Genomic DNA, 245,943 nt, shown 5'->3' with positions numbered 1-245,943 from the left:
GGCCTGGTGATCCTTGTGGAACAAAAGTTCCCCAAACTGAAATGAGAACAAATGAGATCTTGTGACATCTCAAATTAGTTACAATGCTCATGCTGTAATGGTAATGGTCAATGCCTCTACTACTTCATGAGTGGTATTGATTTTCTCACCTAACTCTGCGCCAATGAGCCCAAAATGTATGAATTACATGATGTGAGGAAGATGAGGAGAGAGTCTATCATTCACCGTAAAACTTGTAAATAAGGAACGGGATTCCATGGATGATATTTCCTGGCTTGGAATGATGACAATTATTTAATACTATCAATAGTTATACGTCCATATACAACAATGTTAGTATGTTACAGACTTCAGCTGATGGATTGTTTAGCATGAGAGGGCAATTGTTCGAGCGTGAAGGCTTGTGCAACCTTTTCAGTTGTGAGATTTTAGCTATAGCCTACAGTTTATCTGACAAATATTTGGCAGGCAAAATATAGATTACAATATATCTTGTGAAACATGGTGGTTGTTCTGGCTGGTTTCCAGCCTGAAGAGTTCTGTTGACACATAGCGTGAGAGATGCTTTCGCAATGGTTTGAATATACTGTTGATTAAATGCAAGTCCAGAGATAGTACAGAGATATCCACCCTCACCCCACTGCCTGCTGTCAACAGATAAAATCCAAAGCAGACAATTCATGGATGTGAGAGCAAGGAAGCATGTGGCTCTGTCATTGTCACATGAGAGGACTTTCCCGACAAAACAAAAAGACAAAAAGATCTGTCAAGGGCATCTGATGAATATATGTACTTTTATTGTTCTGTTATCTTTCTGTGTTGTCTGCCTGCTATGTAAGCAGAACTAACTGTTTTTGACGAGTCAGTCTTTAAATCACCCTGAAGACGCATGTTTACTCCTGAAGAGTTTTGTAGTTCAGAGATTTCTTCTGGCTCAATATAGCCCACGGCTCTTTCCTTGGCCGAAGTCTGTCCATTGTTCAGCATGCTAGTAAGATCAAACATCAATAGGCCCAGTCTGGCCCAGTGTTTGACGCAAAAAAGGCTGTGGTCCAGTTCTGGCCCAATCCAATAGATTCAAAGTCCCACCCCCAGTGTTGTGTATGAACAAAGGCCCAGACACACCGAACCAACATCAGAGAACTAGCAGCAATGAAAGCCCCCTGCTGCGTCGCCTTACGTTGCTGTGTCTTGTCCAAAAAGTTGCACGTGAACACAGACGGCCAACAAGCACGTATGTTTTGCACCTGCATGAGAGGACTCACCCCTTTATACCAGCAGACAGCTGTAGGCTTTAATCATCATTCAAAAAAGGAAACCCAAAGACCTTCTTGAAGGTAGTTAGCCAGTTGGCACATTAACAACACAAGCCAATGTTGAAAGAATAAAGCATATAGGGCGCCAGTGAACAATAAGACAGACCATCAGGAAACGTTTCTGCTAAGGAGCTCACTTCGCTATTGGTTGATTCCTCTGGGCTAAGCGCATATTCATAGAACTAGAACCAGGTAACTACTCTTTCTCATGCGCTGAGCTGAACTGTCAGTCAGAGTGACTTCATTCTCAGGCTCCAACGATGCATGCTGAATTAAATGACTAGCACCAACGAGGGCCCAACAGTGCAGGACACACTGCACCAATGAGGGCGGCCTAACTTTGACCAACGGCCGCCCCTTTGCTTGGTGTCTCTGGGCATCTAGAGCACTCGACATAAGTGTTTTTCACCTTTCAACAGTTAATGATGCTCGTTTTATAGCACCCCAGGATTTATGGCAGAATAAACAGCAGGGCTTTCTGAACTGTCAGGTTGAAGATATACTTGCTTTTAACTACGTGTTTGTGTGCACACGATGTCTGCCTTGTGCCACCTGCATCTGTTTTAAAGCAGTGGTTGTGCACGTCCTCAGCAATAAACACACATACACACGTGAACGATCGAGGCAGTGTTGGCAGAACGACCAACATCTGCTTTATACATATATTTATTTGTACATTTACAAATACATATACATGATGTCACTGCTGTCACTTATTCTGCTGTGACCCACGCTGACCTCAGAATTTAAAATACAGTTACCTCCTGTTGCCGTGTTTATTGTTTACATCATGCAATCCTGGACGTTCTATATGGTCTACGTCTGTGGTTTCCAACTGGTGGGTCATGTTCTAGAAATGGGCTGTGGGTCTATTGTGAATGGACCATGAGTGACTGGCAAACATGTTTGTAAATAAAAGAAAAAACGCACTATTTTTAAATGCAGTGAATCGTGCACTGGTCTACGTTCTCTGGTGTGCCCTCTAGTGGAATTCTCCGGTAACACAAGTAAATAGACCAGTATGTGAATAATACCATTCACAACACAGCCGGTTGTCTACGCAAATGCATGGTTAAAAAGCAAGTGTATCTCAGACCTTATAAGACTTAGGCACAGCAATTCTCCCCCCATCTCCTTGCACAAGGAGAAAATTAAAAACATCACTCACAGAGGACACAGCATAGCTTACCAGTAGCCTGGAGCTGCACTCTTGGATTGAAAGCCGTACAATGTTACACCCTGAAGTCCCTATCAAGGTCATGTTTCCTTGCTTTCACTTTTGATAGTATTTCCTGTTTTATTTTGATACTCAGCCTTGTCTCTTATTTCAGGCACTTCCCTTCCTGCCCCTGTGTGTTTCCTTCCTGTGTGCTTACCTGCCCCACCCTGATTGGTCTCACCTGTCCCTCATTACCCCTCCTCCCTTGTGTATTTAGTCCACCTGCTGCCCTTTGTCTGTGCCAGTTGGTCTCTGTAGTTTGGAGCACATGATCTAGCCATTTGTCCCTAGTGTTCTCTAGTTTTTTTTCAGGTATCTTGCATTTTTGCATTCTGCATTTTTGGGCTGTTTTTCCATTCACCAACCTTCGTTAAAGTCCGTGATGCACAGTCCTGATGGTTGTTTGCAGTTTTACTTCAACAGCTTTCTCCACTCTGTAAATCCACTTGCCTCGCGTGACCAGCCTCCCTTACTTCCGAATGGGAGTCTGGGGACATTCGTCTTTCGTTTTGTAATAGAAATGGGCGGGGATATCCAGACCACGTGATAGCGTTGCCATAGGTACGGCACGTGTGTTACATGTAACAGAGACGCAATATAGCTGAATCAAATGAAATCACATCCATTTTAATCTCTTCTTGCGATGCACTGAACACTTCCTTTTCTGTTGTACTACGGACAACAATTCGGGGAACAGCAATTCCGGTGTAGGCGGGTGTAAGGCAAAGCTAATCAGCCGTTGGTCGAGGAAGTACGGAAGTACACGGATTTGGATCCAATCACATCACTGCCGCTGGGAGCCAGCACTAGTTCTATTACAACTTTTCTATGGGAATGTCCACAGACGACGGAGTCAGCCAGCACGCTGGCATCATCGGCATAAGAGACTATAAATCCACCAGCAAAGTGCTCTGTCCATCCCCAGACCTGACTGTGACACACCTAAATATTTTTTTCATATACCAATTCTAATGTGTGAATTTTCTTAAGAATAGCTTTCTCTAAATTGCGTGCCCTGCAGAGCTGAAATCATAGGCTAACACATCTTTCACCTATAGAGCCTGCAACAGCCTTTATGTTTTTCAACTGCTGCATAATTTGGTTCATGAAGACTAAATCAAATTTCTGTTGCACCTACTTGTACCCTACATCACTTTTCACTTCCTGCATAATATGATCAATTGTTTCATAAAACATATACTCACATTGGTTTGTAAATAAAATATCTCTCTGTGATTCTGTCGTATTATACAGTAATTCTTGGACCAGCTCATGGAAAAAAAAAAAAAATACATAGTTCATAGTTCATTTTTTGGGGCTGTGAATTTAGTTAAAATTAAAATTGCAAACTATGAACATTAACTACTTCATTTAAATCGATGTGAACTAACCTTTGAGCTATATATTTGTGAAGTGTGATCTTGCACACACTGCTTGCCCCACTTCAGGACTGGCCTCTGTTCCACACTGTATTTCTGCTTTTCTATCATCAGTGTTTCTGAATAGCTGAAGCATGATACAGGAGTTTTCCCTTAATATTCTACAAAAATCCTTCTGCATTACCAGAATGCCAGGGCTGCCCCCTGCAAGTCGGAGATTGGAATCATCACTCTGACACCCCTCAGTCGACTGAGGTTGCTCCAAGTCAAGCAGTGTACAGTACAGTGTACAGAAAGAAAGACAGTTCAAACCAACTCTATGCAAAAATATATATGGAACGTTTGTTGTTGAAAGAAAGACACTATATACAAACTGTACATTTTGTTGTGCAAACAGAAGTGTTTTGCATGTAACGGGCTGAAATTGACACGGCATCCCAGAACTTCAACATCCAGGGTACCTCTTAAGTTGTGAGAATAGTGAAAGATGTGCATCACAATTTTCCACAGCTAAAATTGTTTTGTTCATCAGCAGACCAACATATTGATTTGCCAATCAAATAAAGACTAACTGTGCGTTCACACCAAAAGCTGCCAGAGCTGCAAAGGCGTCAGGTCTAATTCATTTTCAATGGATAGTGGCGACCAGAGGCGTTTTGAGCTTCTTTGCCTACAGGGACAGAGACAAGAAAGAGCAGGCTTGGGAGGAAGTGTCCAGAGTTGTCGGTTTACCCGGTACGTTGATATTTTGAGAACAAGTCTTTTAACTAGAAGCGAATATTTGCATGCTGGCGCCAACCTAGCTAGCATGCTAGTTTTCGTTTTATCATTCACATTATGTGCTCTCCGTTGTCTATTCAACAGTGAAGGCCTGCAAGAAAACATGGAAGGGTATGAAAGATACCTACAGGAAACTAAAAAAGAGGGAGAAGGAGAAGAAGAGTGGGTCAGGCGCCAGCCGTAAGAGACCTTGGAAGTTTTGCAGGGTCATGGCTTCCATAGGGGGGTCATCCCTATGTTTGCCAGGTTCTATGTTTCCTGCGTTCTAGGTTCCCCGCTCAACCAAAAAGGGTTCTATGTTTCCCGCTTGGTTGAGCGGGGAACATAGAACCCGGGGAACATAGATATGCTCCCCAGGAGTGACAGTGAGAGCAAGAGCGAGAGTGAGGGAGAGAATGAGAGAGTGAATGGATGCACCGCCAGGACCCCAGACCAGGCAGCAGACACCAGACCGCAGGCTGCAGACCAGGTACCAGGGAACAGAGCACAGGGCCCAGAGCAGGCACCACATCCAGGGGAAGGCACGTCAGCGATCAGCATGTCCCCGGCCCTGCAGACCAGAGGACGGGGTCCCATCCATGGCCATAGCTCCGAAATAGTAGAGAAGATTATTGCAGCTTTGGAGGCTGTAAGCAAGAGACCTGCAGCAGCTGGGTCTCCTCAGCCTCCACCTCCAGCAGAGGATAGTTATTTCTTGTTTTTTAAAAGCCTTCTAGAGGATTTTTGGGTCTTGTCTGTCCGCACCAGACAGCAGTTAAGATTTGAGATGTACAGGATGGTGAGCACGTATGGCTGCGGTCCCAAATGCTCAGCTCCCGGCAGCAGAGCATCCTGTGGCAGGCCAAGGGTCCCATCCCACAGTGCCCAGCTGAAAGCGGAGTTGGCCAGGACACCGCCATCGCTGGTCCTCCCGTAGTTGCCCACATCCACCACTGGGAAGCAGTACTCCGCATCCACAACCGCCAGGAGCACGATGGAGTAGGTCTCTTTATAGTTAAAGAACAGGGACCCAGAGTTGTCGGGTGCCCTGATCACTACATGTTTACCATCGATGGCCCCAAGACAGTGAGGGAAGGCCCACGGGTGATGGAGGCCCTCAGCGATGCTCCTCCAGTCATCTCTGGTCGGCACTGGCATGAACTCGCCAACCAAGGCATCCCAAATAACCCTGGTGACCTGGTTCACGATCCTGTGCACAGTGCTCACGTCCACACGGTAGCTGTAAGCTACTGTGCGGTGTGAGTCTCCGGTGGCCAGGAACCTGAGACAGATGGCGAACTCTTGAACTGACAGTTGTGTTTGCAGCAGGCTAGCCAAAACCAGGCCATCACTGGACAATACATATTTTTTATTCAGTGTTTGTAAGATCAGTGCTTTCTGGACTGGGCAACAGCAATGCTGGTTTCAAGTGTGCATGAACGCAGCCCCTTTAAATTGAGAAACATAATCAAGCTCTCAGAATTTGACGTCGTGAGCGACTTGAGCTGCTTTTGCTGCCAGAAATATTTTACCAGCTGTGCTGCTAGAGTGAATTCAGCTATTCTGCAGCTCTGGCAGCTTTTGGTGTGAACGCACAGTAACAGTACTCAGGCATGCTGTGATGCTGTACTGTCACTGTGTGTGTGTGTGTGTGTGTGTGTGTGTGTGTGTGTGTGTCGCCAGTGGACTCTCAGAACTCTCCCCAGTCCGAAGCTCATACTCAGCAGAAACAACAGAAAACATCAATGTCTAACAATGTTGGTGGCCAGCTGGGTTGTTTTAAGAAGATAAAGACAGATGTTGTGTCAGTGTTGTAATCCTCAGGGAACATTAAACGAGTAATCATAATAATAATCTTTATTTATATAGCACCTTTCATACAAGAAATGCAGCACAAAGTGCTTTACAATAAGAGCATTATATGTGCTTCACAAGAAAATAGACATAATGGACATAAAACAGACAAGGCAATATGAAAGGACATTTAAAATTACAGTTTAAAACATGGATTAACTGATTCATAAACTCATAGAGCTGTAAAACTATAAATCATAAATCAAGTAAGACCTTAAAAGAGTTCCAGCAGTGTGAAGCGTAAAAAGAAAGTAAAAGTGTAAAAAGAGAGTGTCAGACCTGTATCAGGAAGTCAAAGCTAGTTAAAGGCTAAAGTGAATGATCACTAAACACAAAACTGGTAGTTCAGGAAGTTTGCCAGGTATAAAGAAAAAATGTGACCTGATAATAGTGTTAGCACAGCAGAGTGCATTGTCTCCTCTTTTTCCTGACCCATTGTATATCATCACTGGGCTACCTGCATTGACTCCTGGAGCCTTTATTACAGGGTGGCGCTGTTGAGTGCATTATGTCGGCAGGCGCCCACTACTGGGAGGTGCATTTCTACCTGGCTTCAGTGTCAGTGGCCTGTTCTGCAGTTTGGTGTGTCTGGTTCAGACTCTGTGTCTCTTTGAATTTGGATTTGTGACGAAGTGGGTGAGAATGCACCTTCACTCACCACTTGTCCCTTACATGCTCATTGTACACAGTATACCATGTTACTTTTACATACGTTTATTTTGCTATAATTTACCAATGCTTTCGTAACATTACACCACTTACTATCCCGGGTTTGTTTGTGTACTTGTTTTGTTACAGTTAACATCAATGCACATGAGTAAATTAAAACAAACACACAGTCATAAGTTGGTTTCAGTTACTTTTATTGTGTTTCAGGTTTGAACTTAGTCAAATTGTTTGTTCCTTTGTCTGTACTTACTAGTGATGTTACGCTCGAGCCAGGTTGCTTGACACAGTGTCGATCTTTTGAAGCGCAAGTGTTCCGAGGCAGTGTTTCGATCCCTGCTTCGGCACGCCCACAATCACGTGACTACCGGGAGCGAGGCCTCGTTACAGCCTCGTTGAGGCTTTTCCAGGTCTTCCACTTAGATGCAGTTCTGACACACAGCCAGCAGATGTCACTCTTCTGACTGTATGAAATGCTTCGAAGCAGTGTGTCATTCTTGAAGCAGGTGTGTCAAAGTGGTTCAATGCTTCATGAAGCTTCGATTTCACCATCACTAGTACTTACCTCTGTTTGTTCCTTTGTTCAGACCCACCATGCAGGATTGTTTGAAAAGCTGTCGTCCAGCACTTCCTGTCTTTTATAGTTGTAGTGATGTCATCAATGACATCATTGGGCTGAACTAAGTGGAGGGGTTTTCTTTTTGTAGGAATATTTCTTTTGTTTGTTTAGTGCAGTTTAAAGTAACTGGTTAGGATTATTTACTTTAAGTAGTTCATTTAGTAATGTAAATGTGCTTGTAAGTTAATCCTAGGTGTTTATTTGATTTCCTTGTGTTAAGGTTACTGTGTATTGCAACCTACTTTTGTTTTGGTAGGGGCTGAGGCAGTCTAAGTGTTAGTCAGTCCCTCTATATAATATAAAGGCAGTTGAGGCTGAGAGGAGAGGCTGTGCTGCTGTGAACATGTGTCCTTTTGTTTGATTTATTATGAGTTAATTTTACTCAGTTATTTGCTTGGCATTTTGTTTGGGTTTTTGTTTGTTTTTGCCTAATTTGCACGTGTAATGGCAAGCACCTTCCTTGACACTCGAGCTAAACTATCTTACAGGGTTCCTAGTGATCATAAGGTATGCATCCTTACGGTTTTTCACATGCTACATTTTCACAGTGTGTATCCTTGGCATGAGATCACTAGATATAGATCTCAACTCCTCTGATTTGCAGTGTAGCAAGCTTGTCTGCTGGCAGCAGATCTGTGGTGATGCTGTCCACTTCAGTCTCTTGCTGAACATAACTTGGCTTCTGCTGAGACAGGCTGGCTCGTTATCTTTTGTTAACTTCATGCAGCTTCTATTAGGCCTTAATAAGTGTGACTCTTTTCTCGGTTTCCGTTCTGCTGTTAATACTGAGCTAGGCTGACCAAACGTCCTCTTTTGCCCAGACATGTCCACTTTTCACGTCCTCTCCGGGGCATCCGGGGGGTGTTTATAAATTGATGATAATGTCCGGTTTTCTTGTGTGTGTGTGTGTGTGTGTGTGTGTGTGTGTTAGAGTGCAGCACGGGCCACATATTTCTGTCCGAACCCGACAGTCATTCTGTTTTGTTATGTCTGAAACCGAACCGAGCCCGACATTATTTAATTACTAAAGCACTGAGTTTGTGTCACACAGTTGTTACAGGCTATTTAACAGGCTGGGCGTGCACCGTGGTTGCTCCGCGGAGAGGGAGACCTCCGTGTTTGAGACGGGAGCGGGTGGCGGGAGGTCCGAGGCTTCTAGCGAGAGGAGAGGGAGAAATATAACAAAATAAGATAAAATAGGAAAAACCTGTCTCCCTCTTTTATTTTATTTTCAGCGTTTAATCAAGGCGGAGGCTAGCGGCTGGAGGTCCGAGGCTTCCAGAGAGGGGAGAGGTAGAAACAAACAGCCAGTGTGTGTCTGTGTGTGTTATGTTCAGGTGTTGTCACGTAAATAACAGTGCCCAAGCAATAAACAGGACAGACAATAGGATTTTATTTATTTTTACACTACATTTTCACTGAAAGCTGACAGAATCCGACCCGAGCCCGAAAACAATTTATACATTTTTGACCGAACCTGGCCCGACCCGTTGGGTAGGCCTACCGTCGGGACCCGGGCTCGGATCAGGTAGCCACACTGTAGTGTGTGTATGTGCCCATATCTATAGGGGCCTATCTGAATTTCTGTCTTTGAGAGATATTATTTTGTAATATAACTGAATTTTCTATCCATACATATCAACTTTAAATATATTAAAATTATAAGGCATCTTTGAGTAAACTGTGAGTATCATTTAAGTAGGCTATGTCGTGGCCGGCCGAGTGTCCTCTTTTTTAGAAATCAAAATATGGTCACCGTATACTGAGTGAGCAACAGAATCTGTGCCTCTGTTTTCTGGTGGCCTATGTCTACACAAGTTTGCATTAGCCTGTTTTTAATTCAAGTGTAACTCCCAGTCAGTCGTTTTCAGTGCTTTAGTGCACTTTGCAGGCACTGATAGGGCAGGCTCTCCATCATGGTGGTGGCCTGTTCCATAGTCCAAGCCTCCACTCCCCTGTGCCACACCTGTTTTCTCTCTGGGTACTTTTGTCACTGCATGTCTCTCTGCTGAAACTTCAATGTGGCCAGAGGACTAAACATTGGAAATGGTTGTTTATGATGTGTGATGTTCATATGGAGTGTGTTTGTGCATATATATGTGTGTGTGTGTGTGCTTTATTGTATTCACTGGTTTTGATCTGAAGTTGGATTCAGACACTCTGGTGGCTTTGCTGTTCCTTTGATGACAGAAGACACATTGATCTTATACTAAGACGTATGTTGTCTTGCTTTCAGAATGTGCAACTAGAAAATTGCTGCTTTTACGAAAGCACCTCATAAACTTGATTTAATTTTTCACGCTTCTTTTAATTTTATGAGCTTTGTAATACGCTCTTGATACCAGTAATAAAGCAGAATGAAAGCCACCTGATAATAACACGACTGTTTGTCGATGCTGCCTGAGTAAGAGCTATAGTTTGCTTTCACACCTGATCTGTTTGGCTTCATTCAAATGGACTCTAGTGCATTTGACAGTGTTTAAACCAGTCTTAATTAACTGAACAGCAAGTAAAACTCTGGTGGGGACCAAATAAATGGGCCGGGGTGGCCCGAGGGTTTGGCCTGTTTCAGGGGAGAGGTGTGAAAACAAAACCAACCAACCATGGGAATCTGCGGTTGTGGGTTTTAGAATTCAAATACTGAACTTGTTTTAACCAATCGTCTATTGTGAACTGTCAATGAAGTAATCTGTACAAGAAATATTGTTGATGTATATTTTATATATCTAAGCAAGCTCATCTTGTAACCATGGTAACACATTATATAACACACATCAGAAAGTGAAAGGGAGTTGAAACAAGTGTGTAGAGCAGGCATGGAATGTGGTCATTTCTGGGGGCAAGGCTGCTCGACCTACAATGAGGAAATCTTTTTGAGGGCACAGAGGTCATATGCATCAACGGCATCAAGGCCATAGGTTAAAAAAACGCAATTTTGATTTCACTTTAACAGATGACTGAAATTACTAAACGCATTAATGCAATTTTAATAAACAGTTGAACACTTCTAGACAAATGAGAACACATTTTATCAAAAGAATAAATTTCATTAAAGACTGTCACTTGATAGGAGGGGGCAGAGAGGCAGAGTGGGGAAGGAAAGAAAGCTACAGGGGCTGATGGGCATACGATTTTCAGAAGAACATCAAGGCCAGACATTTACACAATTAATCCTCCCAATACAGTGTTTCCATGTGACACCAGATAAGCGAAGTTAGCTCCAATATTCACTATCTTAGCTCTCATTTTGGTACCTGGTTGCCTGGTTCCTGACCTTTGAATCTCCCCACTCCACCGAGTTTGAGTTGACTAATTTGTCTGGCATGGTGACACATAACAGTGGTTTCTCGGTCAAATAAAACCCAACAAACAATCCAATAAGTGCCGCTGGCAGAACTAAAGTCATTGTCAAAGTGTTGTCAAGAGGTGCACCTGTGTTGTCCCAAAGACTGTTTTCCATTGATGTGTGTTTCCGTCTTTCTAAACCTGAGCCAGACCTCATCCTGAGGGGATTAAGGATGAGGTGGTTGCTACGCATTAACAGGACGGAACACTATTCAATGGGGGAACTTTAATACAACACTGGAACCAATGAAGAGTCATAGCAACAATGGCAGTAATGGCTGTAAATAAGCTAGACACCACTATCAAGGCTGCTCATGCTCGAAATGTCTCCTCAGTATCGCCAATATTGTAGTTTGTTAACTTCGTTCCACTCAGATCTTAAAACCCTGGCAAAACAGGTGTGTTGGCATGGCAACACATTACTGTGGAGCACCAGTTTTGAAAACCATGGGTATGTTTTTTTTTTTTATTAATATTACAGCGACCTTGGGGTTTTAAAGTTGCTATTGCTTATGACTTCTTATGAGGAACTTCTAAATACAATCATTTGTAATGACTCAGTAAATTCCAAACTGGTTGAACCACCGCACAGGCATCCAAGGACATTCTTTAACATATGGCTGTTGCAATATGAAAAGAATTTTACCACTTTCTTGAACCGACCTCCAGATGTTATGTATTTCATGTAAATCATTTCCTGGCACACTGTCAAAGAACAGCTTGTGAAGATATTCATTGCAGTTTGTACCGACTTTGGTTTCATGTGTAGATTAGCTTATTTAATACAGCCACAAAACTTTATTTCTTTTTTACCACAGAATCCTGGGATTGATTGTTTCGTAGCGAACAGTACATTATTAACTCCCTAAATTGTCTGTTTTGCCCATCTCTCAGCTTAATTTTTTATTGCTTTCAAGTTTAGAAAGTTCAATTTTTATTTAGTTATTGTCTAGTGTTCATCAAAAAAAAAAATAAATAAATAAATTCTTGGGGCCCCCAGTGACGAGGAGGCCCTAAACGACTCATTAGGTAGGACCGGCTCTGATTTGCTTTCCAGAGGCGACTTTAGTCGGGAGGAAAGTGAGGTTTCACATCACACTGTGCAGCACATATGACTGCCACATGAGACAAATGTGTGTCCAATTGTTTTACCTTTTACCCTCCACTTTTTTCTGTCAGTTTTCACATTTTCCATGTCTTTGGATCTGGATAAAGTCATTTGAACCAACCCCTAGGGCGCAGCGGTGACTAGCAAGAAATAGAAATGAGTCACTCCTGTTGTGCAGCAGCATTTCCTGTCCCCATGGATCACTTCCACATATTGATTTTTAAATGTGTCAAATATTCATAACAAATGGCTTGAATTAGATTAAATGAAGTTATAATTTAATTTAATTAAATCAAAACCTGCCTTGTCATATAAACCCGGAAATATGGACATTAAAACTTTTTTTAATATCTTTCTTTCTTTTCTTTTTTTTTAACTCGCGCACATGTGCTCGATTTTATCAGTTTGTCCCCAGTGCGAAGTAATCAACTTCTACTTCTTCTGGAAAACATTATGAACTGAAATCAAATTTGTTCCAGATTTAAAATCCTTTGCAACAAAAGTTACATGCCGGATAAAAGTAAATAAGAGCTGTTCCCATTTTTAGCTAATTGTAATTTAAAACACTGAGGAGTATTGCTTTATGGTGTATATGTATTAGTGTACTGAGGAATGTGTGTCATGTGGTGTATATTTTATTGTCTTTCCATATTTATAGTATATTGTGCTATTATGATACTGAGAGCTGTATATTTTAATTACACTGTACATGTTAGAGCCCACCCAGGGACAAAGGTTGAAAATGAGCACTAGCAATAAGCTGTTATACATATATAGCGATATGTGAAACTGCATCAAATAAACAAATTGCAAAAACAAGAACTAAAAGCCATAAAATGATAAAATAGGCCGTTCTCAAAATATTATTTTGTTTGTTATTTTGTCATTAAGGCCATGTCAAAACTCTGATTTTACATATATATACTCACCATCCACCTTTTTAGGTACACCTGTTCAACTACTTGTTAAAGCAAATCGCTAATCAACCAATCATGTAGCACCAATTTAATGCATTTAGGCATATAGACATGCTCAAGACGACCTGCTGAGTTTCAAATTGAGCATTAGAAGTCACATTTGACTCACATTAATCCCTCATCAGGGAGTCGTAAGAGCTGACATGCAGCACCTATTAGTCTTAAATTACATCCCTTACCCCCCTAATGTCAGCTAACAACAGGAAACTGAGGCTACAGTTCACACAGGCTCACCAAAAATGGACAATAGAGGATTGGAAAAACGTCGCCTGGTCTGATGAGTCTGGATTTCTGCTGCCACATTCAGATGGTAGGGTCAGAATTTGGTGTAAACAACATGAAAGCATGGATCCATCCTGCCTTGTATCAACGGTTCAGGCTGGTGGTGGTGTAATGGTGTGGGGGATATTTTCTTGGCACACTTTGGGCTCCTTAGTGCCAACTGAGCATGGTTTAAACACCACAGCCTACCTGAGTATTGTTGCTGACCGTGTCCATCCCTTTATGACCACAGTGTATCCATATTTGATATAGTTCTGTTCTGGATCACTCACAGAGCTGAGGCAGGTGTACAGTCGATCCACCTATAAGGATCATTAATTAAGTGCCTGAGATTGGCCAGTCTGTTTTCCTCGCAGTTAAACATTTCATTATTGTTATAAAATACAAAAAAAAAGAACGTAATATGGTCAAAATGTCACTGCGGTACAGGGATGACCTGAATGTTTATACACCATCATTTAACAGAAATAGAAAGAGTCTGTCTCTTTCTCAGTGTGTATGTAGGTCCTTCGGTTTTCGTGACAAACCTTCATTGGGGTGGATGTGTTGCTGAGGTCCCACGGAAGTGCAGTGTCGAGTGCGAGCTCATAAACTAGATCTATAGGTTGTGTTTATTAGTAGTGTGCTGCTACCGCCAGAAGTCCACAGTGTGTGGTGTTTTGTGAGGGGACCCCTATTAACTGTTACTTTGAAGGACGTGCTGAGTGCAGCTCACTCTCCGTCGCTCGTTACAGTTCATTTAACAACCGATGAGGAAAGACCAGAGAGCCCCGAGGAAGCGAGATGTTACAGTGTAAGCAAACTCAAACATTTCAAGCATCAACAATGCAGAAGAAATGCTTTTGTCTCCAGAAATAGCCTGGTCCCATTTAGCGAGCTGTTAACAACTGATGTTCTGCTTTAGCTCTGCTAGGGGTGCAAATATGTCATGGCAGATAAGTTGCTCAGGACCAAAGGAAGTGCGGTGTAAAGTGTTTTGGGTGAGACGTCAAGCAATCGGCCCACTCCCAACCCGCATGTTTTGAAGAGGTGCACCAGTTCATAAACAACGACAAATATTTATGTGGCCGCTGTGGTGTGGGTGATTAAATCTGCTACAGCAATCTGTTTTCAACTTAACTTTCACATGGTCAAAAAATGCATCAGACAGAGTTGGAGGAACACAGTGCAGTCGTTGATGAACCTCAAATTTTAATCCAAGTAAACAAGTTTATTCTTGTTACGTCGGTACAATACAGGCATGGATTTTCACTGTTGCTGTACGATAGTTATCAGCAGAGACACACACGCAGAGATACTTTGCATTTGCTGGAAAATGCTATAAATAAAACAAAAGGTGTTCAGTGCAACTGGTACAAAATATATATATATAAAAATTGGCAAGAAATGGGAGGATGATATTTCATAATGTGCACTTCTTTACTATTTTTATTAAACAGATGTAGTTTGATCACAAGTTATAAAAGGCAGCTGAAGGGAGGAGATAGCAGCAAAGATAGAGAAAAAGAAAACAAGAGCAACATGGCTGATGTTTAAGTCCCTGTTAGACTGCTGTAGCAAACCCTATCCGATTATTGCGACGGTCAAACTCGGTGTAGTAGCGGGCGATGAAGTTGGCTCCCAAAATCCAGACGGGACCTGTAGGTGGCGGCACATCCAAGCCCCTGAAGGTGACGATGCAGACGTCCCCTTCGATCTGTGATTGCTGGAGCCACAAAGACATACATACATTTGAATGCTAAAGTGGCAACACCACAATGTTAAGATACTGATGAAAATAAAAATCCTGCAGTAAAAGTACAGAAGTTGTGTAAGCAAAATGTGCTTTACGTTTCAGTTGGTAACTTCTATGAAAATAACTGTCACTATATTCTGAATGAAGTACATCAGACAGATAATCTGTGAAACATCACGTCCCTCCTCCTCTTTTTACTGCGTCTGACGGCATTCACTAGAATCTCCCATGGCTCACCAAAAACAACCAATCAGGGCTGAGGAGTCTCTAGAAGCCCTGACACACCAAGCCAATGGTGATTCAATGTTGGGCTGTTGAGGAGTGTCTGTCGCCCTGGTCAGTGCACTGCGTCCCACACCGTTGCCCCTCATTGGCCCCTGTCACCTTTTTTTTTTTTTTTGGCCGATTCATCACATTGAATCAGCACTGGCGATGGTGGATCCCGTCAGCGACTTATATCGCTCTGATTGGCAGTTCAGCTCAGCGCCCCAGAAGAGAAACGGAGGTTAGGAAAGTAAACAAAGCGCTAAAGTCAAGAGGGAGTGAGGTCATAACAAACTTGTTACATATGGTAAGATTATTTTTCTCTAGCAGAAATGTTTGATGACGGTTTGTGTTATTGTTCACTGGCACTCGGTAAATATGCTTTACTCTTTCAACACTGGATTGTGTTGTTAATGTGCTAACTGGCTCACATGTGTGGAGATGGATTCCTTTTGAATGACGATTACAGACACGCAGGCGCAGAAGGAGCGTGCTGTAGTCTTTGTGGTGTGTTCATGTGCAGCTTTTTTGCCAAGACAAAGTGATGTCAGGTGACGCGGCAGGGAGCTGTCATCATCATCGCTAGTTCTCTGAAGATGGTTTGGTGTGTCTGGGTCTTAATGCAACTGTTTATCATGTCAGTCGCTGCTTGTGAACTTGCAAACTGTCAAACTTGGAAGCACTGATTAAATATGGATCAAAACTCTGTTACTGCGTTGGCTGTTATTCGCCTCAAATGATTTAGCTGTAAAATGAAAGAGTTTGCTGTGGCTGGTGGGCGATGCTTATTTTTCACTCGACTTTTTTCGGCATGATAGCTGGGTCACAAACTTCCACATTAGAGAGCTAGCAAGCCTCTGCCTGAGCGCCTGATGTTTACTAGGGGTGCCAATTCAGCAAGGTTTTTTTTTAAAAAAAATCATTATTATCAGTATTATTATTTTATTTTATTCATTATTACTATATTTAATATTATGTATACTTAGTATCAGTTATTGCTTTTACTTTTATTTATATCATGTATTTTCCTCTTATTATTTGCTCATTTCTCTCTTCTGTTAGCAGCAAATATACACACAGTTATTCACATGTACACAAGTGCCCTTTATAACCACTCAAGTACAGTAACAACCACTGGTTTGCAAATCTATGACATGTAAACTTTGTATGTCACTACTTTGTGTGTCACTACGCCATGTCAAGCTCTCCCTGTACCTGTCACATGCACACATGCATTGTCATCTTTAAAAATATGCTATCGTTTTCACGGGAAATTTACCGTTTACATACAGTCTCTTTCAAAATAAACTACAGTACAGGCCAAAAGTTTGGACACACCTTCTCATTCAATGGGTTTTCTTTATTTTCATGACTATTTACATTGTAGATTCTCACTGAAGGCATCAAAACTATGAATGAACACATGTGGAGTTATGTACTTAACAAAAAAAGGTGAAATAACTGAAAACATGTTTTATATTCTAGTTTCTTCAAAATAGCCACCCTTTGCTCTGATTACTGCTTTGCACACTCTTGGCATTCTCTCCATGAGCTTCAAGAGGTAGTCACCTGAAATGGTTTTCCAACAGTCTTGAAGGAGTTCCCAGAGGTGTTTAGCACTTGTTGGCCCCTTTGCCTTCACTCTGCGGTCCAGCTCACCCCAAACCATCTCGATTGGGTTCAGGTCCGGTGACTGTGGAGGCCAGGTCATCTGCCGCAGCACTCCATCACTCTCCTTCTTGGTCAAATAGCCCTTACACAGCCTGGAGGTGTGTTTGGGGTCATTGTCCTGTTGAAAAATAAATGATCGTCCAACTAAACACAAACCGGATAGGATGGCATGTCGCTGCAGGATGCTGTGGTAGCCATGCTGGTTCAGTGTGCCTTCAATTTTGAATAAATCCCCAACAGTGTCACCAGCAAAACACCCCCACACCATCACACCTCCTCCTCCATGCTTCACAGTGGGAACCAGGCATGTGGAATCCATCCGTTCACCTTTTCTGCGTCTCACAAAGACACGGCGGTTGGAACCAAAGATCTCAAATTTGGACTCATCAGACCAAAGCACAGATTTCCACTGGTCTAATGTCCATTCCTTGTGTTTTTTGGCCCAAACAAATCTCTTCTGCTTGTTGCCTCTCCTTAGCAGTGGTTTCCTAGCAGCTATTTGACCATGAAGGCCTGATTGGCGCAGTCTCCTCTTAACAGTTGTTCTAGAGATGGGTCTGCTGCTAGAACTCTGTGTGGCATTCATCTGGTCTCTGATCTGAGCTGCTGTTAACTTGCCATTTCTGAGGCTGGTGACTCAGATGAACTTATCCTCAGAAGCAGAGGTGACTCTTGGTCTTCCTTTCCTGGGTCGGTCCTCATGTGTGCCAGTTTCCTTGTAGCGCTTGATGGTTTTTGCGACTCCACTTGGGGACACATTTAAAGTTTTTGCAATTTTCCGGACTGACTGACCTTCATTTCTTAAAGTAATGATGGCCACTCGTTTTTCTTTAGTTAGCTGATTGGTTCTTGCCATAATATGAATTTTAACAGTTGTCCAATAGGGCTGTCGGCTGTGTATTAACCTGACTTCTGCACAACACAACTGATGGTCCCAACCCCATTGATAAAGCAAGAAATTCCACTAATTAACCCTGATAAGGCACACCTGTGAAGTGGAAACCATTTCAGGTGACTACCTCTTGAAGCTCATGGAGAGAATGCCAAGAGTGTGCAAAGCAGTAATCAGAGCAAAGGGTGGCTATTTTGAAGAAACTAGAATATAAAACATGTTTTCAGTTATTTCACCTTTTTTTGTTAAGTACATAACTCCACATGTGTTCATTCATAGTTTTGATGCCTTCAGTGAGAATCTACAATGTAAATAGTCATGAAAATGAAGAAAACGCATTGAATGAGAAGGTGTGTCCAAACTTTTGGCCTGTACTGTACATCGGCCCAACACTAGGAATTGACTTTTTTTTTTTCCTTCGACAACTAACACACGTGGTGGAGTTTAGGCAACAAAAGCATGTGGTTTGGTTTTGGATAAAATAAGGATTTGGCTTTATAGTCTTGCAGGAAGCAAACACCACTCTCCCAGCCAAACTATTTGGACTTCTGTCGCCTTAACTTTCATTTTTGTCCCACCGTGTTTCCCCCTGACGCCGATGGCTGCTGTTAAACTATGGCGACGACCAGATTTTGACGACTTTAGAGTGAGACTGCTAAACAGAACACTGAAACATGTTTCCGAAAACATTTGAGGCCAAAAAAAAGGCAATGCAGTTACAGAATCTTGATTCATATTTGTTTGGTGTTGCTCTTAGTTGCAGTTTGACTGAAGTTCATGAGCAGTGATTGATTGCTACTTTGGAGACTCCTCCGCTGTGATTGGTTGTTTCACATGTGGTAATGCCTTTGGAAATGTTGTAAGGCAATAGAGAAGGCAGCGGAATATGATTCTTACCACAGATTATCTGTCTCATTTAGTGCTGTGTGAATAAAATAACTGTTTCAGCAAAGGTAAAAAAAAAAAAGAACGTATTTCTAAATTAGTTTTCAACTATATATAAAAGCTGCCAACTACAGCTTTAAAGTTACAAAATTAAAAGTATTCATTATGCACCTTGTCCTCTTTCAGAGTGCGGTGTTATCGGGCTCCCAAGATCCTGAAAGATGTCTTTTGAACTTATGCAACGACAACTTGTCATTCTTATCAGTGAGCCCACATAAATTCCAGCGTATGCACACAGCAACTCGAGCAGGTCCAATCAGTCACATAACTGAAAACACCTGTGTGAGTGTACACAGCCTCTAATCTATGATAACAAATCACACTTATAGATTAATTGTATGGTTTGCTGTGTAAAACCAAAAACTGCAGCTGTGAGATAAATTTAGTACACTATTTCCTTAAATTGTGTCGGAGTACAGCACTTGAGTAATTGTGCTTGGTTACATTCCACCACTGCGTGCTCACATTAAAATGACTCAGCATTCATCATCCTGCTCACCCATAAGATGTAATCCTCCTGAGTCAGTGAGTACTCCTGGCCACCCAGGTGGAAAGTAACACTAGGCAGCGTCTTGACGGCGTCACAGTTGACTTTGTACTGATGAACACAAATTAAAGGGGTGATGACAGGTCATGAATGTTTTTTTCAGACAAATGTTTTTGTGGGAAACCATGTTGCGTGTGTAAAAACGTACTCCACTTTCATCCAGCTGGGCTCCGATGGTTTTCATCAGCAGTGAGACAGAGGAGGCCGGGCCTGTGATGTAGGAGGAGCCGGTGTCGATCACAGCTGTGCAGCCCTCCGCGCAAAACATCATCTCCAACCCGACAGAAACCCTGAAAGAATGAAGGAAGGGGTGGGAAATAAATCACAATTACAAAATGGGTGCAAACACACGTGCACACACTGTATAAGGTATGAAGCAAAGCTCTTACCCTTTCATGGTAACTTCCCATTTACCCATCTCTCTGGTGTCCAGATAGTTAAAGTTTCCAGTGTAGTAGTTTGGGTCTGTGCCGCCGAGGACCAGCTCTCCTCCTGGAGAGTGCTTTGGGTCCCTGAAAACCATAAATCAATCACCCTTCAAGCCCCAGGTTTGCTGTGCATATTCTCATCGTCACTGTTGACAATGATGCAGGTTCATCAATGATTGCATGCTCCCTCAGCTCAAGTTTTACTCTTAAGGCCTTTAAATCTTGTAAGTTTTCCAAGAAACTTCCAGGCAGCCGTCATCATCTTTCCTCAGCTGTTTTCCTCTGGCCATTACTGAGTATAATAAATGGAAACTAAGTTTTTTCTCAAAACACTCTCTTGTCTTACCCAGTTCCAAAATCAGCTCATAGGATGTGATTAATTTTGTAATGGTCTTTGTTTAGCTCTACCAGTGTGATGAAAACATTTTGACAGATGTTAAGACCAGACAAAGTTAGATTTATTTTTTTCGTGTGTCAAATTAAAGTTCTAAAGGGTTTTTTTTTTTCTTCTAGTTGTCAGAGTCAAAGCAAGATTGCGAAAGCTTAATCTGCAGTGTACTTGTTCCATTATGTTGTAACTCTAAGGAACATTTTCTCCTCTGTGATTTCATACAAACTGACAGAGAAGCTAGTGGACGTCAGTGGACTCACCTGCTGTAGTAGACAGAAAACACCTCCTCCCTGAGGACATGCTGAGACATGATGCGGTCAAACACCGGAGTGATGCCATCGATGGCCACGTTGGGGTAACCCATCCCCAGGACTCCATCGAACTTGGCAAAAATGAAGGGCATGGCGGACAGAGAGGCTGCTTCAGCAAATACCTGCACCACAGGAATACCACCAACCTGCAGGTAACAAACAAGTTGAGAGTCAAAGGTTGGAAGAGGCTAAGACTGAAACATCGGGGGGTTCTGCTTAATGCCAGATGGACCAGGCCACCTTGTCCACCAGCAGTAGAGTGGTGCAGAACTACTCAATGAGTTTTCGTAATGGGTTTTTGGTTAGATGCCTAAAATAAGCTCTGTGGTTAACACAAGTTTAAGGGACTTTGTCATTTGGTTCTATGACATAAAATATGTCAGTAAGTACGCCGCTCATGAGCTTTGAAGCTTCTATACGTGTCTCAAAACAGGCGGTTGTTAACAAGTGGCTAAATGAGAACGTCATCATGCTGAACACGACTTAACAGCTTTGTTGTGGTGGTACAGTTTAAGTCCGTGTGGCCGTGGTGTAGTTGGTTTACAGCGCCATGCAAAATCTAGCTCGCTGCAGCAGTGATAATAAACAGCAGGAGGAAAGAGCAACTACAAATGAGCAGCAGCAGGCTGATTCCAGTGGAGAACAGAAGAAGCAAGAGGAGGAAGCCACCGCTGAGGGTGAGTGACATGACACCTTCCCAGTATGTGATGCTATTACTGCTACTACTGTGCTTTTTTAAAGAGAGAGACAGGAAAGAGGGAGACAGATTGGGGATGATGCAGCAAAGGGCCGCAGGTTGGAATCAAACCCGGACCGCTCTACCTGTTGAGCTCGAGGTCGCCCCACTACTGCTGTGCCTTTAACCTCGGGTAAACTTTGCAAGCGCATAAAATGTTTCACACTGTCCGTTTCATCGTTACGCTACATTTATGTAAAAGACACATAAACACATTAAATTATATAATGATAAACAAGTCCCCAGACTCCCTAAAAATCACACACTGTGTCATGAGTTGTTGAGAAAAGGTGAACTTTTATAAACTTTGCGAAATTATGACAAATTCTTTAATGAAGCGTGCTTTGTTATCAATTCAGCAGACATAACACATTAAGCTCTTTCTTTTATTATGTAAAACAAACATTGCGTCACTTTGTCCCGGCATGTTAGGATAAAGTCAGCATAACACATGCAGTTATTTCCCGCCCATATTGCTTTTATTTTCATGCACTTCTGTTGAATGTTGCATCTCTCAGCGCAGGGGGTAGGCAGTCTGAGGCTCCGGGGCCACATATGGCTCTGTGTGGCTTTGACAAAAGATTATATGGAATTTAATAACGGTTGTGTTTTTTTCTAACATTTTAATTTTCAAATTCTCTGGCCTGCACTTTTTCCTATAGACTTTGTTAAACCTAAACAGCAGTGGCTTGTCTGAAGTGTCCTAGCTACACTAACTATGGATTCCAAATGCAAAAAAACTAAAAGTCTCTGAGAAAAATAGAGAATTTAATAGTGTATTGATGCAAAATTAAAGTACCAAATTATTATGGATAGGCCACTGCAGAGCCACCTTATGGTAAAACACATCAATGATGCTCATCTGGACCTATTAGTAATATTAATAGTCTAATTAAGACTTAGTAGGCTGTGTTACTTACATTATAAGGCTCAAATATGTTTTGCAGACTTTTTATTAAAGTTTTTTGGCCAAAATGGCTCCTTTGATCGTAAATGTTGTCGACTCCTGTCTCAGGGGTTTCATGGACAGAACAGAAGGTATGATCAGTGACTCCTTCAGCTGTCTCACTACTTATACTTTAGGCATAAAACAATCTCTATCAGGATTTCACAAAACGTGCCAGCATAATATTTTCATGACCTGTGTGTGGGAAGCACACTCACTCAAACACGTCAAATATGGTAAGAACAGCTGATCTCAGGTGCAGTAACGGCTTCAGTTTCCATGGTCACTGCTCCTACTGTAAATCCTGTGCTGTTTAGATACAGGTGAATTTATTCCCACTGTGCTGTTAACTTTTAGTGCTCCTGTAACATAAATCCTGTTGAGATGTTCATAGGTGTGCTGTAATGAGGTCAGGCCAACCCTGAAATTAAGGCAAAACTTTATGTGAACAGAAACTCCTTTTATCTTTTTACAGGGTGTCCACTTTGAACTCACCACGACAACATCCTCGCTCAGAAATCCCCTGACAGTTCCAGAGGCGTACTGGATGGAAAATCCGGTTCCGTTCTCAACGTAGGTCCGAGATTTGGAGGCGTCGTACCTGTTGTGAGTAACTAGAAGTTCAAAAGTCATTTGAGTCATAAAACAAATGTTAATCAGGGAAGCTTCATTGAACAATGTCTCATCCAACGTGAAATTACATCATTGATTAAAGCTGCAATAACGGATTTTTGTTTTTTGCTCACTTGGTGGCAACATCAACTTTGACGCTGATTTGGCGAACTGGTTACCAAACGTTTACACACACAGACGTAAAGCAACACTAATTTTTGTGACGTCGTTGTGACGTGTGTTTCTAAACACCTGGCAAATGTAAGCAAAATTTACATCCTCCTTTTGGGTCTCTGTTGATTTCTGAGGGAAATATCCGACTCTTTAGCTGTGTAACGGTCCACTTTCTTCCATTAACTGTAAAAATAATGGACATAGCCACTCTAACGTCATCCAGTGGTTTGTGGACCATTTTGAAGCCATGAGTTCAGCATTCTGGCCGTTGCCATCTTGGTTTTTTGGAGCCACAAGTGACCATATCTGGGCGAGAGGCTGGAGCTGTGGAGGAGCAAGGGGTGGATCTGACTGAGAAGCTGAGGACACTTTCGGCAGATAGCCTGTCACTCAAAGCGTGACTTGGGTGAAGGTTGGTGTTTGTTGGACCCATCCACCAACACTCCTGCCTGCCCCAGTCGGACTTTCACCACCTTCACTTTCGTCCTTGTTCCACCGTGTGTCCCCCTGATGCCGCCGGGTGCTGTTAAACCATAACGGCAACCAGCCACATATCATGCCAACCTTGAAGGACACCTTTTTTTGCTGGTTTCTGATGCAACAAGTCAGTGCCCAAGAGCCAGCTTTCGACGAGTTCGGAGAGAGACCTGGCTTTTATTACATACACTACTGCTTGTTGTCTCTGGATCTCTTTTAACATGCTTATGTAAGTACACAGGATCTGTTACCGGCTATGTGATCTTCCAAGATCTTATCACTGTACTATTACGCTATTTTCCTTTGTTTGAGGTTTGACTGCCGCTCTTTGAATTACATCATCTCATAGCGCCCTCTCCTCCTGCAGTTGCACCTGACTGGAGAATTAGCGCCACCCACTGCTTATCTCAATGAACCCACTGTAGTGGATGGAAAAGCACTTAAATCCTCGTTTTCTTTTTGCCAGTTTTCTGAAAATCTGGTTAAAGTTTGAACCACATTTGAAAGGACACCTAACTATTGTTTCCACATGTCATTTGATGCTTTGTTATTATTAAAAATCCCATACTGCAGCTTTAATTAAATGTTAAGCAGATGTGAAGTAAATGTTATTTTCTGGCCTGTATGTGTGAACACTTACAACAGGCAGTGGAGAAAGGTGAGCAGCTTTGTGACGGCACCCACAGGTTGGCTGAGCCTGTGTCAAACACCACGTTGAACATCTGGGCCGGAGAGCCGATACTGATTTCCCCAAAGTATTGAGTCTGTCAGGGAACAATAAAAACATAAATCTCAGTTTCTGACTTTCCTTAACCAGCCAGTGCCGTTTTTATGCTTTTCCCGTGTGTGTGTGTGTGTGGTAAGGCACAGATAGAATGTGAGGGTATGAAATCCGAAATCGAGAGTGTGACTCATGCTCAAAGAATATGTTAAAGCATCAATCAAAAGGCAACTGGGTTCTGCTGTTTTACTCATGAAGACGTTTTGAATCCCAGAGAGAAGTGCTGAAGTCTTTTGGATTAATGACTGCTTTAACCCTAAAGACTAAAGTCTGCTTTTGGCTTCAAGACAAAAAAAGCAAAGTCAGTTGCCTTTGACTCAGTACATCTGGGTCGGCATGACCTCCATAAACACGCAAGAGGTTTCAGAAATGCTCCTCCAAATATGTAAAACACAAAACTGTCTTACGTCCAAGTAGTTGGTTAGAGGTGTGGGAACAGTCCCGTTGTTGTTGTTGTCGTCTGTGCTCTTCTGAGCCAACCCGGTCAAAACTTGCTCTGCAGAAACACCCAGCTCCCTCAGTGTCTCTCTGATAGATGGCATCTTTTTCAGCGAGATTCTGGAAACAGAACAGATGAGCGGGAAAATTCATCTTAAGGGTGACAGGAATTAGACGAGCCGCACACTTGGTGACTGAAGAAATGCTGTAGAGTTATGTGAAGTACATTTTTCATGCTATATATCTGGTACACATGACTGGTCATCAACCCAGTATGACAATGCGCCTTTAACAGAGAACAGACTGCTTTGCTCACAGTGCCAAGCCAGAAAAATGAACAAAAACACATGCTAAGCCAATGCTGAAAACATTAGCTTTCATAATGAGCCAATGAAACACATTTGTTTTCCCGTCCTTACTTGTTTTGTTTGCTGTCACTATTTTAAGTGTAGCATGTTTTCTCTGATGTGAATGCAATTATACCGTAAATCCTCACCGCTGTATGGTTTGCTTGTTTATTCACGCAAAGCAGACTAAAGGAATAAAGCTCTCACCTTCTCAGGGCATGGCTGGAGGTCACTGCCGACAATACAGCAACCAAACACATCCAGTAGTTCACCAGTGGTGCCATGGTGACTTCTCTGTTGCCGGGCGGAGAACACAGACCAGCGATGAAGGCTGTAAATGTAAAGCTGATTGTCCTGGTGTTGTGAATATTCCACGATTATCAAATCTGACTTAATGAAAGCTGCCACTTTCTCTCTCTCTGCTGTCTAGACCCTCCACTCTCTTTATACCATGTCCTCTTCACCGTACTCTCACCCATGGGCCACTGACTCCGGCTGGGAGCTCTGCTGGAGGTGACCACTTGAAAACAAGCTCCGCTTTCCCTCCTCCCAACCCCCTCTACCCTCCTGCCTTGGTCACACAACCCCTACTGTGATAAACAGGTCCCAGTGAGAGGTCTGAACTTTGACCTCTTAAAAAACACTGGAGACAGAAAGCAGGGGCGCGGAGCTCCTGAGATTGCTGACGTTGGTAGGATGGACACCTTGTCTGTCAGGGCTGTGAGAAGCTTTAGAGGGATTGAAACATGCTCTGAGCTGTCAGGGCAGATTAGTTTGATGTTGCTTACGAAACTCAAGTCATTTTAAATCTCAGCTGCTGCAGACTGTGCTCTACGATTGGGTCCTTTTTTATTAATTTGTTGTCCATTTCACCAGATGCTGCTCTGTTTTTATAAAAACGGCTGATTTAATTAAAACGGTTGAATCGGAGTTAAAATTTGGATTGCAGTTTGTCCCGCAGTTGATTGCATTTAAGTCTTGTCTCCTTTTCCCACAGCCGGTGATTCCTTATCTGCACAGCAGACAGGTTTTACACCTCTCTGTTGACCCTCTGCTCCTTATTTCTCTCCACTCACAGAGAGTTCACTGTAGCGTGATCACCACTTCAATACTGATTCTCACAAACTAGGTCAACAACTGTTAATTCAGTTCAAGGTCTTTGATAGGTATCTTTGGCAGGAGACGCGGCCCATGCTGACTGAATTATGTTTTTTTTTTTATTGAAAACATTTAAGTTTACAGAGACATTACGGGAACCTTAGTTTGCATATGAAACAAGTCAGGGATATACTGTATACAGATACGTGTACATTAATAAGTGACTGCTTTTCCATGTACATTTATGCATATACAGTACAGGCCAAAAGTTTGGACACACCTTCTCATTCAATGCGTTTTCTTTATTTTCATGACTATTTACATTGTAGATTCTCACTGAAGGCATCAAAACTATGAATGAACACATGTGGAGTTATGTACTTAACAAAAAAAGGTGAAATAACTGAAAACATGTTTTATATTCTAGTTTCTTCAAAATAGCCACCCTTTGCTCTGATTACTGCTTTGCACACTCTTGGCATTCTCTCCATGAGCTTCAAGAGGTAGTCACCTGAAATGGTTTCCACTTCACAGGTGTGCCTTATCAGGGTTAATTAGTGGAATTTCTTGCTTTATCAATGGGGTTGGGACCATCAGTTGTGTTGTGCAGAAGTCAGGTTAATACACAGCCGACAGCCCTATTGGACAACTATTAAAATTCATATTATGGCAAGAACCAATCAGCTAACTAAAGAAAAACGAGTGGCCATCATTACTTTAAGAAATGAAGGTCAGTCAGTCCGGAAAATTGCAAAAACTTTAAATGTGTCCCCAAGTGGAGTCGCAAAAACCATCAAGCGCTACAAGGAAACTGGCACACATGAGGACCGACCCAGGAAAGGAAGACCAAGAGTCACCTCTGCTTCTGAGGATAAGTTCATCTGAGTCACCAGCCTCAGAAATGGCAAGTTAACAGCAGCTCAGATCAGAGACCAGATGAATGCCACACAGAGTTCTAGCAGCAGACCCATCTCTAGAACAACTGTTAAGAGGAGACTGCGCGAATCAGGCCTTCATGGTCAAATAGCTGCTAGGAAACCACTGCTAAGGAGAGGCAACAAGCAGAAGAGATTTGTTTGGGCCAAAAAACACAAGGAATGGACATTAGACCAGTGAAAATCTGTGCTTTGGTCTGATGAGTCCAAATTTGAGATCTTTGGTTCCAACCGCCGTGTCTTTGTGAGACGCAGAAAAGGTGAACGGATGGATTCCACATGCCTGGTTCCCACTGTGAAGCATGGAGGAGGAGGTGTGATGGTGTGGGGGTGTTTTGCTGGTGACACTGTTGGGGATTTATTCAAAATTGAAGGCACACTGAACCAGCATGGCTGCCACAGCATCCTGCAGCGACATGCCATCCCATCCGGTTTGCGTTTAGTTGGACGATCATTTATTTTTCAACAGGACAATGACCCCAAACACACCTCCAGGCTGTGTAAGGGCTATTTGACCAAGAAGGAGAGTGATGGAGTGCTGCGGCAGATGACCTGGCCTCCACAGTCACCGGACCTGAACCCAATCGCGATGGTTTGGGGTGAGCTGGACCGCAGAGTGAAGGCAAAGGGGCCAACAAGTGCTAAACACCTCTGGGAACTCCTTCAAGACTGTTGGAAAACCATTTCAGGTGACTACCTCTTGAAGCTCATGGAGAGAATGCCAAGAGTGTGCAAAGCAGTAATCAGAGCAAAGGGTGGCTATTTTGAAGAAACTAGAATATCAAACATGTTTTCAGTTATTTCACCTTTTTTTGTTAAGTACATAACTCCACATGTGTTCATTCATAGTTTTGATGCCTTCAGTGAGAATCTACAATGTAAATAGTCATGAAAATAAAGAAAACGCATTGAATGAGAAGGTGTGTCCAAACTTTTGGCCTGTACTGTATTTACCCTTAATGATGATTGTGTTAATCATACCTGACATTTTCTTTCATCAGTTTACACTTCACCTATCTTAAATTCAGGCAGCTTGATATGAGGCACATTTAAATCTGCAGTAAGTGTATTATGTGGTGCAGGAGATTGGCAGTGTGCTTTGTTTTCGTATTGTACCGCTGACTCAGACTCGAGAGGTGCTCAGCTACACCTAATCATCCTGCGCTGGTTCTCACTGGGTTTGGCCACAGGGAGGATTCCCACAGTATCTGGCCTGTCAGGATGGGGTCGTGTTTTGGTGCTGCACCGACCACCCAGTCGAGTCTAGAGATATGTGAGGATCCACGTCACGCACAGGCCCAGACAGCCACAGCAGAGGTCAGGGGTCAGCAGCTAAGATACTCCCTGTAGGCAGAGCTTCACAGAAATTATAGAGTGGTTACGCACAAGCTCTTACAGGCAGTGACAGTGATGACTTAACAATAACAACACTACAGCAATATTGATTAAGCTCTCTATCATTTATGAGCAATGTTTACTTGTGGGATTGCTCATATTGATGACCCTACAGAGAATTATCACCTGAATCTGCAGCTCCCCTCTGCTTTACACAGCTATATAGTGAGTTTCAGCTCATTGTCTTGCCGTCCGGCTGCAACTTTACTGTTCTGGTTCACCCTGCCCACTCTTATTGTGTCATGTTCTGCTCAGGCAGGCAGCTATTATAACCAAAAAGCTCTAAAAACCCACTACTCCACACCAAACAGCAGACAGGTCACAGTGAAGCATTTAGCAGCTAAAGATTCAGATATTTCACTTGATAATAACTAAGTCATTGTATTTTCAGAACCTGTTTCTGCTGCTTCCCCAGTGGCAGAAAAAAATGCGGCGAGTTTAAAGCAGTAATAATTGATTTGTTGGCCTCTTAAGGAACAGTGGAACAAGCTGTAAAAACAGTATTTTTTATTATCTTCTAAAGTAGTTTGGGCAAACGTGTGAGCAGACTATTTCCTATTTAAGCATCCAATCAGAGTTGCACGGGTCTGACTTTTAAGACCTGCTCCCACCCCAGCACCATGAAGTGGTATTTCACACCCGCCCCACCACCTGCACATATGAGTTCCACAAATTGATTCGACCTGTCCACACAAGATCCACGGCCCAACCTGAAACCACAAATCCTATAATAACCATAATGACCTGTTTAAATAATTGAGTTAGGCAGCATGTTTGAAGTCATCATTTTGGGCCATTTTATACATGTGAAACTAATTGTAAAATGAAGGTAATTCAGGAAAAACAATTTGATGGATAGTTTTTGCTTATTCTCATAATATGGAGCAGCACATTTCAACAGTTAACGTGCCTGTCAGTAGCGTACCTGATTGAAGCGGCTCTCCGGCTGGTGCAGAAGACAGTCAACTCCCAAAGTCAGCAGTCAGATTACTTAAATGTTAAGATATTAAATTATTATTACTTTCATTTTATTTTAATGCATTTATTATCATACACCCACGATGCAACCTGCATGTTCTTTGTTTCACAGGACAAAATCCATCCATCCATTCATTTTCATCCACTTATCCGAAGCCGGGTCGCAGGGGCAGCAGGCCAAGCAAAGCACCCCAGATGTCCCTCTCCCAAGCAATGTGTTCCAGCTCCTCCTGGAGGACCCAAAGGTGTTCCCAGGCCAGGTGAGATATGTAATCCCTCCAGCATGTTCTGGGTCTGCCCCGGGGCCTCCTACAGGTGGGATGTGCCCAGAACGCCCCTAACAGGAGGCGCCCAGGAGGCATCCTGATCTGAACTACCTCAACTGACCCCTTTCGATGCGAAGGAGCAGCGGCTCTACTTCGAGCTCCTCACCCTATCTCCATGGCTCAGCTTGCAACATTAGCAGTCATTTAGAATTGTGTTTCTGGTTTTCATTGACTCTTTTTTAACTGCTTAATGCTCCACTGTGTTCACCAGCTAGTTAATAGCTCTGTGCTGTTTGGTGCTGGTGGTTCTGGGAGTGGTCAGTCGACTTGTCAGAGCTTTTTCATTAAAACTGCAAACAAGGCTGAGATCGATCAAACCTTAAAATTGGGTGCTGGTGCAATATAAGGCAAAGAGATGAGGTGTTAAAAGCTTTACTGGATGATGATTTCCTGTTTGTTTTTCACAGTGTGTGATCCCTTTCAAATAAAACACAGCTTTTCAATCTTTAGTTACTATTAAAATATTGAATAGCACAGCTTTAAAGGAGCAGGGTGTGATTGATAGGACTTAATGATGCCTGAGAATTGCAATCAGCTCATGCTTCTCCTGTATGCTAAGTGTGATCTTCCAGTTACATTTCCTTCAGTGTTCATTGTTTAGGAGGTTTTTTACTGAATTTTCACTTCATCTCAAAAACAAACAAACTGATTTTAACAAATAAAAACACTCAATAAAGCAGTTTGGTGTTAAAAAAAAATCAGTGGTTCTCCGACCCTCATCAGAGACAGGATGCTAGTCCAGCATCTGCGGGCCAATGTTAGCTCACCTTATTTCTGACCCAAACATTTAGGAGGTTTTTACTGGGAGCCTAATTATCTGCAAAGGTCTCTTACTCTCAAAAACAAAAAGATTTAAACCAGGTAAAACCACTGATTAAGGCAGCTTGACATTAAAAATCTGTGTTTTTCCAATGCTATTTGGTTGCGGACTATGGTGGCTGATGGAACAACACAAATGGCTCTGTCTGGCCGTGTTTGGTTTGTCTGTTCCGAGCCACTGTAGAAACATGGCGGTGCAACATGGAAGACTCTGTGGATGAAGACCCCATCTCTGTGGATAATGACAGCTCATTCTAAGGTCAGAAATCCACAATGATTCTTATTTTCAGGAGATTATATACTAATGAAAATATGCTTATCATATTGTATTAAATGTCCCCCTAAATCCTGCACACTGGACCCTTAAGACGAATATAAGAGGGCAGTATACCTGCCTCATCTGCCCTACAATTAGGCCTTACAGCCTGGTTTTAACAGCACATTTTTGGGACAGTCTCTCAGACGCCTGACTCTTGACCCACATGGCTAAAGTCTCTTTCCCACACTGCCTACAGGGACCCATGCGTCACTCCTGCCTGGCCTTCCACCTTTCCAGTTAGTCCACTCCACTGGTGGGCATGGGAAATGTAGAAATCCTGATAGATGATTTATTTGAGCTTCATATGGTTTTCAGTGTCATTGAGACTCCCTTTGAGGCTCACACATCAAGTCAAAACTGTGTTATCTGCTGTACAGAAGTCTTCAGAAGTGATAGTTTTCTGGTTGTAAAAACAAACGACACTAAAAAGAAAAAGTGGTTATAAAAGAATGGGCTGTTGATAAAGCTGCATTAGCCCAAACCTCAGAGGAGTTTCTGCTGACAGACACACATCAGGGGCAGCATTCACGTAAGAGGATCTTGCAGGGCTGTGAGCTATCTGTCATGATAAGAAGGACCCGAAGCAGAGCTGTGGTTGTTTGCAGGAAACAAGACTTGAGGGAAGTTATCACTCAACCAAACAAGCCTGACTCCCAAAATAATGAAGGCTTAACTCTAAATCCCGAGCAGCTGGTAAGAGCCACAAAGGCTACAGTATTTTTGTTACTGCTATGTTTCTGGCTCATATCTGAGCAGGTTGCTTTAGACAATTAAGTGTATGAAAAGCAGAGACCAGCAATTTGGTTTTACTGATTTCATGCTTGATTATGTTTTTGAATATGAGGCCAGTGAACTCCAAATTAGAGATGACAAGACTGTGACTCCATCTGGAGACAATATGTATGAAAATATGCGGGACAGCCTTCGCAACAGGAGGTGAAAAATGTAGAAATTGAGACCAAAGGATGTAGTAAAAAACACATTTATGTGCCAAAGTGTGATGTCCATCCCCAAGAGCACTGTGAGTAATAGAGCTGAGTATTTTTCTGTGGGATTATTTATCAGAATAAATCAATGTTTCAAATCTTCACACGTGTTGTTTTTTTTTTTTTTTATCTTTAGACTTCTGGTGGTTTTTTGTTTTGTTTTTTGGAGGCGTAAACATGTTGTATCGCTCCTGGCCAGCAGAGGGAAGCATCAGACTTAAAACGCTTCAGGACAGAACTGAGAGCGAACCAGATTCCATCTGAGAGAGGCAGTCTGTGCCCAGTCATATGCAGCTGTGTGTGTGTGTGTGTGTGTGTGTGTCCATATCCCTCACTTACTGTTGTATTTCTATGACTGAACAGGACATCTACTACTACTTAAAGAGACAAGAATTGTGTGGCAGAAAATGAAGTTTTTATTATCATTATTTTAAAGTTGCAATATATTTAAAGGTCCAGTGTGTAAGATTTCGGGGGTGTATTGGCAGAAATGTGATATAATACAATGTTTTCTGTAGTGTATAATCACCTGAAAATATGTATAAATTTTGTTACCTTAGAATGAGCCATTAATGTCTACAGCGGGAGCAGGTCCTTGTCCACAGAGTCCGCCTTGTTGCACTGCCATGTTTCTACAGTAGCCCAGAACGGACAATCCAAACACTAGTGTTTTTTCGTCAGCCACTCGTCGGCTCCAGGTCAAAACCTCCTGAACATCTGGATCTTGAATTATAAGAGAAAAAAGGTGAGCACACATGTGCAGGTGCTGGGCTAGCGGCCTGTATCAGACATGCAAAACAGCATCAGAAAAACACTGATTTGTGACATGAAACTTCTTTATTCTGTGATCTTACTGGTTTGAATCATCGGGTCCATTTGTTTTGGAGAGGAAGAGACCTCTTCGGATAATCTGGCTCAAAAAAAAAAACCTCCAGAATGTCTGGATAAGAAAATAGGTGAGCACACACGAGCAGGCGTTGGGCGAACAGTGAAGGAGACGCTGATTTGTAACATGAAACTGCTTTATTCAGTGTTTTTGCCGGTTTTAATTACCTGATCGGTTTGTTATGGAGAGGAAGAGACCTCTGTGGATAATTTGGCTCCTGGTAAAAATCTCCTGAACAGTGAACACTGAGCGACTTCTAACCAGGAGAAGTTTAAGCTGGTTGCAATCTGCTAGATGCCAGTTAATTCCCCTAAACTTTACACATTGGACATTTAAAACAACTAATGGTAGGTACTTGTGTTTTGCTTAGCACATTCACATTTAAAGTATTTATATTCTTCTAAAAAAGATGAGTCTAGAAATATTCTATTTTTTTTTCATCCAAAATCCAACAATTAATTAATGCAACTAACAAGTGTTTCTTTCTTTCTTTCTTTCTTTCTGTGTGACAAAATTTTCATTGGTTTACCTTTATTTCCTCTTTTGCATTCATCATGGAGGCGATATAACATGAAAATCAAGTAAGTGAAATATTGTTTTGATATTGCATAACACGTCTACATCTATTGTGAGTCGATCCCACCTCACACACCTTCCTGCTGCTGTATATTTTTAATCCACAGCTAAAAAACAGTGCAACAAATGTACACTTTACTCCATAGAAATTAATGGGCTTTGAACATTGTTTATCGTTTATTTGCATCCCCATTTGTTGTTACCAAGGCAACAGCTGCTCCTCCTGCAGCCCATATTGTTGGTCTCTTCGTGGGATGTGTTGACAGTAAAGAAAATAAAGAAGATAATCAACCTTATCTTTCAAGGCAAGAGTAACAAGCAGAGATGTCTGTGTGCAGGCTTGGTGATACAGTGTCAAGTAAGTTGTGTCCGCAACAATGTGGATGTATACTGATGTGTAGGGGAAAAAAACACAGAATCACATGTCAAAAGAAAACCATAATATTAAAAGATAAAACAAAAATTAAATCACTTGATAAATAGGCCTTTATCACAGCAGATATATAGATATCTTAGACTTGTAAAAGCACAGGTGTGACGAATAAAACTCATGATGACTCTATCAAAGTGTTCCAGTAAGTCAACTGAGCCATAATTCATTTTATTATTTACACATGTCCTTTGTGAGAAAGGTCTAACGTTGCTGTCCAATCTCTCTTAAAATCCGTTAAGTAGTGTATGCTGTAAATAATTTGAGCTAATCAAGAATAGCGTGTGGAGGTAAAGACTTTGACAAACAAATAATAAAAAGAAGAATAGAAATTAAAAGAAAATGTTCCAATCAGAAAAAAACCCTAAATAAAATCAAGTGATTCTGCTGCACAGAAACAAAAGCTACCACATTCAGCCTCTGGTCGACATAAAAGCATTTAAATCTAATTGTCTGTGCGTCTGCTGGTGAACAGATATGAGTCTGTATATCCAGTATATAAAACACAGTCAGTGATTAAGATTAGATGGACAATAAAATAAGGTTAACCAGTGATTTATATTTGCCTCTCAAGTTAAATTACATGATGAGTGCACGTGTGTAATCCGTGGCTTACCTATGAGAGAGGTTACATGTGAAAATATCTGGTTTGTGTCATGTGAAAATGCACCTCGATTCCCAGGGAGCTCTATTAGGAAACAGGTGCTCTACAAAGACAGAAACATCTGGTAAACACATGAGGATCCATGGCAACCGCGCTTGTTTTGCCTCTCAGTGTTTGAGATGCAACAAAGTGTGCCAGTTCATCACCTGGACCCATGAATATTTAATAACAGCAGGCCCGCAGTCACACAGTGTATGGCCTTATTACTCTTAAGTAGCTCTGATTGGTGCTTGTTTGTCTCGTACATTTTGTTGACAGGCTGTCATTTCCTATTCATTTATACAATTTGCTCGTGCATGGCAGACGTCTCTAACTACACGCTTGGCTTTAGTTCCCACTCTAATTTTAGGATTCAAAGATTTCTCACTTGATTAAATGTATGTGAAGTGACATGTAGTTTGGCATCGTCTGAGGCTGCGCTTAAAGAAAAAAAAGCATTAGCAAAGCAAGATAAAAACCAACATGACTGCAAACAGATAAGTTCTTAAACTGGGAAATTAAAACCTTCAACTTATCATAATTTGCGTGTGTACATGAGCACGTGTGTGTGTCTTTATGGCTCTGTGCACGGCATCACAAGATAAAGATTCAGATCGCAGCCAGCTGACATAAAAAGACACCCAGCAGTGGCAGCAGCGGAGCCAAAATGATTCAATAAATGAGACAGAGCACAGCCACAGTACAAAGCTTTGTGAAGCCAACTGTTTTGTACATCAAAGTCTGGCTAATATCAAAAGCGAGGCCACTCAGGCCGTTGGCGGTCAGATCATTTTCCAGGGCTTACAGAAAGATCCAGCAGTTAAAAGCTTATTGCTTTGGTTAAACGGAGGATCAAATATATGCGTTGAGTGCCAAACACAAAAATTAAAATGTCAACAGTGAAACGAGCTGCTTATTTTCAAATCACAAGCGGGAAATATGACCCACCTTAAAGTCTGTAATCCTGATGTGGCCTCCTACTGTACATCTGATCTCATACACTGTGGTGTTATGATATCACATCATGCAGTGTTAAGACACTCTGAGAGCCTGTGTTAGGATGTTACAAGTGGTTTAATTGATAAATAAATGCTCATCAGAGACCAAAATTAGGTCCAGTTGTTCTGTTTCCCTTGTCAGCTACATTTACAAGACTTTACATACAAAACCTATGATCAGTTTATCAAATATTCTGTATTGTTACAGACTAAACTGCCCAAAAGTATGTGATGTGGTTGCACTGTAATTAGATCCAGCCCGACAAACTACAACTTTAAAATGGTACTTACATGTTTAGGCATCATTTTGCACTTCAGGTTGAGTATGGATAAGCGAGTAAACTATCAGAATCTGTTTAATCAACTAAATTATCTGTATCTCTATTCATACTTGGAGTGGGTGGGGTTTAAACCAGACATGGGAGTGGCTTTATCCAGTGTGGGTGGAGCCTAACTGGAAGTTGTTATCTCAGTTGTTATCTGTGTAAGATTTGGGGGGATTTACGGTGCCGTAGCATTGTTCCGACCTCTCATTAGTCCAACTTCCCGTTGTTCCGATATGTGATTATACTAGGCTATACTGTATTTGTGTACCATAGAGGATCAGCAAACGCAACAAAAGTAGGCTACTGGTCGAGATACAAGTGTCATAGAGAGGAGAGAATGAAACACCATAACCTCCTGTTATTAACTCTGGGGTCTGGGTTGTGTGGGGAGCTCTTTGCGGTGCTGAACGGCTCCTGGCGGGCATATTTCTGCTTTGATGGTGCGCCGCGACCGGCTCTGGGTCAGCTGGGAAAGGCTTGAGGCAAAGCAGGCTCACGGCTTATTTGTTTGTCACTTTCTTTTTCATTTTAACCCACACCATGATCTTTTCCTGACCCTAACAAGTGGTTTTTGTGCCTAAACCTAACCAGACCTTAACCACAGGGCATCATGATGATTTCGGAACAACGGGACTTCGGAACAATGAGTTTAATATGGTCGGAACAATGGGATGTCGGACAAATGGGCTGTCGGACCAATGGGCAGACCCCGGATTTAAACTGGTAAAAACACTTAATAAATCAGATTTACGTTAAAAATCAGTGTTTCTCCAACGCCGTTGGAGACACAGACAGGCCACCAGTGCAGCACCTGCTAATGTGTCCACAGAGGTCTCCATCTCTCCAAAACAAATGGACCTGGTGATTTAAACTCATAAAAACACTGAATAAAACAATTACACATTCTAGTCTACAACGTTCTAGTCATTAATGGGCTGCTACCTACAGTGGCTGATGCAAAAACACAAATGGCCCTATCTAGACCAGAGCCATTGTTTGGTTTGTCTGCTCTGGTCTACTGTAGGAACATGGCAGTACAACATTGCAAACTCCCAACACAATCCCATCCCAAGTCACTTATCCCCTTTCATGTCTACATATTAGGTGTCTACTACATCTAGGTGTCTTTCTGTGTCTGCTGCTGTCTTTCCAGGATGCCACTACCAAGGCTGGGACATCAATGAAAAGCACAAGGTTGGGTTTAGAAAAAAACATCATGGTTTGGCTCTAGATTCACAAGGGAGGCAAACACTGGGCTCCTGGGTGAAAATACAGGGTTTGTTGGACCCATCTACCTCCCCTAACCCGCTGCCCACCCTATAGGGACTTTCTCGCTCTTTATATCATGTCGTTATCAGCAGTTTTTCAACCTGACATGGTTCACCTGCATATCATGCTGCTGTGACAGGTGCCATCTGGCCGGCAGCATATCGTAACACTGTGAGAGGTTCAGTCCAGCCATGTTACAAACTGACACCACCTGGCTGCGTTTCATATTGACGCCAAAGGTGGCTTGCTCCTTAAGTAGATATAAACAGCTCATTCTAAGGTAACAAAAAATACAATGATTCTTATTATCAGGTGATTGTACACTAAAGAAAACATGCTTATTCCATCCATCCATCCATTTTCATCCGCTTATCCAGCGCCAGATCGCAGGGGCAGCAGGCCAAGCAAAGCAGCCCAGACATCCCTCTCCCCAGCAACGCTTTCCAGCTCCTCCTGGGGGACCCCGAGGCGTGAGAGATATGTAATCTCTCCAGCGTGTTCTGGGTTTCACCCCGGGGCCTCCTACCAGTGGGACGTGCCCGTAACACCTTCAACAGGAGGCGCCCATGCTTATTGTATTAAACAATTTCTGCCTTTAGGCCTGATATTGATACGCGTTGGTCAGAAGTTGCTGTATTTATTATTTATTAGAAATCTACAGAACTACCTCAGAAATAAGCATCAGATCATTTTTGATCACAAGAGTAAGAAAACGACTGTGACGGCCCTCCTGCTTCAGCAGGGCCTGCTGTGTGTGTGTTTCCCCTGTCCCTCTGTTGTCTCACAGGTCCTGGTAGGTGGAGTCGATGAGTACAACTGGGAGCACCTGGCCTGTCTCGCAGGGCAGCTTATTTCAGAGCTGGCTGTTTCACTCAGCTCCTTGTCTGCCTTCATCCAGCACCATGTTCTTGGTATGTTGGCTTTGGCCTTGTTTTGTAGTTTGAGTTTCTCACTGAACAGCACCTTATATTTAATGGAATATTATTATATTGTGGTATTCACATAAATACAGAATCTAAATACTTTCAGCTTGTTCTGCTCTACTTGACAGGCAAAAAATCAAATGAAAAATAATAAATACTGATTGAAAGTTATAAAGACTTTATAGGTCAGCATGTTTTTGCAACATCAGCTGTTAAAAAGCTTCAATACAAACACATCATATCACATCCAGACACACACATTTACATAAAAGCACAGAACAGAATGGCAGCTACATTCAAAGCTCTCTCACAGTGGTCATGGTTACTTCGATCACATGACAGGATTGTGTGCACAGGATATCCTTATTAAAAAAAAGGCATCCTTCTCTAATTGCTTAGCTTTGTGACTTCCTGGACAACAAGCGTCCATATCCTCACACCCACCAAACATCCTCTGTACAATGTTCACAATAAGGGGCTGACTCATCTCATGGAAATGTCTCATTGTGTCCCTGCTATTGTTGTCATCTCTGTTGTCTTCAAGACCACAATGGGTTTTTTTCTTCATTTTGGTAATCAATGCTTTGTTGCTTTGCTGCATTTCCCAGCAATGCAGTTTGAACTTTGTTGCCAGAATTTTCCAATTTCCTCAACTAACCAAGTGTTGCTCTAAAGGTTGTCATGATCATTAGTCACCAGAAGAAAAACTGTTAGATGTAAAAAAAAATGGAGAAACAATGCTGTTAATCTTAGATCTTTACCACTAATGGGGTAATAATGGGAGACGGGTGACAGAATAAAAGTTTATTAACTTTTAAATGAACAGGAAACAGAACAGAAAGCTCACAGAAATAGCTAATACAAGTACATTTTTGAAAAGGGAACAGTGCAGAATAAAAGGGGTAACATTTTCATTATAAAAACGTAGGAATACTTTCTATTGTGATTCTTTCTTTTTATTCATTCATTCATCTTCTAACCGCTTCATCCTCTTGAGGGTCGCGGGGGGGCTGGAGCCTATCCCAGCTGACATTGGGCGAGAGGCAGGGTACACCCTGGACAGGTTGCCAGACTATCACAGGGCTGACACATAGAGACAAACAACCATTCACACCTACGGACAATTTAGAGTCACCAGTTAACCTAGTCCCCAGTCTGCATGTCTTTGGACTGTGGGGGGAAGCTGGAGTGCCTGGAGAGAACCCACGCTGACACGGGGAGAGCATGCAAACTCCGCACAGAGGGGCTCCCACACCTGGGATTGAACCGGCAACCCTCTTGCTGTAAGGCGACAGTGCTAACCACCACACCACTGTGCCGCCCACTTTCTTTTTATACAGAATATAAAGAATCTTTTAAGATAATGACACCAAATATAATAAGAGTTCACTTCGGGTGCTTTCACACATGTAGTTCAGTTCATTTGGTCACACCAGAGGGAAAAAATGACATTGTTGTATTTTAGTTCTGGTTCGATTCCTGTCACACTGACTTTTTGCAAACAAACTGACTGACAGGTAACTTGATGATTGGACAGTTTTGGTGTTTGTCCTCCTCCATCATCAGGATCCACATGGGAAAATCAATTCAATCAATCAATTTTATTTATAAAGCCCAATATCACAAATCACAATTTGCAGGGCTTTACAGCATACGACATCCCTCTGTCCTTTGGACCCTCACAGTGGAAAAAAAAAAAAACTCCCCCAAAAAAACCTTTAACGGGGGAAAGAATCAAAGTCTGATGACTGACAGACATTCATGCAGCAGCACTTAATCCCTCTAAAGTGTTTATATTAATATTCTTATGTTTCACAAAGAGCTTACAGAGAAACAACTGATTGGAAGCATTATTAATAGGCTCTTATTAGACTGCAAATTAAACGCATGTTATGAATAATGACTAACAAAGAGACAGGATGAGAAGAAGGAGTCTTGCACAGTAATGATTCGGGCCTTAGTACTGTCACACACTTTTTAATGGACTTACTGGACAAAGTACAGAGTCGGATACAATGATGGTAGTTTTAACAGCTTTTGCAGGGAAAATACCCTCACTAACGTACATATGTTTTACCGTGGTTACATGTATGCATTAGCATAAATAGGTTATGTAGTATCCATATTCAGATAGACAGATTTCCTGATCAGCAGATGGATTTTTAATTGGTTTAGCTGTTGAAATCATGCTGACATCCCATATCTGCTATCATAAAATCCTGTGGTTGGTTTGTTTCTTTCACACCACAAACAAACAGCACCAGTGTTTGTTTGGAAGCGGACCAAGACCACCATTTTAAGCGGTCTTGGCTTAGTTGTTTGGGCCACACCAGGATTCGATTTACAGCTTTCACACCAGCCCAAATGGACCTGAGTTTGTTTTAACAAGTGTACATTGACATGCTGGCCCTGAGCGTCCAAAACTGATGCAAGAGGGGTACGTAGAGCGTCATAGTTTGACGTCTAGGGTCACTGCCCTGAGTTGGGAGTGAGACAGTGTAACTTACACACATCGACTGTTATCAGACATACTGCAGAAGAGGAATATTTGGGTTGTGGAAGTGTTCATAAGAAGCTCTAATAAGCACTCAGTCAAAGCGTGGCACTATTATTAAGACTCTCACTTGAGCTGAGAGCAAAACATCAAAATCAGTCGAGAGGAAAACGATTCACATCAGTCCGGTCCTCACATCTCTGAGTGCTCTTCATCTGAAAAACACACGCTGACGTTCGCTCTATTTTTAGCTCAAAGATTCTTACTTTGCTTTTACGCAGGTTTGCTGAATATCATCATTTGTTTTTCTCTCCTTGGCCTTATGTTTATGCAGTTTGACTTTAGTGGGTGCTTTTGATTTCCTTTATCTGGTCAGTCACAGTCCTTATTAAACAGCATCACCTCCTGAGAGCTAATTTACCTGTTCGCTCCAGTCTGTTAGCAGGTGTCGAGACTCTAAAATAAAAAGCTAGATGAAGTGGTTTTGCGGATCATAACTGGGAGGTTTAAATCAGCATATGGAAACAGTTTGTTGCATCAGAACTGAAGAAATTAGGCCATCAAACACATTGAATGCATGTCATAGACACACGAGAGGCATTACTGTGAAGGTAAAACACACAGATGCTCTCACTGGAAGCACATAAAAGCACAAAAGAAAAGAAGAAGAGCTCCATATAATCACTTCCTGATGAAAAGAACAAGCCACTTAACAGGATGGAGTTTAGATAATAAACAATTCAGAATGGATTTATGTCTTTTTCATGTTACATCTTTGGATCTTTTGATTATCGAGTGTTTGATTGAAGTGTCTAATTATGCTACAGAATCTAAAAATTAGGTTTAATTACATTGTTGTCCGTCTCAAGAGGATGTGCAGTGTTTGTGTGGATATGTGATGTTTGATGGAAGAGAGCAGCTGCGGTCTTGTCTTGGTGAAAACAAGTAGCCTACATAAAAACGTACAAGTCGGTGCAGATCATCTACTGCGGTTAATTGAATTCTTTTAACTTGTCTGCGTTTTCTAAATATAAAATCTGTCATACGGTATAGCTGTACCTTCAGGTATTAAACTGTCAGTGCTCATCAGGTAGATTGAAGAAGCCTCAAAGGCAGAAATGTCCCTTATTTGCCATTCACACCCCGTGAGATTTTATAGACAGAGATTAAAATAGGAAATGTGAGCGTATGGTTTAATTCAGTGGCAATATTGCCCATTAACATACATTTATATCTTGCAGAATGGAAACTGAAATTTGATTTAAATGTGTCCTAAACAGGAAATCAATTGAACATCATGATTTTAGAGTTACACACTGCCAGCAGTGAGTGCTCGTGTTCAGTTGTTGCCTTGTAAGCTGCTGAACACAAACTTCAAACACGTGACGCGTGAGGAAATCCATCCCCTCCTGCTTCACACAACAGCTCATAGTTTGTGATAAAACTTTGTGTCCACTTCACCGGCTGAGAACTGTGAGCCACTGTAATAACGAGTAGAGGTGGAAGAAAAGCATTATCTCCTTCACTGAAATATTTTTAAACCGAGCATGAGGTCTGCGGGTGATGTGGATCTCGTGGCTGCTAATAAAATACATCAGGGTGAAATCTTGTGTGTTGGCGTGGCAGCAGGGGGGCGTGTTTGTATGTGTACCAGTGGTGGAGGAAGTGCTCAGAATCTTAAAGTACCTCAAAGTATAAATACTCAAAAAAAGTTCTGTTGCAGCATGAACTTGTTTTTCAAAAATGTTACAGTAAAGCATCATTAAAATGTACCTTACAAACTGTTGATCATTGTTTTGTATGTAAAATTGTCTGCAAAGTAACTAGAGTGCCGACTACAGCTGTCAAATACATTTACTGGACTAAAAAGTACAATGTTACGGAGTGGTTACAGCCCTCCTAACCCTTGGGACCTTTGTTGTATGTAGTTTTCTCTCCCCCCTAATTCTACACTTTCTTCTGTCAAATAAAGGCAAAAAATGTCTATTATAAAAATCCTCAAAACAAAAATACAGTATTAAACTATAACAATATTTCCTCCTCAGTAGCACAAAATTGGAATACTTAAACCTGTATTAACAGATTTTTTTTGACAACACAAAACCAGTTGTAATGAACCCTCTCAGGGCCGCTGTCACAATGATGTCACTTTATAAGCTGGAGGCAAAACACGATTCACTACCACAGGGCTGTAGGCTACATAGGAGTCTTAAAATATCATCTTGCTGTGTTATTGGGAGCCAGAATAGAAGGAGTCATGGCCCAAACTTAAATTTTATCTCATAAAAGCCACCACTGCCTGTCAACAAAACTGAAGACAACTGGTTAAATGCGATAAGACCAAAGGACTGGACAGAGGCGATCATGAAATACGCTCACATGTGCAGCTCACACTTCGTATCAGGTTAGGGGAAAAGTATTTACTGTTGTACGGATGATTAACGTTATGTGTATTAAGGGTTATTATGTCCACCTAATCAGAAACTGGGGAGGTATTAACAGGAATATCGGGCTTCATGGACCTTCCAAGTCCGGATACGATGTTGGTTGTTGACGTTCTGGGACACCATGTCAAGTTCTGCCTGTAACATGCATTGTCTTCTTTCAAAATACACTTCAGTTTTCACAAGAAAATTTACCATTTACATACAGTCTCTTTCAAAATAAAAGCACTACGTCAGTACAACACCGCGAATTGACATTTTTTTCCTCCAACAACTAACGTACGTAGTTGGGTTTAGGCAAAAAACAAACAAACACGTGGTTAGGTTTAGAAGAAAAGGAACAGGGTTTGGCTTTAGAATCTTGCGGGACACCAACCACTCTTCCATGTGAAAGTTGGTGTTGGCTGGCCGCCTTAACTTTCGTTCTCGTCCTGCCGTGTTTCTCCCTGATGCCGCTGAGCACTGTTAAACTATAACAGCAACTGGCCGTGTTTCATGCCAATGTTAAAGGATGGTGTGGACGTGAGGCGGGGTTGGAAAAGCAGTGATGTCTTGCTAAAAAAGAACCCTTTTTGTGGCACTATCCCAGCTGATGGGTTGCTACAAAACACCGACATTTGGGGCAGTAGTGTAAGTTACACTGGGCCCAAGTGCACACTATTGCACATTGTCCCATCACGATTAGATACTTGACATTGGATAACATCAACATACATATTACCCAGTAATCGTCATTGCATATCTGTATATAACAAAAAAATACCAAAGAAATTAAGAAATTATTAATTTAGTTTAACATTTTTAATATTTTTTTTATAGTTATAGAAAAGTGTTTTTTTTTTTAGAATAGTTATAGAATAAGCATATAATTTTGTTATAGACACAACTGACTATTTTACAAAAAGAAAACCTAAACATGGCGGAGATGGGTTTGGGTTTTTTTTTAAGGGCATATATATAGCAAATGACACTGGTTTTAATTTCTTCTTTGAACACGCATATTTTCAAGGTGGCCTATTCTCCACCCAACACATTGTTGGAGTCCCCACACTCTATGGGCCTACTCACCTTTCAGGCCCCCATAGCAACCCCACTGCCTGCACTGTCTATATTTACACCCCTGGTCTGGGGCCTCAAAAGGTGAGGGAAACACAGCAATGACTCACCAAAACACAACTGGTTTGGTTGTTTGTTGGTTTTGCACAGTGGTCTGCAGCTCGTCTGGTGTCCCACCTAAGTAACACCCACCATCCTATCATTCTCCTGATGTCAAAATTTAGCAGATAACATTGATACTATATGTATGAAACATGCAAATGTAACATATTTGTGGTTTGCAGAAAAAGACAATGCCAACATTTTCCTCTGGTGAGTGGGCTGGCCTGCTGCATCTGGAAATTATGTTTACTGAAGTGAACTATAACAGTGGGCTGAAAGATGCTGTAAAGCTCGGTCGAGATGAGACGAACTGCAGCTTTAAGTAAAGTACAATAGTCTCATGGTGGTACTTAATGTACAGGGCCTGAGTAAATACAGTAACCTCGTACCACTGAGCATGCATAATGAACAACATAATAAACATTTTCATAACAAACAGCACACAGAGAAACACTCTGGGAATTTGCATGAATAACCAACTTCGCCTTTTTGAATTCTCATTGCTTTGCTTTTCCAGTCTAAAGTCAACACAGCCCTGTTCCCTGCATTGCTGCAATGTTCTCTGTGCCTGAATAATTCAATATTGCTCACTGTCTGCTCCTGTTGTGCTCTGCATGGTTAAGAACCAGTGAAGGGGAAGGCTCAATGCATGGGGACAGGCCTTGTTTTCTACGCCTGCAGCCAAGCGTGTGTCTTATGTAAGGGAGGGGGGTTGGATGGTCCAGAGTACAACATCCGCTGCATGACAACTCCTGTCGCTGTGTCATCCTGTGTCTTCCCCGTGCCTCCTCTCACTCTCTGTTAGTTATGAGCTCAGCAATGCCCTAATGTTAAATGAGTGGTCAAAATTATCGTCACAAACAGTTCCCTGCTGCGATATTTCATGTTCTGTCATTCTGTTGTCTTTGAGTCGTTCTGTGTTTCCATATCTTCCTTCAGCTCTTCATCTTTCTCCTCCCCAACCCCCCCGCCGCTCCCTGGTCTTCAGTTTGACAGGACAGTTATGATTACCATATGAGACTTCTTAAGGCGCACTTGTAGTTTGTCATTTATGTGCTTCCATCATGTGATTTTTGCCACATTTCACACGTGTGAATGCAAGAGAAGATCACGCTCATTAAAATGTAACTGCTGCCGCTCGCTGCATTTATTACAGGTTTCTCTAAAAGAGAAGATTTGAACCTTGTGTCCTGTGAGACATCTGGAATATGAGGATTCAGCTGGTAACTGCTGCATTATTTAACAAACCCTCCAGCCATCTTGCTTCGCAGGTGTACACGAGTCTGTTTCTCATGATTTCACAACACAAACACTTTGCCCCTCAGATGTTTTTGTGAATTACAAATAGCCGCTGATCGCATCTTTGTGTCAATATCCCTTATATTGCACAGCCCGACTTTGTTTCTCAGGCCTCCCTGTGATTAAAACACTTCTTTACAATACACGTGATCGGACGCGCTCATCAAACGTGCAGCAGTGTGAGGAACGCAGCGTGTGAGATACAAAGTCGAGGCATGATGGGTATTTTTTTCATGTGGAACAGAAATAAATCTTTCTAAACTCCAATGACCAGCTGTTCAACTGTGTTGCACTAATCTCTCTCACATGCACAAGAAGGTAACTTAAGGCATCAGCGTGACCAGTGCACACACAATGCTCACTAACTGGGACTTCACAGTGGCATTTCCTCAAAGGAGCTCTAACATTCATAACATTAATATAACAGCAGACAGCTATTTGCTGTGTAAAGATACAGCGGAATAATGGCATCCTGACCACAGCATTAAGTCACGCTCCCTCTGTGTGTGGTGTAATCCGAGTTTCCCTGTTTGTTGTTGTGGTAGCCGCACGTGCACACTCTGCACTGCGCTTATATGGCATAGTGCCCACCCTCCAGTTCGCCACCAGGTCAACACTGTTTGCGCTGTTCGCACTGTTAGCTGCTAGCTTCTAGCTGCTAGCCCATAGATTTTAATAATGACTAGACACTGGACACCAAGATGGCACCTGTTCTCTCCAGTTGAGTTGCTCGCCTGGTGCATATGCCAGAAAAGTTTACTTCTGTGGCGTGCAGCCCACTGCATAAGTGTTAGCGTTGCCAGGTGGGAAATGTAGGATTATCGTACCAGAGATTAAAAATTATCGTATTTTGGGGGCGTCGGTGGCTTAGTGGTAGAGCAGGCGCCCCATGTACAAGGCTGTTGCTGCAGCGGCCCGGGTTCAGGTCCAGCCTGTGGCCCTTTGCTGCATGTCGTCCCCCCTCTCTCTCCCCCACTCACGCTTACCTGTCCTGTCCATTAAAGGCAAAATGGCCAAAAAATATCTTAAAAAAAAAAAAATTCGTATTTTGAAGGAAATTTTCATACACCCATCATAACCAAAATAACAAGCCTACTTTCAGCGGCACTCATTATCCTTGCTTCTGTTTTTCCTCTTCTTCTTCTTCCTCTGTTTTGAATCTCATTCTCGCTCGACTTCCTGACAGGTCCTAGCGTCTCGTGGGGCAGCCGCAGCTGACCAGCCAATTGTGCTCGTTTTTCTGAGACAAACGCCGCCCGTATCTCACGCTAAGCAAAACGAGATTGTCTGGAAACATGTTACATGGGAACAGATGCCTTCAGGGTTCACAAAAAAACTCCAGCATACTGATTACAACCACACATTCACAAAATGGTCAAATTATTGTACATTTGGCCTTTTTTGGGATTATTGATCGTACATCATACAGAGGGCCAAATTATCGTATATTTGGCCTTTTTTGGGATTACTGATCGTGCAGAGGGCCAAATTATCATACAAATACGATAATTATCGTACACCTGGCAATACTGATAAGCGTAGTGTTTCACCCACTGGCCCCTCCCATGAGTTCCTGCTCAGCTCATAGACTTTACACCGTGATGATGTCACAGATTTTTAAAACACTCGAGTAATGTTTTACAAATATAAAACCACCATGGCTCAAAAATTATAAAATAGAAAGAGTCACAATTTACTTTTAAGTATGGGGTGCCGTTTGTAAAGTGTCTCACGCTGAAAATAACATCAACATTTTGCCACATTTAGCTTCAAACAATGTTTAAAAAAGTATTGTGAATTTTTTAATGTCACCTTTTACCACATTTACAGCAATATTTGTTAACTTAGAAATATATTAAATAGTTAAATCTAAATATTAAATGTGGCACCTAAATGTTAAATATTAAATCTAAATCTAAATGTTAAATCTAAATGCTAAATCTAAATATTAAATCTAAATCTAAATGCTAAATGCTAAATCTAAATGTTAAATCTAAATATTAAATATAAATATAAATATAAATGTTAAATCTAAATGCTAAATATAAATCTAAATGTTAAATGTTAAATCTAAATGTTCTGGGTGAAACTAAATATTTAGCTAATATGTAAATTCTATCAGGACGTCATCTGTTAAAAGTCTCCCGTTGTCGGATGAAACTACTCCAGTTAGCTCAATCATGTTGTAACTAAGGCATCCGCTGGAAAAAAATATTTTTTTTCACGGACCGTTTAGAGTTAATGAGTCATTACAGACACCGCTAACGGGGCTAACCGTTAGTTGTTAGCCCCTAATCTACGATAACCGTGTTATTAATTTCAGAACGTGATAGTAATGTTTGTTCAATCATTGTGTTTATAGACTTCACAAACACCAGATTAGTCTAAACGGTGATATAGTGACATGAAAAATGTGAGATATGCATATATATATGTAGCTAAACTCCGCTGGTTTTCTACCTGGAAGTATTTGTAAACAACAAGGTGATTCCCTCCGAAGGGACACTAACAACTTAAAGTACACATCAAATAAAATTTCTCCGAACACGTTTCTTGTTATTTTAGGTAGTTATTATCACGCTAATGTATGTTCAAGTGTTCATTTCCCCCGATAAGTTGGTTTTAATTCGTTATTTGATTCTATAAACACAGTCTGACCATCTCGAGCTTTTATTTTGGTACTTCCGGTGACCGGCAGTGTGAATTTGCATATTAGCTAAATATTTAGTTTCACCCAGAATATTTAGATTTAACATTTAGATTTATATTTAGCATTTAGATTTAACATTTAACATTTATATTTATATTTAATATTTAGATTTAACATTTATATTTAGCATTTAGATTTAACATTTAGATTTATATTTATATTTAGCATTTAGATTTAACATTTAGATTTAATATTTAGATTTAACATTTAGATTTAGCATTTAGATTTAACATTTAGGTGCCACATTTAATATTTAGATTTAACTATTTAATATATTTCTAAGTTAACAAATATTGCTGTAAATATGGTAAAAGGTGACGTTAAAAAATTCACAATACTTTTTTAAACATTGTTTGAAGCTAAATGTGGCAAAATGTTGATGTTATTTTCAGCGTGAGCCACTTTACAAATGGCACCCCATATTTAAGAGACTTTTAAGCTTTTCCAAGCCATATGGCAATGTGCCCCAATACAGTCACTGGAGTAGAGCGAGCTCTTTAATTCACCAATTGATGATCACTATTTCTGAAGGAAAGCAAACTATCATTTCACACTCCAGCCTGTCAAAAATGTGAATTGTTTCCAAGAACAAATTGCACATCTTTTTTTCCTGTTACAGTGAGATTATGTAAATATTTTATGTATTAGCTGAGCGGGTATTTCAGTCTCCCACAGGACACCATATGCACGGACAGAGAAAGAAGAACATGTTACATCGAAACTATTTTTAGACTCTATAAAAACATGTTTGAACTCCTTTACTCTAATGTCTGATTCATAAAGCATGAATAAGACATTAGAGAGGCAAAGAATAAACTACTATAAGTAAGAACATGTTCTGCAAAGTGAATGATATGACTCAGTGAAACACCTTGAGTCTTTTTGTTTTCACCGGCGAGAGCTTTGATGCAGTGTCTTTTGACCGCCATGACAGATCAATACAATGTTTGACTTGCTGGTTAATGTTTGATTGCTATGTATTGATTGTGGACTCATGGCATTCCTGAGGTTTGGACAGCCAATTACTGTCACTCATAAAACTAAACACTCTGTGTTACACAATTCTGGAGGAATTACATTCACTATATCACTGGTTGTTGCTGCAGGCTCGCCTTCATGTAGCACTCAAAGTCCTGCTTTTTTTTATCTGTCGTAACGTTTTGACCAGGGAAACAATGTGTTAGTGTGTACTTTCTGTTCTTGGAGAAACAGTTTGTACAAATTATTAAACTCGTCTGGAGTCAACAGAATAAACACAGAGTGGAGCATTGAAGTTTTCTTTTGATTACTGGTGGAAATGGGCCTTCATTATGTGATCTGTTCAGAGAGAATAAAAATACTACCAAGGATACTTTATCTGACAACTGTAATCATAATAAAAAATCTTGTTTCTAACAGTCTAAAACTGATTTACAGAGTACCTCACTGTGACATCCATAAACATGAAGCTGTTAATGGTTCACTCACACAGATATTTTCACTTTCCTGATTACACGTCTCCTCAGGACTTGACTGGCCTGACCTGCCTCACTTTCCTGTAGAAGCTGTTAAAGGAGTAGTTCACCATTTTGGGAAATACACATATCCACTTTCCAGCTGAGAGCTAGATAAGAAGATTGACACCACCATCTTGTCTTGTTTGTTGAATACGAAGCTACAGCTAGCAGCTGATTAGCTTCAGGAATGAGTGGTACATCATTATCTGTATTTGTGTCTTTATCTGTTTAACTAAGGGCCTGTCCCAATACCCACACTTCCCCTAGAAATACCCACTTGCACTTGGTTGTGCACATTCACGTTTAGGCTAGTGATGTCCCAAAACAGAATTGAGGTAGAGGAAGTGGTTTCCAAGGGAGCCCCGACCCACACTTACAGCTAAGAGGAAGACGAAATTTCCCAGAACACCTTGCAAAGTCAGCAACTTCGGCAAGTTTTCGAAAACAATTTGTTACTGTACGATTGGTATGTAGGCTACACAAACAACAGATAGTTGGACTAGCGTAAACTCATCAGCAACTCTTTTGAACACAGCGTCAAAATGTTTAAACAAATCGACTTACCCGAACAAAATCGATCAGAACAAGAAGACGTCGTAGGCGCCTCCTGTTTTCAGCATTTCTTCTCCACTGATTCATCAGACGGAGAAGAATAAACATAGAACACACCACAACACAAACGCTGAAGCCGGCATTTTCATTGCATCGCTACTACGCATGACGTATGCCTGCATGTTGGCCATGCCGATTTGCATGAAGTGGTGTCTCATTTCTTAGGGAAAGATCTCTACCCTGATATTCCTCACTTCCCTCATCAAGGGTTATCTCGCAAATGAGGGCACTCAATACCAAGTGGAAGATTTAAGAGGCAGCAATGGTACAGGCCCAAACTAAATTTTCTATATCTGTTCTCGAAGTGGGTGGGGTTGAACCTGCAGTGTGTGGGATCTAACTTGAAAGTGGGTAGGACATAATCTAAAGTTGTAATTTTAAGCTTGAAATTGATGATGGTTGATCAGAAGTTGCTATCTTACTATATCTTTCTTACTATATAATGATGAAAACACGTTTTTCTCCTCACTAACTTGGTCAATCCATGTGAAATTTGGCACAGTGGTAGAGGGTCATGGGAGGATGCTAATGAAGCAATATTACATCAATTGGCCAAAGGGGGGCGCTATAGCAACCGATTGAAATTGCAAACTTTGAATGGGCATATCTCATGCCCCGTATGTCGTAGCGACATGAAACTTTGCACAGAGATGCCTCTCCTCACGAGGAACAAATTTGCCTCAAGAACCCATAACTTCCGGTTATATAAATTTTCCGCCATTTTGAATTTTTTGAAAAACACTTAAAATCGATCTCTTCCTAGGAAGTTTGACCGATCTTTATGAAACTCGGTGAATATAATCTAGGGACCAATATCTAAAGTTCCCTCTTGGCAAAAGTTGGAAAACTTACTAAAACTGAGCTTCTATAAGGCAATGAATATTGCAGAGGGCGTGGCTCATCACATAAAGCTGTATAACATCTCTAGGGTTTCACCGATCACCACGCAACTAGAGAGCTAATTTCTTATCTAGGCCTAACCGCCGCATTGATTTTTACTAAACTTGGTAGATATGTAGAACAGGACGCCTCAAGGTGACTGGAGAAATTTAACTCTAATTGGCAACTGGGTGGCGCTATAACAACAGAAAAATGCTTAAAAATGGCTAAAATGCGACTGATCGCTGTGGCTCCCCCTGTGGCCCAACGTTGTTGTTTTTTTCTCATTTTTGGTATGACTAAGTCATGGTATGGTATGCTGTACTCAGTGGGCATGGACAAGTATTTATTATTTATTTGAGAACCATTTATATACAACAGTCTCAGAATTGACCCTTCGTTAATCTCATTCATGTATGTGCTGAGTTTCTCATCAGAAGGAGGAGGGGATGGTGGATGGTATGACACGAGACATCCGACGAGCAGGGGACCACTGTGCGAGACCAACGTTTCGGGATGTGTCCAACCATGTTGGTAGTGACCAACCTGGGCATTTTAAGCCAAAACATTATGTTTAAGTCGAACCCCACATTAACCACAGCGTTGTCACAACATAGAACTTGAATTGCAATGTAAAGTTTAAACAAATCTGCTACATATAAATGTAACATATCTGGTGATTGAGTTGAGAGTTTTCAGATGATGGTTTAATCACAGGGCTGTATGTGAGGAACAGTGCTCACCTCACCAGTCGGAGCACATCAGAGCTGGATGTGTGTCACATTCATCGGCCTGCAGCTGTTGGTTGTCCCCGCTGAGAATGTCATGTGACATGTGACTGGCAGAATGGAGCCCACTTTGCAGCACATAGAATAATGACGGACAGCGCGTCATGTATGTTGTCTTTACCAGACACTCACAGGTACATCAATGTAACACAGACCGTGTAAAGGAAACAGATAATGACGGCTATATTCTAGCCAAGACTAATATGGTCTATATGACTATCGGGAGAGGTAAAAGTGACACAGTTGAGTCAACATGAACACTCCCAGCACTCAACACTGAGATGTAATGGGATGGAAAGCTGCCTTTCATGCACAGCTATCCAGGCCACTGCCCTCGCAGCCTGTGGTAGAGTGCCAGTTACTGTACTTTATCTGAACAGGCAGGAAACACAGAGAGCCTGTTTTTCCCCTGCAGTGGCATGTGTTTCTCACCTGATCCCCCCGTCGCTCTTTTCCTAAGTGCAGATATTCATATCATTATGTCTCTGTCAAACATCAACAATGGGTCCTTTGACTTTCACTAAAAATCACATTGGTTTGGCTTCTGCTTTGGGCTGTCGCAGGAAAACTTATTTGAACTATGAAGTGTGAACTTTGCAGGAAAGAAAAAGTCTGAGCTTGTCAAGAAGACTAAAATACAAACCTACTATGAAATGTATATGTTTACAATAAGCTACTATAAGTGTGTGGGGGTTGTGTGTGTCTTTAACCCTTTGCAAAGGTGAGGTTAATGTGACAAAGGGTACAGCTCCACTCTGTATGAGACACTACGACTTATAATCAGGCAGGTTTACAGGATGATGGTTTGAATTGGTGTTTAAAGGTTATTTATAAAGACACAACTTTAAATATTTGCTTTAGAAATAATGATTTAATTCATTCATAGAAAGGTGACAAAAAACACCCCCCACAGGTACAAACACTCCTCTGCCCATCAAGTGAACTCACTGTTGAACTGGATTATTATTGGTGGAGAGGAAACTGCTTGGGCCTCGTACTCCGGTAGTTCTATCTATAATAATGCAAAACATTTTACTGGTTGATTATTTGTTTTGTACTGCAGTCAAGTACAGTTTTAAGGCACTAGAATATTTTTATTTTATGTAACTTTATACTCCACAGAGGGAAACATTGTCCCTGCTTCTCTGCTACAGCTTTGCAGATTAAAGTTTACACACAAAGTATAATTCTACGTTGTATATAAGTAGTTAAAATGACCTTGGACACACATGAAGTCAGTTTGCATTGTGCTGAAAATACTTAACACATTTCTTATTGCCGTAAAACTTCAGTTAAGAGCCTAGTCTCTGTTAAATGCCCAGTCCCTTTTACTAGCCCAGTGTGGCTACTCATTTTGCCTGTCTCAATTGACCTTTTGCTAAGCCCTGTCCCTTTGTGATGGTCTGACAAGCTGTCAGAGTAAGCATGGAGCCCACACTGTCATTAACTGCACTCCCTGAAGAAATATTACCATATTTTGGAAAAAATGAAAGAGTGATTCCAGAGAGAAGCAGACAGAGGGGTCTACAGTCTGTGTTTGAAGGATATATCCAGGATGTCAAACTGACTCAGCAGCAACAACAGGTTAAAAAGACAAAGATAGTTAGAAGCTAAAGCCCAACTATAGGCTACAGATCACAGTGTAAAAGTGAACCACCACATCACTGCTGATCGCCACACAAGACAATGAATATAAAGGGAAACTTTGCTGATATTAAACCAGCTGTGTGGCATCACAGTGTGTGCAGATGAACAGTGTTTGGCTTCCCCCTCTGTGCTGCTGCCAGCACCCGGATCTCTGCCACTGGACTGGCAGGGATCTCCAGGGGAAGTCAAACAACGTTCAGCTGTGCACAATGCGATGACACACAGCTGGTTCAATATCAGCAAAGTTTCCCTGCTTCCCTTCACTGGTTCCTGTACAGCAGGGTCGGTCTTTGTTTCATTGTTACAATCATTAAAAAGCAAAAGCAAAGCTAGCTAACCCTACACTTTTCAGGTTTCGATTTTGGTTCTGGAACAGGGAAGAAACGTATATCCTTTCCCAACCTCTCCAGGTAACGAGTATCATTAATACACGACGTGCCCCAGGCACAACATTTAGCTCCAAATCCACAAAACCAGCCTGAAAATGAAGGAAATCTGAAACGATTGCATTAGAGTCAATGGAGCACAGCTGTGTTGTTGTCGGCCCCTGGTCTGAGCCGGCCCGATGCTACGTTACGATTGGCCAGTCTATGTCTGTGGGTGGAACTTAACAAAAGGTCAATTCCCCAGACCTACATTGCATGAGTCACCCCCTCCATTGCTAAAACGAAAGCTACGCCCCTGCTTCTTTTACAAACATTATTGCCAGAGAAAGGCTGAAGGGAGGCTTTACGCCTGAATTTGTCTTTAGGGCCTACTACAAGAATAAATCCTACTACTATAAATAACAATAATAATAAACTATATTAGTATATCTAAATTAAAGTTATTTCACTGAGTTGTTTTCTATTGTCTGTGTGAGGAGTGTTAAAACTATGTTGGGCAAGTTGATGCAAATACTCATTTAAACTTGTCCTGGAGCTTTTGTTCTGAGCTTGTCACCTTCATAATGAAAGTGTGCCTGAATAAAGTCTCCTCCTGGCTCCTCTGGCACCTTCTGGTTTGGAGTTTGAACCATCAGCCTCCGCAAAGCTGCAGTTCTGCTGTCTGCAGAGGGAAACTGGGCTCTGTGGTGAGGCTCCATTATTTATGAATAAGGACTAAATGCTGGAGCTCCTGGGAGGATTAGACGCGGAGATCGCTGTAATCCGTTTGGAAACTCGTGCGGGGGAGGAGCTTCAGGACCCGGTAGGTGTGGGGTCGGGGAGGATTTTCCCTCGTGGAGTAGCAGCTGGACGCATGCGCCCCCCTCCCACTATTCCTCCATCCACAGCGCAGGAGCAGAGGATGAACTTGTCGCGTTACCTGCTTAAAGGCGCCGCCGGGTGCGTGAATAGCCCAACCTGCGCACGGGATAGGTAAATGTTTGCTTGTGGAAAGTTTAAAAAAGGGAAAATACTCGACAGAAACTTGAAGATTAATAAGGATAAGAGTGTTTGGATGCAAAGCGGACAGTAGAGGAGCAGCCAGCGAGGAATCAGAGCGCGTGTTGTTGTCAAAGATGCGGAAACAACAACAGAAGCGACAGCAATCTGGATTTTGATCCACTGGGATCTTTCCTCAGCGCCGGGGAGCAGCATGGCTTGGCTCAGGAGGAGGGTGAAAATGTTCCAACTTGGAGTGACACCCGAACAACCTGAAGTTTTCTGCCTGCTGGGACTGTCTCTGTGCTATGGTTTTTACACCATCCCGCGGAATTAACGGGTTATTGGAGCAGAGTCATCATGTCAAAAGTCATTCAGAAGAAAAACCACTGGATCAACAAAGTCAACGACAGCCTGGTGATCCGGGACGCGTGCGGAGAGCTGAATGTGGAGCTGCGCGGCGGAGCGGAGAATGGAGAGTTTCCGTACATCGGGCAAGTTAGGGAGGATGCTGTGGTTTACCAGGACGGTAAACTGTGCGACGGGGAGCTGCTGCTGGAGGTGGAAGGGCTGCCTGTGTCTGGATTACCTCTCTATGACATTTTAACTGTGATTAACTGCTGCAAAGGTCCTGTCAGGTTGAAAACTGTGCGTCAAGGTAAGAGAAAACTGATCCAAGTCCCCAGTATCCTCCTCTGTGTGTGTGTGTCTCCGTGTGTGTGAGTGAGATTAACACTCACGCACAAAAGAGTCCCAGTGGAAGTTGTTTTATAATTGCCATGTGGCACAGCATTATGGGCACATAACAAAATGGTGATGCGTGTGTGAAGTAGGGCAGAGGGAGGAACGCACGGTGCTGCTGTGCTGCTCATCTTCTCCTCCAACAGCAGCCTGGAGTTTCCACACACTTTGACATGAAGCTGCCCTGACAGTCCTCCTGCCCTCATTTGTCTAACATTGCTGCTAAAGCCACTGTGGGTCAGACCTGCGGGGTCACAGATTAGGCCACTTACAAAGACCGCCAGCTCCAGAGCTTCATCTGCACTCAGCACTTAAAGCACACACACATACACACACACACACACACACACACACACACACACACACACACACTGTCTGCTGCCACTACTCTGACACGATACCTTTACTTTCTCTGCCGAAGGCTCAAAGGCCACTGTCGCCCTATGTGGCTTGTTGTTTTCTCTGCTGATAGTAGCAGTGTCCCATCTGTGGTTTAGATTTTCACACTGCTTCTCTCTTTCTAGGGCTTCAATTACCAATTATTTTCATTATCAATTAATTTATGTATAATTTTCTTAATTTTATTGATAATTTGGTTCAGGAAGTGTCAAAAAATTACAGTTCAAAACTCAAAGATGTTAAAGGTCCAGTGTGTAGGATTTAGAGGGATATAATGGCAGAAATTGAATGAAATATAATAGCATAAAACTTAAATTAAAAGCCCAGTTCCTTTTACTGGCCTGGTGTGGCTACACATTTTGACAAATAAACATCTGTGTCAGTTAGACGCCTGGTCTGGTTGCCAAGCAGTTCATTTTTTTTAATAGATTGTCTTCAGATTTCTAAAAGCAGATTGTTGGCTACCTCAAATTATGTGTCCATTCCTCGATTACCCTGTAAGTTATCCATATTTTCTTTGGTTGGTAAGGGTCCACCAATCCAAGTTGTTAGTATTGATTTAACAGGATAAACTTCGGTTGTGTCGGTATGCCGGGTGCTGTCACTCTCTGTCTCTGATCTGTCGGAGCTAGATCAAATTACTGATTCATAATTGATATATTATCTGAAGCTTATAAAAGTAACGTTCATACTGGTTTAAACAAACAGATCATATTTCCCATCTTTGCTGAGCAGCAGTTTTGTGTGAAAGGAATTAAAGGCCTGTCCCAAATATAGGCCCAATGGTTTCAGTGATTTAAGCAAATAATAGGCCGGGTTAGAGTGTTTTCTTTTGTGTATAATCACATGAAAATACGAATTGTGTTTTTGTTGCCTTGGAATGAGCTGTTTATATCTAGGGAGCGGGTCCTTGCCCACGGAGATTGCCGTGTTGCACCGCCATGTTTCTACAGTAGCCCAGATCAGAGAAACCAAACACTGTCTCTAGACAGGGCCATTTGCAAGTCCAGTTGCGTTTGATTCAATTGCCTTGGGACAACTATGACCTGGATGAATGAGAATATCAACAGGCATTTGCGTTTTCCTTTTCATGTCGGCCATTGTAGTTAGCAGCCCTCCGCGATGAACGTCATCGGAAAAACTTTGCTTTTTTTACGTGAAACTGCTTTAATCAGTGTTTTTACCAGTTTAACTCACGCAGTTTATTTGCTTTAGAGAGGAAGAGAGCTCTGCTGATAATTTAGCTCATGTAAAAAACCTGCTGAACGTCTGGATCTGAAGTTATTGGAGAAAAAAAGGTGAGGATGGAGGAGCAGGTGCTAGGTCAGCGGCCCGTATCAGGCATGCCAGAAAGCGTCAACAATATATTGTAACGTGAAACTGCTTTATTCAGTGTTTTTACCAGTTTAAATCACTGAGGAGTTTGTTTTGGAGAGAAAGAGACCTCTGCGGTTAATTCAGTTAACTCCCAGTAAAAACCTCCAGAATGTGTGAATCAGAAATAAGGTGAGCACATTCAGCTCCCGGGAAAAACCTCCTAGATTCCACTAAATCCCCTTAAATCTTACACACCGGACCTTTAGGTTTACGGTGATATATGAGAAATAGAAGCAGTAAATGTTACCACTGGAGTCACTGGAACCTGAGAATGTGTTGCAGTATTTCCCTACGTTTGTGAGAGCTGCACACTTAATAGAACTATTACTTAAATGGCAGTCTCTATATACGGACTCTACATTCAGTGAATGTAGAGTCTGTAGGCTAACCCCGGAGATCCTGCCTCCGGAAGAAGAGCGGAAGAGCCCTGATTTCTGGTGCTAAGCGGTTTGTAGTCCGCGTGATATTGACCAATCACGTTTGAGCTGGCTGCAGTTGTTGCCAGGTGAAACGCTCCGTGCGGTGAACTAACAAGGTGGAACATAATTGGCGTCACTGCAAACTCTGAATCCATCGCAATGGTTCAGCATATTTACTTGTGTATATATATATAAACGGAAGTCGGAAATGGAAATTTGCCTCCTCAAACCGGAATGTGAAAAAATCAGAGGTCTGCCCCCAGAGGCTGTTTTGCCGTCTGCCGGAAGTCTGACGCCGAATACAGACGATGGGTTCCGAGAATGCTTAAATGGCTATATCCAAATTGCAGGAGCTGTAATTTTTTGCTAAAGGTAACATGTGTCACAACATGCCATTATAAATGCAGCATTGTGGTGCTACAGATATGCCCCCGCCTATTATTCATAATCTGAACGTAAAAGAACATGCTTGTTTGGTACAGACCCCAGCAAAAATCATATCATCATATTATATTTTTTTCAGTGAATCACTACTAAAATGGTGATGCATATTACAATTGCAATCTCCATCAAAAATAATCGCAATATGAATTTTTTTTTTTTTTTTTTGCATGTCGACATGTTGACATATTTTATCTGTCGATCAGCTAATCGTTTAATTAACTAATCGCTCCAGCTCTGCTTCTTCCTGTAAAGCAATGTTGTTCACGTTTACTGAGGGATGCTGTGTTTGTGACACCACTCACGGGCAGCTGGGGTTATTTCTGGAAGTGCTCCCTGCGTGTTAGATGAGCTTGACCCATTGCCCATGGTCTGCTGCATCTGCATCTGTCTGAGAGACAGCTAGAGGGAGAGGGATGCAGCCACTGATTCAAACTTATTTTTTTCTCCAGTGTCTCCAGTGTACTGTGCATGGTTTTTGTTGTTCTTCCTGTTGGCCAAATCTGGATGTTCTGTGACGCCTGAGTAAATACTGAAATCATATTTCTCATTTCAAGTCAGAGGAGTTTCACCTCAGATGTCTCTTTCCACACACACACACAAACACACACACGCTCACGTTCGCTCCCCTCGCTCACGCACAATATTTGACAAAGCTTGCAGTGCTTATTCTCTGGGGAAATCATTAACTGCGTTATATAACATCGGTTTAGTTTCAGTGTAGCATCGTTGCATTTCTGGTGTACTGTATGTCCATTAGTGGCTCCGCAGTGAGCGCTTGACCTCCGGAGCTGAAGTCACGACCCCTGGGACACGAGCTCAGCGCTAACGCTGCTTTGTGTCTGCAGAACAGGAGTTTGTTTGACATATGATCAGACCAGTGTTGCACCATGGGAGATTTTTAATGTATGGTTTTGTAATTATTCTAAACTCCTGTGGAAACACTTTGTAAAGACTGCTGCAGCACCCTGATTGTAGAAATGAAAGATATCCTAAGTCGCCTTCACAGCTTTGTCATTAGTTTCCCGCACAAATTGTCAGATTCTCCTCAACTGTAATTAAAGTAGGGGGACACTCTATGACTATCTGAGTAGCTCACAAGACCTCCATTGTGCCTCACAGTCTGCTGGGCTCCCATGCAGAACCGGTCAGAGATGGATCAGATCTCTCTCCTCTCCCCTCCAAAGAGCTGTGGGTCACATTACAGGAGGCCACATCACCTCAGCACTGGAGGTGGAAACTGTATCGGTGTGTGCAGGTAGGCAGGTTGTCACTGTGGCACACTAGAGCTCCACAGGTGTGTTGTTCCCACTGAGGAATGCAGGAGGAAAACTACCTGAATGAAGTCTGGGCATTCCTGTGGTGAAGAGGTGAAATATTACACTCCAGTGGTTTTGAGTCTGGGTTTTAATTAAGTTCTTACTTCAGATTGGGAAGGAATGACAGGGATGTGAGAGACCTCGCTATTTACACAACAAACGTAGACTTTTACACTGGAATAAGTGTTAATTTTGACTGATCATTGATCATGATCACTGATCATCCAGAAGCAGGATTCACTCACTTGATTCACCTGTTCACTAATATACTTTTCATTGTCGTGGTTTAGTTTTCATGTCTTTACCTTTGCGCTCACTTTGAAACTCTCAGGCCTATTCAAACTGAAATAAATGCTCACAAAAGTACACATTAAACGCAAATACACTCAGTGAATGAACAGAACGTTCTCCTTTCTCTCCTCCAGCGGGCTGTGGTCACTTCAAATGTAACATTAACTGTACTTTGCTTACAGAGGCCTGTGTGAATGATGAATAGATTTATGGCATAATTTTTAGGTTAAAGTACAAAGAGGGAGTTCTCTTTGACCCACCGATGTGTGTCTCTTGTCTGTTATCATCAGTTGAATCCAGCTCACAGGTTAAAGGTTTTGTCTTCATAGTGTTGTCTCTGTATTTTAATGAGCATCTGATAACAGCTTTCTGTTCGTAAAGGTGCAAAGGTTGTACATCAGTTCATATAACGTTATTAGAATGATGAGCAAGAGAAAGTACAGTGAATGCATCAGAGACTGAAATACGTCTAAGAACAGGTGTGAACGACACTGTGTTTTACACTGAGCATTATACTTTGGCATTTCACCTTTCTAAGTGCACCAGAAACCCCTCCAGCACCTAAAAGGAGTTTATGGTGCTCTGATCATGGGTGGGTTTGTCTGGGTGTCTGTCTGATCTCCGGGACAAATGGCCCTCGGTCGCCTTAGATCTCGCCTTCACTTGAACCCAGCCAGAGGGAATCAGGGCTGCCTGCTGGATGCCAGGCATTCCTGAGAGGTGGGGTCGGGAGTTCACTGGTACACCCCGATCAAACAACCAGACTGCTATACATCAAACTCTCCATTTTGCTCCTCTTTCTCCTCTCAGGTCACTTCTTGCTTTCTCCCACCACCCTGCTCACTTCCTTGGTGACAGGGTGGTCTTGTGATTAGGGAGACCTTCTGTTGAACCATTCAAACCTTCAGGAGAGTTAGCGTCTGTCCTGCTGAAGTGAGCAAAACTCGGAGTGCAACTTCAGGGCCACCATGGCTACATTTAGGTTGCAGGCAAATCAGATTTGTTTCTCAAATCAGATATTCAAGACAGACAGTCCACTCTGTTATATGCAAGTGATCAGATCAGTGTGTCCAGCAGCAACAACCTATCCGCATGGACTGATGTGGTAAAGATGTAAGCATCGATCTACGTTGCTACGCTAGTGATGCGGCTTTTTAATACAGAAGCATCAGAAAGGGAGATCTTTGCCTCCTCCATCTCTGCCTGTACAGAAGCCCCCCCCTAAAGTGCCAGCAGACCATTTCTTTCGGCGACTATGCACAGACTGTTGTTCTTCATGTTGTCCTCTACAGCACTGTGCAAGTGCAGCCGCATGGATTCTGCTCAGCACCTTCTTTACTGTAGATTACATGTTGTTGTTGTTGGTTTCTTCGTGACTGACGCAAAAGACACTTTAGAATTTGTAGAAATCCAATTGTTTTTTTTGCTGTCCAGGCTTTTTAAAATCAACTTGGGTATGCCAAAAAATGGATATGGGCCGACAGTCTGAACAAGACCATTGCCTATCAGACACTGTTGCCTCAGTAGAGGCAGCAAAAGAAAATCAAAGCAGTTTTTGCTTAATTTTTATGCCTCCTTGCCTGCAGTCGCCATGGCCGGAGTCATTATGTTTTCGGGTTTTCTGTCTGTTCATCCCATTCTCCTGAGTTAGGTATCTCAGGAATGCCTTGAGAGAATTTCTTCAAATTTGGCACATCTTTGCAAAGTCTGTGTAATGAAATATGAACCATTCACTACCGTTATGCAGACATTTTGAGTTGAGCACATTGAGATAAGCAGTTGTAGAAAACTTGATGGAAATATGGTTAGTTAATTATTAATTCATGCGGAATCACTGTCTTGTGAAGTGTCAAAAATCGGTGCCTGGAAGTGGGCCTGTAGGCTCCCGACCTTGAACCTCTTGTCTCTTATCAGTTGTTCTCAGATGTCGATTTGGTACCTTAGGCTCAGCTGGCAAATACTTAAAGAAACACTGGAAACAGGCAAAGTCCGATGCAATCAAGTTTAATGTGTCAACAGGCTTTAACACATACAACTTAGTGAGTCAGACTCCGGAGTGTGACTGAAAACCTGCTCTCAGAACCCTGGCTTATATGCTGGTGGAGATTCAAATGAGTCTCCACCTCTTTTTGCTAATCTTTCCCTCTTAAGTCCAATTCTATTGGTGGAAAACCTTTCTTTGTGTCCAATTCTGATTGGGCCCATTTTTAATGGTGTAATGCAGCCTGGAATTTCCCAAGTTTTCCACCCTTAGGTTTGGTTTCGCTTTCACTCTATTTTTAAAAAACATGTGAATTTTGGGGACTTTTTATACAGTCCTCTGTGCTCTCATTCATACAAGTGAACCTTTAGAATACAATATGTGAGTGTGTGTGTGTATTACAGCATTTGAGTATGTGTTTCATCGTTAAACAAGACATAGTGTGTTCTTTCAGTAGGTGCATACAACATGATTACATAGTCTAGTGCTATGGTGCTATGAGTACTTTGACACATACAGCAATGTTTTATCATATTTAAATGTAGATTAAAGAGCTTTATAATGCCTTGTACATAAAAAACATGATTATATAAGTTTCTTAATCAATTTATACATCTTAACTTTACTGCTTGATTTGTTGGTACAAACTTTTACACTACACTTGTCATCGCTCCATGCCGCTCTGATGTTTTCGTCTGTCGCTGTTTTTTCATGCCTTCAGTGGAGTTTGTGTAAAGTTTAACATGATTCATGTACATCATAGTTTATTCATTAAGTCTGCACTTTGTTTTTATGGATTCACCAACTTTTCCATGACAGCCAAGTCTAAAAACTTTTTTGATATTTAGCCTATTTTTCTTTCTAGAAATTTTAAATAAGCATAAAAACAGGTGGATGGAAACGCACATGAAGTGGCACTAACTAACATTAGCTGTTTCTCTTTCATGGCTCCAGATGTGGTAACGGCAGATAATCAGACAGTGAAAACTAAATGCAGTGAGTGGTCCTGTAACCTCAGCACTCTGTATGTTACACCCTGTGATCTGAATCACAAGTTCCTTCTTAAAACTGACTCTGCTTTGTGGAGCTTGCACTAAGTTGTGTCACTGAAATTGTGTCTCTGATCTCTTTGCACAGTTAAGAAGGTTTACACACACATCCAGAGAGGATGTGACGGCTTTGTAGACACAGATCTCCTCTGTGATGTGCTCGTCCCAGAATGCAAGTCCCTTATATTTTCTTAAGTATGAAGATTTTGTCAGTCTTGATTTAGTGGCTGTGTAAGTATATCCCTGAAAGGCTTGTCAACAGCTTGTGACATGAATGCTGCAGCTTTCTCTCCTCTTTCTCTCTCTAGCTTCTGCTTTTTACTTTTCCATCTACATCCACCATCCCTTCATGAGCTCTGTGTTTTAATCAGCAATGGTTTGTATGTTCTTATCTTTTCATATGTTCAACCTCTTTCAGACCAAACAGTGGCTGGATATCTTCAAGAAATTGTGTAAATAGAGTTGTTGGCTGTGCTGCATACAATTTTTAAGGTTTTATACATTGGCATTTATCTTTGGTCTTGATGCTAACAATGGCGGCATACCAGTGGAGGAGCAGGGACACAGCACACAAGCAGCTCGAGTCATTTAAGCTTGAACAAATGGCTGTAATTCAGAGACTTTGCCTCAGGTGTTGTAAAAATGAGGCTGGAATGGAGCGCAGACCAGACGAGTAACAAGAAACAACCATCAGTACTGTGGATATGATGCTCCCGCAGTCAGAGGCATTCATTGTTGGGATTCCCATTCAGTTAACTGGAGCCATGTATTGGGGTTTTTTTTTGGTCACTATTTATTTGGACTTTTATTAGACTGGACATCAAACCTCATGTGCCTGTAACACAGTATCAAAAACAAATGTCAGGTCAGATCTGCAATCCTGCTTACTTACTGCTGGATCAGATTGTTCCTGATTTAAATCAAAATTTTAGGCTGTATTTTATCAAAGCAAAGGCCTTGTAACTGCTTGTGTTTAGATGTTAAACATTAGAGAGGGTTGGCTTCCGTTTTACATGAAAAATTGAATTTGTATCACAATGTGCTTATACTTCCCAAAGTACGGTGTCAAATCAATCTGATAGTGGTGTTGAAATTCAGGTACTGTGTCAGAAGGGCTGCAACTAACAAATATTTTCATTGTCAATTAATCTGTCGATTCATTTCTCAAGTAATTCAGTAGCTGTTTGGTTCATAAAGGGTCAGAAAATGGTGAAAAATGTCAATCAATGTTTCCCAAAACCCAAAATTCTGATCCTCAATTGCTTTATTTTGTCCACAACCCAAAGATATTCAGTTTGCTCTCATGGAGGAGTAAAGAAACAAGAAAATATTCACATTTTAGAAGCTCGAATCAAAGAATTTTGATTTTTTTTTCCATAAAAAGTTATTAAAACCCATTAATTGATTATTAAATTAGTTAGCAAATTAATTTGATAGTTGACAACAAATGAATCAATGAATTGCTGCAGCTCAATAATCTACCGGTGATCTTCTCAATCAGTCAGTTACTTTTGTGGTCTGAAAAACGTCCATCACAGTTTAGAAGGTTCAAAATTACACCTTAAGATGTCTTGTTTTGTCTGATCAGCACTCCAGAACCCCAAGAAATTATTATTTTTTAATTATAGAAGGTTAATAAAACTAGTGATTATTTGCATTTTGAATCAGAACAGAAGCTAGTGAATGTTTGTCATTTTGCATAAAAGTAAGGGGCGGCTGTGGCTCAGGAGGTAGAGTGGGTCATCCACTAGTCGGAGGATTGGCAGCTCAATCCCCGGCTCCTCCAGTCCACATGCCAAAGTAAATGTGTGAGTGTGTACAAAACTGAGTAGCAAGTCACCAGTGTATGTGTGTAAGTGGGTGAATGTGATTCGTAGTGTAAAAGCGCTTTGACTGGTCGGAGGACTAGAAAGGTGCCATACAAGTGCAGTCCATTTACCATTTATACAAGATTTTCCTAAGTGGTTCCTAGGCACAGTGTGCAGGTGAGGTCGAGACTTTATCAAGTAGTGATCATGTGCCAGTGCGTAAGCCTCATGCATCCAAGAGGAAGCTACAAAAAAATCGTGGACATAGTGCTGGAAAAAAACAAAAAATAAATAAAGCAAGGCAAAACTTAATGTGGACAAAGCTTCACTATCACTGGTGATACAGTTTATAAACAGAAGCCGACAATTCCTGCATACTACTATACCTTTTTTTTTTTAAGATATGAAACTGAAATTTATGAACTCAAAATTTAGTGTGTGTGTGTGAGTTATGATGTTTGTCTGTTTCTCTGGAGGCTGGAGACATGCATTATTTCAGTGGCGCAGAAAACAGGTCTTACCCCACAGGGAGCCAGGAAGTCTTGTCTGAACCCAGACACACACACGCACAATTTATTTGTGTTTCAGGTAGTGTCAGAGTGTGGTCAGATTGTGTATATCGGTTATACAGTTTGTGAAGAAGAGCCTAACTTTTAGAAACTACCTCAGCCTGAAAGGAATTCTCAGCTGATAAGGGAGAGTAAACCATGTCTGCTCAGTTAGCTCATGAAGAGATGCAGTATACTCCTCCACCGCATGCCAGTTACATTATCAGTAATAAGCATGGAGAGCCCGCAGGGTATTTAAGTACAGCACGTTGTCTCTTGTAGAGTTCACAGACATCATATTCTCCATGAAGCAGTCCAAGCAGCAAACAGGCAGCACGTTACTGTACATAGAGTCACTTCATATTTTAAATGTCACAAACACGTCTTGTTGCAGCACTTCCCTCCTCTCTCAGCTTGAGTCTGGATAAATCAGTCATGTCCTTTCTTTTTCTTCTGTGAGACAGGAATGAAATTCAGCTGTATTCATATCATACATGGCTGCACACGTGGTTATAGCTGATATTGTATTAACTGGGCCATTGAAAATTTACTGCAAAGTGTAAATAATGGAGAATACGCCTGCAGTGTTCCTCTTAGTAGCCTTAACATGATGCTAATCATCACACAGACATCATTATTGTCTATACACATTATAATTGTTAAATATTACAATTTATTATTTTAAACTGGTAGATTTTTTAGTCTTTTTTTATTATGTGTTGATTTGATGTACAAAACAGACAACACAGCTCGTACTTTCAACTCAGGTACCATCTAATTTTACAACCAGCATTTAACCACTTCCTGGTTGTTAACTTAAAAATGTCCGACTGTAAGTATTTTTACAAGGACCACCTGAATGCACCTCAGTTTTTTTTTTTTTTTGGGCATGAGGCTGGACTATTTTTCTGGGGAGGACATGCAGCCTCAGTTTCTGGTCAGTCCTCTGAAGGCCACACCTTGACCCGTTGAATTGAGACAGGTTATTTATTACTCCTAGTATTTATTTCACCCCTCTGTCATCTAAGAATTTGTACATAACTTATAGCTCACGGCCGTGTCCCAAGGAGAGTCTTGTGGGGGGCACTGCGGGAATACAGGGTACTACGGTCGCTGCTATGAGCCATGCTGTCCTTTTATAACCAAAGTGAGAGCTGTGTCCACATACTCAGCGTGAAGTCAAACACGTTCTCAGTGGGTGTTGGCCTCCGCCAGGGCTCTCACTTGTCTCTGATCCTGTTTATGATATTCTCGGACGGGATCTCAAGGTGCAGCTGGGGGGAGGAAGAGGTCCAGTTTGGTTACCTCAGATTGCATCTCTGCTTTTTTGCAGATGATGTGGTTCTGTTGACCTCCATCATGCACTGGGGCGGTTTGCAGCCAAGTGTGAAGCTGTTGGGGTGAGAGTCAGCACCTCCAAATCTGAGACCAACGTTCTCTGCCGGAAACTGGTGGATTGCCCCCTCTGGGTTGGAGAGAGTTACTGTCTCAAGCAGGGGAGTTCAAGTATCTTGGGGTCTTGTTCACCAGTGAGGGTAGAATGGAGCGTGAGCTGGATCAGCGGTTTGGTGCAGCTTCTGCAGTGATGTGGGCGCTGTAGCTGACCGTAGTGGTGCAGAGAGAGCTGAGCCAGAAGGCAAAGTTTTCGATTTACTGGTCCATCTACGTCCCCACCCTCACTTATGGTCATGAGCTCTGGGTAATGACTGAAAGAATGAGGTCACAGATACCAGTGGTCGAAATGAGAGTGGCGGGGTCAGCCTAAGAGATAGGGTAAGGAGCTTGGACATCCGGAGGGAGGTCGGAGTAGAGCCGCTGCTCCTTCACATCGAAAGGGGTCAGTTGAGGTGGTTCGGGCTTCTGATCAGGATGCCTCCTGGGCATTCTGGGCATGTCCCACTGGTAGGAGGCCCGGGGGCAGACCCAGAACATGCTGGAGGGATTACATATCTCATGTGGCCTGGGAACGCCTTGAGATCCCCCAGAAGGAGCTGGAAAGTGTTGCCGGGGAGAGGGACGTCTGGTGAGCTTTGCTTGGCCTGCTGCCCCCACGGTCTGGCTTCGGATAAGCTTTTGAAAATGGATGGAGGGATAACTTAAATGTCTTCCATAAGAACATGAAATTAAGATGATTTTACAGTTAATAAATCAGCTCTTAACATGTTTTAAATGTTCCATAGTTGTTTTTTTAAGGGTGGCAGGTTCTTTGGAGCAGATGCATGGCCTCTTGATTACCTATGCTATAAGATAATCCCACAGTTGTTTGATACCAGCTCCTGGTTCCTTCTCTTCTTTTTGTCCATTTTACTGTCACCTTTTCTGGAGCACCCTTCCTCACTGAGTGAGGTTTCGTGGGTATTCAGAGAAAACATGATGCCAGTGAACTCATCGCAAATCATATTGTCAGATAACTTCTTTACAGGCTGCGTGTGCCTGGCGGGTTGTTTTTCTTAAATAATCAAATCTTTGTTATCAGGATGACTTCCTGCAGGAAACAAACAAAAATGGAGAGAAGTGGAAAATAAGTGGAACAGTTTAACTTCTCCTGTATATAAGCATCTGTTTATGTGAGCTGTGAGAGGGAATTTAATCAAAATGTGATATTCAGCTGTAACATTTAAATCGCTGGCAGCGAGTGCATAATGTTCAGGTTTATCTTAGTTTATTTATTTATAGTTTCGTGGACAATCCCCATTAATTGACTGTAGCCAAAAAAAAAAAAAAAACAGTAAATAAGGCAGCTTTAGCCGAGGTGGCGAATTTCCAGCTGTAGTCCCCGGCCAGATGATGATAGGCAACCTAAAATACAAATACAATACAGTTATAACATCAATACTAAAATACAATTCAGAAGCAGTGCAGAACATGCAGGTCAAAAACTTGTATTCTCAAAATGTCAGTATTTCAGGAACTAAGACAAACAACCATTAGAAATCTGTCTCCCAGGGTTTGTTTAAGGCTTTCACGTGAATGTGTGCATGTGCAATATAGCGTTATATACTTTAGTTTACCTGCACAGTAGTTTGCATCATCCCCTATGGTAATTCCTATTTTTCTAAATTGATTGACAGGTTTCTCTACAACTAATCATGTTGCATCTGTTTAATGTGTGAAAATGGGACGACCTCTGGAGGATAAGACACTGTACAAATGTTTGCTTTGCATAAAGAACGACTGAGTCATGAACAATACGAGCGGGTGTTACGTGACCTGCTGAGACAGTCTCACCTGTATATGGCTCTTTATTACTTTGTTGTGCATGAATAGCTGTGATTGATTGATGTTGATACAAATAGAAACTCCATTAAAGAAAGAATTTTTATTGATGTTCCCAAGAAGATCTTCCTGGCCTGCATCTCACTGAATATTTTATTACATTAAACACTTGTACATTAAACAAACAGCTCTCGGGTGACACAATCAGCAACATTAAAATAAAACCACATTACCACATCTTGAGCAAGAACAAGCAATCAACCTGTATATGTTTATCAAATACTGCAGTATAATGTTACTTACTTGTTGTCTCTTTTTAGCCTCCCCTACATTGTTTTGTCAAGATGTGAACTGAGTAAAACTTAATGCATAACTTACAAACTCCTAAATGACAGCTGTGGGTTTGAAGAGTAAGAAGGAGACAGAAAACATGATCAGTGTGTGGAAATGAGAACATTTTCTGAGCAGCATGTTTTGTTAAACAACACTGAGAGTTTGTGCCATTAGAGCAACTCATTCTTTTTCATAGGCTGATTAAAAACATGTAGTCACACCCACTTCGCACCATGGTCGGCCATATTTAAACCGCACCCTGTAGCTTTCTTTTTTACACCAGTGTGTCTGTCACTTTTGACATGAACAGCCAAGTGCAACATTATAATATCTTCCAGGAAAATGTGTGGCAGTATCTCTCTATATTTAAACAGTATCTTGTCTGACCCTTCATGGCTAAGTTCAGGCTGTGGGCAAAAGTGACTTTTTTGCTCATATGTGATTCAGATCTGTTTGAGCTGGAGCCTATCCCAGCTGACATTGGGCGAGAGGTGGGGTACACCCTGGACAGGCTGCCAGACTACAGCCCCTTTTACACTGCCAGATTTTCCGTGAATGTTGGCGCGTTTTGCCGGCGAGCTGCAAGCGTTTAGACACACAGAGCTGGATTGGCGAGTTGATCCGAGGTGCCCAATTTTCTGCTTCGTAGGGTAGTCATATTGGTGGAACCCGTTGAGTTTAAAAAGACGGCGGCACCCTTCCACCACGGGAGGGGCTGTTGATGACTTGTGGGAAGAGCTGTTGATGACACTGCACGTGTGACCCACTGCCGGTGGATAAACAGGAAATAGCTGATAGCAGGAATTAGCAGCTAGTAGCAAGAGGGAAACGCAAACCTGAAAGACACTGTAAAGATGAGCAACTGGGGAGACAAGGAATTGCGCGCCCTCCTTGCCCTCGCAAATGAAGAGGCCATTAATTGTCAAATGACAGGGACGGTGAAGGGCGGGCGAACTTATGAGAGAATCGCAGAAGAACTGACCAGCTGCTGCTTCCCTCGGAGTATGTCACTGTTTACATCACATGCTGAGCTACACATTTTGTTACTTGCTCACGCCCCCCATTGCCCCGAAAAAGGCACATTCTGTATGAACAGAAGTAGGTAAGCGCTGCACTCCCTGATTTTGTTTTTATACTGCCAATGCTGAAAAAAGACTGATTGGGCTTTCCTGCAAATTTGCACAATTCCTGTTTGAAAAGGGCTTATCACAGGGCTCACACAGAGAGACAGACAACCATTCACACTCACATTCACACCTATTGGCAATTTAGAGCCACTAATTAACCTGCATGTCTTTGGACTGTGGGAAGAAGCTAGAGTACCCGGAAAAACCCCACTCTGACACGGGGAGTACATGCAAACCCCGCACGGAGGGGCTCTCCCACCCCGGGTTCGAACCAGAAACCCTCTTACTGTGAGTTGAAAATGCTAACCACTGCATCACCGTGCTACCACATGAAATCTGACTGGAATTCATGTGACTTTTGAGTCACTCGCCTGAACTGCTAGTCCTGTCGGGAGAGTCTCGTGGACAGATGCTGACAGACGTAGGTAAAAGTAGGCCCTGGTTTACTTTCGTACAGCAGTGCGCTGCATGTGATGTCTTTGTTATTGTGCTTTTGCACATGCGGGCTTGTCAGTTCACACTAGAATCTGATCTTGGCCACATTTAAAAGATAATGGTGAACAGCCCAAAAAAAAAAAAAAAAAAAAAATCATATCAGAGCAATAAATGTGAATTGAGCACTAAGACTTGCAGTGTGAATGTAGCCATGACTGTGAATGTTTGCACATCGCCGTCAATATTTTGCACATTCTTGCACTATTATTTGACACATATCTTATTTTTTTGCACATTTTCTATTGTAATATTTTTCCATTTTATTTTTTACCCTTTTGAATTTGCACTGTGTTTATTTTTAATTCACCAAATCACCAAGATGAACTCTGTATGTTCAAACCTACCTGTAAACCTGTTTCTGATTCCGATGACCACAATTGTGGCCATTCAGAACAACTTGAAACACTTGGTATAACATGTCGTCGTATGAACTAGTTGTGAAGTAGCGGACTGTGCTGCCGCTGACTGTTGGTCTCTCGTCTTCACTCCGCCTGTAACAACATGACAGTTTGAATCAGGCGATCCAGAAAGAAAAGTGATACAGCTTTAAGAGCTCGCCACTGGATTCCCTCCCTCAGTCTGTCTTACTCTGTCTCTCTCTGCTGCACATGCAGTGACCTACACACTTGCACATGATCATATTAAGTCAAACACACACACACACACACACACACACACACACACACACACACTCAGTGCAAGTGAGTCTTGTATAGAGGAGATAAATTGACATTTAAGCTGTGCTCCTCCTAGATTCACACATCTGGAAGGGATTACGCACCATTACAGGCTCCGTTTTATACACATGAATCATAGTTCTACTTTTAGTCTGTTTCTTTGGGTTTGTTGTGGTTGTTAGGACCCGTAATTACACCTTCCTTAAGATGCAAATAGCATAGTGTGAGAAACGCTCTAATTTTCCCAAAGGTCCTCTGTCATCATGCTGGATTTTACAAACTGAAGCGGGACCCTAGAATTGAAAGTACGTCTCTGAAGGAAAAGTCTGTGCTCGTTTAGATTCTTTGCAAAGTAAAACGCTGCTACACTTGTAACATCGTTCCTCTGATATAAACCATGGTGTGTTGTTTAGCCGAGGTGAAAGGTTTGCAGATGATCCTTAGGGGGATTTCTCCTCCTGCTGATCTCTCTGTCCTTCCCCTCCTCCATGTCCATCAATCTCCAGAGATTCAGGTTGCTCATAAGCTCTTGAGAGGGCTGACCCGACCCTGCGCGGTTTACCAGTGTATAAAACGCTTTAAGCACAATCGTCTGATATCCTGACACTAATATTCACACTGCTGTTTAATCTGAAAGCTTCTGACTGTATATACTCGTTAAACATATAGAGATGTATCACTTTAGAGCCAAATAAGTGGTATGGAAAAGCTAGAATTAGTTTGAGTAACTCCAGCTTTAGCTTTACCCCACTTACACTGCAGGGATGTCCACAACAGTAGATTGCAAAGGCTCTCTACTGGCAGGACACTGCTCGTTAATATTTAATGAGTTCCAGGGTTGTTGGTCTAATGTTGTAAGAGATTAACTCACTCAGATGTGCACAGTCCCTCTTCTGTTTTTGGAATTGTATTTCCTAATGGGTCACACTTTATTGAAACAACAGAATGGTTAAGGAGGAGGAGGAGGAGGAGGATGAAGAAGAGGGGAGGTTTATCAGCAATGTTTTCATGTGAAATACTTTCCTGGAATATCCTCAAAGAGCTCAGCTATCATACTTCAGTAAACAAAGTCCAGACTAGAAAACATGCAGCCTGCAGTCCTGGATGAAGTATAAATAGTTGGAGGGTAAAGCAGTTCTGACTAAAATAGGTCTGCTTATCCCAGCGTTCAATATAAAAAAAAATCAAAGCATGAAATATTATTTTATTAGACTTTTAGACTAGCATTCTCACTCCGACCTTGTTTCATATTGATGTTTGGTCATGGACTTTCCACGTCCTCATACGACGTGCAAGGTACCCTGGGTGTGTTGGTTGTTGACGTTCTTGGACACTGTGTCAAGTTCTGCCTGTTACATACATTTTGTTCTTTCAAAATACACTTCTGTTTTCACTGGAAATTGAACATTTACATACAGTCTCTTTCAAAATAAAAGCACTACGTCCTTTTTCCTTCAACAACAAAAACATGTAGTTAGGTTTTGGAAAAAAGAACATTGTTTGGCTTTAGAATCTTACGGGACGCGAACACCACTCTCTCGGGTGAAAGTCAGTGTTTGTTGGACCCATCCAACCCCCCATATGCCCAAATGGGACTTTTGCCACCTTCACTTTCATCCTTGTCCCGCCGCGTATCCCCCTTATGCTGCCGAGCACTGTTAAACTATAACGTCAACCGGCCGCGTATCATGCTGACGTTACAGGACACCTTTTTTCATTGGTTTCTAACGCAGCAAGTCACTGACCAAGCGCAGAATTTTGATGGAGTGAGACCTGGCTTGAGAAAAAAATGTCCATCACAGTGTAAAATTTGACATCTTTAAGTGCCTTGTGTTTGTCCAAGCTTTGGTCCACGACACAAAGATATTTGATAGATTTACTGTGATATTACACAGAGAAAAGCAGCGAATCCAAACATTTTAGAGATAGGAAGCTGTGAATGTATTGAATTTTTCATTATTTTCTCCTGAAAATGACTGAAATGATTAATCATTCATCAAAATAGCTGCCAGTTGTTTTTTCATTAAACGATTGATTGTTTCAGCTCTACTGTGGTGACGTTACATTCTATAAAGTAAAGAGTTGAAATGGTTAGATAATTAATCTACAAGTCAATAGGCAGAAAAATATTTGGCAACTGTTTTCATAAATAATTAAAAAATAATAAATGTTTTAAGTAAATAATGTCAACACATACTCTCTGGTTCCAGCTTCTCAGTTGTAAGGATGGTCTGGTTTTCTCAATCAATCAAACCATTGTTTATTCAGGGGAAATTGACTGAGCATGAAGCTCTTTTACAGCAATGCCCAGAGTTCATGTTCAGTGGGTTAGAAGGATAAAAATATATAAAAGCAATCGCTTTCAAGTAATGAACAAAAAGTCCATAAAAAAACATAAGTAGCAGCAATGTCTATCAAGAATTATAAACAGCAAATAAAATCATAAAATCACATCTGTCAATTAACCAAAGCAGGGACGCTGTAAAACAACCATATCATCTAGCATACACTTGAAATGATCTAGCGACACATACCTGTCTAATTTGAATACCTCCTCCTGTAACTTGTATCATTTATTTAATGCAAAAAAAAACTGAAAGCTAATTTGTGAAGCTCTGTACCAATCTGAGGACTCTCAAGTGATAAACATTCCTGTGAGGATGGATTTGATTTTTAAAAGAGAAGCCAGGCAGGAGGGTAGCTTTCCAAGCAATGCCTTATTAACACAAAGGACACAATTGTCTTATGTGATAGTTATTTATTTAAACAATAATAATAATATAATTTAAAAAAATGAATGTATTTTAGTTTACTGGACTTTTACTGAGACTGAAGGAGTAGTGTGAAGACAGCATCTTGGGCTTTTGGGAAGCTGTGATAGGAGTTTGACATTTTAAAGACTAAACAATGATCATATTAATCGATACTAAAAATAATAACTACTACTATTATACCTGTCATCATGCTCTTGAAGCTCAATTGCAAAACACTGTGCAGTATTTAAAATTGAACCCAACATTGTAGTATTTTTGTGGAAGACCGTTTTTATATTTAGTCAGACAAGTTAAATATATGTTTTATATTTAGTGAGATTCGGTCATGTTTAGGCATGTTGAGGCATTGGTATTACAATGTGGTAGTAGCTTTTGATAGATGCATGCAGAGCAGACCTTTGTATATTCATCCTGGTGGACTCTCTTAGCTCCATCCTCAGCAAACCGCTGTCGTTTCCTCTGAAATTTGAAAAATGCGCCACTTCCTGTGCAGTAGAGGAAGTGTCCTGGCAGAGTGAGAAGTCCCTCACACTGTAGGTGTGAACCACAGCATGTTAGATGATGTTGGATCACTGTTATCAGGCACCAGTTGGCAAGAGAAACTTTTATTTATACAAAACATCTGGAAATGATTGTTATATTGCAGAAATGTGTCAGGTGAAGCTGTTGTCAGGACAGATGTAATGTCATGCACGGAGCCCTCTAGTGGCAGAGTCATGTGTTATGATTAATGTGGATGTAGAGGACTGAGGAGGGCCTGATGTTGTGACTTGTTTTGGTTTACAGTAGTTAAATAGTGCATGTTGTGTAGTCATTTAAAATAAGTGGAAAAAGAAAAGTTAAAACAAAATGCTTATGGGAAAACCTGATGTTGATGATAATACAAAATAAATAAAATACATTTTTCATGAGTTACAGTTAGAGATGCTTTTATTCTGAAGCTGCTTGTAACTAACCCATCCAGCCATTGTAGCTAGATTTATTGATGATATGTTTATGATGAAGACACTCATTTTGGTCATTATGTAAAGTTCCCACCTCACAACAGGACATTCATTTACTGACAGACTGGAGCACCTGTGAGTATGAACATATAATGTTCGTCATGGTTTTTAGTCGTGTCATTGTTTCGATATCCATCTTCAGTTCTGTTGTGGTTTACAGAGATGTTACACCTGAGCCCGACCACATGCTCAGGAGCCAGAGTCAGTAAGCAGAGCCGGCTTTGATCTCTGAGGTTTAGAGGAACCCGACTAGTTCTCCCATGATGCCGTTCCCAGAGTTTTCACCCTGGAAAAGGTGAAAAAGTTAAATCACACCAGAGAACTGACAACTTCAAACAGGTGGAGAAGGTTCAAACACCTTCATGAGCTCTGTGTGACTGTGTGTGTGTGAGAGTGTCCACAGCATCTCCTCTGTTCCCAGTCATATATCTGCGTCTTGTGGCAGGTGGAAGGACGTCTTATCTGAATCAAAGCGGCTTTGTAGGAAGCGGCTTCCTTCATCTGATATTCTCATTACTGCCAAGAAGCTGGTGGACAGTTCCGGTTGTGGTGGTTTGAGTTAGTCACAGCAGCAGATAGGCCACGACAGTGAAGGTGATGGGAAGCCTCTGTGCCATAGTGTGTGCAGCCCTGCGGCGTCACAGATGTGTAGTATAACTGACAAAGCTTTAAAAATCAACAAAAACCAAACAGCAACGCCACCTCAGTTCATGTGTGTAGCAGCTTTACGTAGTCTGATTGATGTGTTACATGTAAACAGCTGTGCGTGCAGCTGGAGCTCATCTGCATAATACCCATAAGGCATTTCTCTGTTGACTGGCACAAGCTGATCAATCCTCAACCTGCAACTGTGACAGGCTTCTCAAACTGTTTTTTTATTTACTGTGGCATTTCCTGCTTTACACATGATATTCTATTGTCACCATATAAATGCACATACAATTTTCACTTTGCACTAAACATGTTCACTTTTTATCCACTTCTCATTGTTATTATTATTATTATTATTATTATTATTCATTGCTGTCTCTTGTATTTTTTGTACTTTTTTTGCATGCCTAGTTTTTTAAGTTTTTAAATTTTGAAATCTTTAATCTGACTCTTTCCCCTTGACTGCTGTAACACTGGAATTTCTCAACTGAAGGATCAGTAAAGGTGTATCTTATCTTAAACTGTCAAAGTGCTTGCATAACCAAAAGATGTTGACATATAGCAGTAAGGAAAGAGCCTGGTCTGTCCCTGAAATGCTTTTGTTTTACTTTAAATTGTGACTAATGACTGCCGAACTATGATGTCTCACAGAGCAGAGTTTCAAAGTTGGTCATGTAACATAAGCCCCTTTTACACTGCCAGATCTTCCGCAAATGTTGGCCCGTTTTGCCTGCAAGCTGCGAGCGTTTAAACACACAGAGCCGGATTGGCGAGTTGATCCGAGGTGCCCAATTTTTTCCAAGTAGGGTAGACATATTGGTGGAACCCTTTTAGTTTAAACAGACCGAGGCGGCCTTCCGCAACGGGAGGAGCTGTTGAAGACTTGTGGGAGGAGCTGTTGATGATGCCGCACATGCGAGCCACTGGCGGTGGATAAACAGGAAACAGCTGATAGCAGGAATTTGCGAGCAGCTAGTAGCAAGAGGGAAACACAAACCTGACAGACACTGTAAAGATGAGCAACTGTGGAGACAAGGAATTGCGTGCCCTCCTTGCCCTCGCAAACGAAGATGACGGGAACGGTGAAGGATGGGCCAAGAGAATCGCTCAAGGACTGACCAGCCGTGGCTTCCCTCCCACGTCACTGTTTACGTCACGCGCTGAGCTACACGTTTTGTTACCTGCTCACGCCCCCCAACATCCCGAAAAAGGCACATTCTGAATGAACAAAAGTAGGCAGACGGCATTTTGCTGCACTCCCCGATTTTGTTTTTATACTGCCAATGCTGAAAGAAGACTGATTGGGATTTCCTGCAAATTTGCACAGTTCCTATCTAAAAAGAGCTATAGGTGGAGGGGGTGGAGTGGTGGTCGCAGGGGACATGTCCCCCTCAATATTTACAACATGTGCATTTATCCCCCCACAATAAAGACATGGAAGTACCAGAAAGACTTTATTTTGATGAAAATTAAGGACATTTACACAATAAACTGATGCAGAAAATGCACAAATTGGTGCGTAACAATTCACCAGAGTGCATGAAATCAAGTTTTTGACACTCGAAAACACTGTCAGAATTTTATCCCAGGCTGTCTTTGATCGCAAGACCGTGACTGAGCCACGACCAAAGATATCGCCAAGTTTCTTTCATGATGGTCATCTTTTGTGTGGGACAGCCCAAAATCACAGTGTTTACCGGGCTTAAAAGCCACTAATGTGAACCTTGTGGTCACGCTAGAGGAAAAGACAGAGGATCAACCAAAGTTATAACAGGATCCATCCTCAGGGGACCGTGAATGTCTGTGACAAATTTCATGGCAGTCCATCCAGTAGTTGTCAAGACATTTCAGTGTGGACTAATCAGCAGCAGACTGATCAACCAACATTTCCATCCATAGAGCCATGCTACTAGTGCAGCCAAATAGTTTAGCTGTGACAGTGTGACTCTCAGAACAATGCCTGGAACTAAAAGTTGTTTTCATTATTGATCAGTGTGTCTCTAAATTGTAAGGAAACAGAGAAAAAGCACTTCATAATTTCCCAGAGCCCAACATGATCTTTTAGTTGCTCCTTATGTCTGAGCAACAGTCCAAAACCAAATATATTAAATTTACAACATAAAACAGAGAAAAGGGCGGCACGGTGTGTGGTGGTTAGCACTCTCGCCTCACAGCAAGAGGGTTGCCGGTTCGATCCTGGGCGTGGGAGCCCTTCTGTGCGGAGTTTGCATGTTCTCCCCGTGTCACTGTGGGTTCTCTCCGGGCACTCCGGCTTCCTCCCACAGTCCAAAGACATGCAGGTTGGGGACTAGGTTAATTGGTAACTCTAAATTGTCCATAGGTGTGAATGTGAGTGTGAATGGTTGTTTGTCTCTATGTGTCAGCCCTGCGATAGTCTGGCGACCTGTCCAGGGTGTACCCTGCCTCTCGCCCGATGTCAGCTGGGATAGGCTCCAGTCCCCCCGCGACCCTCAAGAGGATGAAGCGGTTAGAAGATGAATGAATGAATGAAAACAGAGAAAAGCGGCAAATCCTCACATTTGAAAAGCTAGTAACTGTAATTTTTTTAGACTTATTGATTTTAAAAGCAGCTGAGTAACTGGCTAGTCGATCTCAAGCCTTATAAAGACATAAATAATGTTGTCCTCTCTATCTGCAGAGAGTCTGTGCCGTCCTGCTCTACAAAAGTCAGGTCTGACTCTCTGGTCTTGACCAAACAAAGATATCTTCCTAAAAACCAATATTTTCCTTCAGTCCTCTGGCCTGCTTTCACATACAAATCTACCACAGTCTGACACATGCCTCCGCCTATCAAATCACTTGCTGTTTTTCTTCCAGCTGTGGCTCTGAATCATTGTATCTCCAAAGTAAATTTAGACTCTTTCTGACAAAGCAGCATAATGATGGAAACATTTTTCTTGAGCTCTTGGTGTCGGCTAAATTTACTTTGAACACTTAACTTGTGCAACTCGCTCTCTGTCTCATCTTGTGTTATGCTGCCTTTTGTAAACGTGACCTGAAACTGACTCAAATCTCATCAAGCTCTCAGCAGGAAAACAGTATTTTAATCTTTTATGTTTGTCTCTGTTCTCGATATAGAGCTCCAGTCTGAGGTTATATATGGTAGCTGAGGCTGTTTAATCAGTAAACCGTCACTGCAGATGCCATAATCTGACTGAAATGTCTTCAGATATCTGTTTTTTAAAATGAAGAGCAGAGACAGAGGCGTATTTTTAAAACAGGCAAGATGATAAAAGGTAAATATCTGTTTCCAGAGATGTACGTGGTAACTCAGACACTGTGCAGATTTGTTCTGGTACGGCCTGGGACTGTTTGCGAGCTTCTGTCTGTCCGAGGGAGGGGGGTAACCTTGGGCTGCAGCTGTTCGTCAGAAGTTGGCAGCATCTGGCTGTGCTGAGGGGTGAGGTGCAGCGGTGGGGGAGTCGGGTGCACTGAGAAGAGAAATACTTTGTGCTGAGCAGGTCAGGCAGGGTTAGACAGAGGACAGAGGTAATTTGGCTAAAACCTGAACAGCCATTTGTTTAGAGTGAGACAAAGGGAGACAATTTAAAGGAACAGCTAGCCCACAGAATGATCATTTGTATATTAGTTACTCAGCCTGTGTTACATTGAATTTGTGAAGACAACTGTATTTTTCTTGCAAGTTGAATGACGAATCCAAAAAATTCTTCCTGAAAAACATCCATTTATAAACTCTCTCACAACTTGTGCAGTGTAATCAAAGTATCATCTATCCAGTTGTATGCTCGGCACTTTAGCATTTTTGCCAAAACCTTTTAAACACTAAGGTTTAAAGCACATATGAGTAGTGTGCCTGCAAGTGCATTTAAACTCTGCTCGTGTATTCCACTGAGGTGTCCCGAGGCCTGCACTACGAGGCAGGATTTGGAGTTTGCGAGGTAACTTCAGGGTTCACTCTGGCTTTTCAGTACTATGAAGCTGGTTCTCTTTTAACTGGGATAAATCATTGTGGTAACTTATACTGAACAGGTTAACTTCAGAGTATCGGATCACAGCCTGTCAACACCCCCAACATCTGACCAATCAGATCACTGAAGAAAAATATATCCATGGGCAAAAGTCTGGAGTCTCAGGTAAAAAAAGAGTTATCTATATATTGTTAGAGCTCTGTAGTAATAGCAGGTCATTTTGTTGTTTCAGGGCTCTATTTCCACTGGTTTTAAAGCAGAGCTTCTAAAAAACACAGAGAAAGTTTACATCACTAAACACATGATTTTAGCATTTTGACTTATGTGAAGTCTATTTTCGTTGACAGTAGCCATGTTTCCATCAGCCTGTTTAGATGCGCATCTAGAAGTATCGCATCGGAAAATTATGAGGGAAACGGCAAAATTCGAATTAAAATGCCCTGATTCACACAAATTAAATACGCTCGCTTTAGCCGGGTTTTGGTTGATTCGAAAAAATGTTGATTCGCAAAACGGGGGATGGAAACAGTTATGTTCGAATTAAGTCTGACGTAGCGCACCTCTCTCCATGGTGATATCCACACTCCGGGTCGGGAAGGCGGTAATGCATTTACAAGCTGGTTGCCAACCGCCAGAAAACGTAGTCCGTACATTTAATGGAAACACACAAGATTCGTTTTTCTTTTAATGTGCATTTCCCAATAATTCGAATCACTTTTGGATGGAAACATAGCTAGTGTTGCTATTTTACACCTGATTCCATCACTGCACGTATGATTACTGTGTAATGAGAACTGGGAAAAAAACCTATGAGTTTATTAGGAAAATAATCCCCACACTGTGAAGTCATTATAAATACAGCATTTCAGTCAGATAGACTTCATCAGTCATTAACTAGGCTACTTTTCCACCCCTTATTTCAGTAGCAGAAACAGCAACACTTTAAAGTGTTTTCAGTGACATATTCATCGTCACCATCCAACTAATTAGCAAATGTACTCTATACTTCTAGTCTAGTGATACCTACACCTGATCTAAGACTTGGCTGACGGTGACTTTTTGGATAGTATTTTCAGTATTTCTACATTTCCGAGAGTACGGTTTACATTCCACGCCACTGACATTTTACTGTCTCAACAACTGTCACAGACACTTTCAGTACCGTTTCATCTCATGTGATATGAAGTAGCCTACTTCATTCATGGTTCTGATGATGTCGCTTGAGGCTAGATAGGAAAATCCAGAGTTGACTGAACTAGTTGATAACCAGCTTTGTAGTACCAGTTGTCCAGACAGCCAATGTTGGGGTTAGTCAAACGAGATAACAAAGAGATTAATGGTTAAGTTGAACTGGCTTCGTAGTAGGTGTGCTACTTGTCCATGTGTAAGACTGTTTATGTAGAAGTGTGTTAAACAATAAGGTTTTAGTGTAAATGCTAAGGTTTATACATTTAAACAGATACTGGCAACAGTTCTGGTACCTGGAATTTGGTACTGGTACCCAAGAGTACCTATTTTGATGCTTTTATTTCTCGGTAATAACAAAGATTTAATTTTTGAGACATGATTCAGGGGTGATGTAGAAGACTAAAATGCAACTCTGCTCCAATTTGCTCTTTTCTAATCCCACATGGAGCTAACCCTCTGTCTCTGTCTGTCTCTCCACTCATCAGGCAGTGATGCGAGGCTATGACTAGAAAAGAAAATAGATCAGAAGCCAAAAGTATTGTTGCAGATTGGCGCTGCAGCGATAGTTGACTTGCTGGGAAGTCGATTGGGCAGCTGTGGAGCTATCAGTTCGGCTAATTGGTTCTTGGAAGGTCTGATGTTATTTGGTCGGTATCTTAAAAGTACAGAGTTCGTTACCCAACCCTAGAAAATGCATGTGTTCAGTTCATCAAAATTTTTCTTTGTTTTTGGATTCCCCATGTGTGGTGGAGGCATGTGAGAAAAAGTTTTCTTGATAAATTCAATGTAGCATGTGGTGAGGAACTGATATACAAATGATGTTGTTGTGGGTGAGGTGCTTCTTTAACATGGTGGGAGAAGCTAAAGCTAATGCTCCATGCTGTTTGGCATGTTTTAGTCTATTAACGACACGTCATATCAGCCACTTTGAAAAGATCGAGTTCCAGCAGAGCTGCGACACTTGCTTCCACTCTGAACATTTAGTCCTCACATCCTGACGTTTTCATCCCCTGCTGATGCATTTGCAGCCAGGGACCGCTCTGAAAACACTCCACAGTGATGCGTTCAAGGGAACTGTGTTTGGTAACTGTTTGTCTTTGATTTGTGATGCCATACCTCACGGGTGTAATGCTCGTTGGCAGCCAACTCTCACGTATTTAATGTCGGAGGCTCAGAGCATCCTTGAGCTTTCAAACACGTTGTGGGCTTTCAAGAAAGTTTCCACAAACTGTCCCTGTTTGCGACTGCAGGATGGCAGTACCCAGAGTTATGGACTGAAAAGTTGTTTCATTTCTTGCATTATTTCTTGTGCTGTTTAGCCGTGCAGATAGTTTGGGTTTTGTTTGTTTGAAATATTGCTCTTCTAGATTTGAAAATGAATCTGCAGAAAGGTTTTTGTGATTGGTAGTAAACAAAACATTACAAGCCAGAGCACAGCAAGATACTGCACTAAAGCCAAGTTCATCATCTTAACTTGGCGTAGTTATAACCTACAGTACAGGCCAAAAGTTTGGACACACCTTCTCATTCAATGCGTTTTCTTTATTTTCATGACTATTTACATTGTAGATTCTCACTGAAGGCATCAAAACTATGAATGAACACATGTGGAGTTATGTACTTAACAAAAAAAGGTGAAATAACTGAAAACATGTTTTATATTCTAGTTTCTTCAAAATAGCCACCCTTTGCTCTGATTACTGCTTTGCACACTCTTGGCATTCTCTCCATGAGCTTCAAGAGGTAGTCACCTGAAATGGTTTCCACTTCACAGGTGTGCCTTATCAGGGTTAATTAGTGGAATTTCTTGCTTTATCAATGGGGTTGGGACCATCAGTTGTGTTGTGCAGAAGTCAGGTTAATACACAGCCGACAGCCCTATTGGACAACTGTTAAAATTCATATTATGGCAAGAACCAATCAGCTAACTAAAGAAAAACGAGTGGCCATCATTACTTTAAGAAATGAAGGTCAGTCAGTCCGGAAAATTGCAAAAACTTTAAATGTGTCCCCAAGTGGAGTCGCAAAAACCATCAAGCGCTACAACGAAACTGGCACACATGAGGACCGACCCAGGAGAGGAAGACCAAGAGTCACCTCTGCTTCTGCCTCAGAAATGGCAAGTTAACAGCAGCTCAGATCAGAGACCAGATGAATGCCACACAGAGTTCTAGCAGCAGACCCATCTCTAGAACAACTGTTAAGAGGAGACTGCGCCAATCAGGCCTTCATGGTCAAATAGCTGCTAGGAAACCACTGCTAAGGAGAGGCAACAAGCAGAAGAGATTTGTTTGGGCCAAGAAACACAAGGAATGGACATTAGACCAGTGGAAATCTGTGCTTTGGTCTGATGAGTCCAAATTTGAGATCTTTGGTTCCAACCGCCGTGTCTTTGTGAGAGGCAGAAAAGGTGAACGGATGGATTCCACATGCCTGGTTCCCACTGTGAAGCATGGAGGAGGAGGTGTGATGGTGTGGGGGTGTTTTGCTGGTGACACTGTTGGGGATTTATTCAAAATTGAAGGCACACTGAACCAGCATGGCTACCACAGCATCCTGCAGCGACATGCCATCCCATCCGGTTTGCGTTTAGTTGGACGATCATTTATTTTTCAACAGGACAATGGCCCCAAACACACCTCCAGGCTGTGTAAGGGCTATTTGACCAAGAAGGAGAGTGATGGAGTGCTGCGGCAGATGACCTGGCCTCCACAGTCACCGGACCTGAACCCAATCGCGATGGTTTGGGGTGAGCTGGACCGCAGAGTGAAGGCAAAGGGGCCAACAAGTGCTAAACACCTCTGGGAACTCCTTCAAGACTGTTGGAAAACCATTTCAGGTGACTACCTCTTGAAGCTCATGGAGAGAATGCCAAGAGTGTGCAAAGCAGTAATCAGAGCAAAGGGTGGCTATTTTGAAGAAACTAGAATATAAAACATGTTTTCAGTTATTTCACCTTTTTTTGTTAAGTACATAACTCCACATGTGTTCATTCATAGTTTTGATGCCTTCAGTGAGAATCTACAATGTAAATAGTCATGAAAATAAAGAAAACGCATTGAATGAGAAGGTGTGTCCAAACTTTTGGCCTGTACTGTATGTTTTGGCATTTGAACTCCCGCCATAATGTGTACTGGACTTTTAAATATGACTGATAGACACAGTGCCATTGCTCTTTGAAGCAGAAGTTACTAATCAGACTTTTCTCTCTGATCTACGATCATGAGTACAAGTATTTAGCAAACCACTTAAACTTGTTTTCATTTATTAAATTGGCCTTGCTGTGTGTCATGTTTGAGTTCTTTTGGTTTCACACACCCTTACTAAACATTTCTCAAGCTGTGATTTGATCACATTGTTAAACTGCAAGCTTTCAGCGTCTGATCAGCTGTTTTAGTTTAATCACAGTTTCCCATTTAAAAGTTTTTTACTCACCGTTACCTGTCGTATCAGTATCTGTGATGTAGCAGAATTAAAGAGTCACTATAACTGTCATGCACTTGGCCGCGCTGCAGCTGTTATCTCAGTGATGAAAGCTCCTTCTCGGATATCACAAAAATGAACCCTGAGCTTCTTAAGATGAAGTTCCCCATCAGACTGGAATATAAACAGGATTATCTGGGGGATTCTGAACCAGGAGTTACTAGATTGCATCGACACAGACTTTAGCAGGTGAATGGGAGCTGTTTGATGGACTGAATTTTATTTTGTGAGTCAGTTCTTCTTGGACCTGTTTGCCGCTGTACTCCCAACACTTTACTGAACCCTTATTTAGCATTAAAAAGCAGTATACTCCAATAAAAGCACACTATAATGTAGTTGTAAGCAGATGAGTATAAAGAATTTTAATAGTGATTTATTACGTGAGTATGAACAGTTAATGAATGTTGACAGTATAATAAAGCTTTGGTTACGGTTTAAACGGTAACTTCAGTGTTTTTCAGTCTGTTTTTATGTCTAACTGAAAAGTGGGAACAACAATTTTTGAAATTGCTTCAGTATTGAGAGAGACAGCTGCGAAACAGGCTGCAGTGTAACCATTTATGGCATGTTCGCATTGTCAACTTACGTCCACCAACAGTTGTTTTTGCGACTGACAGGCTAAGATTGTTTTATTAAGTGACTGACAACATTATTGAAAGCATCCCTACAGCGAGAGACCTTTTGTTAAAGACTTATAATCCTTTTCTTTAACAAGAAACAGCCCCGAAATCGCCTTCGCCAAACCCACCAGACTCCATTTAAATAAACAGTAATTTTATGATTGTAAAACAAACGTCATTCAAAGTGGACAGAAACAAAATAAAACTCAAAAACCATCTTGGTTTGTCTTTCCACTGTTCCAACAACAACCAAGTTTGGTTTGATTGAAATAAACTCAGTTTGATGTGAAAATATGCTGGTTCTATACACGCCAAAATTACTGTTTTTTTTAATGGAGTCTGGTGGGTTTGGCAATATGATTTCAGGGCTGTTTCTGGTTAAACAAAAAGGATCTTGCTCTTTAACAAAATGGTCTGTCTCTGTAGGGATCCTGTCCTTAACATTGTCATACACTTATAATAAAAATCTGAGCCTGTTAATGGCAATAACAAGCACTTTTAGCTTGGGGTGGGAATCACCAGAGGATCCACAATATGATATTATCATGATACTTAAGTCACGATACAATATTATTGCAATTTTGAATATGTTTTGGGATAAAATATAATGTGATATATTACCTTTTTTTTTTAACTGTAAATTATGTTGCCAAAGGAAAACTTCGTTAACAACTGTTTTATCTACTGAGATAAAGTTTTAAGTCTGTTCATCTCACTTCAGCTATTTTTTGTAGGAAAATGTATCTAGTGGACTGAAAACGCAATTGATTATATTATTTTAGTAGGCTACCTAAAGTTTAATTTGTATTTGTCATATTGATCATTTATATAATAAAAAAATTATACTAGCACTGCCTATGTAAGACAAAGGCGGGCTGCCTGGGTGATTTTGGCCGCTGCCTTTGTTAAAGCATGTGTGTGTGCATGGGGGGGCGTTCAGATGTAGCGTCTTTTGTGTGCACAAACCCATTACTTTCAATGTAGATGCGCATCATGCACGCTCACAACCCAAAGCAATGCCGTAGCGGCACTCATTCAGTGCAACGCGCTTGTTTATTCGTCTGGCACACAGCTCCACGGACCTGCTTCTCCCTCTGGTGTTGTGTCAGATCCCGGTTCCCCATCGAGCTGTGTCTCTCCTGCTGTTTCCCACGGAGCTCTGCCCCGTTTGAAAGGCGGAGGAAGCCCGTATGTGGAAAGACGTCGCCTCCGAGATGTAGAATCTGTATTATAGAAGAGAAACACACATTTCAGGACAGCTGACTCGTATCATCAGAACAAATATGTCCTGTGATTTTCAGCCTTCTTTCATATTTAATAGAGGGGGGACAATACCTGACAGTAATATTCTCAGCTGTCAGGATGTGCCTGCTGTAAAGGGTAAATATAATCATAGAAGGCTGAAAATCACAGGACGTGTCTGTTCTGATTATACAAGTCAGCAGTGTAAAGCTCAAGCATGTGGGGGCCTCCTTTCATATTTAATAGAGGGGGGGACCGTATCTAAAAGTACAGCTGTCAAGATGCCCTCCGCCACAGGCCTTTGCCACCTTGGTCTCGAAAAAACCCAGGGAAAACCCTGACTGTGTGACGATACAATATTGCCACACAAAAATATCGGGATACTATGTTGTATTAATTTCTTTCCCCTATCTGTACTTTTAGCAGACTACATTGCAGCTTTTTTTTGCACCTGCTAGCTGCAGTGGTTTTGTTCAATACTGGACCAATTTCAAAAAGTTTTTGATCTTACTATTAACTTAGACACAAAAACACGGGGAAATAGTGGCCTGTTGAGGCTGAAAAATACCAAATTTACTGTTTAACGACATACGATTAAACAGACAGGCAAATCCTCACAGTGTGAAAGTGTTCATAAATAGTTTGCACTGATGTACAGATCATCCCCAGGCGGGAAAATAAGACCACATATAAGAAAGAAAACCCAAGGTCTTTGCTATGTTTGGATGTAATTAATACATTTCCTTCCTTCTGTTAAACCTTGAACTCAAAGCTGGTTTGAACATGTCTGTAAGCGCTGGAATTGTTCCAGTCCTATTGTCACCACCTCTCGAGCTCTGGTGGATTTCTTGTCATTAGTGTGAAGGACGTGGGAAGGAAGAAATTACTAATCTGGTTTAACAGTTTCTACGACAATAGCTGTGAATGCAGAAGGAGCTACAAAAGGAGATCCGCTAAATGAGAAATTGCCTTAATAGGACCAGTCGACTGTTTATGCTGTGCTATCAGATCCCTTTATACATCTTAATTTTTGGATGACAACAGCCTCTTCTTAAGAGAGAGCTAAGAGGACAGGACTTGACATATTATGTCACATCCAACACAGTAAATCAGCGCCTCATTAAAGTCACAATTAAACCCTGCAGAGGCAGAATTGCATCGAGTGGGAGGCAGTGCTCGATCTCAATTCAGTCATCTCAACATGTTAATGTTCGGAGTCATTATGTAATAGTTTCTGATACAGTGAAATGTTTATTTTATTGTATTTATTTTTAAACTGTCAACATGTTTTTGTCCATCTTCTCAGTCATGAAACAGCCCGCATCATTTTTTTAATGTTTCAAAGGAACAGTTTGTGCTGCAGGAGGCCATTATGTAAGATTATGCCCGAGTGCAGGAACTGTGTAAAGATGGAGGTAGAGAGATAACAGTGGGAAGCTTAAAGCTCTGATCAGAATACTCAAGATGTTCCTGTGTCAGCCTCCTAACTCTCTTTCTCTTTTTTCTGTTGCAACAGACATTTACTTTCATTACAGATTAATTTGACGTGCATTGTCTCGACTAATCACTACTAAAAAAGATATTAAGTTAATTATCATGTATGACAAAGAAAAGCAGCAAATTCTCACAAGATGAAATCAGAAAATAACTGAAACAATGAAACAGTTGACAAAGTAGTTACCAATTCATTCACCAATTCAAATAATTGATTCATTGCATGTTTCAGCTTGTAAACAGAAAAAAAATTGTTGAAATTGAACCAAACGTATTAATATTACGTGTGAAGCCATTCTAAGAACACTAGCAAGTGCCTTAAAAATGCCTCAAAATATCTGAAACCATAGCTGCTGAAAATGCAGCCTGTGGGCCAATGGTGGACTACAGAGGCATTTTGTGCGACCCTCTATCGTGACCAGCATGCATTATGTCATGACATGAAATGCATGCATTGTATTTGAATCATTTGCAACCCATTTCAATACTTTCACTTTCAGTAGCTTACATATAATACACAACCCGGCTACAGTCTCAAACAAGCGTCTGTTGGGCTAGAAATTACATCTGGTAGAAAGCTACTGGCTACACAGCAACGAGTGGCACCTTGTGAGTGTTGCGGGAATTGTGCTCCGTCATTAATGCTAATGCTGTTAGCTAAAGTTAGCGACTTTGGTGGACGACTTGGCTCCCTAAACTGACACTAAAGCCCTATTCACTTGGGACTAGTGTTACCTGAGGACCTGTGGTAATTTGTAATAATTGCGAACATTGTTTGTGATCTTAATACCGTATTAATCTGCCATGTCTGTAATTTTGTGAAGTAAAAATTCCACTGCAAATTACCTGCCATATTTTGCCAAATATGTCACATGAGGTCGAGTGATATTAGTCTCCTGTGACTTGTCTTCTCTGTGATTTGGGGTCATATTTAGATTTTTTTTTTTTTCTTGCCTTTTTCTCCCAGTCAAGAACAATGGAAACTGTGTTGGCAATTATAAATGATCGTGTCTTTGCTGTAGCTGCTCCAAAGCTTTGGAAAAGCCCTCCACTCTCAATGAAATGCTCCCCCACCATTGACACCTTAAAGGGATAGTGCACCCAAAAATGAAAATTCAGCCATTGTCTACGCACCCATATGCGGAGGGAGGCTCAGGTGAAGTTTTGGAGTCCTCACAACACTTGCGGAGATCCCAGGGGAGAGGGGGTAGCAACACAACTCCACCTAATGGAAGCTTATGGTGCCCCAGATTCAAACGTCCAAAAACACATAATTGAAACCACAAAATATCTCCATACTGCTCATCCGTAGTGATCCAAGTGTCCTGAAGCCTCGACATAAAAAGAAAAATGTCATTTGAACTCTGTTTTTAGCCTCATTGTAGCCTGTAGCTCTAACTGCTTCTGTGTACACCGCGCTCACGTGTGTGTTCACGTGCTTTCGCTGGTCTTGACACTTGGATCACTACAGACGAGCAGTATGGAGATATTTTGTGGTTTCAATTATGTGTTTTTGGACGTTTGAATCTGGGGCGCCGTAAGCCTCCATTAGCTGGAGTTGTGTTGCTACCCCTTCTCTCCTTGGATCTCCGCAAGGGATGTGAGGATTCTAAAACTTCACCTGAGCCTCCTTCGGCATATGGGTGAGTAGATAATGGCTGAATTTTCATTTTTGGGTGCACTATCCCTTTAATGGCAAATCAAAGACGTATATGTTTTCAATGGCCTTTGGCTGCTCGTATTGGTTCAAATATTTTCGTATTTTATAATCTTTTTACGCATGCAATTGTTCTTACAGGTGTTATTCTGTTTTATATTTGTGTGCATGTTATATTGCTATGTATTTGTGTTTTATTCTTTTAATTTATACAGCACTTTGGTCGACTCCGGTTGTTTTTCATTTTGCTATTTAAGTAAACGAAAGTGAAACTTCTGACAGCATTTTGGGTGCAGGGGGCTCATCTCGCCACACAGCGGAGAGCCATTTGCAGGAAAAGCAAGCTTGAATCCATCAGAACAAATCTTGAAAAATTATGAGATGGATGACATGTAACAATGAGTGGGCAAAACGTCTCTGTGTGTTAAACCCACATTTAAAAGAAAAAAAAACAAAACAACTTTAATGCTGTGCATCACTGCTAGTGGTGCTGTGTGGTGTTCCTGTGCTGTGTAGAGTGGAGGTAAAAATTACTTTGCAAATCATATCCCAGGGATAATGTCAGTAAATTTGAGTACAGACTTTGCTTGTTATGTGCGAATGCGCCGCACGAAACACAGGCGTGGGAGTGTTCTTTCTAAATCACAAGAGGTCCCCTGATAATACTGGTCCTGTGCGAATAGGGCTTCAGTCACCAAAAACTTTGAGTTCTCCTGACTTAAACGATTAAACAATTATCAAAATTGTTGCTGAATAATTTTCTGCTTATTCACTTATTTGTTAATCAGCCTGACTTGAAATGATTCTTGTTATAGTGACACTCAACTGTTCTGTGTTTAGTGGAAGCATTCAGGAACATTTTCAAAGGTCTCTCCATCCTTTAGTGTCACTGCTCCAAATTTCCACTCACTTGGCTCAACACCATAATGAAACTGCCCCCTGCAGCTCCATCTCTCCATTTATTCAAAAGGTCACACATCCAGTATTTTTTCTTTTTACCCTTTTTTCTCGCCCTGTTTCCATCACCTGTTGGTTATCTCCTCTCATACTTCCATCTCAAATGTCTCGCAATCATCTCTCTGTTTGGCGCTATCCGGCTGTGAAGCAGAGTCTGCGATTTCCTACAGTCTGAAGGTCAGATATTTGACGGTTTGACGGAGAGCGATTTATGAAGGATGCACCGTGTGTGACGCCAGTCGAGCATCACACACACAGACACATATTCACCTTTAATTTCAACAGTTCGACTGAATGCTCCAGTTTAGTCTCTTCACTGAGCACAATGAGGTGATCTTAGACACTCGACATGCTTTGTGTCACTCGAAATGTCTTTTTAAAGGCACACTGAACATTTAGGAGAAAATCTCACAATATTGTCACGCTTTATCTTTGTACCTCTGGTTGGTTACAGATCCATGGTTGTTGTTTTTCAGGTTGGAGGCTGTCCATTTTTGCACGTTTCTGTATGCACACACACAGCACTTACAAAAAAAGGGATAGACTCTTTTTTTCTCTGGACCATCTGTTATATTGTCACCCGTGGGAATGCTGGGTAGATTTACCCGACGAATCAATGTTGTTGCATCACCAAAAGCAAAAGCCAGAAGCGGTGCCTGGCACCCGGAGTGTGGGAGGCATTATCTCACAACATAACATCAGTTTTTGCTGTTCTCATACTGTTGTATTGGTTTGTTTTTGTCTTCTTTTTGGCTTCGATCAACACTGATTCCTTTTTCTTGAACTTGAAGATTTTCATTTAAATACAGGTATGCAGAGTTACTACTGACTGACTGTTATCACTGACTGAAGTAACACAATAGTGATTGAGCCAGTGGCCCACTCATGTAGTATTATAGCCTTGGGGTGGGAATCACCAGAGGCCCAATGATATCATCCCGATACTGAAGTCATGATACAATATTATTGCAATTTTAAAGGTGTTGCAATAAAATATAGTGCGATATATTGTGATTTATTACATTTTGTCAACTGCAAATTATTATTCTAGTACTATTATTATTCTAGTACTACCAAAAGTTAAATTTTTATTTGCAATATTGATAATGTACATTTAAAAAAAATCAATACTTGCCATCTGTGTGACAATATGATATTGCCACTCAAAAATATTGACTTCCTCATTTTTGAATGCTTTCCACCACGGACACAGAGAGTAAAGAAGTGGATTGAGAGAGACCCGCCCCTCTCCCTCTCTCTGTCTGTACAGCTCAGACCAAACTCAGATCAAACTGTAAAACTAGGTAGTGCTGATTAAACCAAGATTTCCTTACTGTGATGCATATTTCTCATCCAAAATTAAGCATAGCGTGTAGTTCAAGCAGGACATGATGTCAAGCTCAGCTCATATCCCAGCTACATCAGCTGATCTCAAACAGCCCAAACACCTGATGGAGCAGCTGGTAGATGGAAGGGAGTCAGTTGATAGATCACATGATTCCTTTCTATGCAACCAATTGGTGAATCTCATTCAGGGCACACTATTTAAACTGCTCTGGCCTGCCTACTGCTGCTGCTTCCCCTGCAAGCTGCTTTGTAATCCACCTCCACCCCAGCTCCTCCTCTTTATGTTGTGTCTGACTTATCAGTGTCATTTCTGTTTGTCATTGATGCTGCTCTGTTCTGTTCCTTCTGCTCTCCCTGCCTTAGGCTTTCCATGTTTGCGTGTGGAAGGGCAGGGAGGTTTGCTCTCTCCACCTTAGGCTTTCTGTGTAGCCTAGGAAAGGCAAAGAAACATATTCTGGTACAGTTTGGCTGTAAAATGGGAATTTGTGAACAGGAAGTGGGTGCCAAACTGTTTCCTGTATTGTAACAACGGAGGCTGAAAAAACTGAGATCAAACATTTAAACTAAGCAATGCTGATCGAATATGAACAAAGATTCTGTCACTGTGTTTCCTATTTCTCACTTCAGATGTTTTCAGAAACATATTTTAGTTAGCTGTTTAGCTGTAATTTGAGATAATTTGTGACCAGCCAACTGCCATATTGTTTCCTTTAGAAAAACCGCCAACCCTGTATGATGTCGCTCACCAGTGGGAGCATTTATTGGTCTGATAAGGCACAGTGCATTTTGGTAGTTGTAGGTTTTCTACCTCCTGAGCGAAAGCAAATGCTACAGCTCTTTTTTATCTATTTTCTCTTATCATGTAGCACCAAATTCAAAAATATTTACATCGTTCTACTGCATCGACAGCCAAGTTTCATAAAAAGCAGTGAAATACTTATTTAATGATTTACATCACTTTCATGGTTTGCTTTTTCTGAACTCGTGTATGTGATGTGCTGGCACATGTTGCTGAGGACGAAGAGGCAGGACTGCACTTATGAAGGTTTGCAGCATCATAACATCACTGCTGAGATCCAAGGCCTCTCTTTAATCTAATCTCAGCTGCTGATTCCCAGCTGTCAGTCTGCTGTGTGTTATCTCTGCTCTCAGACATGTCTGATAGAGACTTTTGCCTTGCTGTAAGTGAATTATTCTTTTTTTCCTGTATGTTTGAAAGCAGCTTTCTTTAACTCTAAAAACACTCTAATTCTGAGCACCGTTACCTCACTTTCTGGTTAAAAACACTTTTTAGCATATTGGCTAAATCCTCTAGCAAACATGCCCAGCTGGCACTTCTGAATACTGCTTCCTCTCAGCACAAAATCCTGGTAGCGGCATCCATTGGGTAACTAACTGAGGAAATTCACATGACAGATTAATTTAATGAACCTCCCTGTGGGGCCTCTTGTCTGTCAGCTATCTCCCTACACACAGCTCTGCATATCTGATGGATGGCCCCTCGGTTAGTACAGCTATTTTTGTAAAAGTGGGTGTTCCATATATGTTAATTAATATTAGGTTTAACAGCAGAGAAGTCACATATATAGGTCACTGGATGTCCCGTCTCCTGGTCTCCCCTTCAAGTCAGACCCACTGGTTTGTTTGTGCACCACATCAACTGCACGAGAAGCCCCTTCAATTACAAGCCTCAAGGTACAAATTAGTGGTTATTACGCTCGCTGGAAAGACATCTCCTTTTCCACTCCTTCATTCAGATGCATATGTGCTATAATTCAAGCCTAATGTGGTAATTTCTTGTCTCGTGTTTTATTGTAGTTTCATCATATTAGCCAGCTAGTGATGACACACTCGTCCCTGCGGTGTGATGTGCTCCAGTCCGCTGCCACAGCCGAGGGAGGGCGGGAGGATGGGGACGTGTATCTCATCTCCGTCTCATTGCCCGTGGTCATCAGCTCCTGTGAAAGAGGGGACTTTAATCACAGTGGGGCCCTTTGTGTGTGACGGCCAGGCAGGCAATGACATTTAACAGAGGCAGCCAGTTAGAACTGATGGTATGCTCACATACCGGCCAAAGCTTGATGCTTTCCATCAGCGACAGGGAGGATTCACTGTTTTTACATGTGTTGCCCAGGGGAGGAAAAAAGATACAATGGACGCATTAAAATAGCTGCTTTGTGTGCATTTTTTAAATTTTTTTTTTTAGAAACATGGCACAAAGAAGCGTTTTTCCTTTAACTTTAAAAATGATCCCAGGGGATAAGAATAGAGATCCTGCCATCTGGAGCATGTTGAGTTTGGTATTCCAGTATTTGACAAGAACAGTTTCCATGTTTAGTCTGTGTTAAAATATTTTTGGGTGCAGAATTTATAAGCAGTATCTGTGTTTATCTGGGATGGAGCCCACATTATTCAACACTGACCCTCCTCTCAACCCACTCCCTCTCGCTTGTACCCGTTCTTTTAGCCTTTACAATCGCACCAACCTTTCTTTCTCCTCCCTGCCTCCCTTTTTTTTCCTTCCTCCATCCTTTGGCCTACTCAGCTATTAACACAGAGCGGAGGGAGCGGTAGGCCTGGGTTCCTCTGGTTATATTTAGCAATGAACAGATGCAGCGCACTGGAGCGGAACATACCGCCTCTGCTCGCCTCGGTGTGTGTTCCCGAGTGTGTGTGTGTCTTTGTCTGTGACTCTTCCTTCATACCAGTTCTCCCATCATGCACTGCTGACTCTGACTCAGCAGCACAGCACTGGAGAACTGGGTCAGAACTGGCCCGCCTGCCTCCTCACATTAACCATCTGTACGTTTCTGCGCATCCAACAGTCAAAAGCAGAGGGTCCAATATAAACCAGCGTTTTAAGGGAACAACCTGACACACCCTTTTTAACAAACTGACTCTTAATAACAGGATTGTTGAGGAAATATCTCAAGAGGCACACTTTTTTAAAAGCCTTTAATATCTAATGGCTGTTTGGCATTTAAAAACATGCCTATGTGTTTCAGCCATTAAGGCCTTCATCAGGGCGAGTACAAAATGGTCGCCTTTGGCTGTTTCTCAGACATGTTGGGAAGTAGTCACATGATCAACATGGACAGGTATGATTAATGAGCCACAAAAGGAAGTCAAGTTCCTCATGCAGACCAGGGTCTTGTAGCTTTCACTGTATATATCCAAAACTTTCTCCACCCCTTACCATGTTATTTACATGATCAATACTTGATCTCTTTAATGACTTGCAACTGCCGTGGTCATCCTCTTTGTGATGTAGAGCCATGGTTTATTGGGGGTTGCCAGTTCTTTTAGCATGTTTATGTTCGGCCAGTCTTGCCTCCAGTTTAGGCTTTGTTCTCCCAGTATAACAGCAGCCATATGAGCCCGCGAGTCTGTAAACAGCATCAGAAATACTTTATTGAGATATTATGATTTGTTACAGTCGCTCAGATGTAAAGAACAGAGAATTATAAGACATAAGAAGAAGAGTCTCAAATAGAAGTGTGTAAATAAAAAAGCTCTAAAATAGAATTGAAAATGTGCATTATGCTACAGTGTTGAACACTAGTACTTCAGATGTTCAAAATATTAAAAATAAAATATATATTGTCACTGTGCTGAGGCTGAAAGTATGAAAATTTAACTACAATATATACATCAATAGAATAAAACAATGATAGAATAAGAGTAAACATAAACATGTACAGTTATGTGCATTGTATGTTGAACACATGAGGTATTTTACTTTATAAATGACTGTGTTATGATTATGACCTGATTTTATGTGAGTAAAATAGTTGGTATTAGTCATATTATCACAATGATTGCCAGACTTGTGGTCACATGCTCTGGTGGTTCACCAAGTTTTATGTTGTCCAGGGGGACGATAACTCCTCACAAGTTTGTCGTTAAGGGTTTGGGCTTCTCTCAAACTGATGGTAGGAGCATGTGGAAGAGCCCTAATAGTAAAAATGTCCATCACAATCTCCTGGAGCTCAAGTTTACATATTTTAACTGTTTTTTTTGTCTGTCACAGTCCAAAACCCAAACATAGTGATTTTAAAATCAGAGCAAAACCAACTGGAACAGGAGAATTTCTGGCATTTTGTCAAGTCAAAGTCAGAAAATGTCTTCAACGTTTAACTGACTATCAAAACAGTTGTCAGTATATTTTCTAATCTTTATAGCTCTCTGGTCATGGCTGCATATTTATGTGTTATATTTCTTTTATTGTGTCGCACACAATGACAGCATGTCATTGTGTTTACCCGAAACTATCTCCACGAGACAAAACAACAACTAAATATAAAAAGCTGTGAAAAGCATATTATGTAATAAGAAACTTGTTGAATTAAATGATGACAGGTGGCTCTCGAGTTTTGAAATTTGAAGCTTTTAATAAGCACTTGAATCAACCTGGCATCTGTTTTCAGATATATCGCCAGGACGTTATAACTTCACTCTAAATGATAGTTAAAGTAGGACAATAAAATATTTGCACCTCGTAGACAGAGCGTTTCTAAGGGGTATAATTGCTGACGCCGCTGTTGCAAGGACAATCAGATGGGTTTCCGTTTTCCTAAAAGTCTACCAACTACCCACAACACAGGACACAGGACTCACTCTATTTTGTTTTCCAGTTAAATCAGTTTTTCCACCATCCGCCATTTCTGTTACTGGGGATAGAAATTACATAGATACTATTTGGTAACTTGGGATAGCATTATCCTCTGTCTCTCCCTGTTTTGCATAATGGTTGATGCACTTTCTTGATGCCGTAAATCAAGCCTTAATTTTCCCTTGAGATCATACCTGGTTGCAGAAATAATTGCATACTTAAAGGGAGGTGTATAGGGAACCAACCTAAACACTGATGATGTCATCATGCGACAGCCATTACACTATGCAATCAACATTTACCTCTGAATAATAAGTCATAGCAAAAAACCTGTCGATTTTCCCCTTTAAAATACTCCTCAGCTGTCTCAATTTAGTTTCAGTCTCCCTGATTTTCCCATCATTTGTTGCCTGGAAACCAGATTTTAACCAGACTAAATAGCTGTGATACACTTTAGGATATGGTCAGCAGTAACGTGAAGTAGATGCAACGTTCACATCTGTTGATAAAATGATGCACTGCCATTAACTTCTCTGATTGATATCGATTGTTGTTAGATGATTAAAAAAACAGCTGAGAAACACTTTTGCCGACTTTGATGGTCTGATTCGAGGCTCCTGTCTGGTTTTCTCACTGCGCACGGCTCTGGACTGGGAATAACATGAAAGCGGCTCTGGGTGCGGCTGCTTATGGAGGTAATTATAGAAGGAGAAGGCAGACGACTGGTCCAGAGCTTTACGGCGGACCTCTCTGTGATTGTTGTTTTTTCCTCTCCACCCCTGCCACGCTGATTGCAGGGCTCATAGAGGGCCGCAATAAGACGGCGGCGGCGGCGGCTATAAGTGGTCAAAAGAAGCTAAACACACTGCTTCTATATCTGTGTGAGAAGAAGAGGGAGAGTGTGTATGTGTTTAATTGACATGAGAGCAAAACAAGTGTGTCCTGTTTTTAATATCATTATTATCTTGTCTTCTGTATCAGCTGTCGTGACCTCTTGGCCCGGATAATGGCTGTGTAATAGCTGGAGATTGCGGCTACTTTATCACACAGAGAGTGGAGTGAGACCCATCACTGAGAGCAGAGAGTATTTGATTAGTTTTGCCAGTTGCATCCCTCCTGATGTTCACCTCTCTCAGTCGGCCCCTCCTCATAATGCTGGATAATGTAGAGTTAAATGCTCTCATGTGTAACTGGAGAGTCCTGTGTTGACTGACGGGATGTCCTGAGACCCACAGGAAGCCGCTGAAACAATGGAATTTACTGTTTAAGAAGCAGCATTTCCAGTTCCTACTCTGTGGCCATTATTTGGAATCGGCCAGAGGAAATACAATATTATTTGTCCCCTGGAGGAAATGCCGTCTCTTTGTGCTCGGTTTGAGCTGTGGGTTATCGGCCTGAGATGGCCTGGGATGATGACAGAGAGGGCAATTCAAAGATTTAGAAGATGGCTTCATACAAAAAAAAACTGGCATGGACAATCAGCGTGTGATTTTGTGTAAATGTGTAATTGTGTTTCAGTTTGTTGCTCTTCATGTGCCGCAGCAGATAGAAGGACACAGACAGAGCGGAGCCGTCTTAATCAAAATGTGATAACAGACGGGCTGGTGAAATCCCCAACTGACCACTGTTCGTGAGATCTCTCCACCTCTGTACAACAATGGTCTTTGTGAGGTTGAGCACATCTGGATGTATTGTCTGCTGAGTTACGGTGTTAACGGAATAGTTTGACATGTTTGGAGGTACATTGCTGCCAAGAGTTAGGAAAGAAGATTGACACCACTCTCGTGTCCGTGCTCTATGTAGCAGGGTATAGCCAGTTGCCAGTTAGCTGAGCTCAGCATAATGAGTGGAAACAGAGGAAACGGCGAGCCTGGCTCTAAAGCTCACTGATTAATAAGCTGTATCTTTGTTTAACGATACAGCCTACTGTGGAGGATATTACAAAAAAAAACCAATGTATAGACTTGTACAGAAGTAATCCCTCTCAGTCATCACTTATGACCCACTAGAAGTGTGCAGTTGTGTATTTTTCTGCCGAGATTCTACCTGTATTTCCTTCTTACTCTCTGCTTGGTATGTTAAGGCTGTGTAGCTGCACTAGGGCTGCCCCCAACTAAGAATTTTCCTAGTCGACCAATAGTTGTCATTTAGGGGCATTAGTCGACTAGTCGCCCGCATGTTTACAGTAATATTAATTGGGGGCTGTACACATGCCGCTTCCTTAATCACCTGGAAAATGCGAGGTTTGGTGCTGGGTGATATTCTTGTGCCTTTTTTGTGCCAGCAACCTGCCAGCATGGCGGCAGGTTGCGTCTGAGGTTGCTAACTACATTAACAAACACAATATCATAACGTATTTACCTGAAATCCTGAGTGCAGAGCTGATCTTCTTCCAGGAGCTGTTTATAAGTGTGTAGGCCAGATGTAAAGCTGGGACAGATGTAAAGCTCTGGGTAGCCCTGCACTAACATGGTCAACTTCTCCGTATTTATCAGACTGAATATTTACGGAAGGAAATCTGTCATGTGTGATTGGTGACGTGACTCCTGTCTGACGTCTGAGCGTGGCCACTTTCTGTGTCTGTCCTTTCAAATTGAACTCCCACATGGTCCAGTCATATAGGGTTTGATTTATTTTGACAAGGCGCTGCTCCTGATAGAGTTTCATGTTTGTTTGTTTGTTTGTTTGTTTTTTTCTGCAACTAAGCGACCAATGAAATCTTGCTGACAAAGGTGCAGCCCTAACCCCCACAACACTCAGGTGAAGTCGTGGCTTTATAAAAAGGTAGTGACCAAGTGCCATACTGTAAATAGCAAGTATCTAAGAAACAGTGCAGTAAAAATGCAAATATAGCAAGGCGAAACACCAAACAAAAGTGAATCTGGGGTCGGCTTTTACTTTCACTTTTGCTGGCGAGCGTGATAACAAACAATAACTGACAATCCTGCATAGTATACCTTTATTTTTTACAGAAATTGAAGAAATAGTCCAGCACGTAATCTGTAGGTTTTATTCAGATTAAACAAAGGAGATCAGTGAGCAGTGTAAGTGTTGGTAGGTGGATTCTTTTTTTTTTTTTTACTTTTGGACAGAACCAAGCTAGCTGTTTCTCCCTGTTTCCAGTCTTTATGCTAAGCTAAGCTAAGCCACTGCTGGCTTCACATTCAATAGACAGATGTGAATGTGGTATCAATCTCCTCATCTGACTCTCAACAAGCAATGTGATCTCATCTCTTCTCGTGTCTTGGGCGTTACTACAATAAAAACCAGGGCAGTCTTTTGTGTTGTATTTTGGCACAGGAGGTGTTGGCAGTGAGGTTTAGGCAAAAAGCTATATGTTCATGGTTAGAAAAGGATTGCAAAAGCACCCAACTTTGAGTGGCACAAACATGGCACCAGATGTTGTTGTTTGTTGGTGTCTAACCAAAGCCTCCTGGGTTGATGCCTGGTGTTTGTCGAACCCACCCACCCTGAGCAAACTTTCACACCCTTTAAACTACGTTCGTTGCTCTAAGCATCTAATAATGACACAGGTGCGTTGACATTGGAGTTGGTGGAAAGCCCGGTGCGCCTCACACAGATGCTAAACACTGCCCAAGTGACATACTTCGACACCAACTATTCCTTTAAAGCATGTCATACCAGTTGCATGAGGACTGAGGAGCGAGGAGCAGAGCACCTGTCTGTTTCTTGGCTAAACACTTAGACAGGGTCACCTTAGCCCGACACCTTCTGGTGGGGATCGAGCTTGGGAGGGCGTCTTGTCTTGCACCGTAATCCTCTCTGTCATCACTACAGGTGGTGTTTCATTAGATAGGATAATGTGTGTGTCCTCCAATTACTGCAGGGCTGGCTGCTCTCCTCTACCCATAGTAAGGGCAACCTGCCTGTCATTTAACACCTAATTTGTGCCAGCGGCGACTTCCAGGGGGGAGAGAAACACACAAAGACAAGGCTGACACACAGGACCAGAGCTCCTGACTAGACGCATACATACAGAGTAGATTTCTCTTTGCTGATGTTTGTTCTGAATCTGGTTTCATAGTAAAACAAGAGCTTGTTTGAGAATGTTTCCATTCCCAGTGTAACCATCTTATCTTGTAATATGTATTTTGCTTTCAGTAATTAGTCACATACCAATTGTAGAGCATTAACTGTGCAGCATTCTCCCAGAGAGCGGCTGTAATTTAGGGATTGTTTCTGCTGTGGCCATTTTCAACCCACATATCCATGTGTGGTCTGTTTCTGAGAAGCAAACCATTGTGTTGCTGTTGCAGGATTGTACTAAACCTGTAAGATTTATTTGTTACAGTTTAGTTGGAGATTGTTTGTGTGTGCTGTGCAACTGATGTTGACTGTCAGCAAGTGTGTTTGGTACTTTTAGGAGGCTAACACACACCTGGGTGGCAGTGGTGAAAGAAATACCTTTACTTACTGTAGTATTAGCAATACCACAAAAAAAAACACTTTAGTCCTACATGTAATATTAAGTTAAAGGTATACTATGCAGGATTGACAGTTTGTAAACAGCGAAAGTGGAAGAGAATACCAGATTCACTCTTGTTTAGCATTTCGCCTCACTATATTTGCATTTCTTTCAGCGTTGTGTCCCTTGGACGTCTGCTGCTTACGGTCTAGCACCTGGTCGCTACCTAATTATAAAGCCCCAACCTCACCTTAGTGTCATGGGAGTACACGCCCATAAACAGAGGAGGAAAATAAGAAAATACAGGCAGAGGGCAGAGTTTCTGCAGGAAAATACACCCCCACACACTTCTCGTAGGTCATAAGTAATGATTGAGAGCGAAATCTAACACAGTATCTTTAAGTAAAAGTGAAAAAGTATAATCAGCAAAATGTATATGAAGTATTAAAAATAAAAGTACTGACCCCTTAATATTATATATCTTATTATTTATGTATTATTACCGAAAATGCTACAGCTGGACTACTTTTAACTAAATATAATATTGAATAGTTTAACCTGTAATATTGCATCATGATTCACAAATTCATCAGATGTTTTGGCTGTAAAATCTAAACCTGATTAGTAACACCAGAAAAATGTAGTGGAGCAAAAAGTACATTATTTTCCTGTTATTGCGGCTTAAGTAATAAGATCAAAAACAGCTGCCCACAGACGCTATAAGGGGAGATATGATGAGCTCACTGTCTTTGGTTTAGTTTTACACACTGTTTGATGATCCAGGCACTTCGGTTGGTTTAAGAGTTGACTGATTTGCAGGATGTATTAAGAGTTGCAAGACGACGCTATGAGCTAATTATCTTAATGTCACATTAAAAAAAAAGGAAACAAAACACCCCAAATAAACAGGCTTTTACAAAACAAAGCTCAAATCAATGGGGTATTAAATGACTTCATCAAACAATAAAAACTAAGATTAACCAAAAACACAGCGGTTAAAGTCTGAGTTCCACGCTCACCTCAGCACACCTGCCTTTAAATAAAGGTTCCTGAGATGCCAGGTCAGATGGTGCATTAGAGTGACTCAAAAAATAATAGGACACTAGGACTTACCAGAGATGGCTCTAACACCCTCTAAGGCAGGGGTGTTAAACTCATTGCAGTTCAGGGGCCACATTTAGCTCACGTGATCTCAGATTAAAAACAAATTAGTTTACAAATAACAACAGCTCCAATTTTCCCCTTTCTTTTCCTGTAAACAACTAAAGGTACATTCTGTAAATGTTCATCCTTTTATGGAACACTTGAACAGCCTGAGATGTCTTAAGAAAAGTAAGTGCAATTTCAATAAAACATCTCAGTTTTCACACATTCATTTACTCTACCTCTCAGTGATTACACATGAATGTTTTAGCAGCAAGGTTCCACCAATACTGTTTTAAGATAGACGTCTGATACAGATTTTTTTGTATTGAAGCTGCTGGTTGACAATATTTTACACAATGTTTAATATCTATAAGTGTTTTTTAAGAGAGCTATATTCTGGTCAGGGTGGAGAAGCCTCTGAAGCAGCACCTCTCAGCCTCAGTCATCTCGTTGGCCAGACTGGACCCTCTGGTGGGCCGCTTCTGGCCCACAGGCTGTATGTTTGACACCCCAGCTCTAAAGTATAATGTCATATAAAATGGAAATACTCAAGTTAATATGTCAGAGATGCTCTCAATGACATTATGTGGTTATTTTTCAGTTAGTAGCTGATGTGACAGGTTATTTTAAATCTTTAAATGAACTCCAACGTGGACTAAGAATCACATCTTTGTAGTCACACACTGTGTAGGTCTTGGTTTTTTTTTTTTTTTTAGATTTGAGATCCGCCACTGGGGGGCAGCAGCCCATAATGACCACACATGGCTCATCTCATGTGCAGGTTGGCTCTGGGTTGCTGTGGCAACAGTGTCTGTGTGAAGCAGACTCTCAGTGGTGAGGCTCAGAGACACAGAGGGCAGTGTTGAGCTGGAAGACGAGAGATGAATCCCAATCAGCAGCTGAACAGAGCTTCTTACACACACACACACACACACACACATGGATTTTCTCTCCAGTTAATGTTCACTTTTTATAAGCTCTTGATTTGATACCTACAAATGACCAAAAACACCCAAGCCACAACTGCTGTTTGGACGTCTAGCACTCTGTTTTTGGGATTGTAACCACCTGGCATGTTTGTTTCCTGTGGCGTGATTGACAGGTAGTAGCAGTGACTTGTAGTGATGACAGCTGTTACGTGGTATCATAGGCTGCAGCTGCTTGACAGTCCTCTGCTGATGTTTTAAGCAGCCATGACCATATGTTTGTGTTCTTTTCGTATGTTTCAATGTCACTTCTTTTCATGAGCTATAGCCGAGTTAAAAAGCGTCCAAATCTTTTAATTCGAGCTGGCACAGACAATTAATGGCGTATCTTTAAAAGGCACATTTTTTTTTTGCATGTCTGTGTCTTCATGTTCACAGAAATATACATGAGAGAGCGTGTGCATCATTATCTCCTTAGATGTTTGAGAACACACACATCCACCCTCCCCCCCAGTCCCCAAAATGAGACAGGGATGCATAACTAGATTTAAGGTTATGTAATGCTGACTGGAGGCATGGAGGATGTGTATAATCCACTCTTATTTGGGTTAAACCCATCTCTCTGTCTCATTCTCCGTCTATCTGTAAAATGACAGGGGCCTCACATCCTCACACATCTCAGCTCAGCCTCATCCCGGGCTGAAAAAGCAGCGATCTCTGTCAGTCTTTTACCAGCCGGCTCCACAAACATCTCAGCTCCCAGGAAACATCTCTCAACGCACCAACGTCTCTGGTGTCTCAGATTTTCCCTGATGGAGTGATTTCATTGTTATGAGAATCAAGAATATCCTCTCCAAGCTCTCAAATGATCCATCTTATCATCTAGAGACAGGCTGTCTGTTGTTTTCAGTGTTTTCACTGGCAGACAGAGTAACATGGCATTCTTTAGGGCTGCAAATAACATTTATTTTCTCGATGGAATCATCTTTCGGTCTATAAAATGTCCGAAAATCATGAGAAATGCCTGTTACAGTTTCCCAGAGCTCAAAATGACTCATTTGAATAGCTTGTTTTGTTTGACCCACAGTCAAAAACTAAATGACAAATCTTCACATTTTAGCAGCTGGAACTTGTAAATGTATATCATATTTGATCCAAAAAAATGACTGTTTGCTGTCAGTCAACTAATCGGTTAATTGTTTCACTCAAGTTTTCGGCATCCAAATGTTGTTGCTCTGTGGAGGAATACAGGGAGTGGCTGGAGTAGGCGAGACCATGTTTTGATGGCACACAGATATTTTCTGGTCTTTTGAGGGACACAGAAACATAAATGTTACACCAAAATATTTGCTCTCTCCACCTGCACTCATGTACAGTGTTAAAACATCTCAGAGTCAGTTATAAAGCATCCAAAGTAAAAAGTGGTCTGTGGACTAAATGTTGCAAAACGCTGTGTTAGATAGAGACATTGAAAATGTGTTAATTCCAGTAAGGAATCAGCTTCATCTTGATGTGAGATTTAAAGGTCTGATGAGTGATGGTAGCTGGCTGACATAATTTCATAAGAGTTGGTTGGCGCGCTGACTTTGTGACTCGTTCTCATCCATTGTCAGAGGATCTACATGTCAAAATATGACAGGCTCGACGACATGGCCAAATGCAAGTATGACGCTGAATTTGGACCTGGACCAGTTTGGAACTGCTGTTTTAAAATAACTACAGTTGTGACATACTTCATGTGACATATGTCACTAGTGTTGCATGCAACACATACTAGCACACTACGTTGGTATTAAAATAACTAAGCATTGACTTTTGTTTTCATAAGGGAAACAAACGACTGGCCCCCGGGTGAAAGTCTTAAGTTTGTTTGACCCACCCACCCTTGATGCCGAGATCCACTGACAAAGTGGTGGTATTTGACAAGTTTGGAGTGACAATAGGCTGGATTTTAGGGTTCAGTAACAGTTGTAACTATAACTATATTTTGAGAGATTGAAACTATTTCAAACAATGTTTATATTGTTAGTTAATTATTATTATATCGACTGATCAATGGTGAAAGTAACTAGACATTCCCACAGAACTGCCTAAGAATGTTCAGAATGTTTCTGTTGGTTACTTCACTTTTTGTAACTATAGCATTTTAACCCTGTGATGGGGCTGCTGGGCACAAATGCACAACATGACTTTAATGACAAATCACCTAATTTTAGAAAAATAAAAAGTACGTAACATGTTTATTCATAGCTGAAACCTTAATCTTGCTGTTGGTAAAAATATCCTAACATAAATTATACTGGAGAAATACTGTTTCCAAGAGAGTGAAGAGTGTGCCAACCACCTCTGGTCTCCTCTGTTCTTTAAATATGAATATCCTCCTTGACTGTTTCCTACAAAGATATATCAACATTAATATTGATTATATTGATTTGTACTATAAAGTGCTCAGGCAGTCTGTATTGTATTTTAATCAAACATAAACCCATTTTGTAAAATTATCAGCACAGTTCAGACATTTAGGAGAAACATGCAGCTGTGGATTAGTGGACACAATGTGCACATTCCCAGTAACAATGCGCTGTATCTTATTGTATACGAGACAAGGATCCCCATTCAGTGCACATGGTGAATTGAACAATTCAGCATGTGTATTGTGTGGTTGTGGAGCTGAGATAATATGTCCTGTTTTCTCACCACATCTGGTTGTTTTTGTTGGACTTTAAAGTTTTGTTTTTGTTTTTATTACACGCTGCTGGGAAACTACTCTAAATGGGTCAAGAAGAAAAAAACTATTGTTTTATCCTAAAATCTCAAAAACCATGTAATACTGTGGTAAAGCTGAGCTTTGAAATAAATTAAAAATAAAGAAGTGTAGCACAGGCTATATTTCTGATCTGAAGACATATCAAACTGTGACCCTGCTGAGATGTCTCATATCAAACTATGAACACGCTGTCTGCATCTGTGAGGAACTTATTTTGTTGAGCAGCTAGACACCAGTATGGTTTTATTTTTCCATTTGACATCCACAGCACCGTAACATCTGGTTATTCGTTAGCGAAACAGCACTTGTGATTAACAATCCGGGGAGAAGCTAAGTAAACAGTGTATGAAGTGCACACACACACACAGTGGTGTGACTGTAATCTCTGATCCACACGGCTTTAATCCTCATAAATATTAAATATTTGATGACTTTCTCATTGATGGAGCATGACACCTGGGCGGCCCGCCCTCTGCTAGCTGTACGTATCCACAGGAGGGGGGTTGTTCCTGACAGCGGTCCTTATCTTGGGGAAGCATCTGAGCCAGCAAAACTGACACGACGCTGAACACTGAACACTAATGTGTGTGTAACAGATTTTATTTCTGTTGAGGAGCTGTGTGTATGAATCAAATCAGCACAAACATGGGATGTGAGCAGCAGAGGATGAATTCAGAGAATGCACGTATATGTAAAATGTGTGTGAGTGTGTGTGTGTGTGTGTGTGTGTGTGTGTGTGTGTGTGTGTGTGTGTGTGCCTGTGTGTGTGTGTGTGCTGTTGTATCTGTTTTTCCTCTTACAATCTGACTGCTGCTTGCCTGGCAGGGACCGTAATGATGGTCGTCAGCACTGGCTGGTTGCTAGGTAACAATTACCTGACTGTGCTTTGCTTGCACTGAATTACACAGTGGGCTGCGTGCATGCATGTGTGTGTATGTGTGTGTGTGTGTGTGTGTAGAGGAACGGAAAAATACAGCAAGGTAGACTACCAACCAGTGTCTCCACTTCTGGGTAGAGAATGCCCCACACCAGAATCACACTACAGCTATCATAACATTAGCTTAGCTGTGTTTATGAAGGTGATTTACACCTTCAAATGTTACTATTGGTATTGTCCTGATAGTGATGCAGATATCTGTGTGACAGATGTGTCAGGAAGGATGTGTTTTGAGTTGTGGTCTGTCAAGCTTCATTTTGACAAACGCATCAGGGTCTGATTTGGTTTAGATTTAGTATTTGTATGAGAAGCCTGTGTGTTGCTGTCTTTTAGGACTTCACATTATCAGTGTTACATGCTTCAGTATTTATAGACGTGTCCATGGGGGGGAGGAGGTGGATGTGAAGCTGACAGATGATGATGTCACCACAGGGCCACACCTCAGGGCAGATGACAGATACTCCTCTGCTTTAAGACAGTTTTCACTTTCTCAGCTGCTACACTGCTGCTTGTCTGTCCTTGTCCCCGACTCCAGTCTCTCAGCAGCAGCACTTCCTCTCAGGCTGCAAGCACTTCCTGCCTCTTTAGCAGGACTGTCACTCACAAACCTCAACCATAGCCCGAATTCCAAATCGGAGGTTATACACTCCTTGGCTCGTGTGTCAGGATTTAGATTAGAAGATTGATACCACTCATACGTCTGCACAGTAAATATGAAGCTGAGGTTAGCGGCCAGTTAGCTTAGCTTTAAGACTGAAGACTTGGCCTGCTTCCTCGAGTCTCGACTGGTTTTTCATGCAACTGGTCCAGACGAAGATAAGGTTCAACATATGAGCCCCTGTTGTTTTTACATGATAGTTTTTGTTCAGGTTAAACAAACAAGATATTGAGTATTAATTGATGAGCTTTATGCCTACCATACACTATAAGACTTTCAAAGACTAAGGTCTGACACCCTCTCACACCTATGTACAATGTGGGTTATTAGTCACAGTCCATATGATTTTGCAGGCTGGAGATCTTGCAGGCTCACTATTTGCAAAACAACAACTATTTTCCATTTCCACTGTGAAAAGTTGTGGATGGTACCAATGGAACCATTCTATTCCATCCCCGTTTTTGGTCCCCCCCTCTGTTGGGGTACCTAGCACACAGATCTGGTACTAAAAGGTGGAGCTGTGAACACTGCAGTCCGTTGATTGGTCAATAGAGGAATAGAATTGTGGCTGCTTTTGCAACCACTGTTCATACTGTGGCAAGTTTTACATCAGTAAACTATAACTGTAAAAATAAAGAATGTTTTGCTGCCTCTCACAGCAGCTGCCGGCAACCCCGCCCACATTTAAGAGTACTGTTTGCAGTGGAAATGCTAGGGTCTAGGTGCCATGTCTGAAGGGTTACTTTTGGTTCCAAAGGTACCATACCGAAAGTGTTTGGTGGAAATGGGGCTCCAGATTCCCTTTGAGATCATGTCCCATCCTGCTCCTTGTGGAAAATATTATGCCAAACTCCTCACAAGTAATGTGACATATTAACAGTTCCTTACGTGTCCTCAAAAACACATAACTCTAGAAACACAAAATTAAAGACATTGTATATTAACAGCATTCTTGTCAATTTGGCATCGTCTCAACTTGCTACCAGCCTCTGTTGGTTAGCTGTGCTATTTTAGTGGGAGGAGACTGTTGGAATGAGAAGCAAACTATTTCAGACTTTCTTTAACTCCACTAGTCTACCTGTGTCTCCTCCTTTTTCACAGCCTAAGATAAACAAGACTTGTTTCTTTTACCTCCATGGAGTCCCCTCCATGTTAACTGTCTACCTTGTTTGCTGCTTCCTGTTTGGTGCTGGAGAGAGCACAGCTATTGGTTGTTGACAATGTTCACATCACTGAGCTTCACTATTTGTAAGAGCCAAGACTGAAAACTCATGATAATATTAAACATGTTTGGTTTCATAAGACTGAGACGAGAAAAAGACTCAATAGAGCTCAGACTGAGTTTTACAATTGAGATCACAGGAGCACGCCTCGACTCGAGCAAATCTGTCATGACTTTATTCCAAGATTGAAAATTTGTCTGCTACAGTGAAAATACTTGAAGTGTTTTTTGTTTGGTATAAGGCCGGCACAAGAGGTGCTGGTAGGTGGACTTTGTCACCTTTGGACAGAGCCAAGCTGTTTCCCCTGTTTCCAGCCTCTATGCTAAGCTAATCTGTTGACTCCAGCTCATTATTTACTGTACAACCATGGGAGTAGTATCAATTCTCTCATCTAGCTCTCAGCAAAAATGCAATGAAGCATATTTCCAACAATGTCAAGCTATTCCTTTAAATTATTTACTGAATAAAGTAAGCCTTTTGTTGGTTGGGTATTGCAAAGAGCAAAAGTTCACAACAAGCATATGAAGTATTAAAAATGGAGAGTTTTGATGTGTTGGATGTGGCTGATGTCTGATTTATTCAGCTCTCCGTTGATCTAATACAGCTGTTGAGGGAGGTGTGGGTGGAGGTTAAACAGTCTTCTAATGCATTATATCCTGACATATGTGCAAAGCCACGCCCACTTTTTAGTGATCCAGTCAAATCTCACTTAAATGTATCACTTTAATGTCCAGGTATTTATGTTCACAATGAAATCTGTGACGTTACAGAAGCCTAAACGTTGCCGGCCGTTTCACCACAACTTTAATTCTCATTAGTTCCAAAGTAAACTCTACCTACCCAGTCAGCACACTGACCCCGCCATCTGAAAGCACCGGGCCAAGAGAAACTCCTCCGCTGTGATCGGGGGCCGACAGGAGGCCATGGCACCTCCCCCAAGAACTGCTTGCCAGCTCTCCCAGACATGGATGATATATTTGGAGATCATTAAATGGTCCTAAATGAGACCCTGGCGTGAGAGCGAGCTCTGACCATCTGGCCCCATTGTGAACGCCGGGGCTCTGTTCAAACTGAGCCAGCAGCATCAGCAACTCTGATTGGGTGGATGCTGAGTAAGCTTGGGGATTCCAGCCAATCAGAGGCTCTTTTAATCAATTACCCAAACCCGCCCCAATCTCTGTGTTTCTCTCTAAATTAACCATCCTGTTACACACTGTGTGTCTCACTGCTCTACTCAAACTGTCTATGGTTTCTTTCTTTAAGATTTGTCCAATTACCATCTAAGAAATAGATTAAAGTTTGAATAAATGAAATGCAGAAGGTTGATGCTCTAAGGATGACTGTGTCACTCGGTCAGTCTGTTTGTCATTTTGGTCCAAGGTGAAATATTTGATTAACTATTTTATTGATTACAGTGACATTTTGTACAGATATTTATCACCACCAGATAACACCTGATTACTTTGGTCATCCCCTGACTTCACCTCTAGTGCCGCCAGCAGGTTGTTTTTGGATTATAGTCAAACATCTCAAAGACTCTGTATTATGAAATTTGAAGCAGACATTCATGGTGCTCAGAGGATGAACCCTAGTGACTTTTTTCTCTAGTGTCAACATGAGTTTCAAACAAATAATGAATTGATTGCCATGAAGTTTGGTACAGACATCCATGTTCCCTTCAGGTTGAATTCTAATAACTTTGTGAAAGCCTTCACTTTACATCTAGTGTCATCATCAGGTCAAAATTTTACTTCGCCCAGTACTTAATACCTAATGGCATTCTCATCAGACTCCTGAAAACTTGGTGTGCGTGCCTTATGTCCTGCATCACACGAGTCTTGTGTGCATGATGCTCATTCTCGTCAACTCACACTGGGTTGTCCTGTCACTTTTGTGATAAGCCAGAAAAACCGTAACTTAAATAGTAGGGGTGTGCCATATTATGTTGTATGTATAATTTTTAATACTACAGTATATGATGAATTCATATTGTGATACTTGCGATAATTCGACTTGTTGACATATTGATGTCATACTGTTACCCATGGCAACAACAAGCATGGCTAAAAGCGAAATTATTACAGACTCCACGGCTGTTCCAAAAAGAGGAGCAGCTTCAGTAGTGTGGAATAAACTGTGGCATCCTGAATGTTTTATGAACAGCCCTGGACTTTTAGTGACTTACCGCTCAGAGGGAACTCATTCAGTGGCTCCTCCGGCAGCATGGCATTTATTGCTCATTAGCCAATATTAGCATGCTAGCGAACTGCACTAGCATGGTAAACATTAAACCTACCTAACATCAGTATGCCTGCATTGTCATTGTGAGCATGTTAGCATGCCGACAGTCTTGTTGCTTCACATCGTGTTTTTTATTGGAGGACTTCTGTTCTCCCAGATCAGCTCAGGAGGGTAAACAAGGCAAACTCTTTTAGTATCCAGGAGCATTTCAACAACGGAAATGTCACGGCCTTTCATGACCTTACTTTTGGCATGTAAACAGCGAAGAGACGAGGGGGTTTCTTGATGTCGAGGCTTGTTTACTTGAGCTGTTTCTGTCCGTCTGCTCTTTCCAGGTCACAAGCTCAACAAGGACCTGAAGCACTACCTGAGCCTGAGGTTTCAGAAGTCTTCCCCCGACCACGAGCTGCAGAAGATCATCCGAGCCAATCTGTATCGCCATGCTGTGCCTTGTGAGTAGAAAATATGCATAATGATAATAGTGTCATGCTTGAACCAGAACATCTGGCTGAAGAATTTAACCAGTCTTTAGCACCATTTCTTCATTTTTACCCAATGACCCATGGCTTCTTTCTTGTTTGTTTCATCTCCTCTTAATCTCATTCTTCCCTTTCACTCACCCATGAATTATTCTGTTTCAGTTTTATTTCCCTTTCATCACTTGAAATGTTTACCAGCTCTGAAAGGAGAAATGAACATTTTCCAAACAGCATCACTGTAGTTTTTGTTAAGTATTACTGTCCATTAAAGCCACTTGTGTCTTGGCTGCGCCAGAGCACCATTTTTGCAGCTGTCTTGCATAACTGAGAAATATACAAAAAGTGTGGCTCAAGCCAAACACCCAGCGCCATGCCAGGGTCCACAGCTGGGCTCGGTTACGTCACAAACAGTTGGATCTGTGGTTTGGTGACACACTCCAGCTCTGCTCAGTTCATTTTCCTACTGTACTCATGTAAAAAAAAAAGCTTTTGCTTGAGTTGTGATGACCAAAACCTGAGGCTTAAAGAGTTTCAGTAAAACGGCACAGTGGATCTATTAGGGATGTGATTAGAGAGAGAAAGTGTGTTTGTTTGTGCGTGTGCGTGTGTGTGTGTGTGTATGTGTGTGTGTGTGTGTGTGTGTGTGTGTGTTTCCCCCTGAGGAATTGTTTTGATTATCACACATATGCATAGACATGATTTAATCAAGAAAGGGATCATGATTCCACTTCCTCCTGTTTCCATGGACCGGGGCTCGGCTGTGTGTGTGTTCATTTGCATTGCAGTGCTCCATAATAAAACGTGGCTTATAGACTAGATTAATGTTTTTTATTTTCCTCTTTCTGACTCTCTTGTTCTTTGCTTATTCACTCTCTGCCTCTCTGCCCTATCTCTGGCTGTCTGTCCTCTTGTGCTCTGCCATGTGACCGGTAAATCCGCCTCTCTGAGCCTCCCCCGGTGCCCTGCCTGGGATTATGATGTTCTGATATATTGAAAATAGATTCGTGCCTGATTATGTGATGAACATGTTGGGCTCTTGCAAAGATCACAGGATGATGGAAAGGCGTGTGTGCACTGAGGACAGATAGTGTTTACATTAGAACTTAACTTATACACACAATAGAAATGTAAAATATGTTTAAAGCACTTTGTAAGACAGTGTGAGGGTTCACCAGATGATTAAAAAGGATTCCATTTTTCTTACCTTTTCAATTTTTTACTTTTAATTCTGTGTACATTTATCTCCCAGTGCCTTTAAATTCCATAAAATGTTCATACTCTCACCTCTAAAATCATTTAAGTCAAAACAGACAATGTCTAGCCCTAAAGATGAATTAATGCAATGATTTTGTGAGATGTTTTGTTGAGTTGCCTCCGAGTAAGATGCTCTGAGTAAATTTCAGTTTGGCTTTTATTGTGAAAGGTAAAAGCGGCGGAGGTGAAGCTGTGATATACTGATTTCCATAACCCTCTGATAGCATCAAATCTTTATTGACAAAAGCAAAAACCTCCTAGAGTGACTGTAAAATTGGATTTTGCCGTTTCTATACAACTTTTTTTAATGTGACCGGGGATAGCTACGGAGAGCTGGTGGGGAAAACAAAAGCACTATGCTCTTATGTTTCGGTTGCGCAGTGGTTAATGCAATTCCTTTGTAAATCGAGCCTTCACTTTCCCAAGAGATCATACAGTGGTGTACATAATTTCATAATGAAAGCTTGGGCTGCCCCCTAATAGTCGACCAAAAGTTAGTCGACCAGAAAGGTCATTAGTCGTCAAGATTTCATTGGTCGCTTAGTCGCAGACAAAAAAAAACAAACAAATGTGAAACTCTATTAGGAGCTGTGCTTTGTCAAAATAAATCAAAACCTATATGACTGAACCATGTGGGACTTTAATTTGAAAGGACAGACACAGGAAGTGGCCACGCTCAGCAGTCAGACAGGAGTCAGGTTAATTTCCAGGGCTGGCACCTGCGGTTATTCCACAGGCTAGTTAATAACATGTCGGGCAGGAAATCCAAAGTGTGGGATCATTTTGAGAAGGTGAAGGACGAACCCAAGGTGATATGTAAACTCATCTTCATTGGTCGACTACAAACATGACGTATCATCTGAAACATGGAAGTAGCTACATGCCCATTAGCCACTTAGCACAATCATTACTGCTTTGCCGACAGCGTCATTAACAGGCGGCTCGCTCAGTGTGTGACGTGCACTTGTAGATAAAATATAGGCCTATATTAATGAAGGTTCATTAGTACGGTTTTGTATTTCTCTGTAATGTAGCACAGTGTTAACAATGTTACTGATACTGTTCTTTCTCACACCTTCAACTCAAACCATTGTGTTGCCCTGCCTTAAATATATCATTTAATAATTACATTAATATCGTAATCATGAAGGTGACTAGTTGACGAATGACGCTAAATGACGACTATTGGTCGACTAGGAAATTCTTAGTCAGGGGCAGCCTTAGTGAAAGCGAGGCTTATAAGAAACCAATCTAAACGCTGATGGTGTCATTATTCTATAGCCATCACACTGTGCAATCAACATTTTATTAATAATGATAAGTTAAAGCAAAAAGTTGTCTATTTCCACTTAAATATGGGTAAAATGAGGAAAGCTTCACTTCCTCGCGTGTTAGAGATTTCTTAAATAAGTGAAATGCCTGATGCATTCACTTCGTTGTGACTCTAAGAGTCCTCCACAAGACAAATCCAAGATGAAAGAAATTCCAGCTCACAATCCATAACCACATTTAGGCTGCAAGCTGTGATGAGGATTCACAACATTGCTAATTAATTTTTATGGGGTCAGAAGCCGAAATGTAGAGAACCACATAAGGACGGCTGATGTAGACATTACTGTATCATATCGTTTTGGAGAAACACTGTTTTAATGTGTATTAACCAATAAACCAAGACAATCCGTGGCAAAGTGATTACCTAAACACATCCATGCAGGAAGAGCTGTGTCTGATGACTCATTAATTGGAAATGTTCCACTTTTTCCAGGTTGTATGTCAAAATTTAAAAAGGTTAAATGATAAATCACTCGTAGTGATAAATCAGGAAAAGACAAGGTTGCCGTTATATATTTCTGATTGTCAAGTCCCACCAAAAGGACCAAAACAAACAATGTATCCCTCAGTATTTTCTAACTTCTCTAAGTCCTGAACCCATTTGTCCCTGCTGATACATCTGAGCAGGACACACATGTCCAGTTACTCAGAGAACGTGACTCAAACAGGAGTTAACAGTGTTTGTTGGGGACTATTTTCAGACATGAATTTGGTGCTTTAGTGAGTATTTACAGCAGCAGGATGGTGGATGTGGGATTGACTTAAAATAAACTGTAGTGCCCACGTTCATGGTGATAAAGGAACATGTCATCCAGTGAAACAGCGTGGCTCACTGATGTGTTTTTAATGTGTTTTTAAACAATGTGGATCTATGCCACAGAGGAATAAAGCATTTCAGGCGTTAGCTACACAGAGAATATTTATAAGTATGATCAGTTCTTTGTTGGTTTTGGTCTTTTTATGGACTTTGATGATATACAAGAAAAGAATGTAAGAGGCGATCACAAGAATTCTGTGTGAGGTTTATTATTCACTTTTAAAGGGCACCTATTATGCTCATTTTTCTGGTTCATACTTGTATTTGGGGTTTCTACAAGAACATGTTTACATGCTTTAATGTCAAAAAATACTTTATCTTCCTCATGCTGTTTGTGCTAGAACACCTGTAGTGTGAAAATCTCAGTTGTGGCACCTGTCGACCTAAACCTCCCTCCCGAAAAAGGCCAGTCTGCTTTGATTGGTCAGCGTTTCATAGTCTTCTGTATCTCAGCATCTCTGCATCGTCATAGCAGCCATCAAATGACTGTAACAGAGTTTATCTGCGCTTTCCACCATTAAAGAAAATCACCAATAAAAGCTTTTAAACTAAAATCTTCCCAAGCTAACATGTTCCAGCAGAAATATGACTTGAAATTGAGGAGATATTAACAACATGAGGAACCAAGATTACATGTTTTCCCTGTTAGCATCTAGCTACATGTAGCAGTGTACTTGCAGCCAGTGAATGACAAACAAAGTACAGCTGCACTTACTATCAAAAAAAAACACCAATAAAAGCTTCTAAATCAAAATCTTTGCAACCCCGACATGTTCCAGCAAGAATGTGATCCAGCATCCAGGAGCAATTAACAATATTGGCAATCACAGCTAAATGTTTCCCTCACATGTAGCTACAGGTAGCAGTGTAGGCTACATGATGTTTATAGGCTACTTGCAGTAAAGTGCCTGGAGCTGATGACCATATGAATATAACTTATAAATACATCATGATCTGATATCATCTTGTAACAAAAGTAAAAAACATAATTGGAAACAGCATTCTAAAGAGTATGAAGCCTGACACCAAAAACGCACCAAGCAGTAAAGTGAGGGCTACGAAAAGCTGAGGCAGCTGCTCTGAGCTGAGGCTGTAAGAATCTGTGGCGAAGTGTGGCCAAACTAAAACTTGGGGATAGTTTAACTTTTGGTGGCGAAATACAGCGAGAGAATTCCTGCAGCCTGTCACGAGAAAAGTTGTGGTTAGGGGTGTGCCATATCATATCATACACAGTAACACTGGTATAATTTTTTATTTGATATGAAAAATTAATATCGTGATACTCGCAATATTTCAACTCGTTGACATATTGACATCATACTGTTACCCACGGCAACAACAAGCATGGCTGAAAGCGAAATTATTACAGACTCCACAGTGGTTCCAAAAAGAGGAGCAGCTTCAGTAGTGTGGAATAAACAGTGGCGTCCTGAATGTTTTATGAACAGCCCCGGACTTCTCAGACTCTCGTACCGCTCAGAGGGAACTCATTCAGCGGCTCCTCTGGCAGCAGCACAGCATCTCTCCCTCTCGTCGAGCATAAAGGTCCAAGTGGAAAAAACAACAACTCAATCATGTAGAATTTTGCTAAAAAAGAGAAACCACCTGTTGATTTATATATATAGATCCCAGGGTACAGCTGTTTAAATGTGGAATTTGTGGTAGATTCTATTTTGTTGCACTATAAATATTATATACAGAATTTGAACAACTATTGTTGTTTACAAACTGAAGAAATTATTTTTGTGTAGTTTTTACTTATTTAAAGGCAAACTGTAAAACTATACCTATACTATACTTATTTTATTGCAATTATATGTGCTTAAATTAATAATAACATATTTTTTCAGTAATTTGTCATAACGTCAGGAATATTGTTATCACAAAAATAACCACAAAAATTGTGACATTATATTAGGGCCATATCACCCACCCCTCGTTTGGGTCAAAATGAATGTTTCTGACTTCTGTCAGAAAGGGCTTTCTGGGAGACGGCCTACAAGAAAAACTTCTCCTATGTGTGGAGACATGTTGACCTATGTTATGGTGGGTTCACACTCCACGATATCAGCCCGATTATAGCCTGACGCAGTGCAGTACGGTGTCGGCATGGATCGTGAACGACAATGAGTGTCATATCCATCGTTATGTGTCATGTAGTGTGTCATAGTAGACGACAACTGACGCCATGTCTGGGACACATCACGACGTCCCTACAGAAAGTCTTGCATGTTTGATTTTCTTTTTGTCGTTTGTGACTTCTCCCGTCACAGAGCCATCTGCTGCGTTAACAACTGTACGTCAACAAAACCCCAGCCTTTTAGATATTTCCTCTAGGGATGTTACCACAGATTGAAAAGGGGAAAATGATGGAGTGAAACAATAGAGGCACTTTAGCAAACTGGTGAGTAATGTTACTCACATTAGTGTCAAGCTAGCAAAGAATGCTATTTCTTCATAATGGAAGATATGAAGTAATAAAAATAAAAAATAGGGGCTTCTACTCACCACAACTACAGAGACTACCAGCTTCATTTGAAACAGACTACATTATAAACGGGCTGTTATTCATTATTCCCTCTATATTTTTATAATTTTACTTTTAATTTGTTAAGTTTTTGCTGACAGGGATGACTTTTACATTTGTTTACCTCATAATTTGATACTTTGGCCATGTTTGATATGAACATTAGACATTGTAACACTTTATATAAAACATTAAGTAAGGAAAAGCCTAATAGATCACCTTTAAGTAATAATGCAAAATGTTTTATGTCATTACTGAACATCTTTTATCTTTTCTTGTAATCAAAGGCAAAAATGGGCCGCAGCACAGTGCTGGTCGGTGTAATGCTGAAATGTTTATACTGTTTATCCCTCCTCTTGCTCTCTGTCTTCCTTTCTTCCTGTTCCTCCCTCTCCATTCTTGGTGACCTACTATCACTGCCACCTCCTGTTTATTGTCTCTCTCTCACACACACACACACACACACACACATAAACATGCAAATGTTTTCTTGGCATGACAAGGCAGAATGACAAAGGCAGTCAAATAAAAGCCACACTTCTCTGCCCTCTGTTTCCTTTGTCTCTGTGTCTCTCATCTCCCCCTCACCTCCCCCTCTCCTGAGCACATGTGTTACTCCCTCTTGCTTGACTCGAACAGGTGCTTTTCCCTCCACCACTGGTCGAGGTGTTTTTTTTTCCTCTCTTTTGAGGCGTGTGTGAATGTGTGTTTATAGGACCCCCTCCCCTCCCACAAACCCTCCTCCCCTCTCCTTCATTGCCCCTTTTCTACAGATGGCCATTGTTATCATGTGCGGCAAATGTCACAACTGATAGAGAAGTCGCTCTCTCGTGGGATTCATTTCCCTCTCACGTCTACAGCTGCTGCTTGGGGATGAGGGTTATCTTGGCGTTATCCCGGCGTTTGAGCCACGGAGCGAACCAATCCTCCTCCCTCCCCCCACCTGATCTCACCCTCCCTCTCCCTCTCTGCTCTCTTCTCTGTCGTCCTCCTCTCTTCACTTCAAATCCTCCAGTGAGTGTCAGCGTCCCTGTGGCTCGGCGGTGACTGCTGCCTTCCTCTGTCTCTCTCTCTGTCACACTCTAGCTGCTCCCACTGTCTCCCTGCCTCTGCTGCTCTCACCCTCCATCTCCTCCTCGCTCTCTCTCACTCCCTCTTTCTCTTTCTCCCTCCCCTCCTCGCTGTCCTTCACTCCCTCGCTTCCTTGTTTTCCACTCCACTGCCGATCTCGGGGAAATCATTGTTGGAGACAAATTTCTCTGTTTGCCGCTCACACAAAGAAAGGGATTACGGCTTGATTTGCTGGCTCCAGGCTCGCTCTGCATCCAGGCAAGTGGCAGCTCCTTATTCTCTCCTCGTTCTCTCCTTCTTTTTTCCACTCTCACCGCCATCCGAAGCCTGTGATGTATGCATGGCAGAGAGTGTGTGTATGTGGTTGATGCTGTGTATATAGGCTAAGGGAATCAGGGAAGGTGGGGGTAGGGGTGGGAATTATGTGAGGGAAAGAGGGGGGCAGGCACACTCGGAGCAGGCACGTCCAACCCAGAGGGACAGATGGCCAGTAGCCCTGGTGCTTTTTCCTCTTTGGTTTTCTAATTCACCCTGCAGGCTTTGTGTAAGGCCCACTAGTACACAGACCTTCTTTTCAAGAAGCAAGAGATGGCTGCTCTCCTTAGCTAGGAGAGGGAGGGAGGGGGGTATCTGTGTGTGAAGAACGGACAGGGTATAGGAGAGGAGAGGAGGAGGAGGAAGAGGAGGAGGAGGAGGAAGAGGAGGGGGGTTGCTGTAGAGGCAGAGCAGGTTTTTAAGAGGAGGTTAGGATAGGAGAGGAGATGAGAAGAGATGAGGAGCTGAGAGGAGGGTCATCAGCCTTGAATGCATGGAGGTCAGGTCCAGATGCTGCTCAAACAAAAGGGCTTCTCTGGGGGAACGGCAGGGGGAAGCGTGGCACTCGCCATTGTGTGTGTCGCTGCATTGCAGGGTGCTGCCGGGGAGCCTCATGCTAATGATGGCCATTCATTCTTGTAACGGATGAGTGGGCCCCAGCTTCTGTTTGCCTGCTTTTCACATACGCACGGTTCATATTTTGTTCATGTGACCAAATATCTGCTGTGTTAACACACGGTTTCGCTCCGGATACGGCGAGGGGATGGGAAAAACGATGGCTTCCAAGCTCATTGAGGAAGCTGAGCAAATATGTGTTTTTGCATAGTAATGATGTATGAAGACAGGTGCAGGATCTGTGTTTGTGTGTGTGTGTTTACATGGACTGTGTGTGTGAGGCTTATGTTTAATGCATGTGTTGGTGTTATCGTTGCCATATTTAGCATATTTTACAGATACAGTCACAAACTGGCATCATTTGGTACCATTAGAATAAATAACATACAGGCCAAAAGGCCTGCGGATCTTCCTTCCTGTTTTAGTGTGATTGGCAAGTGGGTGGTAGGTGGCACTGGAGGCTGAAGGCTCTGACGTTGCATTTGTTATTGACAATCTCCTCAAGGCTCATTTCAAAGGCATTGTAGGGGACGCTATCCAGAAGAAACCATTACAGCAACACACCTCTGTTTCTGTTCCTGCACCTTCAGAACAAGCTGTACCCCGAGTCTGGTCTTACATCAACTTAATCAATCCTGATGAAAAACCACTGCAACTGTGAATATAAAGTGAAGCTCACAATAATATTATTGTTATTCAAAATCCCCATTCATGTTCCCTCGTCAAGCTCATGTAAGACAATCCTCCTTTGATCTTGTGAATACTCAAGTGAAGATGTGTTGACAGGATCACCCCAGAGTCACTCAGGTCAAATTAAAGTGATCACTTCCTGATTAACGAGCCACCATCAGGTCCCACAGCTGCCGAAATGCTTCATGTAGTCCTCTCTGTATGACTGCAGTTGGTGCCTGCTCACACCACAGTGACACATGAGCCAAACTGGGATCTACATGGAACAAAACCAGAGCTTGGAATTCTTAATTAAAGCAGGTGTGAATTAATTTATCCATTTACAGATTATATTTGCAACAGCCAGCCAGCCTGTCTATTTCTGTGTTAGCTGAGAACGATGACATTAACACTGTCTTTGAGGTCAAGGAAATGAACTTTGCTAATTCCCTTACTGAACAAAGATTCTCTGTTGTGATCGTGTCATCTTTTACAAGACCAATCTGTGTATGAGTGTCTTGTGATGGCTTGGATGTGGATCCGCTGTGGCAGCCAGCTAGCCCACATACATAGCTCCAAAGTGTTTGTGAGCCACGATGCCTCCAAGCAGTGAGTGTGATGGTGCCAGATAGATCTGAAATCGGATATGCTTCAACTTTTCTCACTGAACTTTGTGTTCATGTGGATGCTCACAGTATCTGCTATGTTTCAATCATATTTACTCCTTTGGATTAGCATGCTTTTATTATCCCCGGGCTTTATTTGGTGTTTATACACAACAAACCTGCCAATCTATATCAGGAGTGCTGCTTTGACAGTGTTTTAATGCAGTTCTTGCTTGCTGTTTAAATATTTGGTTGGCAGAATAGCTAAGTAGAGCTTTAAAACACACATTACATGAATATTTTATCCTTTCGTCCACCATACTGCTGCCATTTTGTTACAGTAGGTAATCCGTAAAAGAATAGTTTGACAGTTTGCTGAGGGTTTGACAAGAAGATTAATTCAACTCTCATGTTTGTGTGCTGAAGCTACAGCTAGCATATGGTTAGCTTAGCTTAGCTTAAAGAGTGAAAACAGGGGATAACTGCTAACACTCGTCTGTTTTTGTGTTTGTTTGTTACTCATAGTAAAACAAAACCTACAGCGGGCAAAATTATTGTTTTTAATCATGTCTTTAGACTTTTTTAGATGTATGTAGAGCCATGCTAACTGTTTCCTTCTGTTTCCAGTCCTTATGCTAAGCTATGCTAATCTGCTGAGTGTAGCTTCATACTCAGTGTACGTACACGACTGTAGGCTACTTCCTAAATACATTCGCCAATGATTTCCTTCAACAAAGAAATTTGGCAGTGTGATTTTAATGTAAAGGTTGACCCATTGTCATACAGTTATCAGGACATATTCACATTTCACAGATATAAAATCTGATGAATCATCACACCAGTATATTCTGCATGAACAGCCCAGTCGCCAGAAGAAAATGTTCCCATTGTTCATTCCTTTAGGCCACTGATATATTAGATTAGTACATTTAATGTGTATTAATGTTTCAGTGATGTAGTTCTAATTACATGTATACGAGCTAGTGTCGCCATGACACTTTAATTTCCATATTCATATTTGATGCCATTTTTAAAACCACAGGGGAATTGACATTGAGAGCATACAATTTTATTTATTTTTTGTTATAAGATGAATATTACAGGGCTGTAACCTGATGGTGGCTTTTCTTTTTCTTGGTTAGTAGCAGCAGAGAACAGCAGAATGAAAACAAGGGTGCTTTTACACCTGCCCTGTTTGGTTCAGTTCAGTCAAACTCAAGTTGGTTTGCCCCCAAAGTGCGGTTCGTTTGGGCAGATGTGAACACAGCAATCGCACTCAGGTGCGCACCAAAACAACCGAACCAAGACCTTCTTGAAGAGGTGGTCTCGGTGCAGTTACAAATGAACTCTGGTGCAATTCGTTTGTGGTGAGAACGTGTTCCGACCTCGATCTGAACCAACTGCAGTCACATGACACATTGTTTGGGTTAAACATGAGCATGTTAGAGTCCTGGAGGATTATTAATGTGCACCTCCTCCTGTACTGCCTTAATATGCACATTCAGCACATCCAATGCATCAAAACATTGTTTTCTAGTTGGAGCCGCGCCTCGTTTTCAAACTGTATGGTTTGACTAAAATGAACAATGACAGCAATATAGTCCACGATGAGCAGCGCTAAAATCAACCTGCATAGTTGTCCCTCCATTGTGACATTAGAAAGTGTCACATTTATCTTGCAAGTGTACTCTTCTTCAACCCTTTGTTTACTTCCTGGATTTTTCCCACATGGAAATTCTGACCAATCAAGAGCAGCTTTCTCGTGCAAGGCGTTTGATCTGGTCCGCTTGTAAATGCTGCTGTGAGAACACGAACCAACTCTAGGCAATTATACAGCTTTGTAAAAATATTAGTCCCTGATTCAGACCAAAGCAAGACAACTCTAGGTCTGAAAGCACCCTAAGAGAGAGTGAGTAGCTGGTATCAATGTATTGATACTGAGAAAAATTAGTTTCAAATATTCAGAATTGATATGTATCAATAAATCCATATTTTGACAACACTACTTTGACATCAGGAGGTAAAGGGGATTGTGGATGGTGTGACACCCAGGCGAGAAGGCTGTCAAGCTGCAGGTCACTTTTAGCAAGTCACTGAGCCACCCAAAGCGTGTGTATAAGCCAAAACCATTACCAAGTGTTTTTTGTGCCTAAACATAACCACCATTTATCCACAATGCTGTTGAAACATAAAGAAAAATAAAGTTTTAACATATCCACTACATAGTAACAAACAAATATTACATATCCGTGCAGAAACATACAATGCCAGCATTTATCCTGGCGACTGAATGAAGGTAAAATGAGCTCTCAATTTGTGGAGTCTTACATTGTTTGACATTGCACAATTGTACAGACGGATGTTCTGTTGATGCTGCAAACTAAGTTTAGCTTTATGATAACACGATGCACAATGTTGTCCTTCAGCTATTCACTATTAACACGTCATGTTCTTAGAGTCACACTGCAAATGCTAACTGAAGTGTCCAACCACTTAGCGACAAAGGTGACTGTAAATACTCAAGAAAAACAATGACAAACAAACAATGTCGGACATATTGCTTATGTAGCATTCAACACATTTTGCTGATTCACTTAAGAGCTGCCAGTAAAGCTGCTATTCTCTAACTTTTAGCTGAGGTACAATGAGAGCATGTGGCTAAGATTGTGAACAATGTGAATCCAAACAGAAAGCTGCAGTCCTCTCCCCTCAGGGCAGCTCTGGGGTTTTGTGGTCAGGTTGCCTGGGCAGCAGTCCATGTCCATGCAGGTACAGGCCTGCACTGCCAGGTGGAAGCTTTCCTTTGGTCTGCCATTGGGCTCTTAATCTCCCTAGGTCCTAATGAAGTCCAGGCTCTCTGCTGTAAGTCCAGTCAAAGCATAGTAAACGAACCCGCAGCCAACACTGCGCTGAAAGACCTGAAACCTGGGTCATCATATTTACACATTCATACCAAGCTGGTATCTTCTACACTATATGTGTATGACACAGGTGCCCTCCTCCCATCTTCTTCTACATCCTGAATCCGCACCCTCATGTCCTGCTGCCCTCTACATCCTTCTCTAACCCAGCTTCACCCCTGAAGAGGTTTTCTCAGTCCTTAGACCTGCCTGAAGCTGGCTGTTTATCAGAAGGCACCATGTGTTAGGTAATGTCAAGCGTCTATATTTATGGCTAAGATAGCAGGAGAAGGGAAGACAGTGGAGAGGAAGAGAGAGAGCGAGAGGGAGGGAGGGAGGGAGAGTGGGCGGGAGTATGAAGGGGGGCTGCAGCCATTGGCCTCAGACAGGAACTGGAGTGTGAATAGCTCACAATGGCTTAGCCTCTAAGCTGGGCTGGACCTCTAATTTGCTCTGCTTGTGGAGCTTTGAAGAAAAACGGCAGCTGCCTACTCGCTGCCTGCCCGAATGAGCTCACAAGCTGGGAGCTAGCACTCGCTCACAGACAACTGGATGATCCATGGATGGTTTGGTTGGAAGAGGGAGAGCAGGATTCAGCCTGCTTGGATTTATCTTTTTGAATATTTCTGTGGAATAAACGTGCGGAGAGGAGAGGAGGGAAGCAGCAGCAGCAGCAGCAGCAGCAGCAGTGGTGTTGGTGGTGTAGAGGTAAATCTGTGACATTTACTTCTTCTCCTGGGAATGATGCCCTGGCTTCCGGGATTAGATTGGAGGGGATGTGGGTGGGGAGAATTAACAGATACATACGGAGGCAGAAACACAGAGGCAGGTGGATTTTTTTTTGAGACTGTGGGAATGAGTGCTGATGCAGATTTGTGGTGTGGTATTGATGAAGTGATGTGTTGTTCCATGTGCCTGTGATGATGGCATATGCATGTTTGCCTGCCACATCTTTCCATCTTCCCCTCATTCTTACCTCCCTGAGTCACCCCCTCCTCGTGCTCTAGCTCTCTCCTCTCAGCTTCAAATGGAGCTCTGTCCCCCTTTTTTTCATCCCAGTTTTCTCCCAATAAACACTGGTTTCTACTAGGTGAAAAAAAAAACCCTGCCATCTTTTGTGCAGTGTTTTTTTTTTTTTTTTTTTTTTTTACAAGATCTCCAGCTAATGACGCTTCAGATTGCATGTGCTTGCCCAGTATTCATTTTCAGCCCCCCAACTCCCCTCCTCCCTCATTCTTCTCCCCCGTATTGAAAGGGGAGAGATGGGGAGGGAGCCGGGGGAACAGCAGGAGAATAGCGGCTGGGACTCAGCTGTGAGGAGTGTTGTGGCGCGAGCTGAAAGAATGGCCTGTTGTGTTGGGCAGCAGCAGTATTGTGTGCTTGGCCTCTCTTCTCCCTCTGTCCTCTGTCCTTCTCCTCTTTAATGGGTAACTACATCATCCCTTTATTCAAACAATCACAGCGAGGAACCTGCTTCTCTTTTAAAACCAATAAAATAGGCTATTTGATAAAGAAAGTTAGCCTTTCTGTAAATTCAGGGCTGGTATTGTTTGAAATGTTTTAAAAACAAGTGCCAGTAAGGCCTCGTCCACACAGGGTACGGGGTATTTTTGAAGACAGAGTTTTTCCCTCATTCCTTCAGGCACTGTTTTCAAAAAAAATCTCCATCCAAATAAAGACACAAAAACACATCTGAAGCGCTGTCAGGAAATGCCAAACCAACAGGCGGAGATATAACCCTAACCCTCAAGCCACGCAAAGTGGAAGATAATGTTGGCCGGTCAGAAGCCTGGGAAAAAGCTTTTATAGGTAAGGTACGTGGAGCAGGGACCTCGTAAGGTATTCTGACGTCTGCTCCTCACTGAAGGGTTGGAGTAACTGCACATTTATATGTTAGTAAGGTTAGGACCAGCACTATTTTGGCCATGTCTGCTATTGCACGAAATGCCGTCTCATTTGTGACGCCGTTTTCCCTGTTTGAATGTCAACACTGGAACTCTGTGTGTTCTCAGCGTGTGGACGAAAGGCCAAAAGAAAGCTACATTTTAAGATATACCCACAAAAGTGTGGACACAGCCTTAGATACCTGAGAACACTTTTTTAATATAGACTACTTTGAGAAATATAAACGTTGTTTTTTCTACCTAGGAGCTAAAATGATTAGTCCATTAATCATTCGGTAGTTAACAGAAAAGTAATCTGCAACTATTTTGATAATCGGTTAATCGTTTCATCAATATTCAAGCAAACACCCCCAACATGACCTAGTTTGAGTTGTTCAAATGTAATTATCTGCAGCTTTTTTGTCAGATGTGACTGAAAACTGAATAGTTTTGGAACCTAGATGGACAAAACATAACCCTGAAGACATATCGTTTGACTTCAAAAATTGTAATGGCCATTTCTCTGACATTATTTGGCCGAAAAGACTAGTTGAGAAAATAAACTTTAGAAAAACTGATGATGAACATAATTATGAGCCCTAAACTAAAAAGCCAGTGGTCTTAAACATTCAATGTTAAACCCAATTAATCATGAACCAAATAGTGTAAAAAATACTAACATTTAAATTCAACCAGGAACTGTCTGATAAAAGAATAAGAAAATCTGAGTACGGACTTTTCATACTTGACATTTTTTGCTTTCGACATGGTTCCAAAAAGTGTTCATACATAGCCTATATGTGCCGCTTTTGTCAAACAGCAGATTTACTTGACAAAATAATCTTGCAGTAACTTGTTCTGATTAATAGCGAAGGTAATTTGAAAGTGCTTTTGCATTTGTGTTTCATTGTGGGAGGCGAGAAGAAGCACTGTGGCTCTCTGGTGAAGCTTCCCCAACCCCGTGGCAGTTAATTGAACTTACTACAGCATGGCGTGCTCTTAGGAGCACCTCGGCCCCTGATAGGATCTGGAGTGGGGCTGCTATTTGCTTAATCATTAATCTGAGGGCCTCCGCTACATTGATTCTCTCTCCGTTCCCCTTCATAAATCATTATGGGCCAGCAATCCCTTTAATGGGGGATGGAAGTGCTGATTGAACACAGCCACGGCACTCCGGACGTAATACACACCTTGGTCTCCGGGTCAGCTGATCAGAAAACAGGTCCAGTACCTGTCCATCTCAGTTGCTGCAGACTTCTGCAGCCTTCGAGCATAAAGATGGAGTGACACGTCGTTTAATTAAAGGAAATTTAACCCATGTTCAGACCAAATATTGCGTTATATTCCATATTAGTCATATTAGCATCACTAAAAAGATGCATCCTGCTGACACCGTAATGGATGCAAATGGCCATCTCACCATAGTTTGTGGTTGAGACGCTCCCATCATCTGACCAGTGTATTAAGGGACTACTTGTGTAGATGAGGCCTTAAAGTGCTGCCTCAATCAATGCAGCTCCGGTAATTGGCTTAGAGGCCCAAGAGAGTTCCCTGCTAACTCCCTGTGTGACTGTTGGCCTTCTCTGCCCCTCCCCTGCTCTGTCTGCTCTGAGATATGTACGTAATTTCTTCTCACGTCACCCCTCAGCCTCTGTTTTCATAACACACACTTCCCCATCAACACAGAGCGTGTGTTTACGCTGGAAACACGCCCCAATTTATGCTGTAGTTACAGCTTCTTGTCTTGTGGACAGGAAAGTTACAAGCTAAGCAGATATCTCAGATATGATATTTGATGTGCCATTATATTTTCACTTTAATTTAAGATGTTATCCACCTGCTGCTTGTTATTATGTGCACAGTTTACAGTCCCAGGTCAGTAGTTTGATTATTGTCGTTATATTTTGATGGAATTTTTACCCAGTGGCATTTGATGCTTTTCATATTTACCATGCAAACATACACCTGCAGGTTAATTTACTAATGCAACCAGCAAGATTTGGAAATGTATTTTTGTGACCACAGTTTAACCTTAAAGACTTAAGTATTTATTCATAAGAACTTACCTTTTTTAATGTAAACATTTTGGGGTATGTTTATGATTGCCACTTCACAGTTTCAGTCACATTACTTGTTGTTTGTTAGTGATGCCTTCCCCCTGCACGTGGGTAATGTGACTGATTGCAAAATCCACAGCCACTCCTACTTAAGAGGGCTTCTCTTTGTCACACAATTAGTCCAGTTTCCGAATTGTCACAGTATTAAAATCCTTATTGTTGCAAGTTTGACTGTGTGCGGGAGTTTGTCTACAGTTTACAGTCCCACTGTTGCACTAATCTCCCTCTCAGGTCAGTTGGAAGTTGCTTGGTCTCGTGTGTTCTCCCCCCCCATCAAGCTCAAACTCGTAACCAGCAGGGGTTAAAAACAGCAGATGTTAGGCTGAACCGGTGTGTGTGTCTACGCGTGTGTGTATGTCTGTGTTAGACAATGAGTGGAAGCTCCCCAGACCATCAACAGCAGGAAGGCGATTGAGAGTATCAGATGTCAGAATGCTGTCAGACCCGCTGTCTTTTGTTAACACACAGGAGGACGTTTCTTCACCTGGATTTGTGCTTGCGTGTGTGGTTGCGGTCGCAATGATGTTTGCTTTGACTGTCTTGTTTGTGGACATAATCATAAGCAGTTTGTGTCTCTGATGACGAGTGGCGGAGGAGTAAAGATCTGAAGAGTCAAACAGAAGGTCGTGTGGGTGTGGAAGCGGAGAGGCGCTGAGGCTGTCTTGGCCTCAGGTAACAGCGAACCGAACTGACCCAGGGGTCATGACAGGACATCAAGAGATGGGCTGCAGAGGATGTAGAGATAGATATCACCCTGACTCTGACATCCTGCTCTTCACTTCTTTGTTTGTTTGCACAATAAGAGATGGAAACATAAAATGTAAAGAGTCAGAGTAGATTAAAAGTACACTTCTAAACACTTCATTCTCACTCTGTAGCCTCTACACAAGCTACATTTTGTTTTTAGAAAATTTGAAACACTATGACACGTTTGTATTTTTGACTTCTGAAGCATGCTCCAAATTGCACACAAAAGCAATCCAGTGCTATCAAGTGACTGTATTGTCAGTAGAAAACCTGCAGTGTGTAAGGGGGAAACAATAGCGTCAAACAATCCCCCCCCCCCCCATTAAACAGTAGCAGTTATGTTAAATAGATAAATACAGGACTAAGTTTGTAGCCACTACAGTCATTTGAGCTAAATGCTAACATGCTGATGCTAAGCTAATATTATGCTTAGTTTATAAGGATTCCCGTTAGCTAGAACATTGGAACAGCTGTTCTTCCGGAGGTCCAGAAAACTGTGCATAATGACAATTCAACCATTACAACTAACATCATAACACATAACAACCTTTGTCATAATACACACAATATCAAAGGACAAGACAATAAGCAAAATAAATGAAAAAGTCTGTGTCACTCCAGCTTCTCCGACACATTGCAAATTATAATGCTGTCCATTTCAAGGCATCTTTCAGTTTCTAGGGAATGACATTGTTGTTCCATTCCAGCCACAACTGCATGAAAACAGCATATCCTAAAAGAAACAAACCAGTGCAAAGCGTGGATTGCAGCAGTCAAAAAAACAAAACAAAAAACAAAAAACTGGACACCATCAGGGAACTCCAGTGTCTGTAACGCTCATTTCATTACGATAAGCTTGGTCAAGCCAATTATCGCTAGCAGACAGTCTACAGAGAGAGAAAAAGAGGGGCATTTTTAAGGACTTTTTTCTGACTTTAAGTTTGTACCTTGTCAAAGGAACAACTTACCATTGAACAGCAAGGTCCTAAAACTAAATTCAGCCATTTCCCACAGTGTGTATTTCAGTTCAGGATTAAAGTTTAGCGTTTTTGTGCTGTTTTCGTGGCTTGACCGAACGTCTAATTGGAACATAGATGTCGTTTCCTAGCAACCAAAACACCTTGAAATGGTCTATACATTAATCAATATACATAAACAGTATTCCTGGTCTACAAATGCAGACAGACCTACAGTCACACAAATAATATTATTGAATTCACATTTGTACTTTGTGCAAAACTTAACTCATTTGTAACATCTTTTTTAATGTCTCCAGTCAAAAACTGCTGTTTAAATAAAAATGTCAGTTACATTTTTACTGTTTTCTTGTGAGATATGTCTATGGAGTAGATTCCATTCATACAAGCTGGGTACATGACCATGTTGACCTTGTTCATCATCGTCTTTGAGGTACTTAAACCAGAAATGTGTACCTCAGCAACCACGTTTACACCCATAAAGTATTCCGTTTTTTGACTTTGTTCAAAAAAAGACAAAATTCCTTCTAAGCTGTTTACATGGTTAATAAAAATGAATATATCACTAATATTCCTGTTTACATGCAGCCATGCATACTCTGATTAACGTGCCCTAACCCTATGTCGTTCATCATGTCAAAATATGGACAAGTAGAACAGCTGGAGCCACTCATCAATATAATAAAGTTTCCACTGGTGTTGGACTTGTTTAGCCCCCTTCTTTCATTCCTCCAACTACGTTTTTGAAAAAGTTGTTGTTGCGATATTTGCGCATATCCAAAAACCTGTTGACATCCAAGTCTTTCATTATGTTAAAAGTCGTTGTATTTCTTCCTCCGACCAGAAATGTGGGCTTTTCTTTTGGACGTGCATCTCCACCCCACAGCCTTCCAAACTGTTGGCAAGTTGGTTTGTGTATAACGTTTCCATGACGACGCACAGAGCTGATCGTAAACACTAAAGAGGCAGTGTGTCGCAAACTGTGGTAAACCCCCCCCCTTGAGTATTCATATTCTGAATGTGCTGTATACATGTCCAAAGAAAGCTCCTAAAACCTGATTAACATCAACATATCCCACATGTCCTAATCAGAAAATGTTTCATTCAGAAAATATTACATAATATGCTGTTTACATGACCTGCATCAAATTCAGAATTTCATGATATTGGGAATATTAGTAGAATATCAGTGTGCATGTAAACATCGTCGTTGTGGCACAAGAGGACAAATTATTAGGAAACATAGTTGGTACCACATCACATTGTTTTAATCCTTGAGCCTCCCACTCATGTACAGTACATAATGTTACATGCGGATATCCCTGGCAGGCTCGGGCCACTTTTAGACGATACAAACATTCACTGAGCTACATGAATGAAATATTTAGTCAGCCTCCACAGATAACAGCTTCCCTCTCAGTATAAACTCACACGCCTTGCGTCAGCCCACCAGAAAGGGCTGCAGTGCAACTTCGCTTCATGCAAAAAATGTGATGTTTTTTTTTTTTTTTGTTTTGTTTTTTTACAGTGTACAATAAAAGACGGTGTTTGGCATTTTCAACTACGTAAAAGCCCATTTGTGTTTGACCTTTGTGCAAATACTGAGAGTAATAGTGTTTCAGTGGATCTATTTTAGCTCAGTATTTGTGATGGCAAAATGCCAAATGATGTGGAGCAATATATGAAGGAAAATAGGAATTTCTGGCCGCTAACGCAGAGAAAGATGAGCCCTGTGCATTGTAAAAGATTCAGTAGCCAGATGGCCCCAGAATCTGCTTTTTCTCTGAAGCTAGATAAAATGGCCTCTAAATGTTGCCACTAATTCTCACTCATTTACAGGAGCAAACGCACACAAAGACATTTGGAAAAGACTCCTCGAGATTTTGTCTGAGTCCATTTGAATTAAATGAAGGAACTGGAAGGAGGTTTTTATTTACTGTACATGCTTTGGAGCAGGTGGAAGGGCGGTGTAACTTAAATGCATGGGCGGATCATAGGACAATGGGCCCCTGGGTGCATCCATACAAAAGGCCCCCCACCACCTCCCCTACATAACAGCAAGACACATAGACTTTGTAGTTTTGCATCTTTTTGTAGTTACTTTGCATATTTTTGTGGTTATTTGAGTCTCTTCCTGGTTGGTACGTGTTACAGTGACTTAAATGACATTTTGCAGGTGAAGTCCAGAAGGGGCCTGACACTTTGGGCCTCTGGGACTGTGCCCAGTAAGCCCGTTCAGTAATCCATCTGTGCTTAGATGTGAAATGAATGTGAAAACCAAACACTACTATTCATTTAAACTAATTTAGAGCAGGTGTCTACACCGTTTCGTGACAAGACTGATCTTTTCCACAGAGAAACAACTGTGTTTTCATGTAATCTTTTTAAATTCTACATTAATAAGTCGTTGTCTTTGTATCGTGACTTAAGTCTTGGGACATTATTGCCATCGTGTAGGTGATGCAGGCCTGCGTAGATAAGAAATGAATGTGAAAACCAAACACTACCTTTCATTTAGACTAATTATAGCAGGTTTCTACATCATTTCATGACAAAAATCAAGAAACAACTGTGTTTTTATGTAATTCGTAAAGTTTTAAATTAGTAAGTCATTGTCTTTGAGTCATGACCTAAGTGTTGGGACATTGTTGCCATGGTGTAGCTGAAGTAGGCCAGCCAGTAGTAAGGCCATCTAAGTCTTCTGTGGCTCCTCGCTCATAGATGTTGCTGCTTTACTGCACTTGAGGTTGGTCTCTTTGGTGGATGCTGATTTTCTTTTCATACAAACTCTTGACATTTATGTAGATGAAAAGTCACTTTCTGCAATTACAAAGCTGAAAATGAATCTTTTGTAATGACTGCAGATTAAGTTCATATGGAAATGTTAAGTGTGTAAGAGTACCGACTGTAAGGTGTTAACATTTCTTCAAGGTCTGTAATTAATGACTTAGAACAGCTCGGATGCTCCTGCAGTTTATGGTGCGTGCTCAGTAGCAGTGAGTAAGTGGCCCAGTATTAGGAGACAGGATGTGGGTCATAGCAGGCACTCAAACAGGCCACTTCAGGGACACATGTCCCCTGCTCCGGAGCTTTTTATGAACTGCCAGTGAGGACAGAAACTGGCTTCCACAACCTGCTATTTATAGTCCACACTCTGGATACACTATATATATGTTTACACACTTTTTCTCTCATCCATATCTGTGTCTCTATCTGTCTGATTGTGTGTCTGTGTGGTTGTGTTGCTGCGGACGCTCGTACCTGCATCTCTGTGTGTTTACTGTAAATTTAATGCTTACTTTACACCCCCAACTGTACTCTGCTCTAGATTTAGCTGCAGACTGCAACACCACTTTTAGGTTTGTACTCTAACATTTGGCACATGACGTAGCTCTTTGTGCCCCTCCACTTCTTATACAGTGGAGTATAATAAACACCTTACAGTACAGTGTAATCCAGTATAACAATCCAATACAGTGTGACTTAGAGAATGTCCTGCTTAAATGAAGATCTCTGTGATATTTAGACCTTATATTGATACTGTGTCCACTTTCTTAATGTTCTAGTGCTGCAACTAATTAGAATTTCTTATTATCAGTTAATCTCTGGATTATCTTTTTGATGAATCTACTCATTGTTTAGTCTATTAAGTGTCAGAAATAGTGAAAATGCAATTACAATTCACCAGTACTGACACTAATGTCCTCAAATTGCTTGTTTTGTTTCACCAATAGTCCTAAATCAAAAGATATTCAGTCAAAGGAGCTGTATATTTAAAGCTGATTCAGAGGTTGTCTGCACACCACTCTCAACATGGAGGTGGCTGAGCTGGTGGATAGCAGCTAACGGTGCTACACCATTAACAGTGCTAATAATGGCAACAGAACTGACAGTGTTAACCTGGGAGGAACTGGAGGGTGGGTGTTATACTTCTGTGATGACACTGTCCTATTATTAGAGGTTAACGTTGTATGCAATGCCGATTTGCTAGCCAGTGGGATACATTCACAGCTGGACTGTCTACTACAGCAGTAAACAGAGAAGCTTGGATTACAACCTAGCAGCAATCTCTGGGCCTGAAAAATTAAGCCAACGTGGAAGTGCCAAAAACTGCAGTTCTATGAATGACCACTTGAGGCTGGCTCCAGAAGCCAGTCAATCTCCATAGACCTCCATGTTGAAATGACCAGCTTAACAGCACAAATAAACATGTTTACAGCCTGGTACAAAAACAGTTTTGGTCTCTATAGCTAATTTCCCCCTTTATTACAACTCTATGGGGGGGGGGGGGGGGGGGGATCTTTATATGACTCAGCAGTTCAAATTTTATTAGGTGTAAAGTTACGCATTATTATTGGTGGACAGCTTTGAGTGACAGGCTGACTGCCAATAGTGTCCTCGGCTTCCACCTTCGCTCCTCCCCACAGCTCCAGCCTCTTGTCCAAATATAGTAACTTCTGGCTCCAAAATACCAAGATGGCGACAGCTGAAATGCCGAACTTGTGGCTTCAAAATGGGAGTCATCACAGGTGAGGTCATGATAGCTACGTCCAATATTTTTACAGTGTATGATTACAACACAGACAGAGGACGCCAGGACGCCATTACATTATAATATCTTTACATAGCAAATAGTTGTTTCCACAGTATTAATGCTCTGAATGTCGTATGGAACTTTTTAATGATATAAAGTAGATTAGAGCTGCAATGATAAGTTGATCGACAGAGAATAAATCTGCAATGATTCTGATCACATATTAGTCACTTAAATGAATTATTTAAATGAGCAAAAATGCCCCAAAATGATAATTTCAGCCTCTCAAATGTGAGGATTTGTTGCTTTTCTCTTTGCTATATAACTGTAAATAAATATTTTTGGGTTTCAGACAATTGGTTGAACAAAAATCTGCCATTTAAAAATATCATCTTGGGATTTGGGACACAGTGACATGCATTTTTTTTATATGCGTTTTAGACTAACACTTACTGATTAATGGATAAAATAGCTGACGGATTAATCAACAATTAAAATCATTAGCTGCAGCACAAAAAACAGATAAAGGGCTGATGAATTATTCTGTTCATCAACTAATCAATTTATCGACTACTCGTCACAGCGTTGGCATGTTCTGCCCTGAACAGAGAGAGCATTCAGTAAACTAGTGCAGTGACATAGAGACAATGTTGATGACGTGACAGAAGCGAGGACACGCTTGCCTGGACTCCTTTATCCTTTTAGCAGTGCTTGGATCAATACCTCGCTCTCACATACACACACAAACGCATGCATGCACACACCCAGCTTCATCCTTGTGAGAAAGATGCTCATCACTCAATAACACGATGCCCAGACAAGATGAAAGTAGAGATGTGAGAAGAAGCAGAGCAGAGAGCGTGCTGCACAACAGGCCAGAGGTGCAGGGTGTGTTTGCGTTTCTCTTGCTTCTCGGCAGTGAGGCGGCTGTTCGTCAGACGGCGAGAGGTGAGAATGAGGGGGAAAGTGCGTGTTGTTTTGTTGTGCGAGGGATTTTACATGCCCATTAGGTGATTGTTTTTACTGTTGTGTGTGTCATGTGTTTGCACCGCCCTCGTTCTCCTCCACCTACTCCATCTTTCTGCCGCTCCACCATTTGGCAGATGCCTCCTATCACAACAGCCCAGTACTTTCTCCTTTTCTTGTCCCTGTGGGGATGGACAGAAGCTGGAGACATTAATAGAGAGTGATACTGATTGGATGTTGTGTGTTTGGTTTCTAAACTTGCCGAAGTAGCAGAGACGCTAAATCCCATGAAAATTTTCGAAAGCAAACAGAAAAAGAGAAATTAAACTCCCTTGTGCTGAGAAATGAAGATAAAAAAGAGGAGGAATGAATGGTGAGGAAGAGAGCTTGTACAGGAGGAAAAAGGAGATACAAAGGAGGAATCAAGAGATGGTGGGAGGGACACAAGATGCTTATAAGCTGAGCAGACAGTGAGAATACTTATTCATTACACAACAAAAAGTAAAGGGTAACAAAGGGGAGCTGTGGGTACAATGCTGGTGGTTTTTTATTTTCTTTTGAAAGCCATATCATGGATGCAATCCAGCTGACTGACTTGCAACATTGCCTGCGACGACAGCCTAATACAGCGAGAGAGATTAAAAGGATTGGTATAAACAGTACAGCTAAATCTCTGACAGTAGACACATTTCTACGGTCTCACATTATTCAGTATATCAGTGTTTATATACGCTGTAGTGCTGCACTGTGAAAGCTGATAGATGCGTGATTGTTTGATGAGAGCATGACTGACTTTGTGTTTGACAAATCACTCCAAACACATTGCATCACATGACTCTTATGTTTACCTTTAGGGCTGGGCGATATGGCTTAAAACTAATATTGAGATATATATTTAGTCTTTATCGCAAAGCACATTATGTACCACGATATTTTGAGATTTCCTCTGACCTGTTTTGACCACTAAATATTAAATTATTAAATGAACTACAGCTATAATAACGCTGAATAAGGTAGCTACTGCCAAAATCTGTGCAAACTCTTTCTAGTTAAATTGCACTAGTGCTGTTAGCACGTAGCATTTTATATTCTTTAGCCACTCTAGCAGCTTGGTGCTTGGGATGTCAGATTTGGTCAGTCTGTTGTTCCTCCGTTTTGCCCCGACGGAAATATCTCAACAGCTTTTTAGGGTCTGTCCCACTACTCGCACTTCCCCTCAAAATTGGCCCTAGCCCTTGTTTTTGTGTGTTCCTGTGAAGGGCTAGGGTGTCCCAAACTTAAGGGAAGTGCTTTTCAGCCCTTAAAATCCCCACTTAATTTGAAGGGCCGTGCGATGCACACTTACGAACCCATCTTACCTGAGGGGAAGATTGAATTTCCCAGGATACATTGCGAAACTATCAAGCCAGGCGGGTTTTCCAGGAAGATGGCAGCCTCCATGAGAAAGCCATCGCACAATTTAAGTACTATTCTCGCAGATAAGCATGCAAAAATTCCAAAATATGTTGGAATGTATTATGTTTCTGCAAATGCATTGTTATCTGTAAGCGTTAGAATATGAATGCTTGAAAATCGCTAATTCACAGTGTAGCCGTCATAAATATCGAGTTCTCCATGCAAGAAACCTACATCGACGATACGCATGACGTACGTGAACTGTACGTCTGTTATGCTAATTTGCATGAAGTGGCGTCCCAATTCGTAGGTAGAAATTCCCTAACCCCCAACACTACCCCTTCGTCGTTGAAGGGAATCTATCTGGCGAGTGCACTTGAAACCAAGAGGTAAGGTTAAGTGAATAGAATTGGGATTGGATCCTTTAATGAATTCCCTTTATACTTGGTGCAAACATTCATTTTTCCCCTCAGGATGAATTTCAGTTTGTCCAATATTTTGGTTTATGACTACACACTTGCAAAACTAATGACATTCTCATTAGCCCCAGGTGTGCTTTATGTTCAGTACCAACATGCTAAACTAAAATGCTAACATGCTAACCTGCTAACATTAACATGTGTTCATTAAGCAGAAATATGTGACTGTAGACTCAATGTTTTGGAAGAAGAGGGATTTTTTCGTACTCATGTTGGAAGCTGTTGCATGCGAGTAGAATTCACACACATTCTGCTGCTCCTGAGGCAAATTATTTTGAAACCCCACACCTCGGGAGCAGCACACAGCCTGTCTCAACTGTTTTGTTCTTACAATTTCTAGTCTTCTGTCAACCACCGTCATGTTGAGATTTGGATTTGCATGTTTTAACTCGTCTTCTCGTTTTAAAGCCAAAATATCCTTGAAGAAGTCACTTGTTGTGATTGTTTTCTTTTGTGAGAGACAGTGACACTTAAAAAGTTTTGATCAAACTCAGAGCTGAAGCTACTCCTCTGCTGTTGTGTTCTCTGAGTATACAGACTTTTCTCAGCAGACATTTTGGCATGTAATAGTAGAAGAAGCACAAGTGTATTTAATAACATTAATGACAGTTGTATTCCACTTTGGGAAGGCCCTGGTGTTGAGCATGCAGGCTCACTGGAATAGCTTCACTGGGACACTGAGCCATCAGTAATGTTAGCAATTTCACCTGTGACATTCCCACTATAACAAGTCAAAATGTCTGCTGTGGAAAAAGGTCTAATGACAAATGGAGCAGGTTAACTTCAGAGTATTGGACCACAGCCTGTCAACACCCTGACCTCTGACCAATCAGATCACTGAATAAAAAAAGTATTTATGAACGAAAGTCTGGAGTGACAGGTAAAAGAAGAGTAGCCTATATGCTATTACAGGTCAATAGACTCATTTAATTGTTCCAGGACTCTGTTTCCACTGGTTTTAAGACAGAGCTTCTAAAAAACAGATTTAAAACAATATCTTATCAGTATTTTAGCTTATGCAAAGATTATTTTAGTCGGCCCTAAAGCCACCAGTGTGCTGAGAACTAGGGAAAAGAAAATATTCTATTAGTAAAATAATCCACACTCTCGTTTTTTTAAAAATGCAACATTTGGGTCAGATAAACCTCATCAGTCATTAACTACTTCTCCGCCCTTTACCTGAGTAGCAGAAACAGTCTGGCGTCACTTTAAAGTGTTTAATGTGACATAATCAGAGTAGTTTTGTCATCATCTGACTAAATACCAAAAAAATACTTTCACGTGTAGCTTAGTGATACCTCCAGTAGTGTTTCATCTCATATGATGTGAAGTACTTCCTTCATGGTTGTGATGATGTCGCTTGTAATAAACTCCCCCGCCTCTTTCACATGAACGCACTCATGGCTTGATAGGAAAACCCAGAGTTGACAGAACTAGTTGATAACCAGCTTTGTAGTACCGGTACCGGATACCTAGATGGACACTGTTGGGGTTAGTAAAGCCAGATGAACTGGTTTTGTAGTGCAGGCCTCTGGAGTTGGCTCATCGTTGCTTAAACTGGCACTGATATTATCAAGCAGTAAATTGATGACTTTAGCTTACTGGTCACTTATCATACGTTGAATATAAAGCTGGGAGACAGTAAGGTCAGTTTATAATAAAGACTAGAAATGGGGAAACAGCTCGTTCTCTTAAGCTCACATTTAACATGTATACATGCAGATCGGTATATACCTTGGTTGTTTAACCCGTACAGAAAGAAACAAGTAGTGGTCTTACATGGAGTCACTGTATGTAAGGCTTCCCATGCCTTCTTAAAAATTAAATTCAAGGACTTTTAATGACTTTCCAGGGCCAATATCCTCAAATTCAAGGATCCAACATGGCATAATTTAAGACTTAAATCAAGGCAAATTACTGTTACAGCACTGAGAAGTAGCAGGTTTTTACAGAAGCTCACGGAAGACAATTTGAAAGCGAGACAGGCTTGAATGTGTGAACACTTCTCAATGTGTCACAGTGACGGCAGACAATATCAGAGGAACTTCAATTGGCTATTATTGCACAACATATATAAATGTAAGCACTTTTGGTGATCCATGTCTGTTTATATTATATTTCAAAAACTTAAAGGCCTTTAAGTTTTTCCTCAAATTCATTAACTTAAACAAGGATCTGCGGAAACCCTGTTAAATTTACCTAAAGAAGAAATAACCCCGAACATGTTTTGTAAAGATTAAACAAACAAGATAGAACTACGGAGTTGCTGGGGGTTGGATTTTGTTATCTTCGTGCAGGTAATAGAACCTGTTTCCAGTGTTTATGCTAAGCTAAGATAACAGGCTCCTGGCTTTAGCTTCATATTTACCCCTTCATATTTATACCGAACTCGACGAGAAACAAATAAGCAAATTGTTGTACTGTTCCTTTAAGTCTAATGGCCCCTAAATGTACATGTAGAGTCAACACGACTGTCAGTGAATGGCGTGACTGCTGAACAGAGAAGCTGAGTACATTAAATATTCTCTGAGACTGTAAAACTCCTTTCATCAGGTTCTGCTGTTAACATTTGGCGGATTTAAGACAAATACTTAAACCAGTAGCGAACACACTCTGAGCCTGGGCAAGATTAGTATGTTTGGGTTACTGAGGAAGCAGCTCCTGTGTAGACTCTCTATCTGTAACAAGCTGTCACAAAAACAGTCTGAGCCAATCACTGTTATTTAAAACCACCTGTGTGTGTGTGTGTTTATTGTTGTTATTTATGCGTGACACTCACTGCATTGGTACGTCTGAGTTATTCACTTAAATTACAGCACTAATACATTGAAATGGTTCGAAAACATACAGAATGAAAACCTTGTAGCTTCACTGTAAACACTGAAACTGCTCTTTTTTATTAAAGTCTTGAGTGCTCCTAGCTTCAGCAAGTGCCCAGCATCTTTTCAGTGAGGTGCATTTAAGACAGTTTTAGTGCCGAATTAAAATTCCATCAGTAAGACCGACGAGAGACTTGTCTCCTTCCCTTTAGTGAGCGATCATACCCACTGACACCATTAAACTTGAAATGCACTGTGCAAAAGTGGCTTTTTCAAGAGCATATTTGATGCCTGCAGAAGTAGGCCCGGGCCTGTCACATTTGATTTTCTGAAAGCAAAACAAAGCAGACAGCACAACTCGGAGATCTTAATTTCTCTGCAGTTCAAAGAAGTATCAGTCAAAGGATCTTTCAGTTGTGATTAATTAGTGTAATTATTTTTAGAAGGGTATGATGTTGGATTTATAAAGCTTTTAATGTTTGTTTCTGGGATTTGGCTCAAAGAATAAGAAATACAGTGAGTGGAAACAAATACTGTAACCCAATGCAATAGCCCTGCAATACATGAAGCTCATGATGTTTTAGAGGTGACAGAGAGATGTTGCTTCAGCAGTAGTTTGTGTTGTATAGGGCTGCATGTCTACAGGTGGTATTGTGCCTAGCCCTTAATAAAAGCTCCCCACTGGTTTTCCCTCCCAGTACAACAAAGTTGGAACAAAAACGAACACTAATGCATCTTGTATGCTCTCTGGATGAATAAGCGTCCCCGAACAAAGATCATTCTCTGCTTGGTTCAGTGGTATTTCAAAACTGAAGACGTTTCCAAATGTGCAAGTGCTTCATTTTTCCATTCATGCATGCGGTGGCTGGTTTCTCACAGTGAAAGAATGGAGCCCATTGATGACTGTTGCTGGAAGTTAGTTCATCAGAGCCACGGTCAGGGCTGAGTATGGTCCAGTCATTGTTTCTGTGGCCAGAGAAAACAGAGACTGTCCACAGTGATAGTAAGGAGACGAGCCCGACCTCACTGCTGCTGTCGCACATTGAGGGCATTCAGAGTCTCTCGCCTGTGAGTGCCACTGAAGACAAGCTGCTGTATTCAACAGGAATTATCTCCTTAGCTTAACAGAGTGCCCATAGTTTATGATGCTGGCAAGACAGCCTTTTCTATGAAGACGTTGTTTCTTTAGCAACAGTAAATTTCATCAGCAAATTGGCTTCAGCTGTCAAGTGCTGATGACAAATATATTTCATCATGTTATGTATGTTTATCATCTGTTAGAGAAGATTTCTGTGTAATAGTGGTGAGCGATGTAACTCTATCTATCTATCTATCTATCTATCTATCTATCTATCCATCTATCCATCTATCTATCTATTGTTTATACCATGATACCTCTCCCTTTAATATCTGTGTGTGTGTGTCATTACTTTATAACAAAACTGGATCATAGGGCTGCAACTAACAATTATTCTGAATATTGATCAATTTGCCAATTATTTTCTCATTTAATTGATTAATTGTTTTGTTTATAAAAAGTCAGAAAAATATGAAGAGTTCCCATCACAGTTTTACAAAGCCCAAGGTGACATCAATATCATCATCAAATATACCAGCTTCCAGCACAATACCAGCAAATGTTTGGCCTTTCTGCTTGAAAAGTGACTTGAAACAATTATGAAAATAGATTTTGTCAATCGACTAATGTATGTGGATCAATAAGCTTCTTGATTTTGCACAATTAGTGAAAAACAGATGTTCCTGTCTGTTTATTTTATCCATTAAACATTTTAATGCTGCAACTAATGATTATTTTAGCTTTTAATTCATCTTCAGATTTTTCTCCTGATTAATCGATTAAAAAAAAATCGATAAAATTTTCTTTTGATCGATTAATTGTTGCAGTTCTTAACAATTCCTTGAGTCTTTTTCCACACTCATGTTTTATATCATGAGATATACTGTATATGGATATCTTGACACTATGATCCATATCGACCATGCCTACTGTGGAACCTGTCCTACTGTACACCTACATATCCTCACACTAAAAAATCCATTTCTCAGCAGTGCGATGCAAAAATGTGATGCAGGAATACACAAAATACACATTAGGGATGCAGGATGATATTGGCACGTCATCAGTATCGGCTGATAATTGGCTTTAAAATGAATTATCAGTATCAACCAACATGGTTTCTCTTAATTTGCACAATAAATGAATATGACATACATTGAAAGGCATTGTATTTCATGTCTCCAACGGCTGTTGGACCATCATGATAAGAGTATGCATGTATAATATGATGTTAATTCCACTACAGAAGAGACTTGATGGTCACTAAAATTAAGAGTAAAAGTGGATATATTGATGTCAGTATTGGTTATCGGTCAAATTAGCTGTTACATATCGTGCATCCCTAATACACACCAATTTTTCGCCTGACAGCTATATACACCAGGTCTAGTACAAATCATCTGCATTGCCTTGTTCCATTTCCAACAAAGATCGTTGAGTGTCCTCCTGAATAGTGCCCATGTCCTCTCCACAAACAAAAACCTATCCAGACGGAAAATGTCTAAGGAGCTCACATTACCTACACACTAACTAACTGGACCCCAAATGTGATGCTAACGCTAGCTGTTGTGGCTCATCTGACCTTGTGACCAACATTTAACGTTAGAAATTACCATCTTCATCGTATCCCAGCTGCTGAACAATCTCAAGCAACATATTGTCCTTTATTTAGTTGTTTAGGAAGCTTGTGGTGTTGTACAATATTAGATGTTGAGAAACCAAATTGATGGGACACTCTTTCATTTTGGCAGCAAGCTAGCTATGACCTGGAGGATTTCCACAGTTATACGGGTCCATGTCATTGGTCCGACAGCCCATTGGTCCGACATCCCATTGGTCCGACATCCCATTAGTCCGATGGTCCGCGGTGCTGAACGGCTCCCAGCGGGCGTATTTCTACCTTGATGGTGCGCCGCGACCGGCTCTGGGGCAGCTGGGAAAGGCTTGAGGCGAAGCAGGCTCACAGCTTATGTGTTTGCCAATTTCTTTTTCATTTTAACCCACACCATGATCTTTTCCTGACCCTAACCAAGTGGTTTTTGTGCCTAAACCTAACCAGACCTTAACCACAGGGCATCAAGATGATTTCGGAACGGACTTTGGAACAATGGGTTTAATATGGTCGGAACAATGGGCTGTCGGACCAATGGACAGTTCCCCAGTTATACTAATTTATATCAATGTGACTAATCATCATGTCAAGCTCATTTGTGTTCAAAGTTCTTATACGGTCACACGGATCCTAATATCGGGGCATCAAGTTGGACCCACAGCTGTCTCTTTGTACTACATATATATATATGGACAGAATCTCACATATATATATATATATATATGTGTGTGTGTATATATATATGTATATGCTGCAGAGCTTTTATTGAAGTAGTCTAGCTTTGAATTGCTGATCGATGAACGCTGACGAAAAGTTATAGAGAGGAATTATGTTTTCATATTTAGAGGAAGAGATGTCGATCTTACTTGGGATTACACTGGAGGGTCCACAAAAGCATCTACATGTGGTTTACAAGATAAATGCAGACCTTCAGAAAGCAAAAACACTGTTTTCTTTAATAATATATAAACCATATAATGAATATTATATTATTTGGTTTGAGAAACAGTATTGTTGTATTGCTGTATCATAAACGTGACAATCGTCCTCACTTGATTGAGTTAGCTGCAGTCAATAATTTTCTGATAATAACGTGAGATTCTGTCAGTGGTCCACAATGCATCAGGACATACAGCGCTGTATCCTTGGGCATCCAGTGCTGTAACATGAAATACAACACAGTGTGGTGACAGATGATTGATTGCTCCCATGCAACAAGAGTGATGTCCTACTGTACTCAATTTATTGCATTTAAATTGTGCAGTATTTCACAGAGAAGCAGAGTACAAACAGGAGATCATGTTATGTAACCTAGAAGCACACGAGGAAGTTGAATTGTCAAATGGTTGCTATCGTTCTCTGATAAATAAACTACAGATCTGATGCAGTACCGCTTAAGTCAGCATGAGGGTTAAAAAATAGAAAAAGAGAGAGAAATTATTGTTTTATGCCGAACATATGATGATGTAACACATAACAGAAGTTGAAAGGAGCAGCATTCAGCCTTCAATATTCTGTAATATAGGCACACCAGAATTAGTCATCCTATCAGAGCCCTCCACTGTGGGGAATAGCCTGGAATAACAGCTCCATTCCCTGCTCAGCAGACAGCGTCATTAGAGCACACTGAGCCTCAGAAACATCTCCCACCATGGGACCACCTCGTCCTATGACTCAAACTCCCAGACAACTTCACTTTCATCTCATCCTGATCCACTGAGGCGAATACAAAACAGCACTTGGCTTGTGTGCTGCTTCTGTAAACGGTCAGTTAGATGATATATCATGTTTTACTCTTTTGTGGCGCACATTCTGAGCGCTACGTCTTGACGACTGAATCGCCTCCTCCTTTATCAATTCATCTTGAGAATCATTTTCAAAATGGCAGGAAGAAAAGCGATAAAGAGAATCAGTGTCTGCCTTTGCAGTGCAGTGCAGGTGTAGGACTAAGCAGTAAAGGCCTGCTTATTATCAAGTGTTTGTGGGCTGGATGTACCCTGAGGGATGTAGAGTGTGAACCTGCATATTGGAGAGGCTCAGGTAAATACTCGAGCAACAAAGAGTCTTGAGTCAAACATGAGCTTTGAGCTCACTCGGCCATAATAGAACATGTGATTGTATTAAAGTGGTTGAAGAGTGATAATCTGTAGTTTCTGCTTTTATAAAGTGATAACCAGTTTTTAGCCATGATAGTGTTATGGATATAGGGATTATAATTAGTGTTCACCAGTGAAATATCTAAACAACTAATGGACAGATTGAGATGTCATTTTGTACAGGTATGTTCCTCATACAATGATCCATAATGTCTTTGCTGATCCCTGGACTTTTTCTCAAAGGCTACAGTTGTTGCTAAAGTTGGCATTTTTGGCTTTTACTGATATATCTCAACATATATTATACAGACTGAAATCTGGTGTACATATCCATGGTGGAGGATGAGCCCCAGTGACTTTGGTGATCCCCTGACTTTACCTGCAGCGCAGCACCTGTGAAATATCTGAGCATCTACTTGATGGACTGGCAGAATTTTGTACAGACGTTTATGATCCATTGAATCCAAGACTGAATCCAAATAACTTTGGTGATTCAGCAGGTTGACATTTGTGATTCTGACTGAAATCTGTCGACAGCTATTGTATGGATTGCCCTAAACTTGGTACAGATATTCATGTCAGCTGAGGGGGAATTTTAATCACTTTGATGATGCTCTTAGTTCTCATCTAGTGTCATCATCAGGTCAAAATTAAAAGTAAAAATTAATTTACTACTTCAGTTTATTAGGGCTGTATCTAACTTAGAAATATGTCAGCCCAATTGTATTTGGCTGTTTAATATGAATATTCCTTCCCTTTCTCCCCAAATAGAATTTTAGAGTTTGAATGGGATCAGCAGGACGTTCAGGGTAACAGTGATGGTCACGTAGTACAGTTAACAAGCAAAGTTGGTGCTTCAAGCTAATGTGTGCCAACTATGCTAACACTGAATTGGAAATTTGCAAACTGTATTTTGTAATATTGCGCTTTATAAATAAAACTAAATTGAACGTAACTGAAAATGTCAATGTTCCTTCACATTTTCAGGACACAATTTTAAAACTTTTCCATGATTTTTCAAGGGCCCATGATAAAAAAATTCTTGCCCTGTTTGTCCGGTGCTCTTAGAACATCTCAGATTCAAGTATAATTCCAGTTAGCTGGCATACATGGAAGGGGAGACGCAACGCTGGGAGAAAATGACGAAACGTTCTTAATGGTAAACAAAACATCACACATTGATGAATATTAGAGCTATGTTATGTTAACATCTTCAAAACAGAAATTTGTCATTATGTTAGATTATGTGGAAGGTTATCCACGGAAGAGTACCTACCAATAACAATTTCGTTACGCACAACAAAATTCCATGACTTTTCCAGGCCTGGGAAAGGTGACTGTGAAATTCCATGACTTTCCGAGGTTTTCCATGACCATAGGAACCCTGAATTGCGCTGAATTTTTTGCCGACACTTGATGTCAAACAAAAGACAGACAGTTTATTGTATTAAGTTGCTGTGAGTTGTTAATTTGCTAGTTTTAAGCAGAAGGCAGAGGATGATGTCATCTTGGAGCTTCTCTTCCTCTGGGCAGCTGCCTCTAACTCTCAGTCCTACCTACCCTGGGTCAGGGTCCACAGATATCTGTACCTGAGAGTTGTATTGAAGCAAGGTGCGCTCACTCTGCAGCTAAATCTGGGGGGCCGAAAAGACCCAAGAAGTACACTGCACACTGACCGATAAAACAACAGCTTGACTCAAAGAATCTCAGTCGACTGAGGGCTCTCCAACTGATGACTGAAATGTTTCGGAGGCAGCCCTACAACTTATGACCAAAGACCTGCAAAACTAATGACATTCCCATCATCCTCAGCTGTAGTTTGTGTGCTAAGATGTGTTAGCATTTAGCTCAAGGCCCAGCTTTACACCCTGTATGTACAGCCTCACAGAGCTGCTAACCTGGCTGCACTCTGGCTGTATGGTAGTTGTGTGCCATCGCTGAGACCCAGTAAGAAGCACTGCATCTTTCCCACAATGCTTCTCTGCTGCATGCATTACACTGGAGTCTGTCCCACTTAAAAGGGATGCGAGAGTACATTGTACCCGTCTGTATATATGTATATATGCATGAATACACTCCTGTCCTGACCACAGATGGGTAACAACTTCCGTCAACCATCTGGCCTGTCATCTCATCTTCTTTCTGTTAAGACAGAGACACAATAGCCTCTGTCTCCATTGTCTGGTGTCAGCTTCCTCCTACTGAGTGTTCCCACTACAAAGTAAAAACACCGCAGACCACTAATCATTAACTCCAGTAGGGGATCAGTCTCAGGGCAGTGAGACCAGCAAGGGAAATTTTAATGTCAGTTTACCTTTATAACAGAATTTGACACCAAAGCATTGATTGAAAGTCAAATTCTTTCAGTGTAATGTAAAATATTGTGTTTCACTTTGTTTTCACACAAAGCAATCAGTCCTGGTTTATATTGCCTCGAAATGAAAAGCTTTTATTGTCCTACAGTTAAACCTAACAACACCTAAGAATGCTGCATGTGTAGCTGCTCAGCATTGCAGTCGTAACAGGGACAATGCAGCTTTTAAAATCAATAACAGCTTAAGTAAAGTGACTATAATACTATTATGCCGGTGCATTTTACAATTCCAGTCTCACCGTGAAGAAATTGATGGATTGATAACAGAGTCAGGACTATTCCTTAAGGTGACCTTTATTTTATCTTCCTACTTAGCAGGCGGCACTTTCCCAAGAGGCAGAGAGATGCAGAGCCTCGATTTAATTTCCTGACATAATATTCGCAGCCACTCACCAGTCTTCCAATCACCGCACTGAATTACAATCACACCCTCTTGATTTCAGAACTCTCTCATTTACTGCTTCGCCGTAGCCGGTCATCATCTCAAAAAAAGCTGAATGAATGATGGGGTGTTGACTGCATCTTAGCTCTAACGATAGGCTTATTCGAGTATATCGAACATGCTGTTGTGCCAGGAGGAAAAAGATGATTTCACCTCTTGATCAGCTGTAAACAACATTGCCTGAATGTTAACAGGTTATCAGCAGCCACCTTAACTTTGTTTCTTCCTGTCCTTAGGTACGACCCGCCCCCCTCGAGACGGAGAGGTCCCAGGGGTGGATTACAACTTCCTGTCTGTGGAGGACTTCCTAGAACTTGAGGATAGTGGCACACTACTGGAAATAGGAACATATGAAGGTGAGGAGGATGATCACAACTGACACTCACACGTGACTTCTGGTAGTAGCGCAGGTGTCCTGGTTCTCCACAGATACAATGAGCGTAGCATTGATTTATATTTCCCTACATGCGGACGGGCTGTAAGACTGTGCACTCAGTTGATTCCAATCAGACCGTGCATGATGGGGGGAGATGCATCCAGGAGACAGCAGGTCACTCCACATCTGCCCCTCTCACTCTGATTAGGACAGTGTTGTGCAGTGCTAAGTCTCGTACCGACACAAACCTGTGTGCGCAAACATGTGTGGGGGTGGATGTGTGTTTGTGCATTGTGTGTTTGTCTTTGAGCCTGTGTGTTAGGCAGGGAGATGTCTAACGTGTGTGTGTGTGTTGGTGTGTGATTGTGTGCACGGGGCTGGGAGAGAATGTTACGACATTAATCTGCTTGGCACCGGGTCTGCTCTGTGTTGGCACGTTTCTCCCTTTCACGCAGACAATGTCAAATACCTGTCCACAGGAGTCTGTGGCCGTCCAGACAACCACAGGACGACAGGATTATTGATTCATAAGTAACTCTGCAGTTTTATGGATAGATGGTTTTATAGAAACATTTTTGATTATGATGGACCCTCTTGTAATTTCCATCACAGGTTCACTGAGTTTTTTTGAGAGATTTTATTTGCCAGTATCCGGCAGAGAGCTGACAGGAAATGAGGGGAGATGACATGCGACAGCATCTATGAATGAGTTCAAACTGTTAAAGGAACAGTTTGGCAGTTATTTGCTTTCTTGCTCAGAGACAGACGACTAGACCTCTTTCATGTCTGTACTGTCAGTATGAAATTACAGCTAGAGGGCATTTAGCTTAGCATAGAATAAAAAGTGTAATGGTGGGGTAACAACTAGCCTGGCTCATCATCTGTGCATTCCAATACCCATACTACCATACTATTTAGTATGCCAGATTTAGTATGTCCTTATACAAAGTATGTCAAATGCAGTGTGCCAAAAATACCAGGGGCCAGATGCATAAATAATGTGTACACACAGCTTTTCCCACACACAAACGGACCAGGCATACACACAGTTTTAGCTGCGATAGTTGCAGCTGATACAAAAAGGAGCAAATTTAATATAAGTTGAAAGACGGAAATCATCTCCCTGTTAAAGATCATTTATTGTTATCCGTGAAGCACTTTGTGAAGTCAGTTTCAGTGCGAGCGCTATGAATGAATAATTGATTATCCTTCTGATGTTTAATAATAATGATGACTGAGCTTCTACCACGATGACGGTTTGCAGAAAGGTGATAAATTAGTGATATGGATGCTACAAATATCCACAGTCATGTGTAATAACAGCTGCTCCTGCACTACTGGAGAACCCCACTGATGTGAAATTGCGCTTTCTTCACATTATTCTTCACGGACAGGTCTAATGAGTGGTGAAGGGGCAGAAGTATCGATATGTAAACATATGTTTAATACATCCATTCATGGCAAACTGTGGGTGTGGAAATTAAGCTCTTGGATTTGCGCCCAGCACCACAATAATCGAGATTTACAAAACAGGATCAGGTGTATGCACGGTTTTATAAATTTCACTAAAACAATGTGTATTCACGTTTCTGCCTTTGTGCATACACACAATTTCAGCTATGAATCTATGCAAAGTTTTATGCAACCAGCCCCAGGATGTTCTACTGCATCCGGTCAGATTTTGCTGCCAGCATGCTGTTCTGCCTATTCTGACCCACAGTCCTCTCTGCAGCGGAAGATACGTCACATCGATTGAGCCGCAAGCAGATGACAGCTCATTGACAGCTGACAGAAGCTGCAATGACGGATGACAGTGTGTTTAAGTGACTGATGACCAGCAGAATAGATAGTAATTCTAGGAATAGGAATTGTTTATATTAGCAAAATAATCATAAAGATTACCAACAACAAAAGGACACCAATATGAAAATAGTTTGTAGGGAACGCAGTGTGCATCTTGTTTGTTCATGGAGACTTGCTCGCTGTTTCCCCCTGTTGACAGCATTAATGCCTAACTAAAGGCACATTTATGCTCCCTTTACGTACGAAAATGTATACGTCCGTTTCAAACGATGTTACCGTCACTGCCCACATACTTCCATGCGTCCTTTATGTTGGCATGGATGTTAACCAATATATCCACCAGGGGGCAGCCCAGAGTCAAAAGTTTATGACAACAACAAACTCAAAAACAAACATGGCGACTGTGGAGGAGATATTGATAATGTACCTCTTGCATAAAAGACAAAAACAGAGGGATCCCAGTCGGAGGGCGCGAGGGTCAGCCCTGGGAGCAGAGCGGAGTGGAGCCGGGAGGGCGGGGGGGCTCCGCGGAGAGGGAGACCCAAGCCTCGGGAGTATGTGCGGGGCCTCCGTCTTTGAGACGGGAGCGGGCGGCGGGAGATCGGACGCTCCCAGAGAGGGGAGAGGGAGAAATATAACAAAATAAGATGAAATAGGAAAAACCTGTCTCCCTCTTTTATTTTATTTTCAGCGTTTCAGGCGAAAAAGTTCCGCCATTGTTATTGACAGCAACACTGCCTCCACGGTTCCCGGTGGTACTGCTCCGTTTGGCCCGTATCCGTAAGCTTTATGGAAACGTGCAGAAATACGGACGAAATGAACGCGGAGCACGGACAGAAGGCTCCGTCCGTATCCAGATCCGTATTTAACGTTGAGCATAAATGGGCCTTAAGCTAATCAGCTGCTACCTGTAGCCTTAAATTAATAGACAGACATGACAGTAGTATTGACCTGTCATGTTTTTGCCAGGAAACCCAAGTAACAGTCTCATAACCCCCATAAAATGGCAAACTGTTGATTATACACTTTTATTTTTGTGCAGATTAAACAAATGAAATATAATAGTGAACATTAGAGGAGCTGGTAGATGCAGATTGTTAGCTGATTCCAGTCTTTATGCTAGGCTATGCTAACTGGTTGCTTCAGTTTCGTATATAACTGACATATATAAAAGTGGTTTCAGTCTCCTCAGCTTACTCTCTGCAAGAAAGCATGTAAATGAATTTTCCCAAATGTTGAACTGTTTCTTTAATGTTGCCCTTACGTGGTATGCCTCCAAACCCATGGCAACCAGGGTTGCTCTTTCTCTCATATTTACAAATAATATATGGATACAACTTGATGGATTCTTTGTTAGCATCACTGACAACAACAGTTTCAGTCAGACGAAGCTGCTAAAACAAGCAGGCTGTTGTGAGGTGGTCCATTGTTTTTGCTCAGTATTCTCTCAGAGTCCAGAGACAATACAGCTCTGCAGCCTTAGAACACAAACTAGAACTGTTCTTCTTTCCCACCAGCTGCTTATTACCACCATTCGTGGTCACATGGTGATCCAGCTTTATGTCTCTCCCTCTCAGTGTAAGATTAGGAGGTTTCATAGATCCTCTGCCTGCTACCTTTCTGTCCCCACGCTCTGCCTGTTTTTATCCCCGGCTTCCTCTCTCTGTCTTGGTTTCTCCTTCTGTGTCTCTCTCAAGCATGCTAATGTCCTTCTTGTTGCCTAGGTAACTATTATGGGACCCCTAAGCCGCCAAGGCAGCCCATCAGTGGGACAGTGATTCTCAGTGATGCAGGCTCCCAGCAGTCCACCCCAAAGCGCACCAAGTCCTACAATGACATGCAAAACGCCCGAGTAGTGCCTGCTGACGACGACGATGACGACCAGGCCACGGAAATGAACAACAGTTTTACAGGTGAGGGTGTCGCTGCACCTCTCCAGCCTCTTGAAGTTCCTGCATCTGCAGCTCTCTTTATGTGTGTGTGTGTAGTAGTAGTAGTAGTCTCCATCTGTGCCGTGTCGAGTGGATGCTTGTTTAGGAGTGTCTGTGTGTACATGTGTGTGCCCGAGATTAGCAATACAGAAGGAGAGAGATAATGTGTGTATGTTTATGATCCTCTCCCCTGTTGTACGGTGCTGTGTGTCTGGCGGTTACATCATGTCTTTGTGATGCTGATTCCTTTTTCTGTGAGCCTCCAAACACTGCCATCTGCCTGTGAGGAGGGGTGTAGTGGGGGAATAAGTAGATTACAGGCTGCACTCATTTGCTCTCCATGCTGCAGGCCTCACATCCTTTCCTCACTGTATATTGCTTTTTCCCACTTTCTTGCTTTTGCTCATTTAACTCCCTGTGGCATTTGTACATTGTCATCAAGTGTAAATATATCTGCCTCAGGTGATGACAGTGTTTGCAGCCAGATATTTATCAAAACAGCAGAACTGTCATCTGCATGTAAATCAATAATATATGTATAAAAAGCAAACAGGTGACAATATGAGATTTCTTCCCCAAAGCATCAGTGTTCTCCTCTCTCCTTAAAGCTCTGTCTTGTTCTTTGAGTGCAGGAGATGGTTTCTTTTTTCTCTCTTGATGCTGTGAAACTATGCCCTCTCTGTGTCCCCCTGCCAGGCTGCCAGAGTGTTGAATTAGCATTTGATCAAATCCTGAAAGGCCCACGGAAATGGTGGAGGACACTGGGCCAGAACTGGGGAGCGAGTGGGAATGGGGGTTGGGGATGGCTAGCTTTAGGAGAAAGAGGCTTATGGGTGGAGAGGTAAAACAGGGTGGGGGTCAGGAACAGTTTGGGAAAGACTGTTGCTGAAAGAATTAGCATATTCCTGGGGCCCTTTCAGTACACTAGAATTGGGTGGGAGCCAAACTGAAGATAGGGGGAAGGAAAAGTGTTGTGAGTTTATTGTAATTAAACATCCAGTGTGTGGGATTTAGGAGTGTTTATTGACAGAAATTGTGTACAATTTTTAAAGGTAGACAACTTAATAACCTGAAAATAAGTAACATTGTGTTTTTGTTACCTTAAGCCCCATTTCCACCAAACACTTTCGGTATAGTACCTTTGGAACCAAAAGTAACCCTTCAGACGTGGTACCTAGACCCTAGCGTTTCCACCGCAGTTGGCCCAGTCAATTAAGTTATTTTTTTCTCCGACTTCAGCTGCTGCAAGAGGCAGCAAAACATCCTTTTTAGTACCAGATCTGTGTGCTAGGTACCCCAACAGAGGGGGGACCAAAAATGGGGATGGTACAGAACAGTTCCATTGGTACTATCCACAACTTATCACAGTGGAAACGGAAAAAAGGGCGTACCCAACTGAAGTGTACCGTACCGTACTGTTCGGTGGAAACAAGGAGCTGGTCCTTTTTCCCACCATGTTGTTCTGCAGTAGCCCAGAACAGACACACCAAACAATAACCCTTCCTACACAGCGATCGCACTATAGGGCCACTAAGAAGTCCTTTCTTTATACCACCTTTGCAATTTTACACAGACATGACCCTCAACTGTGTGATTTTAGACAGCATCTTGGCATCACAGACATGACAGCAAAAGAGGTGTGATGGGAGTGCGCAGCGTACGCAGTTCCTGGACCTCACTGTTTTCTCAATGTGTGGACATTTTCAGCTGCAGCTCTTCATCTTTGAGTTAGCTGCTAACTGCTAGCACCTGCTCTTTAAATCTCCCATGGTGGGTTGCACACAAAACAAATCGCATCTGTGCCACCCATGACCCCATCCTGCCGGCTGCCCTTTTACATAGACGTCATTTCAGCACTGTTACTACCTCTGATGTCGGCTTAAAGACGAGACAACTCTGTCCCCCCATTCCACGATCGAACGAGGAGGCAGCATATCAGTGTGAGATTTCCGCCTTGAAGAGGCAGTGTAAAAGGGGCCACTGACCCCAGATAGGTTAGTTTGTATTCTTGCATCATCAGCTGTAGTTCTCCTACACGCTTGGCACATGGGAGAAGTTTCAGCTCTGCAACTTCAAGGCGAGATGCCACTAAATCCTACACACTGGACCTTTACAGTTAAATATGTGCATAAGAGTATCCAACGTGAGCATGTCTGCTTATTTCATCTGTTCTTTTCCTGCATGCACAAGACATAAACTGTTTTTTTTTTGTTCTTTTTTGTTGTTGTTGTTGTTGTTCCGTGTTGTGCTCGTTGTGTTACCCAGGATCTTTAGTGCGTAGTCTCTTCCCCTCTCCTTTGTTGTGCACAGGCAACCCTAACGACCAGGACGAGAGCCGCGGCGGCATCCTCCGGCCGTACCCCGCACGTGATAATGCTCCATCCTGTGGTCTGAACAATGCGGCCACCTCCACAGCAGAAAGTGGGCAGCAGACCCTCGCAGAACCGCAGGTCTCTCCAGAAGACCCGCTGGGACCGCTGCCTGAGAACTGGGAGATGGCCTACACGGAGAGTGGAGAGCTTTACTTCATAGAGTACGTATCAACAACCTGCAACATTTTACAGTTTGAGCTGCTGCAGCACACTCTCTGCACTGTCTGATCATTTCTCACCGTAGCTCATGCTGTAGTTGTTTTTTTCTGTATTTTACCTGCACAATTATCCCTGTTGTTCGTCCAGTGGCTTGTCTTCCCCCATGATTTGGTTTTTAGGCCTCCCCAGCCAACCTGCCCAGCCCCCTGGGTGCCACTGCTTTCCTGTTAATCCCCTGCATGTCCCGATCTCTAAAGGAGATCACATCCTGATCACCTGACTACCTCCACCTCTCTGTCCTCTCCGCAGCACGGCAAAGGCACAACACCCGGACATGGCTGTGTCTTTTCAGAGCTTGTATGTTCATTTCTGCTATCACTGATTTAACATTATGTACTTGTTTAACAATAGAGGGGAAAGTCGGGTCGTTTGTTGTTGATATCCTGCCTTTGTTGCTCTGTTATTCTCATTTCTCTTTGCAGCAGGCGCCTTCTGTCCTCTGTAAACTTGCTGACGCGGTTTACTTTCTAATTCTTATTGATGCACTCGTGCACCCCTGCTGTGCTTTTATATGTCTGTCTGACGGCCTGTGTTGAATTATTCTGTTGTCTTGTTTGTCTCCTCGCAGCCACAACACAAAGACCACATCATGGCTGGATCCTCGGTGTAGAGACAAAGCCTCCAGGCCTCTGGAAGAGTGTGATGATGATGGTAAGTTGCTACTTTACACAATAAAAGCATACGTTCACACTTCTGCATAGTGCTTTAGGCGTCATAAGTGGTGTGTGAGGTCTCATACATTGTGCTCCTCTTGTTTACTGAGTGGTGACATCGTTAATTTCCCAGCAGTGTATTTATAAAACACAAGATTTGTTGAGAGTCCTATATTTGCCGTATGTTAAATAGTTGCTCTTGTGTTCTTTCACAAGTATTATTACATAAGAAGCTGAGACACATTTCCCAAATAGCAACAAAATGTTTGATAAATTCCGGTTGAGGAGTTCAGATATCAGAACACAGATTGCAAAATTGCACCATCAAGTGGTGAAACATAAAGTGACACTTCACTACAGTGCTCAGGTTTATTCATGTGTTTTAACCTGTTTGTATAAGTTCTGAAACTAAGGGGTTTTTGTTTCCTATTTGCTTTTCTCTGGACTGTCACTTCATTCTCTATTTGCTCTGGATTCCTCCATCCCCTGCCCACCTCTTCTCTGCTATCCATCCCCTTTTCTATTCTTCATTTTGTTTTCTTTGTTTCATCCTGCTTCCATTTTGGAGAAGAAGGGATACATACGGAAGAGCTGGAGACTGATCTAGGTAAGATTTTTACTGAGGATTTTTATCATATGACACAGCTATGACCTATACTTCTTTGAAATGTAACCATTTCTGAAATGCTGCGCTAAACGTGATGACATGATTTCATGTGTTTGTGTTGATTAAAATCGAAGCTTCTGAATTATTCAGAGATTTTTGAGGCTGGAAAAAAAAAGTAATTCAAGGAGCATTTGGCCACGAGTGGCGCTGCATAGCAATGCTATGATGTTTGTATTTTGTGCTCTACCAGCTCGCGCTCTGCATGCTACAAGCAGAGGGGTGACGTGATGGATGCTTGTGCCAGCTACAGAGAGCAGCAGTGCATATTGAAAGTTGGTGGCAGTAATGTGCCATAATAAAAGTACGACTGGAAAAAGAGGAGAAGACTACAGGCTAATATAAACAATCAGGTTTCATAAGAACAAAAGAAGAGTCAGCAGTGGATTCAATATGTTTCTTAGACCTCAAGGACACACACAACCTTTTGCTGAAACTGTAGATGTAAACAAATCTGTACATGTTTACTAGCATAATAGATGGCATAATTCTCTAAATTCCTGCAGAACATCGATGAGTCGTTTAGAAATGGCAAGTTAAACCATCTGATATAAACCTAACCATGCTAAGTTGTTCTTGTGTCTTTGACAAATTTGACTTAAATCCTGCTGGCTGTTGGTTTTATTACATTTCCTTCTCCGCTCTCCAAATGTTTCCCCCTAGAATTTAAGCCTATAATGGAGCCTCACAGTATTATTTCCCTCACATGTACAGCTGTGACATATCCTGGTTTTGTCATATGTTGTTGATCATAGTTCTGCCCTTAACTCTAGTATCCGTATCCAAAGGTTGTGTCGTTTGGGACTTCTGGATCATTCAATTTGCTTTTGATGTGGAGAATACAGTGTTCTGCTAGTTATGGTTCATGGCATGAATTACAGGAGTTATATGCGCATAGTTTAACGGTTAACCCTTTTTCATATTCATGTGCTGGCCTGGCTCGGTGCAACAGCCCAGGACGACAGCGATTTGCATCTCCATACAGCAGCCTCTCCAACCCACCTGAAGGAGTGTCTTTAACTGATAGCATGCTTGTCTTTAGTGGATGACATTTAAAAGCAGCTGTCTCTTGACGCTGTTTGCTGTTACTGCACTGTGCATTAAGGCTGGGTATCATTTAAAAATAATTACAGTACCAGCACCTTAAAGTGATGCCAGCACCAACAGAGTACTTCATTTAATACTTTTTACTTCATTCGATACCCAACATGTAAATGAAAGCATTCAGCTGCGTAAAATGCCCCCAGACACCACAGACATGTAGTAGAGCCATACTTTCAAATGTTTTGGTGGCATCTCGGCACAGTGACCTGCCAACTCTGTCAGATACACTGCGCTCAGCTTCACCACACCACAGACTGTATGGGTTGTAGGCAGGAGTGTGGAGTTGATTCACATGGCAAGCTTGATAACTTTAGACTCGACTTAACAAAATCAAAAAAGACTTGTGACTCTACTTTGATTTAAATGCCAGTGACGTTTGAGCCTTTTGACTTTAAAAATAATTGATACCTTCCCCAAAGTCCAAAGATTACAAAGTATGTTTAAAAAGTGTGTCAAGAATTGAATCAGCTGATATTCATTTCCAGCAAGTTGACAGTTAATTCTCCAGATACACTTTGTTTGAACCAATCTGACAGTGTCCAGTCAAGTTGCAGGAGAGAACCATTAAGCACTAACATTATGTTACTGAGCGCCAGTGGGAAAAAAATGACACCAAAGATAATTTAGCTTGCACACAAAAGTTATGCAGTGAACATATAATGAATTACAGTACGCAAAACATGCAGTTCAAAAATTACAAACAGTAATGCAGCAACTTCCAACAAACACTTTAAAAAGCATTCCTGATTTTTATAAATTTAATATATTATTACTCTGCTGTTAAATTGACATAACATTTACTGAAAGGTGCATTATGACTTGGTCTGGTCTCCAAACTCAGAGTTAAGGACTTGTCAGTCTTGACTTTAGACTTGAGTGAAAACACTTGAGACTTACTTGTGACTTGCAAAACAATTACTTGGTCCCACCTCTGTTTGTAGGTGCTGTGGTAGTGCGTTAATCACACGTCACATTAAATTATTAAAGAACGCTTGCAGTGACTGGCTGGGATCAAAACCATACAAATACATTTTGTATAAAGTGGATTGAATGCAGGTGTCGTTTGACTGTAAACGTTTCCATACTACTTGGTTATATTGCTGGTCTGATTTTGCTTAGCATCTGCTGCTTACTGCTTGAAAGACTGAGACAAAGAGGTGGCTGGGCTTTGATCCGACTCCAGAGATGATCCATCTCGACTTGGCACAACTTGGCACGTTTAAAGTGATAGTGTAAACGCAATCAAAGCAGCATGGCTTGACTCGACGTGGCCAAAAGTGCCAGTGGAAAAGTCCTATACGTTAGGCTGAGATTGATATACGTACTTGGAGTTGCTTTACAGACTGGCAAATGGCTCAGCTGTTGATTCTCCTCCCAGCTGCAGGTAGCACAAACAAACCTATAATGGAACATAGCTTAGCCTCAAACAAGGCCTTGAACGTCTGGCTGTGAGCCTTTATTATTGCCGGCTGCTCAGATGCAGACAGTCTGTGATTATTGATTGTGAAATCCAGTCTCTTATAAAAGTGTTTACTGGACTTGGGAGAAGCCCACAGTAATGCAAGGAGGTAATGTCTTTGTCTGAAATCAAATACGGTGAGGAGGAAGTGGACTGAGATGCCAACATCTTAATGGGGATGTGTCAGTTTAATAGGCCTCATCTGTCCGCCTGTTCCCATGGAGTGTGGTTAGGTGTGTGTGTACAACGTGCAGGAGTGTTCACAGAGTGAGGCAATGTTGAGCTGAGAGGAGTAACCACAGCTGAAATTTAAGAAATACAGTAAGTCAGAAATAGTTGTTTTCAAAATGAAAATGGTTTCAAATAATTAAGTTTTATGGTGGTACAAGTCTTTGGTTATTTAGTTTTATTTTTTCGTGGCAATTGATCCCATTTTGGCATTTATGGGAGAACTCAAAACAGCAAATGCAGAGCCATAAAGAAAGCACGTCCTGATAAACCATGTTTACCAACACAACAAATTGAACTGTGAAGAAAAATATTAAAAACAAGTCACAGACATTAGATAAGACAGGGGGATGTGCTCCAGTCCAGTTTTATACTAAATCTACTGTAACTGCAGTTTAATAGCTATGTTTGCTATGCTAAATGTTATGGAGTCGACCTAATCACACCATCTCACTTAGCTCTGCTAATGACAGAGGTGGACGTATCATTCTGTGTTCAATGTTGTGTGTCTTCTGTATTCCAGAGCTGCCCCCAGGATGGGAAAGGATAGAAGACCCAGTGTACGGAGTGTACTATGTAGAGTAAGTTGATCACCTTACTGACCCAATTTGACCAAATTAAAGGGACAGTTCACCCAAAAATGAAAAACACATATTCGTCCTCTTACCTGTTGGGCTATTTGTAGATCTAAATTGTTTTGGTGTGAGTTGCAGAATGTTGGAGATTTTAGCCGTAGAGATGTTTGACTTCTGTCCAATATACTGGAACTAGATGGCATTCGGCTTGTGGTGCTCAAAGTGTAAAGGAAATTACATTTGAAAAACTCAACATCAATGTCTCTTTGCAGAAATCATGACCTGATTACTCAAGATAATCCACAGACCTTGTTGTGAGCAGTTTTGTATAGGAACTATTTCAAATCACCACACAGTTGCGTCCATTACTGCGAATGAGCTGTAATGTTAGCTAGCTTAGTGGTGCTAGGTGAGCTAGCGGTAGACACATGCTTCGTTCTGCACAGTGATGCGGTTAGCGGGTGTATTTTAGTAGAAAGAAAGTAGTTCCTACATGAAACTGCTCACAACAAGGTCTGTGGATTATCTTGAGTAACCAGGTCATGATTTCTGGAAAGAGACATTGCTGTTGAGTTTTTCCAAATTATTTCTGTTAATGCTTTGAGTGCCACCTATTTCCATTATATCTGAGAGAAGGCAGACATCTCTACAGCTGATATCTCCGACACAACTCACCAAAATCTAGATTTATAAACAGCACTACAGGCAAGAGGAAAAATATGATTTTTTTTGAGTTTGAGTGAACTGGTCCTTTAAAGAGCCTCTGACGCTGAACCTTCAAATAGATAAGAGCACATTTGATGAGCTTTTACATACTGTTATTTGTAACTGGTATTTCCTCTTTTCCTCGTAATAAATCTTTACCTTATAATCTCGTTTCTTCTCTCTCACTGTCTCAGTCATATAAACAGGAAGACCCAGTACGAGAACCCCGTGGTGGAGGCGCGGCGTCGGAAAATCCTGGAGCAGCAGCAGCCGCAGCCTCCAGAAGGTGAGCGGTATATTCGAGGTTCGTTTCCTGCCCTGGCACGGCACCATTTCTTTCTTTCTTCATGTCTGTGAGTGTCATGTCCTTCTAGTTCGTCCAGTGCTCTCCCGGGTTTTGGCCAGTCTGTTATCCTTCTTTCCTTTGTGACCTGACTTCAGCTCCTGTCAATACAAGACGAAAAAAAACACTGGTTTCGATAAATGCAAATTTTGATTCTAATAGGGGCAAAGTTTTGCTAAAATACAGCTGGCTGAATCCCTGGTGTCGTCTTTGGTGTGTAGGTTTTAATTTATGTGATTTAAATTCATATATGCTGTATATCATTCTGTATTTGATCATTTAATTTGCTTTATCATGAAAAGCCAACGAAAGATTTTTACTTTAGCCCAGAGGTTTTCAAACGGTGAGGCATGCCTCCCCAGGGGTCCAGGGAGGGGAAAGAGACATGAAGACACTATTTGAGGTGAAAGAGACAGGTGCATGCTGGTGCTCTGACAACGGGAAGTTAGTTATTGTAGTTTGGCCCTGTGATTTGGCCCATTCATCAACACAGTCAGGAGTTGAAGCTGCGGCGGCTGTGACACGCAGCTCATCAAGGCAATTAAGGTACTTTAAAAACACTCAGCGCCCAATTGCTGCAATTTATGTCAAAAAATTGACTTCTTCTCAGAGCCATGATGCAGACGTCAAATATGAAAACACATTCTTAGATTCGGTGCGACTTACTCTTTTCTTTATATGTCACATATATATCATTATCCTGGAATAAATATCCATAAATCTCTGTATAAATCAAAGAAAAAAAGATGCTTTATATAACTCCTGAACATGCCTAGGAATGATCACATTTTTGCTTTTCTTCAGTGTCACAGTAGTCTGTTCATCTATGGGTACACTGCAAACAGGACAAGTTTTAATGGTGCTAATATGCCAAAATGTAATTACAAATAAAAGCTAAAAAACTGAAGCTCAAGTCGTAGTCCACACTCTTTGAATCCAAGGCAACATCATACTTCCTCTTTACATCCCCCAATGCCCTTAAATTATGGGAACTGTTGTTTTAAAATTTGGAGCCATATCATCCCCCACATGGAAGTAAGACAAGAATAATTAAAGTGATGACATCCATTAATATTATTTTTTACATGTTGCATTATCAATATTTTTTTTTGACGCTACTATGGCCTCATAATGTTTGCTACTTATATTCCTGACATACTGACACTCTCCTCTGTCCATCCATATCCAGATGTTTGCCCTGTGTTGAAAACCTCTGGACATACAGGCGCAGTTTTCTCGATTTTGTCTGAGGGCAGGCCCACAGTGCCAGACTTTGAAAACCCCTGCCTTAGCCTGCAATGTTATACAATTTAAACTGTTTTACATATATATTTTTTACATTACGACACTCACAAATAAGACGAGTAGAAGCTGATGTAAATGAGGAGCTAATTACAGCTGAGGCATAAAAGTCAATGGCAAGTATGTACAGTCTGTGCTCTGAGCTCTGTGTGTCTATACGTGCGTTGCTGTTCAGTGTTTCAATGTGTGCATGTGTGTGGCATGTAAATACACCTTTTGTGCTGAGCTTGTGTTGATGATGTGTGTGGGTGTGTGTGTGTGTCTGTGTGTGATTTTGCCTGCACAGAGTGGATAGAAGAGCACTCGTCAGCAGCGGCTCCGTTAGCAAACTACGCTCCAAACCACCTGGAGACCTACAGGGACCCGCAGGTCCCGCCAACTCTACCTCCCGTCCCTGCAGGAGCCAAACGTAAATCTTTACCTTCTCTCTATATACACGCTGTATACACTTTATTATTACTGCTTGACGGCTTCATCGCTCTTCACAGTGTCCCAAAGATAAATCATGTAGCTCAGATGAACAACAGAAACATGTGTTTACTTTATCCACATTTAGAATTCCACATATTGAATTTCTGCTCATTTGTTTACAGTCTATTGACTTGACGTTTAAAAAGGACACCCGCAAAGTCTGGGAAATTGAAATATATGTGAAATGACGATTAATCAGATTTTATTAAGAATTACAAGTTTGGCTTTCAACGATGATTTTGTCTCGTGTTATAAATCCAGTGCACCCTTTTCCTTTACTTTGATGCACTCTCTTATGTCAACTTGGTGACTTTCTCACTAAATTTAGCGATTTTTCAGACCGTCTTTGTTACTTTATTTCTAAAAAGTGACCAGCGACAGATGTGGCTACGTATTTAGACCATCACATAAAAAGCAAGAAATATAAATAAATTATATAACCGCACAGTAATTGCAGTCAATGGCTCTTTCTCCTACTGCACGTAGTCTCTTCCTTTACTTTCGGGCCATTTTTATATTTATGTGAAATATATTATTTATGGATATTAGCATTTTTCTATATTTTTTATTTGTTTTCAGCTGATTTATATTTAAAGTTGTAGAAAATCTACTTTTAAAAGACATTTTTAAAGTTCAGTAAATGCATAATGTCTCCAAAAGTCAGTAATCATGTTAAATAATCTCAATATTGACAACAATGATCATGATTGAGTTTTGCCATACACGAGCAGCCCTTTTACGACCAAACTGTTGTTGTCAACATGTCAAACTCCAAGGTTTCCATGCATCAGCAAACAACACCTCTAATAACCAGTCGACTGTTTGGTAACCTGCCACAGCCAGTGTTAATAGTGCCTAACCTGAAAGGAATCATCCATCTCAGTTTGCAGATTTGCCTATATATAATCTGATATGAGAGACATAATTACTATCAAACATAATTCAGGAGTGTTGAATGATGGCCACAAAAATAAGAGTTGTTTTTCCTTGCTCTGCAGGAGGGAAGCCTTTCTTCACAAGAAACCCAGCAGAGCTCAAAGGAACCTTCATCAACACAAAACTGAAGAAGAGTCGCCGCGGCTTCGGCTTCACCGTGGTCGGAGGCGACGAGCCGGATGAGTTCCTGCAGATCAAAAGTCTGGTGCTGGACGGGCCTGCGGCCGTGGATGGCAAGATGGAGACAGGTGCAGTACATCACCACTGTCCACAGGGGGCACTGTTTTCATTCAACACACTTCCTCCACTTCATCTGTTTGTTTTCAGTGCTACTCATGAGCCCAGTCCCAGTGTCCTCCATTATGCTCTACACTCACACACCTCTGAAAGTCCATGATGGCTCAGGGCTGTCCCACTGTAAATTCAGCAAGTGCTTAAGGGCTCCTGTGTGGATTTTATTTAGCCCTTTATACCATTTCCATAAGTCTGCATCTCTGCAGACCTTGCTTGAGGGGATAACCCATAATGCAAAGCGTTATTGATGGAAAATGGAGATGATGAAGGAAGTGCACATTGTGAGAAAAATAAACAAAACATGCAGAAATCACAAGATGAGATTCTCCTGTTGATTAGAAGCACGCATGTTGCTAACTAGGACTACCTGTTTGTTTTATGACATTTATGACATGACTATCAAATATATGGATTAAGTCCCGCAGTAACAGGGTTATTTGAATGTGGGTACTGAAGTTCAGGGTTGCAGGGGGCTCAATCATGTCCCAGCATACACTGGATTTGAGGCACAGTACACCCCTGTTAGGACGCCTGTTACAGGCCCTCAAGTGTTCTCGCTTCATTACACTGAATAATTGAACTTCACACAACTGGGGAATAAAACTAAACAACACCAACAGTGTTTTGACTTGATATATTAACAGTAAATAGCTGTGAATTGTTTAAATGACGGCGTCGCTAACAGTATAATTCTCCCTGTTGCAGGTGATGTGATAGTCAGTGTGAATGACACCATTGTGCTGGGCTACACCCACGCTCAGGTGGTGAAGATCTTCCAATCCATCCCCATCGGTTCCATGGTGGACCTGGCCTTATGCCGTGGCTACCCGCTGCCCTTTGACCCTGACGACCCCAACACAAGCCTGGTGACCTCAGTGGCGATCTTGGACAAAGAGCCTATCATCGTCAACGGGCAGGAGACGTTTGACTCGCCATCCAACCAAGCCGGACCTGTTAACGGCATGAGGGAACCGCGGCCGCACAGCCCCTCGGCTGAGGTGGCGTCAAACGGCTCGCACGGCTACTCCAGCGACGTGGTCACCCTGGCCTCCTCCATAGCCACCCAGCCCGAGCTGATCACCATCCACATGGAGAAGGGCGACAAGGGATTCGGCTTCACGATTGCAGACAGCCTGACGGGAGGAGGGCAGAGGGTCAAGCAAATAGTGGACTATCCGCGCTGCCGTGGCCTGAAGGAGGGGGATATTCTGATGGAGGTCAACAAGAGAAACGTCCAGAATATGAGCCACAATCAGGTGGTGGACCTGCTGAGCAAATGTCCCCGCGGCAGTGAGGTCACCATGCTGGTTCAAAGAGGTATGTATTACATCTTGATGTCAGATGTTTGGATTAGAAGATGCGGGAACTGAAGTTCTGAAGCCAAAGGATGTGTGATTTAGAGCACAAAGGAATGTTCTGTTGTCTGCTGAACAGACAACAGCTTGAATAGCTGGCATGGAAAGAGCGACATAATGAGAAGGCAGGAGAGAAAAGTGAGGAAGAGAGTGGGTGGCAGGTTGAAAATGCTCGGACTGGATGGGATGAAATGAGGAGAGGAGAGGAGAGGAGACGATGGGCTGAGTTAGCATGGCAGTCGATGAGCAGATGAGTGTGGGAAGGAGTGGGAGGCTGGGTAAAGAGGCGAGATGGATGAATGAGAGGCGAGGGGAGGAGGAGCACATTAGGTCAGGGACTCGTATATGTTATGAATACGGATGCTGCTGAATTGGACCTCAAGAGACGTTGTCACTCTTTGTGTTTGCAATCTCTCTGTTGCCTAAAAGATAATTGGGTATTGTGAGGGGTGTTTATTTTCTGCTCGGGACATGGTTTATTTTGAAAATACTGTAGTTGGAATGTGTAAGTGAACGGAGATCAGAGCCTGTTTTAATGGGAGCAGAAAATGACTGAATGTTTTATTGATTTTGATCAGAAAATTAAGTATTCATTTGGCTTATGCTCTGCTATCTGTTATGGCACGCTATTTTGTGGATTTACAACCTGTTTACTTCCATACTGCACCATTCATGTTCCTACACACTATGTCTGTAGCCTGGAGTGACCCCGGGATAAATGTTTTTCTCATTGAAATGTCAAAACAAAACAAATTGTTTGCCCGAGTGCAACGTATCCTCACAGACACTGAATGACATTGGAGGCCCCTCATTTGTGTCCACTCCTTATTGTTGTTAAATTGCTGTCCACGCCGCCTGACCCACATCTCTATTACTGGCAGGTTGGGATATGCACCCGACATCAATTATGCCCTCTAATGAGTTGACCTTGTGCACTGCTGCTGGAATAACCCTGCTGTATTGTGTTAAATGTCAGCATCATTATGGGCTTGTGTGAGTGTATCTTGAGAGAGAGAGGCTGATGCAGGTCAGCGTTCCTTTTCACCAGAGCGCAGAGGTTCAAAGAGAGCAAGAGCAAGACAGAGAGGAAAATGAAGGAGAGGATAAGTGGGAAGGAGGCGGCTACAGGCAGTCACCGGGACAGGAGAGGTGACTGACAGCGGCGTCCATCATCTCTGTTAGCTCTGACACCAGCCTATCATTATTGTGAGCACAGGTGAGAAGCCAGGTGTTGAGGGGCAGAAAGTGAGCACACACAGGCAGCCAGGGCGTCGCTATTAAGAATAATAAGCTTCTAATTAACTGTCGGACATGCAGTTGAGTTCTGCTTGTAAAACACACAAAAACAAACGATAGGTACTGAAACAATTTGTTTGATAAGTTACTTTGTGCATAAACAGATTTTTTTTCCCCCAAAAGAAACCAATTTGCTTCAATGAGCAAAAACAGCCTGTGGTGAAATTCTGACAGTGTCACAAATTTAGGAGCAAATTCTCACAGTGTGACTGCTGCTACGACCCACGCCTACAAACTGAAAAATCAGAATAGGACACAAAATGATGCAGAATACACACACTGCCCTCAACACTTCATAAGCAACTATTTCTAATGAACGTTTAGGGGGGAAAAACGTACATAGATACAAACCAAAACAAGTTTGTGGGACTTTGGCAGAGAGGAAAACCTTGCAGAGCTAAAGAGCAGCGCATGTGGATGATGTCAGCTGAAGACGTGCCTCTGTAATGTACCTCTTTACATCACATTCAGCAAATTCACCACTCATTTATCGCACAGTCTGACACACCTCAAACTGAAACTGTCTGACACAGACCAAGATTTAAGTAAAGCCACCTTGCACATTGTGACATGCAATAAACTTCATGATCGTTGTTGTCTCAGGGGAAATTAGCAAAGAACGGATTGCGGCTACTGTCAGCAGCACCATCGGTTACATACATCTAGAAAAACAAAGATGATTTCACACAAACATTGTCACAGTCAATAACCGACAAAGCAACAGGCTAAAGCCCCAGGCTTATTTTTGTCTAACCTATATCAACCAAATAATAACTCAGAATATTAATTATAAGTAAATTAATAATCAAATACATCACACTCTAAATTATAATCCGCAAATCTTTTATATTTTAAGGCTTTTTTAAAACTCAGCAGAGAGTTACACAGTTTCAAATCAGAGTCCATTCCATAACTTGACTCCCAAAACTGGAACACATCTGTACTTCACATTGGTTCTGACTTTTGTGTTTCATAAATAAGCAACCCTTTTAAATTATAATTTCCCTCTCTTAATCTAAAAACAAATTTGAATACAGACAGTAAGGTTGCTGTTGACAACTCAAAAAAATAACTTCCAGTGTTTTTAAATACATAATGTCTGGAAATTTTAAGGTGTCAGATGCTATAAACAATTGATTAGTAGATTCCTGATAACCTGCTTTATGTTTTATTCTGAAGTTTGATCATATTTAATTTGTATGCATTTCCCCAAATTTCAGCAAAGTAGGACACGAATGGTATTACAAGTGAACAATGCAATATATATAGATTTAACAGCTCCCTTGTCTTTTAGAGAACAGTAATAGATTTAGATATTTTTCCTTTATTAACAGAAACTGGAGGTCAAGGTCCAATTCGCAAAAGATATTGCTTATTGATATGATAGTGCAAACATGCCCATAAAGTTTTGGAGAAGAGTGCAATTTCCCCTTTGTTTGCAGTTGTCCATGTGGCAAAGTATAAATATTGTTTTTGTGGCAAGAACACAATAGGCTGAACGTTGGTAGAGAGAGAAAGGAAACTGTGCAGACTGTGAGCTACAGGTTCTGACTGATAGGGTGCAAAGGCATTCCTCAAAAATTCAGCAAAGAATTAAAACTGATCCGTCAGTGGCTTCAGTTACCACCAACTCTCTGAAGATGCTAATAATTTCACTGTAACTGTGTGTGACTACTTGTGCTCATCTTTGTGAGCTGGACTGTTTTTGCAATGAGGTTTTTTTTGCATCGGAAACTACCAATTTTGCGTCAAACATGCATATTACCTAATTTATATATGTGCACATAACACAGAAGCACCAACATGCTATGAGCTTGGCAGCACAGCTTAGTGTGCATTTCACCTGAGAATTCCAGTTTCTTTTCGTCTTATTTGTGCAGGTTTAGTGGCTCCAAAAACACCACGCAATCCTTTTGTGAATTCAACCATCACCGTGTAAAGACACCTTCAGTCTTTCAACAGGCAAATTATCAAAAAAATGTCACTCACTCACTGTTCCAGTCACTCAAATGTGAGCATTTGCTTTTTTTCTGCTCTTAATATCAATGTAAAATGAGTGTCTTAGGGATTTGGGTTGTTGGTCGCACAAAACAAGCAATTTGAAGACGCCACCTTGGGTTCTGGGAAATTTTGATGGGCATCTTCTCGACTAAATAACTGATGTGATGAATCCAAAATATGCATCAAAGATTAATCAACAGTAGAAATAATCATTAGTTGCAGCTGTACTCTGTAATAACAGCTCTCTCTGTCTGAGAATGATGCGGTAACCTTTCAAGTGATCGCTAGCAGCTCGCACATAATCATTCACAAACAACAATTATAGGAGCTAAGAGGAGCGGGGTGAGGCGAGATAAGAAGAGAGAGCAGAGGATGAGAAATAGGAGGGCCAGGGATCATGTTTTGAGAAAGTGGAGGAGGAGGATTAGAGGAGAGAGTGTGAGATTTGCTGAACAGCGCTGGAAGTTTAGCGGAGGGAGCGTGTATGAGAGGATTGGTTAAGAGAAGCACAGGCGGAGGAGAAGAGGAGGAACAAGGTGGACTTCAGCTGGAGGAGAAGAAGCCTTAATCTGTTCATCTGTGACTCATCAATCTGCACTGTCTGACTCAGAGTCAGCAGAGTCTGTTTTTAAGTGAGGGTACAAAGCACAAGGTCAAGCAAATACAACACCACAATCATTTTTCACTGAGATCGTGTTATTTTGTTTCGACCAGCAGTTGTTATATTCCATTTTTTAAAGATCTGATTTCTTTGCAGTGGATTGGTTTGTGTCACAGATGTTGCAAAATGTTCTCATTTAAAATTAAAAATAAGCTTATGGCATTGACGAAATGTTGAAAAAAACTGAACCTAACATAGAGTCTAAAATTGAGATTGAGCTGTCTGCGTTATCAGATGTTCACAACAAAGCGAGAAAAACATATTTTGCAACACTACACCAGTTCTGCAGTTTATCCCAGGAGGCAGCATTGCTCTGAACTCAGCAGTGTCAGAGTAGTTTGCTCGTGGCTAATCTCAGATAGATACACAGCGAGTTCAGAAGCTTCACAAGTAAAAAATTCAAATGTGTTTTGTCACATAGCATTCGCACAAGGCTGTAGTGCATTTGTGCCATAGTGCCATTACCTTAATGCTCCCTGCCATGACAGAACAGTGCACCTAAAATGAACAGAGCCACATTTTGGCTTTTGGATTGCGCAAAAAGTGATCTCTCCAGTTTCAATTCTGTGGCAGTCGAACACTTAGAAGAGGGGAAGCAACATGTCATCATGTGCAATGGAAAAAGACGAGAGGTGGAAAAGGCTGTAGTGCTAATAAAGTAGCTGCTGTGTAGGACTGTGTGGTGACAAAAATGGAAAAAGCCAGATAGGCACGTTTAAACCTGAAAGTAATGTTTTTTATAACTGACATCCTCCTGAGACCCTGTGTCCTCATATGTGGACCTTATTCGTCACTGTGCTCAACTTAGACCTCCTGTCCTCATTCGTGAAGTCTTTTTTGTACCATCTAGTGGTAGAAAGAAAGAGCACATACAATAATCCATGTAAAAACAAGATGGCAGTCATCTCTGCCAAGTCAGTCTGCAGCCGATCCCGACACAAAAGTGAACAAGGTCCAAAACCTGATCACATTAAATGATTGAATTGTATTTATTTGTGATAAATAACATTTCTAGTTTGATATGTCATACAAATTTTATCATTTTTAACAACGGTAACAAGCTAAGATGCTGTTTATTAGAAAGTATGCTAACACTTTACTTGAAGGTATCTACATAAGGGTGACATGACACTGTCATGAACTTGTCATAAACAGTATGTACATGTCATAAGCGTTTATGACTGCTGTCATTAAGTGTCATTCAGTTTTCGTATTGACAAGTTGACATTGGTTGGGTTGTCTTGATTATGACACCCTGACATTAATTAAAGTGACATTACCAGAAGATGTCTTTGTCATGACAGGTTGACATTAAATTTGTTTGGGATGTCCTTATGACAACTTTATATTAACCAGGATGACATTACCAGAAGATGTCTTTGTCATGACAAGTTGACATTAATGTCAAGGTGTCATAATCAAGACACCCCAAACAATGTCAGCTTGTCATTATAAAAACCGAATGACACTTAATGACAGCAGTCATAAACGTTTATGACATGTACATAATGTTTATGACAGGTTCATGACCGTGTCATGTCATAGTTATGACACTGTCATGTCACTCTTATGTAGATACCTTCAAGTAAAGTGTTACCAAAAGTACTCGTTTGCAGACATTGGGAATTTTTCATCAGCTCGTTGACGGACATTAGGACATTATTTTCATCTCCTATGACAACATTAGGGCTTTATTGTTAATAATAATAATAATAATAATAATGATACATTTTATTTATAAAGCACTTTCCAAAGTTCTCAAAGTCGTTTGAGGATATTTGGACTTTATTTATTTATTATCTTTGACAATGTTTAATTTTTTATACTTATCAGGCCCTACTAATCTCAAATAGTGAGGAAAAACTGAAAATGCATACCAAACAAAAGTTCGGGTCTCAGGAGGATATTCAAATGTCATAGTGTAGTGTGTAGTGTAATACCACTTTGATTTGACAGGGAATACTTGACATTTTGGACATACATACAAAATATAACAAGGCAGCAACAACTTTTCTTTTCTTGGTTAGTAGCAGAGAACAGCAGAATGACTGTAGTAAACATTAACAATAAGAGAGAGTTGGAAAGCACAGCTGGTACCGGTGTATTGGTGGTACTGAAGCTGTTTCAAATATTCAGAATTGATATATATAGATATTTAAATATTTTTGACAACACTAAAATGGCTGCATCTAATAACGCTGCACACATTTTGCAAGGAAAAATATATTTCTTTACATCCTGTCAGTAGTTGCATGTGCGAACATGTACCTGTTAAAAACCTGCATTATTACCTGAAGCGTTCCAAGTCTCGGAGATTTTATATTTTCCAATAAAATGTTAAAGATAACATCTGGTGTTTTCACACACAGGATCTTCTCCTGTAAAGGAGGCCAGGCCAGCAATGACTCCTCCATCTTGTCTTCCCACCGTTGTTGCCATGACAATCGTGCACAGCGCTCCTGTCCCCTGAGAGACAAGAGAGAAAGAAGAGAGAAAATGAAAAGACAGAGAGAGGGGATATATAAAATGTGGAGGAAATGAAGGTAGAGGAATGAAATATGGTGATAACAGACGACGAGGGAGAGCGAGACAATATAATTTAGAGCAGATGAAGAGAGGGGACTGCTGGATAATGGCGCAATCTTATAAGTAGAGCAAGGACAAATGTTTACAGGTTTGGCTCAACAAAGGAGAACATTACTCATGTTGCACACCCTCTAACAATGTATATAGAAAACGTGGAGGAAGGACCATTCACTGGCTGTGTGGGCTCTGCACAGACCCACCAAGGCCACAGCTTCAACAGCATATTGAAACACAGGGCCATTCACACGCTGCAGAGTCAGTTTGAAAAGCTCCAGCTCACTCACACATTTGTACCCACACAACTGTGCACAAACACTTTTTTTCTGTGTTTTACTGAACTTGTTACTTGCTGCTGTTTGCATGTGTGATTTCTCAAAAGTCGATCTCTATGTGAGAAGTTATTTTGATGAGGATGGGACAGAAGGCCAGGACATTTTTTTTTAAAGGCTGACAGAGAAAGGAAGAAGGTGCTACTTGGCATGTGCTCATACTGCTCAGATTGATAACATGAACCTGTCTTTGAGCCTGCCTCTTACTGCTGTTCAGTAATTCTCATTAGCATATTTCTTTGTTAGTCTGTGTGTTCACTTCATTGTCTACTGTAAAAGAAGGGAAGGAAGCAGCCCCCACACTAATGTTAAGAGCCAGTTTAGGTCACCAAACAACTGATGGTGCTCGCTTTCACTTCCAATTTGTTTACTGCCTCTCTCATTTGAATGATTATGGACACCGTCTTAGTCAGTCAGCTTGAAGGTTTCCTCAATAATAGTAAAAATCAGCCTTTTAAGCCAGTGTTGCATCCTCAGTGATGAAGTCTGTTGTGGGGTATTGTGAGCAGAGCTTTACTGTCATTCAGCAGCTTCAGCAGAGTAAGAAATATCAGGATTATAGCCTTGGTAGATAATGCTACATGCGTGCCTGCATACTTGTTAATGTTTGTGCTCTGTGCATAAATAAATGCACCTTCTTCCATACCTACCTGTACGGATATTACATATGTATGGCATTCATGCATTCATGGATGCTTCTACACAGTTGCGTGTGCAGGAAAATGCTATTCCCGTATTTCTTTTCGCCGAGCATCAGCTGCTCATAAATGTTACATTCAGCCACATTCGATCAAGTCTGAATTTACACGTGTGCATCAGCATCACGATGCCAGAGGAAGTTAAGCAGATTTAAAATCTGCATCATGCATGAAGATGCGTTCACACCGTGCAGCATGTAAATCAGCTGTTCCAGCTGACACAGCTACAGTGGATGAATGTGGAGCTGGGGGTCAGGCTACGTCAGTTCCTCCAATCTTTATTCCCCTTCAGTTCCATGCCCAAATTTACTAACCATATGGCCATACTTAAATTTATTTCCTATATGCTTGATGCTAATTATGCTGACCTCGTTGCCAGTTTGAAGATTTCCAGAGGTTGTTTCAAAGTGAAAGGTTTTTTATTGACCTCCCACACTGTGTAATTCAGGGCTCCTGGGTCATATAAGCTGTTGTTGCAATGGGAAACACTTATTACCTTCTGATGTGTGTCCTTCCTGAGTCAAACGCACACACAAAAACATTCATCAGCACGTCAGCAGCTGGGATGTTCCACTTCCTCCAGTAACTGGCACCCCATAATCTGAGGGAGAGAGAGAGAGAGAGAGAGAGAGAGAGAGAGAGAGAGGGAAAATAGGGAGGATAAATTATGAATCGTGTAGAGAGAGGGGCTTTGCAGCAACAGAGAGTTTTAACATTTAATGATTTTTTGCCAATGCAGCAGAAAGAGCCTAAGATGGATGCTTGCATGTTGTTGCATGTGTTAAAGTCGCTCCATCAATACCTCTGGTAGGTTTTTCTTGGTGCATGCACGGTATCAGATGTTGCAGGAAAGAATATGTTTTCATCGGCGTCTGGAGTGAACGGATCAAAGGTCATTAATGTAAATGTGGTGTGCTGCTGCCACTGCTGTTTACACCTCATATTTAACAAAGCAGACGGCTGTCACCATATGCAGAACTACTACAGAACTGTGTGGTGTAAACCATCAGGTGGAGTGTGGCTTGTGTTAATATGTTTGAAGTAGAGGAACCTACATGCTGAATGAATTGCTGGGATGAGATGGCGGTGAAAATAAAGCAGTTTCAGTGGGAATGTAGATGATTCCCTACACTGGTACGCTGTGAATCCTCTCCCCTGACGACTGGCTCCAAGTATTAATATTTCATTAGCACAAATGAGATTGATCTTCTTGGTGACTCTCTACAGTGTGTTAACTGGTATATAAGAGAGAGGGAGCAATAGAGGCAGATAGAGGGAGAGAAAGTCATGGTGCACGGGAGAAGACGAGGGGGAGGGAAGAAGAGAGGAGAAAAAAAAGGGCAGAGAGAGAAGATCAGCTTCTCAATGTAAGCCTTGAGCAAAGCAGAGGAGTGGAGAGGAAACAGCTCTGTAGTTACTCAGAAGATGTGCATAGTAAGGCAGAAGCTCAAGCTTTCCTTTGATATGATGCTCAAGCTGCTGAGCGCTTTCTCAGTGGGTAATAGTTGAGATTCTGCTCGAGAGCTTGTCTTGGAGACAGCTGGGAAGTAGACCGGAGGAGGGGGGGTGGGATCTGTGGCTGCTTGTGGAGACCTGTAGCTTTGACCAGCAGTCCGGGGCTGCTGCAGCATAAGTCAGCCTGTCTGATGCAGATAGATCAGTTGCTCCTCTTCTAATAGCACGGGTGAGAGCGCTGAGTGGAGCGGGATACAGCACAGGGGGAGGAGATCACTTAGATTAGCGAGCAGCCTAGCGCAGTGTGTTGCTCACAGAGAAAGCAACAGAAAGGAGGAAGAGGAGGAGGAGGAGGAGGAGGAGGAGGAGGAGGAGGAGAGAGAGCCGGGGCCAGTTGCGCTCTGCTCTGCAGCAGGAACCAGGGTCCACCCGTTCGTCCTGGGGAGTTTTTGATCGGAGGGGACAAGGGAAGAGCATCGCAGGTCATTAATGCTCTCTCTGTCTCTCTGCCGATGTTTTGCAGGAGTGGTGCCAGCCAAAAGGAGTCCAAAGCTGGTGGTGAGTACTGTAATCTTCAGCTCTTTTGTGCATGTGTGTGAGTGTGAGTGTGAGTGTGTGTGCATGTCAGCTCTTCTGAGTGAAAGGAGCGCTATTTAAAGAACAAAAGACAGAGATGTGATATCAAACTCTTGTTCTACTGTTCTGCATCCAGAGCTTCTGGAATCTTTTCATGTCATTCAGCTGCCATCAATCCTCTTCACTTCTCTCTCAGTCTGCCACTTTGACTTCTTTTATTGTTTTCCTCCTCTTGCTTTCTTGCCATTTCTCTTTGTGTTATATCCCCTCTCTTTCTCTCTGCACCCCTCCACTCCTGCCATGCTGCCATCCTGTGACTGATTAAGCATAGCCTAGGCAGAACAGTGTAACAGTGACCAGCTGTTAGGGAGGGCAGACAGCCACAGCTGAGGGAAGATGGGAGAGAGGCATGAAGGAATAGGATAGGGAAAAAAAAGGATGTGTATGAGGGAGGGGAAGACCAGTGTGGAGATGGCTTGTCCCACAACAGTGAATCACTATGATAGCCCACAGATACAGAGGACGCGCTGAGGCTAACAGACAGGGAGAGGAGGGCAATGACGACAGAGTAAGCTGCAAGCAAAGCGGAGGCAGATTGGGGAAGCTGGAGGAGAGATTGCAACAGATTGCAATGTGACTCGTAGTTGTGAGGGATAAGAGAGGATGGGGAAAGAGGGGAGAAAGAGGCAGAAAGACCAGCTCTGTGAGCAGCGCGAGGGTCTCTTAAGGGACAGCGCAGTTATTCAGGAGTTTAAAGAGCAAACGCCTCCTCATTTTTACGACTCATCTCAACCTGATAAAAAAATCAATACCAGCTCAGAAGAGATGCCAGTGCGGCTTTAAATTACTGTCACCCTAATTCACCCCTGGAGAGCCACTGAGTTATAGTAGAAGGACGTTTCCTCTGGACAGGCTCATCCAAGGTCACTGATGGGTCCAATTCCCACCACTTGAGTGGAAGCAAACCTTCTGCTGTGTCTCTTGATCGACATGAAAAGCCTCTCAGCTAGCTGGATATTAGCATTAGGATTAGTTTGAAAATGGTATCAGTCAGGGCTGTGGGTGTTACCTATTCAGGTCACATGTCACGGTGGGCAGAGGGGTGGGTGCTGGAAGGGGGTCGAGCGGGGCCGATAGTGGCACTGCCTGACTGTCACTTTGAATTAGCTTTCCAGTGATGAAAAAGCCAGTTTTCCCCTCTCTGTGTTATGTCAGTGAAATGTCACGCTGCATGCGACTTCGTGTCAGCGCCGAACGACCATTTTGCCTCCAGTTGGGAGTCTAAATAAATGCTCACAGTAAACTCCCATATGCAAGGGAGACTGTGCTGTCTCAACCCATTAAGCAAGTCTCAAATGATCAGATGAGGAGTCAATTTTGCATGGCTGTTGTCCTCATTAAGAAGCATTACTGTATTATTTGACCCTTCGTCTCGTACAGTGTGATGAGTGAGAGACTGGGAGACTGTGCCATGACTTCTCTACCATTTCACGCACCGGTTTAATATTCACACCAGATCAAAAATGATTCAGTTGTCACACTGGTGCTTGTCAGTAATTGCATTTTCTCAGTAAGGCTCATTTTTCATAAAGCTGTAAAGTCTTTTATAATGTGCATCTGCAAGTAATAACATGGTGATATTTACATTTTCTGGTTGCAGAATCAGAATACAAAGATTACAGAGAACCATATGGTGCCTCGCAGCACAGCCCAGGAAAAAATTCATGAAACTCCACTGTATATATTGTCCAATGTCGCTCTGCATTAAAACAGTGCATGGGGCTTCGTCGGTGGGGGTGTGTTGCTTCGTGACCCAATGAAAAATGAATCAGGAAGTCCAGTTAGAGTAAGAGATAAATGAATTTTAAGACATAACAGGTGCAGGATTTTACAGTACAAATCAGATTAAATTGTTTTGCCAGACAACCCTGCGTTTTTTGCTTGAGCCCCCCTGTGTTTGTTGTGTTTTTACACGCAGAGCTAATGTCGGTCTGAACACGGCCTAATAGGCAAGATTAACACTAAATATTTTAGTTGTTAAAGGAGCAGTGTGTAGGATTAAGTTGCATCTAAAGGTGAGTATTATAGATTGCAAGTGGCTGAAACTTTCCAGTGTACCAAGTGTGAACTCCCAGACCTAGAGTTGTCTTGCTTTGGTCCGAATTAGCGGCTAATATTGTTAAAAAGTTCCATAATTGCGTCGAGTTGGTTCATGTTCTCACAGCAGCATTTACAAGTGGACCAGATCAAATGTCTTGCGCGAGAAAGCTGCTCTTGATTGGTCAGAATTTCCATGTGGGAAAAATCCAGGAAGTAAACAAAGGGTTGAAGAAGAGTACACTTGCAAGATAAATGTGATACTTTCTAATATCACAATGGAGAGACAACTACGCAGGTTGATTTTAGCGCTGCTCATCGTGGACTATATTGCTGTCATTGTTCATTTTAGTCAAACCATACAGTTTGAAAACGAGGCGCGGCTCCAACTAGAAAACAATGTTTTGATGCATTGGATGTGCTGAATGTGCATATTAAGGCAGTACAGGAGGAGGTCACATTAATAATCCTCCAGGACTCTAACATGCTCATGTTTAACCCAAACAATGTGTCATGTGACTGCAGTTACACATTTTCACCACAAACGAACTGCACCAGAGTTCGTTTGTAACCAGACCAAGACCACCTCTTCAAGAAGGTCTCAGTCCGGTTGTTTTGGTGCACACCTGAGTGTGATTGCTGTGTTCACACCTGCCCAAACGAACCGCACTTAGCGGGCAAACAAACCTGAGTTCAATTGAACCGAACCAGACAGGGCAGGCTTCTTTCAGTGGTCTTTGTTCATTCTTACCAGGAGCCAAATTATCAGTGAAAGTCTCTTCCACTCTAAAACAAACAGACAAGGTCATTAAAACTGGTAAAGACCCTGAATAAAGCAGTTTAGTTTTTAAAAATCAGGTGTTTTTCTGACACTGTTTGGGCTAACAACGGTGCCCGATACAAAAATGCAAATGTTCCTATCTACAGCCAGTGTTTAGTTTGTCCATTCTGGACTATTGTAGAAACACGGCAGACTTCATGGACAAGAACCTACTCCTTATATAGAGTAAAACGGCTCATTTTAAGGCAACAAAACCACAACAATTCTTATTTTCAGGTGATTATGAACTAGATAAACATACTTGTTATACTGTATTCCATTTCGGACAAAATATTCCCCTAAATCCTACACGCCGGATCTTTACACCATTTTTTAATTTCACTGTTTAAAAAAGTCTAACTAAAGCAATTTCAGTTAACTGAGTAGCAACAAAATATTCATAATAATCTCTGCCGCTGAGATTTTACAATTTCCTTTATACCAGATTTTACACATTCCTGTTTCAATGGAGACCAACCTTGGTTCTATGCGCAGGTTTTCTGTGTACAAGACCTTCTGCGATAAACAAAGAATCGTGGTATTCATAAAATGAAATATCTCTGTTCACTGAAACTCCCTTCATATTTCAATCTGTCTTTGTCTCGCAACCATGGTAACCAAGTCATTTCTCCTCACACTCCAGCAGCAGTTTTAGTGAGAGATATTCTACTGCAATGTCTAAAAAAGATGACCTTGGACGCTTTTTCTTTCTCTTTGTCCTCCATCAACACTTTTCTCACTCATCTCTTTTCCCCTATATCTCGCCCTTATCACTGACTCACTTATCACTCTCACTTTTTTTCATCCTCTCTCTGCCCTCTACCTCCATCTTCCGCTTATATCCACCCCCATCCCTTACACACATACACCTCTCACTCTGTTTTCTCTCCACCCAGCACCAGTTAGAGAGGAAAGACAGCCAGAGCAGCTCCCAGCACAGTGTGTGCAGCCATCGCAGCACCCACACCGATTCTCCCAGCCACCCACCCTCCGCCATGCCCAGTGAGGCTGTGGCTCCCACTCCTGCTGCCCCTACCCAGCCTCTGCCAGGCCTGCCCCCTCAGGACCCTGCAGATGGCACCCTCACCCTCCAGAAGAAGCCAGACCCCTTTAAGATCTGGGCGCAGTCCAGGAGCATGTACGAGAGCCGACGTGAGTAGAATCCAGTTCTAACTTATTTCAGGCATTTGAGAGTTTTGCTGAGTTTTGAGTTTAAACCGTCAGCAAGGTTCATCACAGACCTTTTAACCTTCTATAATGGCCTGAGATCATCTGGCAGGAGATGTTTGATAGCTTAGATTCAAGGCTAAAAAAAAAAAAAAAAAAGGCTCTGAATTGTGGAATGACCTGCCCAAAGATCTGAGGCTGTTATCACATATCTTTGTAGATATATGCTTTTGTATAATGATTCAAAGGGATTTCCTAGAGGAGAGCTGGATGAGACGATAGATAACACTGTCATGTTTGTACGATAAACAGAGCCAGGCTAGATGTTTCCATCTGTTTAGGCCTTTATGCTAAGCTAAGCTAACCAACTGCGGGCTGCAGCTTCATATTTCACAGGTACCCTAACTCTGCGCAAAAATATGCCAACTCCCCAAAAACTATGATTCAACAGGTAACTGAGGAGTGGAATTATTAACTGTAATGTCCTTGATTGGATAGTTAGAGCCTTTTGATAAACTGAAGAGACATATCTGATTGATTTACTCATCAAATGTGTTTTTTCAATTGTGGGGATGTTGTACAGAGTGAAAAAAAATCACAGCTGTGTGTGCAGTTTGATCATCACAGGGCACGTCTCGGTCTTTGTATGTTTGTGTCAGTCAAAGCCTTTTTGTGTGTTTGCTAAACAACTGTGTGCGTACTGAGTCACAACTGATCCTGTGACAAAAGGTGCCTCCAAGAGAAAAGTGTCCTTGAAAACACACAAGTGCTTGCTGATGAGTGATGTGTAGGTATGTGTGTGTGTGTGTGTGCGTGTGTGTGCGTGTCAGGTGTACGCACACTGTTCCTGCCTTCCTCTCGACTGAAAAGAACTGTCAAGCACAAAAACAAAACAAAGAATAGCAGTGTGTGTGTGTGTGTGTGTGTGTGTGTGTGTGTACTTCTCTGCACATCAACCAGTGAAGGGACAAGTCATACTTCACCTTTTAAACCACATTTAAAAACTGACCACATTTACATTATCAGCAGCCAAGCAGCTTGTCTCATGGCCTGTTTAGTCACTGGAAAAACAAGAGTATCCAGAAATCCCAAACTGGAACACCAGAAAGTAGGCAGCCTCTCAGGAAGACTCCTCAATATCATTTGCAGTCATGGCCTATTCCTGCATTATTCATAGGGAAACACTGTAAGGGTGTCAAACTACTTATTTTCTGTTTCTGTGAGAAGAGACTGTGAGAAAGGGGAAGGATCTTCCAAAAATAATGGGTTCACTCGACTGTTCCGGCTGAATTACATCTTTCAGACCTCCTGTACCTGTGCTGCTGCTGATATTTAAAGGGACAATAGGACTGTATACACTGTGAAATACATCTATGTGTTGTGAAAAAGATTGCTTTGTGATCGTAGAGGGGTGACGGTTCAGGGTGGTCGCTGTGTTAGCTTGTCGCACATTGTTATTGTTGCCTGCCACACGTGCGCTTGCTGTGTATTGCAGCGTTGGTTAACAATCATGGCTGCCTGTGGAATCTAGGACTGCTGCTGATTAAATATTAACTGGGCCCGGAGAGGGCTGCTTTAAGCTGCGGCTGATTGGTATATCTGTTTGATAACCCCTGAAGGAGCTGCAGCCCCTTTTTGAGTCGGCGGGGAAAGAGGAGGAGGGGACACACACAATGAAACAAGAAAGAGAGAAGGAGACAAAGAATGACAAAGAGGCTCAGATTCTCTGGCTGTAATTTCGTCTGTATTCATGTACATGCTGCCACATACACATACACATGCACACAGTTTGTGAGTAGGTGATTCCATGCGTCCACTGAGTGCAATAGAAAAGCAATTTTTCAGTGGCAGGGCAGCGTGACTGAGAGGTGAGCTTCGGGGAATTTTGCTTCCCTCAGTGCTTCATGTCACTTGTCCCTTGATGTGGCAGACAGCCGATCCTTTTACTGTTATACCACTTTTCCCATCAAAATCAGCATGCATATGTGTATGTGTTTTAAACCATATGGTGCCAGGCAGCATTGGTCAGAAAAAATTCATAACACTCCACTGTATATATTGTCCAACGCCACCTTGCATTAAAACAGTGCGTTGAGCCTCACTGGTGGGGGCGTGTTGCTTCGTGACCCAATGAAAAATGAATCAGGAAGTCCAGTTTGAGTAAGAGATACATGAATATGAAGACTTACCAGATGCTGAAACACTGCGGTGGGTTGCAGTACAGGATTTACAACTCGGGTTAAATCTTTTGCCAGATGACCCTGCGTTTTTTGCTTGAGCCCCCATAGTCGCCAAACTGAGGTTACCTTTTTACACGCAGGGCTAATGTCGGTCTGAACGCGGCCTAATAGGCAAGACTAACCCTGAATAATGCAGTTGTTAAAGGAGCAGTGTGTAGGATCTAGTGGCATCTAAGGGTGAGGACTGCAGACTGCGTGTGGCTGAAACTTCCCGTGAGCTTCCACTTAGGCCTCTGCTGTTGGGCTCATCACAGAGGGGCTGCTAACTATGGTGCCCAACGCAAAAAGGCAACTGTCCTTACCTAGAGCCAATGTTTGGTTTGTATTGTAGAATCATGGCGGACTCTGTGGACAAGAACCTCCTCCTTCTGTAGATAAAAACGGCTCATTTTAAGGCAACAAAACCACAACAATTCTTATTTTCCGGTGATTACACACTAAAGAAAACATACTTACTATATTATATTGCATTTCAAAATTATCCCCTTTTCCCACCAAATGAGCGTGCATATATGTGTTTTTTTTTTTTACACATAGAGTATAGTGTATGCCCTCTGGTTTCTTTGCTGCTGTGTTGTGTTCAATGTCACAGATGTGCCAGAACACAGGTTAGTAAACAGTAGAAAGCAGCATGGATGCCAGTGAAAATGTTGTGGTGGTTACTCATCAGCATTGGGGTTGGCATTCATTCCCATGAAAGCTGCTCAGTGGCATGTGAACCCAAAAACAAAGCTTAATTTCTGCAGTAAATCATTGCCCAGATCTGCCGCATCGTGATGCCTATAGAGCAAGAGCACTAGAGACTTCCGCTGGCTGAGTGCCTGACCTCTTGTTTAGCCTTTCTCTGACTTGAATGGGGATAAAAATGAATAAATTGTGCGGCTCTTCTAGACTTAAGAAAGTAATTTCACAGGCTTGTGACACTCAAAAAATGTAACCTTGATTTACAGATGTCTCTTTAAGAATGTAAGTCTATGGGTAAAAATCTTTTTGGGCCCAATGGCATCACGTGACAGATCTGGATGTTATAATTCCATGTTTGGCGGCTATGGAAAATTGGCCTCAAAGCCTGCTGCTGTTCCTGGGGGCTTGTTTTCTATGTTTTAGTTCTTCAGCCTGTCTTTCACTATTTAGAACGATATTCAAATGCTGCCTGGATAGAAAAGGATGGATTTTGCGCACCAGAAAACGTGAAAATGTACTGCCTGTCAGAGCTGATGGAACTGGAGCCAGGGTACAACATTTTGTTTTGTCCTCTGACCAAATGGCCTGGGAGTGTTCACATTTTAGCTGCTGTTTAGCAAATCTACCAGCTACTTGCATATTTTACCAGCATTTGGCTAGTGTATGAAGCTAATTTTGTACCCTGGCTGGAGCCCATAAATACCCGTGACTATTGCAGAGTCATTTGTCCTGGGAATGAATGCTGACTTTAACCGTTCCCACTACAGACAAAAGCCAGATGTTTTTGGGACGTTTTTTGGTCCACTTTGATCACTACTTTATAGACAGGTCAGTGGGTGGTTATTTACAAGTTGAACCACTGCACTTAAATTCACAGCGAGCAAGTTATTGTGGGAAGTGGAGAGCTGAAGCTAATGGGTTCACTACTGGCCTTGCGTGGCAGCCGTGTAGACAGCAGGCTGTGCAAGAAGAGACGGCCTGTGCGGACTGGCCCTGTGGGTTTGAACAGACTGACACCAAATTGCCTGTGTCCTCCTCCACAGTCTGCTCTGTCCACGGCAAGATGCAAATGTGTGGGGAGCTGTGTGTGTGTGTGTGTGTGTGTGTGTGTGTGTGAGAGATGGAAAGCAGGAGAGAAACAGGCATGAGTGAAGCTACAAATCCACGTGTGCAAGAAAGGTTCAGATATAAATGGGGGCTAATAATAGGGATCGCCATTAAGCAACTTTTCAGGTCTGTGAGTGTGATGAGGTCATAGCATGAGACTTTGCAGGCTAGTTTGTGGTCTACTTGTGAGAACAAGGAGCCAATCTGATCACCGAGGCAGTGCTGAGGTGAGGGAAGGAGCAGCTGTTGATCCTGCCCACTCTCATTCTGATGCTAATTGAAAAACAAACACCTTATTGAACCGATTACACAACTGCACATGGATTTGTGATAATGACAAAAAACAGGAGACAAAACTTGTTGATTTGGAGCAACAAGCATTCAGTGACAAGCCTACATGGATGCCAATCAATCAACACTTATAGCCTGCAGGTATTTGCCGGATTTGGTGGTTGATTGCCATGGAGTCCCCTCACTGTTTCTCTTGTGTATTTCAGTGCCGGATTGCCAAGAGCAGGACATTTTCCTTTGGCGGAAGGATACGGGCTTCGGCTTCCGTATCCTGGGAGGAAACGAGCCCGGGGAGCCAGTAAGTATCTGTCTACCTTTCCATGAATAGTTAATCACAGTAGCTGATGAATTTAAAGATATACATACACACTCATACACCTCATCCATACTAGTGCTGATCATTTTAAAGCTTTGTCCTTTTTCCCAGGATGTTTCCCAGTTCTATAAGAGCTCCTCCGTTTTCTCTGACTTTCCATTTCCTCCTACTTCTATGTTTAGTCTGCCTTTAAACCGGAGTAGCAGAAAGTCCTATCACTCTGACTAACTGGAGCTGTTGCTCTCCGGAGGATCATATAGACAGCTTGTTAAGAGAAGCAAAGGCCTTACCCACAATCCCTCTGGTTGTGCACCATATATTTGTCTTTAAAGGACGGAGCAAGAGAGAGAGTGGAAGGCAGATATTGAGGAATAGAGGGAAATATAATGGCAGCAGGCTTCAGGTCTACCCCACAGGATTTGGCACTTGTTGTTTGTGCCAAAGAGGTGTTACGTGGTGGTTGTGCACTCGTTTCTGTCAGAGCTGTGTGTATACGCCCACACAGTGCCTAAAGCACACAAGCTTCTCTGCGGCCCCAATGGGCTATATTGGCCTTCTCGGTTTCTCCGAACGTCAGCCGCAAATACCTTGAAGTAATGCAAGAGTAGACTCTGAAACGCTGCTAAGTTTAACAGCTTCATTTAAAATCAGAAGGAGATAAGTCACAATGAGTCATTGCGCTCTCTCTTGGCTGGTGGTTTAATTTACTGCAGTTAAATGACTCTTAATCAGCTATAGTGCTGTATCATAATCATAAAAGCCACTGTATTCACATCACTCTGTAAGACAATACAATGAATTACAGCATTGTTTAACAAAAGTCAGTAATGCCTTACGCTGTGCATTGTGCGTGCTTTCCTTTCACAGATTTACATAGGGCACATAGTGAAGTACGGGGCAGCAGATGAGGATGGACGCCTGCGGTCGGGGGATGAGCTCATCTGTGTGGACGGCACGGCGGTGGTGGGCAAGTCTCACCAGCTGGTGGTCCAGCTGATGCAGCAGGCCGCCAAACAGGGCCATGTCAACCTCACTGTCAGACGCAAGTCCAGTGGATACGGAGGTGATGAAAGTTTTACATAAAACTTGTGCATGTGTATTCATATGTGTGTCACACACTGCCACATGCATGTTATATAAACACAATGCAGAATATCTTTAACCTTGAAACAGTTCCTGACATGAATACTTGAATCTAATGTTAATGAAATGCATGAGTAATACTTCTCCAACCACTCTCTTCTCTTCCTCCTCATTCCCAGTGTCGAAAGGGGAAGGTGACGTTCCTCCATCGCCGGCTTCCTCGCACCACAGCAGCACCCAGGCACCCAGCCTGACGGAGGGCAAACGGACCCCTCAAGGAAGCCAGAACTCACTCAACACCGTCAGCTCTGGCAGCGGGTCTACGAGCGGGATAGGCAGCGGTGGTGGAGGTGGCAGCGGGAGTGCGGTGGTGCCCGCCTCCTTGCAGCCGTACGATGTGGAGATCCAGCGTGGAGAGAACGAGGGCTTCGGTTTCGTCATCGTGTCATCCGTTTCCAGGCCTGACGCCGGCACAACCTTTGGTAAGTGCAGCAGGGTGAGCTGGAGCTAGTTGAGATTGACAGGGACTTGTATTCAGTTTGACATGAGAATTTATTTTGTTTACTATAGGCTGACCCTGTTTGGCTTCAGCAAGGTTCAATTTAGACTCTAATCTGAATCAACAGTTTGATTGTTTGGGCATTTGTAATCTGTATTGCATGTTACGTGAAAAGAGTTTCTGAAGATCATTATTGCTCTTTGTGATTAATTTACTCTCTTTCTATGAGCAGCATGCACAAACAACTCTAAAACCAAGGAATATTTTGGTCTCAAAGCAATATTCTTCAAAGGTCACTAAATGACACTGAAGATAATACTTTGCTGAAAACAATTTTGAACTGTACCCCTGTTCAGTGGTATTTCTGCAGGGTTCACCAAGTTCACCAAGTTAAATTGAAGGGTTTTCAAAGACCTCTTTATTACCGCACAGTACTCATACTGTATGAGGGAGAACCAGTAAGATTTTTTTAATGTTAAAATAGAAAAATGGATTAAACATAGCCTATAAGTTTACTAGCTACTGCAGCTAGCAGTAGTGACAGTATTTGCTACAGGTCCGATTGTGCTGATTTAAAGGAAACAAATACCATGCTGTTATTTCGCCTTGCTGTTCTGTATAAAAAGGTCTGATTGCGGAATGGAGGGACAGAGTCGTTCTGCCTTTGAGCCTGAAAAGGAGGTAGTAACAGCACTGAGTCGTCATCTATGTAAAAGGGACAGCTGGCAGGATGGGACGGGTGTCACATTTTGACAATGTGTTATGTGTGTGTCCCACTGCTGGAAGATTTAAAAAGCAGCTAGCAGCAGTTAGCAGCTAACTCAAAGAAATAGAGCAGCATTCAAAAAATCCGCAGTTTGGGAGACAGTGAGGTCCAGGAGCCGATCAGAGGCCAAGATCGGCCAGCATATAACTGCGACAAAAAATGACTGTATTGCCATGTTATTCCATTGTTATTGCTTAAAAGAGCTGTGTTGTATGTTACACTCGAGGCCAACACTGCTGTGTTACACGTCACGCCCATCACGTCTCTACTGATTCTGTAAGATTTTGTATAAGGGGCTATACACATGCCGCCTGAAAACGTGAGTTTGTGCACTGGGCGCTACTTTGCATCTTTTTTTAGCCACCTTTCAAGAGCACGGTGGCAAGTTGCGTCTGAGGTTGCTAACCAGCCTTAACAAGTATTGAATTGTAGCCTATTTACCTGAAATCCCAAGTGTAGAGCTGATCTTCTTCCAGGCACTGTTTGTGTGTAGGCCTATTGTGTGTGGGACAGATGTAGAGCTCTGACAGCTCTGCGCCAAAATGATCAACTTTTCCATATTTGCCACGTTCTGATGTTTACTGAAGAAGGGAGAGATATGTGTCGGCTCTGATTGGTTGTTCATCGTCACATGACTTGCGGTGAGCGCTGCTGCAGCCACATTGACAACAATAAATTTGAGCATGTAAAAAAGCAACAAGTGTATGGCCCCCTAAAAAGCAAAGCTGGTGTAATCAAGGCTTTGTCGTGACCCTATCACGGGATCTCGGTGTTAAAAGGGGCTGATGTCTCCTGACAGCCTACAATCAGAACTGACTAATATTACTTCCACAGGCAAGAAAAATAAATATTTAAGACTTCTGCTTTTGTAATCTAAATCTAAGTCTTTTCAAGACTTGCACATACCTTGAACAATTTGATCTCAAAAAAAAACAAAAACACCTTACAGCTGATGCGTGAACAGCCCCAAGTCTTCCTCGCATACCTCCAGCAAAGAGACACAGAGTTTAAATGAACCACTGAGTAAAATGACTGATGCCATCTCCTGGCAGAATTACATATAAAAAAATACTCCTCATAGAGTTTCCCTCGCTCTATGAATAGCAGGTGAAAGGGTTTTGACAGCAGGGCACTTAATGCGACAGACCGAGGTCACAAACCTACTATCATGAGCTTAGGGATAAAGAAATCTCCTCATGTGCGGAACCCACTCCCTCAGGATCAGGCTGGCTGCAGCTTTATCACAAACACCATCATCACAGATTCATGCCTCACAGCTGCCCTCACCAATTCATTCACCATGTAATTGAAGTCTACTCAGCACACTCCATAGCTGTCTATACCATTTACGTATCACAGCAAAACAGCAGAATTGCATGTATTAAAGTTGCTCAGGCATTGATGAGGAATTGTAGATGTCCCCTCGAACAAATTTGGTATTAACCTCAGAGTGATGAATTCCAACACCAATGTCATGCCAAGGTCCTTTGTATAGTTAGCCATTATGATGATGTACTGTGGTGTGTCACGGGCAAAACACAAGAATGGATGAGATGTTAGCCACACTGACTGCCAGGGAAAATTTCATTGATCCCACAGGCTAATGGTGTTACTCTCTAAAATGCAAGAATTAATGTGTTATTTATAGTGACACCAGTGCTTGTCAACAACCTTGTCTAAACGCCTTCTAGTCTTTTGAGGTTCCTGTTTTTGCTGCTGCCTCACTGCGCTCCCCTGCTCTGCTCCGTCACTATTCCTCTTGGGACGGTGAGATGAATGGACTTAATGCTTTCATGTGCTGATCTGGGATTGTGCTATAGCATCCTGCGCTCACTCTCCTAATGGATTCCAACCATGTGGGACACAAGCTGAAATCTGACAGAGGGATGTGTATTACTAAAAAAAAAAAAAACACAACATAGCTCTGAGGATTCTTCCAGGGTGTTTGTCAGTCCTGGAGAGAACAAAGCGGTTTCAGTGGATTCAATCTCCCATACATCATGGACACATAAACCATTTTTCTCCAGTCCAGCAGGGCCCATCCCCCCCTCCTCATCCCCTCCTACTATGACCTGGGGATGGTGATGTGTTTAGCAGATTGGGTATTAAATCCCCGGTACTTGCCACACCCTGTAATGTCCCACATCTCATTATTTAGATAGAGTGACAGGATGCAAGTACATTTTTCACTGGAGACAGAGACAGGGTAGCTGCCGAGTGAGGTGATGTAATAAATATGGATGATGCAAAAATACTGGATGGAAGACGGGGGGAGTGCAGGGAGGAGGAGCAGAGATAAAGGGAGTGAGATGGAGGGAGGCCGGTGAGGAGCACAGGAGATCCCTAGGGTCTGTTCAGAGTTTCTGTGTAAACAAGATGTGCAGTATTGAACACTGTCACTCAGGTGCAGAATGTATTTCTTGCAGTCCTTGCATTGGCCACACAACTAGTGCCATATATAAGCATTAGGCTGCATATCACCTCAGATTGCTCCTCTTTAGGAATCCTTATTTTCTGAGCCGATCAAGATCCCACAACCCAATTATCTTAACGTCTTATAGTGTAGCAGCGATTGTGTGCTCATTGATCCCTGGCAGGGACGTGTAGCCATGATGCTGTGACCAGTGTATTGATAAGCTGTCGAACCTTAGCCACTGTGGACTCTGACCAGTGGCATATGATTCGCAGCCCATTGACTGATTCATCAGGCGATGGGGGCCGAGAGATTCTGCATATTCCCCACTGAGCTCATGAATTTTGTTTTTTAACCATATAGAGTTTTAACGAGAGCTGTGACTAATGGTGGTTTTCATTGTTGATTAATCTGTCAGTCATTTTCTCAAATATTCGATTAGATGTTTCGTCTATAAAATGTCCCAAAAAGGTGAAAAATGTTGGTCAGTGTTTCCCAAAGCCCGAGATGACGTTCTCAAATGTCTTGTTTCATCCAGAACCCAAAGACATTCAGTTTACTGTCATAAAGAAACCAGAAAATATTCACATTTAAGAGGAGAGAATTTAGATTTTTCTTTAAAATTACAGACAGAAACAGACATAACAAACAGATTAATCAATTACAAAATTACCTGGCAATTAATGTAAGCTAAAAGTTGACAGTGAATCTGTTACCAGTTGCAGCTCGGATTTTAACAACAATCTCTGAGGCATCTAGTATTTCGCATGTGTACTGATCGCAACATGTTTAATCGGTTTGTGATTTGGATAATTGACCTTTCTTCTCTCCTCTCTCTCTCTGTTTTTTTCTGTCTTTTCCTTTTAATAAAATCAATACAACCAATCAATCAAAATAATCAACATGCACTCTTTCTCACACACAATATACACACAAACAAACGTACATGTATGTTAACACAAAAGCTGGAAATGCTTGTGTGGCCATGCCCCACAAAATAGGGCGCATCATCGAGGGCAGCCCGGCGGACCGCTGCGGGAAGCTGAAAGTCGGGGACCGGATATTGGCTGTTAACGGCTGCTCCATCACCAACAAGTCGCACTCGGACATCGTTAACCTGATCAAGGAAGCCGGGAACACAGTCTCACTCAGGATCATCCCGGGTGATGGTAAGCCTTTTCGCTTCCAGCCTCACATGGCTGTTTCATAATGCAGCATGACGTGACTTATTCATGGATGTGGTGGGAAGGAAAGGGCACCGCTGCTCTTCACAGGCAAGAGCACTTTTCATCAGGGTGTGAACCCTGGTATGTCAGCAAGTGAGTCACTGAGTAGGAGTAAGGTGAAGTTGCCCCCAGAAACTACTGTAGCACTTCCACAAGACTTCTCAATCTTTATGCTTCTTTGTTTATTTCCTTCGCCGGATATCTCACCATGTGCAATATCTTAGCAGTTTGAAAGGATTAAAAACACGGCTCACATTTAATCAAGTGCTTCCTGTTGGTGTTAATCTCATCAGCTTAGTTTGGGGAAGGAAATAGAACTGCATAATATTGCAGAACAAGCAGTTTGCAACCCAAAGCTCCACATTTTGGGTGAAACATGTCAAGCGCCGTAATAAGGGTGCTTGTTAGCGGCCGAGCCACTGGTCAGCCGATGAAAACACTTGAGCAGCGTTGTACTGTAAAACCCTCAATAAGAGGCAGAAAATGAAGCTCAATTAAGGCTGGAGGTGAGAGAGGTGGGAACAAACTCACCCACACACACACACATTTACTTGTGCACAATGCAAAGTTTCCTGGTAGAAAACATGACATTGCCTTGTAATAGGGGAATGATGGCATTTATTGGTCCACCATATTCTCATTTCAAATACCATGCAAGATGTGTGTGGCTACAGCAAACTGTTCACCTCAAAAGGAAAGAGAGGTGACCCAGAGGAAGCCATATTTCTAGCAGTAATGAGGAGAGAGTGAGTAAAGGAGCCGGAGAAGAATGAGTCAGGCTGATGCTTCTGCTAAACACAGACAGAGCAGTGCTCCTGCCGGTGTCAGTGGAAACTGACACCGGCAGGAGCACTGTGTGCTGCAGTGTTCTAGCTGGTGATAAGATGGAGTTGAAGATAGGCAAGAAAAGACAGTTGTCCTTGTTTTTTTTTTATTTACCCCTCCTGGAAAAGCAGATGAAACAAAATGATGCAAGTCAAGTTTTTTTTCTTCTTTCCTGCTGTTTTTTTTTTCATTCAGTTGGGGCCAGTGTTGTCCATGAGCAAATGGCAAATGACAACATCACAGGCAGTTAGCATCAGGTTGAATAGAGCAGCCTGTGGGCGGTTCAGTGGACTCTTCTGGACAGTAACATTTTGTTCTCCAGAGTGTTTTTTGAAAACACAGCTGTGGGCAAATGCATTTAACAAAAGCAGTCACTTTATTTTAGCTCAGTTGGTTCTTTTTTTTTTTTTTACTTGATTTGTCTGCGTTTCTTTGCAGAGTCTTCCAATGCTTCTCTGCTTACTAATGCTGAGAAGATAGCTACCATCACCACCACACACACACCTCAACAGACCACAGAGTCCCGGTAGGTGATGATGCATCCATTTTTTTTAAATATGCATAAAATCAAATGTCTTTCTACATTTTCTACTGTAATGCAGCACAGTGTGTATTCATATGAGTGTCTCTGTTTTAAAGGAATAACTCAAAGTCAAAAGGAGCTCCTCCTCCTCCACCCATACAATCTCAGACAGCACAGGTAAGATAAGATGCTATCACTCCACAGTTCATGATCATCTGAATTTTACATCAATACATCAGTCACACACCATAACACACACTATATCAATAAACAGATGAAGGCTACTAATCATAAGTCTTCATAAAGCCTTTTTTGTCCAAGTTGCCAAATAATTGCACATGAATAGTGACAGAAACAGTGGTGTAAAGGAGAGAAGTTCAGTTAGCCCTCCCTAAGTCCCGCCCCTTTCCACACTGTGCTCTGATAAAGCCACATTTCCTCCAAGAACTTTCGGTACCTTTAGAACCAAAAGTAGCCTCTACAGACACAGTACCTCGACCCCAGGTCCATCATTGTCAAGCTTGTCCAACCTAGCAACGGTAACAACGGCGGAGGGAGGTGGGATCGGTCAATCACGTCCAATGACGGCGTGAAGTTGGTGTGAGTGTCGGAATATTGGTTTGGGGGAGTTACAGTATTTGTCAGACACAGCTTTAAATTCCAACATTGGAAATGTGTGGGGGGATGCAGTTCCTGAAGCTATTCAACCATCAACCATCCTACAAGCAGTTCTGATTAAGCATACTAGCAGCTTAAAGGCCCATGTGCGTCAAAACTAAGATTAGCATTTATACATAACATATATGCAGGAATAGCTACTTTCCCCCACACTCTGACACTGAGTGTTTGAAAAGTGAACACAAGTGTCAAAGCTCAGTGTCATTGCAATTCACATAACCAGTGTTTACCAGTAGAGAGAAAAAGAGACAAAGGTCAAAAATCTCTGACCAGTGTATTCAAAGAAAAATGTCCATCAGTATAACATGAAGTACCAATTCATGCAATCCATTAAAAAGAAGCAGTATGGTATCAAACCACTTCGGTATGGCAGAATGTTAAGTGTTTAACATCATTCTTTAAGGCCAGGAAACATGCTGCGTCCTTAACCACCTGGGAAACATGACGTTGGGCGCTGGGTGCTACTCTTGTGCCCACACTGTGCCCTTTGCCTTTCAAGGATGTGGAAGCAAGTTGCAGCTGAAGTTGCTAAGCGACCATAACCAGCACCGTATCATAGCCTACGAAGGCCCTGATCACACAGGAAGTGCTTTGCTGCGCCTGCGCCAGGCAGCCACCCCAGCACGCCCTTACGCTAACCATCCCATGTAATTAATCTTTTTCTTTCTTCACAGTAATAAGTAGCTAGTTACTAAAATGGACAGACAAAGGGAACGTGCTGTAGCTCTGGTTGAGGGTGAGAGGCTGTCAGCAAATAGTTTGTTGGGCACAGAGAAACGGAGATCTGTGTGGATACATGAGGGTGGATCACAGGGAGTACCACCAGTTGGTCCTCAATGATGGCCATTTTCAGGCATATGTTAGGATGACTCTGGGCAGTTTGACAACCTGCTGTCTATCTTTGAGCCGTACAGCTCTGAGTATCAAACAACCACTACCACCAGTTTCTCCTCCATTGTTTACCAACTGTAAACTTGATGTTGTGACATCACAGAAGGCCCGCCGCCTCTCAAATCACCCGATTGGACAACGGGAAAAAAGATGACGAAAAAAGTTGAAGCTCTGAGTTGAAGTTTTTTCAACTCAGGCAAAAACACCAGGCGCCCAGAGTGCAGAAACTCGAGGCTTGTCTTAATGCAAGAAACGCAAACAAAAAAAGCTTCATTCTCATTAAAAACAATTACAAAAAGGGGCCTCCAGCTGTTAAAACGCTTTCTGTGTGAAAGGGGGCGTAACCATAAATCCCGAATTAGGAGCTGATCTTCTTCAAGGTGCTGTTTTTTAAGTTCATATTAGGCCCAAAATGTGTATGTGGGACAGATGTAAAGCTCTGAGGACCTTGCACTAAAAGAATCAACTTTATCATAGACTGATAATTACAGAAGAAAGGCAAGATATCTATCAGCACTGACTGGCTTTTCCCGTCACATAAGATGATGTGCGCATTGCTATATTCCCAAAGTTAACTTTGTTTATCTTAGGTCCCAGTCGTTGTGCCCTGAAAAACAGGCGCTCTTGCTTTTAAGTGTGCCTTCCACATGTCTACAAACAAATCTAATTCTGTTAATGTGTAAGTTGGGGTGTCATATCTTAAAAAGTATCTCTAGTTTTCCATTACACAGAGATATCTCCCACACAACCTACCATATTCCACCTATTTTACTGTGTCTTAAAAAGTAATTATTCCCTGTATGTCTCTACGTGCATGATATAAGCAAGCTTTTTCATACTCCTCACTTGAATTGACCCCACCTATTAAAATGAGTTAGTAGTCTGATTATGACTAAAGCTGACTGTGGGAGAGACCATACTTCCGTTGGGAGGGAACTTTTGATGAGCAAGGTAAGTTTTAGGTCCAGCCCTTGTGATGCCCTTGCTTAGTGATCTGTACTCTGCTCACAGGCTCATGTGGCATTAATTATTCATGCATTCCAAGGTATTGTACTGCCATTGACATTTTGTGAGTTTTTGTGGGACATGGCTTGATTAGTCCTGAAGTTTGGACTCACCTTTTGACTCCCTCGCGCGCCATGGATTAGTCACTCTTCTTCTCTAGTCTCCTTGTGACTTTCTCTTTATCTCCTTTTTTGTCTCACAGGATGCTGAGTTCTACTCTGTGGACCTCGAGCGGGACAGTAAAGGTTTTGGCTTCAGCCTGAGGGGAGGACGGGAGTACAACATGGACCTGTATGTGCTGAGACTAGCGGAGGATGGAGCTGCTGTCAGAAATGGCAAGATGAGGGTACGAAACCAGAAGCTGAAACCTAAAAGCTGAATTTGGCGGGATAAATTTCCTCCTTGCAAACTATTGGTGAAACAAACAATCATAACTGAGCTGCGATAATAACATGGCCTCTCTGTTTTAGGTGGGAGATGAGATCCTGGAGATTAATGGTGAGAGCACAAAGAACATGAAGCATTCACGTGCCATTGAACTGATCAAGAACGGTGGTCGGAGGGCGCGGCTTGTCCTCAAACGGGGAGATGGATCTGTACCTGAATATGGTAGGTTCACATGTTGCAATATCTTCTCATTTCCCTGTAAATGACACTGCTAATGCCAGAATTGAAATCTTAATATTGTTCCAGCTGTTCACACCGCAGACCAGAATAAAGCCTCTTACCTGCTAAGTGCACCACGAGGACAAATACTCCTCTTTTAATTGATTTTTGTGGATGTTAATACTGTAAATGATAAACATTTAACAGATAGACACTTTCTGACCCATGAATTTAAAGCGACCTGTCATACTTTAGGTGTAAGATTGAACTGTCAGATATTATTGATCAATGGAGGAATGGTTGCCACAAAAAGCTTGTTCAGTGATTTATACTCTATAGGATCTGTAGCACGGATGTTTTACAGCTGAAGTAGTATTCCCTCCCAAGAGCTGTATGCTCTGCTGATGGATTATTCCTTTCATAGTTTAAGTCATATTGTTGTATTTTTCAGCATTATTTTCTGGGGTTTAATTTTCTGGCTCTTTTCCCCTCTCAGTTGGATTTGTGATACTGTATAAAGTGTGATATTGTTTTGTCTTACACAACAAAGCCCTTCTTCTCTCTATTAAGATGCACTGTAAAACAGCCTCTTGTCTGTTTTATTTGTTTTCTCCTCTCTATTCCGTTTTCTTTCTCTCTGATTGTCTCTTGTCGCTGGGCTCTTCCTCCTCTCTCCAGCGATGATGGCTCCTCATCTCGCTGTTGGTACAATGAGGAATGACAAGATGGGAGAGCCCTGTTTCTACCTAATGGGCCAAAATCAGACCACGGTTTGTAGCCAAAAGTCTGTCCCAATCCACGCTCCCCGCCATCTTTTTCCTTTCAATTTTTATCCACCCTTCCTTTCAGCTCATCCCTACCCGAATCCCACTTTGTGTGTGTTTGCGCGCGGGTTTGTTGACATAGTGTGCATGCTTTATGTCTTGTCATGCCTGAATTAAACTTAACTTCTGTGGATCCGTACTAGGGCTGCACGATTAATTGTTAGAAGATTGCGATCTCGACTCAGGCATCTAACTTTTGAGAGGCAAGGATTCTGCTATTTTTTCTTTGAAGAGTTGCATATTTAGAGTGAGATGTCACAATTTGTCCCTGTTGCGGTACACACAAATGCACTTCAAGGCTGACGGACTCTTCCTGAACCTACCAGTTCGCTAACACACAACCAATCAAATTAGCCACAAATAAGAATAAGAATTTATATAGGAATTGTGCAAATTTGCAGGAAAGCCCAATCAGTCTTTTTTCACCATTGGCAGTATAAAAACAAAATCAGGGAGTGCAGCAAAATGCCGCCTCCCTACTTCTGTTTATACAGAATGTGCCTTTTTCGGGGCAATGGGGGGGGGGGTGTGAGCAAGTATAGCAAGTGTAGCTCAGCGTGTGACGTAAACAGTGACTTGCTCCAAGGGAAGTCGCGGCTGGTCAGTCCTTCGGCGATTCTCTCATAAGTCAGCCTGTTCTTCACCGTCCCTGTCATCTGACGGTTAATGGCCTCTTGGTTTGCAAGGGCAAGGAGGGCGCGCAATTCTTTGTCTCGCCAGTTGCTCATCTTTACAGTGTTTGTCAGGTTTGCGTTTCCCTCTTGCTACTAGCTGCTCATTCCTGCTATCAGCTGTTTCCTGTTTATCTGCCGCCAGTGGCTCGCACGTGCAGCGTCACCAACAGCTCCTCCCACAAGTCATCAACAGCCCCTCCCATGGTGGAAGGCCACCTCGGTCCGTTTAAACTAAAAGGGTTCCGCCAATGTGACGGAAAATTGGGCACCTCGGATCGACTCGCCAATCCAGCTCTGTGTGTATAAACGCTTGCAGCTGGCCGGCAAAACAGCCCAACATTCACCGAAAATCTGGCAGTGTAAGAGGGGCTTAAGACATCAACCTAGCTAGCTGGCGTAATTCACAGTAAACCTTTCACTGTAAGCACTGGTGAAATGATGTAAATCTCATGGTGTAAAGCAAATTAGTTGACCAGAAAGTGCACTAGCCCCATAGAAAGCTGTATATCGCCAGTAAGAGTGAATCATCTACCAGTCATTCTATTATAATAGGCCCGTTTCCACCGCAGGAACTTCGGGGTAATTTTACGGGGCCAGGGCCGTTGGTGCGTGTCTCCGCCGCAGGAACCACCCCCGAAGGATAGAGTTCCGGAACTTTTAGAGGGGCTAAACAAGTCCCTGCCTCGCCTCGGAGTAGGTACTCAGAACGGCCCCAAAAGACTCCTGGCTGGGGCTTGGGATTTACTTGGTGCTGATTGGATATACTCATGGAGGGATGTGATGTCAACAGAAAGCAACAAAATAGCCGGCATTTTTAAAACTCAGCAGACAAGGGTTAGCTCGTTCATATAGCTTCCGCCGCCGTGTATAAAAACTCACTAAATGGCCCGTGAAAAAAATATTTTTTCCAGCGGATATCTTAGTTACAACATGATTGAGCTAGCAAAGCAGTTTTGTGTTGATATGTGTGGTATGTATTCAGTTTTGGGAAATCACGATGTCTAGAAAGCATCAGTGGCTGCCGCTAACAGCAGCAAAGCTAACATCAGGACGTCATCTGTTAAAAGCCTCCCGTTGCCGGATACAACATGAAACTACTCCAGTTAGCTCAATCATGTTGTAACTAAGACATCCGCTGAAATTTTTTTTTTTTTTCACGGGCCATTTAGTGAGTTATTACAGACACCGCTAAGGGCTAACAGCTGACGGCGTCCCTACGTTGCCCCGGTAAATGGTCGCGCAACGATTACGTCACATCCAGAGCCCGTAACTTTACAGGAACCTTCCTCCTACTCCGCTCTCTCAGTGGAGACACGGCGGTTGAGAGGGCCGAGCGAGAGGACGTTCCTGTAGTAGTTCCTGCCCCCCAAATAGTACCAGGAACTTCTTCAGTGGAAACGGGCCTAATACTGTTGTTCACTAATGTGCATTGCACTGATCAAACGATCTTCATCACACTAATTGAGTGCCAGAGTCCAAGAATAATAGGTATAAAAACACAGTTGCTTAAGTGCTGTTATAAATGTTAATTTTCTATGCACTGATTCCAAAGCATGCAGGTGTTTTCGTGATAGCCCCACAAAAACTGAAGTCAGACTTTTTCAATGCCACTCGTAATTAAATAAAGACTGATTTTACAAAAACCAAAAAAACGTGCCTTGATTCAAAACTTTCTGTATTATACACACCGTGCCTCATATGCATTGCCTCGTACTGGTTTTAGCTACACAGCAAAGTCTTAGTTAAGTCTTAGTCTTAGTTTGCTAGCAGACCGTGGATCCTCTGCTGTCATTGTTTTCAGTTTATTGGCCCTGAGCAGTGGAAAATAAATCAATAACACAACAACAGTAGTTAGTAAAATATTAATCGTGTTATGTTTTGAACATACGTGATGCATTTCACCAGCTCTTACGGCTGAATCAGGGCTTGAGCATCAAATGCAATTGTTTTCTGTTACGAGGTTTGCTGTTCTTGACCATGTTGGTATTAATATAGGCCTATGTGCTTGCTTGGTTTCTTTGTAGGACACTTTAACGGTTTAGAAATGTGGTAGTACAAATGGCAATCGTTTGTTTTAGTTACTGATTAAAACACTTTTCCTTAGAATTGTGAAGTTTTGACAAAAAATAAACCGTGATTCTCATTTTATCAAGAATCGTGCAGCCCTAATCTATACACGTACAGACCCTCCCGCTCCGCCAGTCCCACGCCAGATATTTTTACTGGGACTAATTTAATGCCACCTCACATGCTGCTGCCATAGCAACCTGTCTCTTATTTGGCAGACCTGCAGCTAAACACACATTTGTTTTTTTGCTGTTGGTTTGTTCTTCCCAATGATGCACACTGAGTTGTTCACCATTTTGTTTTGAATGATTTCCTAGGTGCCTGCTGTGTCATTGATAACCCCTGCCCTACACTTGCCAATGTGTTGCACCTGCTGTTGTTGCTGACATCACCTTGTGTCTCAGCCCGCAGCCCTATAGAGAAAACATATTGAAGTGATTTATCACTTCAATGCATTTTATGTGTATAGATGTAAATCATAATGTTACATCAATTTAAATTAGCCGATTGTTTCTAGGGGTGTAAACGGCTTATGAAATAGCACATGTTTGCATGATTTCCATAAATCTCTGCATTGACTTCCTGTCATGTCAATGCAAGAGCTCACATGAACCAACAAGGAAAGTTATGTTTGCTGAACACAATAAACATCACGTTCTTGATGTAAACCTATTATTAAACCTTCTTATAAGGTATTTCTAGTCAACAAGCTTCTTTTTCCTTTTTCCTCTCCTGCAGACGGCAGCAGTGACGGGCACACTCCCACACCCGGGGCACAAAACACTCCGGAAGTGAGAACGCTGCCACCTAACAGCCGATATCACACCTCATTGGAGTCCAGTTATCCACCAGACCTTCACAAACCATCACGCCAGGAGGAGGCTGCGCGTGGCCGAGACAGGGACAGGGCTGGGTCAGATCAGATAGACTACCAAGGCCGGCAATTTAACCCCCACCATCATCACACCTGGAATAACAATCACAGTCAAAGTACCCCCAGACAGCAGTCTCCAGATAACAGTATCAGCAGTAGCAGTGGCAACAAGAAGAGCCGAGGCCGCAAAGTCAAGAAGTCCGAGTCGGAGAGCGGCATCTCTAAACTCCTAAAGACTCTGAGGAAAGACAGCTCGGGGAAGAAGGCCGCAGCTGCCGAGAAACTGAGGGGGCGAGAGCTCTCAGGCAGCAGTTCTACTTTGGACGGGAGGTTTCGTCAGCAGCGCCGCGGCTCCCTTGACCGCTCACCAACCCGAAAACGCGCTTCGTCTCCTGATCGTCGGCGGGCCAAGTCGATGGACCGCAGGGCAGAGCGGGCCCATCGGGACCGCACACCTGAGAGGGAGTATGATGATGGCGGGTTCCTCGCAGTCACCCCTGAACGCAAGTTCTATGAGCGGAGGCTCCTCAAGGACTCACAGATGGCTGGGCGAGTCAGGGAGGCCACAACCCCCGAGCGCACCAACAACAACGGAGATTCCTTGTCTCTTTCCAGGGGCCGTACATATAACAGAGCCACAAAGAACGGCAACCTCCTGAGAGACTCTTCCTCAGAGAGGAGGGAGGAGAGATATCTGATTAACGGGACACCGGAGCGACGATACCGAGTGGAGCGGGACTCTTCCCCTGACAGCAACTACAGCCGGGATGAGCTGAACTATGCAGCAGCACCCAGACTGAAGGATTACTATGGCATGATGAAGAACAACGCTGCACACAACAATGCTGCCTACAACAACACAGGCCATAACAATAACACAGTTGGCCACAGCCCAAACCAGCTCCCTGAGCCCAAGAGAAGGCTGTACAAAGAAAGCCCCAAAGACCTCAGCATCTAGAGCAGAGATCCCCCTCGCCACTCTCCTCTATCTGTAAAAACTATGTACCATACACTGGAATTGGACTTCTGAGGATACTAACTCTTGTGCTTTATTTGGTCGAATGGTTTATTGATTGATTTGATTGACTTAACTACTTGTGATCCCATCCAGAGATTCATGAAACAGCAGGAGTACAATCCTATCAGTTCATACTGGTTGTTTTGTCATTGTTATAGTTATTTTGAACATAACAGAGGTTGTTGTACTATAGTAAAGGTATTGTATGTGCCTGCATATGAAATCAGTGATATTGCTTTTTGTAGGCATTGCTGAATCTAAATATTTGTTCCCTCAGAGGTATGAAACTTGCTTCCAGTTGTGGTATCTTCTAACTACTAAGCTTGTTTTCAACTTGTTTTTAGATGTTTTTTCCATTCCTGAATTGCTTTACTGAACAAACTATAGCACAAGACACTGATGGTTCATAAGAGCTGTGAAAGTCACAGACTGAAGGCAAAAATCTAAATTTAAGATCTGATGGTAAACGTAGAGTAATAATTAAATAAATAATATATGACTTTTTTGCATTTGCTCACTATTTATTTTTTAATTTGGCACATATCTTGAGCAAGCTTCATTAAATCCTGGAGGACCAAGATAGAAGTACACACTGTACCTGGGAAAGCATGCTGTACCCTTACTTGTGTTGCATCCTTGAAATGTGTGGCAGCTCACCCTCCTTTGCCTAAACACACCCACACACTACCGATATTAATAAAGAGATCAGATAACTGATGAGAAAATTGGCAACGGTGTAATTAGTTTCTCCCTCAGAGAAGGATTATAAAAATAACTTGAATGCTCACTTTGTTCCTCAGTGTGTTACTGATGTAGCACAGAAACCTGACTCACTTTTAACTAAAGGCAAAACAGCTCTGGTTGATTCTCTGTTGCGGGAAAATGAGAGATATCTAAATTTGTTGCTCATTAAATTTTCAATTTAGTACTTTAGATGAGTCTGCAAAATGCCACAATACCAGCTTAAAGCTGCCATAAAATATGATTTTTCAAATATGCCAAAAAAAAAATTAAAACAAATGTGTAAATTATCCCTGTGCAAGATGCATGTGTAAAATTTAAGTGTAGTTTAACCACTTTATCCGATAGGTCTGAGCGAGAATTATCGATAAGGAACATGCACTGTAATACCACAGTAATAATTAGCCCTGTCCTCATGTTGATGATAACCACATTTGCGCACCGACCACCTCCTGGGTCCTGACACAAGAGCTGATGTGTTTTCTTGTGTTGGTAATATACGGAGAGTCCCGGTACAGGAGACGACCAATCTGCCATGCTGAGCCATGCTGTCATGCCACTGGAGTCTGACTGCTGCTTTATAATGTGTTTTGTGTGTATTCTCTGTTTTATGTTTCATTGAAGAACTAAAATATATTGGATAAACCACAACAAATGCATTGTTTGATCACTGTTGTCGCCATGGTACTGTATTAACAAAAAAGGACAAAAAAAAGAAGAAAAAAAAAACACATTTAAGAAGTTAACTTGTTGGCCATCACCTGTAAAGATTTTTCCAGTGTAACTATTAGGAACCTGTCAAGGAATAAAATGTTGCCTTTTTCTTGTACAAAAGAGAAATTTATGAAAAACCTCAGCAGTGAGGAATGTGATATTGTGTTTATATCTCTGAAATGGACCTGATGATTTATGGGAAATATGTTGATTTACTCTGGATCAGGTATGTAAAGACATTTTAAAATGAAAGACTGTATTTGGTCAATCAGAAACTGTTTGATGGTTTGAATCTCTCTCGATGGTTAGCCTGCCTTTGTATTATAAAGCACTTGTATGCAGTCTGTGTTCTTCAAGCATTATTTCTTGCAATGTGCTCCGGACATAATGCTGTCTCTGTGTTGATAAAAGCAGTACATGTATATGGGCCAATCTTTTTTTATAAAACTATGCATATATAAATACTACATTGTTCATAGCTTTATTTGACCCATGAAGCTATACATAACATTAGTCTAAGTACAAGTAGATGTGGACTTATCCAGCTTCTTTCCTTGAGATGGATTACAATGTATATGTAGCTATCAAAAGAAGTCTGTGAATGCTATTTTTATTATCAAATAAAGTTTTCCATACAAATTCAAAAGAATTTTCATATTTCTGCACAGGCGTTTCTTCAGTAATGTCCCTGGAGAGGCTTTGAAGTTTGTACGCTTTTTTTGATCTCTGGTGTGTCAGTCGTCACACTATGTTTTAATATGCAGCTTTGAAGACTTTGTTTTATTGAAGACCGACACTGGAGGAAAATGTACTACATTTAATAGCAACTGTACAATGACTCAAACACAAAAATCCTTAAAAGTTATCATGAGAATAGCAGGGTTGTAAAAAAACAAAAACAAGTCATTTGTATGGCCTGCCAACTGCCTTGCTTTCCTCGTCTACTTAGAAAAGCATTTCATCTAATTGGTACAATACTTTAATGGTGTATTACACACAATGGAGTGACAAGCAATATTGTCTCACTCTGCACCAGGGCTGGGTATTGTTTAAACAATTACAATACCAGGTACAAAGCCAGGACACTTAAAATGACACTGATACCAACAGGGTACTTCATTCAATACGCATAATGTGAAGTAAGTTGTGTGTAGTATAGCCATTCTTTTGGTTATGTTGGCATCTCAGTACGCTAAACTCACTTTCGACGTCACCACACCACAGACTGTATGTGTTGTAGCTGGTGTTGTGGGAGCTCCACACGAAGGACAGTTGTGAGAGTCCTTCCGGCAAAGCGCTAACAAAGCGCTAACAAAGTGCTAACTGTTAAGCCCAGCTAAGACCAAAGATACCAGACAAGTTGAATTAGGCAACTACTTGCAATGTGCTGTTGTGCGACATTCTAAAAACCTGCCGATTAACACCAATGCAAGTAGATGCGATGCTGTATCATCTCTATGCAACAACTCTCTGTACTTCCATTCAGATTGCGAGCTTCTTAATTTGTAGCTTCTTAAAATATGAATGAGGATAGTGATAGTGAGATAAGATAAGCTAAGATAAGATACACCTTTATTGATCCCATAATTGAGAAATTCCAGTGTTACAGCAGTCAAGGAGAAAGAGTCAGATTAAAGATTTCAAATTTAAACTTCAAAAACTTAAATAACTAGGCATGCAAATAAGTACAAAAATGCAAGAGACAGCGATAAATAACAATAACAATAATAATACTAATAAAAATAATAGGAAGTGGATAATAATGAGCAGCAGTGAATGAAAATGACCAGTGGATAAAGGGAGCACATCTAGTGCAAGTGATTGTATGTGCAAAACAGCAGACAGCTGTGGTGTCCATAAAGTGTCCATAGTGTCAATAAAGATACTGGCTACAGTTGCATTTAAATTGATGAAACAGCAAAAAACAGAAACAAAACAAGCATCATACGGACTGATTCTCTGCAACGTGCTAAAACGGTTTCATGTCGTCGCAAATCTTTAGTCTGAGCTGGGCTTTAACATCACAGGGCTAACGTTACCCATAAAAGGTTATCAATGTTTTTAAAGACACGAGGTAAACAGTTTTCGTGTTGGTGTGAGTTTGCTGGGACCAATTAGCTGCTCAGTGTTGGGCGTTAGCATTGCTGCTGCGTTAGCTTGTGCTAATCGAGCAGACAAGCAGGAAGGAGCTCTGGAGAAGGCACTAACATAAAGTTAGTCAGGACACAAACGCTGGTATCATTTGCCCATAGATGTTTCAATACTTGTTGGTACTGGGTTATTTTGGTCAATACTTAAAAGATATTGAGCAACAATCCCCAGCCCTACATACACTCCAATAAAAGCTTGTTTTTAAATTGTTATAAAGTAACAGCCAGTGCTGGAGTAACACTGATTACACCACTGATATGCTTCATCATCTGAAATGGTACATCATAATAACACTGTAGTAAAAACTGTTCAGAAAGCTGATGTCTATTCTACTGGATTCTAATGAACTTCAAGATTATAACTTGTATTTATTTACAAAAGGCTAAATGCTATCTTGTCTGTGTGACAAAAATTCAAAAGGTTGCCATCTATCCCAACGTTCTCCAAATACCTTCATTACATTTTTTTAGAGCATGACTGTGCGACAGCAGCAAGAGAAGATTTTCTTTTTTTTAGTGCTAAATTAAAGCAGTGAGTGATTGATTTTTTTTCCTTAAGCTCTCAGCTGGAGCTTCACTTCAGATTGCTTGGTGAGTAAAATCTGTATTCCATGAAAGATCCACTGGTAAGATGGTTGCTATAGCTACGCATGAAGGTCATTATGGGAGAGATCTTGAGTTGTTTGTTTTTCTCTAGTCTGGCATACTGCACAACTGAGAAGTGTCAAGGAGGAATCACGTCATCATGAAGTTTCTGTCATTCATCATACTGGTACAACACATCGTAACATCTTTCACAGAATAAAGAAAAAAAAGCCCACGATTTTTGTCAAGCAGTAAAGCTTTTAACCTGTGTAGATCTCAAGTAGGTCTATACTCATTAATAAACTATATGCAATATCTATCCTCTGTTATGACTGCAGTAGACACCACAGAGGATTACTGAATTTGTGTATTATAACAAAACCTTTGTGCTAAATCTTGTGTTTCTATATTGTGAAAATCTGTTGATAAATGATGTGCAGCCTTCCGATATTAATTTAATTATTAAATTACATAATTTGGTCAGGGCAACACAATGGTTTGAGTTGAAGGTGTGAGAAAGAATAGTATCAGTAACATTGTTAACACTGTGCTACATTTCAGAGAAATACAAAACTGCACTAATGAACCTTCATTAATATAGGCCTTTATTTTATCTACAAGTGCACGTCACACACTAAGCGAGCCGCCTGTTAATGACGCTGTGGGCAAAGCAGTAATGATTGTGCTAAGTGGCTAATGGGCATGTAGCTACTTACACAGTATAGTCATACTATACTATGACTTTTTTATAAAGATTTTTGTGACATACTATACTATGACTTTTTTATGAAGATTTTTATATCATACTATAATATGTCGTTTTTATGAAGATTTTTATGACATACTATACTATGACTTTTTTATAAAGATTTTTATGACATACTATACTATGACTTTTTTATAAAGATTTTTATGACATACTATACTATGACTTTTTTATTAAGATTTTTATGACATACTATACTATGAGGTTTTTATGAAGATTTTTTATGTCATACTATACTATGACGTTTTTTATTAAGATTTTCATGACATACTATACTATGACTTTTTTTTAAAAAGATTTTTATGACATACTATACTATGACTTTTTTATGAAGATTTTTATATCATACTATAATATGTCGTTTTTATGAAGATTTTTATGACATACTATACTATGACTTTTTTTTAAGAAAAGATTTTTATGACATACTATGACTTTTTTTTAAGAAAAGATTTTTATGACATACTATGACTTTTTTTATGAAGATTTTCATGTCATACTATACTATGACGTTCTTTATAAAGATTTTTATGACATACTATACTATGACTTTTTTAAAAAAGATTTTTATTACATATTATACTATGACGTTTTTATGAAGATTTTTATGTCATACTATATTATGACTTTTTTATGAAGATTTTTATGACATACTATACTATGACTTTTTTAAAAAAGATTTTTATTACATATTATACTATGAAGTTTTTATGAAGATTTTTATAACATAATATTCTATCAAGTTTTTTATAAAGATTTTCATGACATACTATACTATGACTTTTTTATGAAGATTTTTATGACATACTATACTATGACTTTTTATAAAAAGATTTGTGTTACATATTATACTATGATGTTTTTATGAAGATTTTTATGTCATACTTTACTATGACTTTTTTATTAAGATTTTTTTTATGACATACTATACTATGACTGTTTTATGAAGATTTTTATAACATAATATTCTATCACGTTTTTTATAAAGATTTTTTTGACATACTATACTATGACTTTTTTATAAAGATTTTTATGACATACTATACTATGACTTTTTTTTAAGAAAAGATTTTTATGACATACTATGACTTTTTTTTAAGAAAAGATTTTTATGACATACTATGACTTTTTTTATGAAGATTTTCATGTCATACTATACTATGACGTTCTTTATAAAGATTTTTATGACATACTATACTATGACTTTTTTAAAAAAGATTTTTATTACATATTATACTATGACGTTTTTATGAAGATTTTTATGTCATACTATATTATGACTTTTTTATGAAGATTTTTATGACATACTATACTATGACTTTTTTAAAAAAGATTTTTATTACATATTATACTATGAAGTTTTTATGAAGATTTTTATAACATAATATTCTATCAAGTTTTTTATAAAGATTTTCATGACATACTATACTATGACTTTTTTATAAAGATTTTTATGACATACTATACTATGACATTTTTTTTAAGATATTTATGTCAAACTATACTATGACTTTTTTATAAAGCTTTTTATATCATACTATACTATGACTTTTTTTATGAAGATTTTTATGTCAAACTATACTATGACTTTTTATGGAAATTTTTTATGACATACTATACTATGACTTTTCTTTTTTAAAAGATTTTCATGACATACTATACTTTGACTTTTTTGTGAAGATTTTCATGTCATACTATACTATAACTTTCTTTATAAAGATTTTTATGACATACTATACTATGCCTTTTTATGAAGATTTTTATGACATACTATACTATGACTTTTTTTATAAAGATTTTTATGACATACTATACTATGATTTTTTTATGAAATTTTTTTATGACATACTATACTATGACTGTTTTTAAAAAAAAAGATTTTCATGACATACTATACTTTGACTTTTTTGTGAAGATTTTCATGTCATACTATACTATAACTTTCTTTATAAAGATTTTTATGACATACTATACTATGCCTTTTTATGAAGATTTTTATGACATACTATACTATGACTTTTTTTATAAAGATTTTTATGACATACTATACTATGATTTTTTTATGAAATTTTTTTATGACATACTTTACTATGACTTTAAGATTTTTATGACATACTATACTATGACTGTTTTATGAAGATTTTTATAACATAATATACTATCACGTTTTTTATAAAGATTTTCATGACATACTATACTATGACTTTTTTATAAAGATTTTTATGACATACTATACTATGACTTTTTTATGAAGATTTTTATGACATACTATACTATGACTTTTTTTTAAGAAAAGATTTTTATGACATACTATGACTTTTTTTATGAAGATTTTCATGTCATACTATACTATGACGTTCTTTATAAAGATTTTTATGACATACTATACTATGACTTTTTTAAAAAAGATTTTTATTACATATTATACTATGACGTTTTTATGAAGATTTTTATTACATATTATACTATGATGTTTTTCTGAAGATTTTTATGACATACTATACTATGACATTTTTTTTAAGAAAATGTCAAACTATACTATGACTTTTTTATAAAGCTTTTTATGACATACTATACTATGACGTTTTTAATGAAGATTTGTATGTCAAACTATACTGTGACTTTTTTTATGAAATTTTTTATGACATACTATACTATGACTTTTTTATGAAATTTTTTATGACATACTATACTATGACTTTTTAAAAAAATATATTTTCACGACATACTATACTATGACTTTTTTGTGAAGATTTTCATGTCATACTATACTATAACTTTCTTTATAAAGAATTTTATGACATACTATACTATGCCTTTTTTATGAAGATTTTTATGACATACTATACTATGACTTTTTTTTTAAAAAAAAAAAAGATTTTTATGACATACTATACTATGACTTTTTTATGAAGATTTTCATGTCATACTATATTATAACTTTCTTTATAAAGATTTTTATGACATACTATACTATGCCTTTTTTATGAAGCTTTTTATGACATACTATACTATGACATTTTTTTTAAGAAAATGTCAAACTATACTATGACTTTTTTATAAAGATTTTTATGACATACTATACTCTGACTTTTTTGTATAAAGAGTTTCATGTCATACCAACAATGACTATTTTCATAAAGATTTTTATGTTGTACTTTACTATGCCTTTTTATGAAGATTGCTATGTCATACTATATTGTGATGTTTTTATTAAGATTTTTATGTCATCCCATTATTGACATACTTTTTTCCTACCTACCCATTACATTATTATTCATTATTACCATTATTATAATTTGCTATTGACATTCTTTATTCATATATATATATATATATATATATATATCGTTAATATTATACTTTTTCCTAACTATCCACCCACCCAGTACACAGCTGTGAGGACATATTATAGTATGTTAATGAATGATATTTCTTTCTGTTTCAGTTATAATTGGTAACACTTCAATTTAAATCCCTTTATGTAGTATTTACAAGCAGTATGCAAATATTTAATAAGTGGTTTATAACTATAAACTGTAAGGCAGCTTTAAGTATTTGTTTATTAAAGTACAGTATTTGCAAACTATCCTGATAATGACATATTTTATATTATTACAACTGTGTTTTACTATATTGTCATTCTTTGTTTACAGACCAGCCCTCACTTATGGGTGCCCACAGGAGGTGTTATCATTGTTGATCAATATACTAATAAACACAGATCTTCTTACATCTACATTATAGTGTGTTGTAAACCATTTGTAAATGTTAATACTGCATATAGATGCTATAAGTTCAAGTGTTACTGATTCTGTCTTTGATAATGGATTTAGTTTTGGGATGTGTGATATGATGGAACTTAAGTTGTGTTTCCATTTGATAACCTTTCCATCAAGGTGTCTCTTGGTAATACTGTTATCCAATAAGTCTTTGTTTGTGTTAACCTTTAATTAATGTGATTAATATTCGTCACCAGATAAAGTTGGTGTTGTGTCATGTGTATATTCATCCCTGATTAATACTGCCATAATCCCTTAGGTAGGCCAAGTTCTAAGTCCAAGGTGACCTGTGACTGAAATGAGATTACAAAGGCAATGTAGATGCCTCGAGAAAAGAATTCCAAACGCTATTTTATATTTTTGCATAATTTTAAGAGTCTGTACCATCAAGTTTTGTAACAGAAGAGCAGTAGTGACAACTCTAGCTCTAAAGTACAAATCAACTCAAGACATAAATGCATTCTGAATAGGTCATTCACATTTATTCATTTGATTAAATATACTAGAGTCATATGAACTTTGCCATTGAAAATATAAGTAAAACATAAACAGGATGCGTCATTTGCAAAGTGCGTTTTATTTTACGTTGCCTTGATTACATGCCTCTACATTCAAAATTAAGCCAGTATCATATAGGATCCAACCGTAAAAGATTAACATTTTTTTCCCTTTCCTCTCAGAAAAAAAATCTCATAGATTGTTAAGTTGGATATTCTGTACATACAGGAACAACTCTGTAATGGGCTGACCTTTCCTGCAACTGTCTTTAGGTTGAACCAACTCAAAAATACAAAAAGGAGGTTATTTCTGTAGACATTAGCCTTCAGTCGTTTCCCGGGGGGAGCAGAAGTCTTCTTCTTGGATAGTGAATCATGGAGCCTGTGTTGACGGCCCTTTTATGCAGGAGAGACAGAGCTGGAGGAGACAGAGGAGGCCTCGGTCTTAGTAGAGGATGCTCCCTCCTCCTCCTCAAAGGGATTCTTCCCGCAGCACAAGGTGGTGATCATGCAGTGGCGGAACTGCTTGTTCATGCAGATGTAGATCATTGGGTTGTAGATGGCAGAGCTCTTGGCAAAGAAGGCAGGGATGGTCATGAAGACTGGTCCAAACTCAGAGCCTTGATGTGTGAAGATATACCAGGCCACACCGGCATAGGGTAACCAACACACCAGGAAGGCGATAACCATGATAACGACCATGCGGGTGACTTCCCTCTCAGCCCTCTGGGTGGTCTCAGACTCCTGCTGGGCAGCAGCAGCCTCCTTGACGGCACAGAGCAGACGGCCGTAGCAGAAGAAAATGACAGTCAGTGGAATCATGAAGTGGCAGCAGAACATGTAGATAACAAAGGACTCATTATTGAAGCCCTCTGCACGTGTGTAGTAGTCGACTCCACATGAGCACTGCATGCCCTCAGGAATGTAACGAGACCAGCCGACAAGAGGGGGTACAGAACAAGCTAAGGCCATCATCCAGGTGAGGCTCAAACCCATGATGGCGTGATTCTCCCCAAAGCGGAAGTTGCTGATGGGCTTGCAGACGACCACCCACCTTTCAACAGCCAGAACAACCAGTGACCAGAGGGCTATCTCACCGCCGAGGGTAGCAAAGAATCCTTCCAAATTGCAGCCAAGGCGTCCTAGGACGAAGTAGCCATGCATTGAGGTGTACATCGTTGTGGTGAATCCTCCAAACACCATGAAGAGGTTAGCCACCGCAAGGTTCAGCAGGATGTAGTTTAGAGGGGTCCGCAGCTTCTTGTGTTCGATGGTGACGTACAGAGTGAGAAAGTTGATGGGGAAGCCAGCGATGATGAGAAAAAACATGTAGGCACCCAGGGCAGCATAAGCTGCTGGGCTGACAAGGTAGTACTGAGGGTATTCATAAGGACTCCGGACAATCCCGGTGGTGTTCACCATAGGGACGTAGAAATATGGTCCCTCTGTGCCGTTCATGGTTGCGGCTTGCGGTTGCGATCAGCCCTTCTGTATTGTTTCTTCTGGCTGTTCCGGAGAGTGATGGAGAGGACCCTGCTACAAATGGACCCAAGTGGCCACGGTCTGGCTTTTAAAAGGCACACCTTGGATTATCACTTTCCAAATCCGTCAGCACAAAGTGATTTAGGCCACAGTTAATATCTAATCCAGCCACCACTGCAAACATAACTGACCACTCATCAAGATATTAAGGTTACACCTGCTCATGCCTATCATGGAGCTATCCGATAACAACATGATTTCAACATGGTACCTCATGTAAATAAGTCATTTTTCCATGCTCACTGAATTTGAAGGATACTGTTGAGAGCATGTGTGCACAGGGAGACAGTGCATGTCTCCCCATATTTGTTTGACTTTCCTTCTGGTGCTCTGGACTCCTTCAGCAAAAACATGCAGTTGAGGGGGACTGTAGCTGCTGATTTCCTGATATATCCATGTGAATTTAAGTATTAGTGTCAATCTGATATAGCTGTGCAATGGACTGGTGACCTGTTTGAATGTCTCTCTGCCTTCTGCTGGGAGATGTTTTAGATCTTCCTGACCCCAAATAGAGCCAAGCAGGTAAAGGTATTGAATTTATATAAATTCATTTAATGACTTGGAACCCTAAAACACTATTCCAAAACTGAATGTACAGTATACTATAACATGACATTAGAATTTTAACATCAAGTGTAACTTTCATTCCTACAGTCATGTGGTGAGTAAAAGTAAGTAAAATCTATTTATATTGTGCCTTTCATGGACATAGGTCACAAAGTGCTTCACAAGGGCGACATACAACAAGAGAGAAATCATGGAGACAATGTGACTACGTGAGCCACGTCATGAAAAGTGCACAACTAGTAAAACTATTTGCACACACACAAGAAAAAAAGAAGTAGTCACAACAACAATACACAAAATTTGAAAAAGTACAGCTCTGGTACATACGAGTTACCCAAACGCCTGTCTAAACAGGTGTCTTCAACTGGCTTTTAAAAGAAACCAAAGAGTCAGCAGATCATAAGGGAGCTGGCAGAAAAATTCAGGTGCTACGGCCACAAAAGCTCAATCACCACATGTCTTAAGGTAAGTGCAAGGGGCAGACAACAAATGTAGCACATTTGATGGAAGAGTACGTGCTGAAGAATACGGATGAAGTAGTTTTACAGTCCAGTCAGAAAAGTGAAATCTCTGAATATAAGTATTTTAGACAACTTTAGTGAGGGCAATCACAGGTGTGTATGACATTTGTTTTGTGCAAAAAGCCAAACTCAAAGATGGATAGATCCAAAACTTTAATATATTTAATTAATGGTCATACAGTAGAAGACAAAGAAAAGCAAGAAAACCACCATCCAGTGTTTGGCATTTTCACTTGAAAAATTATAAGACGATTAATCCATTATTAAAACAGTTGCAGAAGAATTCTCTGTACATCAACTAGTAACTGCAGTCCACTGTTGACATCTCCTTATTTCATCTGAAGCTTTTTTTTTTTTTTTTTTTTTTTCTTTTAACGGTAAACATATTTCTATGGCTCTTACAACACACAATGTCTCAGACAGTCATGAATTAACAACCTAATACTTCTAGTATCATTTCCAAAAGATGTTGAAATGCATTGTAATTAAAATAACTGAGTGTCCTGGTCGAGACAGCAGCAGAAGATAACAGGCCTTAAAAATGTCTTAAAATATATCCTGGTCTCTTGTCTTAATGTGTGGTAAGTGGTTGACTTTTTTGTTGTACTATATCAACTGTACAGCAGAGACAGTGGTGTTGCTGAGTGCTGGAGCATCTTAGCTGTTGGTAAAGAGCTCAGCACTTTCCTAATGGGTGTTCTATTAAAGAGATTTGGGGCTTATGGACGTGTTACCCTCACAGGCCTGTAATGCATTTAATGTCGCAGAGGGTCATTCCCGCTCAGTCGTGTTGCTGTAATCAGATGTGATACCTTATTTTTCTTTTTTTTTTTTTAAATGGATTTTTTTTTAATGAACGGGTAGCTCGTCAGGTTAATGAAAATGTATGAACTTTGGAAAACCATTCATTTATTAAAGCATTTGTATGAAAGCAACTAGGCTTCTTTGAGAGCCTATTATGGTGTCAGTCATTTTTATTCATATTTAATTCAGTAATTGTTAGTGTGCTTAAATGCTTATTAAAAAAGGTGATCTGGACACTTAAGGAGCTGTTTTTTCTATAGTGGTTAGCAGTGGTGTCAGACAGCCATGTTGGGGGAGACAAAGTTAATACTGAAATATTTCTGCACTTTTGTGTGTATACAGTCAGTTAATAAAGCCATATCCTTTATAGGCTCTTTTTTAAGTTTTAAAATATACTCATGTGCCTGGTATTAAATCTCACACAGAGCTGCAACTTTCGCCATTAATCATTTTGCATATAAAACCGTAGAAAACGCTTAAAAATGCTCACCACAATTTCCTAGGTGACATCTTCAAATATCATTTTTTTTGTCTGGGTAACAGTTCACAACTCAAAGAAACTCTGTTATTTATACTCTAATGCAAGGAAAGACACCATAACCTTACAGTTAAAAAAGCTGGAGTCGGGGCATTGGTGGCTTAGCGGATAGAGCAAGCGCCCCATGTACAAGTTCGACTCCAGCCTGTGGCCCTTTGCTGCATGTCATTCCCTCTCTCTCTTCCCCCTTCACACTTATCTGTCCTATCAATTAAAGGCAAAAACGCCCAAATAATATCTTAAAAAAAAAAAAAAGCTGGAGTCATTACATTTTTTTGCTTAGGCGAGACATTGCAGGCAAAAACATTGATTTTTCATGCAGTGGTCAATTTTGAGATTTTGGGCTAGTTTACTCCTTGAATATGTATTCTTTCAAACTGCTATAAAGAAAACATTCAAATTATACATTTAGACATTTATTTTATTACATTTTGTCCCCTTGTATTATGTTATTATCTTATGTAAATCTTTGAATGCTGTTTTCTCAAAATTATTTTTTGTCATACCTCACCGCACCTATGTACACCAAACTTTCCAGTTATACACCTGGCTATATTCTGAAGATATTTACAGAGGGATTTGTTAATAAATCATTCCTAGCCTGACTGATGCAACATTTTATTCTCAAAAATATGGCGAAAATTGATTTTTTTATAGCTATGGACAGTATATTTTGATTTTCTGGGTAATATAAGCAGATATCCTTAAATCCCTCTGTAATTATTTTTTCATCTTATATGTAAACAAAATGAAAAAAGAATTTTGCACTTGGCTTTATCAGGTGTTCAGATTTATCTTCCTAAAATATATGCAAATTAGCACATATTCAATGAGATCATTGCCTAATTTGCAGAATTAAACATTAAAATTTTAAAAACTTGTAATACTTTTTTTTTCATAAAATCAGCTGAGGAAGTTTCATGATGATATCTATTGTTTCAAAATGTTACCCTATTCACCTGCAGTGTCTCACCTTAAAAAATGACAATAAAGATTAATTAGTTATAAAATTTGGGAGGGAATAATTCTTTAGTTGATTAATTGACGACTAACTGTGTCAGCTCTAATCTCGTATTACATTGCCACATCATACCCATGGATGTAGATTAATATTTTCCTCTTAGGTAATATTTTTTCTAATTTCCAAGAGCACCAGTGGACGTGAGGACCTGTTCTTTTTTCTTCTTCGCCTCATTAAAAACCTCTCTCTGTTCATGCTTATTAGAATACATTTATTTAAAAAAAGAAGAAGAAGAAAAAGAAGGATGGATAGAAAATATGAAAGACCTTTGCTGATAAAACACCTGCTGTGAACTCACTCTTTCCACCTTGACCCTCAAACACAGCTGCCTTTTTTTTTGATAAAACACATCTGCACCCACCCATCTCCACCTGATGATCCTGTTCAGGGCTGCAGGGCCTTGAATCCTTGTTACATGATTAAAGAGGGCTACATATTTTTTTTTCACTTTCAAAAATAAATTTGCGCCAAAGAAAAGACTATTTTATTACAAAACACATCGGGCTGATTAACCAGTCATTAAAGGAGCAATAAGCGAAATTCACCATTTCTAGATTGAAGGAATTAAAAAATTGCTATGTGAAGAACTAGAGGTGTAATTTCATCTGGAGTATAGCATGACCTCACACACCCTCTCTCTGTGTTGACCTCCAGCCCATTGTTTACAATCCGGTCCGGCTGCGCGTTCATGTATGTTCATGATGGCTAGAGCCATCGCCGGATCCCGGCTAGTGCTAACACCGGGAGCTAACACTAACGTTCCTCCTCTTCTCCGTGAGTGAGAGTAATGTTTTAGCCTAGCGGGCAGCTGGCTCACGGGCTGCCCACTAGGCTAAAACATCGCTTCAGGTTAAAGTGGGAAGAAGCAGCAGGTTTATCGGGCAGCTGAGTGAAGCTGGGTGAAGTGGAGGCTGCGGAGGAAACACCGGGATGGGTTAATGTCTGGAGCTTGAGCGGCTAGAGCCATCGCCAGATCCCAGCTAGTGCTAACACCGGGAGCTAACACTTACGTTCCTACGTACGAGAGCGATGATCAGGCAGGCAGCCCGCGAGCCTGGCGGGCTGCCTGCCTGGCGGGCTACTCAAGCTCCGGACATTAACCCATCCCGGTGTTTCCTCCGCAGCCTCCATTTCACCCAGCTTCACTCAGCTGCCCAATAAACCTGCTGCCTCTTCCCACTTTAACCTGAAGCGGTGTTTTAGCCTAGTGGGCAGCCCGCGAGCCAGCTGCCCGCTAGGCTAAAACATCGCTCTCACTCACGGAGAAGAGGAGGAACGTCAGCGTTAGCTCCCAGTGTTAGCACTAGCTGAGTCGGCTGCCACCGGCTACTGGAGTAACTTAGCAGCTATGGAGCGCTTCTACCAGCTCCTCTAGTCACTGAGCCTCGCTTCCATCTCAGCAAATATATTACATTTATTACAGGTACCATCATCATTGAAGTAGGCAGGGGAATAGCTAAACACAGCAGAGACTGAGACATTGCTAACTGCTAGACGAGGCGAGTGGGGGGTGGGGGGTGGAGAGCAGAGGTAGAGGGAGGAGTGGCTCATGACACACTTTGTTTTGGTCTACAGGCAGTGCACAACAGCAAACCTAGCAGTGAAACGATTTCGCTTTTTGCCCCTTTAAAGAATAGTCTAATATTTCTATGCTTGTGTGGAGTGAGGTGAGATTTTTTGTGCTGAAAAATGGTGGAGTGATTTCCAAGTGTTTAAGAAAAGTAAAGAGAAGTGTTGCTCTCTGACTAAACTATGCTCTACTGTGCTCTCTGGTGGAAAATAACCAAGCATGCAAGCCCAGTAGGTGGTGTGAAAGAGAAATAGAAAAAGAAGAAAAATGACTGCAGGTTTAAACTGCATGATTTAGAAGCTGGACTGGTGCAATGACACCAATTTAAACATAAAGCTGGCTGAGAAATAATCATATTTTCACAGGTCATAGATTAAAACCAAGATACACTGTCTGAAGTCATGCAGGACAACAGGGAAGCTAGCTGATTACTCATGATACTTCCTAACAGAGAGATGACTTGTATAGATGTAGATGACATTAATTTAAAACATAATATGAACAGTTTAGCATGCAATAGCCTAACTGAGGAATTGTGTACACTGGAATAAATGTAATATAACAAATTTCTGTATGTCTGTAATTAAGGTGTCCCCCATAAACTCTTACACACTAACAGGTTCATCAACACCTTTCAAATAAACTGAACTCTTCACTTTTTTTTTTTTTTATCTCGCACAGATTTTGTTACATATATAACTCTTAAGTCTAAAGTCTAACACAGAGCTGCGACGAAGCTAGATATATATGATATGATAGTAAATGAAATACATTTTGGTTTTGTACTGTTAAGTTTGACAAAATAAGCACAATTTAACCCTTAGAAACCTGAGCATATTGGCTCGATATTTCTTAAACACATGGGAAGAAGGCAATGAGCTATGAATGTAAAAATGACCCCAAAAATTAGCAAGAAATTAGTAAAAAAAGAAAAAATGTAATAGTAATAATAATAATCATAATGATAATAATAATAATAATAATAATAATAATAATAATAATAATGAATATTATTTCCTAGCTTTTTTCTTTTTTCCCTTTTTTTTTTTTAAAAACCCAACTAATTTTCTAATTTATTTATTTTTTTGCAACTTTCTACAGTTGCTCATTGCCTTTTTTCCCCCATGTTTTTTAAAGAAACCCCAACAATTTGCTCAAGGCTCAAAGGTTTAAATACTTGTGAAAGGTGTCAGAAAGCACCCCATTAAAGTAATGTTGCTCCAGGTTTTAAAGGGTTAAAGACACCGCTTTGGGTTCTGGAATGTTGTGATTTTTATTTTACAATTTTTTACATTTCAGACTGATCGATTGACCCATTAATTAAGAAAATAACATGGTTAACACATCCTGAGTCAAACATTGTACATGTAAAAGTCTTAAACAAGACTTAAGTTTGCAATGGCACACATAGAAGTTTATGATGACAGAATAATATTGATTATTCTTGTCAATCTAAGTATGGTAGTAAGGGTATAAATAAATATAGAACATTAGTTAAACTAAAGCCATCGAACTGTAAAAAAAAAAAAAAAACTTAAAAGACCGAACAGACTAGAACCAGCAGGAGAGACTTAAGAGCAGGCTTGTGTGGTATCAAGGTACTACGGTATACCGGGGTATTAGGAAATCCAGATGGTATGATTTTAAATATTGTCAAAAATACAGATGCTCCTTTTCCTATTAAACTGATACTCAGATTATGTATTAAGGTGATGTAGTGCACAGCACACACCACCAGAGGTTAGTCTTCACTGGTAGAACGGCCAGCTAAGCTGAGAAAGATGGCTGCCACGAGTGGTGGGGGTAATGTTAGAGGATTAGTACGATAAGAAATGGCCACATGATTTTATTCAGGCCCATTTATTCAGCCCACTGATGTGTCTGTGTCTGCAACGGCAACAGGTGTCATTAGGTCCTTCAACAAGAAGGGCGCTTATGTCCTGTCTATTGGTTATTGTATGGACATATTTAAACCCAGCATGACTTGTTGACTTAGTAGGCTCAGGTGCAGGTGCTTTCTACACAAGTATCATCACATATCTCGTACCTCAGTGAAATGTATAAAGGTATAAAAGGTAGGAACAAACAGATATCACCAAAGCTTCAGAGCTACAATCTCTACACCAGTTCTTCATCCACCTGCTGCAACGGATTTACAGATCCAGGGTGAGATCAGGACAGACCTGTTGCTGAGCTGCAAATCCGCTGTACTCAGTGTGGCAGATCTGTAGTGCTTTGCTGCCCTCCTCAGGAGGCCAGCGAAAGTACACTTCACAAATCCAAAGGTCTATTTTCAGTGCTGAAGGGAAATCACTGATTCATAGTATTGTTATGGTCAAATGGATAAATCTAGAATTCCATCTTCCTCCTGTAACATGTTTTGTTTTCTCAAACTGTAACTGAACATTTAACCACGATTTTTCACATCACAGGTCCCAGTTTTAATCAAGTTTACCTGTGTTCATTCTGTAAGTACAGAAGCAGAGGTGGAAAGTAGAATTTCAGCACAGTCAACTGTACTTAAGTATCTGCATTTTCCCTACTTTGTGCTCCTACTCTACAATTCAGGGGGGAAATATTGACATTTATAATGCACTACATTTATCGGACATTTGGAGTAACCAGTCACTTTTCAGACAAACATTTAACATCAAGAAAAATATACGATGTGCTTATAAAAAGAACAATGGTTCCTAACATTTTTAGCCTGTGATCTCATGCAAAACAACATAAAACATCTTATCTTATCTAGCCTACTGTAAGTACTGATTCTAAATAAATTATCTATAAAATAAACCTATGGCAAAAATAACTCTAAATAGCGTGAAATTAATTATTTGACTCAAATAACGTGAATCTACAGAATAAACTCATCATTGCTCATTTAATAAGCCATAAATGCCTGTGTGGCATGTATGGAAAATGCAGTGCTCTCAGTGGACCCTTTAATGCTTACTCGAAATTGTTGCTGCCGCCTGTGTTTCCTGATGTTTTCCGATGTTTTCCAAAGGAGGCCGTCTATGAGGATGTCCCCCGTCTGTGTAATCAATGCAATTCTCAATGTGTTTTTTCCCTTAATTATTTTGCTATTTGTCAGACGACCCTCTGCTCTCTACTCGGCGGGATACAACCACTCAGCTGAGCGTGTGCGCAGACACATTCACACAGAGCAGTGGTTCCCAAGTCCCCTTTCCTATCATTGAGTAAACTGACAACCCCTGACTAAATAACATATTTTATGGAAATTCCATATTATATTCGATACATAACAACAAGTGCACAGAACAACTGATAAACTATACATTTAATCCAAATAGTGAACGCAATTACTACAAGAACTTTGATGAATTTTAAGCCGATTATTTCCACTTGGCCATTGATCTATTAGCTGCTTGGTTGTTGTAACTGTGTACTTAACTTAGTTTTACTCAGAGAAATTAATAAAACCCTTAGATAAAGGCCTAATGTATATGTTTTACAATTTCCTACACCCCTTAAAAACAAGAAGGCCTCACAACCCCATGTGAAGCTATGGCGACCCCTAGTGGTGGTCAACACCTCCAGGTTGGGAACCAGTGATATAGAGCATGTGGGGACAGGACTGATAATGCCATCATGCTCACATTGCTCTGACGCAGAGACTAGTGGTTGTAAAATTTGCACGTATAGCGAATTGTAACCTATTCTATTAGGACACTGGCTGGATCTTAATGAGTGGTTTGCTGTTTGCCCACCAGCAGGGTATGAAATTAACAAAATATTTTGGGGGCAATTGTGGCCCCCACGGTCTAAAAAATGGGGGCATTTTCAAAATGTTTGGGGGCCATCAAAAAATTGTAATTATGTTCTAACAATAAGCACATGAAAAGCAAAACCAGCCAAGACAGCGTCTTCACTCTTCAGTAGAAACCACTATAAATGAAATAAATAATGGGTTACATAAAGTTATGGTTGCAAAATATCACTCAGATTTCCTATAATTCAGCCAGTTTAAATGTGATGATTGAACCATTAATCTACTGAAAGCAGTACTAATGTTTCACCACATTACAGTTACTTTTACTGTTAAAAAGGCCAAATTACTATAAATTCCTTAGATGCAATCGTGGAAGTAAGTTAATTTAAAATTTAACATTCATTCTACCTTAATTTTTCATTAATTTGTCATTGTGTAGACACAGATCACCCAAGAAATGGTTAATTTATACTTATGGTACAGCAAAGCCCCCTCCCCTTCTCTGTCAGATTACTCTCACGTAATCAGTGCAGTCTCGTTGATTATGTCTGGAAAATGAGTTGTAGACGTGACGGTAAATTAATTTAATGAAAATAAAATTATACTTTAATGTCAGATTGTAATACTGTTAAAAATATAAATACATATAGTTGTTTTGAAAACTTGGGGGCAATTTTGGTCCCCAGAACATGGCTTTTGGGGGCATTCTTGGATAAATTGCAGGCCAAATGGCCCGTGGCCCTCGCTAATTTCTGACACTGCCCACCAGCCTGCACTAGGTCAAGGTCAACAAGGCATGCCATGGTCATTTGAAGGTCCACTGGTGTGTGCGTTTTATGAATTAACAATTGCTTGTCCTGATTGGAAAAATGATATGAAATTTGGATTTTATCTACCTGGGCAGGTCGTAATCTATCTGGGCAGGCTGGAAAAAGCTATATATCAGTCACAGGGGCCATATTTTTTTAGCTTTATACTGTAATGAAGTTTTTTTTTCATTGATGTACATAAATAAATAAATTGTTTCTCCACAGTTATGTTCATGTTTTAATGTCTGTCAAGATATTTGAGGATAGAGAAAGTTCTAAGGCAGGTTAGAGGTTCAAAGTAGCAGGTCAGTAACAGACTCAGAATAAAATTTGGCTGCATAATATGAATATTTGATGATATATTTCTATGCAAGTCAACACGTCTAAAGAAAAGGCAGAGGATAACTTTATTTTAGAGTCTGACCGGGCAAAGCCTCTCTTCCTCTGTCTTACCATGACTCACCTCAGTCCGTAGCTGCCTGTAGAGGAGGGCAGCATGAAAGTGAGGAGCGTTCACTCTGCAGATACTTCCGGGGACCAAAACTTCCCCAGAAGCTGCAGACTGACCACAAAAAGGGCTGCTTGACTCTTTAACTTTCAGAGGGGACGCCCTATAAAGTAATATTATATCTGATACTTTACTATATGTGTTTTCTACATTAAGCAGGAAGCCAAAGGGATTTTGTGTTGTACCTCGACTGAACAACCCTCGTCTCACAAATAAGATTAGGTTGATCTTCACAAAACAGTTTCGTCAGAGTCTCTTGTTGTGTCGCTAAATTGTGTATAAACAACGGTGTTTGCCATGGTTTCGGTTTTATGGGTTGAAGAACTGGTCAATTTCAATCGCACTCCCTTTCTAAGATGCTAAACTGAAAATGGTCAGTGCTAAGTCTAAAAAGTATCCACCTTCTGTTGTTGATGCCTCACACAAGGACCTTTCTCCTGAATAATACACAATGATTCAACCTCACCTTTATAAATAGTGTATGACTTTCTTTCCAAAGAGAAACACAAGAGATGTACTGTTACTGCCCTGAGGTGTGCTAATGTGAGAGGTAGACAAGGTCTGGAGGAAGCGCTGTTTGAAATATTATCAACACCATGTGAGAATAGCCCTGACATCAGATTTAATATGGCACAAAAAAATAGTTTCTGTACTGTTAGAGACTCAGCGTTCAAGTGCTTCCAACAACACTTGTGTGGTTGTCAATCGTTGCTACATTTAGACACAGTCATGACTGGACAGGAAGCTTTTATACTACATGTATTTTACAAATAAAACTTATCCAAACAGCCACAGCTTTGATTCCTGACTTCAGCTTTTTTTTTATTTTTTTATTTTTTATTTTTTTGCAACTGAAGATGACTGTGGTTTTTAGAGGACAAATGTGTGGGCAGAGTGTGATGCTCTCTCACTCTGCCCACAGGAACTCTCTTGCTGAGTGACCGGTAGAGAAGAGGGAACACTGTGACCACGACATGGCACATTCCACACCACCAGCTCCCACATACATTTCACACTGAGGGTTATACATCATCGGGTCCGTAACAGCCGAAATAACCTCAACTGCTGTCGAGGATGTCAAGATTCATTTGGAGTTTCACTGCCCAAACAATAGAAACTGTTACATACAACGCTCAAAATAATTTTCAAGGCTATTTGGTTTCGGACTGCAACTAAAGATTATTTCATTATTAATGAATCTGTTGGAGAGCTGCTGCTGCAGCTGAAAGAAATGACTACAACTATTTTGATGATGAAAATATTTTCTAAACATTCCCTGACTCTTCCCCATCTCACACAGCCTTCTCTGGATCTTTTTGAGACAAAGGTGGCAAAGGCTGGAAAATGTGTGTGTTGTGTACGCCACTTTCAGACGACTGCTTTACAAATTAAATGTGATGTAAGGGACTGTGTTTCCTGCAGAGTACACACATGAGCCAGCTATGACTTTTGGGCCATGCTGGATCAAAGCCACTTGCTCTGTGCTTCCTGTGCCGAGAACAAACACAGAATTAAGTTTGTTTTACTTGTCGGGCTATTCCTCAATATTTCAGTAACTTGTTCAATCATTCACCTTTCTCTGGTTTGAGTCTCAGACTGACCCTCACTTTCCCCCTCGACTGTCTCATCTGGCTGGCTAGTTTATCAATAAACTGTCAGAACATAGGATACACTGACAGTGAATTAAACTTCCCTATACTGAGTTACTGTCCTAGTCTGAAGATGTTAAAATAGCCCATTATATCTCAATACTACATCTCTATGGGCTTGTTCTAGGGCTGATTATCATTTGAATTGTTTTGACATTACTAGCTGAGACAGATGTGCCTTTTGCCTCCACTGCAATAACCACAATAAACAATTTGTCTATTTATTTGAAATATACTTAAAACTAGTCCATACCCATTGAGTATAGTATACCATACCATGACTTAGTCATACCAAAAATTAGAAAAAAAACAACAACATTCAGCCACAAGGGGAGCCACAGCAATTGGTCGAATTTTAGCCATTTTTAAGCATTTTTCTGTTGTTATAGCACCACCCAGTTGCCAATTACAGTTTTTCCAGTCCAATTTCTCCAGTCACCTTGAGGCGTCCTGTTCTACATATCTACCAAGTTTAGTAAAAATCGATATGGCGGTCAGGCCTAGATAAGAAATTAGCTCTCTAGCGCCCCCATTTTGTTTGATGGGGTCAATAATGGAGGGGTCCCCTCAGATTATGTGTGGTCATATGCCTACAAAGTTGCGCGGTGATCGGTGAAACCCTTGAGATGTTATACACCTTTATGTGATGAGCCACGACCTCTGCAATATTCATTGCCTTGTAGAAGCTCAGTTTTAGTACGTTTGCCAACTTTTGCCAAGAGGGAACTTTAGATATTGGTCCCTAGATTATGTTCACCAAGTTTCATGCAGATCGGTCAAACTTCCTAGGAAGAGATCGATTTGAAGTGTTTTTCAAAAAATTCAAAATGGCGGAAAATCTGTATAACCGCAAGTTATGGGTTCTAAGGCAAATTTGTTCCTCATGAGGAGAGGCCTCTCTGTGCAAAGTTTCACATCTCTACGACATACGGGGCATGAGATATGCCCATTCAAAGTTTGCAATTTCAATCAGTTGCTATAGCGCCCCCCTTTGGCCAATTGATGTAATATTGCTTCATTCGCATCCTCCCATGACCCTCTACCACTGTGCCAAATTTCACATGGATTGACCAAGTCAGTGAGGAGAAAAACGTGGAACAGACACACAGACACACAGACAGAGTTTTCGTCATTATATAGTAAGATATAGAGACAGTAAACATACCATAATAATGTGTAATTATTACAATTATTGAACCTCCACCCCCACCTCCCCATTTACTTCTGTCTGACCTAGCTTTCATTACAAACACTCCTCACAGCTAAGGTCATCATCTGCTTACTTAATGTGTCACTCCCAAGCTTACTTGCATGCTGCACAACACGTGTGTGTGCTTGAAATACGTGCATCAAAGCAGTTGGTGATAGGGCTGCAACTAATGATTATTTTCATTGACGACTAATCTGTCGATTATTTCTCCGATTAGTCGACTAATCATTTTATGGAAAAATGTTATAAAATGTTGAAAAATGTCGGTCTGTCTCTCCCAAACCCCAAAATTATGTCATCTAATGTCTTGTTTCGTACTCACACCAAAGGGTGTGAAGCTGCCAATATTTGAACGTAAGAAGCTGCAATAAGAGTATTTTGGGGTACTTTTATAGTACTTTCCTATGAAAAATGACTCCAAATGATTAGTCAACTACTAAAATAGTCACCAATTATTTTAGTAGTCGATTAGTCATTGATTAGTCGACTAATCGTGGCAGCCCTAGTTGGTGATGACAGGCACAATAATTTTCGCACCAAAAAAAAACCCCCCAACAACATGTGTATTATATATATTTTTGATGAAATTATTGACGAAAACAGCGGACAATAATACAAAGGTCACCTGCTTTTGAGTCAGATAGGCAGGAAAACCTTTACAGGATAGGAAACTGAATATCTTTGTGTCTTGGACTGCTGTTGGGACTAAACAAGACATTTAAAGACATCACCTTGAACTGCGAGAAATTTTGTTCTTCACTTTCTTCTGACGTCATATCGACGAGATAATTAATCAAACAATAATTGGAAAGTTTATTGATGAAAAAATAACTTTTAGCTGGAGCCGTAGTCTGGTCCAGTGGTTCCCAACTGTCACATGTCCATTCTGAATGGTCCACAAGTGACTTGCGAATGTGTCAAGTTCGTCAAAAACACACTTTATTTTGAAGTACAGTGAATATCTGGCACATTTTAAAGTGCTGTTTCCTGCTGTAGAGTGAGTGAGTAACAGACAGCTACTTGACAGAGACAGCAAACCAGCTTGAGGACGTGGCCAAACACAAGTATGACGCAGAATATTTTCCACTATGTGGACCTTGAACGAATGACTGAGGACGAATCTGGACCCCATGGCTGGACCAGTTCGGAACCACTGGTCTAGTTTATTCTTTTTATTTAACTCATGAATTAATCATTCAGTCTGAAAACAGCTCGTCAGCATCTCCCAAGGCCCCCGATGCTGTCTTCAAAAGTTTTTTTTGTTCAAATAACAGTCCAAAGGGCTAAAATATTCTTTTTGCTACAACATGCAGGGAAAGAAAATAAGCAAATCCTCACATTTCATGAGGCACAGCTAGCAACTCTGGTATTTTCTGCTTGATAAATTACTTTTTTTCACATTTTCCATGGTTTGCAAGAGGCAACACAAAAAATACAAAATAATGACATGAACCTAAAGATGGAGTAGCTCACAGTTCTGTTAATAATGTTGCTTTTGACAATTTGGTTACAAGATGGTTTGTAAAAAATTGCAGCAAATGATGTACTAAAGTACTAAATAATGGGATTTATCTAAGGCAGGTGTATTAGGTGTTTTCTGTGTAAGTGTGTGTGTGGGGTAGTCCTACTTGTGTTTTTATGTCTGGGTATGTGTGAGGAGATGAGTGAAAGGCCAAGAGTAGAGCTTCTGAAATTCTTATGGTTAATAATCACGTAATCGGTCATAGCTGACAAATAGTTTTTTTGATTTCAGTAATTATCTGGTGCTCTGCTGATGATAATGGTCTGGGTTAGAAACAAACACTCCACTAAAAATCAACAGGCCAGTGGCTATAGTAGATAATTAATTCTGTTTTATATCTTGCTAACCCCAGTAGAAAAACCTTTTCCTGCACTTTAAATCTTAAAACAGGACTGTAAATCGATCAAAGCTGCATATAAAGAGGCAGTGGACTGCTGCACAGCCTTTCAGGATGTCCACCAGCAGTGGGAGCTGTTAACCTTCGCTGTACTGCTTGACATGAAATCGTTCCTATTCAGCATTATTGTACAGCTGAAGCAATATTTGCATCTTGTTGCTGAATTAGTAGCACCATTTCAGGCCGGCGGTATTTGCGGCTGCCAAGCTGCCTCTTTTTAAATGCATTATTCACATTGTTTGTGACAGCAGTGCTTCTCTCTAATCCGGGCGCATCACAGCTGATGCATGTCTATGTTTCTTTAACTAAATCGATGTCTTTTAGACCATCACTGCTATTATTGTGCGGAGGGGGATGTGTCAGCACTCTCAGCAGGCAGTAATGTACGCACACGGAGACCCTGGGACCCTTCCCTCTTATCAAAGACTGCTATTTGTCAGGAATAGCACCCAGGCCCATTCAGTCACCTTAAAGTGCACGGAGGATGAGGCCAGATGTGCTGCTTGGCTTAATTCAATGGAGACCTGCAGGAAATAATATTATCCTGCATTAACCCCATCCTCTCTCACCTGAAATTATGAGGGGGTGGAGTACTCGTCAGGCTGATTTGTTAGGCGTCTGAAACAGATTTCTGCATTTGTGCATAGCTATTAATCCCTGGTGTGCAATCAAATGTGCAGCAGTTGAAATCTGCATGTAATAGACCTCTTCAAAGAGAGAACGAGTACATAACTACCTCGTGTTGCTTTTAAAAATACCTTTTTGTGTTGGGAGAAATAAAAAGAAAGCCTCTGCGGCAAGCTAATGAGGAGCTTACAGTGTTTGCCTCTGGTCAGTCAGAAGTAAAAACGACAAACAGTAAGTCCCTCTCTCTTGTATCTCTCCATCACTACCCTCCGATTAGCCTTGATTTTGTCTCTCTTCCTTTCTGTCTCTTTATGGTAGTCTTTCAAGTTCATGCGCGCGCACACACACACACACACACACACACACACACACACACACACACACACACACACAACATTCAGTCTGTGGTGACGTTTCCGTGACTCCTCTTTACCGCCCATTGTTCATGTTTGACAACTGCAAAGAAATTAGCAGTCTTTGGCATGATTCATCATCTTTCAATCGACTGGTTGCTAAGGTGATGAATCCACGGTGTATGTGCAGAGTGCTGAAATCCTGTGGAGTATGTGGAGAGCGATGTCCTCACTTTGACACACACACACACACACACACACACACACACACACACACTGACTGTGGCGGACTTAAACGTCGGGCTGATCTGGGTTCTTACCTCTACTGGATTGATGTTTTGGGGTTTAGAGAAAGAAGCCCCAGATGCTAGCGGTTAAACCTCTCACTGTGCGCACAAATGTCACCCTCATCAGCCAACACTTCCAGACACACACACATCCACACACACAACACCTCCCACGCTCTCATCTGCACACGATCACACAACAACCGCTTCAAAGCCGCACATATTCATCAGCACTCTCTAAACTCCTTTTATCATATCTCATTATTCATATGCTAAACAGCCACACAGATTTTGGGGTTGTAAACTAGAGCATGGCAGATAGTAAGGTAAACACCCGGGTCAGGCTTGATCCCAGCATGTTGGCCTGTGTCGCACTGTGAGGCTTTTATGGACAAGTGCTTTTCTGCTTTGATTTCAACAATCTGTTAAAAAGCCAGTGTCGACTTTCAACAACAATCTCTCTAACATGGTGCGCACACGTAGCCAGGTAGCCATAACTGACTTTGAGCGAGTATCCCTGCTTGCCAAATTCATAATCATGACTGATGTGTCAATATCAGCCAAGCTGGGTTAAAACCAGTCCAGAGCTACCAACTGGAACTGATTCTCAGCACAAACCATCCCAAATCCACATCCCCAAAACCTGAGCCAAACCTGGCATCCAAATACGAATATCCAAATATATATCCAAATATTTCGCGGATCCAACTCACATTTGGTCTTAAACTGCCGAACACAGCCAAACGCATCAACGCTCAGACAATTTGTTCCACCTTTGAGGCCGACACAAATATAGATATTTCACAGATTTCAAAATCAGATGAGGAAAAATCAGCACTTTGTCATTTTTTTTTAACAAATAAATGAGATAAACATTTTTACCAAGGGTCCCTCTAGAGCCGGATTAATTAGTATAGTAGATCTTTTAATTGTTTCAGTAATTTTTCAAGCCAAAATATTAACTATTCTGTGGTTTCAGGTGCTTTAATGTGAGGATTTGTTGCCTGCTTTAAATCACAATAACCGCAATATCTTCCAACTTGTAGGAACAAAAAAAGGCCGCTGAGGACACTTGCTGACGCGTCACTCCAGAGAAAAGTAAAAAGAAAAGGACATTGAATTTGTCTTGAAAATGATCCAGGTTTATTGTAACAAAAGGATCAAAAAGGCAGCAATCAATTATTATAATGCAACAATAAATTAATAAACAATAAGTACTTGTGTGGCTAAAACAAATGGGAAACGGTGACGGTCAACAAAAAATATTTCAGCCTACTATAGGAACGCTTTCCTTTGTCAGACTCCCGCCACCACACAACCCCTTAAATAACCAAAAAGCCACACCCATAAGCCCCAACATGATGACATAACATAAGCATAATTTCTATAATTTAAACTTATCAATAACATAAACTTAAAGTTCATTATAAGTAGGCAAAAGCAAATATATATTATTTTGGCTGCTACACAACTGGTAAGAAGATATGAAGATGTCATGATGGGCTCTCAGAGATTATGGTGGCTGTATTTCACATTATTTTTCATTTTATTTAATAGAGAGAATAACTGGCAGATTAATTAAGGATGAAAATAATGGTTAAATCACACTACATATTCCTTAAATTACTTTTTAAATATACACTGAGCGTAATATCAACCGATAACTCTTCAGGCAACCTTGGTAAATACCTGAAAATGAACTTTGGTCCTTTCTGTTTTCCAAAACTAGACTTAGTTTTGTCTTAGAAGACATTTCACCTCTTATCCAAGAGGCTTCATCAGTTCATGCTTGTCTGACTAGGCTGAAACTAGTCTGACAAACTGGTGTGGAAAAACCCAGGTATTTAACCTCTGAGGAGGTCTTCACAAGGCCAATGATGTCACTGGTTCATTAGTGCTCCAGTGGGGGTCCATGTCATTGGTCCAACAGCCCATTGGTCCGACATCCCATTAGTCCGATGTCCCGTTGTTCCGATGTGTGATTATACTAGGCTATACTATATTTGTGCACCATAGAGGATCAGCAAACGCAACAAAAGTAGGCTACTGGTCGAGATACAAGGGTCACAGAGAGGAGGGAGTGAAACACCATAAACACCACCTCCTGTTATTAACACTGGGGTCTGGGTTGTGTGGGGAGCTCTCCGCGGTGCTGAATGGCTCCCGGTGGGCGTATTTGATGCGCCTTGATGGTGCGCGCGACCGGCTCTGGGTCAGCTGGGAAAGGCTTGAGGCAAAGCAGGCTCACGGCTTATGTGTTTGCCACTTTCTTTTTCATTTTAACCCACACCATGATCTTTTCCTGACCCTAACCAAGTGGTTTTTGTGCCTAAACCTAACCAGACCTTAACCACAGGGCATCAAGATGATTTCGGAACAACGGGACTTCGGAACAATAGATTTAATATGATCGGAACAATGGGATGTTGGACCAATGGGCAGACCGCCTCCAATGGTGTGTCAACGACGGACGTTGAAACTCCTGCTGCAACGGTGGTCGTTGGAGTCGTTAGAGTCACATGAGGCCATTTGTGAACGACCATTGTTTTTTGAGGTTAAGCTGTTAAATCTCCTGGGCAAGGATGAAAGGACAGCATTATAGGTGGGGGATAGGTGGTGTCGCAGACCTCCTCCTCTACTGAGAGATGGTTTTTCCAATTTCACATAGATGGCTTCTTTTACACCTCTTTCAAACCATCTGTCTTCCCTGTCCAAAATGTGCACATTGCTGTCCTCAAAGGAGTGTACTTTTTCCTTGAGTTGTAAATAGACAGCTGAGTCTTGCCCTGACGAGTTAGCCCTCAAACACCAGGTTGCAACCTGGTGTACGCTGTCCAGTGCAGCGAGGAACGCCCAGACTTGTACATTGGTGAAACAAAACAACCACTAAACAAACGCATGGCCCAACACAGAAGGGCTAACTTGTCAGGGCAAGACAAAGCTGTTAAATACCTGGGTTTTTCCACACCAGTTTGTCAGACTAGTTCCAACCTAGTCAGACAAGCATGAACTGATGAAGCCTCTTGGATAAGAGGTGAAACATCTTCTAAGACAAAACTAAGTCTAGCTGCATTCGATTCAATTGCCTTGAGATAACTATGACCTGGATAAATGAGAATAGCCACAGGCAAACTTGTCTGTAGGTTGACCTGTCAATTAAATATATATATTGCTTCTGAGACTGACACAAAATCCCAAATCCTGACAGCAGTACTGCTCTTTACCGAAGCCTCTTCCAACCCTTTTAATCATCTTCTTACTATAATTAGAGTCTAATATTACAACAGATGCATCTACCCCTGCCATCAGCCACTGGTATCTCTGCTTCCAAATGCAAGATGCATAAAAATAGTTGGATGTGTGTTATCATTTAACTCCTTGTATATATGCATAAATGTTTCTCCCTGACAGAGTGTTTAGATGGGATCAGAGTTGAGTTCTGCTATAAAATGTGTTGTGTGCTGATTGTGAAAACCACATTACTTTCTCATGCAGCTTGACCTTGCAGATGCATTAAGCTACAGATAAGCTTATGGCATGTATTACTTAAGTGTATTGTAGCTTTTAACCTTCCTGGCAGCACAGGGATGGACCTCACGCTTTTTTCTCATTACACTGTTTTCTTCATTCTGTAGCCGCGACAAGGGAAACGCATGATGATGTTTTGTGTTTCATTTCCAGAAATTACAGGTCAAAAGAAATGAGGGCTTTGTCAAGTGAGGGGCATGAATAATATTGAAACAGCGGGGAGTGTCTGAAGCTGGCACATGCTCATCTGTGTAAATGCATTAATATTAATCATATTTGTTTGTGTCGTACATGAATGGAGCACTAATCCATTATGCCGCTGTACAAGTCATTTGCAAGATTATACAGTTCAAAATAAAATTCTTATTCATGCATGACTGTTTGAGCAACTTGTCACTACTCGCTCCAATTTACCACCACAGATTAGTTTTGGTGAACTGGCATGCTTGAAAGTTTTGAAGGTAATAATCAGTGGGCTTATAATGTGGTGTGAGTAGTGGAAATTGGGCGAAGATGAAAACATTCAACCAGGATATGCATCAGTGGAACTGCCGCCCCAAATTTGTCAAGTGTGTCTCCAATTTAGAGGAAGTGAAGGGGTGATAGAGTTTCAAACATGTCAGAGAATTAACACAATTTCCAATTAAGGCTTTCATTTCCTTAATGAGAGGGAGGGACTAGTGCAGACTCGGAGACAGATCAGCAGATGATGGATTGGGCTCCTGAGGGGTGTGACTGGAAATAGGCTACAAAGGCTTTGCACCCCATCTGCTTGCCAACCTGATTTGAGTTCTCCAGAGAAGACGTGTCATTATATTAACTTGACTTATGAATAAAAAAAAAGGATTTCCCTGTAGTTGTGTGTGGAAATTAAAAGTGTTTCACTATCCCGAATACCGCAGGTAACACTTGCAATGATCAAACCCTCTTTCCACGTCAAGAGGAATTTTGTTTTTTGCCGACTCACAGTTATGAAACACTCCAGTATATCTCTCAAGGCTGGAAAGTCTGACAGCTATATCTGAGGAGCTTCAGCAACAGCCTGAGAGTTGATTGAAGCCCGCTAGTTATCCATAGTTCCCTGTAGAAACAGAAAGACCACAAGGCCTCAGGTCTGTTTATTAAATTACATGGGGGGGTTTGGTAATTGGCATAGCAACTAGTCTGCTGGGGAACTGACTAAGAGCAAGTGAGGATCATGTGACTATGGCTGCATGAAAAAAACAAGAAATAGAGTTTATTCTAGGTAATTTACTTTTCAGCAGCAAGATAAAATAATAACAAGCTAAGAGAACTCTCATGAATCTATTCACCTGTGGGATAACCAACCCAAGAGTCTGCAGCCATGCTCTGTGTGGTTGTGCTTAGTAGCAGTGCTTTGAGCCCTAGGCCTTTTTTGGGGTATTTTTACTGCCTTTACTTTTAAGCTCATATCACAGTCATTATAAAGGCTACATTACACATGCATTATCTTGTTTTGTTTTTTTTTGTCAGGACAATCTGGGCTATCCAAAATCTGTGTTACTAAATTCTTACATTTTTACATGTATCTCACCATAGCAGGTTGGAAGTTGACATATTCTGCCATATATGAAGAGGGGAGACTCTCTGGAATCTGGCAATATAAGAACCATGATGGTGGGACATTCTGTCACTTCACAGCTGTCCAAAACATGTGGTTTGTGCCAGGTGGACATGATTGCCAGTATTTTTTCATTATTGCAAGAAATTCCATTGACGCATTCACAAGTCAAAAATGTGTTTTATCTGAAAGAAACATGCAATATTTACATCTAAGATCATAGAAAAATAGTAATAATATTATTCCTCACTATATGAAGTGACTGATAACAAGATCTGTATCATGGATTGTAAAGAAATTTGTCAGGTTTTTATTTTGTAGACAATTGATCTGTATTTATAGCGTGATGTGATGGCAGCACAATGATGTGTGTGGTATCATTGGAAAGCTCTGGTCCTGCGCTTTCATGTGATATGCATGGCATTTCTGTGCGAGCCTGCATTCGCAAGTAATCCATCCAAGAGTAATGCCTGTGCAAAGCTGTATGAAAGCTCTGTTATACATAATTTTAGTGTAACTTTATCATTGTTTTTCCTTGTGAAAACATTGGACTATCAACAAGTGCTTGGTCTTGTCGTGCTTGATGCATGGTTGTGGAGAAAATCCACAAAGAAGAACGTGTGTGAATTTGGACGCACTTTGCGTCGTTAGGGCCCATAGGATTAAGTCATTTTCCAAACGGGTATGATAGTAGGTGGGAATCGCCGGAGGACACACAATATGATATTATCACAATACCTAGGTCCTGATACAATTATTTATTGCAAATTATTTCCCCAAAGGAAGATTTGTCAACATCAATATGTCATATCTATGTCCTTACATCCTGACGTGTTAAACATCCAAGACAAGTCCATATGTTTGATTAAACGTAGACTCACAAGTCAGTCTTTAGACGCTTTGCTTAACTCAAGACTGATGTCTTTCTCCCTGATTTTGTGTTTAGATGGGCGGATACAATTTCAGAGTTTAAAAAAACTCCCTACGTTGCAGAACCAATAGTAAATCCGCAGGGCGGTCCTTCGGTGGCTCGTGGTCCTTGTGCTCATAAACATAGTCCGACTGCGTTACAAGTTCTAAACAAAGTTGCTGTAAGTCCTTCATTTCCACAATCTTGTGGACTGAGCACACGTTTGATAAAACTGAGTTAAATCTCTCGGCATCCATTTTCAAGCTCTCTGTGTGTTTGTTTCTTTGCAGACGAGAAAAGGGGGAGCGCACATTTCCGGGAGGGCGTGTCCTTTTTAAAAAATGCAAGAGGCGTTGCTTTGTTGCCGGCCGTTTTCTCCGGTGTGTTAAACACACTTTAGAAAGGAGTGTCCCCAGACTATCAGAAGGCGGAGATCTCTGATTGTCTGGTGGCGAGGCTAGATTAAACGCTGACGTCATGTTTCTGATTACTTCTCCGGTGCCTCCATCTTTGTTTTGATTAACTTCCTGGCAAATGCTGCAAACTGAGACCTCTACTGACCTCACCAGGGAAAAAAAAACATCGGCACCATCTAGTGGACTGAAGAAGCAATTGATTTTATTATTCAAGTACCAAAAGTTGTATTAATATACAAAAATTAATTATGTATATAATGAAAGATTGATATTTGCCGTCCGTATATCAATACTATATTGCCACGCAAAATATCGCGATACTATGCTGTATTGATTTTTTTCCCCCACCCCTGTATGATAGACCACCAAATATCAATACTGGTAATAGTTTCAAAGGTTTGGTTGATTTTAAAGGTGTTATAAATCTTGTTATTGTTGGTTGGATTAAATAAGCAATTTAAGGAAGGCATCTTTAAAAAATGTTGCAGTTGCTACAGATTAAAAGACCCTATCATTGTTTATAAACAACAATCTATTGAATAACTGAATTTAACTTACATTAAATTCACCGCCCTTCGAAAAGGGAAAATGATAGCCGATCAAAGCTAGTAGGCTTGAAGTCACCCAAAGTCACCGTTTCCAGATGGATTGGTTGTTCACAATCACTCCCTCGCATCTACAGCCAAGCAACTAGGCCAAATACAATCCCATGCAGTTTGTGAAATCATGGCACATGTAATTATACTAACTATCATAGTTCATGGGAGTCCAACAAGGCCTCTCCACACTAAAACTCTAGCTTATTGCCACTAAGACCAAGGTCACATGGTTCAGTGGGAAGCGTTCTGTGCCCCTTCAAGCCTGAAATATCACCATTCTTATTGGGGTGACCCTAGACCAGGTACAAATACAAGTACAAATACCTGGGTAAAGACAGCACAGCAGATTACAGTCTAAGGTCAAATCTAAAATTGGCTTCTTGTACAGAATGTGCTCCAGCTTCAATATCCTCGTTGAACTAACTCTTGTTCAAATGACCATCATTCCCATGTTTGATTATGGTATAGGTCGGCACGCAAAGGTGGACACCAGAAGCTTGACTTTCTCTATCACTCTGATGGATTAATACATGTTAAATAAATAAAACCTTAGATTCTTCCAGGTCTACATTTAAAGCTACAGTTGGGAACTTAAAAATATCTTTTTTGTATTTGCTGAAAATGTCACTACATTCACACAGCGCTAAATGAGACAGATATTCTTTGAAAAGTCTCATACTCCCCTGTCTGCTCTATTGCCTTGCAGCATTTCTAATGGTCATACTGCATGTGAATAAAAAACAACCACAGCCGAGGACTTTTTAATGCAACTGTCAATCACAGCTCAAGATTCTGTTACTGCACTGCCTTTTTCTTGCCTCTAATATTTTCAGAAACATATTTTAGTGTACTGTTTAGCTGTAAAATGAGAATGTTTGTGACCTGGCCAGCCTGTTTTTTATGCAGACTATCTGTCTCATTTACATCTGTGTGGTCAAAGTGACAGTTTCAGCGTATATGACAAAGTTCTTCGTAAAGGTTACCAACTAGTCAACCAAATGAATACTAAATAGACAGATTAATCAGTAATTAAATGTTAATAAATGTCCTACTACAATCGAGTAAACCTGGCAGGCTCATATGCTGCTGGTCATTGTTGTTGCTGTGGCTGCAGTTTGCTTCTACCTGCTACACGCAGCTGCTGCTGGTTACACCTCCTCCACCCCAACCTTCTGCCCCTTGTTTTGGTTTCTTATTAATCATACATTCCCTGGCATCTCTTGCCTTGTGCATTATGTATATGCCATATTTCAGTGATACATATCTGCTGTTCTGTTACCCTCTGCATTTTCTGCTGCTTGAATGCTGAGAGGAGCATCCTTTTCTTACCCCCATCAAATACAAATCTAAATCCATTTGCAGCTATAAATGGTCCAGTCTCCTTTGACGCAAGGGTTTCTGAATTATTAATTCCTACTGCATGCTGACAGCTAGAGCTGGTCCCGAATATTTGACTACTCGGGTATTCATTCTTTGGGTATTCGGTTATCAATTTTTGGATTTGGATATTCAGGAGATTTTCCATCCTTATCAGGCGTCGTCTCGGATTTGGAGCCTTTTGTTATGAGACTTTATGTAGGTCTATAATTTATCCATGATAGGAAGAATTGTCACAGTTGCTATTATGTCAAGAAAGGGCATAGATGGGACCTCGGCCAACCAAACCCTTCAGAATTACAAACAATAGGGAATTTGTTAAATTTAGGCCAATCTTCCAACAGTCTTACCTGCATTATGATTCAATGTTATTTAAAAAAAGATTCTGTGCCCTCAGTTCAGATTTGAGTGTGTTTGCTTCAGAGATGCTCTGTGCTTTGTCTCGTAGTTGCACTTCACAATGCTGCTCTTAATGATCACCACAGTCTAAGAACATGTGAATGGTTTTGAACTGCCGGTGGGAAGAATGAACGTGTAAGGGTCTGTCCATTCTTGATTAAAACCATTGTTTTCACACTCTGCTTTTCTCCTTAGAAAACACCATGTGAAATTGCTTTTCTCCAATTGTTGTGTCTAGTCTCATCTCAAGTGTGTGTATCTCACTCACTCGAGCTGTGATGCTTAACAGAATGCACAGATTTGATTGGCTGAGTTTTATCATGTGAGATGATTTGTTGCATGTTAAAAGTGATCTGCAGGTTCCATGGTCAGCTAAACCAATGCTATAATGCTGTGCTGGTTAAAATAGAAATGCTTTGTCAAACTGTAACAATTCTCAATAATAATAGTGGGGTTGGTTGGGTACCATTCACATTTGAACCGATACCTGGAATTCAGCAGTTCGGTTCAATCGCATTCAAGTTCGTTTGCCACCTTAGTGCGGTTTGTTTGGGCAGGGGTGAACACAGCAATCGCACTTGGGTGCACACCAAAACAACTGGACTGAGACCTTCTTGAAGAGGTGATGTCGGTGCGGATTCAAATGAACTCTGGTGCAGTTTGTTTGTGGTGAGAACGTGTTCTGACCTCGATCTGAACCAACTGGGGCGGCAGTAGCTCAGTCCATAGGGACTTGGGTTGGGAACCGGAGGGTTGCCTGTTCAAGTCCCCGTCCGGACCAAAAATACGGAGCGTGGACTGGTAGCTGGAGAGGTGCCAGTTCACCTCCTGGGCACTGCCGAGGTGCCCCTGAGCAAGGCACCAAACCCCCCAACTGCTCAGAGCGCCTGTCATGGGCAGCCCACTCTGACATCTCTCCACTTAGTGCATGTATAGGTCCAGTTTGTGCATGTGTGTGTTCGGACCTGTGTGTAATTGACAACAGAGTGAAAAATTGAATTTCCCCTCGGGGATTAATAAAGTATATAAAATTAAAAATTAAAAATTAAATTAAAAATTAAAAAAAATTAAAATTAAAATTAACTGCAGTCACATGACACACTGTTTAGGTTAAACATGAGCATGTTACAGTCCTGGAGGATTATCAATGTGCACCTCCTGTACTGCCTTAATATGCACATTCAGCACATCCAATGCATCAAAACATTGTTTTCTAGTTGGAGCCGCGCCTCGTTTTCAAACTGTATGGTTTGACTAAAATGAACAATGACAGTAATATAGTCCACGATGAGCAGCGCTAAAATCAACCTGCGTAGCTGTCCCTCCATTGTGACATTAGAAAGTGTCACATTTATCTTGCAAGTGTACTCTTCTTCAACATTTTGTTTACTTCCTGGATTTTCCCACATGGAAATTCTGACCAATCAAGAGCAGCTTTCTCACACAGGCTTTTAATCTGGTCCGCTTGTAAATGCTGGCATGAGAACACAAACCAACTCTAGGCAATTATGCAACTTTGTCACAAAATTAGTCCCTGATTGGGACCAAAGCAAGACAACTCTACACCTGGAAGTACCCTTAGCCTGCTGATCCCCCAATCTGGCCCTGGATAAGTGGAACATTACAGAGCCCAACAAAATGGTATTTGGAACAGCCATACCAACAGCATACAAATCTAAAAATCAAACATAATGAAACAATAAGAATATAAAACTGATGTTAACATCTAGTTAACCAATCAGTATGTTGTGTGAAAGCAAATAGCTGTGCGCACAGATGCACACGCCAACATGTGCTTGAATCTCTGTCTTTGCTTTTGGAGTTGCTGATTATTTCTAACAAGGATGGATGTAGTTTTCATTTATAACTTCTCTCTGCCTGCCTTCGAAAAGGCAAATGTGCTTTACAGACGCCTCATGTGTTTATGTGTGGTCGCTGATCAAAGCAGGATCAGATGAATAGTTACTGTTTGTGTGTGCGTGCGTCTGTCTGCGTCTTTGTGTGTGCCTGTGCATGTGCGTGAACGGAAAGACGCCCTTGTCATAAATGAAAGCTGCACAGCATCTTGTGATGTTCCTCATGATTATGTACAACCACTGTTAAAAGATTTAAGCCGCCTATTTTAGACACAACACATAAAATAATGCACTGTACACATGGACTCTCATCTTTCGCACTGCCTCACATAAACACACATCTGTGCTACTTTTGTCTCATCCTACTCACTTACTTAATGACACGGCCCATATTAGATAATTCCTCTTAAATGATGTTGCCAAAAATATGATAGCCCCGTCGGTAATCCCTGCAAGGCTCGGAATAGAACTGAATAACCCAAATGCTAACATGATCATCCAGTACTTAGTTGTGTAAGTGTTGGTACTCGCATACACGCAGTGCTTAGGTACTGGCGTCCTTCACCCTTGCTCTTTGTTCTCGTGATTCTGCTGCTGCACTGTTAAATCTCTGTATTTGGAGATCTGTGTGTTGCTTGTCTAGGAAGCTGCTGGCACAACACCTCCCCAAAGCTCTGCGCTCATCCAGGAGACAGAGCCCCTCACTGTCTGGTAAAATGACAGTGTCTCACAGTTCATGGCCAAACCGTGTGCTCATGTCTGCTGAGCACAGGGTCTTACCGAGTACCAGTCTGCCCAGCTTAATAGTCCAGACACCCACCATATGAGCTCTGGCCAGTAACACAGCCTTGATTCATGCCTTGCTCTGGCCGTATCCTGGCTTTAAGGAGGCCATGCAACAACCAACGGCGGGCTTATACACCATGCAAAATGAGTAAAAGTCTTACTGTTTGTTTTGTTCCACTAAATATGAAAAGACTGAGCAGACATGTTTGGCAGGGGAACACAGCACGCACTGTGATAAATCATGAGACATAAGAACATCAAACACAGCACAGCAATCAATGTGTTCCTTCATCTATTCTTTCATACCAGTACCAACACAGTGCCTATCAACATCCATCTGATATAGTTAATTTAAGTCTGTGTACATTTCAAAGACTGCAAGAAACGAGGTCCAGGAGCTGCTGGTAGGTCTTGATAGCACTCTTCAATGTCTATTTTAACACACATGCTCCTCAACAGCAATACAGGTGACTGTACAAGTAATGTAACCTCGAATGAAAATTTCTCCTGTGCTAAATATTTATGCTTCTTTCTGACTGTACGGTTGGAGAAGTCTCTGGAGCAGGCATGTGTTAGAAATTTATCTGAAAGGATTTATCTCCACTTAAGCCATTCCCCGTGGTGGCAGCCGCCTGGGCGTCAGTGGTAGTACAGTCCTTTGATGTCAACTAGGACAAAATAAAACATTTACTCAGCTACACTGAAATTTGTTTTTCAAGTCATCTAAACTGATTCTAAGATATACTGACGAGCACAGTCTGAATGAAAAAGGTTTTTTTGTCTGCTCTTTTTGTCACTCTTTTGAAACCAATGCACTCAATGACGGAATAACACCTCAGCACCATTTAAAATAAAGACTGATGTCATACTATGCTCGGCTAGGCTACATGCTGGGCAAATTCAGTGTTCAAAATGCCCCATGGCTTTTTAGCATGCCATATTTCCAGGGCTGGGAGGGTACCATACACTTGCATGTATATATGTGAAGAAAAAAAAAAGATATACCTTATTCTTTTAATGCCAAAATCCTCAAATTCAATAAAGCCACGAATCAGCACTGTTTGCAACTTTGGTGAAAATGGCCCAATACAAGCACATTTAGTTTAGTTTAGAGAACTTACCTGCACTCAAAGAGGCAGTTTGTTTTACAGGATAAGGGTTGGAAATTACCTTTTTTGTAACCTGCCACTGTGGCTGATGGATACCAAAATCTAGCAGCCACTTAATGCACTTTACCAGCACTTGGCTATAGTGGTTGGTGTTAATTTACAACCCAGTACAGCACATAGTACAGGAAGGTATAGCTACACAATGGTCCATTGCAAAACCACATAAAGCAAGCATAAAACCACAACAACAACAGCAATAACAACAACAGAACAATGCATAAACCATCCCAGCATCCCTCATCCAGGTAATTCAAATGATAAATACAAACACTGCACCTCATCAATGAAGCTCCCACACCTTGGTATAAGCAGTATGGCAAAATATCTGATGGCTGTAACATTTTTTACAATCTTGTGATTCATATTGTCATGACACACAACCATACAGTATGTATCATGAATACAAGATAAACATCCTTGAAGAGCAGCCTTACAACACAATGCCATCAAACACACAAGCTGTGACCAACACACAACTCACAGGCCATGGACGCCACAGCGGGCACCACGTGCATACACACAGCAAATAGCACAGCAAATTCCTCAACAGTAACGCACAGCATCACCCAAGAAGACAGCACATAAACAACATAAACTCAAGTGTAATCTGAGCGTGTGACTCTCATGAAAAAAAAAACCCCATAGTTTTAACATCGATGAATTATCTGTTTCTCTCAAGGATTAAAGACAAACGTTCAAAAACGCCACAGGCTGTTTTGCAACACTTACAGTGTTTTGAAGAAAGAAAGAAGAAGGTAGCACTTAGTGTGGGGAATAAGACTGATATAAATAAACTTTAAAAGGTCCAGTCTGTCAGATTTAGGGACATATTGGCAGAAATGGAATATAGTACAAGTGTATTTTTTTTAGTGTATTATCATCTGAAAATAAGAATCGTTGTGTTTTTGTCACCTTAGAATGAGCCGTTTATATCTACATAGGGAGCTCATCCTCGTTTACAGAGATTGCCTTGTTGCACCACCATGTTTATATAGTACCCAGAAAAAGACAAAACCAAGCAGTGGCTTTGGATGGGACCTTTGCGTTTCGTGTCAACCACCATAATTAGCTGCCCCTCTACAACAGGAACACTGGGAAAAATTTATTTATTTATTTTTAACATTGAACTCCTTTATTCAGTGTTTTTACTAGTTTAAATAACTGCAAGAATATTGCTCTAACCTCTTTGTGTTTCCACCATTTTCTCCCCTTAAGCCTCTTCAAAGTCCTCCTCCCTGCTCCTAACGGTTTTTCACCTTCATCTTTTAAGGTGAGACAAAACCATTTTAGAACGTTGCAGAGAAAAGTTGCAGTGGTGTGAACTGGCTGTTTGTCATGCCAGCTGATGGTGTCACCTGCACCTCAGCTGGTCAAATCGCCGGCAGGTCACTATAGAACACAAGGCTGGTCACCTGTTTCTACAGCCAACTGGCTTGTCATGAAGTCCGCTGGTCAAGTCAAAATGGCCGCAGACGGTGTGTTTGCTTGCTGCAACAGGTGCTCCATCCCCGCCGAACCCTCCGTTTCTGTCCTTAGGTGTGCCGATGTCAGACTTCGGGTCGCTGCTGCTGCTCCCTGTATGAACTAATGCCCCCCCTCACACACACTAACTGACTTACTAATTAATTGGCGCCGCTTACTGATATTATTGGGGCATATTTATTATGAATACAGTCTATCTGAAGCGCCTTTTGTTTTTTTTTCCCCATTTCATCACTATTATACATGCAACTGTAGCCAGTATCTCACTATCCTAATTTATATCTTAAGAGACTACAAATTATATTCAGCCACAAAATAAGTCTGAAAGGCTGGAAAACAGAACGGAAGTAGAGAGTTGTTGCATATAGATGATACACCATCTCATCTCGTTGCACTGGTGTGAACCAGCAGCTTTTTAGAACGTTGCAGAACGTCTCGTCGCGAACCTTTGGTCTGAACTGGGCTTAAGATGCTCTGTGAAAAACTTTCATCTTTACAAGGACCTTACTTTGTTTTGTAAGGTGCCTGCGTAAAGCCGACAAACTAAAGATAACACCATCGATATGACTTAAAGACAAGAGTATCTCCCAGTGTCTCAAACCCAAAACAAAGTAAAACTGGATTGAACTAAACAAGCGAGTCATGTTTGCTTCCATTATATCGAGCTCTCAAGAAAGGAATAAAAGCGTCTGTTGTTCTATTGCTCTCTTAACTCAGAAAAACAGAAAAATAAAAAAAATTACACCAAAAAACAGAAAAATAAAAAATTACTCCAAAAAACAGAAAAAATTAGTCAATAAAACAGATTTTTTTTTTTTTAATTTGTCAAGTGAATGCAATCCGCTTCCGTACAAACTGGACCTTTAATTTGTAGTAATTTGGAAACAGTTTTCATGTTTACTGTGTTGCCCACTATATAATTTTGTTCCGACTGAGTAAAAGATTCTTTAAGGAATCTGGAAATGTCTTCATAACAACAAACAATCTGTTGACAAACAATCTGCCACAGTGGATGCTCCCCACAGACACACACAGTGTAAAGTTAACGGTAAACTTACCGGAGTCTACTTGCTCGTAGCTGGCCTCCTCCTCCTCACCGTCCTCGTTAACGATGAACGGGGAAAAACAATCCTATTTCTTGAGTTTGGAAACTTCGTGCTCCATATTCATCCTCTTGCTTATGTTATTTACCGATACTTTTACGCTTTGGCTGCGTCTGTTTCGAGAAAACACGCTCCCTCCTTTCCGGACAGTTTCACCTGCACACACCTGAGACACTCGGTTCCAATGTAGGAGCGTTCCATTTAGTCCACTTAACGTCCCCGCCGGGCGGTGCAACCGACATGCCCAAGTAAAGTGTGCTCAATTTTAACCACCACAAATAAACTCACAGGCCACTTCATTAGATACACTTTGCTAGTACCAGGTTGGACCCCTTTTGCCTTCAGAACTGCCTTCATTCTTGGTGTCATAGATTCAACAAGATGTTGGAAACATTCCTCAGAGATTTTGGTCCATACTGACATGACAGCATCACACAGTTGCTGCAGATTTGTCGGCTGCACACCCATGATGATGATCCACCACATCCCAAAGGTGCTCTGCTGGACTGAAATCTGGTGACTGTGGAGGCCACTGGAGTACAGTGAACTCATTGTCATGTTCAAGAAACCAGTTTAAGATGATTTGAGCTTTGTGACATGGTGTGTTATCCTGCTGGAAGTAGCCATCAGAAGATGGGTACACTGTGGTCATAAAGGGATGGACATGGTCAGCAACAATACTCAGGTAGGCTGTGGTGTTTAAACCATGCTCAGCTGGTACTAAGGGGCCCAAAGTGTGCCAAGAAAATCTCCCCCACACCATTACACCACCACCACCAGCAGCCTGAACCGTTGATACAAGGCAGGATGGATCCATGCTTTCATGTTGTTTATACCAAATTCTGACCCTACCATCTGAATGTGGCAGCAGAAATCCAGACTCATCAGACCAGGCAACGTTTTTCCAGTCTTCTATTGTCCAGTTTTCATGAGCCTGTGTGAACTGTAGCCTCAGTTTCCTGTTGTTAGCTGACAGGAGTGGCACCTGGTGTGGTCTTCTGCTGCTGTAGCCCATCTGCTTCAAGGTTCGACGTGTTGTTGGTGCAGAGATTCTGAAATATTTAGACCAGCCCGTCTGGCACCAACAACCATGCCACATTCAAAGTCAATTAAATCACCTTTCTTCCCTATTCTGATGCTCAGTTTGAACTTCAGCAGGTCGTCTTGACCATGTCTACATGCCTTATTTAGACATCTGTTATTCTGATGTTGTGCTGATGCAATTTGACCATAGTTTTTTATGTAATGAAATTGAGTGTAAGAGTGCTCAGCCCTGGGAATGGTAGTTGGAAAAAAATCTATTTCCCAGCTTTTCTGGGGCTTTGCAGTCTATTTCAGTGGATGAGGTTTGCTCAGTTTTAATAGAGATTGCCATACATGAGGGGAGATCGTAACCCCTGTCTCTGTTCAAGTCTTTAACATCAAATGTGGGTGGTCTCCTTGATCTTTCAGCCATCCATTTACTCCAGGGATATGACTTTGACCCCCTACCCAAGTGATGCTGTGAGTAACTATTTTTGTTCAGTTTAAAGCTCCATAAAGAAAGGAGGCTATGTGGATCTTTAAGGAATGTTTCACCCACAAAATAACCACTTGTAAATCAATTAGTCTGAGTTTGTTACAGAGTTTGTGAGGAAAACTTTGGAAAGCATATTGACTTATTGATTGATTGGGGACCACATTTAACAACAGCAAAAAACTGTATCAAAACATCTGTTTACAACCTCTCACACGACAGTTAAATTATCCAGTCGTATGCTCAGTAGCTCCCAAACACATGCCTTTTTTAGTTTTTAGTGAATATGCATGTGTTTCAGCAGCCTGGTCGCACTCCGAAGTCATCGAAATCTGGCTCTGGGGCTGATTTGTGGCATCAGACACTGACGAAAAAAGCCATCCTTTAACGTTGGCGTGATTTGCAGCTGGTTGCTGTTGTAGTTTAGGGGCACTCTGCAGTGTCAGGGAAAACACGACAGGACAAGAATGAAAGTTAAGGCTGATTAAAATCCAAGTAGGGTGTGCAGGAGAGGTGGTGGATGGGTCCAACAAGCACCAACCTTCACTCGCGAGAATGGTGTTCACGTCCCGTAAGGTTATACAGCCAAACATTTTTCTAAACCTAACCACATGTTGCCTAAACCAAAGACAGTGGATAAACCAAGACGGTTCACTGCGAGTCAGTTTCCTGTATCAGTGTCACGTAGGGTCCGTGACCACCACGCCCCTTTAAGAGACTAACAGCAGGTCCTGAGTCCATTGACTTCAGTGGGAGAAATGAACGTGATTACAGATTATGGCCGATTCTTTTGCCCCATAGTCATGGAAGCAGATATTGGACCCATTTATCACAAGCCACATATCTTCAGAACATTCCGACACCAAAATGGCAAATTTCAGACCGACAAATCAGGAGAAAATTTATTTTGTTCAAGACCTGTTTCTGTCTCAACAACACACTCTCGCGAGATCTGGCAACAGATATCTCCTCTCTGATGCTGAAATCAGTGCAGTTTCACCAAAGATACTGGATTAAAAAAATATTTTTTTCCAGCGGATGTCTTAGTTACAACATGATTGAGCTAACTGAAGTAGTTTCATGTCGTATCTGACAATGGGAGGCTTTTAACAGATGATGTCCTGATGTTAGCTTTGCTGCTGCTGTTAGCTGTCCCTGTCAGCTGCAGCCACTGATGCTTTTTCGACATTGTGATTTCCCAAAACTGAATAAATACCATACATAGTAACACAAAACTGCTTTGCTAGCTCAATCATGTTGTAACTAAGATATCTGCTGGAAAAAATTTTTTTTCACAGACCGTTTTTTGAGTTACTGAGTTATTACAGACACTGCTAACAGCTAACAGTTAGCCCAGCTAATCTACGATAACCAAGCGAGGTTGGGGATACTCGTCTTTGATTGGCAGTTCTCCATCATCTTTGATGGATGATTTACGGGGGACAACACCTACTTAGGAGACCGGAAATGTATACCATTTCATACAATGGGGGTATATTGTAGGTGGGCCATCTTGTAGTAATACATTGGGCTCTAGTTTCACAGACCGGGCGCAGCGGAGGCGCAGCGCACCTGCGCTTCGCCAACTGGGTGTGGCCAGGCGGATTTTGTAAGTTTGGCACACCGTGCGCCTGGCGCAGCTACTCCTCAATCCCACCTCTGTCCCTCCTACCGGCGCAAGTCGGAAAGAGGGAGGAGAGAAGGCGTGGAGTGCGTTTTACACAGCCCATTCACATCACACCAATCAAATGAGCCCCTCTCCTCGCCCTTAAATGCGCCGCGCAAAGGCGTAATGAGAGTTTACTCAAATCGCCATGGTGGAAGAGAGCAGCAGCGTCAGACGGCCAAACTTCTCCCAGGAGGAAACTGATGTTTTGGTCCGGGAGGTCCAAGCTCACAGTGTCCGAATATACAGAACTGGGAGCAGACCTCCACGGGCTGATGATGCAAAGGTAGCAACTGTGTAAATCAAATCAGGTTGGGTCCCAATCCCCTTTGATCTGACATCAGATGTGACAGGACAGTCGATACAGAGATACATTTATGTGCTGATTGCAGATAGTTGCATTGAATAGTGTTTTTTTTGGGGTATTTATTGCATTGTTAATGTGCCTGATATTCTGGAAACCTGCCTGTGAGGTTGGTGATGTGTGCGCACTGTCCGCTGGTCAGCCAAACTTCGGCTTACACCGGCTGCGCTCCCCCTGCGTTGACAGTAGACGTGGTTTCAGTTGGCGAGCTTTTAGCGCACCTTTGGCGAAGCCTTTTGGCACGAAACTGTCACTGCACCAAGCTGGATCTGTCGACACCTCCCACTGCTGCGCTGACACACCCATCTCAGCGCACCTCGGTCTGCCAAACTACCAAACTGAGCGCACCTTGGGTTGCATTGCTCGAAACTAGCTCTGCGCAGGGTTCACCACCCTGCGCCACCCTGCACTGCACCGGGAAACTAGAGCCCAGTATCTTTGCCTAAACCCAACCACAAGCGCTTTTATTTTGAAAGAGACTGTATGTAAATGGTATATTTCCTGTGAAAACAGAAGTGTATTTTGAAAGAAGACAATGCATGTAGTGGGCAGAACTTGACAGTGTCCCAGATCATCAACAACCAACGCACCCAGGGTACCTTTCACGTCGTATGTAGACGTGGAAAGCGCGTGACCAAACGTTGATATGTGACATTGGAGTGAGAATGTGTTGGTATGGGAAGTACTTGCTTATGACTGGAGAAATGAGACTTGCACTGCAGGAGTTGTGTGAGAGTTTGTTTGTATTTTGTCAGTTAATGTAATCAGTATTTTGATAATTATATGCTCATTATTGGAGCCCTCTTGTAAAACCATACATTATTTTACAAGAGGTTGGGAGAGAATGTGGTTAATTCTGTATGTGTGAATTGCAGCTCTCTATTTTTAACAAAAAAAAAAAAAATCTCAAAGGGTTACGGCTGAGACAGCCTACCTGGCAGAGAATAGGACTGAGCTTCTCCCCATCAAAAGTATTATATGACCCTTTCACTCTGGATCTAACAATGTTAGGGTGACCTGCCCCTCCTGCTCGATGAGGTAACATCTGAAGCCGTTAATCCATGACAGTCATGGAGACATGCCTGAGAGCAGACAGAAATAAATATGCAAATGGCGAGAGTTTCATAACTCCTCATATAGAAATCATTATCTTGATCTGTTTACCTTTTATGTGCCACATCCTTTCACGCAGTGCTGTGCAGAAACATACACAAATAGGTTTTTATTGGTTTTATAAATCCAGCATGCTTCATTAATATCATATGTAATAGATGAAAATTGATTGACTGAACATACAGGCAGCTTTTGTTGTGTGAAGGCCATTGTTTTTTTTTCTTTCTTAGTTTCTTTTTTTTCTTTTTAACTCAATATCATGCCACTGTGGGGGTTTGGAGGGGTTAGAGTTGCAGTCTCGAAACACATGCTGCATATGAGATCCAATTAGAGGTGATTTACTGCCCTCACAGAACAGGCAAATGGCTGTATGATAAAATAAGCAATCTGATCCCCAGATGTGACTTTCTCTTTTATGGTATTTTGCAGCACAGATGATTTATTCGGCATCACTTAGAGGTTTATAGTTAGTGTAAGTGTGGTTTTTGCAGTTTGTTGGGCTAATTTCTACGTTTATAGTTTGAAGCCGGGGCTTTGTTGCTTTGCTTTTATTAGGTCTGCTACAGCACTTGTGGTCAGAGATGAGAGCAGGAGGCCGACAAACATTTAATAGCCCCTTGTGTGTTTCTTGTGATGTTGGCATCTTGTGAAAATGGTAGCAGATAGGTGGGATTAGAGGGCAGACTGCACACCGTGCCCATGTGGTTCCCATCTCATCTAGTCAACGTGTTGTCATTAAGTGTCTTATCTAATTACTTCCACCCGAAGTGGATGTGGCAGATCCAGGAGGCTCGTCTTTTGGGCTCCGCACTGTTGATGTAATGCCTTCGTGCTAAATGCAAAGGGACTAATATACACAGATCTTCTAATGTATGGTTGCAAAAATTATTAGCCACAAAATTATAGTTATTGATTTCTGTTAATTTACATGGAATTCAGTGCAGGAAAGGTACACATTCAGTATGTCTTTAATCATTAGTTTTTGTGTGATTTCACTGGAGGTTAAGGAAAAGATCACGTGGCTGCAGTTAGACTGAATCTTTTCAAATGCGGCAGATGGAAAGCAGCACGGGATGAAACAAGGATGGCTTCTCAAAGAAAAAACAGCCAGAGACCTTGCCTATCATTCCTGTGCTATTCATTTTAATTTCACCTTCCTTGAATGAGACATCTTCACCTGAAGGTTTCTTTTTTTCCTTCAATGAAAAAGCCAGTCTAACAGCTACTGGGATCTTCAGACTCAAGATAATAAACACAGCACAGCACACAATACATGTTGAGTATCTTATATGTATTTTACTGCACTCTTATATCTGTGTTTTCACCCAGAGTGTGCTCCTGCAGGGTCGCCCACAGAGTTGTGTGTATAGGTGGATGTGCAAGCATGCGTCTGTGTTGTGACTGTCTTTCAGTTCAGTCTTCTGTTTTTTTTTTTGCACGGAAAAAAAATG

General features: G+C 41.3%; 3 protein-coding genes across 19 annotated transcripts; 1 reads left to right on the top strand and 2 right to left on the bottom strand.

The window, feature by feature from the left end:
- Positions 1-14,690: 14,690 nt before the first annotated feature.
- On the bottom strand, positions 14,691-25,750 carry ren (renin). The gene is made up of 9 exons (XM_033629664.2): positions 25,427-25,750; positions 24,842-24,992; positions 24,294-24,417; positions 22,886-23,004; positions 20,658-20,854; positions 19,968-20,090; positions 19,727-19,868; positions 19,531-19,629; positions 14,691-15,229 (listed from the first exon to the last, which is right to left on the bottom strand). Exons 1-9 carry the CDS (start codon positions 25,501-25,503, stop codon positions 15,068-15,070), a joined length of 1,194 nt encoding a protein of 397 aa, XP_033485555.1. The 5' UTR covers positions 25,504-25,750; the 3' UTR covers positions 14,691-15,067.
- A 29,149-nt stretch (positions 25,751-54,899) lies between these two features.
- LOC117258460 (membrane-associated guanylate kinase, WW and PDZ domain-containing protein 1-like) lies at positions 54,900-199,831 on the top strand. Of its 17 annotated transcripts, XM_033629402.2 has the most exons (25): positions 54,900-55,675; positions 110,877-110,993; positions 146,881-147,000; positions 150,548-150,736; positions 153,020-153,287; positions 153,595-153,642; positions 153,914-153,996; positions 154,567-154,605; positions 157,977-158,034; positions 158,928-159,037; positions 160,665-160,787; positions 161,848-162,033; positions 162,785-163,396; positions 172,984-173,018; positions 176,850-177,105; positions 181,649-181,740; positions 182,626-182,821; positions 183,021-183,323; positions 187,485-187,688; positions 189,009-189,096; positions 189,210-189,270; positions 191,870-192,013; positions 192,138-192,276; positions 192,952-193,043; positions 196,577-199,831. In XM_033629402.2, exons 1-25 carry the CDS (start codon positions 55,378-55,380, stop codon positions 196,631-196,633), a joined length of 3,918 nt encoding a protein of 1,305 aa, XP_033485293.2. In that variant the 5' UTR covers positions 54,900-55,377; the 3' UTR covers positions 196,634-199,831. The 17 variants fall into 17 exon arrangements, with proteins under 17 accessions (XP_033485293.2, XP_033485295.2, XP_033485287.2 ...); XM_033629404.2 differs by lacking the exon at positions 153,595-153,642 and having other exon boundaries at positions 54,901-55,675; positions 154,570-154,605; positions 196,577-196,836; XM_033629396.2 differs by lacking the exon at positions 192,952-193,043 and having other exon boundaries at positions 54,903-55,675; positions 153,065-153,287; positions 196,577-198,750.
- A 7,195-nt stretch (positions 199,832-207,026) lies between these two features.
- LOC117258203 (rhodopsin) lies at positions 207,027-208,494 on the bottom strand. The gene has a single exon (XM_033628833.2). It carries the CDS (start codon positions 208,421-208,423, stop codon positions 207,365-207,367), a length of 1,059 nt encoding a protein of 352 aa, XP_033484724.1. The 5' UTR covers positions 208,424-208,494; the 3' UTR covers positions 207,027-207,364.
- Between the last annotated feature and the right edge of the window lie 37,449 nt (positions 208,495-245,943).

Source organism: Epinephelus lanceolatus, chromosome 8 (genome assembly GCF_041903045.1).
Source record: "Epinephelus lanceolatus isolate andai-2023 chromosome 8, ASM4190304v1, whole genome shotgun sequence".
Taxonomy (NCBI): domain Eukaryota; kingdom Metazoa; phylum Chordata; class Actinopteri; order Perciformes; family Serranidae; genus Epinephelus; species Epinephelus lanceolatus.
This window is presented reverse-complemented; position numbering and strand designations above follow the sequence as displayed.

Coding starts and splice junctions, on each gene's coding strand:
- ren (XM_033629664.2), bottom strand. CDS start 25,503: ATGGCACCACTGGTGAACTACTGGATGTGTTTGGTTGCTGTATTGTCG. Junction 23,005..24,293: donor ACCTTTCTCCACTGCCTGTT/GTAAGTGTTCAC, acceptor TTGAACTTCTAG/TTACTCACAACAGGTACGAC. Junction 19,869..19,967: donor TGGGAAGTTACCATGAAAGG/GTAAGAGCTTTG, acceptor TCATTCTTTCAG/GGTTTCTGTCGGGTTGGAGA.
- LOC117258460 (XM_033629391.2), top strand. CDS start 55,378: ATGTCAAAAGTCATTCAGAAGAAAAACCACTGGATCAACAAAGTCAAC. Junction 181,741..182,625: donor GAAACGAGCCCGGGGAGCCA/GTAAGTATCTGT, acceptor TTCCTTTCACAG/ATTTACATAGGGCACATAGT. Junction 192,277..196,576: donor TGGATCTGTACCTGAATATG/GTAGGTTCACAT, acceptor CCTCTCCTGCAG/ACGGCAGCAGTGACGGGCAC.
- LOC117258203 (XM_033628833.2), bottom strand. CDS start 208,423: ATGAACGGCACAGAGGGACCATATTTCTACGTCCCTATGGTGAACACC.